The sequence below is a fragment of the Phocoena sinus genome, chromosome 2 (genome assembly GCF_008692025.1).
Source record: "Phocoena sinus isolate mPhoSin1 chromosome 2, mPhoSin1.pri, whole genome shotgun sequence".
In the NCBI taxonomy this organism is placed as follows: Eukaryota; Metazoa; Chordata; class Mammalia; order Artiodactyla; family Phocoenidae; genus Phocoena; species Phocoena sinus.
In genome coordinates, this window is record NC_045764.1 from 5,553,941 (window position 1) to 5,814,578 (window position 260,638).

Genomic DNA, 260,638 nt, shown 5'->3' on the forward strand with positions numbered 1-260,638 from the left:
AAAGGAATTATAGATAACTTCTCAGCTGGAAGGACAGAACGAATCAGTCTAAGTTAGAGCAGTAAATTAGAAGGTTCCTAAAGTCTTCAAGAAGTCATCGGATTTCAAGCAGTAGCGAGTAATGAAAAGCTTAAAGGTTACAAGAAGAAAAGGAAAACAGAAATTCTAGTAAAAAGAACAATGAAAACTGTATAAGAAAATCATCATTCAATAGAGAGCTAACTAAGCTATATCACATCATAAGAACAGAGAAGTCACGTATTTATCTGGTATATTCCCCCTCCTGTGAGCCAGGGGTCCGTGACTGCGACCTGGGCGTCGGGGACACAGACCACCAAGGAGTTCTTGCTTTGAGAAGCTCACAACATAGCGGGAGGTACAACCTGTGGGGAAGGGACTCAGGGCAGCAACTTCCAGTAAGTGGAACCGCAATTAAAGAAGCAGCACACTGAGAGAAAATTTACTTGTAGTTTCCCCGGAACCCATCCTGGTGTACCATCAGCCCTTCGCAGGCGCTGCCCAAACTTCCCGGCTTCCGCCCACACCACTCTGGCTTCCACCTACAAACTGAGCCTGCGCCGAACTAGCGCGCACGCGCCGACTCCAGTCCAATCGGAATCTCCAACGGGAGGGAGCTAACCTCGGGTGGGGCGGAGTCCCGAGGCCGAACAGCAAACGTGATTGGTCGGCCCCGGGGCACGCATTCTTTTGTGGGCGAGGTCTCGCGCTAAGCCACGTCTAGTAAGCTGCTCTCCTAATTAGGGAACGGTCTGGCGCGGGCGGGGCGAGGAGCTCAGAGTGGCCCGGTGTACGCCTGCGCCGAGTGCCGGGACAGGGCGTGTTCCTCGTTCGGCTGCTCGTTTTGCACAGACCGAGTGGAGTGCATCTCTCGCCGCCGGAGTGAGCCCTGCAGAAGCCTGTTGTTCCCACGCGCAGCCTGTTAGGTGCAGCCCTCCGCAGTGAGTATGTGTGTGGCGTTGCCCTTGTGTTTGCTTCTCTCTCCGCGGCGGGAACGGTGCTGGACCCTTCCCACTCCCTGTCCCGCCCTCCCCATCCCCCTCCCTGCCCCCGGACCCTGCTTGCGGGTGCCCACTTACCAAGGCCAGGCGAAAACTGGAGAGTGCCAGCCGGGGGTTTCCTCATTTCTCTCTCTGCAACCTCCTGGCCGTCGCCCACGTGCTGTGTTGTTGTCATTTGGTACAGGTCATGTCCAAGTCTCTTAAAAAGTTGGTGGAGGAGAGCCGGGAGAAGAACCAGCCGGAAGTGGACATGAGTGACCGGGGCATCTCCAACATGCTGGACGTCAACGGCTTGTGTAAGTTCTCCGGAGGGCCTTCCCCTCGGAGGAGCTGGACGGGTTTGTGAGTTTAAGAAGTAACTGCTGGTGCCGGTGCGAGACGTTGTAGTGGTTTACATCCCACCCGCTGCTTGGCTGCTTGTAAACAGCACTTGTCGAGGGCTCAGCTCGGAAAGCTTGCAGTCAGAGTTTGTTCTGTCCCAGCTGGAAAACGGACACGAGAGCCAGGTTAGGAATCCCCAGACCGTGGCTGCTGGACCTCATCAATTCTCCAGACTGATTGATGGCCTTCGGGTGGACTTAACCACACAGTTTACTAAAGAGCCACTTGGTGTCCTATTTATTTTAATTTTTTATTTTTTTTCACTTGGTGCTTTAATGGAAAATTAGTTCTGAATCATTTTTCCATTCTCTTAATATAGTCTCCTATGTAGCCTTGAACAAATGCCCCACGGAAATTACCTGATAAGTGTTTTTGCACCTGGAGCAAGTTAAACGTTTCTTGACTCATTACCTTTTTCTCATTACTCATTACCGTCAACCCTTTTTCTGGGTTTATTGTCCTCACTTAGTTCAGGCTTTTGTTACTTCCCCCCTCTGCTATTGTAATGTCTTTCTAACTTTCCCTCTTGCCTCCAGTTTTACTGCCCCTGTTGCTTTCCTGTAACATGCATCTTACTGCAACTGTCTCCTTTAAACCGGGGATTGCAAATTCAGACGTCTTCAGGGGCCAGGTGAGGATGGTCATGAATTCTGTAATAGGTATCTCATCTGAAGGGGGCAGCTGCTACACCTGCTGCTTAGATCCAAACAGTTGTCACCACTTGGGAATGTTGGCCCAGCGTTGCCAGATTTTTTTTTCTCTATGAAGCCAAGAATCCTGATTTTTATATAAAATTTTCTAATTTTTAGATATTGACAGTTAATTCCAACACATTAGAGGTGAAATCAAGCTCTTGTTCAGGTTGATTGTGGCTGAAGTTTGGACCTTCTGGTTGTCCATTACCAATGGTAATGCTCCATGTTCCTTGAGATGACCTGTTCCTTTCTGAATCTGACTACAGCCTACCTTAGCGCCTGTTCCTTCCATGCATCTGGCATCCCAACCATAATGAACTGATGGTCCTTTCTGAGCCAGGGCATTCCTTCTCGTCTTTGTGCCTTTAGAAGTATCGTTTCCTCCCTCTCCACCCCCTTCACCCCAGATCCTTTTACTTACCTGTCAAGAGTCAGCTCAGACGCCACAGCCTGTGTGAAGCCTTCTCAGTGAAGTTTGGACACACTTTGCTTCATGACCCTTTTTTTTTTTTTTGGTCGCACTGTGTGGGGCCTGTGGCATCTTAGTTCCCCGACCAGGGATCGAACCCGTGTCCCCTGCAGTGGAAGCTCGGAGTCTTAACCACTGGACCGCCAGGGAAGTCCCACTTCGTGACGGTTGTTACACAGAATTGTGATGTGTTCTTAATCCAGACGTCTTTCTTCCCCAGTGGGAGGCCGAGGGGAACGAAAGCAGTGCAGTATTCCTGTGTGCCTTGTTTATTCTAGTGCCTGGAACACAGTAGGTGCTCCGAAATGTTTGACAGATGAAGGAAAGAATGATGGATTAGGCCTGCGAGCTGATGAGATCCAGACCAGGATGTGACACTGGAGAAGAAGGGGGGATGTCCAGGAGACCCTAAAAGATGACGGATTGCTTGTTAGGCCTGGAGAGAGCAGAGTCAAAGTTAGCGTGAATCCGTGGTTTGCGCCTGAGACAGAGATTGGGGTTGGTGCCATTGATACATCTCTGCAAAAGGCAAGGGGATGAAAAGCGGTAGGTGATTTGCATTTGGTAATTCTTAGGAAGACACCTGCCGTTCAGTTTGGCTTTCGTGCGAATTAGCATTTCAGTCTCCTGGTCTGTGCTGGCCTCTCTCGGTAGTAGTGGCTTCTTGGTGGCAGCAGGTGTCTCAGGTGAGGGACTGGCAGTTGCAGATCTGGATGTGTCCCCGTACCGCCCCTGCCCTGCTGGGATCAAGATGGTCCCTGGGGGCACAGCTGTGTCAGAGGAAGGGGATGGGGGGAAGAGGATGGAAGCAGGAGGCCTGGCTCGGCTGTGCCCTTGGTCCCACGGGTTTCTGCCCCTCAGGGCTCTTTCTCATGGGCTTGAAAAAAGGTTGCTTTCACGAGAGGAACTTCATACCCCTCAGCTTTGACGAGGATTCTCTGTGTAATATTTATAAGTAGGGAGAGCGGTGTAGCTATTTCAGTTCAGTTGCTTTATCTCTTTGAAGCCTTGGCTTTTATTGAAGAAGAAAAGATAGCCACTTGCTTCCTGAAAAAGCTCTTTCCGGTGTAATATTAGGTGCCGGAAAAGCAAGGTCATTCTTAATGTTTTCCCCAAAGAAGTCGCTTCAAGAAGAGCAAGAGTGCTTCTTGGGGAGTTTAGTGGAAGTGAATTTGGAAATCCCACCTCCGCAGGCCTCTGGAGTGTGGTAGACCCAGCGAAGGAGTGGCTGCTTTCTGCTAAAACTCCCCGACTTCTGGACTCTGAGGGTCCCAGAATGCCTTAAGAATCCCATCCTCCACTGGGGCTCATTTATCAGTAGTGTACGTAACGTTATGTGTTTTAATATATATTAAAGTATTTGGCATGATCGCCTTAGCTGTAGTGTAAGGATTCCCACAGTCTTTTACTTATAAAATTTTAACTGTAATCCTCAGGTTTTATTTATTTATTTATTTATTTATTTATCTGTGGCCGTGTGGCTTGTGGGATCTTAGTTCCCCAACCAGGAATGGAACCCGGGCCTCAGCAGTGAAAGCACTGGACTGCCAGGGAATTCCCTGAGGTTTTATGTGCTACTGTCAAGATGGAACCCAGGGAACAGCTTATTCGCATGGACAGAGAATGGTATTGTATGAAGCCTTCCCTTCATGATCGTTACTTTGTTTAGTTTCTCCAACGATGAGAAAGAATTAAGCTTTGAAGCTAAGAGTGGTAGTTGTGTACCTATTCTCAGCATGGGAAACGGGCTTCACTTCTGCTTGGGAGAGTTGCGTCTTATAAACGTAGCCCTTTCATTCCTCTGAGACGGTAAGCTGCCTTTAAAAAATGCTTTCAGGAGCTGAGGTACCAAAAGCTTTCTGACGGGGAAAACTTCATAGGCTGGAGACAGACATCCAGCAGGTTCTAGAGTTTTCTGTCAGTCCAGCCAGGTCCTGGAGATGCTCAGATCCAACCCTGAGAGGCAAACGTAGTCCAGCGCTTACAAGTAGGACCTGGAGTTGAGTAGACCGGGTGTAGATTGTCCAGGTTTACTTATCGCTGTGTTAACTTTACAGAAGCTACGAAACCGTTCTGAGCCTCAAGTGCCTCGTTGTTAGATGGAAACCTAAGTACCCACTTGGGGGCATGGGTGTAGCGCCGAGTGCACTGCTTCCTGTCGAGGGCTTAGCACCGAGCCAGTACTAAGCGCACAGCGACTGTTAACTGCTCATATGAATGTCCAGAGAGCGCGTAAGCCTCATACGGAACCAGTCCCAATGCAGTCGATGGCCTGAACGGGGTATAGCCTGCTTAGTTGGACCGGGAAAGGCATCTGTGTGTGTTATGTGTTGACGTTTTCTGTGTGGCTTAACAGAACCTGGTGTGTCTGGCCCTTTTGCCTAGGGTTCCCATAGATTTCGATTGCTGTTTCTTTAAAATGATCGCTCATTTTATTTCTTTTCCTTCATTTTTTTTTTTCCTGCACAGCATGTAATCTGCTGAAAGCTTCTGGGAGGAACGGTACCAATTTTGTACTTTTTATTAAAGAGATTTCACAGCAGAAGCTCTCTCTCCTGCAGCAGCTCTTCACCCAGATGATAAAGTTGCTCTTGAAGGGTCCTGTCATCAGCTTCCTGGGAGCAGAGACTCCCATCGGCAGCCAGAGAGACTTCTTTTCATTTCTTTTATTTAAGTCTCTCTGACTTCTTAATCTCTTCACATTTACTGCGCTCTGGGTGTCAAACCTTTATCGGTTTTTTTTTGTTGTTGTTTTTCTTCAGGTTAGACTAATGTATCTCTCAGATAAATTTTATTTTATTATTATTTAAATTTTTATTTTATATTGGAGTATAGTTGATTAACAATGATGTGTTCGTTACAGATGTACCACAAAGTGATTCAGTTATACCCATACAAGTATCCATTCTTTTCCAGATTCTTTTCCCATTGAGGTTATTACAGAATATTTTAAAAGAGAAGAATCAGCTGCCTCTGAGGTAGTTGTCTTTCTAAAGGACCCTGCAAAAGAATCAACAGACGTAATCCCGGGTTGGTTATCTGGAGGGGCTGTTAATCCAGGAAGTGGTGAGGCCTGCTGGGAATTTTCATCATGATAGGACTTCTTTGGGGGAATGATAGAAGAGCTGGGAAGACCACGTCCCTTTCACTGTGATCTTTATTAAGACCTTTTCTTTTTTTGCTCTCCTGACTTGTGTGTTTAAGCCCACCTTTGTGTTTTTAAACATATTGGCCTGGGCAGTCCTTACCCTTTCTCTCTCCAGCCACCCTCCTCCAAGCCTTGTGAATTAACGCTTGTTGAGGGAGGAGATGACTTTCTGTCCATGTGACTCCATTCACATGTGTCACCTCCTCTGGGAAGCTCCCCAGGACTAAATTTTAACCCACCATCCCCTCCAGCCTGGCTTAAACGTCTTTTCTGGGCTCTGCGTGTGCACCTCTGTTATTTTTGTAGTTGGCGTTTGGGAAAAATTTATCGAAGAAGGTTGCTGTCCTTCTCAGTTAAGAATTCAGGTGCGCTGGGGTAGAAAGTATAGCACAGGAGAGAGGGGGCACACCCTCTGGCTTCATTGTAACTTCATCACCTCTTTGAAGGTCCTGTCTCCAAACACAGTGTCACTCTGAGGGCTTCAACCCAGGACTTGAGGGGGCCGCAGATCAGCCCATCACATCTGCATCAGAGATTCTGAATGGTACACACGTGAGTGCTTACATGGTGTTAAGTGCTTCTTGCGTCAGCCTTTGGTGCAGATAATAATCATCAGCGTTTTACAGATGAGCAAACAGAAGGTCGAGAAAGCCTCAGCATCACACGTTAGACACACCGACAGCTTTGTTCTGTAACCCTGTGCAGTGTGGTTTCCCACCCCTGGCTCAGGCCTTAAGGAGTGATGCTTTCCAGGGCTAAGCGGGGCTGGCGGGCCTCACCTCATGCCAGTCAGTTTCAGACTTCTTTAAAAACACTGTGCTGGGGGCTTCCCTGGCGGTCCAGTGGTTAAGGCTCCACGCTTCCACCGCAGGGGGTGTGGGATCGATCTCTGGTCGGGGAACTAAGATCCCGCATGCCGTGCAGTGTGGCCAAAAAAAAAAAAAATGTGGTATTGGTATAAAAACAGGCATATAGACCAGTGGAATAGAATGGGGAGTCCAGAAATAAATTGTGGCATTAAAAAACCCCAAAAAAACAACACTGTGCTAGGCTAAGAAAACGCATCATTCTTCCAGTCGGCCAGCTTGGAAGCTTAGGTTTATCACATTGTCGCAGGGCTTTAACTGTCAAAGAAAACAGTAGAGGCAACTTGGTCTCTATCTGGTCAGAGTTAACTCTGAACCCTCCCCGTTTCCTTAGGCTTTTCTGAAAAACTATTAATTTTAACTGGGTTTAACGGCAGATGTGAGATTTTTTACACTGTACATTAATTCATTTTTTTCTATCTTCAAACTTAGAACATTAGCTTAAAACCCTCTGTGAAGTATGGTGCTGGAGAAGGTTCTCTTGGGGCAGTATTGGTTCATGTATCACAACAGAATAAACCAGAGTTGAGTGAAATGGTAACCGTAGTTGTAGTTTACCGGTACGTCATAAAGAGCCTTTTCGTTTAATACGTTTCTCTGTGTACCTGTTAACGATTCCTCCGGACTCAGAATAGTTCTTAAGGGTAAAGTGGGCCAAATGAAAGGCACACCTCAGACCAGGTAGTGAACTGGAGGGGGTCTTGGCCTCTTGGTTTTTCAGAGCACAGCACAGAGCAGAGATTGGTGACATGGTGTACACCCTCAGTGTACAAGTGGCAGTTCCGCAGATGTTTACGTACACAGCTGGTTTTTCAGAGCTGTAAATATTTCAGTCTTCAGGCCTTGTGAAAGATGCCTATGTAACCTGTTAGTACTCTACAAATTGTGTACTCTTTATTAGAAAAGGATAAAAATAATAGATAATTTTAAAATATCTATATGGAGTGTATTCGTACACATGTGCCGGGCATTGTACGTGGCTCTTCATATGGATTATTTCCTTTAAACCTCACAGTTTCATGAGGATTGTCATCGTCGTCGTCGTCATCCTTGTCACCCAGTTTATAGCACAGAGACGTTGAGAACTGAAGTAGCTTTTGCTCTAGGTCACGCACTAACAAGTAGCAGAGTCAGGATTTGCAGCCAGGCACTCAGACTCCAGAAGCTGTGTTGTTAGCTCATGCTTTCTTTTTTTTTTTATTTTTATTTTTTTTGCGATACGCGGGCCTCTCACTGCTGTGGCCTCTCCCGTCGCGGAGCACAGGCTCCGGACGCGCAGGCTCAGCGGCCATGGCTCACGGGCCCAGCCGCTCCGCGGCATGTGGGATCTTCCCGGACCGGGGCACGAACCCGCGTCCCCTGCATCGGCAGGCGGACTCTCAACCACTGCGCCACCAGGGAAGCCCCTGCTCATGCTTTCTTGCCTTACTCATGTCACTAACGTTTTTGACAGTCAGGTGCACGTACGAAGGTACAGCCGCTAATTCAGCAAGCATCCACTGAGTGCCTCCTGGCGGTCTGGTCCCAGAAGCTGCGTCCCTGCCCTGTATGGGCTGCTGAGTCTGTATCCGTTGAGGAATGCGTTCAGGGATGCCGACCCTGCTCTTGCCCATGGGGCCGAGGAAACAGGAACCTTCTTCTTCCCCAAACACTTAACACACTCTTAAAAAAATCCATTTCAAGAAGCCTTTACTGAAGGCTATCCTATAGATAAGCGCACATATAACTGTACAGTGTGACAGATTTTCAAAGCAAGAAACAGAACACAGTGGGCGTGTCCCAGGCACCAGCCCCTCAGGACAGGGTCCTGACTGACAGCATAGATTCCCTTTGCCTGTTGATGTGCATCGTTCACAGGAAAGAGGGTTTACAGTGCTCACTCTTTACTGTCTGGTTCTTAACGCTCAGCACCTGGTTCGTGAGCTTCTTCGTGTCGTGACACTGGTTACAGATCCAGGGTGTGACTGCCCAGCTCAGGCATCCGCTCGGCTGTTGATGGGTGTTCGTGTCGCTCCCAGGCTAGGGCTGTCACCGTAGTGCTGCTGTGACCACGTGAACACACATATTCCTTTCTGTCGGTTACAGACTAGGGGTGGAATTGTTGAGTCATGGGGCGTGCTCTTGTGTACGCTTTGAAATGGAAGCAGGAATCACCGAAATGGGGAAGACATTTGAAACTTAGATGTCAGGCAAAGGCTTAACGTTCTCGATGCAGAATGAGCTCTCGCAGAGGCGCTGGTCAGGCCTCCCGAGGTGCTCACTCAGTGCATTGCCCTCTTCCGAGAGGAATTACTCACACCTCAAGCTTTTCTCTGAGAATTAGCTTGCTCACGGGTTGGTGTCATCCATACCAGCTGCTGGCAAACTTGTCTGGTTTTTAGACTCACCTGGGGAATGTTTACACATTGCAGTGCTCAGGCCGCACCCCAGACCAGTTCAGGGGGAAACTCTGAATGTGGAGACAGGTGTCAGAAATTTTGCTCTTTAATATGTTTTCGGGCTTCCCTGGTGGCGCAGTGGTTGAGAGTCCGCCTGCCGATGCAGGGGACACGGGTTCGTGCCCCGGTCCGGGAAGATCCCACATGCCGCGGAGTGGCTGGGCCCGTGAGCCATGGCCAATGAGCCTGCACGTCTGGAGCCTGTGCCGCGCAACGGGAGAGGCCGCAACAGTGAGAGGCCCGCATACCGAAAAAAAAAAAAAAAAATGTTTTCATCCATGCACACCACAGCCTTGCAGCCACGGTCTTTGTTCAAGTGCAAACTGTTCATTTTTGGCCTGTGGGAACCTCTTGTCGTTGGCTCTCCCATCCAGTGGACATGAACAAAGAGTAAAAAGCTGTTCCCGGTGTGTCTGTGAATTCCTATCCCGGACCTGGAATCAGCTGTCCTCATAGAAACCCTGTTTTTGTTTGTCTGTCTTAGTGGGCAATAATTTGGGACCACAATCTGGGCTCCAGGGGTGCTCATTATTCCTGGGTCGTTCGTGGTCTTTAGGCATTTTTAGCAGACACAGCTTAAAAAAAAAAACAGTATACACACACACACACACACACACACACACACACACACACGTGTCGCAATATATGTATCTATAGATATATACAGATACATATATACACATATATGAAGATTAAAATATCTAACGTCCAATTCAAATATGGGACTGTAAGGCTCTTACTTAACTTCCTTCACGCTAGTCTCTACTTTGCTTCCACTCTGAGAATCCTGATTGTCAGGGATACACACGATGTTAGACTATCTCACAGTTACTTATTTGGTACATTACACACAAATAGCAATGCTAATATTACCAGCGCCGGTATTGCTGAAAAGAGTCGTTCTGTGCATATTCTATCCCCATTCTCCTCCTTTTTCTGTTTGTTGTATTATACTTCACTTTTTTTTTTACAGCAGTTTCCCCTGTTGTTAACATCTGGCATTCATTCGAGTGATACTTTCGTTGCAGTTGATGGAGCAGCATCGATACATTATTATTCACTAAAATCCACAGTTTACATTGTTGGCCGCTGGTTGTGCCGTAACACACTATGGCTTTTAACAGATGCATAATATCCTACAGAGTAGTTTCACTGTCCTAAATACCCTCTGTGTTCTACTTATTTTTCCCTCTCTTCCTCATTACCTCCTGTTGAACCCCAGGCAACCACTGAAATTTTATGTCTATAGTTTTGCCTTTCCCAGAATGTGATGTAGTTGAAATCGTATCGTACGTAATCTTTACAGAAAGCCTTCTTTGACTTAGCAATATGAGTTTCAGTTCCTTCTGTGTCTTGTCTTGGCTCCATAGCTCGTATTTTTTTATTATTGGTTAAAATTCCATTGTCTGAATGCACCACAGCTTTTTTGTCCTTTCACATATTGAAGGACATCTTGGTTGCTGTCACATTTTGTCAGTTTGCCGCTATAAACATCCATGTGCAGATGTTTGTGTGAACGTAGTTTTTTGACTCCTTTGGGTAAATGCAAAGGAACAGAATTGCTGGATCCTACGGTAAGAGTATTTTTGGCGTAATAAGAAACCACTGTCTTCCGAAGTGGCTGCACCATTTCGGACATCCCCCGGCAATGAATGAGAGTTCCTGTGGCTCCACACCCTTGTCAATGTTTGGTGCTGTCAGTATTCTGGATTTTGCCCATTCTGAGAGGTGTGTAGCGGCATCTCGTTGTTTTCAATGGGCAGTTCCTTAATGGCGTGTCATGTGGAAAATCTTCTCATATGCTTGTTTGCCCTCTGTATATCTGCTTTGATGAGGTGTCTGTTGAGGTCTTTGGCCCACTTTTTAATTGGGATGTTTGTTTTCTTATTGTTGGATTTAAAAAGTTCTTTGTGTATTTTGGAAAGAAGTCCTATATCAGATGTGTGTTTTGCAAAAATGTTGTCTTCGTCTGTGGCTCTTGTTTCCCTTTTATTAACATTGTCTTTCATAGAGGAGAAGTTTTTAATTTTAATGAAGTCCCAGCCAGTTAACACCTTTTTTTTTTTTTTTTTGATAGTGCTTTTGGTGTTGTATCTAAGAAGTCATTACGAGATCAAGGGCTGCCTAGATTTTCTCCTGTGTTGTATTCTAGGACTTTACGGCTTTTGCATTTTACACTATGAACCACTCTGAGTCAATATTTGTCAAAGGTGTAAGTTCTGTGTCTAGATTCTTTTTTTTTTTTCTTATGTAGATGTCGAATTCCAGCACCATTTGTTGAGAAGATTATCCTTTTTCCATTGAATTGCCTTTGCTCCTTTGTCAGAGACCAGTTGACTATTTGTGTGGGTCTGTTTCCCGGTACTCTTCTGTTCCAGTGATGTCTTTGTTTTTTTCAATTGGTGACTGTGGATTTATATAGTAAGTTTTGAGTTGGGACGTGTCAATTTTCTGAGTTTGTTTTTCTTTTTCAATATTTTATTGCTATTTTGGGTCTTTTGCCTTCCCATGTAAATTTTAGAATCGGTTTGGCGCCATTCACGAAATAAACTTGCTGTGGTTTTCATTGGGATTGCACTGAATCTCTAGATCAAGTTAGGAAGAACCGGGTAGCCAGGGGGTGGGACTGAAAGTTCCAGCCCTGGCAACCAGCCCCCATCCTTTAGAAGCTTCTGCAAGTCGCCTCATTAACATAACAAAGGCACCTTTGTTTAGATTCACTGTGGTAAAGCCTCCTGTTTGGGTGTTGTTTAATACCTCTAGAGCTGATATAAGGAGAGTATTGTGTCCTGACTCAAGGCACTGACTTTGGAGCCATGGTCTTTATTAATTATCCCACTTTGCCATTTATTTGTAACATGCCCTTAGATCACTTCCTGTCTTTGTACGTCAATTTCCTCATTGATGAAATGGGAAATTTCTGCCGCCCCTCAAATAAAAGATGACGTCTGTGTAGTACCTGATGCAGAGCAGGTGCCTCAGAAGGACCCTCAGGGCCAGTCGTCAGGACATTGTGCATTTGTTACACTGAGGCACGGGGCTGTTCTCTGGTGGGGCAGCGGGTTTGGGGCTGAAGAGTCTAATGGTCCTTCGGGCGGGAGTGGAGGCGTGGATGCCCTCAGGGGCACATCTGTTTGCTGGATCTGTGTGTGGGGGCGGGAGAGAGGCAGGTGGCAGAGGCTGGGGCAGGATTGTGGGAAGAGGTGGAGGGGGACCCCGTGGATGATCAGAAAACAGGTACCGAGATTTGAGCGGGGAGCAGCTGATGACAGGTGTCAGTCCAGTAGACTAGGGATCTGGGACTGGACAAGGTAGCTCTTGGGGGTCAGGGTTAAGGGGTGGCTTGGGGGGAGCAGACGATGGCCGGGGCAAAAGCAATGAAGGGCAGACTGCGAGGCCACGTCGCGTGCTAGGTGTGGGTGCCGGCTGGTGGCCCAGCGGCCCTCAGACAGGCGGTGCCTGTCAGAGGACCTACAGCGCTTTGAGTTCGGAGAGCCACCCGGCCCTGTGGAAGAAGGTCAGAGATTCTGGGTCTTCCTGCTCCTGAAGCCACCAGGGAAAAACATGGCTCTTGGGTTGAGGGTAAGAAGCGTGGAGGGAGGTTGATCAGGGGGCAGAGAGAAGCCCACCCTCAACTCCCACTCAGCGGCCTTCTCTGTTGGCAGCGACACAGGGAAGGTGAGAACAGAGCGGTTGGTCTGAAGTGGAAGGTGTGCATGTATGGCGTTGCCCATCGTCATTTGGGGGGAAAAATGAACCAATGGACCAAGGCTCCTTTTTATCTTTTTTTTTTTTTTTTTTTTTGCGGTACGTGGGCCTCTCACTGTTGTGGCCTCTCCCGCTGTGGAGCACAGGCTCCGGACACGCAGGCTCAGCGGCCATGGCTCACGGGCCCAGCCGCTCCGCGGCATGTGGGATCTTCCCGGACCGGGGCACGAACCCCTGTCCCCTGCATCGGCAGGCGGACTCTCAACCACTGCGCCACCAGGGAAGCCCTCCTTTTTATGTTATTTGTATTTGCCTAGTAGAAAAATACAGTCAGAACTAATCAGATTCTTGTTGGGTAACAGCTTTTAAAGGGCCCTGTCTACTTACTAGTGCTGAAACCTCAGGCAGGTTACCTAACATCTCTGGGCCTCATTTTTCTCATTTAAAATTGGGAGGGAGGGCGGACTTCCCTGGTGGCACAGTGGCTAAGAATCCGCCTGCCAATGCAGGGGACAAGGCTTCAAGCCTGGGTCCGGGAAGATCCCACATACCGCGGAGCACCTAAGCCCGGGTGCCACAACTATTGAGCCTGCGCTCTAGAGCCCTGGAGCCACAACTACTGAGCCTGTGCCTAGAGCCCGGGAGCCACAACTACTGAGCCCGTGTGCCACAACTACTGAAGCCCATGCGCCTAGAGCCCATGCTCTGCAACAAGAGAAGCCACCGCAATGAGAAGCCCGTGCACCGCAACGAAGAGTAGCCCCCACTCGCCCCAATTAGAGAAAGCCCACACGCAGCAACAAAGACCCAACACAACCAAAAATAAATTTTAAAAAAATGCAAAAAAAGAAAACTAAAATTAGGAGGGAGGCAGAGAATAATAATGCTGTCTGTTAGCGTTATTGTGAGGAATACAGGAGGTAATAAAGTTCTTAGAACCGTGGCCGACACATTTTAAGTGTTTGGTAAACATTAGCTGTTGTGGCTACTCTTCTATTTTAACTTTTTTTTAACATATTTATTGGAGTATAATTGATTTACAGTGGTGTGTTAGTTTCTGCTTTATAACAAAGTGAATCAGCTATATGTATACATATGTCCCCACATCTCCTCCCTCTTGCGTCTCCCTCCCACCCTCCCTATCCCATGCCTCTAGGTGGTCACAAAGCACCAAGCTTATCTCCCTGTGCTATGCGGCTGCTTCCCACTAGCTATCTATTTTACATTTGGTGGTGTATGTATGTCCATGCCACTGTCTCACTTTGTCCCAGCTTACCTTTCCCCCTCCCCGTGTCCTCAAATCCATTCTCTATGTCTGTGTCTTTATTCCCATCCTGCCCCTAGGTTCTTCAGAATCTTTTTTTTATTTAGAGTCCAGGTATATGTGTTAGCATACAGTATTTGTTTTTCTCTTTCTGACTTACTTCACTCTGTAGGACAGACTCTAGGTCCATCCACCTCACTACAAATAACTCAATTTCGTTTCTGTATATGGCTGAGTAATATTCCATTGTATATATGTGCCACATCTTCTTTATCCATTCATCTGTCGATGGACACTTAGGTTGCTTCCATATCCTGGCTATTGTAAACAGAGCTGCAGTGAACATTGTGGTACATGACTCTTTTTGAATTATGGTTTTCTCAGGGTGTATGCCCAGTAGTGGGATTGTTGGGTCATATGGTAGTTCTATTTGTAGTTTTCTAAGGAACCTCCATACTGTTCTCCACAGTGGCTGTATCACTTTACATTCCCACCAACAGTGCAAAGGGTTCCCTTTTCTCCACACCCTCTCCAGCATTTATTGTTTGTAAATTTTTTGATGACGGCCATTCTGACTGGTGTGAAGTGATACCTCATTGCAGTTTTGATTTGCATTTCTCTAATGATTAGTGATGTTGAGCATCCTTTCATGTGTTTGTTGGCAATCTGTTTATCTTCTTTGGAGAAATGTCTATTTAGGTCTTCTGCCCATTTTTGGATTGGGTCGTTTGTTTTTTTGATATTCAGCTGCATGAACTGCTTGTAAATTTTGGAGATTAATCCTTTGTCAGTTGCTTCAACTGCCAAGGATTTTCTCCCATTCTGAGGGTTCTCTTTTGGTCTTGTTTATGGTTTCCTTTGCTGTGCGAAAGCTTTTAAGTTTCATTAGGTCCCATTTGTTTATTTTTGTTTTAATTTCCATTTCTCTAGGAGGTGGGTCAAAAAGGATCTTGCTGTGATTTATGTCATAGAGTGTTCTGCCTATGTTTTCCTCTAAGAGTTTGATAGTGTCTGGCCTTACATTTAGGTCTTTAATCCATTTTGAGTTTATTTTTGTGTCTGGTGTTAGGGAGTGTTCTAATTTCATTCTTTTACATGTAGCTGTCCAGTTTTCCCAGCACCACTTATTGAAGAGGCTGTCTTTTCTCCATTGTATATTCTTGCTTCCTTTATCAAAGATAAGGTGACCATATGTGCGTGGGTTTATCTCTGGGTTTTCTATCCTGTTCCATTGATCTATATTTCTGTTTTTGTGCCAGTACCATACTGCCTTGATTACTGTATCTTTGTAGTATAGTCTGAAGTCAGGGAGCCTGATTCCTACAGCTCTGTTTTTCTTTCTCAAGATTGCTTTGGTTATTTGGGGTCTTTTGTGTTTCCATACAAATTGTGAAACTTTTTGTTCTAGTTCTGTGAAGAATGCCCTTGGTAGTTTGCTAGAGATTGCATTGAATCTTTAGATTGCTTTGGGTAGTATAGTCATTTTCACAATGTTGATTCTTCCAATCCAAGAACATAGTATATCTTCCCATCTGTTTGTATCACCTTTAATTTCTTTCATCAGTGTCTTATAGTTTTCTGCATACAGGTCTTTTGTCTCCTTAGGTAGGTTTATTTCTAGGTATTTTATTCTTTTTGTTGCAGTGGTAAATGGGAGTGTGTCCTTAATTTCTCTTTCAGATTTTTCATCATTAGTGTATAGGAATGCAAGAGATTTCTGTGCTTTAATTTTGTATCCTGCTACTCTACCAAATTCATTGATTAGCTCTAGTAGTTTTCTGGTAGCATCTTTAGGATTCTCTATGTATAGTATCATGTCATCTGCAAGCAGTGACAGTTTTACTTCTTTCTGATTTGCATTCCTTTTATTTCTTTTTCGTCTCTGATTGCTGTGGCTAAAACTTCCAAAACTATGTCAAATAATAGTGGTGAGAGTGGGCAGCCTTCTCTTGTTCCTGATCTTAGAGGAAATGGTTTCAGTTTTTCACCATTGAGAATGATGTTGGCTGTGGGTTTGTCATATATGGCCTTTATTACATTCAGGTCGGTTCCCTCTATGCCTACTTTCTGGAGAGTTTTTATCATAAATGGGTGTTGAATTTTGTCGATAGCTTTTTCTGCATCTATTGAGATGATCATATGGTTTTTCTTCAGTTTGTTAATATGGTGTATCACATTGATTGATTTGTGTATATTGAAGAATCCTTGCATTCCTGTGATAAACCCCACTTGATCATGGTGTATGATCCTTTTAATGTGCTGTTGGATTCTGTTTGCTAGTATCTTGTTGAGGATTTTTGCATCTCTGTTCATCAGTGATATTGGCCTGTAGTTTTCTTTCTTTGTGACATCCTTGTCTGGTTTTGGTATCAGGGTGATGGTGGCCTCATAGAATGAGTTTGGGAGTGTTCCTTCCTCTCCTATATTTTGGAAGAGTTTGAGAAGGATAGGTGTTAGCTCTTCTCTAAGTGTTTGATAAAATTTGTCTGTGAAGCCATCTGGTCCTGGGCTTTTGTTTGTTGGAAGGTTTTTAATCAGTTTCAATTTCAGTGCTTGTGATTGGTCCGTTTACATTTTCTCTTTCTTCCTGGTTCAGTCTCGGAAGGTTGTGCTTTTCTAAGAATTTGTCCTTTTCTTCCAGGCTGTCCATTTTATTGGCATAGAGCTGCTTCTAGTAGTGTCTCATGATCCTTTGTGTTTCTGCAGTGTCAGTTGTTATATTTTAACATTTTTTATTCTAATGAGTGGTTATAAAGTCCCCAGTGTTGCATATTGATGTAGGAGGCATTACATGTATATTAGTTCTTTCTTTTCTTCTCTCTTCTGGGTTTCTCACAGAATCGAATAATTTAATTCAGCTTTTCATTTTAAACATGAAGAACTGCGCTCTAGAGAAATCCAGCATTTTAAAATTTTCCTCAGTATTCTCATGGAATTACAGTCCGGGTCTCCCGCTGCTTGAAACTTGGTATTCTAGCTGTGCTTGAGCCCTTCTATGTAACTGTCATATCTCTTCAGGATAGAAAGGACTTTCCACTCTGGTTTATACTCTTTAATGGTAGGCATTTCCACCATCTTGAAAAGAACACTCCCCCGAGGTGTGAATATTGTTTTTCCAGTTTAGGAAGAATAAGCTCAAGAGGTAGAATGTGGAAGCCTTGGTTAGAGTCTCAGTTCTGATTCTGGGGGAGTGGGGAGTTTGTGGGGAACCTTAGGAAAATCACTTTACCTCTGGGCCACAGTTTCCTTATGTGTAAATTGAGGAGCTGAAGCTTTTTCCTATAACTGATTTCTAAAAGTACACCTATTTTAGGTTACACAATTAAAACAGTTTATGCTAGAAAAATTATTCAATACAGACAAGTAAAAAAAAAAAAAAAGCTGGGTTAGGGGGAGAAGGTAGGTATGTAGATATAGAATAAAACTGACTCTGGACCTGGAAGCTCTTACTCACCCTGAAAAAACTTTGCAGCATTTGCCTTTTTTTTTTGCGCGGTACGCAGGCCTCTCACTGTTGTGGCCTCTCCCGTTGCGGAGCATAGGCTCCGGGCGCGCAGGCTCAGCGGCCATGGCTCACGGGCCCAGCCGCTCCGCAGCACGTGGGATCTTCCCGGACCGGGGCACGAACCTGTGTCCCCTGTATCGGCAGGCGGACTCTCAACCACTGCGCCACCAGGGAAGCCCTGCAGCATTTCCCTTTTAACGGGAGTTTCAAATCCGCTTACCTCCTTGTGGTGCTGACATTCTGCCTTGTGTTGTGGTTTTTTATCGCCTCCCCTCATTACAGAGTAAGCTCCTTGACGGCAGTGCCTGTGTCTCACGCGTATTCTGTCTTTGTCAATATAACTAAGTACGGTGCCCTGCAAACAGTTTGTAACTCCCTGAGCCTTCGTGCATGTCATCTTCCTCATTCCCCAAGAGCAGTGAACAACCGTGTACCTCAGGCAGCTCACTGTATTTTCCTCTTTAATTCTCCCAGACATCTTCAAAATTAAAAAGTTTTCTTTGTCCTTTTTCCTGAAGGAGAGACTGTAAAGCGATGTGTTTGGATGGGAAGGATGTAGGCTCCATGTTGTCAGTAACACGGTGCCTTGGGTCCAGCGTCTTTTGACTTCATGTCCCAGGAGACACAGAAGCCTCAGTCAGTGACCAGCTCATGGGGGTTCTCAGCACGTGTGAATTCTCTGCTCTTATTTACGTAAAGGAAGACGTATCACACGGTTAAAAATCATCATATATGATAAATTGCTTTCTGTTGAATGAAAAAGCAATTAATCATGCTTGAGTGACCCTTTATGTGCAAATAGGACTCAGTCAAGTAACCAGTTTTGAAAACTTGCTACCAAAGAGTTTCCACCTCACCACAGTAGTTGGTTGGGGAGGAAAGGAAAGCTTTCATACCCTGGTGATTTTTTTTTTCCCCCTGAAGTTTTCAATTATGAATGAAATTCAAAAGAAATGTTCTTTTATGATTCTGGGTGTGTTGATGAATTCGATATTTGTATTACACCTTGGTATCAAACGTTTTATTGTCTGCCTTCACTTAAATACTGTCAGAAGCTGTATGCTTAAGATCTGAATCTGCATCCTTCTAGCAGGTGTGCAGTACCTTCAGCGTGTGACGCGGGCAGGCATTTTAATCACGCGTCTTGGAGACCCGGGACCCACAGTGGTCAGCGTGGCTGCGTGGTGCTCACCTGCGGCCTCTCCCGCAGCCCCGCCGAGTCTCTGAATCCGGGTTACTTAGGGCTGTCACTGTTGCTAGCCTACCGGGAGCCCAAATGGAAAAGCCTTTGGGATCATCCTGTATTTTCAGTTCAAGTGAATTCTTCTTTGTAGTCAACAACTTTGGGAGGAATTGAATTCACAGAGGGTACCGTTTGCAGCGTAACCTGCAGACTTGCCCCGAATTTGAAGGCTGCCCACCCTAGAATTGTAACACAAGTCAAAGGTGACCCTCTTTGAACATCCCAGAGGGTATGGCTGTTCTCCCACTGCAATATTGGATAGCTGAAGAGCTGTCAAGAAAGGGTAAACTAGGGACTTCCCTGGCAGTCCAGTGGTTAAGACGCTGCACTTCCAATGCAAGGGGCCGTGGGTTCGATCCCTGGTGGGGGAGCTAAGATCCCGCATGCCGTGTGGCGAGACCAAACAAAATAGTAAACCGTTTGTCTTCTGAAGGTAGTGGTGTCTTTCCGATTGCTTCCATGGGAGCGCAGCCTGTGAAACGAACTGACGGTTACAACCCAGGTTTTGGTAGCCAGTGTTCTAGAATCTTTCATTGGGAACCCAAAGATGCCCAATTCTGACCTGCGACAAGGCGGCAGGAACTTTCAAGTCCCGTTATCACTGTGTGCGTTTCCAAGTCTCGCTCCCCTTGTCTCACCCTAGCTGTGTTTTTTCCTCTGGATAGCAACATGGTTCTGTGAAGCTAGAACTTTAATCCTTTCTAAAGTGCCTCCAGAGGAGTGACTTGCTTCTGATTGCCGGACTGAAGACTGGAGAGACAGTTTCTAGCGTGGCACATCGTTGTGACATGGTGGGTTATTTTGAACGTAGGTCTGCCACGTCATCACCTGGTGCTGTGGATTTCATCCTGCTTCCTTTCCTCACACTGTCTACTTGATGCTGAAGAAGAAGGAAAGAAAAAAAAAGACTGTGTCTGTTTTAAAAAATAACATCTGCTTCCACGTTTTATCTAGAAACCATGATTCTTTTTCTAGGAGTGTTGGCTAGTCCTTTGATATTTCTGAATATATTCCATTGCAATACGGCCTGCTCAGTCCAGGCCTGTGTCTTCTCTGTTTTCCATCTCTTCACTCAGATGAGCCTAGAATTGCTTCCATAACCTCCAATTTCCATATATCCTCCAAGTCCAGTTTCAGTGCCTTAAAGCATTTTTGGACGTGTCATCCCACAGTAAATGATGTCTCTTTTTTTTTTTTGACTGCACCACAAGGCTTAGTTCCCCGACCAGGGGTCAAGCCCTGGCCCTCTGCAGTGGAAGCGTGGAGTCCTAACCACTGGACCGCCAGGGAAGTCCCTGTGATGTCTCCTTCTAATCTCCTGTTATCCTTTCAGATACACTTCTCTTGTGCCCACGATCCTTTTATATTTTGCAGTTTAGGGTTTTGGTGCGTATATTCTGTGTTACCTAAATTGAGGGACTGTGTGGCATATCATGCAAACCAGGACAGTTTTGAGAAGGAAAGTGGGTGTAATCCAGGACTGTCCCAGTCTCATGAGGATGTACTGTTGACGTTACTTCTAACAGAATCTCCAAGGAAGAGACCATTGACACTCTGAGCGTGCCTGGTAAATATCCAGTTGTGGCTCGCGGGCTCAGTAGTTGTGGCACGTGGGCTCAGTAGTTGTGGCACGCGGGCTCAGTAGTTGTGGCTCGCGGGCTCTAGAGCGCAGGCTCAGTAGTTGTGGCGCACGGGCTTAGTTGCTCTGCGGCATGTGGGATCTTCCCGGACCGGGGCTCGAACCCGTGTCCCCTGCACTGGCAGGTGGATTCCTCACCACTGCGCCACCAGGGAAGTCCCCACATACCGTTTCTAAAGGCTGAAGACAGAATGGTATCCAAGTCACTGCAGCAGTCAACTGAGTATGCCAACACGTTTTCTCAGTTATTTAGCTGACTTTTGGAAGTGCATTCGACTTCGAAAATGCCCGGCAGTGCATGGTTTAATATCGCTTTAGGAATTTTAATAACCGTTTGTTGTCACTCTTCTGGTGCCACTGCTTCCTGATGGTTCCTGACTGGCAGGACCGTAAGGTATGATACTTCTGCAGCGGGAGATTTCCCAGTGTGCGGTTAGGGTTAGCAGGGCAGGTCAGTGGGGACAGCCTCATTCCATGTCACCCACATGATTGACTAGGGTGGCTATTGTACTTTTAAATAAGCCTTTCTATTCTGCTAGACCTTTTCTCCTTCTTCTTTAACACTGCAGTTTCCATAGGAAACCCACAATGGACTCACCACGGCCAAGTGGAGGGGAGTGTCAGGTTGCGTGAATATGTCTGTTGGTCCTTGGTCTTTGCCTGTCACAGGCTTTGTGACTGATTCTGTGATTTCAATTCTGTCCAACTTAACTGCTCTCCCCGCAGACTCAGCCTGGAGTCCTTTGTTGCCCTAAACATTTCCTCACAGATCTTTTATTAACTTTTTCTTTTCTGCTCTAATTTTTCTCCCTCTTACCTACTTTAGCATGTAGCCCTGTAACAATAATGAGAAAGAAAAATACATCTCTAGCGGTGTGATCAAGTGAAGCAATAAATGCACTTCTCTTCTCTATTTAAAAAAAAAAAAGACTTTCAAACTTATTGATTTTCTCCCCTGCTAAATGCTTGTAGAGAAGACAGAATGAAAAGATTGAAAAGGCCCAACTTTTCCTAATTAAATCTTTCATTGTGAATGTTAGCTGGGAGAGCAGCAAAGTTTTTTTCTCTTTAATTATGGTAGTTGTGATATTTTAGGAAAAATTACGGCAGGAGGCGATCAGATTATCAGGGGTTTTTTCCTTTTGTCATCAGAATTGATTTCTGTGACACTCAAATGGAGTGGTTTGCTAGTGTGAGAGGCTGCTAGTTGTCTGTTTTGGTTTGCCCCATCTTTGTGGGTTATAAAAGCCCTGACTGTATCTGGCATGTGGTCACTTGGAATCCAGGCTATGTTTCCCCACCTCTTTTGCATCCAGGCGTCACTTGTATTACAAAATGCTGATTAATTGCTTGGAAATGGAAGTGCCATGTGCCATTTCTTGGAAGAATTGTGAAGGAGGAAGGCTCTTTTCCCCTTTCCGTCTTCCTAAGGGGAATGCAGGCATGATGGCTAAGCTCAGGCAGCCTTTTTGGAGCATGAGGTGGGATCCATGAATGGCTGAGCAACAAGATACCAGGAACCTCTGGACTGCCCGTGTGTAAGTGAGAGAGAAACTCTTGTGTAACTCCTGTTATTTGTGGTTTGTTCTCCTATGATACTGACCACTGTCTTAACTCGTATATCTCTGAATCTGTTTCATCTGGTTTTGTATGAGGACAGCTCTTGGAGATTTTTTGTTTTCCTATCAGACTCTATGCCTCAGAGGTAAAGGAATGCTTTATCTGGTGGACAAGAACAATCTGAACTCTTATAAATACAAATGTGTGAGATGTTCTGCAGTGTCTAGAATCTATCTTGTCATGTAAGAAGCCATCATGGTGATGCTTTTAAAATCACAAAAATGCTCTTCCCCTGTGCTTTGCCTTTCTCTTCCTCCTCCCCTAAGGTTTCAGTCCCAAAGCCGGTAAGTGCAACAGGAAAAGAGACATTCAGGTGTTGGGGGGTGGGCGTGGTGGCCCAGAGCAGGGTGGGGAGCCTGGCTTGGGGGGTCCAAGCCCAAAAGCAGGACCAGGGCCAGGAGGTTGGAGGTGCAGGTGAGGAGGGTGAACCGGGCAGGTGTCCAGGTAGGAAGAAAGAGCATGGGGAGATGGGTTCCTGCATTAATACACGGGTGCATAGTTGAAGGAACCCAGAAGTCCTCAGAGTTAATGAGGGCACAGGACATAGCTTAGCAGGGGTTAGAAAGCACAGGCAAACGTCATTGTTCCCAGGGGCTCACTGGCGCAGCCCCCCAGGCTCGTTTCTTGGTTGCTCAGGGCATACTTTATCTCCAGGTAAGAACTTTCAAGACATATTCAACGTGTCTGGGTGTTGGGAGTGCGTGGGCAGAAATGTCTAGCGCTGTCTTCTGTGCCCGACTGGTCAGGTGCCTCTAACCAGGTATAAGCCAGCGACCTACACATCCCTGGACATGTGAACAAGCTGGTCCTGGAGCCTCCAAGGTGTTTGCAACTTTGAACAGGACATGACACATCTCGGGCTCATCTACTCGTCTGGATCTTGACCCAGAATCAGTATCAGACTTCCAGGTGTCCCTGCGGGTCAGCATAGAGCCATCCCAACACGGCTGTAAGGTAACCCTGCTTCACGCAGTTATATGTAGGGGTATCGATGGCGTACGTAAGTAGGTTAAAAATAACGGACACCAGAGTTCTCGCTGTTAGAGAAGAGAGTTAACAATTAGGAGACGGAGAAAATGAGAATGAACCATGCAGTGTTGTATTAGAATCCATCTATTGGTGTGAACTTGGGATTCAAGTTCAGATGTGTGTGTACAGATCCGTACAGATGTGTGTGTGGGGGTGGGTGGGTGTGTGTATTCTCTAATTCTGTGCACTGAGAATACTGAGCCCCCAAATAACAACGAGCACATCTAGTGCCCAGATTTTGGCTTGTAAGTACTATTTTCCACAGAATCAGTTCATTGGAGAAATGGCTGATTGATTCCAAGCCTGTGGCAGCCAAAGTACAAGATGAGCTTGAGTATCTCTTGCCAGAAAGCAGGGAAGTCCTCAGTGATGGGGACGCGTCAGAAGGACACTGGGACGTTTGGTGAAACTTGGGGGCTGAGGATTAGATGGTAATGACGTATCATGCTCAGTTTTTGACTTTGGTGATTATGTTGTGGTTTTGCAGGAAAATGTCTTTGTAGGAATACCCTAAAGTTTATGGGACATCAAGCCAACAGCTTAATCTCAAATGGGTCAGGGCAGAAAAGCAGGTCTTTGCATTGTATTGTGAACTTTTTTCTAACTTTGTGGGAGGTCGAACAAAAGAAAAACACTCAAAAATTGTGGTCAACGATGATACATACGTTTTTCAAGGATGCTGGGGTCCAACCCTGAGACCTTCTTGAGAAAAAATATTTGTCTTATTATTCCTTTATGGAAAAAACTCTGTTGCATTAAAATAATGCATTAATAATAATAATAATGCATTAATGCAACCCTGTTGCATTAAAATAACGTTCTTATAGAAAGAATATTGGAAAAATTTTTTTAAATTTTTAAATGTTTCTTCACTAATACATCTGCGTTTAAAATTGTAATATAAAGTATACTGTATAATGTATACTGTATTTAATTAGTATATTTAGTATATTGTTTAAAATCATTTAGATTTTAATTTATATATAAATATTTAATTTATATAAATAGGTGTGTGTATATATATAATTTATATATATACCCACAAAAATAAAATATACATATAGCTTGCTGACCACGCAGTGAAGTTTTAGAACCCAAAGTAGAAGGCAGGTCACTTTTTTCCATCTGGCTTTTTTTTTTTTTTTTTTTTTTTGTGGTACGCGGGCCTCTCACTGCTGGGGCCTCTCCCGTTGCGGAGCACGGGCTCCGGACGTGCAGGCTCAGCGGCCATGGCTCACGGGCCCAGCCACTCCGCGGCATGTGGGATCTTCCCGGACCGGGGCACGAACCCGCGTCCCCTGCATCGGCAGGCGGACTCTCAACCACTGTGCCACCAGGGAAGCCCTGTCTGGCTTTTTTTTTTCCTTTTCTTTCTTTTCTTCTTCTTCTTCTTTTTTTTTTTTTTAAGTGGATCTGTATGTATAGTTTCTTTCTTGGTAGTTGGAAAAACCTTTTTTTCTTTTTAAAGCAGATCTGATCTTTTTCAGCAGATTAAGCCTCCATGATAATGTTCGAAATTGGTGAGCAATCTACTGGTGCTTTGAAATGTCAACCAAAACTTGTAGAGAGGAACTTGTGGAAGGTTCTTACTGGTATCGTCTGAGAGCCTGTAGCAGCGTTTTGGGGTTGACCGTGGGCTCAGGGGCGGTAGGGTGATGTGGTCTCTGTCTCGACGCGATGGTTTGTTTAAGCATGTGGGGAAGTGGGGGAGGAGCTGTCCCTCCCCGGGCTCTGGGCCGGATCTCCTGACCGGTCCCCTTAGTGAGATGGGCTCTTGAGGCTGGACCACTGGGCCAGGCCGCCGAGCGGCACTAACCGGGCCTTGTCGTGTTTGGCCCTGCGACATTAATGCCGTCAGTGCTGACTCGCTCTGCTGTGCTAATTGCATAGCTTTTCCTGATTTGGTTTAACATTGAGCAGACAGCCTTCTGTGAACCCCTGCTTCTGTTTTTTCGAGCGATAACACTCCAACCTGGGAAAATAACTTAGCACTTCACCTTGTAGGAGCGTAGGTGTACTTTGGGCACATTAACTGACTGTGATTTCTCTTTTTTCTTTTACAGTCACCCTGTCCCACATCACACAGCTGGTCCTCAGCCACAACAAGCTAACGAGTAAGTCAGCGCCGTCCTGTTACACAACTTCTGATTTTTAGGGACTGTGGCGGTACTGCTGATTCTTCTGTCTTCCTTTAAAGACACTAGTGACAAGTGATTATTTAGGCAAACCGAGAGGTTACTTGGGTGACACCAAGGTACCTGAGCAGATGGTGGTCCTGTATTTTGTAGTTTGTTCTATTTTGAGGATTCTTCCCTATCATGTGTGTAAACGGAAGAAAGACAGTGACATTGTCTGGAAATGGTCCCCTTAGGGCATGGTAATTGCTGCAGTGACCTGAAATGCCGAGACTTTCATTATTATTTCAAAAAAAAACTTATCAAAAAGAGGAGGGCTTCCCTGGTGACACAGTGGTTAAGAATCCGCCTGCCAGTGCAGGGGACATGGGTTTGAGCCCTGGTCCGGGAAGATCCCACATGCCGCGGAGCAACTAAGCCCGTGCGCCACAACTAATGAGCCTGCGCTCTAGAGCATGTGAGTAGCAACTACTGAGCCCACGTGCCACAACTACTGAAGCCTGCGCGCCTAAAGCCCATGCTCTGCAACAAGAGAAGCCACGGCAATGAGAAGCCCGCGCACCGCAACAAAGAGCAGCCCCCGCTCACTGCAACTAGAGAAAGCCCGTGCGCAGCAACGAAGACCCAACGCAGCCAAAAATAAATAAATTAATTAATTTTAAAAAAAAGTTAGAATAAGAGTTCTTTGCTTTCATTTATACTTTCTCCTCAAAAGGGGAAGATGTAACTGTTGCTATACTTTTCTTCCCTGCTTGATGGGGGGAGAAGAAAAGCCCAAAGTTGTAAAAATTATGTAGACTTGCATCTGCGTTTTTCAAGTTCTTGAGTCTGGTTTCCAAGGAAAATTGTCCTGGGCATTGGCAGTGGTACGGTTAACATATAGTAGATTTCATACCTCTTTGTAAAGCGTACCTTCTGTGAATAATTGTGGGCCATTTTATTTATTTATTTTTTTGTGGTGCGCGGGCCTCTCACTGTTGTGGCCTCTCCCATTGTGGAGCGCAGGCTCAGCGGCCATGGCTCATGGGCCTAGCCACTCCGCGGCATGTGGGATCCTCCCGGACCGGGGCACGAACCCGCGTCCCCTGCATCGGCAGGCGGACTCTCAACCACTGTGCCACCAGGGAAGCCCGCCATTTTATTTTTAGAGCTGTGACTTTAAAGTTTTTAATGACAGGGACCCACTCTGCCATCTGATTTCTAATTGACGGTCACTTCTTTGTGCTTGCCATATTTCCTGCAGACTTGAATGATTTTTCTAATCATGTGGCCGGAACTTGTTAGGGAGCTTTCCACGTCCAGTGAAACGAAGCAGAATGTCATGTTGAGGGATTTGTGTCGCGAATTTATGTGTGTGTGTGCGTTATATACAGCTTGAAGCAATGTCACAGAGCTGTTGATCACTGAGAATTGAGTGGCAGGGCCCCCTCATGTGTAGCAGACAGGCATATGAGTTCATTTTTAGCAAAAAGCACATGTTTGTATGGCAAGGGCAGAGGGGCACAATTGTCATGTTTGCGTATCGGGGGCTCCAGCAACTGAAAGTGAGGCTGACAAGTCACGTGTGATCGTTATCGTAACAGGTAATAGGCTGCCACTTTCCTTGTTTTTGTAACAAACGGTTCTGCTCCTCACTGAGACCCCAATCCCAGTTCAGAGGGGATTTGCAGTTTTGTTTTGGAGGGGGGACTGCATGATCCCTAAATTACCCCAGATTTTGTGAGCAGAAATTCCAGAAGCTGTCTGTCGTTGAGCTCATGAAAGTATTTCTTCGTTGCCAAGCTTACTACTGTTGTTAGATCTTGTATCATCATCAGAGCAAAAGTTTCCATTTAAACAAGAAAGCCAAACATGTTTTATTCCTATTATACCATTAATTCGTCTGGTCCTTAAAAAGTCTTTCAGGTGGTTGCAGTTTATGACTTTTTAAATGTCCACAAAGAGAGAAATCTCAGGGATCAGGGGATCAATTTGTCTTTCCGGGCATGCAACATGAGATTAATGTGGGTAGGCATAAATACAGTTAGATAGTGTCTGCTGCTAAAGAGGTTCGCTGTGAATGGATGCAAACTTTTTCTTTCTTTCTTCCTTTTTTTTTTTTTTTCCTTCCCTTTTCTCCCATTTGAGACACTCTTGACCTAATCCAGTAAGCTCTAATTAATTGTCTTGGTAAATTCTGTTTCAAGCCACTGTGAGTGGTGTCAGTGACACCCGATCTGTTCCATCCACTAAGGTCAAATTAGCATCTTTTACTGTTTTTCTGGCATTTAAATGAATGGCTTTGCTATGGTTTTTCCAGTGTTTATAGTAAATATGTCCATTTGATGGAAATATAAATATGCATTACACGGAGGTGGGTGTGCCCACCCTCCTGTCACTTTTTATTGTAATCAGTGTCTTTCACTTTCCGTGGTCTTTAACGGGGACTGGCTGACAGCACCGCATTCAAACTCAGACTCAAAAGATAAACCCCTCAGCACTGCTTTCATCTTGAAAAAGTATGTGTGTTTTTCTCTTCGTGTGCCAATTGCACTGTCGTGATGTCTCCTCTTGTGTACTTAGGGAATGAATCACCAGCTTCGTCACACTGGGACCTTGATCTGGGGGCAGCTCTTGACTCCACGGACCTGAGTTGGTATCTGTAGGGCCATTGGAACAGTGTAGCACTCGCACCTTTTCATGCTGGTGGTTTTGACATCAATGGGTCCACTCAACGCAGTACGACTGAGGACACGTGGAAGGGGGAAGCGGGCTGATGACCCCTAAATTCCCCAAGATTTTGTGAGTGGAAATTCTTGACGTTTTCGACACAAGAGTTCGTAAACGTCTTTCAGAATTGTCAGTGTGATCGCTGTTAGAGGTTCCTCATTATTACAGCGACACGACTGACGATTAAACCTGGGGCTTGGGGCCCTGCTGATGGATTTTGGTGCGGTGATTGCGGGGTGACCCTGCCGGCAGCAACTTGCCCACGTACACGTTCCCGCGATGCACGGAACGAGTGGGAGGCCGAGTTGCGAGTGAATCTTTTCCTTCTGCGTTTCTGCTGTGACTGGACAGGTAGCTCTCTGGGCACCGGAAGGAGGTGCTTTTCTGGCTTCAGAGGAAAGCTGAGGTTCTGACGCCAGGCTGCCCCGCCCCTCCCTTCCTCCCTTGCCTGCCCCCCTCCCCACCCTCCGCCTCCACCCTCCGCCCACCCTCCTCCCGCACCCCTGCCCTCCAGGGCCAACCGGAACTCTCTCTTCCCCCAATGCCTGTTGTTCGTAGACTCTTGACGCCAGCATGGCCCTTCCTCGTCCTCCTGTTGCTTCCTGTTCCTTCCTCTCCAGGTATATCTTAAGCTTTGTGGAAGGCAGGGACCATGTCTTGTTCTTTTTTTTTTCCTTCATATTTATTTATTTATTTGGCTGCGCCGGGTCTTTGTGGCCGCCTGTGGGCTCTTAGTTGCAGCGTGTGCACTTCTTAGTTGTGGCATGTGGACTCCTTAGTTGTGGCGTGTGGGCTCTTGGTTGTGACATGTGGGCTCCTTAGTTGTGGCATGTGGGGCCTTAGTTGTGGCATGTGGGCTCTTACTTGTGGCATGTGGGCTCCTTAGTTGTGGCATGCGGGATCTTAGTTCCCCGACCAGGGATTGAACCTGGGCCCCCTGCATTGGGAGCACGGAGTCTTAGCCACTGGACCACCAGGGAAGTCCCTCTTATTCTTCTTTAAGGCCTGATGCTAAGTGCACAGCAGCTTCCCAGTCATTCCTCATAGAAAGCAACAGTGGTTGATGGGAGGGGGCAGACAGAGGACCAGCAGGGCCGCGGGGGGGGAATAGCTGGCCTCCGTGAAGTGGTCAGTGTAGGAAGCTGATAGTTTCCTCAGGATCAGCTGGTTAACGGACTTGGTTAGCTGTGACCACTGCACACTTCTGTTTCTTAACTACTTATAGGCTCACTTCAGATGTGCTGAACTGTGAGTGCTCTAAAGAAACAGAACCTCAGGTCCTAGAAGTCGCTGTCTGTGTCCCCTTCATAGGGGCCCTTTCATAGGTAAGGGGTGATGTGGTGACGTGGTACAGGCAGACCTCGCTTTACTGCACCTGGCAGACATTGCGTCTTTGTGGGGGAAATTGAAGGTCTGTGGCAACCCTGCGTCGAGCAAGGCTGTTGGCACCCTTTTGTTCCTACAGCATTTGCTTACCTCGTGTCTCTGCATCACACGTTGGTAACTCTCGCAGTATTTCAAACCCTTCACCAGCAAAAAGATGACAGCTTGTTGAAGGCTCAGATGGTGACGGTTTGCACTTTTTTTTTTTTTAGCAATAAAGTACTTTTTAAGGTATGTACATTGTTTTCTAGACATAATGCTTTGCACACTTAATAGATGACAGGATAGTATAAACATAACTGTTACCGGCACCAGGAAGCCAAAAATTCGTGTGACTCAGTTTACAGCAGTAATCTCTTTATTGTGGTGGGTGGTCTGGAACCAAACCTGCATTGTCCCCAAGGTGTGCCTGTGCTCCTCGGGGACACCTAAGGACCCACGGTGGGGAAAGCGGGCATCATGACCACCCATGGGTGCTTTTTTCCACCCAGCGACCCTTGTGGGCTCAGCTGAGTTTCACTCCTCCAAAGGGAAGTGAGGACCTATACTATCCTGTACCTCCGGGTTTGGAGCCCGCTCCTCTTTCACTTAGTTTTATGTATTTAAGGTCCCAAATGATTTACTAATATTTTCATACAATGAATTGTAGGTTAAGTGTCTTGAAATTAGGAACCCCGTCGTATGCTTATATATATTGTACCATCCCACAGCAGTGCCAGAAGCGTGCAGAACATGAAACAGACACTCAGTTAATGCCGGTTGATTAGTGGCTTGGTAGGTGGTACGTTTTGCTAAGTCCCAGCAGTCCGAGATGATAGACTCAAGGGCTTGCTTGCTCTCAGTGTGTCTAAGATGGGGGCGCAGCATTATTTCAAAGGTGATCTTCCTGTGTCCCTGCTCTCCTGCCTTGGTGATGACCCTCCCTTGTAAATAAGCCAGGGTTAGATGAGTCTTTTTCAGTCTGCGCCTTATCTGATCCCTGGTTTTTATGGTATTTGGGAGTTTTAGCTTTGTAAATGTTTTTCTGCTTGTTTGCAGTCTTAAAGAGGAATTTCTTTCTGAGACAACCATTTTAAGACTTGTCCACTAGAGGTCACTGTTGGGATACGTTACTGTTTTGTTTTTTTTCTCCTCATTTTGTACTAAAAGATTAGAAATCAAATTTGTGTTGTCAGACGAAATTTTTTTGCAAGTTTCTCGGCTCTGTCCAACAGGGATGTTACTAATTCCATTTACATAATGCAGTTTTGCCATAATTAATGTAGATAAGGAGGTATGTTATTTTTCTGTTTGACTCCCAAAATTTAAGTATACATTCAGTGTCACGTGTCATTTTTAGTGTTTATTATGGCTGCTTTCTCATGTTAGAAACTTTTCTTCCAGTCTGTTTAAAGTGAGAGGATTTTATTGCCTTTTATAGTAATTTTCGTATTGAGTATATATGAGACTTCTTTTCTCCTGTGGAAGAAAGAAGTTTAAAATATGTATGTATGTGACTAGATTTTAATTTGAAAATAACCGTGCATTTTGTGCTTATTTAGACTGATTCTTTTACTGAATGCCACTGTGTAGGGAAGAATACTATGCATTATGAAATGAATTACATTCTGCGTCGCTGATAAAACAGTCTCTGAGCACCAGTTTTTCAATGTGATGCTTTCCTTAATTTGAAAAAGAATTTTATTCTTACAGCCAAACCTATGTACAAATATTGCCGGCACCTTAAATGTGACAACAGTATTTATTTTCGTTTTGTGACCCATGCACGTTAAGGACTAAACCCTCATCATTTTCTGCAAGATGCAAAGGAGGTCTTTTTGCTTTGTGCAAACACTGAACAACCAGCTCTATGTAAACCTTTCATAAGGGTGGGTCTCTGAATGTAATTGTTTAGTTTTACACTTTGAACTTTTAACTGTCATGTAAAACATTCTCTTGAGATATTAGCAGCTTTGCCAGCCATAACTGTGACCCTGTCTTGTCATTTAATGTGTCGGAAATGGCTAGGCAGGCAGTAAACCTAAGTGTGATGGCAAAACTGATTTCTTTTTTTTAACAGGCTATTTCTTATTAGCTATAGCTTATATATGAATTCAAAATTATAATGAACAAGAAAATACTAGGGTATTTTCTTCAGTGATTTCAGTAACTTCTTTATAAAGATAATATTCTAAACACATGGAAGCTAATATAATGTTTTAAGATTTTATGCATATATATATATTGATAGTATCTCTACTGTACGTCTTATTATAAAGGAATTAAGGAACATGTTTTGCATGAAAATATTGCAGTCTCAAAATATGCAGGTCCAATTATAACGAAGAAAAGTGAGCAGTTTTTAAAAAGCATAATAAACTGAAACCCTTTTCGACAGACATAATAGATTGTTGAGATGATTGAGAAAAATTAACTGTCCCAACTTGTAAGCATGACCTTCACCAGTCTTCCAGCACCTTCCTATTGCCAAGTGTCTAGTTATTTCCTCTTTCATAGATTATTTGTCATGCCTTATGCAAAAGTTCTTGTGCATGGCTTGTATGAAATTAAACTATGAGGGAGAATATGCAAAATAAATCGCCTCTCTGTCATGAATTTACCTTGTGACAGTATCAAAACAACTTGCTGTTTGCATTTTAACAGAGTACAAATGTATTTATAATACAGAGGCTTTGATCAATAGCTTATTTTTTTAATTAGTGCACATTCATTAATTTGTTCCTGTGCCATCATTTAAAAGATTGGATTCAAAAAATGTATACATAGTATTGAGCCAGACGGCTATTAATCGAACAGTATCTTTCCGATGGTGCCACTGGTTAGGTACCATTTAAAAAATCGCCTGTAGTTGGGAGTTTGTTATTTTGGGTTTTAGTAAAGAAGCATGCAGGGCCGTCACATGGAAGCATCTGTTGGCCCCATGGTCCAGAACCAGCACAGTCCAAGACCAGCGGGTGAAGTTGGAGAAGGTGGGTTTCGATGCAGTTGTATCCTCCGCTTGGACACTTGTCATCCTCTGATCCCTTTCATGTCAGCCCCACCATCCCAAATGTACCTACTCTAGAATTCCTCTTCTTGGAGTCCTGCCCTGTGCTACGAGGAAGCAAGCTGAGGGTAGTGTGTTAATTCTTCCACAACAGATTTTTAAATGGAACGACTTCACTTATGGGAATTTCAGAAAGGTGGCAGGCTGTGGAGATCATTATGTGCGAGCTGATGGAAACTGTCACTTTCCAAACCCTAGCTCACCCACCGTGGGGAGCTGATCTTGGAAAGGGTTTCTTTTACTATTTCTTTAAAATTTAAAAAATTAAAAAAAAAATTTTTTTGGATTCTAGTTGATTTACAGTGTTGTTTTAGTTTCTGCTGTACAGCAAAGTGAATCAGTTACGCATGTACATATATCCTTTCTTTTTTAGATTCTTTTCCCAATAGGCCATTACAGAGAATTGAGTAGAGTTCCCTGTGCTATACAGTAGGTCCTTATTAGTTATCTATTTTATATACAGTAGTGTGTATATGTCAACCCCAATCTCCTAATTTATCCCTCCCTCCGTCCCCTTTGGGTAACCATAAGATTGTTTTCTACAGCTGTGATTCTATTTCTGTTTTGTAAATAAGTTCATTTGTACCGTTTGTTTTAGATTCTACATATAAGTGATATCATACGATATTTGTCCTCTGTCTGACTTACTTCACTCATTATGACAATCTCTAGGTCCATCCATGTTGCTGCAGATGGCATTATTTCATTCTTTTTAATGGCTGAGTAGTATTCCATTGTATATATGTACCATATCTTCTGTATCCATTCCTCCATCAATGGACATTTGGGTTGCGTCCATGTCCTGGCTATCTTTTACTATTTATAATAGAACCCTCAAACGGAATTTATCTACTAGCAGAAGTTTCTATGTAAATCATCTGCTGACTCTCTCTTCTAGGTAATGTGTGTGTACATGTGTATCATGGTGGCGGGGGGAGCAGAGATTCTAAAAGGTGCAATACTTAGTGATATACATTCTTTTAGAGCAGTTCTTGACATTTCATAACTCACCTTTTTTAAGAATAGGGTGAAAGCCGTGTCCATGTTTCCTAGAAACTCGCACATAATCCTTATAATTTCAGCAGGTTTGTAGATCCTGTTAAAACCATCCATGAATTTTTTAGGGGCGCGTGGAGCTCAGATTTAGAAACCTTGAGTAGGGGAGGGATAACATTAGTATATTTGCAGTGTGGATGCACCAATCCTGTATCTTAGAGGGGGTGTTTCCTGGAAATATGTGCAAAACTTCAAAAAGGTGATTTTTAAGGCATGTGAAACTCATTCTTTTTATGATAGCTTTTAAAAAGTGCTCATAAGCTCCATCTGATTTACATGCTTCAACTTAAATTTTATGAAATAAGAATTTGTAATCTACGCGGGCTTCTCACTGCTGTGGCCTCTCCCGTTGCGGAGCACAGGCTCCGGACGCGCAGGCTCAGCGGCCATGGCTCACGGGCCCAGCCGCTCCGCGGCATGTGGGATCTTCGCGGACCGGGGCGCGAACCCGCGTCCCCTTGCATCGGCAGGCGGACTCCCAACCACTGCACCACCAGGGAGGCCCCTAGAATTTGTAATCTTGAGTGACACACACATGCAGGCAGACCTCCTTTTATTGTACTTTGCCTTATTGAGCTTCACTGATACTTTGTGTTTTTACACATTGAAGGTTTGTGGCAGCCCTGCACTGAGCAACTCTGTTAGCACCATTTTTCCAACAGGGTTTGCTCACTTCGTGTCTCTGTGTCACATGTCGGCAATTTTCACAATATTTCAAACTTTTTCTTTATTATTAAATCTGTTATGGTGGTCTTTGATGAGTGATCTTTGCTATCACTGCTGTATCTCGTCGAAGGCGCAGATGATGGTTGGCTCTTTTTAGCAATAAAGTATTTTTTCACTAAGTTAAGTTTTTTTTTTTTTTTTTTAGCAATAATGCTGTTGCACACTTAATAGACTACAGTATAGTGTAAACATTTGTACGCACTGGGAAACTCACTTTATTGTGGTGGTCTGGAACCGAACCCGCAGTATCTCCGAGGTATGCCAGTAGTGTGTGTGTGTATATATGTTTTCTTCAACTCCAGTAGAACACTGAGAAAGCCTTTCTCTTCTCAGTTTTTCTTTCCCGTTGTCAGTCAGCTTAACAGGACGGAACACTGCTCTGATACAATGGACCACGAGTTAACAAACTCGTCGACCCGTTTTCTCCTGCTTTGGATCTGAACTTTCTTGTCTAACCTTCTGCTGTGCCTTAGGCTTTTCCCGCCTGTGTAGCCTCTGTTGCAGTCGCCTGATTCCTTGCAGAAGTGCCTGCCCGTCTCTCCCAGTCGTGCCCATCCTTCCAGAAGCTGAGACGCGTTCTCATCTTTCTCCGCAAAACCCTTCTTTCCGGCCAACTGTGCGGGGACTAAAGGATAAGGTGTCCACAGCTTTTTCGCTTCGAAAGACCACATCCCCCAGAGACTGTGACCTGAGTGTGAAAGGAAGGGTTGATTTTGGAGGGCTTGCTCTGTATCTGGGGGGGCGGCAGGCTTCACATGGTTGAGGAACCTGAGCTGGAGGTTGGGGACCTCACTCTGGCTTTGAGCCTCTGTGCTCCCCCTTCCTTCCCCTGCTGCCTCCCCCTGACGATGTCCGTGTGCAGTAACGCCCCGCTCCAGGGAATCTCGGAGCTCTGTGGACCAGACGTTGGCCCTGGACGGAACTTGTTCAAACAGAAGAGCAGGGAGCCTCCCCAGCGTTAAAGGCATAGTCATGATCAGAAGGGGAGTTGACAGAGGTACAGTGTGGGTTTTCCAGCCCCGGGAATCTTCCTCCACCCCCTTTCCTTCTGCCTCTTGTACCCCTTCATCACCACCGGAACATAAGGCAAGGAAGGAAGAGAAGCAGCCCTGTGTGGCTGCCCTCTTGCTGAAGTCATTCTTTTTTTTATTTTTTATTGAGGTCTAGTTGATTTACAGTCTTGTGTTAATTTCTGCTGTACAGCAAAGTGATTCGGGTACGCATAGATATGCATTCTTTTTCATATTCTTTTCCATTGTGGTTTATCCCAGGATATTGAATGTAGGTCCCTGTGCTCTACGGTAGGACCTTGTTACATATCCATTTGCTGAAGTAATTCTTAACTGTGAAGGAAGACGTGAACTGTTGGCAAAGCGCTGTGTGTGTGTGAGAGAGAGGGAATTGGATTTGTCCAATCTCCTTCTTAATAATTGAGGATTGAGAGAGTGTGTGTAGAATACTACATTGTAATAATTTTTAAAGTTTAAGAGGCTGGATAGCTCTTTCTGTGTCCCTGAGCCTGCTTTCTGCATTGATGGATTGCAATGTATTCAGTGGTCTTTTCTTTCTCACTCTTTTCCGTGTTTCCAGACTTCTCAGGCATCTTTGCTAGAGGACAGAACCTCCACCCTTTTCTGGTCCTTCACTGGGTGTCACCTCCTCCCAGGCCCTTGAAGGTCACTGCCTTTCCACTTAGTGCTGCTGCTTCAACCCAGCTCCCAAATTAAAGCTATTTCTTGATGTCCTGCCTGGTTGCTGCTGTAGCCCCTCTGCGCTGGAGTGTGATTTCGCAGGTGTGGTCCTAAAAGAATTCACGGTCTGGGAGGACACCTGAAAACTGCATGGACCATTCCTTCGTTCCTTCTGGGAACTTAATGTAGGATTCAGACATCAGCTAAATTTTGCATCCTCAGAGGAACAGAAATCCATGCTTGTCAGCTTTTTAGAAGATTTGTTTGGCGATGTGTACACACTTTTTAGACCCCAGGGATAGATATCTTTGCATGTTAGACTTTATACTATAAAATCTGCCTTACTGCTTGCTTGTAACTTTTTCCCGTAATTTTTGTATACTTGATTATTCTCATTGTTGCTGAAAAAGTGGGACCATTTTTTTTTTTTTTTTTTTTTTTTTTGCAGTAAATTAAGTCAGGGATAGTTTTGGTTACTAAAACTACTTGAGCTGCAGAATCTTACGGAGGCCCATGATAGGATACACTAAGTATGTCCTTCTGGGTGTGGGTGCTCGGTAAGTACCGTTGATTAACGGAAAGCACCACTCTTGTCACTTATGCTAATAATATTTGGGGCATCTTGGCCATTGTTGGGTGGCTATTTAGCTATTTCATTTTTACCTTGAGGAACATGTAGATCCTGTTAAATGAGAATTTGCTTTACTGTTCCATAATCTTGATGTTTTTAAATAACCTGTAACTCCCCTAATTCAGTGCTTTAATAGCTGCTCTGGGGGAGATCCCGTAAAACCTATAAAGCTGGTTATCGTCAGTATACCTTTGAACTTCAGATTCTTATACTAAGATATAATTAGTTCATTATCCACCTCGCGTCTTTGGCCAGAAAACAAAAGTCATTAATCACTATAGGTACAAATGACCTTTTTTTTTGCATATAAAATTCTGAAGAGCGTAATTATTTGCAAGAGTGAGGAGATTCTTCTTTACATGCAATCGTTAAAATGGCATTCAGGACGGTGATTCCTAATTTGCTGAGAGAATTGGCATCTATATAATTAGCCTAGACATTACCTCTGTGGTGTGAATAGACTAATGCCTTCCAGCTAGTGTAGCCAAGGATTAAGAGGGCTTTCCTTTTACTCTGACCAAGAATGGCCCAATTCAGATTTCATATAGTTTGACATTTCATATAGTTTCTGTTACTTTGGTGTCTTCCCACCAGGGTGAAGGGGGATGGTTGTTGGCCAATGTCATATTCATCAAATATTGGGGCAAAGCAGTGTTTGCTTTCACCATTTCTTCTCAAATGGTGTTCTTCCCCCACTGGCCGCCTAACAAATAATCTCACTCATTTTCATGTATGCTGATGTTTTCGGTCATTTTTCTAATAACTTCACTGCAGCAGTGTAACTCAGGGATCAGCGTAATGGGCCCCATTTGAATTTTCTTCTATCCTCCCTTCATCCTTTGTTAAAGAAATTTCATACAGCAGCAGAAACATGTAACAATCTGACTGGGCATTTTTATTTGTTATGACGACAGACAAAAATCTCCAATTTTTGTTGGCTACATCGCATGGCTTGTAGGTTCTTAGTTCCCCAACCAGGGATTGAACCCGCACCCTCGGCCGTGAAAGCGTCGAGCCCTAACCACTGGACCGCCAGGGAATTCCCTCAGATCTCCTATTTTTAGTATAAATGTCAGGTTTGGGGAAGCAGTGCTATTGGATTTATTTTGTTTTACCTTATCCCATGTGGGATCTTTGGTCATTGTTTGGCCCGTGGGTCAGGGGCACTTTGGTGTTCCTGGAAGTGAGCCCGAGATGGTAGCATTTCACCCCTGGCAATGTAGGGCGTGTGCCCATCACCGGGTTGTGTCCTAGTCTCCGTCTCGCTGTGGGCCGTGGCTCCCATCAGGTCCCTGCTCTGAGGCTCCCTCTTCTTGCACATGGGGCGGCCGGCATCGCACTGCTTTCCCATGAAGGAGGCAACGGCTGAGCCACTAATTTGGGGTTTCAAAGAGGTATGCGGGCAGGGACCCCTGGTTTCCACACTCTGGTCTAGTTCTGCTCCTTTGCAGGAATCGTCAGAGCCGAAACCAGTCTGGGTGACGCTGTAGGAAGAGCTGTCAGGGGAGTTCAGTGGAGACGGTGGGGAGACTTCACAAGAACCTCCGTGTGTTCCAGCAGCTTCCGGGCTCCCGGCAGCTGGGGCCTGCTCTCTTCCTCCCCTCTTGTAGCTGAAGGGGACCCTGTTTTCAGCGCCGACCAGATGGTTCTAAAGACCAACGCGTGACCCCCCCGGCCCTTCCGTGGGCTGCACTCAGGCGAGCACCTGTTCTTCTGGGTCGCGTGGTGCCTGCTGCACCCAGAGCCCGTCATCCTTCACGGTTTAGTTTCTTTGCCTCGGGGGCCACAAGATGCTCTTGCCGGATCGGCTGCAGCCCAGCTGGGTTGCCTCTGCCATCGCTGCTGCCCACTGTTCTGCAGTGACCCACAGGGTTTCCAAGGCCAGAGGTACAGCGAGTGGTACCTCGCCGTGGGAGCACACGCGGGTGTGGTGAGCTGCTGCTGGGGGACTTGGTTTCGTGGACTAGGGGATTCGGTGCTTTTTCCCCCTTGAGCGTCATCCGTACTACCCCGCACTGATTTCGCGGGAATGGGCTGTGTGGGAAAGCAGACGGTGATGGGAAGTGGTTTGATTGCAGCCCCCAGGTTGGGAGCTTTCGCCACCGGAAGTGTCTTTCGTTTTTGTTTTTTTCCCATTTTATCAGCCCCCAGTCTCAGTAGCTCACTGGGGTAGCAGAGGAGTCCTAGCTGGGATCCGATTGGTTATTATTCCTCATGAGTGTGTGCCGTGAGGGACGTACGTATTGGATTCATGACGTATTTTCATGTCACCGCTGACTTTAAAGTTTTCTGATCCAAAATAGGGTTCCCAGAGCAGCATCGTCGCCACCCCCTGGGAACTTGTTGGAAGTGCAGGTTGTTGGACCTCACCACCGAGCCGGCAACTCTGGGGTACTCCCGCAATATGTGTTGTAACAAGCCCTCCAGTAACTCTGATGTACATGAGGGTTTGAGGTCCACTGCTTTGTTTATTTATTTTAAAAACTTTACTGGAGTGCAGTTGATTTACCGTGCTGTTTCCCGTGCACAGCAAGGTGGTTCAGTTACACATGTGCACATATTCATTCTTTTCTAGATTCTTTTCCCATGGAGGTTATTACAGAATATTGAGCAGAGTTCCCTGTGCTCTACAGTAGGTCCTTGCTGGTTATCTATCTTATATATAGTGGCGGGTATGTGTGGTCATCCCAAGCGTCTGGTTTATCCCCGCCACAAACACACACACATTTCCCCTCTGGTAGCCATAAGTTTGTTTTCAATCTCTCTAAGTCTGTTTTTGTCTTGCAGATAAGTTCAGTTGTTTCTTTCCTTCCTTCCTTCCTTCTTCCCTCCCTCCCTCCCTTCCTTTCTTATTAGTTTCCAGAGGCCCCCTGTGTTAGAGCAGTGCTGTCCAGCAGAAGTTTGCAGTGATTGGAATGTTCTGCATTTGTGCTATCCAGTATGGAAGGCACGAGCTACATGTGGCCGTCAAGGTCTTTAAATGTGGCTGCTGTGACCAAGCACCTGAATGACTGATTGTATTTCATGTCAACTAATCTAGGTTTAAATTTATTTATTTTTATTTTTTTGCTGTACGCGGGCCTCTCACTGTTGTGGCCTCTCCCGTTGCGGAGCGCAGGCTCCGGACGCGCAGGCTCAGCGGCCATGGCTCACGGGCCCAGCTGCTCCGCAGCATGTGGGATCTTCCCGGACCGGGGCACGAACCCGCGTCCCCTGCATCGGCAGGCGGACTCCCAACCACTGCGCCACCAGGGAAGCCCGGTTTAAATTTATTTATTCTTCTTCTTTTTTTTAAAAATACCTTTATCCAGTTTCCTCAGCTCCTACCCCACCACCTCAGGACCGCTGGTGACCACAAATCAGATCTCTTTTGCTTTGAGGTTTTCTGGTGTGTTTTTGTTGTTGTTTTGTTTTTACAGATTCCACATGTAAGTGAGATCATATAGCATTTGTCTCTCCCTGTGTCACTTACTTCACTTAGCATAATGCCCTCAAGGTCCATCCATGTTGTTGCGCATGGTAGGGTTTCCTTTTTTATGGCTAAATAGTATTCTGTTTGTGTGTGTGTGTGTGTGTGTGTGTGTGTGTGTGTGTGTGAGAGAGAGAGAGAGAGAGAGAGAGAGAGGGAGAGAGAGGGAGAGAGGGAGAGAGACGGAGAGAGAGGGAGAGTGAATGTCTATGTATCACATTTTCTTTATTCTCTTGGCTATTGGGAATAATGCTGCAGGGAACATGGGATTCAGATACCTCTTTGACATAGGGATTTTGTTTTCTTGGACTAAATACCCGGAAGTGGAATTGCTGGATCATATGATAGTTCTATCTTTAATTTTTTGAGGAACTTCCATCCTCTTTTTCCCTAGAGGCTACGCCAACTTACATACCCATTCTAGATTGATTGATTGATTCATTGATTTACGCATTCATTCATGCTGAGCCCCTCGGCATGCGGAATCTTAGTTCCCTGACCAGGGATCAGACCCATGCCCCCTGCAGTGGAAGCGTGGAGTCTTAACCACTGGACCGCCAGGGAGGTCCCCCCACTCTAGCTTTAAGTTGAAATAGCCACACATAACGTGGCTGCATCCTGGCCCGCCCAGCCCCAGAGCATCTCCTGCTGTTTATCATTGTGTGAATTAACTCCTAAAAGCCTTTAAGAAAATATGTTACTGATTGTGCGATGGTTAATTGTATATTCTAGAACAAAATGCTCTTAGAGCGAAGCTCCAATTGCTACAACGATAGTTGGTTTAGGTTCTTACGTTGGAGAAATGGTTGGCTGCTGTTAGCTAGTGGGGGAAGCATGTTCCGGAAGGTGACATTGGTTTTGTGAATACGTTTCATCTGTGCAGCGTCCGGCGGCCGTACCTCTCCTGCATGTAACCGAAGAGGACAGATACATGTCCTTTTAGGAGGAGTTACGCGCTGTTCACGAGTAACTGCTGGGTCAGTGGTTCTTAGGGTTGTACCTCTGGTCTGTCTGCTGTGTCCATCCAGTGCCTCCTGCCCCAGGGAGCTTTGTAAAGAGATGTTCATGGAGATCAGGCGAGCCCCGTTTTGCCCGCCGTCCCCGAGCCCCCCAGGCACTTCAGGTTTCCTGTCGTGGAACCACTCAGAAACCGTGCAGTGGCTGATTGCTGAGTCTGGGCTGGTACATGGTTCTCTAGAAGAAACTCTAGAATAAATTTCAGGTTGTTAGATTGAGAAGGACTTGAAGGAAGAGAGGGTCTTCCTGGGCTTGTTAGTCTGAATAATTACAAATGCCAGAAGATACGCCGAGATCAGTCTCTGGAAATACGTAGTTCCTGGGGGACGTGACGTCATCTTTGTCCCCTTTTGCAAAGCACAGCAGGCGCTCTGGGCCTAGAGCATCCCCAGCGGTCACCGATCCTCTGACCAAAGCAGAGAGTGGCATGTAGGAGACAGGGCACACCTGAGAGTCCTTAGGGGCCTTTCTGCAACCTCCTCTAGCAACTGAATTCTCAAAATTGAAGCCGCCATCATTGGTTAGACAGAAAATGATACTGAGTTCTCTGTCATAAGCAAAGTTCTGCATGGCTGAGCTTTCTAACTGAGGGCCCCGTTTGTTGCATTATTTAAACCCGTATCATTGATTTTCACAATCCAGCTCTTCTTAGAATCCTAGAATGCTACAGCCAGCTGGAAGGGAATGTAGAAATGGTCATCATCCAGTCTTCTTTTTTTTACTGGAGGAAACGGATGCCCAGAGAGGTTGTGAGTTGAGTTAAGGACACACAGCAAGTTCAGGGCTGATCGGGGAGTACAGAGCCAGCCCGGGATGAACAGGCCAGGCCTCCTGTGTTCTTCCATTACACGGCCCCTCTGTTTCTTTTGTGGACTCAGCTCCTTGTTGTCTGTAGGCTGCGTGTGTACTGCTGGGGGGTCATGGTCAGAAGCTGGACAGATGGATGGAAAAGGAACATTTCAGATGCATGATAAGAAATATATTGATGCTCACTGCTTAGTTATATTGTATTTATTTTTTTATTTTTGGCTGCATCGGGTCTTCGTTGTTGCACTGGCTTTCTCTAGTTGCAGCAGGCGGGGGCTACTCTTCGTTGCGGTGTGCGGGCTTCTCATGGCGGTGACTTCTCTTGTTGCGGAGCACGGGCTCTAGGTGCACGGGCTTCAGTAGTTGTGGCTCACAGGCTCTAGAGCGCAGGCTCAGTAGTTGTGGCGCATGGGCTTAGTTGCTCCGTGGCACGTGGGATCTTCCTGGACCAGGGCTCGAACCCGAGTCCCCTGCACTGGCAGGCGGATTCTTAACCATTGCGCCACCAGGGAGGTCCCTGCTTAGTAATATTTTAAAATGTTGCTTCTTGCTAGCATGTCACGTAGCTGTTTTGAAAATTCCACCAGGATATTCTGACTGGTGACACATCGCTGCTCCCTTTTTATAATAGCTTCTCGTAAATTGTTCGTGGATCTGCGTATATGGTTTAGTTACTGCACAGCTGTTACTCATATTGTTAACTGGGTATTTTTGGGGGGACAGTTTTGTTGGGATTGGTTTGCTTTCCAAGCACTAGACCTGTCTCCATTGATGACTCTGATACCCCTTCTTTTGTAACTTACTTTCTTTAAATAGCATGCCTCTGTTACTTTATCCCAAAAGTATCGAAATGCTAGGCGCTAAAAGTTTACGCCTCTGTGCACAAAATAGCCTTCTCTAAATGTTTGTTGAAAGAGCAAAGGTTATCCCATCCAGATAGGTCTGAAGGTTAATTTCTTTTGGATTTAACTATGGCAGGGGAGGGGGCTGGTTTCTGTAGTTTAGGAAGACTTAGCTGTGTAAGTTTTTCCCCTTCTCATTTGAATCGAGTCTTTAGCAAAAAATTCACATGCACACCAGAAATCTGGGAGAGGTTGAGTAAATCGAATGTGGGGTTATTGTTTGTGTCCACAAAACAAAGCCCTAAATCACATTTAGCATAATTTGTGGTTTTAAATTGGACTGATTTAGCAAGGAGAGTGAAATAATCTCTCATCCTGTCAAAAAAGGCGATACCTTCGGACCAGCATTTAATTGCATTGGCAAAGTAACTTCAGGAAGGTGGCAGTAATTCTGGTTGCATTATTCTTGGTCTGTGGTTAAATTGAGACCATCATTTTCTCCTGGTTGCACTAACTTTCTTTATTGCTCTTCAGACTAATTAGATGAATGCACAGGGAGAGAAGCTTAATGGTAGCTGGAGGATGAACAGGGAAAGGGTGAAGTTTCTGAGCAGGGCTGTAATCATCTGTAGATTTGCACTTTACACACTTCAGGGTCCAGGTAGAGAGAACAGGTAAACGAACACCTAGAAACCTAGTAGGTACAGCCTGATGAACTTGTTTGCGGTCGTTTACACAAAGTGAATACCATTCATTCCCGCAAAAGTGTGTTATTGATGACACAGCTGAAGACATATGCTTTTGCAGCCGTGTCGTACAGATAGGGCTCACCCACATTCACGACGCCTTAAATATCTCAGGTGTCTGTCTGGAAATGTTACGTGCACCTTGGTCGTGGTTCTAAGCAAAGTGCCCCCAGGTTTCCCCAGTCTTCTGGGGCACCCCTGGAGGGGGGGTGTTGGGATGGGAAGAAGATGTACTGACATAAGACACAACACTTTCTTCTCTTGTACCCAAGGCCTTTGTCCATGGTTTCAGTTACCTGAATAGTCTTGGTATTAAGAGTTTACGTGAACCGTGGATGAGCTGGTGGCCCGTAACCAGTGTTTGTAGAAAGACTGAAGCAGCAAATGGGGTAGATGAAGTACAGTCTGTTGCAAGGCTTTCTGCTGAGAGCACTTTTGAGGTAAAGGTGCCTTTGGCTTTTACATTTGTATTGGCAGGTGTATACTCTAGGGAGGGAAGAGCCTTTCAGCTTCCCCATGGTTTATAAAATAAACCACTCTTGACCTGTAGACTCATATTCATATCATACTACTGAGTTCACTTTTCATACGGCTGTATAACAGTGCCGTGATACGTTGCTAACCTGACACAAGGGTGTGTGTGTGTATTGATCGACGTGCAAAGGCCAGAGGCCAAAATCAGAAACTAAGTGGGTTGACTGTTTCATCATTCACGGTTGAGTTTAAAAATCATTGTGGTTGAGTCCAGTGTTAAGAGAACAGCTCTTCGGATAACAGATTATTGAAATAGCTGATGATACATTGCTCGGGAAGGGATTTAGAGTTTGCTGACTTTCTTTTGGTGGAGATGTGAGGAAACCAAAAGGAAGAAGACAATTAGTAGTCATTACATGACAACAATAAAAGTATAATTTTACATCTAAGAGAGTAAATCTTAAGAGTTCTCATCACAAGGAAACACAGTTTTCCTTTTTCTTTTGTACCTATGTGAGATGATAGATGTTCACTAACCTTATTGCGTTAATCATGTTGTGTGTAAGTCGAATCATTATGCTCTACACCTGAAACTTACACAGGACTGTATGTCAGTTGTATCTCAATAAAACTGGAAGGAAAAAAAATTAAATTAAAAAAATAGAAGTATATAATGCTCTGTAATGTTCACTTATAGACTGTTTATGGCACAGAAATTCTCTTCTGCCCTTTAAAGAAACATTTCTATGTCTACCGGGTGGTGAGCTACTACCTAAGAAACACCTACAGAAATTAAGTAAGATGTATATACGTGAACAAGATGGTCATGCTGGAGTTTCATCTTTCTCTCATTTGAAAGGAAAACAAACGTTCCTGCATTCACACTCAGCGTTTCTGTTTTCGTAGCTGTGCCACCAAACATAGCAGAACTGAAGAATTTGGAAGTGCTTAACTTTTTTAATAACCAGATTGAGGAGCTGCCCACGCAGATCAGCAGCCTTCAGAAACTCAAACACCTGAACCTGGGGTGAGTCTCCTGAAGGGGAAGGGAAACTGAGAAGAGGAGGGGCTTAAAAAGGGGTGTGGCCAAGGGCGAGGGCGGGGTTTGCCATTTATAGGATTACATAGGAGAAGCTGATTTCTAATTTCTTTCTGTACTTTAGGTTTTTAAAAAAGTTTTATTGTTTTAATACATCCTTCCAGTGGCCTACATTAGCGCATATCTATTCGCGCACTAATTGAGAAGCTAATTGTTGCAATGAGGGAGTCTTTTTTTTTTTTTTTTTTTTTTACCGTATTTTGTTTCCAACAAAATTTTATTTCCGTTATGTTGACCGGGAAGGGACCTATTTGCATAGCCAGCAGGAACTGTGCTGACCAATTGTATATGCTTTATTTTTTTCTCTCTGTGTAGTGTAGAAATAGTGTCCAAAGCACCTTCCTTATCTACGGACGGGAGGATACATTTCCCAACACTGCTTCATTGATTCTTACAATTTTTCTTTTTTACAGTCGAGATGTTATAATCCCGTGTTTCTCTTTATACAAAGGTGAAGAGAGGAGTTTTGATTCAGCTGAGGTTGCAGAATCAGGGTGCAGTGAATAATAATAATACCTTGTGTTCTTACAATGCTTTACAGTTTTCCGAGTCCTCATACTGGTATTTGACCCTCTTAACAATTGGGAAGGAGGAAGGGCAGGCATTACCACCGTCATTTTGTGGAAGGAAGCCAAGCCCTTTCCAAGAGGTTAAGTGACTTACTGCTGATTGCCCCTGAGCTTAGTGGCTGAGCTCGGCAGAGAACCCCATTGTTGGGGGGGCCATGCCTTGTCCGTCAGACACCTAGATGGCACCCAGAACTTGGACTTACTGAATTTCAGCTTCATTGTTGTAGCTGTTCAAGGAAACTGCCCACTCTTGCCTCATCCTCCGTGTAGAATAATATATTCATTAAATTATAGACACTAAGTGCTGTGATTCCATTCGTGATTTACATGGCGTGGCTATAGACGCGGGCCAGGCATTTATCAATTTACTAGGAAGCAATCATGAAAAAAAAATCATTCATGGACTGATTTTTAGTTTATGTTTTTCCACCAGGGGTCTGGTTAGACACCCTTAATTTGCGGTTCACTCTGGTTGAGAGATGCCCTTTGTAAGCTCCGTGAGCATTCTTTTCTCCCAAGGTCTGAGGGGAAGTTGGGTTTAGAGCTTGATATCAGATAGCTTTTTCCTCCTACAAATAGAGAGACTGTATACCCATCTGGCAGAGCAGAAAAGAAAGGACCCTCCGTTTACATCTCTGATTTGAAAATTATGAAGTCCTAATATTTCATTTGCATATAAGAAAGAAGCTAAGACAAGATGTATGTAGTAGACATGTATTCTTACTGTTAATCTCCTTATCATTTACTAAGTGAGTTAATAGTTATAGGTAAGGTCCAAAATGGCGGAGAGTTGACTTCCACTAGACCTTGAGCATCAGTAAATATCATTGTAACACATCAGCTAAATGACACACCCACAGGCATCATGGTAGTTCTGAGGCGCACCATAAAAGGCCGGAAAAGTGGGCGGGGCCCAATTCCTGGAAATCCCCGCCCCTTCCCCCAAATAGGTGGGATACACTCCCACTCATTAACCTCTGAAATTACCCACCCCTAAAAAAACTGACAACCCCGTCCCCTGGCGTCTCTTGCCTTCTGAGATGACCCACACTCTGTCTGTGGAGTGTGTATCTCCCTGAATAAACCTTCTTTCACTTAAAAAAAAAAAAAAAAAAAAAGTGCTAGGAATAGTACCTGGCACATAGTAAGCCGTACCTGAATGTTCACTTTTATCATCATCGTTTTATTTATGGGTTCATTTATCTCAGGACTATGTAATTGCCTTTTTTTTAAAAAAATTTATTTCTGGCTGCGTTGGGTCTTCGTTGCTGCGTGTGGGCTTCTCTTGTTGGCAGAGCACGGGCTCTAGGCATGTGGGCTTCAGTAGTTGTGGCTCGGGCTTCAGCAGTTGTGGCTCTCAGGCTCTAGAGCGCAGGCTCAGTAGTTGTGGTGCACGGGTGTAGTTGCTCCCTGGCACATGAGATCTTCCCGGACCAGGGCTCGAACCCGTGTCCCCTGCACCGGCAGGCGGATTCTTAACCACCGCGCCACCAGGGAAGCCCTGTCATTGCCTTTTCTGCATCAGGAGCCTTGTTTGTTTGGGGATCGGTGGTGAAAGTCACAGTCCCTGGCCTTCAGGATGGAGGCAGAGCGGCTGTCGATGAGCAGGGCCGGGGTGCAGCTGGCTCGCTGAGTGTGGCAGTCGGAGAGAGCGACAGGGGGCACGTTAGCCTTCAGGTGAGATTCTCGGAAGGGTTCCTGCAGGGGGTCGTGTTGGAGCCGAGACTCAAGGCTGAGAAGACTCACAAGGAGGGGACGATGTCTCCGACTGCAAGCAGGACTTCCGCTTCAGGAGCTGCGAGTTGCTTGGGGTCACTGAGTGTGAAGGGTGAGACGGGGGGAGGTGAGGTGGGAGGCGAGGCCAGGCAGAGAAGCACACGGGTCTGCTGTGTGTTCCATGAGCGCGTCATGAGCTCTCTGCTCTGTGCCAGAAGCCGTTCAGGTGCTGGCTGTCCAGCCCTCAGGGAGCGTACGTCACAGTTGGGGAAACAGCCTGTAGAGAAATAAATGTCTGTCGTGGCAGGGAGTCGAGTCCTAGTGGAGGGCGTGTGTGTCAGATGAAGGAGTTCTGGTCTCGCCCTGCCGTTGGGGAGTGTGCACAGGGAAGCAGCGGGCATGAGACAAGGTGAGATGATTTTCGTATGAAGATCACGCGGAGGAGAGGTTAGAGGAGACCCGTGAGGCTGCCAGGTTAGCGTTCCTGGTGAACTAGGGCAGGGACAGTGAAGGCGGGGGAGGGATTTTATATGAAAAATAGATAGAAGTGGTAAAATCGCCGAGGCAGTACGGATGGGATCGGATGGGATGGGATGGGATGGGATGGGATGGGATGGGATGGGATGGGATAGCTGATATAGAGGGATGGGTGGAGACAGCTTTGAGGGGGAGATAATGAGCACAGGTTTTGGTTGGCTGGGTTCAGGACGCCTCAGGACAGAGTTGTAAACTTTCCTCTTTTTTTTTTTTTGCGGTACGTGAGCCTCTCACTGTTGTGGCCTCTCCTGTTGCAGAGCACAGGCTCTGGACGCGCAGGCTCAGCGGCCATGGCTCACGGGCCCAGCCGCTCCGTGGCATGTGGGATCTTCCTGGACCAGGGCATGAACCCGTGTCCCCTGCATCGGCAGGCGGACTCCCAACCACTGCGCCACCAGGGAAGCCCAACTTTTTTTATCAATCACGTCTGATTTGCCTCTTTGTCGTCTTTGGAGCTGTTTGCATTTTTGGCTCCTGGTGATTTACTGATTGTGTAGCACTTTCTGTGTTTAAGTACGTAGCTACACAGATGGGGTTGTCAGAGTTTGAACGCAACTCTTAGTTCTCTGGGAAAGGAATTAAGATGCATTTCCACAAATGATACTTCTGTCCTCGAATGGCATGAACAATTATACCTACATACGCCTGGTTAAGGCAAGGCACAGAGGACTCCTTAGAATAAACAACCAGAATAATAATAAAAAAACCCTACACACAGGAGACCCTACTAGCAGAGCAGTTAGGCCACGTATAGGCATAATCCAGACTGTACGTTCAACCAGAAGTTGATTTTAAAGTTTTGTATCCTATTTGCTGTTTATTCTGGTGATCTCAAAACTGGAAAGGGGGGCTTCCCTGGTGGCGCAGTGGTTGAGAGTCCGCCTGCCGATGCAGAGGACACGGGTTCATGCCCCGGTCCGGGAAGATCCCACATGCCGCGGAGCGGCTGGGCCCGTGAGCCATGGCCGCTGAGCCTGCGGGTCCGGAGCCTGTGCTCCGCAACGGGAGAGGCCACGACAGTGAGAGGCCCGCGTACCGCAAAAAACTGGAAAGGATTTTTAGGCCATGTGAATAAAGAGCGGAAAGTTGAATTATGCTGTTCATTCTTTCAGTGTCATTCATTGTGCTGAGTTATTTGACAAAAAATGTAAAGCTACGTAGGTTCCAAGTTGATCATCATTTCGGGGATAACCTCACGGCAGGAGCGTCGTGCCAGCTATTCTGGAATAACTTTTGACCTAGTGAGATGAGGAAGCTTATCTTGTGAAGACGTAAAAGTTTTCACCAAGCACAGAGTTCAGTGTTCGTGCGTTTTTTTTGTTTGTTTGTTTGTTTTTTTGGCTAAGTATGTGAGCACGTCATCTGTGGGGGAGAGAAAAATACTTGCCTTTCAGGCAAGAAGGTTTTATTGAATCAGGAGAAGCCCCAGAGGACCTCTGGAGATCAGTGTTCCAAAAGAGAAGTGCTCGTATAGGTCTTCCTGTAGCTTTTGAGGAGGAAAGAGAAAAGATGCCAAACAGCCTCAGACTCTCCAGTTTTATAAAGTTCTCCACTGTACATGGGTGTCTTCCCATTTCCATAAGCATTTGAAAAATGCTCGCCTGCAAACAGGGGAACTTAAACCATCGGACAGCTTTATCTTTAACACCTGAATCGATTGGAAATTAAGCAGATGGGGAAACCATCCTTGATGGTTCAGGCTCTCCACGGTCTCCTCAGGTGAGCTCGCCTCTTTGAGATGGGATCAAAATTTCTCTCAAACTTCCTGAGAACTAGTTGTAGTTATAGCCATCGTTTCTTGAGAACCTACTTGGGAGCCAGGAATTGCATCAGGGGTTTCCCATGTCTTCTCTCTCCTCTCCTGGAAGTCCTGCTGGGAGGGTATCGCGACCCTCCTCTTACAGTTGAGCACATTGGGTCTCAGAGAAGCCGAGTAAGTTCCCCAAGGCCACCCAGCCAGCAAGAGCTGGAGCTGGACCTCCATCCCAGCTGCGTTTTTCCTCTCCCCTTGCTGTCACCTCTCAGGGCAACCTTGAGTGCTGGAGCTCTCAGAGGGATGCCCTGAAAAGAGGTAGCTCCCAGGGGGAGCGATACATTTGGGAGACTGGGATGGACATAGACACACTATTCTATATAAAATCGATAACTAATAAGGACCTACTTAGAGCACAGGGAACTCTACTCAATACTCTGTAGTGACCGATATGGGAAAAGGATCTAAAAAAGAGGGGACATATGTAGATGCATAACTGATGCACTTTGTTGCATAGCAGAAACTGACACGACATTATAAATCAACTAGACTCCAATAAAAATTGAAAAAAAAAAAGGCAGCTCCCATGTGTAGCTGGAGATGGACGTGAGCGCCCCCTTCGGGGTAGGCAGTGCATGACAGTGCCTCCCTTGACAGTGCCAGGGACCCGGCTGTCCGGTCACTGTGTGTGTGCTGGTGTCCAGAGGAACAGGTCCTGCGCTCCTGGCATTGCTGACAGTGGAACCGACTCTGCTTCCAGGCCTTCTGAGGCATTTAAATTAGGGCTTCCTTTCTGCCCACCGGGTTAGCGGGCCCACTGCTGTCACTGCTGCCGACTGCACAGGGGCTCTGCTGAGTTCCTGACAGGTTGGGGGGATTGGTTTCTCGCTCAAGGAGAAAGAGAACCTGCTGTTTAGTCGATTCTTGCCACCCGGAGAGGGGGACAGGCTCAGGCCCGCTCTAGGCTGGAGATTGGACAGGAGCTCTCTCTTTTTGGTGAGATGCCTCTTCCCGCTAAGAAAGTCTAAGCGTGGATTTCTTGCACCTTATGTTTCAGAAGTGTATTTCTGTGTTTGGGAAGAAAAACCTTATTGGTCGTTTTCAGAAGTGGGTAACTTAGAGCAAGGTTTAAAGAAAGAAGTGCCTGATGTGTACTCCTATGCCTTTCTCACTGTCTCTGAATCTATTCCTTCAGTTTACTCAGCACCCTCACACTGGGGTCCAGGGATTAGGGGTGCGTTGGCCCCCACGAGTGCTGGGTGCTCTCAGATACCCGTCATTCTCATCAGTAGAGTCAGGGGTCCTTGGTACTTAACCTGTCTTAACCTGTGACTTAATCGCAGAATTCCAAGATCATTATACGTACTGTCCTGCCGACGTTCCACGATAGTTTTGAAGACGCAGGTGAAGCACTTGACATAAGTGTGCTTCACAAATTGTGAATTCATAGAAAACATTAGTTGTCAGCAGTGTAGTAAATTGTAGTGGAGGTTATTTTGCCGACTGTAAAGCTAACCTAAGGTTTTATACCCATCAAGAGGTGGACGTCGCTTTTTTCTAGGTTTCCTTCTCTGCTACCAGCTATTTCTTCGGAGGCCTGGTTGGTGGGTGCGCACAGCGCTGTATCTCACGTGAGCGGGATTGGTGTCTAGAATTATTTTTAGTGTCACAGTCCCTCCCACCTTTCAATATTTGTCAGCCTTATTAGATTAAAAAAAGGGTATTTTTAAAATCGGGTTTTCAGTGTGTTCAAAGAGAACCACGTTAAGAAAAATAAGAGTCTTGAAGAAAATACAACGTAATAGGAAAATATTTTCCTTAGCTTTCCTTAGCTTTCATTGGAATGTATACATATATTCAAAAACTTCCCATTGTGGTAAAATACACATAACATAAAATACACCATTTTAACTATTTTAAGTGTATGATTCAGAAGCATTAGATATATTCCCATTGCTGTGCAGCCAATCTCTGGAAGTTTCTCCTCTTGCCAAACTGAAGCTCTGTACCCATTAAACAGCTCCCCACCCCCCTCCCCCAGTCCCTGGCAACCTTGATTCTAATTAGAGATGATTTTGAACTACTATTAGTAGTTGCGAAACAAACAAAAAAAAAGTGATTTTTTGCGGGGGGTGTGTGTCTCCCATTGAGAGGAATACATGAAAGCAAATGAAGCAGAAGTGTGAAAACTATGAGGCTTCATATGTATCTTTTTTATATATATATAAATTTATTTATTTTTGGCTGCATTGGGTCTTTGTTGCTGCGCACGGGCTTTCTCTAGTTGCAGCGAGTGGGGGCTGCTCTTCGTTGCGGTGCAGTGGCTTCTCTTGTTGCAGAGCACAGGCTCTAGGCGCGCTGGTTCCAGTAGTTGTGGCACATGGGCTTCAGTAGTTGTGGCTCGCGGACTCCAGAGCGCAGGCTCAGTAGTTGTGGCGCGTGGGCTCAGTAGTTGTGGCACACAGGCTCTAGAGCGCAGGCTCAGTAGTTGGGGCGCGCGGGCTTAGTTGCTCCCTGGCATGTGGGATCTTCCCGGACCAGGGCTCGAACTCGTGTCCCGTGCATTGGCAGGCGGATTCTTAACCACTGTGCCACCAGGGAACCCCCTTTTTTTTTTTTTTAAATAGATCTTTATTGGAGTATAACTGCTTCACAATACTGGGTTAGTTTCTGTTGCACAACAAAGCGAATCAGCCGTATGCATACGTATATCCCCATATCCCCTCCCTCTTGAGCCTCCCTCCCATCCTCCCTATCCCACCCCTCTAGGTCATTGCAAAGCACCGAGCTGATCTCCCTGTACTATGCTGCTGCTTCCCACCAGCCAACTGTTTTACGTTCCGTAGTGTATATATGTCGATGCTACTCTCACTTCGCCCCAGCTTCGCCCTCCCACCCCATGTCCTCAAGTCCACTTCCTATGTCTACCTCTTTATCCCTGCCCTGCAACTAGGTTCATCAGTAACATTTTTTGTTTTAGATTCCATATGTATGTATTAGCATACAGTATTTGTTTTTCTCTTTCTGACTTCACTCTGTATGACAGACTCTAGATCCATCCACCTCACTACAAATAACTCAATTTCATTTCTTCTTTTGGCTGAGTAATATTCCACTGTATACATGTGCCACATCTTCTTTATCCACCAGTATCACTGATGAACATAGATGTAAAAATGCTGAACAGAATACTAGCAAATAGAATCCAGTAGCACGTAGGATTTATCCCAGGGATGCAAGGATTCTTCAGTATACGCAAATCAATGTGATACACCATATTAACAAATTAAGGAATACAAACCATATGATCATCTCAATAGATGCAGAAAAAGCTTTTGAAAAAATTCAACACCCATTTATGATACAAACTCTCCAGAAAATGGGCATAGAGGGAACCTACCTCAACATAATAAAGGCCATATATGACAAACCCACAGCAAGCGTCATACTCAATCGTGAAAAACGGAAAGCATTTCCACTAAGATCAGAAACAAGACAAGGATGTCCACCCTCACCACTCTTATTCAACATAGTTCTGGAAGTCCTAGCCACGGCAGTCAGGGAAGAAAAAGAAATAAAAGGAATACAAATTGGAAAAGAAGAAGTAAAACTGTCACTGTTTGCAGATGACATGATACTATACACAGAGAATCCTAAAGGTGCCACCAGAAAACTACTAGAGCTAATCCTATGCACCTTTTGAGGTCTTATTGTTGCTACATTCATAAGGAAGTTTTTCTCTAGGAGGATGGGTATGTTGTGATGTTCTAATTTTCTGTGTAAACTATGATTGAGCATCAGCTTTGGAGAAAGTGACAACTAAGACATTTTCAAATGTTCCCTGAACGTGTTGATTCTCTGACTAGAATTACTAGGCTGGTGAAAATAACGTAACGTGGATGGAATGATGGCAGTCTTTTGAGCTTTGAGCCTCTCACGTGCGGCTCTTAGGCCCGTGACACAGAGGCGATTTGAGTAGTCTGTATAAATACGTTTTGTGTGTGACGTCTTGCATTTTTTCCCCCCTAACAACAGCATGAATAGACTGAACACTCTGCCTCGAGGATTTGGATCGCTCCCAGCTCTGGAAGTCCTTGATTTGACTTATAACAACTTGAATGAAAATTCTCTCCCCGGAAACTTCTTCTACCTGAGTAAGAAACTTCGAATTCTATAAATCTCCTTAAAATGGTCCTTTGCGTTCTAAGTGGGAAATTTATTTGCCAGGGCCCAAACTCCAAGAGAAATTATTGGACAGATACATTTTTTTCCCCTTCAGATTCCTTTGAATATACCCTCACAGCTCAGCAGTATGTATCCTTGATATTTCGTGATCTGACACCATTGCACTCAAGTGGACTTGGCAATGTCATATTAACTTTCTGAGAGAGATTTTTGCCTAAATGAGATCAAGTCTCACATTTAGCTAAGAGAACTTGACTTTCTTTTTAAAGAGCATGCAAAAGACGTAATGTGTGTCTTCTTCCTGTATTGCTGTTAACTCTCTGTAGGCTTTTTGCCCAAAGCTATTCCAATCAGTTACTTATAAAAATATCTATTCATAAACCACTAACAGAATCTTAAACATTTCTAGCCAGGACTTTTGTTTAAGCCTTTTAAAAAGTGTTTTTATTGACGTAGTCTGTTTTGTCTATAGCATATCATCAGACATTAAGAAATTGTTAGTCACATATGAACACACTTTATCCTTTTATACGCAAACGCATTTCTTGCTGCAGATAGATGCTTGTGAAAAAAAGGAAAAACTGGTTTTCCCGAGGACTTGTGAAATCTTTAGGAAAGAGTTGCTGTCTTTAGGTAAACGTTCTGCCTCTCCAAATAGTGACAAGCTGGCCTCGAGAAATTCTGACTTTGCTGAGTTAGTCTTTAATGTTCCATCTTTTACCTTATGTATATCCTTTATCCCAGACTTTGTCAAGCACGTGAAACCAACTTCAACATGTTTTCTTGGGCCATGGAAGAAATTGTTTTTCTTATGTATATTAACATACAGTTCTGTCGAATTTTAAGACATTAGAATGTAATTGAATACCTGTAAACAAATTAAACATACATCTGATTGTACTTTTCCCTTTCGGTTAAGGATAAAAACGTGCCTTAGGATTTTTGCCTTCAGTAGTTTGGGGACTGGTATCAGTGTATAATATCGTGAACAAATTTCTGATTACCGATATGATGCCTACGTTAGGGTTTTCTCTATTTTTATGCTCCACTTCATTATTTTTTTGTTTTTGCGGTACGCGGGCCTCTCACTGCCGTGGCCTCTCCCGTTGCGGAGCACAGGCTCCGGACGCGCAGGCTCAGCGGCCATGGCTCACGGGCCCAGCCGCTCCGTGGCACGTGGGATCCTCCCGGACCGGGGCACGAACCCGCGTCGCCTGCATCGGCAGGCGGACTCTCAACCACTGTGCCACCAGGGAAGCCCTCCACTTCATTATTTTAATGCCTTCGTCTTCATTTATTTTTGTGGTTAAGGCTGTAGAAACAAGTAGTAATAATTAGTCTGATGATAGAAACAGTGTACGGTGGTTTTGGCCTCCATCACCAGACAGCCTTTTGGTTATTTATTTATGTTTTGACCTAGCTCTGTTCACACGAACGAGCCCTCTGACCCCAAGCATTGATAGAAGCGACACAGTGGTTTTCTTGGTTTCACTGTGGATGCAGATCGAGGCATACATGTGGATCGGAAGTAATCGAAGAAAAATAGTTATCTTTTCCGAAAGCATATTGAAACCCTGTGCCAGAAACGGCTGGTGCCCATACATCGTTAATTTCCTCAGTCCTCCTGGATATAGATGTTTTCCTGAACGCAGCAGCTGCACAGTAAGGCCGTAAATCTAAGTTTGACCTGCTTGTTACTATCCCGAGCCCTAGGTGTGTCACAGGCTTTTCACCACGCCAGGGTTATTAATCAAAGCTGGCTCCCTTGTATCGATCAGCCCTCAAACGGTCGGGTTCCGTGCCACCCTGTTTATATATCGCTGTTTAACTTGCAGCCACCCTGCGTGCACTCTATCTAAGTGACAACGATTTTGAAATCCTGCCGCCTGATATTGGGAAGCTCACAAAGTTGCAGATAGTAAGTAATTTATCTAAATTCTTAGAAAATCACTTCACTCCTGCAGCCCTTCTGGGGTGGAATCAGGGCAATTTGAGCCAGAGTGCGGTTTGTTTTGGAATAAAACCACTATCCCCTGAGACCGTTTTCTTGCATGTCTGCAGACACTTGCAAATAAATTGAAAGGGCTGAGCCTTCGAAGAAGAGAGGGCAGGGGCAAGGAGAGAGTTTCTGTCGAGCGCCTCTTTACGTGAGAATTGTCTTGACAGCCTCTTGTTTCTCTTCTGTTTAGCTCAGCCTTAGGGATAATGACCTGATCTCGCTGCCTAAGGAAATCGGGGAGCTTACTCAGCTTAAGGAGCTCCACATTCAGGGGAACCGTCTGACTGTTCTGCCCCCGGAACTAGGTAAGGTGGCTGATGAATGGTCCGAGTTCTGGCTTTAATTAATAATAATGATCCCACTGCAGCAACCCCGAAAGCCCCTCTCTCCTCTTCTCGGCAAGAACCGTCCACCGAGGCAGCCAGTTCTGATCCTTTCTTGTAGCATTTGTCATTGACCAGAGTTTAGCTGTTCTGCGTTTGTCCTGCCCCGATGCTCTGTTGAGCGGCTGTAGCTCCCAGTGTCTTGAAACTGCTGATGGAAGATGACCCAGCTCGGCTGCCTGCCTGGTGCCGTGGAAGGAGCCTGGGATGTGTAGTAATGGTCTTACCCAGGGCTCCTCCTTTACCAGTGGTGATGATGGCTTTTTTTTAAAAAAAAAAATCTACCCATCACGCTTATTTTTTGGGGGGAACTGTTAATTTTTTATTTTAATCCCTTGAAAACTTTTACCAGATAGTGAAAGTATTTATGACAGCTGCTTAAAGATACCATTTGCAGTCATGAATTGGGTTCTCTCCTGACGCCATCTCCAGTGGGACTGGCTAAATAACGTTCTAGCTGGGAGCTCCTCGGGCCTACCCCCACGGCCCCTGGATCTTCGTACTCTGGTCCTTCAGATGGCTCTGGGTGAGCTTGTGGCCTTCCTTGGAAATAATGTCCAAACCAGTTATTCTGTTACTGAGGTTATGCCGCCCTTCTGGAAAAGTTTCATGAGTTCTCCTCTCTTTTCTCGTGGAGACTCTGGGTATCCTCCCATTTCCTCAGGACACGGAACTGTATTGCTTCTCAGACTATGACTGTTTGCTTTTTTGCTCCAAAATAAAACAATTTATTTATTTATTAACTTTTATTGAAGTAGAGTTGATTTACAATATTGTGTTAATTTCTGCTATATAGCAAAGTGACTCAGTTGTACACATATAGATAGATAGATAAATAGATAGACAGATATCTTCTTTTTCATATTCTTTTCTGTTATGGTTTGTCACAGAATAGTGAATATCGTTCCCTGTGCTCTACGGTAGGACCTTGTTGTTTATCCATCCTATAGATACTAGTTTGCAGCTACTAATCCCACACTCCCATTCCTTCCCTGCCCTCCCCTTGGTAACCACAAGTCTATTCTCTATATCTGCAAAATAACACAATTTTTCAAAACACATTTGACCCAACATTCTTTGAGGAAGTACCTCAAATGAGTCTGGTGCTTTTAAAGAGGGCAGTTACTATAAACCAGCTTGTGAGCTCCATGAGAGAGGGCGTTTATCTTTGTTCCCTGCTAGTCCCCAGCACCTCCCACATGCTAGGAATGAGGTAACTTCTCAAGGGGTAAGTACTGAGTGAGTTCATAAAACAGGGACCTCAGATAGCAAGGTGCTGGGAAGGCTACAAGTGGGCTGAGTTTGGCTTCTGTACAGAGCTGGGCTGTCCGGTATGGAAGCTGTGAGTCACACTTCAAGTGTTCAGTAGCTGCACGTGGCTTGTGGCTTCCGTACAGGAAAATGCAGATACAGAACATTTCCGTGGGGCAGAAAGCTCTGCTGAGCTGCATTAGTCTAAAAGGGAAAGCATTCACCCGGTTCCACGGAACAAACACAGAGTTTCATCCCTGCATTCCCATCTTCTGTAGCTCCTTTGTTGCTGTAGAAGGTCTTGAATTTGTACTGATTTTAAGGGCTGCAGAGTAACTCGGCACCGTCCGTCTCTTCACTGAGTTATGGGCCATCCAGTCCTGCTTAAGGAGCAGGCTACGTGATCAAGAGAAGAGGTTTACAATGGCAAAAAACCTTCTTGCCAAAAGAGAGATTCTAGGCGGTGATTGGCCAACCATAGATGTTGGCACTAGTAATTCCTGGGGAGCTTTTGCAGAATATAGATACCTGCTCCCTCCCCAATGTACTGAGTCAGATCTCCACGCGTGAGACCAATTCTTGTGTAATTTGATAAAATTCACTTAGCGCTTCTGACATGCGTCCTTGATTAGTGTGACGAGGAGAAATGAAAAAAAATGTGCGTTTTGTTTTATTTCATTTTTCAAACAGTGAGGCGGTGTAGGGCATTGGATTAATCAGTGATTTCTATCCGCTAATAATTTGGTAGAAAAATACCTAGTCGGACCTACACATACCTGTGTACCTTTATATTTTTAAATCTCACATTGGTCTTCCTATGTAAATACTGCACGTAGTCACATTTCTCTGACATTTCTGTTATGCTCTCCAATACCAAATTATATATATTTTTAATTCAGGACTAGAATGAGGAGAAAGTCTTTAAATGAGTTTATTTTTGCTAGCCTTACCTGGAAAAGCTTCATCTCAGCATCTGCCTGGTGGCACTTTTCCCCAATTGCAGGCAAACACTTAGCTGGAAATAAATGGTAAACCCCTATCTAAGATGAAGACAGGTGTATTATTTTTGAACAGTGATCTTTTTTTTTAAGTCAAGAATACTATAATAGATAGTACTATAATAATAGCTATTATAGGAATATGTATTAAGGCCTCGTGTGCCAGGGCACTGTGTTAAGTGCTTTTCCTGCATTGTCTTCAGTAAGTGTCCTAAGAACAGGAAGTGGGCTTTTTAGAGGTGAGGAAACTAAGGCTTAGAAAGGGTTGGTGACATGTCCGTAGGGACACAGTGAGTCACGGAGGCAAGACTTGAATCCTGACAGCCCCTTTTGCAGGTCCGTGTTCCTAACCACTGTGGCTCACTCCTTCCCATCTGTGTGCCAGTGAGAGGATTCCTAGAAAGCAGATTCCAAGTGTGAACGGAGCACAACACCTGCTCACTTCCCCAGATGCTGGCAGAAGGAGAGGAGATTCAGTGTGGCAGGTTGCATGGCTGGCTGTGCAGGTGTGTGGGCAGCAAAGCCAGAATAACCCTTGGCCCAGCGCAGAGGAGGTGACCTCTGCAGAAGGAATTGCTGTTCTGCTCTTCTGTTCCAAGCCAGCTGCATTGTTGCTCTGGTTCTGTCCCCCTGGTAACCACCCAGCTGCAGTAGGAATGTCTTCGTTTGTCTGTGTACCTGGTACCCAAGGTGGTCGTCTGGAGCTGCCCTGGCTGGCGGCCGAGCAGTGTTAGGGACTGTGGACTTGAAGCTTCTTATAATCTGTCCCTACAGCAGGGTCGCTTCTGGATGTGTTTTAAAGGGTGGATGACGCTCTCTCCCCTGTATGTTCACTTTTTATATATCTGAATAAACAAGGTAAGTGCTTTCGAGATTTCTGTGGAATTTCCTCTGAAAGTAAATTTGGAGTTTATTAACTTGAAACCTTGTTGGTAAGGTTTGAAGCAAGCAAGGGAATCTGGATGAATTTTGACTTGTCAGGTCTAAGAACATGCAGGGACACTGCAAAATAAAGTCAGGGGCTAGGTTGGAGTTTTAATATGTAATTGTATTACTTTTTTTCATTGTACATCCTTGAATAAGTTACTTTAACTGTTACGTCTGGTTCCTAAACAGTAAATCATTTGATTTTATGTTAATCGGTATACCTGTAGAAAATTAGATATAAGGTGGGTCTGTCATTTACCCATCCATTTCCTCATTCGTTCAAATGTAATTAAGTTCCTACTTTAGTCCAGGTTTTGTTTCCAAGGAAACAAACTTTTCCAGTAACGTAGAATTCACTTATCCAGCCACTGTTTACTGAGTCCCTACTTCATGTTTTATTTCTGGGGAATATACAACAAGAGACAAAACACCCCTTATGACATTTTAGTGGGGGAGGGAGGATGGATGGATGGATAGATAGAAAGCATAAGAGGTAACGTTAAATGCCCTGGGGAAAAAATAAGAATGGAAGAGAGTGTTTAAATGGGGGGGGGAGCGTTACTCTAGTATTGGGTGTCGGTAAAGAAAGCCCCGTCCTAAGTTGGTGTCATTTAGCCAGAGACCTAAGGCAGGGAGGGACCTTTCCGGGTAGAGGGAAAGGCCGGTGCAGAAGTCCTGAGATGGGCTTGTGTGTTGAGGAACAGCGCCAAGACTAGTGTGGCTGGAGCTGAGTGAGTGACAGGGAGAGTTGGAAGAGAGGGGCTTAGGCAGGAAGTGGGGACCCGACGACCTGGGACTGTAAGGGCACCGAGTGGTAGAGGCTGAGTAATGCCCTCCCCCGCTCCATCACTGGAATCTGGGAACAGCCTAGTTTGCATGGTAAAGGGACTTTGCCAACGCAAGGTCGTATCTTGAGGTGGGGAGATTATCCTGGGTTCCCCAGGTGAGCCCGGTGTAATGGTGAGGGGCCCTCGGAAGAGGGAGGCGAGAGGGCCAGGGACAGCAGCGGGTGTGATGACGGAATCACGAGGCTGGAGTCGGGTGTGGAAGGGGCCATGAACCGAGGGCTGTGGGCAGCCTCTGGAAGCTGCAGGAGGCCAGGGCACGAATTTTCCCCTGAAGCCTCCAGAAGGAAGGCAGCCCTTCCGCTTTCATCCAGGTGGCGGCAGTGGTTAGGGTCCGGGTGTGTTTCAGAGGCAAAACTAGTGGGAACTGTCGAGGATTTGCATGAGGGGGATAGAGCGCGGAGTGACTGAGGTTTGAGGGAACGGAAAGGACGGGGACGATGGTGGGAAGGGTGGCTTAGGGAGTTGGAGGACGGGAGCTGGTCGTGAGCTGAGCTCTGGGCACCTTCAGTTTGAGACGCTTTTTGGATATCGAATCAAGAAGGCAACTGGATGTTAGAATCTGCAGTTCGGAAGAGAGGTCTGGCGGCACAGCTGTGGGCATCGTCCACAGAAACACAGTGCCACAGGGTGGATGAGGTCCCTGGGACGTGACCGTAGAGGGCAGAAGATAGAGCCGTGAAGCACCCCGGTTCCTAAACCCCAAAGCCAGCAGGAAGGATCAGGGTCGGGCTGGCTCTTAGGCCAGTCTCTGTGGCCAAGTCAGGGACTGTTAACTAACTGTTAACTAACTGACTGTTAACTTAACTAACTGTTAATGCAGTGAGAACGCTTTGGCTTCGTAGGAGAAATTTTTCCTGACACGTGCAGCTAACTCTGCCAGTGAACGGGTGAAACAGACAGGATTGGCATCTTCTGCCGAGCTTGCCTGAATCCAGAAGTCTCTTTTGGACCAGCCCGTCTCTCTTTCTATCAGTAAAGAGCAGCACGGTGACTGACTGAAGTGTCAGCCCCTTTTAATGAGCGGAAGAAGCCATCAGTGCAGTGGAGACAAGGCCTGCGTTGGTGGGGGACGAGGGGGGACAGACAGCCTGACCGGTCCTCAGAGCAGCAGATAAAGCCCCTAGGTGGACAGCCTAACGGTGATCTCAGAGCTGGCGGCTCCGCGAGCAGTAGATTCTGTTCCGATCTTGTATTTTCTCACTCACGCGTGAGACTTCTGAGTCTTACGAGCTGAAGATGTGAAGTGTATGTCTTTACCTGGTCTCTCCTTGCTAAGTTTTCCAGGATTCCGTTCCTTGCACGTGGTGGAGTCATTTCTGGTTTCTTGGCTTCTAGACAGTCCTGGGACCTCACCTCCAGCATGTGTCAACCAGATAATTAATTGCCTTTGGAGAAGGAAGTCGTGTTGGTCAGCCAGGCGTGCAACAAAGCAGTGTTTCTAGATGTCAGAACCTTACCTGCAGCAATTTTCACAGCGTACGGAAGGGATGCGTGCGTTGCTACACATACCTGGGCCTTGCTGGCTTAGTCTCCTACTCTCTGCACCACTAATCAAAAGCACTTTGTATTACAGAAATATGAGAAGCTTACGGTATTGTTTCTAGCATATTTGTGAAGAGTAGAAGCAAATATTAATCCCACTCAGAGAGTAAGTGGTGTCATGAGTTGTGAGTTTCCTTCTAGTTGTATTCTCCAGGGTGAACAGACTTAAGAAAGAGGGGGGGCACCCATCTCAAGTCCTTCTCGTTACACCTGTTAATCCTTTTCTTAATAATGCTGAGAAGCTAAAGAAAAATACTTCCTCTCCTGTGGCAGGAGAGAAGGAAATACAGTATGCTCTTTTTGGTCAATTAAGTCGCTGATGATACATGTCTTATGGCTTCATGTTATTGCCGCTCTGTTGGTTGCCAGTTATCTTACCCAGAGGGTTAAAACACGTTTTAATTTATGTAGTAGGTTATAGTTCATCTCATCACTAGGCTTCGGTTCAAATCTCACTCTCCCAGTTCCTTGCTCTGCGATTGTGGACAAGTTATTTTACCCTCCATGCCTCCTGTAGAATGAGGGTAATAGTAGTCCCTTCTCATAGTATTGATGTGAGGATTAAAAGAATAATACACACACACACACACACACACACACACACACACACACACACACAGTGGATTTTTATGCTATTAAACGTTGACTATTTAGAGGCTGAGTACTTGGTGAGAGGCAATGGCTGAGAAAGTCCAAAAGCCAGTCTCCAACACGCTGTGATGAGTTGGATAAAAGAAAGGCTGAGACTTAGCCTTCAGTAGGAAAGGGGAGAAAAAGCAAAGGGGTGTCACAGAACAGACTTGTAAGGGAAGAGGAGTGGGGAGGAGAGGGTGAGGACTCCACGTGGCCAACACGCATGGCAGACAGGAGGTCTGGCAAGAAGGGTTTCACTGCCATCCTTTCAGTCCCATCGTCGTCATTTTCCTGATACACGTTTGATTTCACAGATGATTTTCCAAGCTCTGCCCTTTTTGTGAGTTTTATAATTGAGGCTGGGAGCAGGTCACCGGGTTCTTCTACTTAGAAATCTCTGTGGTTAGCTTGTTTGCTTCATTCACTTCTTGACTGTGGATGTCCTTTGTAAGACTGTGAACTTGTCCGAAGTATTGAACACTTAGGCATGCTTGCTCTAGCTCCCTTCTTCATCCCATGGTAAGATCTTAACCTGCCTCCCTGCTGGGGATAACTTGGTTTTCCAGTGGTTTAATTTCTCACTGTCTTATGTGACCTTTTGTGACACTGCTCGTTTCACTGACGAGTTTTTCCTTCTCCCAGAACTCTTGATAACCACCGTTCTAATTGTTTTCATTTTTTAACATTACTGATGTGTGCGAGCACTGTCATCCTTTTGTCACTTGTCTACGTATTAGTGATTCATGTTTGAAGCCCCTTAAATAAATCCATCTTCCTAAATCTTTCTTATTTTGTTATACATTAAACACATTAAAGATCTAGAACAAAGGGAGACTGTTGTGGACCTGGACAAACTAGTTTAGCTATCATGTGAAATCTTTTAACTCTTTTCTTGAGAAAAGATGTAATGGCAGTTACAAAACCATCTCCAGAAAAATCATATACCAAGAGCATGATAAATTAAACAAATTTTTTTTTAGTCCAGATTCTCTCTTCTGGATTGGCAACCTTCTATTGTTATCAGAATTGGTTTACTCTGCCTAAATCCTGTTATTTGTGAGAGGTAGAGATAGGTCACGGTCTGTCTGATTAGGTTAAGTAAGAAGTAGTACTGCTGAATTGGCCCTCTTTTCTACTTCTCTTCTTGGTTTTGTTCACATGTCCGTCTTAAGACGTATGAATGAAATCAAGACATGGGACAGCATAGTTGAGAGGGTGGTGGGTGGCGTCCAGTGGCCTGGGTCACCGTCCTGTCTCCATGCATCCCAAGACAGATGACCTCGAGCAAGTCACTTACCCACATGTTAATCACTGGTCATAGTGGTAGCAGCTGGCTTTTTTCCAACTGGAGTGCACTTTCTAGTTCACCAAGATCCTCACCTGAGCCTCTGAATATTCCTCATTAAACAGAAACGGAGAAATTACGTAACAGGGTTATACAGTATTTTGTATGTTTTGCTTTCCTTTTAAAATTAATTTGTAAGATACAAAAATAAAACACAACGTCAGTATCCTGTGAGTCAGAACAATTGCAGGCTTTATAAAATTTAGTTTGGAATGCTGCCCGCTGCGTGGTCTGGAGAGCAGTGCACACGTTTCAAATTACATGATAAACATACTCTTATTTCAAACTCAATTTATGTAGAAAATATCAAGAGTTTGAGACTTTTGGAAGCGCCAGTCCCCTCACTCACGTTACTGTTTCTTTTGCTTTTCTCACTACATTGATTTCACTGGCCCCTGTAGACACTTGTGTTTGCAAAGTCCAGGTTACTTCTGGACGGACCCAGACTTGTAACGTGGAAAATGCTGACCACACACAGTAGTCCGGCGAGAGGCACGCCGGGGAGTTTGGTGTAACTTGGTGTAACTCACCTTATCATGGTTGTCAGTAAAGCTCTTGGCCTCTCTCTCTGTCCTTTGGAAGAGGTGACTGATCCTGCCTCTGAGTCACCCCCGCCAGAGCCTTCGGGAGAGTGTCCTCCAAGGCCCGGGTGTGATTGTGGAGTCTGGCGCAGGGCCGTGTGCAGCCGGGAGAAGTGGATGCAGGTCTGCTGAGAGGAGCCAGGAGGGTCACGGGTGCCGGAGCATCTATTTGTGTGTTTAACGTCCCTTAGGATTACGTATCTTATTAGTTTGTTTTTAATATTGTGGCGTTTTTGTGTTGATCCACAGAAGCGAAAAGCATGTAGGAGAAGGCTAAGATTTACTGAGCACGTAAACTGTTCCATTAGGCATTCTATACGTAGTTCCTCAGGTAAATCTCGCAACAGCTGTGCGAGGTTGGAGGCTTTCTCCCCATTTTACCGACGGACACATGAAGCTCTGAGAGGTGTAGAGTAACCTGCTGAGGTCACACGGCCAATTAGATGAGGAACCAGACGTAGAACTGCCACAGTCTGGGGTAACTCTTCCAGGTTCACTATAGGGGTGGGACCATTTGCCGCTTTTGTTCCGTGCCCCGTTCTAGGACAAAGCAAAATATAGTCTATATAAAGAAATAGCACTTTTATGAAAAAAGCACTGTAGATTAGATAGTAACAAAGATACATACCTCAGAAGACAAAATTGTTCGTCTATGAAGTGGCTGCCACGGCCCGTGATATGTTAGCTTAACGAGCACTTTCCTACAGAACTAGAAACTGTGTCTCGAGTACAAAGTTGATTTTGTCAGTTGATCATGAACATTTTTGAAGTTACTTTTAAGCCAGATAGATTTCCAGAAATACTTTGGTTTTTTTACACAAAATACCATGATTTATAAAATGGTGTCGTGGACTTCATCTCAGTTCTATATTATAGACAAGGAGGGCTTTTTGGCCACTTTTTAAAGATGGCGAAACCAAGGTGTATAAGGAGATGGTGACTTGCCCAGAGCTGCCTTATGGACATGGCTTGTTATTGACAGCATCCGATTTTCAGTTCAGATCTTTTGACTTCAAAAATAAATATTCCTCCAATAGTATATCCATAAATGTATCAATACTGAGCCCGTGAAAAGGCATCATTTATCATTAGATGACAGCAGTGGTTCCAAACATATGCCTTAATTTTATTCTTTGGAAAATAAAGGTAATGTGAGGGATAGAGGAATCTTTCCCCGACTTTGGAGTTTTACCTTGAATTATATTCCGTGCGCTCACATTTTATTTCTGTGTTAATATTCCTTTTGCCATACTTCACACAAAATAACATATCCTGTTCTTTGATTCGCATGGCCTTAGTTGATCATCAAAAATGGCTCCCATGAGGTCTTCCTACATGTTTTTTTTTTTTTTTACAAGTTGTGTTTTATATATTCTGTTTCAGTGCATCTTTAGCCCTGGAAAATGCTTTAAGTGTGGATTTAAAAAATGCTAAATGAATTATATTTCTGCCTGGTGAGTTACTGCTTTTAAGGGGGTGGGAAGTTGCAACACATAAAATGTTTCCATTCTGTATTATAAATTTCTGGAAGCCCAATGTCAGGTTGGGTGTGATTGAACATGTGCATCAATCTTTGTTAACACCAGCTGGTAAAGCATGCCACTGTTTCCAGTGGACCATCCTTTGATTTAATAGGACACTAAATGTATTCTTGCCCTGGGAGAAATGCCGGCAGTGCTTAGCTTCCAGATTTAATTTTTTTTTTTTTAATTCCAGAGGCATATCTGTAAATACAGTTCCTGTCACCTGAATACATATATAATATCTTACATTGATGTAGCATCTCCCGTAAAGCTTCTCCTATAATATTAGCCCACATTAAAAAAACAAGTCATGTTCTATTGAGCCAGACCCAAGTGGTATTACATGTGGGAGTGTGAGTTTCTCTTGGGGGTGGGGTGGAGGTAGGGAAGGGGTGAAGTGGGGCATGAGGTTCTTCGTGGTGTCAAGGCCAGTAGTTTAGTGACAGACCCCAAATTGTGCCTTGTCACAACTCATCATGGGTTCACCTGTCTTTTTAAAAAATTTTTATTGGAGTATAGTTGATTTACAATGTTGTGTTAGTTTCTGCTGTAAAGTGAATCAGTTATACATACACATCTGTCCACTCTTTTTAGATTCTCATATAGGTCTTTACAGAGTGCCATCCAGTAGGTCCTTATTAGTTACCTCTTTTAAATATAATAGTGTGTCTATGTCAATCCCAGTCTCCCAATTTATACCCCCCCGCCCACTTTCCCCCCGGTAACCATGTTTGTTTTCTACATTTGTGACTCTGTTTCTGTTTTGTAAATAAGTTCATTTGTACCATTTTTTAAGATTCCACATGTAAGCGATGTCATATGATATTTGTCTTTCTCTGACTTCACACATATGACAATTTCTGGGTCCATCCATGTTGCTGAAAATAGCATTATTTCATTTTTTTATGGCTGAGTAATATTCCATTATATATATGTACCACATCTTCTTTATCCATTCATTCGTTGATGGACGTTTAGGTTGCTTCCATGTCCTGGCTATTGTAAACAGTGCTCCGGTGAACATTGGGGTGGGTGCATGTATCATTTTGAATTATGGTTTTCTCTGGATATGTGCCCATGAGTGGGATTGCAGGATCATATGGTAGCTCTATTTTTAGTTTTCTAAGGAGCCTCCATACTGTTTTCCATAGTGGCTGTACCAATTTACATTCCCGTCAACACTGTAGGAGGGGTTCCCTTTTCTCCACACCCTCTCCAGCACTTATTGTTTATAGATTTTTTGATGATGGCCATTCTGACCGGTGTGACAGTTAGCCTTTCTTATCTATGTTTATTTAGACCTTTCTAGAATTGTTCATGTTTTCAACCAATACTTTCATAAGTTGACTGCCTACTGCAGGAGAGCATCTAATGGTACCGTCTGTGCTTCGGAAAGTTTTGGGCTGTAGCCTGCCTTCTCATATTGGTAAACAAGCCCATGCGCATTCTTAGCATACTTTAGGGTTTCACGGGCCGCAGTGCTCTCTCCCTGTTGCCTTCCTATTTGCTGTTTTAAGGAGGTGGCTCTCCTTGGACAGCACCTGTACCGTATCATGCCAGGTTCTGACCTCCAGTCTCGTAGATAGTCATTCCTGTAATCTCTTGGGTTTGGAGAGCAGCGGTAAACAAAATAGACGTAATCCCTGCCCTCATAAAGGGAATCTTTGGAAAAAAAACAAGTCAACAAAGAGTTGAAAGTGACAAAATAGAAATTACAGCTAATACCCAAATCTGCTAGAATGTCAGCTCCAGTGTTATCTGTGAGCTTCCATCCTGGAGAGAGGACACCATCCTCTTCTCTCACCTGAGTTGCTCTAAGAGCCTCCTCCCTGCTTTCCTGCTTCCTACCTGGCTTTTTCCAATCCATTCTTCATGCAGTGGTCAAGGCCATTTTATAAAATCACAAACTGGATTACATCATTTCTGTGGAGCTATAAGACCCCAGATGATCTGGCCTCCTTTTTTTTTTTTTTTTTTAAAAGGAAACTGTTACTATAGCCCTTTTATTTATTTATTTGCTTGTTTGTTTGCTTATTTATTTATTTATTTTTGGCTGCATTGAGTCGTCGTAGTGGTGCGCGGGCTTCTCACTGAGGTGGCTTCTCTTGTTGTGGAGCACGGGCTCTAGGCACGTGGGCTTCAGTAGTTGCGGCATGTGGGCTCAGTAGTTGTGGCTCGCAGGCTCAGTAGTTGTGGCGCTTGGGCTTAGTTCCTCCTCAGCATGTGGGATCTTCCCGGACCAGGGCTCGAACCCGTGTCCCCTGCATTGGCAGGCGATTCTTAACCACTGCACCACCAAGGAAGTCCCTGGCCTCCTGTTTTTTATGCTACTCTTCCCACTCGTTCACTCACAGGCTACTCTAAATGGCTTTCATCCAGTCCCTTTTTTTTTTTTTTTGGGGGGGTGTGTGCCGCGCAGCGTGTGAGATCTTAGTTCCCCGACCAGGTATTGAACCTGGGCCCTCGGCACTGAGAACACAGAGTCCTAGCTGCTGGACCACTAGGGACTTCCTGATCCAGTTCTTTATGATCTTTGCTCTCTGCTTGCAATTTTCATCTCCTGAGTATTTGCAGAGCTGGTGCCTTCAGGTACCAACGCACATGCTTTTTTTTTCAGTGAGCCCTTCCTGACCATTCTGTATCCCAAGAGTTTCCTTCCCGTTATTTTCTACTATGGCGTGTTTTTTTTCCTCATGCATAGTTCTTTTATTAAATATTTATTCACCACTTATGTGTTTTAAGTCTCTTAGGGGAGGTATCAGCGTGTTTGATGGTAGAGAGAAGAAAAGAAAAATCTGTGCTTTCATGGAGATACAGATCCATGATCAGCACAAATTAAATTTTGTGTATGTTAGAAATTTTTTTCCATATAAAAAATTGGTCCAGGGAATTCTCTGGCGGTCCAGTGGTTAGGACTCCGTGCTTTCATTGCTGAGGGCATGGGTTCGATCCCTGGTTGGGGAACTAAGATACTGCAAGCCTCACAGCGCAGCTAAAAAAATAATAAATAAACAAAAAAATTTAAAAATTGGTCCAACACCATTTCCTTTTCCTATTGAATTGCTTTGGTGCTTAGTCACAGACCAATTTACTGTACAAGTGTGGGTAAATTTCTGGGCTATATATTATGTTCCAGTTATCATACTTTTATAACAGTACCACATTGTCTTGATGACAATAGCTTCATTAGAAGTTTTGAAATTATGTAGTGTAAATCCCCTTTTTCAAAATTGTTTTGGCTATTCTAGATCTTTTCTACATGCATATACATTTAAGAATCAGCCTGCTAGGATTTTTATTGAAATTTGACTGAATTAATAGATCAATTTGGAGAGGGTTTGCATCTTAACAGTAGAGTCTTCTACTCTGTGAACGTGGTATATTTCTCCATTTGTTTAGGTTTTTAAAATTTCAGCAGTGTAGTTTTGTTTTTTTTTTTTTTTTTTTTGCGGTACGTGGGCCTCTCACTGTTGTGGCCTCGCCCGTTGCGGAGCACAGGCTCCCGAAGCGCAGGCTTAGCGGCCATGGCTCACGGGCCCAGCTGCTCCGTGGCACGTGGGATCCTCCCGGACCGGGGCACGAACCCGTGTCCCCTGCATCGGCAGGCGGACTCTCAATCACTGCGCCACCAGGGAAGCCCAGAGTGTAGTTTTTACTTGCCTATATTTTGTTAAATTTACAGTTAAGTATTTTATGTTTTTGATGCCATTGCAAGTGGAATTTTTAAAATTTCATTTTTAATTAGTATTTAGAAATGCAGCAGTTTTTTGTAAAATGTCCTTGGTTAGTATGGTTTTCCTTCTTATACAGTCTTGTAGGGTTCTGTTGTTGTTGTTGCTGTTGTTTATTGGTTTGGCTTTTTGTGCGTGTGTGTGCAGGGGAGCGTCTTCCGTAAGATGTTTTATGTCCTTGGTTAGTATGGTTTTCCTTATTATACAGTCTTGTAGGGTTTTTGTTGTTGTTGTTGTTTGTTGGTTTGGCTTTTTGTGCGTGTGTGCAGGGGAGCGTCTTCCGTAAGATGTTTTATGTCCTTGGTTAGTATGGTTTTCCTTATTATACAGTCTTGTAGGGTTTTTGTTGTTGTTGTTGTTTGTTGGTTTGGCTTTTTGCGTGTGTGCGTGTGTGTGCAGGGGAGCGTCTTCCGTAAGATGTTTTATGTCCTTGGTTAGTATGGTTTTCCTTCTTATACAGTCTTGTAGGGTTTTTGTTGTTGTTGTTTGTTGGTTTGGCTTTTTGTGCGTGTGTGCGTGTGTGCAGGGGAGCGTCTTCCGTAAGATGTTTTATGTCCTTGGTTAGTATGGTTTTCCTTATTATACAGTCTTGTAGGGTTTTTGTTGTTGTTGTTGTTTGTTGGTTTGGCTTTTTGCGTGTGTGCGTGTGTGTGCAGGGGAGCGTCTTCCGTAAGATGTTTTATGTCCTTGGTTAGTATGGTTTTCCTTATTATACAGTCTTGTAGGGTTTTTGTTGTTGTTGTTGTTTGTTGGTTTGGCTTTTTGCGTGTGTGCGTGTGTGTGCAGGGCAGCGTCTTCCGTAAGATGTTTTATGTCCTTGGTTAGTATGGTTTTCCTTATTATACAGTCTTGTAGGGTTTTTGTTGTTGTTGTTGTTTGTTGGTTTGGCTTTTTGTGCGTGTGTGCGTGTGTGCAGGGCAGCGTCTTCCGTAAGGTGTTTTATGTCCTTGGTTAGTATGGTTTTCCTTCTTATACAGTCTTGTAGGGTTGTTGTTGTTGTTGTTGTTTGTTGGTTTGGCTTTTTGTGTGTGTGTGCGTGTGTGTGTGTGCGTGTGTGCAGGGGAGCGTCTTCCGTAAGATGTTTTATGTGCACAGTCGTGTTGTCTGCAAATAAAAATTATATTTCTTTTTTTCCAATTATTATCTTTTTTAATTTTTCTTTTTACACTTGCTAGGCCCTTTAATACAGGGTGAGAAGCAGTGAGTAGGAATATCCTTGCCTTATCTTGATTTTAAGAGTCAAGTATTGTTGTTCATCATTAAGTGGTTACTAACTATGTCTTTAGAAAGTACTGTGTATCTCGTTGAGTTTCCTTCTATTCCTAGTTTCCTCTTAGTTTTTATGAATGAGTATTAAGTATTCCCAGATGCTGTCTCTGCATGTATTGAGGTGGTCACGTGATTTTTCTCCTCTGGTCGCCTGACTCCACTGTGGATCCCAGTGATCCTTGCATTCTGGTATTCACACCCTTGTGTGGTCTCCTCCTGTTGTTCTCTGTGTCCAAGTGAGAACAAAAGAGAAATGAGGTCACTTCTGAGGTTAGGTTATAAAAGGCACTGCAGCTTCCATCTTGGGTGTGCTCTCTTGTTCTCTCTCACATTCTGCCTTGGATCACTTGCTCTTGAGGAAAGCCAGATGCAGTATTATGAACAAGCCTGTGAACTGAACAGGAAAGTGGATCGTCCAGCCCCAGTCAGGCTGTTAGAAGACTGCAGCCCCAAACTGGCAGCTGGACTGGGTCCTGAAAGACCCAATTCAGAACTGTGTAGATAGGCCACTCTTATATTTCCACCCTCAGAAATTGTGTAACACAGCAGTAGCTAACTAATATATCACATTTCTTTGCTAATGTGAATTACATTGATTCTTCACATGTTAAACCAATCTTGCGTTTTTATACTGAAGCCCACTTAATCATACTGCATTACCTGTCCTTTATTTGGTAAAAGCTTTACTGAGATATAATTCATATACCATACAAGTCACTCATTTGAAGTATACAATTCAGTGTTTTTAGTATGTTCAAAGAATTGGGGCTTCCCTGGTGGCGCAGTGGTTGAAAGTCCCCCTGCTGATGCAGGGGACACGGGTGTGTGCCCCCGTCTGGGAAGATCCCACATGCCGTAGAGCGGCTAGGCCCGCGAGCCATGGCCGCTGAGCCTGTGTGTCCGGAGCCTGTGCTCCACAACGGGAGAGGCCACAACAGTGAGAGGCCCGCGTACTGCAAGGAAAAAGAAAAAGAATTGTACAGCGATCACCACAATTTTAGAACTTTTTCATCAACTTTAAAAGAAAATCTGTACACTTCAGCTCTTACTCCTCAATTCCTCCATCTCCCCCAGCCCTAAGGGCATATTCTTTTTCAAGATTATTTGTTCTGTTTTTGTCCTTGACTTCCTGTATGAATTTTACGATCAGCTTGTCAATTTCTACAAAGAAGCCAATTGGTATACTGATAGGTATTGCATTGAATCTACAGATTATTTTGAAGAGTATTGCTATCTTAAAAATGTTGTTTCAGATTCATGAACATAAGATGCCTTTTCATTTATTTAGATCTTCTTTAATTGTTTTCAGTGATATTTTGTCAACTTCAAGCTATGTGTTTTGCACTTCCTTTTTAAAATTTATTCCAAACATTTTATTCTTTTTGATGCTATTATAAATGAAATTGTTTTCTGGATTTATTTTTGATTTGTTTATTGCTAGTATATAGAAATGCAGTTGATTTTTGTTTTGGTCTTGTATCCTGCAATGTTGCTTAACTCATTCTGTTTTTTAGTAGATTTCTTAGAATTTTTTTCCATACTTTATCATGTCATATACAGTTGAAGATAGTTTTGCTTCCTCCTTTCCAATCTGGTTGCATTTTATTTTCTTGCCTAATTGCTTTGGCTGAAATCTCTAGTAAAATAGTGAAATTAAGTGGTAAAAGCAGACATCCTTGTTTTATTCCTGATCTTAGGGAGAACATATTCAGTTTTTCCCCAATAAGTATTATGATTTCTGAGGGTTTTTTGTTTGTTTGTTTGTTTTGTTTTTTTGTGTGTTACGTGGGCCTCTCACTGCTATGGCTTCTCCCGTTGCGGAGCACAGGCTCCAGATGTGCAGGCTCAGTGGCCATGGCTCACGGGCCCAGCCGCTCCGTGGCATGTGGGATCTTCCTGGACCGGGACATGAACCCGTGTCCCCTGCATCGGCAGGCGGACTCTCAACCACTGCGCCACCAGGGAAGCCCTTTCTGAGTTTTTTGTAGATGACCTGTGTCAGGTTTAGGAATTGCGTTTCTATTCCTTGTTTGTAGAATGATTTTATCACGAAAGGGTATTGGATTTAGTTAAATGCTTTTTTGCATCATTGAGATGATCGTATGGTTTTTGTTTTCTATATTTTCCTTTTTATATATTTCTGGATTTGATTTACTAATATTTTGTTTAAAATTTTCTACCTTGTTCATTTCATGAAGGGTATTGGTCTATATTTTCTTTTCTTTCAGTATCTTTGTATGGTTTTTGTATCAGGAATATCCTGATCTTATAAAAGGTATAAAATTGATATTCTTTCTTAACTATTTGAAAGAGTTCACTAGAGAAGCCATCTGAGTCTTAAGTTTTCTTTGTGGGAAAGTTTAGATTATGGATTCAGTTTTGTTTTTTTCTCATAGCTGTAAGACCCTTTACATTCTCTTTTGGTGTCATTTGGTAATTTGCACATGTTAGAGATTTTGTGTTTCTTCTAATTGTTCTATACTATCTATTATGATGTCCCCATTTTTATTTGTCGTACTAGTAATTTTTGTTTCTCCTCTTTTTTCTCCCCTTTAAATGATCTAGCTAGACTTTCAGTTTTATCAGTCTCTTCAAATATCCTGTGTTACTGTTTCACTGAGTTCCTTTATTCTTTGTTTTATATTTCGTTGATTTGTTTTGCTTAGTTTGAGTACAGTTTGCTCAGATTTTTCTATCTTCTTTAGGTGAAAACTTGAATTGTTGAATTGCAATCTTCTTTTCTAATATAAACATTTAGAGAAATAAATTTCTCTGTAATTGTTTTAGCTGCATCCCACACATTTTTTGTTTTTATTATCATTCAGTTCAAAGTATTTTCCCATTTCTCTTGTAATTTTTTCTTTGGTGTGTGTGTTAATTAGGAATGTTTTATTGTCACATATTTGGAGATTTTATAATCTTTTTGTCATTGATTTCTTATTTAATTATGTTATGATCAGGCATCATAATCTATATGACTCAGCCATTTAAAATTTATTGACTTGTTTTATGGTTCACCATTACTGTCTGTGTTGACAAAATTTCCCTGTGCACTTGGAAAAGGTTATGTGCCCTGCAGTGTTCTGTAAATGTCAGGGAGTATTATGCATATAATCTTACATGTTACTACAGATGTTCATTAAGGCCCTTTCCTCCTTTGTTCTTGGTATTTACCAAGTTTTTAACCCCCCAGAATAATCTCTTGGTCTTTATTGCCTTTTGAATTATCTTCTTAATCCACTGTTGTAACTAAGACCAGCTATATAAGTTTTCTAGAGCTGCCATAACAAAATGGGTGGCTTAAACAACAGAAGTTTATTTTCTCACAGTTGTGGGGACTAGAATGTTCCAGATCATTGTATCATAGAATCAGTTCCTTCTGAGGGCTGTAGGGAAAGATCTGTTCCAGACCTCTCTCCTTGGCTTGTAGATGGCTTCCTTCTACCCATGTCTTTATGGTCATCCCTCTGTATGCATACATGTTGGGTATCTCTCTGTATGTCCAAATTTCCTCTCCTACTCCTAGAAGTTCGCTGGTCATATTTGATTAGAGACCATACTAATGACCTTATTTTAACTAAACTGCCTCTGTAAAGACCCAGTCTCCAAATACAGTCCCATTCTGAGGTACTAGGAGTTAGAACTTCTACATGAATTTTTTGGGAGAGGACACAGTTCAGCCCTTTAACACAAACGATTTCTCTCTCCTCTTTATTTATAAACCTTGGTGTAAAACTTGATGTCCCTTGATATTGTTTCATTGTTTACATGCTTATTTCTGCCTTCACTTTCTTTTATTTTGCAACAAAAGGTCCCATTCCTATAAGCCAGCATGTTTAATCTTTTCAAGAATCAGTGACTCCTGGACTTCCCCGGTGGTGCGGTGGTTAAGAATCTGCCTGCCAATGCAGGGGACACAGTTTTGATCCCTGGTCCAGCAAGATCCCACGTGCCGTGGAGCAACTTAGCCTGCGCGGTGAAGTCCGTGCGCTCTAGGGCCTGCGTGCCGCAACTGCTGAGTCCATGTGCTTCAGCTACTGAAGCCCGTGTGCCTAGAGCCCGGGCTCCTCAACAAGAGAAGCCAGCACACCGCAATGAAGAGTAGCTCCCACTGGCCACAACTAGAGAAAGCCTGCGTGCAGCAACAAAGACCCAACGCAGCCAAAAATAAATAAATAAAAAAGAATCACTGAGTCCTTTATGAAGCCAGTGAAACCTGTAGAGGAACTCTCTCCAAAATGTATATTTTCACGTACAAACTTTTACATATAATTCAAGGAATTTAAAAATATATATCCAAATATATCCATGGACCCTTCAGTGTTGAATTCTCACCCCAGTATTCCTTCCGACTCCCTAATCTAGGTTCTGTCAGCTGACTGGCACAAATGTCATTTATGTATATCTCCCAGATTTTCCTCTGAATCACATGCAGATAAAGACAGTGACTGAGCCCAGGATACGTGAGTGGCTTGTGCAGGAAGTGACAGCTAGGGACAGAAAAGAAATCCATCACTCATTTGATTGGTTCTCCTTCAAATCTAGTTCATAGGGTATAGCGGTAGATGGTTCTATATAAACTTTGAAAAGGTCTTGGCTTCTTACCCCTTGCATTTAAAGGTTATGTGCTACAATGTGAGACAAATAAATCATGATTCACTACAACGACAGCACTGCAGTCAGTTACGTAAATAAATTACCAGCGAAACACTAAATCTGTCACTTTGTGTGTTCTGACCATTTAACAGTCAGAATAGGGTTGGAAAAGAGGGCTGCCTGGAAACAAAAGAAGTATAGTGGCAGGTGCAATTAGCAAGATCAATGGTTGGTGTTCAGGGTTCATTGTTTGGTCATTTCAGGTGACCCAAGTGAAAGCAGTTGCTATCCAAAAGACTTTGCTAGCTATAATTTGCTGTACAAGAATGCAGGAAAGCGAGTTGCCCAACTTTACAACATCTTTGGAGTGTGTTATTTCTCAGCTTACTGTGTTCCTAGGGCAGTGACCAAAAGATCAGGCTTGCTCTTTTCATTCAGTCTTTTCATTGATACTCCACAACTTTTGCTCACTCAGTATACTTTTTTTTTAAGCAATTTTTATTTATTTATTTATGTTTTGGCTGTGTTGGGTCTTCATTGCTGCACACAGGCTTTCTGTAGTTGTGGTGAGCAGGGACTGCTCTTAGTTGTGGTGTGCGGGCTTCTCATTGCAGTGGCTTCTCTTGTTGTGGAGCGTGGGCTCTAGGTGCGCGGGCCTCAGTAGTTGTGGCTCAAGGGCTCTGGAGCACTGGCTCAGTAGTTGTGGCGCACAGGCTCTAGAGCGCAGGCTCAGTAGTTGTGGCGCACCGGCCTAGTTGCTCCGTGGCATGTGGGATCTTCCCGGACTAAGGATCGAACCTGTGTCCCCTGCATTGGCAGGCAGATTCTTAACCACTGGGCCACCAGGGAAGTCCTTGCTTAGTATACTTTTTAAGTTCTATCTCTTCACTGACTTCCTTAACAAAAATCTGGTCTGTGTTTGAATCCTTCATAACAGGACTTTGAGCCTCAATTTATCACACCTTTTTTTTTCTTCAGACTGGCATATTTTACACTGTCAAATGATAACCCCAGGAGGACTACTCGAACTGTAGCAAACACCGCTTTGAATAACATTGCATTTTTGTGTTAATAGGATTTTTATAACTTTTCATTAGATTGTCTTAAGTTGATCAGTTTTTATCAACGAATAAAGTTGAAAATGTGTCAGTAATGATAATGATAGTAACAACTAGCTTTTATCAGTGCTTCTCTCTCCTAAATAAGATATTTAATCCTACGTGAGGTATTTAAAGCCACTTTCAAGTCCATTGATGTAAGAATGGTTAAATAAACTATGGTAGATTACGAGAGATGCTTACAACAGCACAGTATGAGGTTGAATTTATAGGGTGAGTCCAATTACAGAGAATATTTACATAGCTACATAAAAGTGAGTTAATCAAAAATTACTGATTAATGTCTTTCGGATTCTAGGTCATTTTTATTTTTCTATTTCTAAATTTTTGAAAATTTCTGCAGTGTATTTGTGTTAGCTTTTATACTATACACAGTTATAGTTTTCACTGAATAACATAATAATAAACTACCCTAAAACCTGGTGGGTTAAAACAAAGCTGTTTTCTTCACTCATACTTCTGTTGGTGAGATCTGTCTCAGCTGAGACTTAGCTCTGTTAGGTATCTGGGGTCTGCTGCAGGTTGGTTGATGGCTGGTGATCTAGGCTGGTCTCACTCACAGGCCTGGGGCTGGCAGGCTGTAAGTCAAGGCTCTGCAGGGCCTGCATGCACAGGTACTTTCCAAGTGTCTACTTGGTTCATGTTTGCTAATCTCCCATTGGCCAAAGCAAGTCACATGACTAAGCCCAGAGTCAATTTGCAAAGGCCTAAGGGCATGGTTACAGGAAGGGGGATGATTCAAGCCATTTTTGCAAGCAGTCTTAGACGTGAACAGTGAAACGCATGCCATTAACAAAAGGAGAAGAAACCCCCTAACTAACCTCAAGTCCTGACATAGCCTCCGAGAGTCATAGTATCTTGGTTTTAATGACTTTAATGGTCTCCTGACCTTTTCATTCTTTTGTGGCTGTGAAGAGTAGGGAAGAGAGTCTTGAGCAGGTAAACTCACATACAGTTAGTTTCTCTCTGGTTTTCTAGCCTTCATCCCCCCCATCACTCCCATCCCTACTCTGAGTAGCCAGGAGCTTGGGCTCATCCATTCACTTTTCTTGTTCTTTGAAACTTTATACTGTGCACAGAAGACAGCCAGTAGAATAGACTTAAGGGGACCTTCAAGATGGTGGAGGAGTGAGACGTGGAGATCACCTTCCTCCCCACAGATACATCAGAAATACATCTACACGTGGAACAACTCCTACAGGACACCTACTAAACACTGCCAGAAGACCTCAAACTTCCCAAAATGCAAGAAAATCTCCATGTATCTGGGTAGGGCAAAAGAAAAAAGAAAAACAGGCAAAAGAATAGGGACGGGACCTGCACCTCTGGGAGGGAGCCATGAAGGAGGAAAGATTCCCACGCACTAGGAAGCCCCTTCCCTGGTGGAGACGGGGGTAGTGGGGGGGAAGCTTTGGAGCCACAGAGGAGAGCGCAGCCACAGGGGTGCGGAGGGCAAAGCACGGAGATTCCTGCGCAGAGGATCGGTGCCGACCGGCACTCACCAGCCCGAGAGGCTTGTCTGCTCACCCGCCGAGGCGGGCGGGGCTGGGAGCTGAGGCTCCAGCTTCGGAGGGCAGATCTCAGGGAGAGGACTGGGGTTGGCTGCGTGAACACAGGCTGAAGGAGTCTAGTGCGCCACAGCTAGCCGGGAAGGAGTCCAGGAAGATGTCTGGAACTGCCTAAGAGGCAAGAGGCCATTGTTTTGGGGTGTGCAAGGAGAGGGGATTCAGAGCACTGCCTAAATGAGTTCCATAGATGGGTGCAAGCTGCGGCTATCAGCATGGACCCCAGAGACGGGCATGAGACACTAAGGCTGCTGCTGCCGCCACCAAAAAGCCTGTGTGCAAGCCCAGGTCACTATCCACACCTCCCCTCGTGGGAGCCTGTACAGCCGGCCACTGCCAGGGTCCCGTGATCCAGGGACAACTTCCCCGGGAGAACTCACCGCATGCCTCAGGCTGGTGCAACGTCACGCCGGCCTCTGCTGCATGGGCTCGCCCCTCATTCCAATTATAACTACTGTACCCCTCCCTCCCCCCCGGCATGAGTGAGCCAGAGCCCCCTAATCAGCTGCTGCTTTAACCCCCTCCTATCTGGGTGGGGAACAATTGGCTGAGGGAGACCTACACACAGAGGTGGTGCCCAAACCCAAGCTGAACCCCAGGAGCTGTGCGAACAAAGAAGAGAAAGGGAAATCTCTCTGTGCAACCTCAGGAGCAGCGGATTAAATCCCCAGAATTAACTTGATGTACCTGCATCTGTGGAATACATGAATAGACAACAAATCATCCCCAAATTGAGGCAGTGGACTTTGGGAGCAACCGCAGACTTGGGGTTTGCTGTCTGCGATGGACGTGTTTCTCATTTTTATGTTTATCTTAGTATAGTTTTTAGAGCTTGGTATCGTTGGTGGATTTGTTTATTGGTTTGGTTGCTCCCTTTTTTAAAAGTTTTTATTTTTTCAATAATTTTTAAAAGTTTTTTTATGTTAATAGTTAAAAGATTTTTTCTTTCTTTCTTTCTTTTTCTTTCTTTTTTTCCTCCCTTTTCTTCTGAGCCGAGTGGCTGACAAGGTCTTGGTGCTCCAGCCTGTTGTCAGGCCTGAGCCTCTGAGGTGGGAGAGCTGAGTGCAGGACATTGGTCCACCAGAGACCTCCCAGCCCCATGTAATATCAGTCAGCGAGAGCTCTCCCAGAGATTTCCATCTCAGCGCTAAGACCCAGCTCCTCCGAACGGCCAGCAAGCTCTAGTGCTGGACGCCCCATGCCAAACAACTAGCAAGGCAGGAATACAACCCCACCCATTAGCAGAGAGGCTGCCTAAAATCATACTAAGTTCACAAACACCCCAAAACACACCACCAGATGTGGCCCTGCCCACTAGAAAGAAAAGATCCAGCCCCACCCACCAGAACGCAGGTATGAGTCCCCACAATCAGGAAGCCTACACGAGCCACTGGACCAACCTCACCCACTGGGGACAGACACCAAAAACAACAGGAACTACGAACCTGCAGCCTGCGAAAAGGAGACCCCAAACACAGTGAGTTAAGCAAAATGAGAAAACAGAGAAATACGCAGCAGTTGAAGGAGCAAGGTAAAAACCCACCAGACCAAACAAATGAAGAGGAAATAGGCAGTCTACCTGAAAAAGAATTCAGAGTAATGATAGTAAAGATGATCCAAAATCTTGGAAATAGAATGGAGAAAGTACAAGAAACGTTTAACAAGGACCTAGAAGAACTAAAGAGCCACAAACAATGATAAACAACACAACAAATGAAATTAAAGATTCTCTAGAAGGAATCAATAGTGGAATAACTGAGGCAGAAGAACGGATAAGTGACCTGGAAGATAAAATAGTGGAAATAACTACCACAGAGCAGAATAAAGAAAAAAGAATGAAAAGAATTGAAGACAGTCTCAGAGACCTCTGGGACAACATTAAACGCACCAACACTCGAATTATAGGGGTCCCAGAAGAAGAAGAAGAGAGAGAAAGGACCCGAGAAAATATTTGAAGAGATTATAGTTGAAAGCTTCCCTAACATGGGAAAGGAAATAACTCCAGGAAGCGCAGAGAGTCCCATACAGGATAAATCTAAGGAGAAACACGCCAAGAGACATATTAATCAAACTACCAAAAATTAAATACAAAGTATTGAAAGCAGCAAGGGAAAAGCAACAAATAACATACAAGGGAATCCCCATAAGGTTAAGAGCTGATATTTCAGCAGAAACTCTGCAAGCCAGAAGGGAGTGGCAGGACATATTTAAAGTGATGAAAGGGAAAAACCTACAACCAAGTTTACTCTACGCGGCAAGGATCTCATCCAGATTTGCCGGAGATATTAAAACCTTTACAGACAAGCAAAAGCTAAGAAAATTCAGCACCACCAAACCAGCTTTACAACAAATGCTAAAGAAACTTCTCTAGGCAGGAAACACAAGAGAAGGAAAAGACCTACAATAACAAACCCAAAACAATTAAGAAAATGGGAATAGGAACACACATATCGATAATTACCTTAAATGTAAGTGGATTAAATGCTGCAACCAAAAGACAGACTGGCTGAATGGATAGAAAAACAAGACCCGTATATCTGCTGTCTACAAGAGACCCACTTCAGACCTGGGGACACATACACACTGAAAGTGAGGGGATGGAAAAAGATATTCCATGCAAATGGAAATCAAAAGAAAGCTGCAGTAGCAATTTTCGTATCAGACAAAATAAACTTTAAAATAAAGACTGTTACAAGAGACAAAGAAGGACACTACATAATGATGAAGGGATCAATCCAGGAAGAAGATACAGCAATTGTAAATATTTATCCACCCAACATAGGAGCACCTCAATACATAAGGCAAATGCTAACAGCCATAAAAGGGGAAATCGACAGTAACACAATCATAGTAGGGGATTTTAACACCCCACTTTCACCAGTGGACAGATCATCCAAAATGAAAATAAATAAGGAAACACAGGCTTTAAATGATACGTTAAAGAAGATGGACTTAATATTTATAGGACATTCCACCCAAAAACAACGGAATACACTTTCTTCTCAAGTGCTCATGGAGCATTCTCCAAGATAGATGATAGCTTAGGTCACATATCAAGCCTTGGTAAATTTAAGAAAATTGAAATCGTATCAAGTATCTTTTCTGACCACAACGCTATGAGACTAGATATCAATTACAGGAAAAAAACTAAAAACTACAAGCATGTGGAGGCTAAACAATACACTACTGAATAACCAAGAGATCACTGAAGAAATCAAAGAGGAAATCAGAAAATACCTAGAAACAAATGACAATGAAAACATGACCACCCAAAACCTATGGGATGCAGCAAAAGCAGTTCTAAGAGGGAAGTTTATAGCAATACAATCCTACCTCAAGAAACAAGAAACATCTCAAATAAACAACCTAACCTTATACCTGAAGCAATTAGAGAAAGAAGAACAAAAAAACCCCAAAGTTAGCAGAAGGAAAGAAACATAGAGATCAGATCAGAAACAAATGAAAAAGAAATGAAGGAAACAATAGCAAAGATCAGTAAAACTAAAAGCTGGTTCTTTTGAGAAGATAAACAAAATTGATAAACCCTTAGCCAGAATCATCCTGTAGAAAGGGAGAAGACTCAAACAAAATTAGAAATGCAGAAGGAGAAGTAACAACTGACACTGCAGAAATACAAAGGTTCCTGAGAGATTACTATAGGCAAGCATATGCCAATAAAATGGACAACCTGGAAGAAACGGACAAATTCTTAGAAAAGCACAACCTCTGAGACTGAACCACTAAGAAATAGAAAATATAAACAGATGAATCACAAGCACTGAAATTGAAACTGTGTTTTAAAATCTTCCAACAAACAAAAGCCCAGGACCAGATGGCTTCACAGGCGAATTCTATCAGACATTTAGAGAAGAGCTAACACCTATCCTTCTCAAACTCTTCCAAAATATAGCAGAGGGAGGAACACTCCCAAACTCATTCTACGAGGCCACCATCACCCTGATATCAAAACCAGACAAAGATGTCACAAAAAAAGAAAACTACAGGCCAATATCTATGATGAACATAGATGCAAAAATGCTCAACAAAATACTAGCACACAGAATCCAACAGCACATTAAAAGGATCATACACCATGATCAAGTGGGGTTTATCCCAGGAATGCAAGGATTCTTCAATATATGCAAATCCGTGTGATACACCATATTAACAAACTGAAGAATAAAATCCATATAATTATCTCAATAGATGCAGGAAAAGCTTTGGACAAAATTCCACACCCATTTAAGATAAAAACTCTCCAGAAGGTAGGCATAGAGGGAACCTACCTCAACATAATAAAAGCTATATATGACAGATCCACAGCCAACATCGTTCTCAATGGTGAAAAACTGAAACCATTTCCTGTAACATCAGGAACAGTACAAGGTTGCCCACTCTCACCACTGTTATTCAACATAGTTCTGGAAGTTTTAGCCACAGCAATCAGGAACAAAAAAGAAATAAAAGCAATGCAAATCGGAAAAGAAGTAAAACTGTCACTGTTTGCTGATGACATGATACTATACATAGAGAATCCTAAAGATGCTACCAGAAAACTACTAGAAGTAATCAGTGGATTTAGTAAAGTAGCAGGATACAAAATTAATGCACAGAAACCTCTTGCGTTCCTATACACTAATGATGAAGAATCTGAAAGAGAAATTAAGGAAACACTCCCATTTACCATTGCAATAAAAGGAATAAAATACCTAGGAATAAATCTACCTAAGGAGACAAAAGACCTGTATGCAGAAAACTATAAGACACTGATGAAAGGCATTAAAGATGAGACAAACAGATGGAGAGATATACCATGTTTTTGGATTGGAAGAATCAATATTGTGAAAATGACTATACTAACCAAAGCAATCTACAGATTCAGTGCAATCCGTGTCAAACTACCAATGGCACAGAACTAGAATAAAAAAATTAACAATTTGTATGGAGGCACAAAAGACCCTGAATAGCCAAAGCAATCTTGAGAAGGAAAAATGGAGCTGGAGGAATCAGCCTTCCAGAGTTCAGACTATATTACAAAGCTACTGTAATCAAGACAGTATGGTACTGGCACAAAAACAGAAATATAGACCAATGGAACAGGATAGAAAGCCCAGAGATAAACCCACACACATGTGGTCACCTTATTTTTGATAAAGGAGGCACGAATATACAATGGAGAAAAGACAGCCTCTTCAATAAGTGGTGCTGGGAAAACTGGACAGCTACATGTAAAAGAATGAAATTAGAACACTCTCTAACACCATACACAAAAATAAACTCAAAATGGATTAAAGACCTAAATGTAAGGCCAGGCACTATCAAACTGTTAGAGGAAAACATAGGCAGAACACTATGACATAAATCACAGCATGGTCCTTTTTGACCCACCTCCTAGAGAAATGGAAATAAAAACAAAAATAAATGTGACCTAATGAAACTTAAAAGTTTTTGCACAACAAAGGAAACCATGTAGAAGACAAAAATGACAACCCTGAGAATGGGAGAAAATATTTGGCAAGCGAAGCATCTGACAAAGAATTAATCTCCAGAATTTACAAGCAGGTCAGTATGAAAAAAACCAAATGACCCAATCCAGAAATGGGCAGAAGACCTAAATAGACATTTCTCCAAAGAAGATATACAAATTGCCAACAAACACCTGAAAGGATGGTCAGCACCACTAATCATTAGAGATGCAAATCAAAACTACAACGAGGTATCACCTCACACTGGTCAGAATGGCCGTCATCAAAAAATCTAGAAACAGTAAATGCTGGAGAGTATGTGGAGAAAAGGGAACCCTCTTGCACTGTTGGTGGGAATGTAAATTGATACAGCCACTATGGAGAACAGTATGGAGGTTCCTTAAAAATTTTAAAGTAGAACTACCATGTGACCCAGCAATCCCACTACTGGGCATATACCCTGAGAAAACCATAATTCAAAAAGATACATGCACCCCAATGTTCACTGCAGCACTATTTACAATAGCCAGGACATGGAAGCAACCTAAGTGTCCATCGACAGACGAATGGATAAAGAAGATATGGCACATACATGCGATGGAATATTACTCAGCCATAAAAAGAAACGAAATTGAGTTATTTGTAGTGAGGTGGATGAACCTAGAGATTGTCATACGGAGTGAAGTAAGTCAGAAAGAGAAAAACTAATACTGTATGTTAACACATATATGTGGAATCCAAAAAAAAAAAAAAAAGGTTCTGAAGAACCTAGGGGCAGGACAGGAATAAAGACACAGACGTAGAGAATGGACTTGAGGCCATGGGGAAGGGGAAGGGTAAGCTGGGATGAAGTGAGATAGTGGCATGGTCATATATACACTACCAGATGTAAAATAGATAGCTAGTGGGAAGCAGCCGCATAGCACAGCGAGATCAGCTCGGTGCTTTGTGACCACCTAGAAGGGTGGGATAGGGAGGGTGGGAGGGAGACGCAAGAGGGAAGAGATATGGGGACATATGTATATGTATAGCTGATTAACTTTGTTATAAAGCAGAAACGAACACACCGTTGTAAAGCATTTATATTCCAATAAAGGTGTTAAAAAAAAGGAATGTCCATTGTATGAGTCTGATATAGAAGTATAAATATTTGTTTTTGCACTGTTGATAATGATGTTTTATAGCTTCTGTAAGAATGTATAAACATATTTAATTTGCAGACTTTCTGTGCCAAGGTAAACACATGATATATTACAGTTTGTAACAGGAGGTAACAACTTTCATAGACATTTTATGAACAGTAAGTACATTGAGGCCTCAAGTTTACTAAGTGGAAGAAGGTGACATTGTGAATAGCTTCAAAGGGCCAGTGTAGTTCACCAGAGTATCTCTGCATTGTGTGTTGATTTCCTGTTTGTGCTGTCGCGGGGTGCTACAAACTCAGTGCCTTAACACCAATTTATTCACTTACTCTCTGGAGGTCGGACGTCTCAAATCACTTCCACTGTGTTAAAATCAAGGTGAGGGCAGAGTTGGCTCCTTAAGGAAACTTTAAGGGAGAATCCAGTTTCCTTGCCTTTTTTTCAGTTTCTAGTGCTTGTCTGTGGTCCTCTGTATTCAAAATGCGTCCCATCCACCTCTGCTTCCATCATCTCTCTGCCTTCTCTCACACTGGTTCCTCCTCACAGAAGGACCACTGTAATGACATCAGGCCTGCCCAGATACTCCCCCTGCCTCAGGTTCCTTGATCACCTGTGCAAAGTCCTTTTTGCCACATAAGCTGACATTCACAGGTTCCGGGGATTGAGACATTGACTATATTTGGGGGCCATTACTCATTCTATCACACATAGTGACGGACACATGAGCTTTATCATGCAGTTACATTCGTGAAAATCATTTATTTCACCTCCCATCCTCCAGAATCGTGCCAGCTGGCTGGTCAGGATCCTAATTCTACTGGGATTTGGGTCTACATTTGATGTAGGGTGTAGGTGTCTGCATGATGTCGTTTTCATTATTCATTTGGGGGAGACATGAAGTTTGTATGGCTTGCCTCCCTCATTCTATATATTGATATTATGATGAATAGTTCTTGACACAAAAACTATTTTGAAATGGGACTCTTTGGTGACGTACTTTGACAGCAACGATGTCATGCTTTTAGCTTAGCAGCCCTAACTGGACTTAGTTAGGGGAAGGACTAGTTTAATGTTCCATATACCTCAGTAATCAACCCAAGATGGCATGTCCAGAAATATCACTAAAATGTCAACCACAAATCTCTTTAAAGTAATCTCATTCAGAGGATGAGAATCTTCCTTACTTGCGGTTTTGAAATATCAACTTTTGTAAAGACAAGGAGTCCTGAGTTATTTCTTTTTCCGAGATGCCAGATGGATGTTGAATTAAGTCCAGTTTTCAGCTTCTCTTCAGATGATTTTTTTAAGTTTGTGGTGGTGTTTTGGATCCTTATCAGTATATCAAGTGTGCTTTTCCTCCTCCGGTCCTCCACAGCTCCCCACAGCCTGGCATCAGCGTGGTTGCCTTGGTACCTGTTCCTGAAGGATGTCTGCAGTGAAATTTGGTTGTTTAAATAGCACGACTTGTCATCTAAAAGTAGAAGTCATTAGCACGACGCCGTTTGGCTAGTGGTGTCTTGAATACTGTTTTAATTTCTTTCTTATTTTTATCACTTTACTGTTAATGTTTACTCATTTCACCACTGGAAGTTTCAGGGGCCCGCGCACAGTGTGGATCCGGAGTGAAAAGGCAGAAAGTTCTCCTTAAGAGTCTCCTGAAACTGGTGCCCAAAACAGTGCCCTGAGTTAGACACTTAGTGTATTTGAGAGATTCAAACTTTGGAGTTCCAGCTCCACGATCACCCTGCCTGATCAGTAATACTTTAGATGTTTGTAGCTGTGATCCACCATTGAACAGCCTTCTGCCGTATCTAAGTAAAATGAACTGTCACATTCTTACGAGCTTCTGTTTGAATTTTAATTGGTCTTCGTTGTGATCCTGAATTTGCCAGAAACATGTACTTATCTCAGAATAGGGAGAGTTTGTTTTTGTTTAACATGGAAATTGAACTGGATGCTCTGGGAGGGTTTGCATCATTTGTTTCCATTCCAGTTACCTACTCAGTGCCATTATTACAAAAGATGCAGCCAGGTAGAACATCTTTACCTGCCCACCCAGGTGAGCTGAGTCTCAAGGCAGTGGCTGGTGTCACCGCAGTTGAGAGGGTGGCAACCTGCTCCTTCACTGGTGGCCATCTCGGCGGAAATCACCGGCTGACAGCTTGTGCTGGAAGGGATGTGCGTTAATTAGTTGCTGGAAACTCTACCCTCGTTAACTCCAGGCAAGTTGTTAGGGAAAATGATCTAGAGTTCAGAGTGTTGGTTTGATAACAGGAAAACAAGTTTAATCATCAGAGTGTGTCATCTTGTTTGTGAAGCAGTTGCATCATGTGTAGTTTCTTTCCTCTTGGGGGATCCTGTTTTATCTGTTTTGTTGGCAAGGCACCTGATCTTCCTTGAACCCTGTGGCTCTCTTCACCCAGTGGGTACAGATCGTAGAGAATGAGGTCTGTGCTTTAGGTACATTAAATTTTGCAGGTTTTTTTTTTTTGGTGGGGTAAGGAGGTTGGTGAACAAAAGGAAGGGTCTACTTTTTCTGGCCCCAACTAATTCACTTTGGAAAAAAAAATACTGTGTTGCTTTTATACAGTAATTTATGTTCATTATCTTAACTGAAACATTTAGAAAGATCAAAAATTCACTCAAAACCTCACCAACTTGAAATAACAATTATTATGGTTCAGTGACTATCATTCAAGATATGTCTCTGATACAGACAGAAGAGTGGGTCAGGAAGTAGAAAGGAAATTATATTCATAAGTAAAGAACATAATATTTTTTAAAGTGTTAACTTTTATTTGAATCTAAGAAAAGAAAATCAGGTGAAGAAATTACGAAAGTTTTACTATTTGAGACAAAGAAATTTAAGGTATTAATTCCTAAAAGATCACTCTAAGTAAAAATTAAAATTATGGGCAGCAGCGAGGTGTTTTATACACAGATATACATTATATACATCATATATATATTTTATATATGAATATATGTAACTATATATTTTTGTTTGTTTTGTTTTTTGGCCGTGCTGTGCACCTTGCAGGATTTCAATTTCCTGACCAGGGATTGAACCCAGGCCACGGCAGTGAAAGCCCAGAATCCTAACCACTATGCCACCAGGGAACTCCCAGTAACTATATTTTTCAAAGTAGATTGCTGGCTTTTTGGTTTTTGCTTAATTACCTGGATTTAATTGTCAAGTAGCTGTTTTTCTAAAAGCCTCTTTATGTCCTGAGTTCTTGCCTTCTTGAGAATGTCTGCTCTTTCTTGTTTGATAGATAATTTGTCTGGGTGTAAAAGTCTTGAGTAACCTTTCCTTTTACGAGAACTTTGTAGACATTGTCTGTTGACATTGAATGTTGCTAGAGAGACATCAGAGGCCAGCCTGATTTTTCCACTTACTGGGTGATTACTTTTTTCTGCTAAGATGCCTATAGGATTGCTTATTTATTTTCTCTCTCCCTCCCTCTCTCTCTCTCTCTCTCTCTCTAAAAAGCATAACACACAAAGATAAAAGTTCATACAACATAGACTTATAGCTCAGTGAATTATCACCCTGCAAAAACTCACAGGTCAGGGAATAGAAGACCACCAGAGTCAGCGTTCCCCCTTAGCCCTCCTTCCAATCAATCCCTAGGCTTTCTGCCCCCAAGATAACCGGTGTCTGTACTTCCAGTGTTATTACTTAGTTTCGCTGATTTTGAATTTTGTATAAGGAGAGTTATTCAGTATGTATTCTGGCTTCTTTCACTTGCCATTATGTTATGAGATTTATCCATATTGTTGCATATATCATTCATTTTTATTGTTCCCATGATATGAATTATCTAGCAACAGCTCGATTTCTCATTTGAGCTATGTATTTGCTTAAGCAAGATCCCTCTCCCTTTTCAGGTCTTCCCCATTCAGGTCCAGCAGTGGAATTAGAGGCTCTCTGGGGGCTGATGTGGCCTCAGTGCATCCTCTCCCTCATTCTTCTCACGTCCTCGCTCACATAGTAAAGGTGTTCGCCCTTCAGCTCCTCTTGTCGTTTGCTGTGGAACGAGTTTCTCTGGGGATACTCACTGCTCCCCCTTTGCTCCCAGCAAACCCTCACACTTAGATATTAGCACTTCAACGAAGGCTCACTTGATGGGGCTTTTAGGACTGTTAGAAACATCTGTTATCACACTTAAGTTCTAAGGAGCTCTGTGTCAACTACCAGTGTTCCCCTCTTTTGGGGTTAAATTTCCCTGAATTCAGCTACCCTTCATCAGAGTTTGTGATATGAGATGGGTATGTTTCACTTAAGAAATCATTCTCTCCCTTCTCCCAGTGGATTTTAAGGAAGGGGAGTACATGGAAATGCTTCCATTCCATCCTGTTTAGCTGGATGTCTCAACAGTTACTTTAGGAGTAAGTACTTTTAAAATCTAAGCCCGGGGCTTCCCTGGTGGTGCAGTGACCAAGAATCTGCCTGCCAATGCAGGGGACACGGGTTCGAGCCCTGGTCCGGGAAGATCCCACATGCCACAGAGCAGCTAAGCCAGTGTGCCACAACTACTGAGCCTGCGTTCTAGAGCCTGCAAGCCACAACTGCTGAGCTCGCAAACCACAACTGCTGAGCCTGTGAGCCACAACTACTGAGCCCGCATGCCACAACTTCTGAGCCTGCACTCTAGAGCCCGCGAGCCACAACTATGGAGCCAGCGAACCACAACTACTGAAGCCTGTGAACCTAGAGCCCATGCTCCACAACAAGAGAAGCCACCACAATAAGCCCACGCACTGCAACGAAGAGTAAGCCCTGCTCGCCGCAACTAGAGAAAGTCCACACGCAGCAATGAAGACCCAGTGCAGCCAAAAATAAATAAAAAATAAAAGATAAATAAATTTATAAAATCTAAGGCCGATAAGGCAGATGTACCGTGATGGGAGAACAGCAGATCAAATTTCTGCTTCCTTTTGGTGCATCTTATTCTGCCTTGTGCACCTGCGCCCTCCAGCACTGTGTCTCCACCCTCCTGTGTCCATCTTTTTTTCAGGTTTGTCTCTCTTCCATTCTGCTTTAGCCCTGACATCTGCCACCTTTGCTTCTTTGAGGCTGGTTGTCACAGAAGAGTGCTTTAATCAGAGGGGGGTACATGGTGGTATGAGGCTAGCTTTATGTTCCCTTACAGGATTTTAATATCAGGGAATGTAGAATTATTGTAGGCTGCCTTTGAGTAGGAGCTTAATATTATCATTTGTCATCAAAAAGCATCTGAAGGGCTTCCCTGGTGGCGCAGTGGTTGGGAGTCCGCCTGCCGATACAGGGGACACGGGTTTGTGCCCTGGTCCGGGAGGATCCCACGTGCTGTGGAGCGGCTGGGTCCGTGAGCCATGGCCGCTGAGCCTGCATGTCCGGAACCTGTGCTCTGCAACGGGAGAGGCCACAACAATGAGAGGCCCGCGTACCGCAGAAAAAAAAAAAAAAGGCATCTGAAAGCTGCCATCGGAACCCCTGCTTCTCGGTGCCCTTGAACCGAAGGGAGGTGCTCTTTGTTCTATGGTGTGTAATTTGGTGCCAACATGGAGCCCCCTGAAGACTGAGCCCTAACAAAGGAGAGGCCCTTCCTTAAAGAGTATACACAGTTTGAAGATTTAAAGTGACACCAGCGTTTTTGAGAAACTATTTAAAGGATGAAAGAATACGGGATATTGTATAACTAAAGAGAAATGTAACCTTTCTGTCTGATTATCTCCTTCTCTTTCTGATCTACCAAAGTGGTACCCGTAGTGGAAAGCGCAAAGAAGAATGATAGAGTCAGACTGCCATGCGCTTTATTCCCCTAACTCAAATTATGTCAATGAATACAATAAGTCGTATAATATTATATATAAGTATATAGTAGTTTGAGTTACATAAAAGTAATGTGCTCTCGAGGGAGCTGAATTTCCTTTAACCTCTGTTGTCTGTAATTTTGTCTATTTGGCCCTTCTGTACATGTTTAATTTATGATTAATCAGAACCAGATATGTAGGGCAGACTTTGTGCTATTCCAGTTACTCGACTATTAAGAAAATGAAGATAGTGGCTGCTTTGGGCTGAATTCGGTCCCCCCTAAAAATTCATCTTTTGAAGCCTTAACACCCAGCACCTTAGAGTGTGACTTTGTTTTGAGATAGGGCCTTTAAAGAGGTGATTAGGGCCCCTCCTAAGGGGCCCTAATCTAATTTGACTGGTGTCCTTATAAGAAGAGGAAATTTGGACACAGAGAGACACCAGGGTTGCACACCAAGGAGGAAAGACCATGTGAGGACACAGTGAGAAGGTGGCCGTCTACAAGCCAACGAGAGAGGCCTCAGGAGAAAACAGATCTGCTGATGCCTTGATCTTAGACGTCCAGCTTCTAGAACTGGGAGAAAATCAGTTTCTGTCGTGCAAGCCGCCTAGTCTGTGGTATTTGATTATGGCAGCCCCAGCAAACTAATGCAGTAATGTATAAAATAACTTCTAAAAGCCAGTTTGCTATCTGGAGGTGTGTGTGCAAGATATTTTATAAGAGAAACTATATGTTTTGTATTATTATCGTGGTTATGTGCTCTTTTAGGCATCGTCAGCCGGTCGCCCTGATCCCAACACGCGTCAAAGTACATTTGCCATTGTCACTGTTCTTTTTTCTGTAAAAGGGAAGGGAGAGGAGGGATGAAGAATGGGGAAGAATTGGGAGAAGGAAAGAGAATGGGCAGACAGACCGGTCCTTTCTTATCGTTGACCGTGGCAAGTAGGAAGGAGCAGACCTTGGTTTGAATCCCAACACTACCGTTTGCTGGCTCTGTGGCCTTTGGGAAAGGGAGGAATCCTCTCTGAACGTCATTTCCCTTAACTGTCAGGCACCTTCCCAGTTTGCAGGTTCCTTTGAGATCATATGCATAAAGCATCTAGGCTGGTCTGTGGTCCGTACATGCAAAAAAAGCATTTTCTGCATTTTAAGTTATTAGTTTATCACTTAAGCCAAACATTTTTGCTTTCTTTTTCTGTTAGGGTGAACTTGAACAGTGCATCCTGAAAGTAAACACTAACAGTCTGCCAGTTCAACCTGCCTGTTCATGCTTGCTGCACTGCTTTCAGCCTTCGCTCTCTCCCCTCCCGGGCAGCTGGTTCCATGCCCAGCTCACTCACACCTTTAATGTGTGGGTCATTACTGTCACATGAGGAAGCAAAGGGAGACATATCAGTATCTGTGGTGGGAGCTGGAGGAGATGTAGGCAAACAAGTGTTCAGTTGTTTTTAAAGCCCTTTTTCTTTAGGTCATACGATAGAGACCCTTAAAGGGATCAAATCTCATCCTCGTTGAGAAGGACACCCCTATCCTGTACAGTGTACAAGATACCTGAGAAAGACAAATGAGCAAGACGAAATTCCCATCTTATTTAATGAGGGATGCTGAGATGGAAGCAATTTGGTTCTAATTCCAGTTTGGTTATAGAATGCAAGTATAGACACAGCAGTCAGGTCTACAGGAGGAGCTTGGAAAGGACTTCAAGAATGGGCGTTTGAACTGGTGCCAGGCATTACTCAGATCAAGACTGTTAATGGCCCCTGTGTCCATGGAGCTTACAATGGAGTTGGAGAAACAGACCACAGGAAAAAAAGCACAGCAAAGGAAATAATTATAAAATGTAATAAGTACTGTGGAACAAACAAATAGGTGCTGAGTTAGTCAAAAGTCACAGGGATCGACTTTCAGTGGAGAAATCCGGGCAGGCTTCTCTGAAGAGGTGACATTGAATGCGTTACATTTTATCAGGAAGCACAGGGGAGAGGGCATTTAGGTAGATGCGGAAGCAAGAAAGGCCATAGTATGTTTGGATCATTGCAAGTAAGTCACAAACTGATGGGAGGTGCATCTAGATGTCCTGTAAATGATTTTGCATGATACTGTTTTTAAAGTACAGTCGTTTGAAAAATGAGGCCACGGTTCTGACCATTATGTGAGCCTAGTATGTTTATGCTATATGTCACCATTTAGTGTTTCACATTTACGTTGTCAGCTAGGGGGACCTGGCTCTTGATTAAGCAATAGGACACCATTTGTTCTTATATGCTGACGTCAAATTATGACCAAACAAAACTATTTTACCCTTGTGAACATTTCTTTAGATCTCCAAATCATGAACATTAAATAAAATAAGTGTAATGTATAAAAAGTCACATATAAATTCGTTTACTCCATAAGGGTGTCATTTAGTCTTTAAAGCAACTCTTGCCTTTGAAAATACATTAATTCTATTTCACTTTTTTTCTGGTAAGTTATTATGATAATAATAAGGAATATCAGGCTACTCTGAAATTTGACAGCCACCTGGAATCTTGGGATTGGTAACACTGCGTAAATCAGTAGCAATCAGAGGAGTTGTTTAGAAGTGCCAATTCCTGGGTTGGCTAATATGAGCTCTATTTTTTTGTAAATAAGTTGAGTCTCTGAAACAACTTCACATGTTGGAAGTGATTTTGTATTCGTGGATTGTTTTTTTCCCTTGAGTCAGAGTATTATAGTACGTCCTTTCCTTTTTTATTGTTTAACTGTGACAGTATTTCATATTTTTAACCCAAGACAGTTGGCTTTCCAAAAATACTGGAAACCAATTCATGATGTAATCGTCCTCACCCAAATCCCAAATTGTGGAAAAACTCCGTTTTCTCACTGTTATTTATAGTTAATGCTTTTTCACACATGAAGACTTGTAAATTGTCTAAGTAGATCCTTGGGAGGTGTGGTAGACTTCTATCCCTTGAGTTATATAGTTATTTTGCTTTGGTTTTTCTTAAAGCTTAATGTTGAAGTTTTTAAACATACTAGTTTACGTCTGTGGCCTGGGCTTGGCTATGGACTAATACTAGACTAGATAGTACTCTTGTTTATAGTAGTTTGGGCTACTTATTTGCCTTTTATCACTTATACTGAAAAAAAGTAAATAGTTATAAAAGTAGAAACATCCGTTTTTTTCTGCTTTATTTTCTACTACGTCTTTTCTGCTATAATACGTAGTTTTTGCTTTTATCATATTTCTTAAGTCCTGAAGTAGATGAATAAGTGCATGCACGTGTATGTGTGTATTTACACACATGGAAGTACTGTTTTCACACAGTTGTGATTTTCCTTCCGTTGCATCTTACTTCTGAGCTGTAGTTGTTAAACTTAAGGGAAAGTAAGTTTCCTCAAAATGCATTAAAGTGGATTGTTAATATGTAACCCAAAACACATTTGGCTTCTTTTTTTTTAGCATGAATAATTTTGAATTCACTGGAAATTAAGTTACAATTGTTGCAGTTTTATTCATGTAGACTTAGCATTTGTGTCACTCAAAATTCTTAATTATCTTAGTACATATTTTATATGGCACAATATCTGTACTCTTACCATATCCAGCCTCCGCTGAGAGTGTAACACATGGCACCGAAGTAATAAAAATATAAGCTCTAGAGTGAGAAGCAAAGCCGAAACAAGCCGTTTTTACATATAACGTAAGTTTAGGTTCTGTGTAGTAGGTTGATCCCTTACTTAACCTTCAATAAAATTGGATTCGAGGGTATTTATATATAAATAAAAAATAAAGTTAATTTTGTTTCCTAATTCCATATGAGCGAGTGCCTAGGAATGTATTACAATGACATTTAAACTTCAGCATTAGTCCTATTGGCTGAAAAATTGCTTTGCTTTTTAAGCAACTGTTTTTGAGGTTAAGCATTAAAAAGCTAAGTTGTTGCCGTTTGGGAAGGTTATTAAGATGATTATTATTAAGACTATGTGATCATATCTGTACTGATTGAATCTGCCTTTATTTGACCTTTAATCTCCTGCCAAGTTATCTAAGAAGTCATTTCCACTTTTTACATAATTTGGAAATTAACATGTGTTACAAATCTGGATATGTTTAAGACTTCATCTCCACAAACCCCGCATGCCCTGCAAACTTCCCTTAATGGGCTCTCCAGTTGTATGTGCGTCTAGATCGAGGTCAGATTCTTTGTGTCAGAATGTTAGTTAGCGTATTTGTACACACGGAATCTCCAAGTACAGTTCCAGATGTTGGGTGAAAAGGGAGGCGTCTCAGCTCAGCTGGCCGCGTCGGCCTGTGTCTTCACTTGGTGCAGTTATGGTGGTGTCCGGGGGGTGGCGGGGGATGGGAGTGAAGGGGGTATAATCTCCTTCCCTCCCACCCCTACCCACCTTCCCCAGAAGGCAGCGTTTTGAAACCATTGGAGACACGTGAGACACTCAGAAGTGCTTTGAATCAGCCCTGACAGTTGTAAAAGATGAGTCATGGCTGCTTCTCTGCAATCTATAGACGTTTCCATTTCAGATAATAAAGATCAATTGAAATATACCGACATCCAGACCCCGGCCCTGGCGCGCACCGCCTTTAATCTGCTCCTACTGCCTTGCCTGGGATGCCCCACCCAGATTCAAACCTATTCGGCCTCTTCTCTGATCAAAATTTCCCCAGGATAATTTCAGTTCTCATAGTGATTTTCCTGAACAATTCTGACTTAATGAAATGTTATTATTTTAAAAACAATGATTTGTTCAATGCATAATTACACGAGATTTTATTCTTTTTAAAAAAGAAATACACGATATCGCTTATATGTGGAATCTAAAAAAATGGTACAAATGAACCTATTTACAAAACAGAAATAGAGTCACAGATGTAGAAAATAAACTTATGGTTACCGGGAGGGAAAGGGAGAGGGGAGGGATAAATTGGGAGATTGGAATTGACATATACACACTACTATACATATAATAGGTAACTAACAAGGACCTGCTGTATAGCACAGGGAACTCTACACAGTACTCTGTAATGACCTATATGGGAATAGAATCTAAAAAAGAGTAGATAGGGCTTCCCTGGTGGCACGGTGGTTGAGAGTCCGCCTGCCGATGCAGGGGACGCGGGTTCGTGCCCCGGTCCGGGAAGATCCCACGTGCTGCGGAGCGGCTGGGCCCGTGAGCCATGGCCGCTGAGCCTGCGCGTCCGGAGGCTGTGCTCCGCAATGGGAGAGGCCACAACAGTGAGAGGCCCGCGTACCGCAAAAAAAAAAAAGATAAAAAAGAGTAGATACATGTATAACTGAATCTCTTTACTATACTCTAAGGTATCAATTGAAGCAACAAAAAAAAGAATCCCTTGACTTTGTGTTTTGACTCTTGAATAAGGAAGTGCATGCCTTGTATTCATACAGCCTGTTAAAAATATTCACCCTGTCATACTGATGAAAGTGTATCACCCTAACACATTACTCCACCAGGGTATTTTAATTTAGAAAGAGAATTTCTAGAGGTAACGGTAGTGGTTCTAGATCATGCTTCTGATGAAAGGATTCTGGGCCCTGTGAGAGAGGTAAGGGATATATTTTGTTTACGCTTCCCCAGTGTTCTTTAAACCATGTCAGATGCTTGACTCTTCCAACAATACCTCAGTGCCTTCTTGCCGGAAGAGGAAAATGTTTTCAGTGTCCTGTACACAGAAAACCAAGAGCTTTGAAAGAGTCAGGTAAGCTGGTCTTTGACTCCCAGCTCTGCCATTTACACTCATGCAACCTTGAACGTGGGACTCAACCTCCCTGAATGTTAGTTGTTTCTTCTTTTTTAAGTGAGATAATAGTGATACTTTTCCATGCACAAGTGTTGTGACTCCTTGAAATAATATATGCAGGGCTCTTGAAGCAACACCTGGTGCATAATACATGCTCAGCAGTTAATAGCTATTACCATTCTGGTGATGAAGATGGTAATAATAGTAAGCATTCACTACTCATGGAGGTTTTTTTTTTTACATCCTTAATAGAACTGGTAATAGTATCTGAAAATTCAGATTTCTTTGTCAGTACTCTAAATAGATTTACTATTTGGGGGCTGCTTTATTTGTTTTTTTTACCTTTTTGTGTTTTTTTTTTTTTGGCTGTGCCGTGTGGCATGCGGAATCTTAGTTCCCCGACCAGGGATCAAACCTGTGCCCCCTGCATTGGGAGTGCCAAGTCTTAACCACTGGACCACCAGGGAAGGCGCAGGGCTGTTTTATTTAAACTTTTAAAAACATTTAATTGCTTAAATGCTTTTTTATTGTTACAGATAAACAGGGACTTTTCTAAGTGTGGTCCCTGGACCAGACATCATCATACCCTAAGAACTTGTTAGAAGTGTAAACTTCGGGTCTCATCTAGGTCCTCCTAAATCAAAAACTCTGGAGGTTTTCCCAAGGCCTCCAGGAAATATTGATGCCCATTCAAGTTTGAGAGTCACTGCTTTAGAATATATGGGAAACACAGTAAAGGGTGACTTTCATGATCCTACCTTCCAGAAATAACCACTGTTAAAATTTTATTTCCTTCTAGTCTTTTCTCTATTTATGTGTGTATATATACAATGTGTGTGTTCTTCTAGTCTTTTTCCTATGCATATGTATATACTTTTTAAAAAAACATATGATCATATTGTACTATGTGGGTTTTATAGTCTGCATTTCCACCTTCAATATTATGTCATGACCATTACCCCGCGTCATTAAATTTTATTTGAAAACATTTTTAACCATATGACTACCTATGATACCATTCTGAGTGTCTCATAATTTATTAACCAACCCCTTAGCCATTTGAGTTGTTTCCAGGTGTTCTGGAGGAACACAGCAGCAGAAGTGAAAGTTTGTATTCGTAAATCACTATGAATGTCTGTGATTGTATCCTTAGCATAAATTTATTGCAAGGGTGGAATTACTGGGCCAAACAGTATGAGCTTTGTTTTAGCTCTTACTGTATATTGCCCAGTCATCTTTCAGAAAAGAGGTGCCAGTTTGTACTCTCAACGGTAAGGGAAAGCGTGCATTCCCCAAAGCACCTCTAGGACTTAGTCCTTTTGAGTGTGTGTCAAGTTTGCTGGAAGAATGCTTTATGAACTGTGAGTAAGACATCAGTCGACATCTCCTAGCCTTTGTCTTGGCCTACGCTTTCGTACTCAGAAACGTTGATGGTAGGTGCTGTCTTAGAACTTGTCTCTTAGATGCTAAGGTTGATTTCAAAGTTTTACTCTTCCCATATTGCCTGCCCTTCACCTCACACTGACTCTACAAGTTTTCTTGAAAGGGTATTGGAACTCTTCTCATGTGTGCCGTGGAACAAGCCTTCTGGGCAACATGGGTGTCATGGTGATCCTGGGCACCTAGGGCTGTAGGGATTGAGAAGCGCTAGAAGGCCTTCTAGGAAGAGAACAACGAATTGCTTTTGTCTGTAGTATCGCAAGACAATTCAGAAAAACTTCACATTAAATCTTGCTAGGAGGGAATTGTGGAAGAGACCTGAGATCGAATGTGAAGTAAGTGCTAAATGAGTGGAAATAATGTTTTATCATTATGGAGGATATCCTGTATTCGTTCAACTTAAATAGCTATGGTGAGGGCTTCCCTGGTGGCGCAGTGGTTGAGAGTCCGCCTGCCGATGCAGGGGACACGGGTTCGTGCCCCGGTCCGGGAAGATCCCACATGCCACGGAGCGGCTGGGCCCGTGAGCCATGGCCGCTGAGCCTGCATGTCCGGACCCTGTGCTCCACAACGGGAGAGGCCACAGCAGTGAGAGGCCTGCGTACCGCAAAAAAAAAAAAAAAAAAATAGCTATGGTGAAGACTGGTTTGTGATACCTTCATTTTTTCTTTTTTTCTAACTTTTTTGAGATATAACTGACATACAGCACTGTATAAGATGTACAGCATAATGATTTGACTTACATATATCATAAATGATTATCACAATATCACATCATTTCATATAAATACAAATATTTTCTGAATCTTGCAGAATTTTTTTTTAAAAATTTAATCGTGGGACTTCCCTGGTGGCGCAGTGTTTAAGAATCTGCCTGCCAGTGCAGGGGAGATGGGTTCAAGCCCTGGTCTGGGAAGATCCCACATGCCGTGGAGCAACTAAGCCCATGCGCCACAACTACTGAGCCTGCGCTTTAGAGCCCGCGAACCACAACTACTGAGCCTGCGTGCCACAACTACTGAAGCCTGTGCGCCTAGAGCCCGTGCTCCGCAACAAGAGAAGCCACCGCAATGAGAAGCCCATGCATCACAAGGAAGAGTAGCCCCCGCTCGCCATAACTAGAGAAAGTCTGCATGTAGCAACGAAGACCCAGCACAGCCATAAATAAATAAATTAAATAAATAGATTTATTTTTAAAAAAGCTAACTGAGTTTTACACTGGGAAGAGATCTTAGAACTTATCAGTTCTGATACCATTATTTCAAAGATCAGGAAGCCAAGGTCAGGAGTGCTTCAGTGACTTGTTCAAGGGTATATAACTAGTTAATGAGAGACCTAAGAGTTGAAGCCAAATGTGCTGACTTCTTTTAATTTTTTTAAATTAATTTTTATTGGAGTAGAGTTGCTTTACAATGTTGTGTTAGTTTCTGCTGTACAGCAAAGTGAATCAGTTATACGTATACATATATCCACTCTTTTTTTAGATTTCCTTCCCATTTCGGTCACTACAGAGCATTGAGTAGAGGTCCCTGTGCTATACAGTAGGTTCTCATGAGTTATCTATTTTATACATAGCATCAATAGTGTATATATGTCAATCCCAATCTCCCAATTCATCCTATCCCCTCTTCCCCCCTTGGTATCCATAAGTTTGTTCTCTACGTCTGTGTCTCTTATTTCTGCTCTGCGAATAAGTTCATCTGTACCATTTTTCTAGATTTCACATATGTGCTGACTTGTTTTGAGATCAGTTCTTTCTCCCACTCACATAATGTGGCTCTTCATAAAATGAGACTTAACAATACGAGCTTGGAGGATACCTGTTGGTATACAATTTCCCTAGGGAATTCTCACACGTCTGTACTTGAAACGGATTACCAAAGGGTGTGATACTGTTATTGATCCTATGAGAAGTTGTGATTGCTGGAACTTACTCTTTGAACATCCGTTTATTTTAGTTTATGTTGTATTATACTGGGACGTCTCCTGGGGAGTCTCCAGGGTAACTGGGGCTCCCTCGGTGCTGACATTTCCAACTTCCCAGGCAGTCAGAAGGTTGTCCTTGACCTGGGGAACTTGAATGGAAGGACGATGAGGTTTAGGAGGACACCCCTGCGGGGTGCTGCAGACTGCCACCATTTAGAAATCTTCAGTCTTCTAGGAAATGAAATCAGGCCTCCTAAATTTTATCTTGGCCCTGCTTTTGATCACAGACCTCTGAGAAGCTTATGAACTTGGGGGCCCTCTCTTCGGAAGAGTGCCACCATGCAAATGTAGATTTATTTTGCATTCCATTTCAGGAGATTATGAATCCCCTGAGGGAACCTCTGTTTTAGGGAAACTCTTTTCCAGTATACGTTTTTCTCTCCTTTGGAGATTTCATTTAACATAATCATGAAAAGAGTATTTTATTTTATTTATTTATTTTTTTTAATTTATTTTTTTTGAAAAGAGTATTTTATATTTATGTCGTGCTTTCCAATGTAGAGAACCATTTTGTCCACTTTTGGGCCCCTGTCCACAATCCTATCAATCTGTACTATTATCCCCACTTGGCAGATGAGAAAACTGAAGCTCAGAAAACACAAGGATTTCCCTGAAGTCCTTTGGTCACAAAGCCAGTGAATGGTACTTGGCGTCTGGAGCCAGGTCTTCTGGCCAGATCCACTGGGCTTTTGTCTGTACTGCCTGACGTTACATCAACAATAACAAGGAAATCTGGCAAGCAAAAATGAGATTACCTCCCACATTTAGAAGAATGATGGGGAAACCCTATGCAAATGCCAGGTTTACAACGCGAATTACTTATGGCGCAGCCATGGAAAGGGACTTGCAGGGTAGAGCAGCAATAGTGGTGTGCACTGGGGAGGCCCACTGCTCTGTTGCTGGGTAATCCTATTTACACGTGACTGAGAGACCCTTCTGTTCCATCTTATCCTGGAACACAGATATCAAATGGCCAAGAAGGGCACCAAGGGGGAAACTGTAAAATGATACTTTTCTTCACGGGTTAGAAGGGCTTCTGGACTCATTCACACCGACACACATAAATCAGATGCCACTTTCGTCGGAGCCATTTGGCAGGGTGTTTGGCTTTCCCCCCAAAAAATCTTTTTCATTTAAATTGTGCTCTTCCCTCGACGAGATCAGAAGAGTAACAGTTTTAGTATGTTTCACACAGCAGCGACGCGTTGTATGTATTAAGTGAACAAAATGCGTGTTTCAGAAACGTGTCGCCAGAAGGCTAAGCACACAATTGCCAGAATGACAGTGTGGCCTCGAATTCCCCGCAGAATAAATTTGAGAGCTGTCATGAGACATCCCAGCTTGCTTTGATTGCATCGATGATGCACAGAAAAAGAAGCAGCCTCAGACCCCCCCTTCTCCATCCAGTTAGGGTTTAACAGATCGTCATCTATAAAGCGTGCTGCTCCCTGCAGTAGGATGGTGCTGTTTTAAATAAAAGCCACTGCCTTTGTACTAATTAGCGCCCATCATGTATTTTGAATTGTTTCTGATGATTTCCCTTCCATGCACCTTATTCTTATTTAATTATAAAAATAATCCGTACTTGTAATCCCATGGAATTCTCGAAAAAGAAAATTAACAGTTTACCCTTTATCCTGCTGGTTCAAATCCCTTTCCCACCTTGCGTTCCCCTCTTTGAGGAAACCAGTATTAACAATTTGATACGTATCCTACTCTTCTCTTTTTTTCACGTAAACATTTCCTCATATACATAATATGGGATTTCTTTCTTCTGTAATTTTTCAATAATGAAATCGTAGCAAACTTAGTACACCCTGAATTTTTAAGAATTAGAGTGTAGATCTCTTTCTAGGTCAAAGCATACAAGTCTACGTCATTCATTTTAATAACTGGAAACATTTCGTTGGGTGGCTGTAGCATACATTATTCTGCTTCTCACCTGTGGGTGAACATTCTGGTTGTTTCCAGTGTTTTATTACAGCAAACATTTATTATTACAATATGAACATCGTTTTATAAGCTTTATGATCATTTTCCATTCAGTGAAGTATGTTGCTAAAGAAGTGAAAAAGGTGGAAACCTTGCATCTCCAGCTGTCATCTATAACCACGCGCTTCTATAATTGGTAGCCTCTTCCATAGTAGTAAAATCTTAGAGGTTTACGTGCAGGATATCTCTTTGTATCTGGAGCGGCCCTAGAAGTAGCTTTTATTTTGCGTTGGAGTCATTAGTGGTTAGCTTCTGTGTATGGATTCACTGCAGAGCAGAGGTGATCTTTCAGCTGTCATAATGTCCCATCTAGACCCCTTCCACAGTGAATCAATTACTTGGGTTTGGGCAAATCCAGTATACTGATGATAGACTACCCAATCAACCATGGTTTGCTAGTTTTACCTTGTTAGACTATAGCCTTAGATTTTCCTGAGTGAGAGAGCCTGGGTTTTAGGGTGAGTTAATTTAAAAAGTGTTCTGTGGTATTTTGGAATTAGGGAGGGAGGGAACGATGCTTTGATGACGTGAAAAATTTGCCCAGATCGCCTCAATTGCTTAATATCCGATACATGATGTTACTGGCCGCATGGTTCCGGGTTTTGAGTACTCGGAAAGAATTCTTATCATCAGTGTGATTATGAAAACAACCAATTTCCATACGTGAAAACCAGTGCCTGCTTCTTAATGGGGCCACAATGCCTGTTGCGTCCCATCACACGTATAACTAGCGAGGAGAATGACAGTTTTGCACAATTGTAGCCTTTACAAAATAACAGTTGCACGGCAAAGCAGCCGTACTTGAGGCTCTTGAAAGAAGCATACATGGTCCTTTTGCAGGTAATAAAATGGAAAATCCAATTTGCAATTGCAGAAGCAGCCTCTGAGTGACAAATGATCTTCAGGGCAGCGCCGGCCAGAGGGTCACCACTAATCACGGCTCAGGCTGGCTCCCCGTGTGGCCCGGGCCTCCCCACTGGAGAGGGAGTGGAGGGAATCTGTGTCGGGGAGTCAGCCAGCGTGTCCGCGGATGCTCCGCTTTCTAGCTTATTAGATCCTCTTTGTCACAGTGCTTAATCCTGCCGTCTGATCCTTGTTAGAACGGCACCAGAGCGCCCGTTCAGGCTTCTAATCAAGGAGGTGGGCGAGGGCTCCTAACTAGAGCCAGCGAAGCGAAGCGTGCGGCAAGTTAGGGCTCCTGCAGCCTGACTGACGGGCTGAGATGCTTCCTGCATGTTATTACCGGAAAGGGAACCCACCTCGGACAGCTGACGGAGGGGCTCAGCTGAGGCCAGAGTAACTTGTTGCTGAGCCCATCGCGGGGACAGGTGTCAGCTTTTCCCACGGGATGATGGCCGAGCTCCACGCGTTATCTTAGCCCTCTTCTGAAATTACCAGCCTTCAGAGCGAGGTGAGAGAGCCATAGACACAGAGCCGGCTGGCGGGGCCCCGGCTGCACAGAAGCAGGTACTGTGTCCTCCACCAGTGACATGAACTCAGGAAACAAAATCCGCACATCCTGTCCCCCCGAGCCTGCTTGTAGCTAGGAAGGGTTGGCGCTGGGTTTGGCTTGTGCGGTTTCCAGCTCTGCCATCTGTAATAGTTGCCTGCTTTAAGGTGTGCCGTGGGCCTTAAGCATGGGTTTCATGGTGCTTTGTTTAAAAAAAAAAAAAAAAAAAATGCACACATCAACCACAAAGCTACTGTTTGCTTCCTGCCCCCGCCATCGTTCTTTTCTGTTAGGCTTCCCAGTTCTGGTATTCTGTGAAGCACCTGTGTATCTGAAGTCTGTCTGATGCTAACTCTGGCTTAGGGTTGTTTGATAATAAAATAAATAAATGGGGGAGGGGAGGGTAACTCCTCTCTCCACCCTCCCCTCCCTCAGCTGGGATGTACAGATGAGGTGGAAGTGATAGAAATGACATTGCTCGTGAAGAGCCTCTGGTCCTTTGCGTGTACCCCAACTTCCAGACATCAGTTGAAGACCCCTTTGCCCCGAAGGGAACGCGTCCAGCTCCCATCCTGCGTTTGCTGCGTGCTCCAGTTAGCAGCCGTCACTAGCCTTCCCCTCTGCCTCTGCTGTCTCCATGGACGGTGCTGAAATAGAGACGTTGCTAGGCATTGACAGATCTCCGGGGGGTTAGAGGCTTCAGACGAGACGGCCCAGGGAACATAGCTGACCTTTCTTGACACTGTTCCCCCAGGTCTGTCCTGCACGTGTGGCAAGCGGGGAGCATCGAAGTTGAGCGTGTTATTCTCAGAGGATGACCGCTAACAAGCCTGCCGGCTTAGTCAGAGGCTGTTACTGAGTGAGCAAGAGGCCGTGTGCGTTCCAGCGTGGGTTTGTGGGCTGTTGGTAAGAGCATGCAGGCTCTTCGTCTCTGCACCTGTGTGTCAATCTCAAGGATAATCCATTAAAACCTGCTCATAACGTCTGTACTTTCGGAGTAGTGGGCAAACCTTGCACCTGGATGGGAGGAAGCTGGTGATGCAGCCTGGGAAAGAAGAGAGGGTCGTCTTCTTCTCACTGTTCCCAGGCAAACCTGAAATAGCTCAGGCTCGTCTTTGAGGTCCTTCCTAGACCCTTTCCCTGGTCCATGTTGCTCTCATATTGACCCAGAGCCCTGAAAATACAGCGTGCTGAGAAATCCTCTGTGCTCCAAACATAGCCACCTACCCTCCCCTTCCCACCCTTCTTCCCCGGAGTTAAAATATATATATATATATTCCTGTGATACCTATCTGAACCAGAGGTTAAAAGGAAAACAACCCAGTTGAGTAAATTCGTGGTAATATGTGAATGACAGGGAGTCCTGGAAGCTTGTTCAACAGATACCACTCTACCTACTGGAAATTCAGACCGGATTTTTCATTAGAATAACCAATTTGGTGGGGGATGAAGAGGAAAGATATTTAGAGCAGAACCGCCTTTATCAGGGAGATCCCCTTTGCTTAGGAATTGGATATGCTTTCCAGGGCTTTTTTTTTTTTTTGAAAACATATCTTTTTTCCAAAGGTCTCATATATTATTCCTTTTCGTAGTTGATTCCATGCTGATGTCAGTGGGCAGGGCCTGGAGGCTGGAAGATGATACTGTGTAAGCGCAGGTTGTCTACAAGGTGAATGTTTTAAGAGACATGCTTTTACCTCTAGCGCCTCCGCCTCCAACTTTTTCGTGAATTGCTTACCCCGTGGTTACTGTCACCTGGTAGCTCAGCCATTTCCTCAATGACCATGCTTCCTAAGAATAGTGGGCATTATAACACACTCTGTGTTTAAAACAGGACACTTCAGAAATACAGACTTGTTTTTAAATAGAAGACTTTTTCCAGGAATTTCTATTACATTCATTTTTAGGAAATGTGGAAATAGGACAAGAAGTAATGAGAGAATGATATGGACGACAGATCATAGAGTATAGAGGAAATGAGAATTATAGTGAAATTTAACCAAGCGATCAGTTTGATTCTCGGGAAGCTGAAAACCCCTTCCTTTCTCCAAGTAAAGATAAAAACAAAATATATAAATGGCAGTCCATTGCCAACAAGGTTACATCCTGGTAGGATACTCAGCTAAACCGAATATGTGCGATGTTTGGATTTCCATTTACCCCACGCAATTTTCTGACTCATGGTTGAGAGAATAAAGCTCATTAATTTCTCAAGTGATTTAATATCTGACTAATGATGTTTAACCATTAAGATGAGGAAACTGACAATATTGATAATCTTGGAGAGAAATGTATCTGCTTATTTTTGTACTTAACACCAGCAGATTCTAAGTAGCTTTGGAAAGATCACGATGAATTACTTGCTCTTAATATTTAGTAATATCTGCTATCTTTAAAAGCATTTTATGAAATGGTAATCACTTTTATATTGGTCTTTTCTTTCTCCATTATTCTGAATAGTTGCAAGTTACACCTCGGAGATATTGTAGTTTGGATTTCAGACCACCGCAATAAAGCAAATATCACAATAAAGGCGTTCACACGAGTTTGTTGGTTTCCCAGTATATATAAAAATTATGTTTACACTATACTGTAGTCTGTTAAATGTGCAATAGCGTTATATCTAAAGTAACAATGTACATACTTTAATTAAAAAATAATTTATTGCTAAGAATTGCTACCCATCATCTGAGCCTTCAGTGACTTGTAGTAGTAACATCAAAGATCACTGACCACAGATCACTATAACATATATAATAATAATGAAGAGGATATTGCAAGAATTACCAAAATGTGACACAGAGACACAAAGTAAGCAAATGATGTTGGAAAAATGATACCGGCAGGCTTGTTGGACATCGGGTTGCCACAAACCTTCGCTTTATACAAAATGCAGTATCTGCGAACCACAGTAAAGTGAAGCGTGATAAAACAAGTTCCGCCTGTATAACAAAAAGAAGACGGATTCAAGGTATCGATTCTTTGTTTTAAGAAATGCTACATCATCCTGGTAAACATTTTCTTTTCGTTCCCAAAGCTCGGATTAGCTAGGAAGTTGATGGGCTTTGTGCGATGCTTGCATCCTAGAATATGTTTTCCTTATCCTGAAGTTATCACTTACGACAATATTGGCCGTAGAGCCTGAGAACAGGACAGATACGGCACTTTGGTTGTGTCCTGGGAAGTATAAATTGCTTGGTGTCTTTGCTCAAAAAGCCTTGGACTGTAGCCCATGGGTCTGCAAATGGACTTCCTCCGTAGGACTTTTAGGGAAAGGATTTTGGTGAGTTTGCCAAGTAAAGCACATACAGCTCTGCTGTGTCACATCTGTCCCTGTGACTTTCTTAGGCAAGCAGGTTCTAGGAAGCTCTTTCTCACGCTGCCTTTTCCACGTTTAAATATACCAAACAGAAAAACATATAGAGAGAGTCGACTGATCTGTCCAGCAACAGGTGGTACCCAGATGCTGGCTGCCTTCATTAACTCATCCTTGGTTGATCTAGGTTGACATGTAACCTGATAGCTTCACCAAGCATTGTAGGAAAAAGAAGAGATTTGGAGTCAGAAGCCTTAGATTCCAGTCCCCACTCTGACATTTTCTGATCTTGGACATATTACTTAATTTCCCCCCAAGTTTCCATTTCTTTGTCTATAAAGCGATGTCAATTACTGACCTTAGGGATTGTTGGAGAATCAAAGGAGGAAATGCTTTTTACAGGTAATTTGTCAACTGGTAAGGGCTGTACGCGTGTGTGTTTTTACCCTCACCATGTTGATGAGACTCATTTAGTGCTGATTCTGAGGTGTGTTTATAGTACCCGAATGAGGCGATAATCGTTCTACCTGGGCAGTATTCTTATCTTTCTTCACTCATGTCCTGCTTTGATGAAAAGTGGTGGTGATTGGTTCAGGTTTATTTTATTTTTTTTTTGAATTTAATTTTATTTATTTTTTTATACAGCAGGTTCTTATTAGTTATCTATTTTATACATATCAGTGTATACACGTCAATCCCAATCTCCCAATTCATCACACCACCACCACCCCCCCGCCACTTTCCCGCCTTGGTGTCCGTACGTTTGTTCTCTACATCGTTGTCTATTTCTGCCCTGCAAACCGGTTCATCTGTACCGTTTTTCCAGGTTCCACGTGGGTCAGGTTTAGATCAGATTGGACAAATGGTGATGCACACTGTCAAGATGGAGTTTGGGGAGGTTCTGCTATTAATGGTTCTCTCTGTCTTGGAGGGCCATTGTTATTTCTGTAGCAGATACTTGGAAAAATGAAGCAAATGCTTCATTTGCAAGAATTCCAAGTTTACTTCTTACATCTTTCCTCTACTCCCTCTCTCCTCCCTCCCTCCCTCCCTCCCTCCCTCCCTACCTCCCTTCCTCCCTCCCTTCCTTCCTTCCTTCCTTCTTAATTTCTTGGGCCAGTGTACAATCACTGACATGGCATGTATATCAGTGATGACTTTTGGTAAAACTTTTTAAAAGAAATTAAATGACTCAAAAAATGCTTGAGGTTGTGCTATGATTACTGAGCAGGAATTACTTCTTAGATTCGATTTCTGTTGGTTGGATGACCTTCACCTTTTTTTTCCCCCCTCCTTCTTTTTAGGAAACTTGGATTTAACTGGTCAGAAGCAGATATTCAAAGCAGAGAACAACCCCTGGGTTACCCCCATTGCTGACCAATTCCAGCTTGGTGTGTCCCATGTTTTTGAATACATCCGCTCTGAGACGTACAAATAGTAAGTAGACTATGATTTTCTGAAATAGTCTGGTTTTACAGTTTTCGTAATTATGCCGTTTTTAAAAACCTATCATGTGATCTTGTCATTGGTGGCACCGAGCTCAGAGCATTTAAAAATTTTATTGATAACCACATGTAATTGTCTCTGTTATTTATAGATTATTTTTAATTGATATTTTCAAAGGGAATTTATACCAATTTTGTTTAGAAATCTCTTAAGGTATTAAATTGGCTGACTATGCATGGCACTAAGGAGATTCACCAAATACATGAAGATCAGAACATACGTTTTTCTCCTTCGAATGTAAAGAATAACAAATGTTATGAACAAAATTGTTAAGTGGTTTATTTATAAAATCAGTAGGGAATACTAAGAAGGCATCATCCTTTTCTTCAGAAGCTTTTACTCTAGTGAGATAATAATCTCTCTAAGAGAAGAGATAAGGCAGAAGACAAGGAGGAGGAATCAGCTAGCTTAAGTCATAGCATCAAAATCTCTCAAGTCCTCCCCTCTGGTCAAGGGCACCTGTGGGGACCCAGCCTTAAAACCAAACTATTCCCACCTCTTTCTTCCTTAGTTTGTCCGGGTTGGAAGGAATTCTACCACCCCCCACCTACTCTGTTGTTACTATTAATCTTCTGTCATTATTTCTCCCTCATCCACTCCCCAGCCCCAAATTGAAGTGAGCATTTCTCTCGATGCTTCAGTGACCCCTAACACCAAAATCCCGTCATAGCTAGTTTTAAGCAAATGCAAATGACTTGAAACAATTCGTAGTCAGGTTTCATCTGTTCCTGTGTCTGGTACCAACTTTTGAGAATTTAATATCCCAACTCTTAGAGAAGACCTAGGAGATCATTAAAAGTTACATTCAGTTTGGAGTCTCCCATTCTTTGGTGTCAGAAATACGCTCCCCCCGCAAACTCAGCACAGCTCTCTCGGAATCTGTGTTGGGACAGCAGGTCAGACTTAACTGATGGGGCAGAGTCCTTGCCTCTGAATGGCCAGCTGTGGCTCTGGTAGCACATGTCCCCGTATGCCATGCTCCTGGTTACACATCTGGGACTCCTTATGGTATATTTCCATCTGACAGAATCACAGAGAAGATGAGCTGTGAAAGAAGAATGGTGTTCAGGGGAAATAGACCAAAATTGCCGAAATGATGGTGTATCCTCATACGCGAATGCAGCGTAAAGCATGGTTTAGATTTCTTCGAAGATGATATACCTTAACATTTTTTTTTGATACCTTAACATTTATCACATGTCATAAGACTTACTTTAAGAGTAAAATGAGAGATGTATAGGCTATGTGTTATTGTTTCATGAACTACATAGATATGTGCAATTATTATAGATACATAGTTTTTTTAAAAAAGAATGAACATAGCTCAGCCTTGAAAATTTGTTTAATTATAAAAATGTGTGAAAATATAGTTGCAAATGAACAGTTTATTGTTCATTTGGTTTCTCTTAAATTGTTAATCGTTGCTAGCATTGGCTTTAGTTAAGGCTCTACTTTTTCGTTAGTAAATGGAGGATTATGTAGAGCTTGGTTTGTCGGGTATGCTTTTAGAAAACCATTGTGTATGATACCTACAGAAAAATAAATAAGGTCCTGTTATTCTAGAACTGGGGGAAATACTCTGTTGTTTTTTCTGGTTAACAGTTTTTTAAATTTACCATACACTAATTTAGAATTTACAGAGAATTAGAATACCTTGTGTATGAAAGCGCTTCTAATTGTAATTTCATTTGAAAAGATTACCTTGTGAATGTATGGATTTCGTATTACCTTTGAGTCGTTAGGCTATTAATCACCATTATATTAATAGCCTGTTACAAACTAGTTCCGTTTATTTGAACATTGTTGGGATTCTGGATGAGTGAGTGGTGTGTTGCATTGGTTGAGTTTATTGGTAAGTTATTTGAAAGGGAATCTGTGACATTTTAGTCTGTGACATATTTGATGTATCTATTCTTGTCTGTTTTATTAGCATCTTATATTTAAGGATCAGAGTAAGCAGTTTGCCTATTAGCTTATTTTTTAATGTTTGTTTTCCTCGTGGAGAGTTATCTTTTGGCCAGTTAAATCAACATTAGAAAGCTTAAACAAGCATGGGAGAGCCATTGTCCCCTGTCTAGGGGGACCAATCAGTACTCTGTTCGCTGCTTTTAGAAGAGTCTGTGTGAGCCTCTGCTGGGAGAATGCACTTGACATTACATTCCTGGGGGCAGGGACCTCCTTAAAGTGAATTCCCTTAGAGTTTTCCCCTTCTCTCCTCCTTGGGAAAGAGAAGAATGTGAACCACTTCCTGTATCCCAGCTTTCTGCCCTCCTGTTCTCCCAGTGAAGTAGTTACCTTCACTCCTTGATCAAACATACCAGCCAGAAACATGGACTGTGAACTAAGTAAGACACTGCCTCAAGCTCTTAGCCTTTTGAAAAGATGCTTGTATAAAAATGGCACCACTGTGTTTCACTGATGTTTTAAATTTAAGGTCCTCTTTTACATGAATTGGTGTATGTTAGTATATCCTCATGTAACCAGAACCCAACTTAATTCTTTCATTTTTTTAAGCAGCCCCTTCATAATTAGAGGACTTTTCGTATCCTTCTCAACTCTCTGAATAAACCCTCTAATTAGATATTTGGCTACTTTTGTAAAGCTGCACATGTGAGGACTTGCAAGGAGGCAATTTATTCGTTATACCTGTATTTTTTTAAACAAGGCCAATGTCTCAATCAGTACCTTAGTCTTAGATCCTTTATTCTGAAACCTGTGGTTTCTAATCTTCACTTCCTTGTTTCTTTTTATATAAGTCACATACATCCCTAACAATGAAAAAATCGTTTTTTTAATATTGATCTTTAGCCTGTCATAAAAGCATATTTTTATTTAGTTTTTAGAAATTTATTTATTTTTGGCTGTGTTACGTCTTCGTTGCTATGCGTGGGCTTCTCATTGCAGTGGCTTTTCTTGTTGTGGAGCATGGGCTCCAGGCGCGCGGGCTTCAGTAGTTGTGGCACACAGGCACAGTAGTTATGGCTCACGGGCTCTAGAGTGCAGGCCCAGTAGTTGTGGCACACAGGCTCAGTAGTTATGGCTCACGGGCTCTAGAGTGCAGGCCCAGTGTCTGTGGCACACGGGCTTAGTCGCTCCGCAGCATGTGGAATCTTCCCGGACCAGGGCTCGGACCCATGTCCTCTGCATTGGCAGGCCTACTCTTAACCACTGCGCCACCAGGGAAGCCCATAAAAGCATATTTAAAATTTTTATTCTGGCACTTAAAATACCAGTGAGTCTCCTTTCTCTGTTTTCTTTTTAACCAATCGACCCATTACCTAAATGAGAGCATTGAGAACTCGCCAGCGCATTTTATATCCCTTCATGTCCATGGTTGAAATTCAAGGTGACCTTCCTGTTCTAGGCACATCCTGAGAGGCCTTCCAAGTCTCGAGCAGCGACAGGCAGGGAAGATGGATGATCTGATTTCCAGACTCTAACGGACTCCAGGAGGAGACGTGGATGTTTGAAACAAAACAGGGAAGTCGGTGTTCAGGAAGAATTAAAGTACTTGGCAGTGATTTAAGCTGATGAAGACGAAGCAGGAGGGGATGTGGGCAGGTGTGGCTGGGAGGATGCCAAGGTGTGATTCTTCAGGAGGTTGTTCTTTTGAGTACATTTGGGGCATTCATCACGTCCTCATCATTCCTCAGATGGAGGTTGCTCTTTGTTCATTTATGGTACTTTCAGCAAAGGGAACATATTGGCTGGTGTCATTGCTTTGCCCTGCTCATTGTCACTTATTCCCTCTGTTAAAATAATTTGCTCCGGGCTTCCCTGGTGGTGCAGTGGTTGAGAATCCGCCTGCCGATGCACGGGACACGGGTTCGAGCCCTGGTCTGGAAAGATCCCACATGCCGCGGAGCAACTGGGCCCGTGTGCCATAACTACTGAGCCTGCGCGTCTGGAGCTTGTGCTCTGCAACAAGAGACACTGCGATAGTGAGAAGCCCGCGCACTGCGATGAACAGTGGCCCCTGCTCACTGCAACTGGAGAAAGCCCTCGTACAGAAACGAAGAGCCGACGCAGCCAAAAATAAATAAGTAAATAAATTAATTTAAAATAATAATAATAATTTGCTCCGTCTGGTGTTGAGGATCAAACCCTACAGGTGTGTTAGCGTTTTCGGGCTGTTGTTGAGTAACTTCTTCTAGGCAGAATTATGATGGGATAGTCACCGCTTTTTAAGTTTCCAGAAGGCAGTTTTTTTTTTTTTTTGTCCCCGGGAGAAGTCGGATTGGAGTCAGGATCCTTGACAAGATGCTTTGTGAAAGGGAGTAACACACACTTTTCACATTTCCATCACGGAAGGTGGATAGAAACCGCAAGCCATTTTAAAAACTGACACGTTAACTCTTAACAAAAGAAGAGGTTTGACAAACGTTAAGCTGAAAATGTGTCGGTTGAAAGCGACATTTGGAAAGCAGGCTTCCTCATGAAGGCTGCAATTTGTAAGGCATGGCAGTCCTAAAGCCTCATCTCCAGCCTGGCATAACTCAAAAGGTGCTCCCCCATCATTTCTCCTGTCTTGTGACTTCCTTTGCACACCAGGGAAAGGTGCCACACTTGCTTTTCTGTTTCGTTTTTTAGTCTTAAATGAAGGTGTTCCTACTATTATTAATATTACTTAACAGAAACATTTTAACTAAGGAGTGTTTGGTGAGTGGTGAGCACTGATGGGAAAAATGCTAGCAATTTTTCCTGCCTGGAAGTCTAGCAAAATAAATCATCCTGTTGAACTAGCTTGTAAGGAGGAATAAGTGCTTTGATTCTGCTGCATATGGCGTCTCAGGCTGTTTTACTTGTAGAATTAAAATGAAGTGATGTTTTCTGCAGTATGGGCAAACCTATTAGAGGCTGGAATGGGCATACATGGGCTTTATTAAATAACTACTATATCCCCTAGTGGCTGCTGACTCCGAAGATCCTTAAGTAACAGATATATCTGGTCTACCAAAAGGCTAAAGAATTTCCAACTTAATAAGTGATCCCATTTATTTAAGACAGCCCTTTGCAGAAGGAAATCCTGTCTAACAAAACTCCTTAAACCTTATCTTTCTGGTGAAGTATAAATGGATGCACGGAACGAGCATGGTTTTATAAATATCACAGAAGGCTGGAGGAGCAGGTTAATCTGCCCGGACCTTGCTAGCAGTTAGTGAATTTTTTACATAATGACAGCAGGTGTGCAAGACGACAAAGACTTTCCTCTTTCATTACTGTATCCGAAAATAGCTCCAGGTAAGCCAGAGAAACACAGTATTTCTTTATAGTAGACATGAAAAAGAAGAACCAGTTTTTCCTAAAGCTTTCGACATAAAGATTGTTTTTATTTTTAAAAGTTGACTGTGTACTGTGCTCCTGCTAATTTATATTTCCTTCATAGATGCTACATACGTATATTGCGGTTCGTTCTTTAAGTTAATAAATGTATTCTCACGTTTCCTCCATAATACAAAATATGATTCAAACTTCTGACATCTCTGCACCTATTTGCATACACATGTGCTGCATTTAACGAACCTTGCTAAGAAATACCAAAGAGAAAAGGGAAACCCATAAAATATGTTGTATATCAGGTAGTATTGTGTCATACCCCTCATTTCATGTTCACTTTAAATGATAAAACTTACATAGCATTCCTTTTTCTCCAGATAGTATGTTACCAGCGTAAGGAGTTGACGAATGTTTAATTCCACTGAATAGATGTAAGTCACGATGGGACATAATATCAATGTTGATCTTTGACTTGCTCCCTCACCTGTTTTCTTTGTGTGGCCAGGAGACATTAATTGCCTTGATAAATTAATCCTTCCCCTCTTAAGGGAACAAGAGGAAGGCAGACTGTTTGAGGAAGAGTGCATAACAGTTCTCTCTTCCAAATTTTTTGATAGCTTAATGTAATTTACAATTAGAAGGAGTTTTTCCTTTCCGCTTTTTACTTGCTTAGCACTGTTATTCAGCTGGACTCCAGAGGTCGTCAGTATTTTTCCTTTTTCTTAGTGCATGTTCATCCTTTCTTCAATACGTAAAGTTTTTACATGCCTTTTAAAGCTTTACTTTCCTATAATTTGTCGGCTCATTCAAAACAGTTCAGTTTTTCAAGTAGGCGGTGCTTCCCATTTGACATTTCCAGTGTACCTGGAGTCCGAGAGGGTGGCAGTAGGGAACTTCCACCCCCTAAACCTATAAAGGTCAAAGGTAAACTCTGTCAGGGATTGAAAACCAGCTTCAGGAGGCTAAGCTGGGATTCCTGAAGGCCTCTAGGAAACCCCATCTTACACGTATTCTGGAATGTCTTTCACTCTGACGTGCCTTAGATGCAAATGCAGACTTGGGAAAGGCTACCTCACATAGGCACATTCATTCTCTGGTCCTCCAATGCGGTCACGCCTCAGCCACGCTGTGCTGGGTGAGCTCTGTGAGATCAGGTTTGACCAGTGAGCTGGAGCTCTGTCAGTCTTTCTGCATTTTATTCCATGACTAGGGCAGGTATCATTAAAGAGTTGCGAATAGGGCTTCCCTGGTGACGCAGTGGTTAAAAATCCACCTGCCAATGCAGGGGACACAGGTTCGAGCCCTGGTCCGGGAAGATCCCACATGCCACGGAGCAGCTAAGCCCGTGCGCCACAACTACTGAGCCTGCGCTCTAGAGCCTGCAAGCCACAACTGCTGAGCCCACGTGCCACAACTACTGAAGCCCGCGCACCTAGAGCCCGTGCTCCGCAACAAGAGAAGCCACCGCCGTGAGAAGCCTGCACACCTCAACGAAGAGTAGCCCCCGCTCACCGCAACTAGAGAAAGCCCGCATGCAGTGAGGAAGACCCAAGACAGCCAAAAATAAATAAATGAATAAATAAATTTATTTAAAAAAAAAGTAGGCCTTGTACTAAGAAAAAAGAATTGCAAATAAATTTAGATGGGCAAATGGGAAAAAACACAGCTGCTCCATCAAAGGGAGAAGAGTGTTGTTTACTCTGAACCTCGCCCTACAAGAGGTTTTTACATGTGATTTTAAAGAGCAAGACAGTCATGTCTCTCTTCCCCCCACTGTTTATCTCCTCTTTCCTTGTATGTTGACTCTGAAGCGTGCATTCAGCCTCTGTTGTACATCATGTAATGCATGATGCATTACAGTATCAATTTAAGGTAGATGGAATACAGATAATTGGTCCCTCTTGACAGAAGGAAAACAGACGTAGTCTAGACTCCATCTACACTCCGGAAAAGAAATGTGTCAGGTTACTTCCTCTTCCGAAAGAGCTATTTTGAGTTCCATTTTTAGCTGATACTCACTTGAAATAATCATATCGAACTGTTGAATATTGACCTACTCAAAGACATGGTCCGCCCTACATGTTGATAACCTTTGTTAACTCCCAGCAGTGTTCAAGTTCAATGCTGGATGCCTTCTGTCCAGCTAAGATGAGTTATTGTCTGCCTTCGCTGTTTTTATTTGAGAGAGAAATTAGTAAGTGGCACTTTATAATCAAACGAAAGTGTCTGATTTCTGTTCTCTACACGGTAATATCTTGTTTTATTTCATGCTGTCATTTTATTGAGCTCTGGTCTCTTATTCTGGTCAGGCATTGTTGGAGGTTTTGTTTTTTGTAATTTTTGGCAATAAAAGCTTCTCCTATAATGTCTTAGAATGCATTTAGAATGTGTTTAGAATGCATAATCTTACGAAAAGCATTTTAGTCAACTTTATTAGATAGAAAGGGTAAATGTGAGTTTTGTGTCCACTGGCCTTTATTGATGCCCAATTTATTCGTCAACCGTTAAGGAAATAACTCTCCAGATTTTGTTCTGTTGTGTTTGTATATCATCTCATATGTATTTTTTAAGACGCACGTTGTAAAAAGTTTGGGGTCAAGAAAATACTGTTTTCCACTATCATAGTTAATTTTTAAATAGTCTCATTTGGAACCCATACAGTTTTATCACCTTCACAATGTACATACTTTTTTTTCTCCATCCAATTAGTGTTTGTTTAGAAAATAAATAAATTGTTATTGAGGTTCTGGTTATTTTACTTAGCGAGGTTACTAAATAAACGCCCTGCTTTTTTTTTTTCTCTTGCTGATACCTAATTTGGTCTAATTTTGGTTTTTTAAAGCACCCCGCAGAAATGTATTATCTGACAGTTCTAGAACTCCAAGATCAAGGTGTGAGAGAGGTTGGTTTTTTCCGAGGGCTGTCGGAGAAGCATCTCTTCCAGGCCTTTCTCCGTGGATTACAGATGGCCATCTTCTCCCTGTGTTTTTACATTATCATCCCTGGAAGTGTCTGTTTCTGTGTCCAAATTTCCCCTTTCTATAAGGACACCAGTCATATTGGATTAGGTAGGGCCCACCCTGATGACCTCACTTTAATTTGATTACCCCACTAAGACCCTAGTACCTTTCAGATACGGTCACATTCTGAGTTACCAAGGGTTAGAACTTCAACATGAATTTTTTTTTTTTTTTGTGGTACGCGGGCCTCTCACTGCTGTGGCCTCTCCCGCCGCGGAGCACAGGCTCCGGACGCGCAGGCCCAGCAGCCATGGCTCACGGGCCCAGCCGCTCCACGGCACGTGGGATCCTCCCAGACCGGGGCACGAACCCGCGTCCCCTGCATCGGCAGGTGGACTCTCAACCACTGCGCCACCAGGGAAGACCCCAACATGAATTTTTTTGGGGAAAATTCAGCCCCTAACACTATTGCTACCCCAGTGCACTCAGATCACCCCGTCTTTCCTCTCTTCTCCCATAGCCTCCCGCAACCTGGGGGGCAAATTCTGTTTATTCGTAAATGTGTTGAAATTACTCTGGAAGGTTTAATCCACCTCTCCGCAGTCCCTCCACCATGTCTTTCTTACGCGTTTAGCTTTCAGACTTAAAGGTTCCTTCAAAAAGTGCACATTCACCATTGTTCTGTTTTAGGGACACAAAGGTTAGGCTCTTTTTTTGGCAGATGGGTCAGTGTTTTTAATTTCTAATCATCCCTTAAGAACAGACTATGTTAAAACAGAAGCTGGTTAGAATTTGAAGATCCCCTGGGAGTGAAAGGCACCTTGCAAAATCTCCTGCTTTGTCGTAGTCAGCTAGAGAATTGAAGAAGGGAGAGTTCCATAGAGCACCCACCACTGGACCCCGTCGTGTTTCTTTCACAAGAGTCTTATGGCCGGAAGATGCAGCATGGGGGACCTTTGTGCCACCTGGCAGCTTCTTGCACTGGGACCCCCACTAGTAGGTGTGGAATCTTCCGTCTCTGACTTTGTGGACCTACATCGTAGCTCTCCATGTTTTGCCCTGTAAGGTGTGGAGTCAGGAATTTCCTGTTCCATCTTGGGGTTCCAGTCACCACATCTGGAGCCCTTAGGACTTTTATTCCATTTTCCAAGCTTGTCTCAGGAGATCTCTGGAGTCTTACTGAGTGAGATGGAGACTACCAAGAGCGGGGCACTGACTTCTCTTCTCGTGTAACTAAAGCTGGTTTGCTTCCCCAGCGTGCAGACAGACATCAGAGATGGAGAGTGGTTTCACACGACGCACCGTGGCCTAGAGACTCGGTCGTGGGCTCTGCCGGGAGCCGTGAGCAACGGGGAAAACAAAGTCTGTCTTTAGAGCGCCGGCCTTAGAGGTGGTTCCCAGCCCCAGTTCTCTCAATGGCAAAGGACCTCATCATGCTTCCTCTCAGCTTCCCCATCTTAAAAGCAAGAGGTTCAAACTAGGTCATCTCTAAGAGTCGCCTCAGCACCAATTTCTAATCCTGAATCCTCTGTTTTTCTGGGAAACATGTTTTTTTGTTTTGTTTTTTTTCTCCCATGGAAAACCCCTCTTGTTTATTTGATTAAACAAAAATAAAATAAGCTGCATAGGAACAATTTTGAAGTCCAGAGAGGCACCAGCTTTGTTTTAAGGCTGCAGTAGCTGACACGGCATCTCCTTGCTACCTTCTCCAGCCTTCTCTGTGGACCAGAGCGGTACATTCAGAAGCCTGTTAGCTAACACAGGAGTTTTTGAACACCTTTCCACTGGCCCTTCGCCTGCTCATTGCCTGTCGTGCCTGAGGCCTGCAGTATCATTAAAGATTTAAAAGTAAAAATCTAGAGGGCAGGAGAAAAAAAAAAATCCACCCCAGACAAAAACCTACCTTAAAGGTTTGGGGGAAAAAACCTTTGTTTCTCTGGGAAACATGTTTTATTGTCTACACCAATTCATTATTTTTCAGATTTAGTTTAATTCTTGAATTTGCCCCCCGCGTGGATTTCCCTCATTGATTTTTTTTTTTTTGTAAAGGCCACGGAAGGTGATGATGGCCCTGAATATAAATGGTTACAGGAAAATAGATACAAGATAAAATTACGAGATCCACCTTTTTATTCTATATTTTATGGAATACCTAATATATATTTGGCAGTAGCTTATTCGTACACATGAATTCCTGACACTTTCGATCCTTCAGACTTATTAATCAGTGTAGTCAGCACCAGAGTAATTTTATGAGACCTACCAGTCATCAAAAATTTATTATCAGATAAATCACGGAAACAACGAGCATCTTAATAGGGTAGAGAAAGTGGCATGTAAAGGATCGTTTAAGACTGTGCTTTTTGTTGGCTGTGTGTTATATTTACAGCCAGTATCTGCGAGCTTACTCATAAATTTCATGCAAAGACCCAGCAGGGTGATAGTTATCTTCTGAGGTAAAACCTTTTCTCTTTGTTTTGCTCCGGTAGAATACTGTGTTTGGTCTAACTGTAAGACCGAGAACACTCAAGGTACGGAAGGTAGGAAAGTCATGTTCCAGTGCTAAGCTTATAGCATTTCTTTTAAAACGGTATCTCCGTTCTCTTCCGAATTTCATTACAGCTGTCATCCAGAGTTAAGACTTATCGAGCCTCAGTCCTTTCCTTTGGGACAAAATGGCTAAACTTGAACTCTGAAAATGGCATGCGGAAACAGCAGTAGACAATTGCCTTGCTTGGGGATGGGCTCCATGTGCACCCACCTGGCACCTGTGAGGCACAGGCTATGTCTACTGTGTTCCTGGCAGTGTCTTTGAAGATATAATGATCCTGATGATATAATAAAAGACTTGGGTCTTCGTCGTGTAAGATGAGCTGCTTGGAGAGGGGTTTTTCTGTCCCTCTAGCCCTGTCCTGAGTGTCCCAGAATCTCACTATGCTCTGGGACAGGAGGATCATGGCAGTGACCCAGATCAGAGCTGAGCTGACACTGGGGAGCCCTGGAAGAGATCCACTGGGAATGAACCCAGAACGACAAGGCTGGGTTACTTCCCATTAAAGATACAGCCTGCTTCCTACCTCAGCTCTCCATAAGTGCGGTTTTCTCTGCCTGGAGTGTTCTGTCCTTGTATTGACATACTGAATGCCCAATTATCCTTCAAGTATCATATTCAGTATTGCTTCCTCAGAGACCTTTTTGCCAAGTGTTTCCCTACTGCCCATTTACTCTAGGTCCCTTTTACTGTCTTCCTTCTGAGTCTTTTACCTTAGCAGCAATTTTTATAGTAGTAGTAGTAATAATAATAACAACAGCAGTAATAATAATAAGCAGTGACTACCACGTGACAGGTATTATGCTAAGCTCATTATATGTGCTATTCAGCATTTTATAACTCTATTTATTTCAGTGAATATCACGTAGATTTGGGGGGAGGGGGTAAAAGTGCATGTTTTCGCTCCCTTAAGAGACTAATCTTTTGGGAAGCAATACTGAAGATTCCCTCATTTCTGAGCTATGCACGTGGCACCCTCAGTGTCCTGTATGAATGACCCGTCATCTCATGCAGAGGAGCCCCTGACAGGTTGCCCTGATTTCTGAAAGAAAAAACCATTCTGGAGTCCAGAAGAAACCGTGCTGTCGTTCTCAGCTTCTGCTGGTACAGGGTAAACAAGACTGGAGACATTAAAATGCATCCTCAGCCTGTAATATTAAGGCAAGATTCTGTCTTCGTTTGTGTTGATCTCTCTCTGTTTTTTTTTTTTATAAATTTATTTATTTATTTAGTTATTTTTGGCTGCATTGGGTTTTCCTTGCTGCACATGGGCTTCCTCTAGTTGCGGCGAGCGGGGGCTACTCTTCGTTGCCGCGTGTGGGCTTCTCATTGTGGTGGCTTCTCTTGTTGCGGAGCACGGGCTCTAGGGCGCGCGGGCTTCAGCAGTTGTGGCACGTGGGCTGTAGAGCACAGGCTCAGTAGTTGTGGCATGCGGACTCAGTAGTTGTGGCTCGCCGGCTCTAGAGCGCAGGCTCAGTAGTTGTGGTTCATGGGCTTAGTTGCTTCACGGTACGTGGGATCTTTTGTCCACACGTCTCTCATGTTGGAAATGAAACAGTTCCTTAACTTCACAGATAAAGGAATTATGTTTGAAAAGGAGACCTTCCTCTCTATGAATCCGTGGGTCTGTGCCTTCTCTTTGTCCATCAAGGGAGTGTTTTCACGGGGCGTGTGGAGTATGTGATTGTGTTTGTGAATGTCTGGAATGTAGCTGAGGAAGACAGAGTAAACCAGTACATGTGGTTATTCTGGGGGGGAGGGAAGCAAGGAGGGAGGGTACATTCTTTTCATTTTTTACCCTTTGGTACCTATCAGATGTTCCATTTTGTACATGTATTCACTGTTGAATAGGTTATTTAAAAAAAAAGGGACTTCCTGGCAGTCCAGTGGTTAAGACTCTGTGCTTCCACTGCAGGGGGCGCGGGTTCCATCCCTGGTCAGGGAGCTAGGATCCCACACACGCCACACACAACAACAACAACAAAGTTAACTAGAGAGCCCGTGAAGTTAAGAAGGAAGAAGCCACAAAACATGTAGCTGTGTAATTGGTTTTGTCTACTGTACGTTCCCTTTCCACTTGTTTATCTAGAGTAAGTGGAATCATCCCTTCTGATCAGTCTCTCTCTAACTAGGTACCCTCAAAACCTTCAAGGTGACATCACCTCTCAAAATGTGTCCTGAGTCTTGGAAAGGGACTCTCTAAATGTCAGCTCGAGAGAAGGGTTCTCAGTCCACACAACCACCCTTCCTCTTCTTTGCTGAAGCACTGTGAAATCGTGCCTTGTGTATAACACCTCTCGATGATGTCAGCCTTTCCTGCACCCTTGGAAGGATCGGTAACAATCCAGCCTTCCTGCAGAACCCAACAGGACATGGGAAAGGGGGTCATTCGCAAAGACGTAGCAAAAGAGAAAGAGGAAAATAAACAAACAAGACGTACTTCTTCATTGAGTTTCTTTAGGTAGGAGTATTCTCCCACCTAAGGTTTTAAGTGTTTGAAAGGTAAGCTTTTCTATATTTTTAAGATCTTGAGGGCTTGACATATGGAAGAATGGATCTTGGAAGAACTGATTATGTTAGTGGAAGAGACTGGGCCTCAGGTTTCCATAAAACATGGGTTTTTTGTTTTAATTCTCTCTTGTTTAATGCTTTTGGCTGTAAGCAAAGATGACGTGTGTGTTTCAGACTGTTTACGTGAGATCGGGAGCATTTTTAATCTGTTCTCATGCATTCTCAATAAGAACTGCGTGAGTGGTGATCTTTTAATAGAATGTCTTGCAACTAGCAAATTTGTTTTGGTACTAAATTCCAGATAATTCCTAAGGAATGTAAATCTTGTCACTAAAAGTTTTTGTTTTAGAAATACTTAACACCTCTCAGATTTTGTTGTTCTGGGAGCCAGTGCTTTGGGAAGATTCCCTGCTGTTCTCCTTACTTGCTGCAAGTAATAAATCCTTCCTTCTCCTGTTCTTTGGTGTGGTTCTGTCTTTTGACACCCACAAAGAGGCAACCCCCCCCAAAAAAAGAAAAATACTTAAAATCTCGAAACTACATAATTTTAAGTTTTCTGAGGCCAGCCTCTGCTTCGTCTTCACAAGTGTAATCAACAAGACAGGGCAACAAGAAAGGTACTGGTCATCAAGCCGACTGAGTAAAAATATTCTTTTCAAATTTTATAGTGGAACATGGTGAGCAAAGAAATGATGGCACGTGGGGAAGATGCTCCTTCAAGAATGCATCATACAAGATGAGTTTTGGCTTTACTGTGGTTGAAATACTAAGAATCTTGCACAGCTTTTTCTAGAAAAATTCAGATGCATGATAGAGTCAGATACTTTCAGTATCCCTCATTTTTCTTCTACGCACGCACTAACATCCAGGTGGATGAGTGAGTAGTGACAGAAGTTGTCTCAGTTACACTAAGGAGAGAGAATTGACATTCATTGACTTCCTGCCGTGTTCCAGGACCTGGTGGGTTCCTTGCAGGCTTCATCTCCCGTGATCTCATGATCCCACGAGATGTAGGTGTTCACCTTGCTTTCAGATGAGAGAATGAAGAGCCTCAGGTTAGGTAAAATGACCAATAGTTTACCTGAGTCATAGAGCTAGAAATGAAACTCCACTGACCTGTACACACGGCTATATTTACGATAGATAACCAACAGGGCCCTACTGTATAGCACAGGGAACTCTGCTCAATATACTGTAATAACCTAAATGTAAAAAAAGAATTTGAAAAGAATAGATACAGGTATATGTAGAACTGAATCACTTGGCTGTACACCCGAGACCAGCACATTGTTCATCAGCAATGCTCCAATATGAAATAAAAATTAAAGAAAAATAAGAAGAACACTGTCTTATGTTCACCTTGTTGCTTTTGGGTAGCATCAAGGAAGAAGGTGAGGAAATGCTGAGTTTATGCTGAAGTTCTCGAAGGGAAGTCAGTGCGTGAGGCTTAAGGGTATGTTGGCAATCATTCAACTTTTCTGGTTGTTGAATCAACTCGGCCCTTCCTGTAAAACCATATCCCCATCCCGTTATCCCCTTCAGAGGTCCTGAAGTGGTGTCTCTTTTTGCCAGCTGTTCAGTCCCTGAAAACCAACCTTCCTGAATCAACTCTTGATTCTGAGTTCGTCCCCTTATGTGGGTGGTTCCAGAATGACAAATACACATCTGCGTTCTTGCCAGCCACCCTTCTGGTTGCGTGGGTGTGTGTTCGTCCATTGAAGGCTGTACGTTTATGTTGTTTTGCACTTGGTCTTCAGTTAGTGCGTCTTCAAGGCTGTGACCTCTCTCAACCATACTTTATACTATTTATCTCTTTGGGCATCTTATGGACTCTGGGCCTTTCTCAGTTCATCTTGTCAGTGACTGAGATCGGATTGGTGGTACAATCCCTCCCAAGCTTTCAGCGTCCTCTCTTCGTGTCTTTGTTTCTTACTAGGTTCGGTCCAGTCCCAGGTTTTAATTTCTTTGCCCCAACAAAGAATTGAGTCTTCTCCACGGAGTCCTGGTTCCCTTAAGTGGAAAATAGCACTGGAGTCCAAAATCTGAGGCCCAGCAATTCATGTTTTACAAATAAGCACCAAAGGTAAGGTAGGGTGGCATGAGGTCTGACAGCCACTATAGCGACAAAGCAGAACAATTACCTGGATTCAAAGAGCCAGGTAGTTGTTTCCCATTTACCTGTTTCATTGTTTGTTTTGCCGAGCTATACATACAAAATCATTCATGTGTTTACGTGGTTAGTGATCCCACATTTGCATTCCTGGACTCAAGTGTTTGGAATTAACTGCTGAGTGTGTAAGTTCAGGAAATCTTGTCAGTGTCCCTAGAGCACCTGAAAAGAAAAAAAAAAAAAAAATCACAACCTCTTTCCAGGTTTTGTACTAAAGAAACCAAGTGTGTGGGCCACTCAGTAATATAAAGATGTAGATCACCTGATATCTAGATAGACTCTCATTCAGTTAAGAGGCAATAACAGGGCTTCCCTGGTGGCGCAGTGGTTGGGAGTCCGCCTGCCGATGCGGGGGACGCGGGTTCATGCCCCGGTCCGGGAAGATCCCACGTGCCGCGGAGCGGCTGGGCCCGTGAGCCATGGCCGCTGAGCCTGCATGTCTGGAGCCTGTGCTCCGCAGAGGGAGAGGCCACAGCAGTGAGAGGCCTGCGTACCACAAAAAAAAAAAAAAAAAAAAAAAAAAAAAAAAAAAAAGAAAGAGGCAATAACAGTGAAGTAGGGAAAACATACCAATACAGGCCCAACTCGGAGATACTGCAGGTTCAGTTCCAGACCACTGCAATAAAGCAAAGATCCCAGTAAAGTGAGTCACGAATTTTTGGTTTCCTAGTGTACATAGAAGTTATGTTTACACTCTACTGTAGTCTGTTAAGTGTGCGATAGCATTGTTGCAGTTGCTGAAGAATTAATGTACATGCCTTAATGAAAAAATACTCCACTGCTCAAAAATGCTAACCATCACCTGAGCCTTCAACGAGTTGTACTAGTAACGCCAGAGGTCGCTGATCACAGATCCCCGTAACAAATATGATCATGATGAAAAAGCTTGAAATAGTGTGAGAGTCAGCAAAGTGTGGCCCAGAGACATGAAACGAGCAAATGCTATTGGGAAAATGGTACCAATAGACTTGCTCGATGCAGGACTGCCACCGACCTTCCATTTGTAAAAAGTGCCGTATGTGAAGGGCAGTAAAGCAAAGCGCAATAAAACGGCGTCTGCCTGGGCAGCCTTTTGATGTGTCGTCCGTTCCCTCTTTATTTTCTTAGGCACTGACATTTGTCTTTTAACACGAATAGCTCTACCCTTATATGCAGTTTCTCAATGGCCTTCGGCTTGCCCCTTCATGTCATTTAAGTTCAGCACATTGTCAGTGAAGCACTTTCCATACCACTCTACCTAAAACAAGCCTCACCTCCCTCCCTGCCCCTAACTTTATTTGATCTGCCTCCCTCTAGAATGGAGGTCCCCCCCAAGAGCAGGGACTTTGTTGAGAGCACCTCTGTGTCCCCAGGAGCCTCAGACGGTGGCTGGCACCTGGCCAGCCCTGAAAACACTGGGTGACTGGGAGTTGCAATTCTTTCAGCTGTACATTTTAGCCTGCGGTTCAGACACTTATGCTGGAGGGGATTTTCTTTAAACCGTGTGTCGCACGTCCGTTACGCATTTTCCGTCTTTCCCTTTTCTTCTTGCATCTGCGGTGCTTTGATTTCATGATATTATTAGAGCCTCTTCCATCACCAAAGAAGGTTTCTGTGATGTTGCCAAGGCTGCAGCCTTCCCCAGCCAGCTCTTTCCCACCCCATCTAGCAGCTCTTTTTAGCTAGGCTGTGAAAGGAACTCCACACATGGACGTTTAGGAGGTCATGGGGAAAAAATACCAAAGCTGCAAGCTGGTATTTGCCCTGGACTTAGCCCATCAGCCTGGTTTTGGTTTTGGTTCTGCATCAGCCAGGCCTCCATCCTCGGACACCTCTGTGTGTAGGACCTGGATACTGGCTGCTTTACCCTAGGATGCAGGTGTGGCTTTGTCCTCCATCAGGATGGTGTGACTATAGAAGGTGACTTGGCAGTCTTTGAACTCTAGTAATTACTTAAAAATAAACAGCCTGGGGGAGGGGAGAGGATAGGAAGCAGCTCCTCCGCCCAGCCTTCAAACTATGTTTTGTTGACAAGTCAGAAAAACAATTCCGAGCCTGGTCTCTGAACCTAAAACCCTTGATGTGAAAGGCCAGAAGGAATCCCTCTGACATCACTCAGACATGAGGAACCAGAGGACTCCTGATCAGCCACGTTGAGAAGGAACCCTCACCTGTAGCAGGTTATGTGTCATTACTTATCTCCCCACCTGTGGCATTTTGAGGTGCAGTTGGACCTGTTGGGCTCAGGAGACACCCAACACAGGTGAGGAGGACTGATGTGGAGAAGTGCGGTGTGCTTGAGGAAATACTGTCCCCCATATACACACAGGAGGACCCCGTGTGGTCAGTACACCACTTCCAAATGTGAAATTAAATTTTCTCACAGGTTGTATTAATGTTCTCTATTTCTAACAGAATCCTCCTAGTGAAGTGTTCATTGTTAACTGAGTGTTAATGACAAAAGATGATATTTTAAGTATTTTTCCTAAGATGTGGAAATCGTGAGGATTAGTGTTTTTTTTTTTTTTTAATTTATTTTTGGCTGCATTGGGTCTTCGTTGCTGCGTGCGGGCTTTCTCTAGTTGTGGCGAGCCGGGGCTACTCTTCGTTGCGGTGTGCGCGCTTCTCATTGCGGTGGCTTCTCTTGCTGTGGAGCACAGCCTCTAGGCACGTGGGCTTCAGTAGTTGTGGCTCGCGGGCTCTAGAGCTCAGGCTCAGCAGTTGTGGCACACGGACTTAGTTGCTCCGTGGCATGTGGGATCTTCCCAGACCAAGGCTCGAACCCGTGTCTCCTGCACTGTCAGGTGGATTCTTAACCACTGCGCCACCAGGGAAGCCCGTGGGGATTAGTTTTAATTATGTGCAGAGAGAGAGAGGGAGAGAGGGAGGGAGAATGATTGCTGCTCTGTTTCCATGAGGCCAAAATTTCTGCTTCTGAAAATCGGCCTAGCCTCCTCCTTTACAAAAGAGACCAGAGGGTGCAGGGGTGATCAGGCCATAGCTAGTGTCGTCCAGCTTCTGCTTTCAGAGCCTTGCCGGGTCCTGGAGGGCATGCTTGTGCCGGCAGAACTTGAAGACCCAGGAGAGGCATATCTCTGGGGTCAGAGGGCTTCTGAAAACCCTCAAAGGAAAAGTAAATCAATTGTGAAATGCCCCAGGGAGTTTACCTGGGAGTGAGCACAGCCAGAGTGGGGCTTAGCCACCTAACATCAAGCAGGAGGATAAGCTAGCTCCAGGAGACACGTGGGATTCCCCTCCACAGTGTGGACCTGTAGGTGTGGGAACCGGCTCTGGACACAGGCTGCCTGGGTTCGAATCCCACTCTTCCCTTTTGCTAGCTTTGTGGCATTGAGTCAGATTTTTCTTTTTAATTTAACATCTTTATTGAAGATCAATTGCTATACAGTAAACTAAATATTTAAAATATGCAGTTTGATACATATTTTGACATGTGTATACTTGTAAAATAGTCACCATAATCAAGATCGTGAGCCCAAAGTTTTCTTGTGTTCCTGTGTAAACCATATCCCTCCCTCCTGCCCCTCTCCACCTTTCCCCCAATCCCCAGCTTCTAGCTGTACATTTGTTTGCATTTTATAGAGTGTTAACATATAGTGTGTACTCTTTTTTAGAAGAAAACATCAAACTCCTTTCATTCAGCGTAATTATCTTGAGTATCCTTGTTGTTGCGTGTATCAATGATTCATTTCTTTTATTTCTGAGTAGGAATCCATTGAGTGGATATGCCACAATTTGTTTATCAAGTGAACTGTTGATGGACATGTGGGTTGTTTCCAGTTTGGGGTTATTAAAAATAAATTTCCATCAGCTTTTGTGTACAAGTCTTTGATGGGACATGTTCTGTCACTGTAAATCCCTAGGAGTGGATTGGGTGGACCATATGGTAGGTGTAGACTTACTTTCTTCAGTTCCTGCCAAACCGTTTTCAGCATGGCGGCATCATTTTATATACCAACCAGCAGTGTCTGAGAGTTCCAGCTCTTTCACATCCTTGTCAGCACTTGATATGGTCAGTTTTTTCAATTTTATTTTTTCTAGTAGGTTCTCTTTATGCTTTTAAATTGCATTTATCTGATGAATAATGATGTTGAGCTTTTGCGATTCCTGTATCTTATTTAGTGAAATTTTTGTTCAAATCTATCCATTTTTGTAAATTGAATAGTTTTTCTTATTATTGTTCTGAGGTTCTTTATATGTTCTAGCTATAAATCCTTTACCAGATGTATGCTTAGCAAAGCTTTTCTCCCTTTCTGTGGTTTGTCTTTTCATTCTCCTGGCAGTGTCTTTTGAAGAATAAAGCTTTTAAATTTTGTTGAGTTCAGTTTATTAATTTGTTCTTTTATAGATTGTACTTTTGGTGTCATAGCTAAGTATTCTTTGCCTCATGCACATTCACAAGATTTTCTCCTTTTCTTCAGTCCAACCTTTATAATTTTAGGTTTTACATTTAGGTCTACAATGTGGTTTTTTTTTTTTTTTTTTTGTGGTACGCGGGCCTCTCACTGTTGTGCCCTCTCCCGTTGCGGAGCACAGGCTCAGCGGCCATGGCTCACGGGCCCAGCCACTCCGCGGCATGTGGGATCTTCCCAGGCCAGGGCACGAACCCATGTCCCCTGTATCGGCAGGCGGACTCTCAATCACTGCGCCACCAGGGAAGCCCTACAATGTGTTTGAGTTAATCTTTGTATATGGTATGAGGTGTGGATCAAAGTTCATATATTTGCATATGCATACCCAGTTGTTTCTGTACAATGTTGGTTGACTGTGTTGTTTAAGTCTTTTATATCCTTACTGATTTTTCTGTCTAATTGTTCTATCAGTTGTTGAGATAGGAGTATTGAAATCTTAGACTATAATTATGGTTTTATTTATTTCTCTTCAATTCTGTTAGTTTTTACTTCATATATTTTGAAGCTCTGTAACGAGATTTATAAATGTTTTGAGTTGTTTATGTCCTCTTGATGGATTGACCCTTTTTTCATTATGTAATGAATTTCTTTAACTCTAGTTATATTCTTTGGCCAGAAATCCACTTAGTCAGGTATCATTATAGCCCCCTCATCTTTATTTTGAGTAATGTTAGAATAGTATATAATATTACATTCTTTTCCTTTTAACCTATTTCTATCTCTGTATTTAAAGTGAAGTTCTTATAGACAGCATATAGTTCTTGCTTTTTCATCTCATCTGACAGTCTTTGTCTTTTAATTCAGATATTTTGACCAATTAGACTTAATGTGATTAGTTATATAGGTAAGTTTGAAACTATTCCCTTTTTTTTTTTCCTATTTGTTTCATTCCCCACACCCCACCTCTTTTGTGTCTTTTGAACTGTGTATATTTTACATTATTTTATCTCCTTTGTTGGCTTATTAGCTATAATCTTTTTTTTTGTTTTCTCTTTTGGCTGTGTTGGGTCTTCGCTGCTGCGTGCGGGCTTTCTCTAGTTGCGGTGAGTGGGGGCTACTCTCGGTTGTGGTACGCGGGCTTCTCATTGTGGTGGTTTCTCTTGTTTGGAGCACAGGCTCTAGGCATGCAGGCTCAGTAGTTGTAGCTCACAGGCTCTAGAGCGTAGGCTCAGCAGTTGTGGCTCGCAGGTTCTAGAGCGCAGGCTCAGTAGTTGTGGTGCACGGGCTTAGTTGCTCCGTGGCATGTGGGATCTTACCAGACCAGGACTCGAACTGCGTCCCCTGCATTGGCAGGCGGATTCTTAACCACTGTGCTGTCAGGGAAGCCCTATTAGCTATAATCTTTTATTCTTTAATTTTAGTGTACACTTTAGGGCTTATAGTTTACAACTGTGGTGTTTCGCAGTGACATTATACCACTTCACATATATTATAGGAACCTTAAAATAATGAACTTTAATTTCTCATCTCCCAGGCTTCATGCTTTTGTTGTCATACATTTTACTTCTACTAATATTATAAACTCCATATTATATTTTTATTATTTTTAACAGTGAAATATCTGTTATACAGATATGATTAAAAAATAAGGTATTCTAGTTACAATTCACTGTTTTTAGTGCTCTTCATTCGTTTGTGTAAATCCATATTTCTGTCTAGTATAATTTTCCTTCTGCCTAAAGAGCTTCCTTTAACTTTTCTTATCTTTTAGATCTGTCATGTGTAAACTTTCAGATTTTATATATCTGCAAAACTTTATTTCACCTTCATTTTTGAAAGATATTTTCACTGGGTATAGAATCTTAGTTACGTCATCTGATACTTTAAAGATTTTGTTCTACTGTCTTCTCCCTTGCATTGTATCTGACAAGAAATCTGCTGTATCTTTATCTTCGTTCTTCTGTTTGTAACCCTTTCCCCACCTTGGCTGCTTTTAAGATTTTCTCTTTATCGCTGGTTTTGAGCAATTTGATTTTAATGTACCTTAGTGTAGTTCCCTCATGTTTTTTATAATTACATAAATAATTATATTAATTATGTTTACGTCATTTGGAACTAGGATTTTCACCCAGAGAGAAAGGAGATACAAAATGAGAGAAGGTAATTAAGTCTTAGAGTCCTAAATTTGGAAATATAGTGAGACCTCATGATGTTTTTTTTTTTTTTTACTTTAAAAAAAAAAAAGAGTTTTTTTGTTTTCAGTTCCCCAAATAGGCCTAGAAAAAAAAGACCAACATAGTAGCTTAAGCTCCTGGATCTTTTTCTTTAAATACCATTTCCCACTAAAACATCTCTGGGATCCTTAGGAAAATGGCTAATTCCAGGTCCTGAAGGATCTTGTCCATCCCAAAGGCAAGGAAGGTGTCAAAGACTGTGTCAGAAGAACCCAGGATGCCAGCTTAGAGGTACTCATTGGCCAAAAATGGAACAGTTTGACTATCAATAAGAATAATGACAGTGTTTCAATACAGTGTATTCAAACATCTCCAACATGTTTTTAAAAAATCTTATTGAAACAAACAGGTGTAAAAATTTTTTTTGAGATCATCAGGAAATTTAAATACTAGATATTTGATGATATTAAGGAATCATTAATATTTTATGTGATAATAGTTTGTGGTTGTATACTTAAATGTTTATGGATGAACTAGTATAATTTCTGGGATTTGCTTCCAAAGCATCTAGTCGAGCAGTGGGGAGGGTGCAGAGAGAAGTGAAAATGAATGGAAGAAGACGTACTCCTAGTAGATAATATTTGAAGCTGATGATGGGTCCATGGGGACTTCCACTGTTCTCCTGACTTTAGTGTATGGGTAAAATTTTCCCCAATAAAGTTGAAAGTATTTTAAATATAATAGAAGACTTATGAGTGCCGGTATCATAGTGTTGTGAGGGTAGTGCCCATAAAGTCATTATCACGTTACTTGACCTTAAAAAAAAGGAAAATAAAAATAGCTCAGATTCCATTCCCTCCACCTCAGGTGTTTTCCCCAAGCTATAAAAGATTCTTTCATTTTGGTCCTAATTGGAGCCAACATTTCCTGCAGAGCTATCCATGGTGCTGACCAGTGGAACACTGAAAGAGAAGGAGGAGACAGGGCAGGAGGCCATGAAAGATGAGTTTGGAGGTTTCTGGATACCCCTCAGTGGAGAGATATCTACTAAGGAAGAGGTTTTATGGGCTAGAATACAGGAGGCCAATTTAGTCTGGAGGGAAAAGTTCGTCTTCCTTTTGGTTGAGTCTTCTCTGGGCCCCCTGCTCTGTCCGGTCACCAGCCTGTCGACTCCACATTGGCGCACAGCCCAAGACTTTGCCGCAACAGGTTATTCTAGATGCTGGACGTTTTTGCTTTGAAGAGGTAGGATATCAGCTTATCAATTTATGTCTGTTTTTATGCATTGCTAGCTGACTTAAGGAATTTGTCTGTCAGAGATTGAGTGCCTATATTTTGAATTTTACAATGGAATAAAAAAGAGTGCTTGGCATGTACAGCTGTGTAGTGAGCAAGGGGAACATTGAATGAGCTCTCTTTCCTCTCCTTTCAGGTGCCAAGCCAAATCTGCTAGTCCCTGTGCTCTCCTCTATAATTTAAAATGTGTCAAAATTTTCTTCCTTAATTGGGCGCCAGCATAAGCAATGGGAAGCAAGCGTCCACCTGGTCAGCTTGAGAAAACAATTCACTGACTCGACTTGTAATACATAGGCCTCAAGAGGAACTGCTTTGTCTGGGCCTTAGTTTTATATTTTAACATTTTGACTTAGAAACCTTTTGTGATCAGGGTGTACTTTCTAAGGACCTCTCTCAGTCAGTCTGTGCGCTAGTAATACTGGGTGCTGTTAAACACCAGCCCTTTTGCCTTGCTCTGCCTGCTGGTGTACAAGCAAGCCTGAGGAAGAGAAGGTGAGGAAATGGCTGCCTTTAGATGGAGGGTGCCTTCGCTTTGGCGATTGAGAAGTAGACATCAGTCCTCCCTCGGGTGAGTGAAGCAGTGTGTCAGACACTAAGATCGGCAGCTTTTGGAAGCTCCAGAATGTTAGTTAATGACAAATGGATAAAAAGCAGTGTAGTGATTTGAAAAGGAAGAAAGTAAGAAGACACTAAAAAGAGAACTCGCACGGGCTTTTTAGAGTGAGGTAAACTTGGGTTTGAATCGCAGCTCCGCCGTCTGGGTGGGCACATTATCATGAGTTCGTCATTTAAATGCTCTGATATGTATATGTATAACTGACTCACTTTGTTACACAGCAGAAACTAACACACCATTGTAAAGCAATTATACTCCAATAAAGATGTTAAATAAATAAATGCCCTGAACCCCTTTGACCTTGGTCACGTATTAAGGGCTACAGCATTATGAGCCAGACTCTTGAGTAACCCTGGTCTAACATCTGGTTTTGAAAATAAGCTCTGATTGAATGAGCACCACATATTCTGAAGTTTGTACCAATGCTCACCTTAAGCAGTTGAAATCTGCAAATACGTCTAAGACTAGGATGAAGTAGTGAGGCTTGAACTCCTGCAGAAAGCAGTACACAGCAGTGTTGATGGAAAAACCCACTGCCTGGCAGTGAACTGATATCTCTTATGGCCATAAAGAGATATGATGTTATATCAGCAGTTTAGTAAATTTAAACGTGTTTCCAGCCATATTTGTACACAGCAGACCCTTTGATAGGACATAGCCGCCTGGAATCATGCCCATGGATGCTACTCCTGGAGCAGGAAATTGACGTTACCGTTGGAAAAGTGGAAACCACCTTCAAAGATAGAAAACGAGGTCACTGCGGTGTGATTCCTTTTATTTACAGATGTAGGAACATTAATAATAAGGGAGATCAGAGCAAGGGGGCTAGAAAGGAGATAAAATGGGGATGTTCTTAAAATTTACACCTGAGGACCTTTTGGCTGCATTTAGAACCAGGGAAAGGAGTCACACATGTTCAATTAAAGTCCATTTCAAATGTTTTATTGCGTTCAGATTTGATGGAATTTATAAAAATCATGAAACCAGAGAGATAATCTAATTTCCCTCCTTAGTTTTCAGATGAAGAAATTGAATCCCAAAGTGATTAAATGATCTAAGATAACCTAGCTAGATAATACCATATGTTGCTCATCAAATCTTTTCACGTATTTTTACCTCTGCCTGAAACAGTGCTCCTGTCCCACACCTGTCCTCTTCTATTGCCTGATTTTAGGTCATTTATCACTTTCTCTCAGGAATCTACCCTGACCATTGCCCCCATCATCAAGGTCACATCATTATAATAGCAGAAAATAACCACAACTGTTTGTTGAACACTTATTGAATCACTGTAGCAACCCTATGAAATAAGTACTGTTTATCTCCATTTTTTATGGAAGGAGAAACTGCTCCAAGGAGGATTAAATAACTTGCCCAGGGTTACAGTTGATCCACGGTAGATCCAGAATTCAAACCTAGGTAGTCTCACTGCAAAGTCTGAGCTCACGACTCACCACCTTATTCTACCAGTTATCTATTATCAGGATACCTCATACGTCTCTTAGCACTTACTGTTCTTGTAATGTTACATTTATTTGTGTGGTTATGTGATACATTTTTTCCTATTAGATCGTAGCCTTCAGGAGAGCTCAGATCAGTACCTTTTGATTCACCACTTCTGCTTAGCTCTGACGTACCTCCTGACTAGCAGGCTTTACATATCTTTTTCAGTATGTGAAATGGAGTTAATAAGGATCCATTTAATAGCGTTACTTGTTGTAATTGCACCATGCTGTAGTACAATTGCATCGTTAAGAGAACTAAGTGAGAAAGTGCTCATGAAGTGCTCACTGGTTCATATCACTTGGTAAAAACTCTAACTACAGAGCTATAATCAACATAAACAGCCTTAGAGGTAACTTAAGACCACGAGACAGGATCTGAACTCAAGTGTTTAGTGCTCTTCACTTCTATTCTTGTCTTCTTTTTGTATCTATAATGAAAGTGGTCAGAAAAGTCTTGGAAAATATATTGCATTCCGGAGCTGATTTCCTAACTAGGTAGGCAGCTAGCATGTGAGTTTCATTCTTGGTAAGTGTTGGTTTCATCCAGGAGACCAAGACAGATCCGGAGTCTTTAGGATGCTGTGGTAGTTAACCCATAACTTCCTGAACCAGACTCCCAAGCATGGACCACTAGTTAAGGCTACGCTAAGTAGTTGCCGTGTCCCTGTTCAGCTACAGCAGCCGAGCATGCACTTCATTAGCTTTTCTTTGGTCATTTAGATGCATTTGTTTCTGCATGTATTCCGTGTCTTCCTGTCTATATTTGCTGGGCTGCAGATAGGATTTATTATTTCCAATCATGTCCTTGAAGTCTGTTCAGCAGTGTTATCTCTAGGGTATAGAGATGCCCATGGCAAGAGATCAGCAATGTATTCTACTGTGCAGAACCTAGCCGCAGAATAAAAATTGAGCTATAAAATTAATCTATAAAAGAGTCGCAGATAAAATGGTGAAGAGATAAAAATTAATCTTAAAAAAAAGCACAAGACGAAAGGCAGGTACCCTAGAATCAAAAATCGTGGTATTCATGAAAGTGACGATTAATTATTTAATTCCAGGGACAGACACATTATAGTCTACAAATATATTTCAGGTTCACAACTGACTAGCTGTTTTATGTGGCCGAATACCAGCTTTGCATATTTATTAAAATTATTCATAACTGTGTCGCTGCCTAGATGAACTGTTGAGTTCTTGTTTCTTGATCCAATATATTATCTTGTCCATTTTATCATGGAACTATAATAGAAATTTGTCTAAATTTTAGAGTGATCCATGGAATAGTTTCAGTATCAGCATCTCCTAAATACATATTTCATCATTTCCATTTTGCCTGATGGGATCTTTCACGTAGGTTAGAAGAAGTCATCCATCTCTACAGAAAATCTGCAGGATTTTTTTTCCTTTGGGGAATAAATTTTAGGCAAACATCTTTATTCAGTATGAAAAGTTATTATAATATTGATATTTAGGTATCAAAGTATTCCAGCTACCTAAAAATTTGGACAAGATGTGAATTCTTTGGAACAGTAGAACAGTCCCAGGTCACAACCGTCGTGTGGAGTTTCTGGAGAACTGTGTTTGGTTAGGGCTTACTTGTTGAGTATTTAACATGTTGCTGTGGCCATGGTAACAGTGTGGCTGAGAAGGTGAGTTCAGCTCATACCCTAAGTCTACCACTTATTATTGATTGTATTTAACTTTTTGAGCATCACCGGTCTCATCTGTAAAACTGAATGATAATAATGTCTACTTTATGGGGTTGTTAAAGAAGGTTCTATGAGAGAAGGCGTATAGAGTGCCTAGAACCGGATCAGGCACATAGTAAGTGCTGAATAGATATCAGGGGCTGTAGGTGTTATAACAGTAGTATGTCCTGGAATGCCACAGAAAATGTGGGCTAGGGTTTTAGAGAGAATATATGTCAAAGAGATGTTTATCTCCAGTAACGTATCTCTAAACTGGTAGAAGTTAGATGATGATAAGAAAGAGTAGATGAAACTTTTAAATCTAGATTGTTAATTATAATATACTGTAGTTTAAAGACACTTCAGATGATCTAGTTTAATTCCCTCTCTCTGTGCATGGGTGGAAAATGCCTCTCCAAAAGGTGAAGTGACTTCCCCAGGGCGACCCAGGCAGGACAGCTGGCTCTCACTCTCGTTGCCTAGCTCAGTTTAGTGCTCCACCTGTTTTAAAGCACTGGCTTATCAACAGAGGAAGAAGCATTCATTGAATCCCTCCTAGACATGGTCATTGTTTTAGGAACTAAGTGTGTGATATCTAGTATATAACACTTCCTTGCTCCTCTTGGTTTGGTATCTTCGTGATTATTAATCCTTTAGAAGTATCTTTGCATACCCCTAAGAGTCATGCAGAAAATGACTGACTGTCCCGGAGCCAGCTCCATCCTCAATGAACATGGGCGGCTCTGTGTGCCTCCGCGGGGTGGTGGCTGTAGCCGTGGGGAGGATACAGAAAAGGGAACATCCGCCGAGTTTTCCAGAATTTCCCTTGAGAGCTCATAAGCTTCTAATAGTAAAATGAAGCCTTTCTCCCTTATAAAACAGAGTCATGAGTTAAAAGGGGATGCGTTAAATGCTTCCAAGCCATAGATTTCAGTGAGTTCCGTAAAATTCTCAATAAAGGAAAGGTCAGTGTTTGTACTGTAAACTGTTTTCAGAGGCGTATTTAACCCCAGGCCCTCTCATGATTCCCAGAGTGACTCGTAATTGGGCTGCTCTCCTTTGAAAGTGCCCCATTTCCCATCACCTCCCCAGAACGGCCCTACCACCACCCAGGCTCTCTCTTCCTCAGCGGTACTAACTACCCCAGCTCCGGGGCCAGCCTTTCACCAAAGGAGAAAATGAAAAGAGGCGATTTCCCCTCCATCACATCACAGTGTGGGCTTAGGAGCTTCCCTTAGGGCTTGGCTGCAGTTTGTATTTGTGGTTAAAGTGAAAAGATTGTCATCACACCAGTTCGTGGGGTGTGCCGAGGGCAGTCCTTCCTCTGTGTTTTCATGGAGACCACACGTGAAAGTAAGAAAGACCAATGGGTGACCTTGGCTTAGGACGACGCAGGGAGTGGCGATTGTCCACCAGCCTCCGTGCTGCACCATGGGAGAGCAGATGGTCCCACCGGGCAGCGCTGAGGCTTAATTGAAGAGTATTTTTACCCCATTAGCAAGCGCGTTAGGAGGAGGTGTTCAGAGAATGTGGATGCAGCTCTTTGCATTGAAGAACAGAGATTCCCAAATAAGCAAAGTACAACCTCAAATAGAAATCCATCTTCATTTTCAATCCCTTCATCTTTCCAGGATAAGGACTCCTCTGACTCAGGGTGTAAAAAAGGGGAGAATGAGCTAGAGTCTTAAAAATGATTCTTCCCCCTGGTGTCCATGAACACCGAGCGCCCCTTGTTTAGAACAGGATGACGTTGAATGGGCCTTCCTGAATCAGTTTTTCAGCACAAGAGTGAACATATCTGCCAGGCTGACCGGGCACATACAGATCTGCCTGAAGCCATTTAAATGTATAGAGGCCACGGGACGTGAAAACAGCAGTCCGAGAAACATGAATGCGCTTTTCTTTACATCATTATTTCTAGCTCCTTTATACTCGGTTTTTATGCTGAGCAAATACGCTTTCATCACTACAGCTGAGGTCTTAGTCATGGATTATAGTCAAATTTAATCTTTAACTTCATAGAACAGTCATCTTTTGCCTGATTTCTTTGATTATTTTGTCTTTTAATGTTAAAATGGCAGGAAAAAATGGTTCCCTTTTTTTAAGTTAAACTAAGTCTTTCTGCATCAGCATCTGAAACTATCAGAGAATGTCTGACTGAAGTCTGAGAGCTCTCTTGGTTTTAAAGACACAGAATTTCAACAGCATTTTCACTTATGGATTCGTCTTTCCTGTACACGGAGATTTTGTTTTTTGAAATGTGTTTCAGGTCACCAAAAATATACTTCTAAAGCTGTGACTAAAATTTGCCAAAAGTAAGACATTTGAGAGTCTATTAAGAGTTAAGACAGGCTAGAATGTATACATGAAGGATGGTCCAAAAACGGCAGTGTGATTTTATTAGGAAAGTGTGCAGAGAGAAGTCTCCTTGGAATCAGTAAGAAGCTACATTATATATTTAACAAAAATAAAAGGGAACTTCTCTTTCAAGGATGTAGTAGTAATTTTATGATACCTCTTAAATAAATATTGGTTCACAAGGATTGCCAGTCTTTTGTTTCACCAGAAATTCATTCAAATAATTCACCCATGTTTCACAAAGAGAAGTGCTACCTGTAGACCCCATGGGCACATGGGGTGAAGTGGTCAGTGAAATGCTTTTTCTTACACTCGTGAAAATGGGAATGTCAGCCTGAGAAATGTATTGGATTATACCAGCTATATGGGTGTTGCAGACCGCTTTTGGTGTAAATTTTATAATATATAGAAAGGCTGTTATTTCAAAATCTCTTCTGACTACTTGTAGGGTCAACTAATTTTAACCATCTCTAAAAGGCACTTGCACAAGGGGAAAGATGCCCATCTTGGGGGTGTGTGGGCAAAAAGGAAAATGTAGAAATGATAGTTTACGGGAGGGAACCAGATATCCTGAAAGCCTTCTCACTGTGCAAGACTAGGTGCAAAGTAAATCAGAGAAGCATATTTTTTAGACGAACTGATGAACTTGTAAGAGAGTAGGGGAGATTCTCCAAGGGGCAAAAAGTCCGGACAGTAATTTGAAACCAAAGGAGTGTGGAAAAGAGACCAGGACTGCCCCAGTGCCAATGCCTGTATAAGGAATTCAACAGCTTAGGTACCATGGGAAAGAAGAGATGATTGGGCCTGGCGTCTAGGTACAGCTGGAGGGCCAAACGTGAAACACTCTCTCAAAGCCGGAACATTCACAGAGGCTACACCTTTACTGAAAGTCAGAGCTGAAAAAAAATTAGCTCACCAGGAAAGGGAACAGATGAGGAAATCTCTCTGTCTCTGCTCTTACTCTAAGGAAAACCAGTAATGATTGTAATCATCATCTCCCCTAAGAATTTGCTACTATAAGATTAATTTTGGATGAGTCTGGGGTGGAAATTTATAATTCTTACAGGGTCATGGAAACCTCAGCCTAAAGCACTTAAGTAACACGTTTCCACATCAGCGGTACCCTCTGGCACTTGGTAGAGATAAGCATAAACCGTCTCTGGAGGAAAGCATTAGCAGTCCGGTTCCCTGAGAATTCCTACAGACGCAGCTTATATGAGGTTATCATAAAACATAGCCAGCACTCAACAAAGCAATCCAGAAATTACCGAACAGTAAATGGCATAAGCCAAAACACAAGAGTCAACGGAAACAATAAACAAACAGGTTTAGATCCCCCGTGCCTCACGACACTAGGGCGCTGAAAACTGCATGTGAAACAAATGCATGCAAAATATATAAAGAAAAAAAGCTGAGCAAGGGATAAGATACCATCAGAAATGATCAGCAGGATTTGAAAAGGAGCCCAGTAGAATTAGAAGAAAGAAAAAATACAATCATCGCAGCTTAAAGGAGGATTACACACAGCTGAAGAGAGAATTAGCAGACAGGAAGATCGTGAAGAAACTACCCAAGGTGAAACAGACAAAGGAGTTGAAAACTAGTGGAGGGAGTAAGACGTAGGAGTGATAGGCCGGAAAGATCTCACATATATCAATTTGGAATTCCAGAATATTAAAACACTGAAAACGGGGGATGTCAAGAACCTGCTCCCCAAGTCCCATCCAAAGACAGGGTCACATCCAAAGACACCCGAGCTTAGGAACCCCACTCTTTTATTTTAAAACAGACTGGAACCACACCTGCTCTGTGCCCAGGAGAGGGACAGCATCTTTACTCTCCAGGCCAGTAAACAAACCTACCCTCTGCTGTAGGGGGCGACTTTATCTTCTAAGGTTGTTCACTATAAAGACATCCTGGAAAGGTCATCCCAGACCCAGAGCTGTCAGCGCCTCTGCTCACAAAACATGAGCGTCTCCTATGGAGGATTATTTCCCCATAGTGGAGCGTCAATTTGTTTAAGGTATAAAGACAGAATTTTCCAGAAGTGTTGAAAGATTGGAATCCTGCGCTCGAGAGAACGCACTGTGTACCAAGCAACAGAAATAAATACATGTTAAGACTTATCATGGTAGAACTGTAGGATACCGAAGACAAAGAGGAAGCGTTAAAGGCAACCAGAGGGAAAAGTGAGTTCAAATTGACGAGCTAGTTCTACAGCTGTTCGGGAGAGCGCAGGGTCCAAAATAACCAAGTCCTTCCTGAGGAAGAACCAGAGTAGGAGAGAAGGGGGTGTCTTGCCTTATAGAGACCAAGGTCTGCTCTAAAGCTACAGTAATGAAGACACTGTGGTATTAGGTTCTTAGTGTAGGTGTAGACAAAGAGACCAATGCAACAAGATAGAAAGCCCATACACAGTCCCACGCATATGTGCAAACTCCACTTATAACGAGATGAGTGTTGCAGATCAATGGGGGGGGATAAGCTATTCCATAAATGATACAAGATTATACATATGGAGAAAAAAATGAAACCAGATTGTGACATATGTAGAAAATTAGTTCCACATAGGTTAAATATTTGGATCTTTAAATCACAAACAGAAAGCTCTAAAAGGAAATGAAAACTATAAAGCGTCCAATGAACCAACCCCCCCCCCCAAAAAAAAGGAAGAAACAAAGAAAAATAAGAGAATATCTTTATGACTCCAAGCTCCTTGGAAACTTGAGGCATAAATTGGCTATAAAGATGATGTTGCTGAATGTTCTACAGCTGTATGGATAGATCCAGGCTTGTCAAACTGGCACACACATCGTGACAGTAACTGTTAGTGGAGATGAGGCTGAAAATTTAAGACCCAGGCCAAAGCCAGGGGGTGGAGAATTGGTGGGAGTGATGTCTTCACTAAAGAATGCTGAAGAGACTCGATGCTGTGGTAGCTGAAGAACGTCGTACGACGTGGATGTGGACACAAGAGTCTTGTTCCTGAGCTCTGGTGGCAAAACATGAGAACACGAAGCTGTTTGAAAGGACCTTCCTGAAGTTTTAAGGCCAGAGGACAGTGGTCATGTGTTTTTGTAAACGAGACCACCAGGCCTCCTTCATTAAGACTTTATATTCAGCTTAGTTTAATGTAGATTTGAAATTAGCTTTTTCATAAAACGAAAGCAACGCAGAATGCAAAAAAAAAAAAAAAGGGAGGGGAAGGGATTTATCCAAAGGATACCATTAACAAACTGAAAAGACAAGTCACAACTGGGAGAAGTTATCTGCAGCGCATATCGCTGATGGATTAGTATCTAAAACAGACAAAGCAATTATGTGATAAAGTAAAAATAGGTATAAGGGATGAATAAACATTTCAAAGAAAAGAAAACATGAATGGTTAATAAATGTGAAAAATGCTAAACTTCGTAAGTAATCAGGGAACTGCAAATTAAAAGCACAGTGATACCATTTTATATCTACCAGGTTGGCCAAATTAAAATTTGGAACAGTACTGTTTGTGGGTAGGGATGCAGGGCCACGGGGATTCTCAAGCTCTTGTAATCTCATTCCATTCAAAGACCCAGGCAGAATAGTAGGTCTGACTTTTCCTGCGCTGTATCAAACATAAGGGGAAAAGAGATTTAACAAAAACGTTACTGTTTTTCTTAATAAGCACCAGTTTATCTTAGAAGATCAGGTCGCACCTTGTCATAGACCAGTAAGTGGGGAAAGATTACAGAACTTGATGACCACGATACAAGAGCCGTCTGTAGGGATGACTTCAGGACAGCTGAAGAAAACTGTGGGAATGGGAAAATAGAATTTCCTGAGCTCTCCTTTGATGCAAGCAAACACAAAAGTCTAAGCTAGAAGAATAAAATCTAACCCAGGATTGTTCTTTTTGTTGAGTATGATAAAGATGTATGATGTTATTTTAAAATGCGGGGGGAACCCCACAAAGCTAAAAACCTAACCTAGAATAACTGTGGATGATGTTGCCTAATCTTTTCGGTCTCTAGTGAGGTGCACGTCCATACTCTCATTCTCCAACGGACTGTTTACTAAAAATTCGTAATGCTTGAATTAAACTAGATAATTGAGATAGTTCATTGATTAGCCAGATGAGCTGAAGGAAGTGCTAAAAGTTACCATTCGGGGGAGAGATTTCCCAACTCAGATTTGAATCCACGGCCAGCTTTGTGGCAGGAGACCAGGTCTGAATCAGTATTTCTGCCTGGAAGTCACATAGCCTTGATGAGAGATGAATGTGGTTACTTCTGGGTTCCGTGTTCCTCATCAACTAAGTATGTGCACTTGTCACCCATATTTTGTTTTCAGCTTATTACACGGACAGAAAAATCTCTGCAGAATAAAGAACCAGTTTTCCAAGTGTCTGAAGCTATATTGTATTTGCATGTTTCCAGGATGTAAAGTGAAGGGTGTTTTTTCCTTGAAACATTTTTTTTTTTTTACATCTTTATTGGAGTATAATTGCTTTACAATGGTGTGTTAGTTTCTGCTTTATAACAAAGTGAATCATTTATACATATACATATGTTCCCATATCTCTTCCCTCTTGCTTCTCCCTCCCTCCCACCTTCCCTATCCCACCCCTCTGTTGAAACATTATTTATCTGTGTGCTTTTTTTTTCCTGATTGTATGGTACCGGAAAACATTATTCACAGCTACTAAGATGTCTGTCTCGTGTTTGTGCTGATTGCTCATTTCATTGATTCAATGGCACAAGAAATAAGGAAATTTTCCTTTTATTAAACAACATATTTCCAAAAAATTTTCTTAAAAACCCAGAGTGAAATTTCTGGCTTTGGTTAAAGCTACTTTCCTTTTTGTATTATGTAGTGTTGATGGAAGTACACGATAAGGCAGTTGTTTAGGTCAGGTAACTCATTCCGGTTTTAAACTCTGTTAATTCAAGCATGATTGGGCGTATGCTTTGCACTTGGTTGCTCAAGGATTCATGATGGGAAGGAAGTCTGAAGTTACCAAGAAATGACTTGTTTAGACGCATTGATTTCATAAAGACCCCACCCTACAGCCACTGGCTAAAACCTTAAAGGAAATGGAATTCTTTAGCTAGTGTTCACTTTATGTCGTATATGAAGTAATAATCCTCTTAACAAGTAAGCAAACAGAAAGTTAACTTCATTGATAATAGCAACGATTGGAAATAACAGATATATGGTATATGATTGAGTAAATAGTCATGCAGCCATATGATTGAATGCTAAACAGCCATTGAAAGTTGTAGAAGACTAATGACTTTGGAGAATTTTCATAACATATTATAAGTTTAAAAAGCAGACTGTATACCTGTGGTCTACAACGCTTTGAAGGATACACCTTAATTATTGATAGTAGTTTTCTCACATGGTAGGCTCGTCTGTGGGTTTTGAGCCCATACCCTGAAGCACCGCACTCTTCTGTCCTTTACTTTTTTGGTGGTGGTTATATATTCGCTCTGGTTTTGCATTTATTGCCCCATTTCTGGTCTTCCGTTTCTCATCGTGGAAGAAGATACAAATTTCATTTGAGAGAAAATTTGAAGGATTGTCAGAATTGAATTGAAACAGATGGTTCACACCTCTGTTAAATCCTTAAATATCCACTGACTAGGCATTAGATTGCACTTTGCATATCTTATTGAATAATGCAAAATGCATTTTTCTGTTTAGGAAGGAAAAGGTACATGTGAGTTTCAGTGATTTGTGATTTTAACATGCACACTAATTCATTTCCTTCGTGTGTGTGTGTGTCTGTCTGTCTGTCTAAGTTGGGAGTAAGCCCAGTGAGCCCAGTATGGCAAACCATTTGTGCTTCGAGGTCACGGTGACCCTCTTAGGCTAGGCAGTTGGAGTTACTGGAGTGTTTCTGGAAAAAAAGGCACTTTTTTTTTTTTTTTTTGGCTGCATTGGGTCTTTGTTGCTGTGTGGAGGCTTCTCATTGCAGTGGCATCTCTTGTTGCGGAGTGGAGCACGGGCTCTAGGCGCGCAGGCTTCAGTAGTTGCGGCACGTGGGCTCAGTAGTTGTGGCTCGCGGGCTCTAGAGCGCAGGTTCAGTAGTTGTGGCGCACGGGCTTAGTTGCTCCGCGGCATGTGGGATCTTGCCAGATCAGGGCTTGAACCCGTATCCCCTGCATTGGCAGGCGGACTCTTAACCACTGTGTCACTAGGGAAGCCCAAAAAAGGCACCTTTATGCAGAATCTTGCTTATGTGTTTAGGAATCCAGGGGTCTAAGTGAGAGTACAGCTTCCAGGACCACCCAAGGCAACCATTAGCTCTGGTGTCACATTTAGGCCTCCGTGAACTTCTATGAAACCCCTTTGAGAGTACCATTCTCCCACACTTTTTATAAGATTTTTCAAAAAGCACATCCTAGTAATTAATGCACAGAAAATGCAGTCTTGCATCTGGCCTTATCTTTTTCCTGCTCTTCTGAAATCAAGTACAACTAACTTCAACCAAATTATAATGAAAATTGTACTAAGATAATAAAATTATGCTCCATTTCTAGTCGAAGAGCCCTGTCTGTTGTGAGAATTTAGCCAATATAAATTTGCCTACCCAAGTGTACCTTGTTGCAGATTTTAAAACCAATGAATGAATGAATATTTAAGAAACAAAATTCTTGGTTGTTTTAGTGCACGTGCTTAGTTAGTTTCCATCACGTTTATACTCATCCGTGCAGTGTGGAGGCAAGGCAGGCAGCCCCGTCACTAGTGTGTGAGGCTAACAGGGGCTTTACTTTTTATGTTTCGTACACCACACACACAAGATGCACACGGAGTATAGTTTTATGAGCTGGATTGTGTGTGGGAGTCTTAGAGATCTGTTTGTATCCTGGCTGTTTCCTAATTGTGTATCCTTGGGCATATCACCAAACTTTGTATATTTCATCAGCTTTAAAATGGGGGTATTGTGAAGAGCTGACTCTAACACAAATAGCTTGTTTATTAAATGTAGATAATATATGTCAAGAGTTATGCAAATATGAGGCATTATTCCTTCCTTTTTTTCACTTCCCCCAGGAATACTCTTTGAGGCTTTGGAAAGATATTTTTTTTTCCAGTGGTCACTCAAATTTCAATGGTTTGTTTCTCCTCTCTTTTCCTATTTTCTCCCTAGATTTCCTTAGCTCTCCCTTTTATATTTTTCTGTTAAGAAAATTTTCTTAAAAATTATTAACAGAAGACTCAATTTTGCATCTAATACCTTAAAACGAGCATAGGCTTGGCACACAGTTATGACTGTTTCCGTTGTAGTAACTTACATGTAATGCACAGACCCTGAGTCCTCTTAGTTCCCTGAGTTTTGACAAATGATTATATATCCATGTAACCTGCTCCCCAGTCAAGATATAGAACATTCCCATCACCCTGCAAGGTTTGGCAAAAGCTCCTCTACTTTTGGATATGGTTCCGTTCTCCAGATTCTTATTTGGTTTTCTTGCCTGAGGGTGTGTGAATCAGCTCTTCATGTTGTCAGGGTCCTTCCAGAGCTTCAGAGCAGCATTTCTGAATTAGATCCTTTTGCTGACGACATGCTTTGTGAACTGGAGAAAGTTTGCTTGCTTTTTCTATATGAACTCTCCTGTGGTTTTTTTTTTTTTTTCTTCTAATGTCTCTCTTCCCATTTCTAAGTGCTACTGGCAATATATTTTATGGTTTAGCACCACTGTGAGCCAGTCTCACAAAAAAGGTTACTTAAGGGTTCCATATCAGACATGCTTTAGTGTTATCTCTGAAATTTAGCTTACATTGTCTGACTCCAGCCATCACTCAGAATTTCTGTAGTGTTTATGTACATAAATGCTTTCTCCCCCTCAAAAAATTGAGTCAAATGTAGTAAAAGTCTGGGTTATTGTCAATGGTAGGAAATTCAGCTCAATGGCACGCCAGCCGTCCTTGTGCCGTGGAAATATTTTGCTCATTTTCTCCTTATTTTTTTTTCCCCTCTTGCAAATAGATGATTCTTGGTTACTTTGCAACTCTCCATCTTCTATTTTAAGTCGACTCTTTGTGATTTTTTAAAAGCCTTCCTTACAGGTAGAAGATACCCATAAGTAAAGTTTTTAAAGTACTGTTGAAAGTTGCCAGCCATCATTGTTTTTATTCTGTGATACCTGAACCTAATATCTTTGGAGTAATATTTCAAATGAACATTGCTTATTGGAACTGTTTAAAAAAGTATCTGAAGTGTGTTTGTTCCACCTTCCCTGTGTATTTACACCTCTTCGATGTTACTTTATGAGCAGAAAAAGAAAACTGTCACTATTTGCTGTAAATTGAAGCTTTTAATAACTGTGTCTGTTCTACAACATTCGTCAGCTTTGAATATTCTGTCAGTAGAAAATAAAAATAGCAGGGAAACTGAGCATCAGTGACACTGAGAATTTATGCGCTTATGCTAAAGGAAGGTAAAAAAACATAATCTTGAAGGGTGAGTATTTGGCATTTTCCCTGCAAATAATGTAAATTTGAACTGACTCTTCCTTGAATAAATTTTAGATGAAAAGTTGGCAAAATAAATGAATGTTTCATCATTAAACACAGAACACCTTTAACCTAGAAAGAAAAGAATAAAGAGATTACTTCAGATCACTGATTCAATCATATATGCCTTGTTTGACGTAAGCTTGAAAAGTAAGTTTTATAAATACATGAAACATGATAGCTCAGTATAAAAACTTTAATGCATATAGCGTTTAAATTTTTAAACTATTTCGTAGTAAAAATTCACGTGCAGAAGATTGTCTTGGATATGTGACGGTAAAAAATTAATTTATCTAATAAAGATGATTGGAGTAAATCATATCTAAATAAATTCCATAGTCCACATTTTTGTTAGTCAATTGTATGTGTCAGTTATAAATATTAAAAGCATGAATGAAATATATGTTATGAAAAATTCACTGCTTTCTCCTTTCAGATTAAAAACATAAGTTTTTCAGGACCCCTTATTGTTAAAGTCTGTTCTTGCCCTTGTGCCTTTCTTTAATGTACCTGTGTTCTTGTAAGAGTCTCTTCTCAAAAGCTATCCTTATCATTATCTTTATCAGTAACAGTAATAAATACTTAGCAAGCACCAGCTACGTGCCCTGTTTGATAAATATTGACAGTAGATCAGCAGTGTTTTGAGGAGGAAGAAAAGTGTTGTTAAAATCCTGCTTAGTGATGCAAGAGGGAGGGGATATGGGGATATATGTATATGTCTGTGTATAGCTGATTCACTTTGTTATAAAGCAGAAACTGACACACCATTGTAAAGCAATTATATTCCAATAAAGATGTTAAAACAAAATCCTGCTTAGCGGTGCTACTATGCAGTCTTCATTTAAACCTGTACTGTAACACAAAGGCGATGAATGAAGCTATGAGCTTGCTTGTATCCCTGTCAGCCTTATGACGTATCTGCAAATATAGGGAATTTGAAAAATAACCACAATGAGCTAAAGAGATGGTCTTTGCTTTTACAGAATGGCCGTGCCTGCATGTTTTAATTTAGTTTTGTATTCATGTTACTCCACTATTATGGATGGAGCCGGAGGGAAGGAGCAAATTAATTACTGTTAAAATTAATGAGATAACTGCACATGTGTAATTTTGCAAAGCGCTCTGCAAGTGTGTTATTCCATGATGAGAAATGCCTGGTCGTAATTCATCCTTTGGAGAGAGTGGAATTTGAAGAGTTTTAAATTGCAAGGATGTGTCTTGTTTGGTTTTTTAAACAGAAGACCTAAAATAGTGTTAAATACTCTAAAAGGTTTTGAGTTGGGAATTTACTTTACCACTGTGTGCGAAAGGGTTGGTTTGTTTTTTCCAGGAAATGTGCTTATGTCTCTTAAAATGTTATCTCAATCAAGATTAAGGAATGATTTTCAGTGAACTTGGGATGTGAGTCAAATGTTAATGATTTGTGAAGAGAGTAGTTGCATTTTTTTCTGTAGAGGATTTTCATACTGAATTCAGTTCTGCCCCACTACAAAGCTCACTTGCCTGTAAAGAACTTCATAGGGAAGACAGGAGGTGATCATTCTGTTTGGCATTTTTCCCTATCCTGATTTGCAAGATAGTGCTTGCAAAGCCTCTGATTTCGTTTTCTTTATTTTTGTGCCTCTCCCATGGAGGAAAGTTAAAAGTTTTGTTTATTTTTTCTTCTTTTATTAGCTCTGATTTTAAGTACCTCTTAGGATTTACAAAGCTATGTCGAGGGTTCTTTCAGGTACAGTATTTCTTTTTAAGTACTGATAAGATGCTCTCCTTTGAATGCGCTTTTTCTTTTTCATCCTTTTTAATTATGTTAATTGATTTGGATAAATCAGTTATCCCAATTGTTTGGATATTGAAGAAATAAGATGGATATCTCCGAGAAGGAGAGTAAGTTAATTCCCAGTTTTTACACATGCTGGATATTGTGTCTTTGTGATTCACAGGGGCCAATTGTAATCTGTAATTTTGGTAGGGTATTTGTCTTGTTTATGAATAAATTTGAGTGAAAACCTTTTTAAGTTAAAGCTACATGGATGGTTCAGATAAAGATGAGATTGTTTAAATCTTTGATTAAGCAAGTTCATGAGGTTCTCGTGGTATTTTTTTAAAGAAATGTTTAAGGGGATTTCCCTTAACTATTTAAAAGTCTCATAACAGAATCTTATTTTAAAGGATACTTAGTGGAAAGAGGAAAATGAATATACAATAGAAAAGTCTTTCTTTGTAAATAAATCTGTAAGTCATCTGCCATAACTACTGCTTTTTTTTTTTTTTGCGGTACGCGGGCCTCTCACTGCTGTGGCCTCTCCCACCGCGAAGCACAGGCTCCGGACACGCAGGCTCAGCGGCCATGGCTCACGGGCCCAGCCGCTCCGCGGCATGTGGGTTTCTCCCGGACCGGGGCACGAACCCGTGTCCCCATCAGCAGGCGGACTCTCAACCACTGCGCCACCAGGGAAGCCCACTACTGCTTTTATATTTAGTGACTTGGGCAAATTTAACATTTTTCACCTCACTGTTTCCCATTTTTAAATAGTTAAACAAAACTAGCAATTAAAAAACAGTATCTTGCTTTTCAGCAATAGAGTGTGAATTATAGAAACTTGTTCTAAATCTTCTGTATATATTCCTAATACATTTAATTCTTTGTAAGCCATCACTTTTAAATATGAGAGCAAATCATTGAATTTCCTACTTCATTTCACCAAAAAAAAAAAAAGAAATTTTGTTTGTTTTAGCCATCTGGATACCTCCCCTTCCTGCAGTATTATTTCTTTCCTGCTTCCTCAAACAAATTAGAAACTTGACTACTTGGAGATTTCATCTTCGACTCCTATACGTGTCTCTAAGTTGGAGGCTCGTAACAAGCTTTGACATATCTTCATGGGCAGTAGGAGGGAGAAAAGTAATAAGCAGTATAGCCAGAAAGTCAGCAAATTAGTGAGCATCTGAGACATCAGAGTAGCTGACCTTGATTGATTTGATGGTCTTTAAACTGCCTTAGTTTCCCCAAAATGATCAGTCTTTGAGAGACTAAAGAAAAAAGTGATTCAGAGAGACTTCATTCTGATACAAGCACATAGTTGACTGACCATTCCAGTTCCTCCTTATGTGCAGGTCAAAGAATAGTCCAGGGATCCCGTGTATTGGTAGGGTTTTTTAATGGCTTTATTGAGGTAAAATTCACCCACCCTACAATTCACCCGCTCAGACTGTACAAGTCTGTGACTTTTAGTATATTCATGGTGACGGCATCCATCATCACAAACAATTGTAGAACGTTTTCACTACCCCAAAAAGAAAACTCACACCTCCTAGCATCATCCTCACCCCTTTCCTCAGCCCAGGCAACCACTAATCTTCTTTTTGTCTCTAGACATTTGCCTACTCCGGACATTTGATATAAATGGAATCATACAGAACGCGGTCCTTTGTGGCTGACTTCTTTCACTTCAGCATAATGTTTTCAAAGTTCATGGTCCATGTTGTGTACCATGTTATTAGTAATTCATTTCCTTTTATGGCTAAATAATATCCCATTGTATGCTTAAACCCCGTTTAAGCATTCTTCAGTTGGTAGGTGTTTCTGTTGTTTCCACTTTTTTGGCTAGGAATAATGCTGCTATTATGAACACTGGTGTGCACGTTTCTGTGCAGACGTACTTTCCATTCTCTTGGGTATATACCCAGGAGTAGAATTGCTTTTAACCGTTTGAGGAACTGCCAGACTGTCCTCCAAGACTCCTGCACCCTGTTTTATTCCCATCAGCAACATCTGAGGATTTCAGTGTCTCCACATCCTGGTCTCAACACATGTTGTTATCTGTCTGTCTGATGATAGCCATCCTAGTGGGTGTGAAATACCATCTGACTGTGGTATTGATTTGCATTTCCCTGATGGCTGCGACGCTGAGCATCCTTTCGTGTGCTTAGTCTCCTGCTTTAATATTGTTAGTTACAGCATCTTACAGATTGATGGTCACTACCATGGACCCTGATGAAACTAGGACCCAGAAGTATCTACTAACACGTGCCATGTCTATACTGAGCCCTGAAGCTGGAAAGATCTTTGGGTCCTGCCTCAGTGACCTACAGAGTAGAAGGAAGGAGAAAAAAAACCATGATAACACGTATACGAAGCACAGTCTTTGGGCAAAGAACATTGGGATTATAAGGGAGGAATTATAAAAGAACATTCTTATAAAAGAATCCCAAAGAACATTGGGATTATAAGGTTCAGGATTGCTAGAGAGAAGGGGATTGATCAGGGGAAAAAAGTCATGGAGGTGGTACTGTTTCCTCTGTGAACAATTATGTCTTAGGCATTGAACCAAGAAGGGGGATAAAAGGATGGAAAGGCTTGGCTCCTGACTTCTAAAAGCGATCACTGGGCACTGTGGGTCTTCGTTCTTGACAGTTCAGATGGTTTAGGCCAGGGTTTAACGTATTTTGTTGTTGTTTTTGTTGTTTTGGAATGCACATGAGAATCCCTTTTAGTGCCAGGTTGATATCTGGGGAAAAAATATTCCTTTTGGAAAAGTGATTTGTAATCTTTAATTTAGGACATATGAAATGACTTCCCTAGGTCCTTTGCATACGTGAACATTTTTTTTCTTTCAGAAAACACAGTGCCATTTGGACTTTCAGGTGGTTTTGTTTGTTTGTTTTCAGTATTCTTTCTTTTTCTGATAGCTTTTATGATGATTTTGGAGGAAAAGATCAGCTTCTGTGAAGCAGGCACATAAAACCACTTTCTGTACTAAATCTCACCTAGAGCGATTCTGCCTCTTAAAGACTCTCCAAGGTGGTCTCTAAACGATGTACGGGAGAAGTGACTTTCAGCATCCTTGACTGGCTCAAATCCTTACTTATATTTACAGGCACACCTTGGAGATATTGCAGGTTCGGTTCCAGACCACCGCAGTAAAGTGACTATCACAATAAAGTGAGTCCCACCAGTGTTTTGATCTCGCAGTGAAAAGAAAAGTTATGTTTATACTATACTGTAGTCTGTTAAGTGTACAGTACATTTTGTCTTAAAAAATGTGCATAACTTCTGAAAATTTTTTTATTGCTACAAAACGCTAACCATCATCTGACAATGCAGGGTTACCACAGCCTTTCTGTTTGTAAAAAAAAATGCAGCCTCTGCCACGAGCAGTACAGGAAAGTGCTCTAAAACGAGGTCTGCCTGCACTGAACTTCCAGCCTGTACATGATATTCTCAAAAGCCGTATAAAATGAATTTTTTCTCATTGGTTATGACGCTTGCTTGATGCCTTAAGGAAAAATAGCTTTGTATCTTGAAACTTCTGGAACCTTTCCAACATCACTGATTTGTTTTTACTCCTAAAAAAAGGGTACTGGCAAATCAGAGCTGTTAAAATTGTCCCCCCAGTTTCTTTGATTTTATTTTCCTATAGGTAAGATTAGATCAGGAGCAAAGGGTTTTCTGATATGCCGGAGGAATTGCAGGAATGCCACAAAATAATTAAAGCTCAGTTATGTGTACCAGTGGTTTCTTAAATGGATTTAACATATCGTAACATGTATTTTTTGCTTTAAAAATCACTTTTATTAATTGCCCTGGGAAAGCTTTCATTCCTAGTGCTACGAATATCACTCTGCAGTTCACCATAAATATTCCTTCTCCTTCTCTTCTTTCGGCAGACCCACGCAGCATGCACACATTGGAACTTTGCACTCCGAGTGACGGTTAATTCCACTTGGAGACACAGAGAGTCTGGTTTTGACTTTAGCACCATTTTTTAGGTGTATGACCTTGAGTCGTCCTTTAACTTCTCTTACATCTCTTTTGTAACATGTAAAAAAAAAAAGGTACATCTACTTGCATCCCAAGTCTGCTGTGAGGGATAAATAAGAGACTGTATGGAAAGCACAGGGCAGAGCCCCTGGCACATGGGACACACCAATCATGGTGCCTACAATTACTGTCTTTGTGGTTAAATCTTCTTAGTGGGCGGAAGGAGTGTTTAAATTCAGATCCCTCAGACTATCCAGAAACATTTTGGTCGTGGTGATAACTCACTCTGAAAGCATGAACTTCCTGTATAATGTGTCAGTCATCTGCATCCAGGTGTGTAGTGGTTAGCTGTCCATAATAATCACCGTAGCTTATATTTATTGAGGGCTGGGCTGTACCAGGCACTGCTGGGGGTGGAAGGAGAGAGCGATGCTTGTGTTTTCTAGGTTAGCCTACGGACAGCCGTGGAAGGCCCGTGCTCTTATTATCTCTGTTACTAGATTTGGAAGCTGAGGCACAGAGAAGTTAGGTAACTTTTCCAGAGTCACATGGTTAATACAGGTCGTCCGAAGATGAGTAACTATGGATCATTTTACATATTGATCACGTTTATGTTATTCGGGTGGGAATGAACCCTGATACAGAAGTTTGTTGTAATTCTTGGAAGGAGGTGGAGTAAGGTAACAAGAGTTCACCGTATCCTTGCTCCTAGCCTAATGTTTTATATAATATAGAATTCATATAATATATTTTCTAGTCGTTCGTTTTTTATCATACATGCAACTTTGGTCCATAAAGTGCTAAGCTAACTTATTTAATGAATTCTTTAATGAACGAGCTTTATTCACATACTGAGAATAATTCAAGTGTCCACTAGAAATCTACTCTGAAGTAATAGGTAGCCATCGTTTTTAAGGCAATCGTGGTAGTTTTCTTCTCAGTAACAGATCACACCTGTTACCCTTTCCTATAAATCACTGTTATGTGTTTGACATTGTCCAGACAAATCTATATGATCCACATGGTCGGGCATTATTGGACTCACTTCTCACAGTCTATCTTGATTCTTAATAATCCTCCATGGTTGTATCTCTGCATAGCCGTCCCGTTGTGTAAATCCCTTCATAATGAAAACACTCATCACTTTTTTTGGTCTCCTGAGTAGATTAAGCAATGAACGCATGCACTGATCAAAAAGTTCTTTTTACCATTTCATCCCTTAGAATTAGTGTTTTGATTTTAAAGTACTGATACATTCTTATTTGGGCTTATTGTTTAAAGAACGAGCAAGGGATTCTACTGTGTATAAATTATATCCCAGTAAACCTGACTTTTAAAAAGCACAGAAAAGCATAAATATTTGAAATCTCAAGCCTAGCAAAGAGTCATATATAAATTCAAAATGGAGAATCCGCAAGGATTTTGTTCTATATGGTGATTAGTCTTTTGGAAATAGGTTTAAGATGAGTGCTTTTACATAATAAATTATTTCAGGGTCCTTTCAGAGAATATCTGTATGAAGAGAAAAGAACGTTACAGCTTGGGTTTCAAGAATGATGGTCTGATTTTACATTACACTGATATTCCTCCAAAGCCAAGAATGATGTTTCTTTGTTTATTTACCATATGAAGACGTGCCATTCTGGATATAATTAATGGCCAGAAAATTTAAGACAAAGGAAAGTGGCTCAGCACACAGCAGACAGTCTGAAAAATCTATGATGGAAGAAAGTTAGAGACCCAGATTCTATAGCTGGTGGTAGGTTCCTGTCGCTCACCAGAGCCCGCAGTCGAAGGCTGGCTTTGGTGCAGTTTTACCTCTAAGATGCCCTCTGCGCATCTCCTCAGAGCAGTGTTTTGCTATCTTTCAGCTTTTCTGGATTATTCAGGGCTGGGTTTTCCAGACCATCTATGTCCTTGTCCCTTGCTTCTTCCCCTTGTCCCCTACCTGCCGGACTTTGCCGGTCCCATCTGATTGCTTCTCAGTAACGTTATCAGAGAAAGTGAATATAGTAATGTTCTTCTCTGTCACCAGGTAATGTGTTAGGTGACAGAGGAAGACAAAATTAGACTCCAGTCAGCCTGCTGTCCAAGATCAGTTCCATCCCTGTTTCCCTGTCCACGAAAAACCAAGAGCAGGATGTTTGGGCTCCATTGTGGGAAACACGAATGCCAAGTTTATAAGAGAGCTGCGTCTTAGGCCGTTAGAGCTGAAAGGAATCCCCTAGGACTCTTGCGGGATTTGTAGAGGCAGCCAGCTTACAGGAAGCCCCTCTGCTGGGCTGGGGACCCCCTGGCCCTCTGCCATGGGGGGCAGGTTAGTGGTCTCCGCCTTGAGAGCCAGGTCCACTCATCGGCACACCCAAGTCCTCACTCTGTGATTATTTTAATACAGATGTGCAACCACCACTGCCACGTTTAGGACTGTGTGTGTGTGTGTGTGTGTGTGTGTGTGTGTGTGTGTGTGTGTGAGTGACCTTTTTAAATTCTATCTGATAGCATAAACAATCAGTAGGTGGAAGGTTGTCCTGTAAAGTGCCTCCTTGTGTAGCTCTGCAGAGCCCTGACTTGTGTGGTGCTGAAGTGGGAAGGACATGAGACGTCTTTCTGCCTAGTATTAACGCAGGGAGAGGACCCCTTATTGAGCTCCATTCCTGCCTCTGCACCGCTGGAGCACCTGTTTTACATTCGTGATGGGCCATCGGCTAAGGGGTTCAGAGGTGCCTGAAGTTAGCCGTGTCCCCTGCACACGTGACCTGCAGTAGGGGAGCCACACCCCGATCACGTGGGCTTGTCAACAGAGGTGTATCACACCCAGTCGTGAGTGTGGGAAAAGGAAGTGCGCACCATGCTGAACGAGCTTGTACCAGGACACCTGATGGCTGAGCAGCAGCACCCACCCGGTGAACGGATGAGGAGGGTAAGTGGAGTCCTGGAAGGGTGTTCCTGGCAGAGAAAGCCACACGTGCAAAGCCCCTGTGGCCTCAGAGAGCACAGCCCACTGGAGAAATTGACTGTGCTTGGAGCCAGGAGAGGGGTCCCGGGTGAAGTCAGAGTGCTGAGAGAGGGGCTGCCTCGTGCTACCTGCTAGCCCACCTTGAGGATTTTTATGCGGGCCTCTCACTGCTGTGGCCTCTCCCGTTGCAGAGCACAGGCTGCGGACGCACAGGCTCAGTGGCCATGGCTCACGGGCCCAGCCTCTCCGCGGCATGTGGGATCTTCCCGGACTGGGGCACGAACCCGCGTCCCCTGCCCGCTGTGCCACCAGGGAAGCCCCACCTTGAGGATTTTTATCCCAGAGCAAAGGGAAATGCCAAGTGTGAAAGGGCAGTGGTGTGATCAGAATTGCTTTGGGAAAAGATTACTTCAGGTTCCACGTGCAGAACGGGGGAAAGGAGCCAGTAGAAGCGGAGAGACACACGGCGGGGCCGTCGGGGCCCTGGGTGAGAGACATGGTAGCCTGGACCAGGGGATTGATGCAGAGGTTGAGAAGGTTACTCAGGGCTGAGAACTTGGCAGTGCTTCTGGGATGACTGGACGCGAGGGCTAGTGACGTGTCAAGGGTGGTTTCAGGGCTTGTGTTCGCACGCAGATGCAAAATAGATGCAAAAGGTCTGAAATCGAAGGGGTGTGTGTGTGTGTGTGTGCGCGCGCGAAACTGAGTCACTGTGCCGTACACCTGAAACTTAACACAACATTGCTAATCACCGATACCCCAGTATAAAGTAAGAAGGTAAATAAATAGGTAGGTGGATAGATGGATAGGCAGGTAGGTAGGTAGATAGATAGATGGTTAAATAAAACAATTCAAGATGGCCAGAATCCAACAAGCCGTGTGTTTTGCCCCTCCCCCTCCCCCTCCTCATTCCCCTCCCTTCCCCCCACACCTCTCTTTCTCTTTCCTCCCCCCTTCCCTCTCTCTCACTCTCTTTACACCCCCCCCCCACCTTCTCTCTCCCTTTCTCATAATTTTCCTAACTTCCTGGTTCAACTCAGGCAGAAAAGTTGGGTGTTCGTAAAGAAACTTGGGTCCTTAATTTTGCAGGTGTCCTGTGCGAGATCGGTTCCTATTCATATGAAGCGGGCGGTTGATATGAACCCTTCCTAAAATATAGTGTCTCGTTTGTATGAAAAGCATACAGCTTGAGAGCACTTATTTTGAACTCGCTGGCGAGATAAAACGTGAGCTGGCTAGGTGGCTTCTAGGCACTCAACCGCGTGTCTGCGTCTACTGCAGCATCGCTGTAAATATTTCCAGGCACGGACGGGTAGATGCAATAGGAAAAACCTGAACGAGTTCTTCGGGTGCCAGTATTGTCACCCGATGCCCCTGCAGATGAAGTTGCTGGACAGAGTGTTTCCCTGGTGATTTGGCTACAGATAGAAATGTCTCCAGCGATACAATTCCATGCTGAGTCTTCACCCTGCACTCATCCGTCAGCAAATGACATATCAAGGATCTTTTTGCAGTATCAGTTAATATCTGGCAGAAATATGGGAAACGTTGTTATTCCCTTCAATTTCTGCACGTGGATTTTTTTCCTGCCTTTAAACACACATTAATTTTACCAAAATATTTGCCAGCTATAAATCTATGACTAATCAATAGGGTTGCATTAGGACAGAGATCAAGTGTTTTTTATCTGTTTATTTTTTATACATTTATTTATTTGTTTATTTTTGGCTGCATTGGGTCTTCATTGTTGCGCGCGGGTTTTCTCTAGTTGCGGCATGCGGGGGCTACTCTTCACTGCGGTGCGTGGGCTTCTCATTGCAGTGCTTCTCTTGTGGCGGAGCATGGGCTCTAAGCACACGGGCTCAGTAGTTGTGGCTCGTGGGCTCGAGAGCGCAGGCTCAGCAGTTGTGGCTCGTGGGCTCTAGAGCGCAGGCTCAGTAGTTGTGGCACACGGGCCCAGCTGCTCCGCAGCATGTGGGATCTTCCCGGACCAGGGCTTGAACCCGCGTCCCCTGCATTGGCAGGCGGATTCTTAACCACTGTACCACCAGGGAAGTCTCTCAAGTGTTTTTATTACAAGGGTTTTTGTATTAGTTACCAGGATTAGAAGACTTATAATTGCAAGAGCCGCTGTTCAGCCATCATTTGCAGATAGTTTCGGGGAAATTTAAGGGTTGGTAAGGCAATTAGCGATGAAGCGTATTTTAATTATAGTAACTGGATAAGCTGCATACAGCTTTATGAATTAATACATTATTGTTTAATAGGTCACAGTCACATGTGATTTTAATCACATTTCTTACTGTAGCCACAGTTTTATTAGCAGTGGTGTTTATAACTTAATAATTTATACGTAATGAGTTCAGAACTTCCATTTTCGTAATACCGAAGAAATCATTTACCCCAAGCATTAGCACTCATCAAGAGGAACAGAGTCCTTCAGGATCGCATCCGAGTATCGGTGCAAGATCATTTTGCGTCAAAGGAGACTTTTAATAATGAGATGATTTTGCACTGCATCGTGTTATGTCTGCGGAGGCCAAGTCTGGGTTTCACAGAGTCATTTATGAATCACAGTAACTTCACACGTATTTAATAAGCGCGACTCATCCAGCGAGGTGTCTACATCTATTCTTTCAGTTGTGAGAACTGTCAGTGATTTGAATTCATGCTCTATTGTAGCATTTTCTTATCTAACGCACGCCCCCACCCACAATCCCACCAGGCTTTGGAGCATGTCACAAGCTGTTAACCAGACTAGACTGAGCCGTGTGTATTTTAGTGGCATGTGTGTCATACTTCATCTCAGGTTTTGCGAAGCTCCTGGGCATCCTCACCCTTGGGCATCCATTGCTGTTTCAGAGAGAGCCGTTTTCATCCCATCCAAAACCAATCTCGCCCAGGGCCCCCCTGAGAACACCCTGGGCCCCCGTCCTTTCAGAGAAGCCAGGAAACTCACACTCAGTGATTGAATCTACTTTACACCAGGCACGGGTCTAGTTTATGCTTGTCATTTTTATAAAGATTTCATGTTAAAGCATAAACCCACTGGGGCTTCAGTTTTGGAAAGTCTTTTGAGGTCAGGAAGTGATGTTGGAGAAGCTTCAGGCTAGAATGATCTGTGTGACATGCAAAGATATTAATAGGCTCTAAGCCAAAAAAGAGTGTTACATGTTCAGACAGGCTTGAGAAACCTTGGGAAAACTGTTCTCTGATACGCAAGTGTTCATCTCTGGTGTAGAGCCAGGCCAGCATTGGGTGCAGCATTTCCCAAACTTTATTGACCAGAGAACCCTCTTTGGAAGAGTGTCTTACCCTCCAGTTTCTTTCTCTGTAAAATAGACAAATGAAAATACCTAAAACCTATAAAAGTGTGTAGTTACACTATTCTGTGCGTGACACAAATTTTCTCAGGGTGGAAGAAGAAATAATGTACATTCCTGTGATTTTCAAGCCATAAAATACCATAAATGTGTAACAGATAATGGTTATTTTCTTGTTTGATCTTATTGTAAATAGAGGGTCAAAGAAATGACGGGGCTTATTCTTTCATCGTTCAGGTTCTAGTGATCTGAATACTGCTCTTTGCATCCTTTATTCTTCCTACCCCACTTTCCTTTATGCTGGGAAGATCTCTTCTTTGATTGAGGGTCTGTTACTATTTGCAAAGAATAATCGTTACTCTATGGCTGATCTGAGCGTTCATCTTAAGTGGTTTTACCAGTTGTGTTTATGCCGTCTTACAAATGTGCACTGTTGGTTATGAGTAACGCCTAGAATGACTTTTCTTTACATTAATGCAGACCTATAATTATTTGTATGGTCCCTCTGTTTTCCACATTCAGCTTTTCTAGATTGGTCTAAGCTTTTAAAAAACTTGGAGGGGGGAGGGACAAATTTATGGTTATCAAAGGGGAAATGGGGGAGGGATAAATAAGGCTCTTGGGGTGAACATACACACACTACTGTATATGAGACACATACACAAGGACCTACTCTAGAGCACAGGGAGCTCTACTCAGTATTCTGGGATAACCTATATGAGAAAAGACTCTAAAAAAGAATGAATATATGTATAACTGAATCACTGTGCTGTCCACCTGAAACTAACACAACATGGTAAATCAACTAGACTCCAATAAAATTAAAATTAACAAAAAAAGTGGGCGGAGGGGAGTGAAGTTCAGGGCAAGTTCCCCACTATGCAGTTACGTAGACAGCCTGCCCTACAAGATGCCTTCTTCTGGCGCCAGCTGCCTGATTTTTCCTCTTTAGCTAGTTCATGCTCACAGTTGTATATCCGTCAATGTTTATTGAATTAAGAAGTAACTTTGCGTACCATAAATGCGATTTTGATGTTGTGTGGAGGCAAATTGAATTTCTTCATGGTTTCCTTCGGCGCTGTTGACTGTCTTAGGGTGACGTGGAGAGCATAGAGCTCTTCAGGGTGGTCTGAGCTCATGGTCTCAGCACGTGCGGATAATGTAACTTATCAATAATACCTTCGCTGCCGGAAGTCGAAGGAACATGTTCCACTCAAGACAAAGCATGATCTTCTTTTTATTATTCATTTAGTCCCTCAACCCCGATTTATAGTGTCTGTTACTTGCCCTGGGTCCAACAGGGAATAAAGTACAATCCCTGTCCTCGTGAAGTTTGTATTCTGGTGCGGAGAGGCCATCAGTGAACAAAAGGATGGGGGCGAATTTAGATGGTGATAAGAGGGAGGGGGTGGAAGGTGTGCAGGTGGCCCCAGAGACCTGAAGGATGGGCTGAAATTGAAGGGAAAAGGGCTCCGGACAGTGGGACCCGCCCAGGGAGAAGCAGGCTCTCGGCACAGCAGGGAGGCCACTGTGAGGTTAAAGAATGGACAAGAACAAGAGTTTGGTCCTTATTCTCAAGGAGTGAGAGAGAAAGGGAATTCAGGGCTCCCGACACAGATGCACTTTAACCCAAACAGCTCTATCTATCTATACATTGGAGCTTGGTAAAAGATATTATTTGAGAACACATTCCTGCTACCAAAAAGTTAGAAAACCATCCACTTACCAGCAGCAGGTCTTAAAATGGTAGCCCAGGGACCCCATCTGGGGGTCCTCAAGACCCTTTCAAGGACTTTGCAAGGTCAAAACTGATCGTATACTAACATCAAGTCATTATTTGCCTTTTTACTCTCATTCCATCATGAGTATATATTGAGTATATATTCTCAACGACACCGGAAGCCACTGGTGTGTTTTAAGCAGAAGAGCTACAGGATCTGGTCAATCTTTTAGAAGAATCAGTGCTACCAGGAGGTGAAAGGGGAGCCCAGAAGACAACTCAGAGGCATTTGCAGTAACCAAAGCAGGAGGAGACGGTGCTGGGCAGCGGCAGCAATGATGAGAATTACTAGCTCGCTGGTTATTTATTTGAAGGCGGGGAAAGGCTGATAGAACTTGCCAGTGAATCGGATGTGGGATGGAGAGAAGGAAGGAAGTCAGAGGTGATGTGGCCTCATAGCTGAGCAACTGGAAGAATGAAGTTGGCAAGAGCAAAACGGGGACCCCTGGAGGTGGAACACGTTTGGGAGAGGGGGCAGCGTGGGGATGGTAAAGGGGGAAGCTGCCCTCGGGCAGCCAAGGGTGATCTCGGGGAGACAGCCGTGGGCGGTCCTGAAGAGATATTTAGTTCCCTGCCCAGGAATTGGACCTGGGTCGCCTAGGTGAAAACCAGAAATCCTAGCCGCTGGTCCACCAGGGGCTAGAGGCTAGAAGCAGAGTGGCCCTGGCTCTTTCCCCCGTTTGAAAGCAAGAACGTTCCAAAGAGGCAAAAACTGTAAAACAGGTACAAAGTTTATTATTAGAGACACAAGACACCAGGTGGGAGAGCACAGAGAGAAGCAGTTTCTTCATTTAAGTCAGAAGCAAGGCAGAAGTACACACCCAGAGAGAAAGGGTGTGGGCGTCCTCCCTAATGAGGAGCTCAGTAACCAGGTGATTTGAATCACTTCCATAGGACAGTCCTTCCGGGTCTTTGTTTACCTTTGGCCAATTATCTGGTTTCTTTTTCCACTAGGGCCCTCCCCAACATGCGTGCGCAACTTTTTGCTAAGATGGATCCCACCGCAGAAGCCTATGGGGGTGTGTCCACACTGATTATGGGGTGGTGCCCCTGCCTTTGTGACCCCCAAGGAGCCTTCCTGTGCACGTGCAGCTGGGGAGGTTTCCTTGACCCCAGGAGTGGTCATCTCATCTCTTGACTCCAGCAGAGCTCAGCTCCTGCCACTGGTTCTGTCCCTGGAGTGTCTGGGTGAGAACAGAGCTTCAGTGTCACTCCACTTGGCAAGCACCAGCTGTCCGGCCCAGGGGCCCATCTCTCTCCCCTCTCAGCAGGAGGGTGTTCATCGGGCAGACGGCTCTCCAGGAGGCAGGACAGGGGTCTTGGCTGGAGATACAAGCTGTGTATAGAATGACTGCTAGTCCTGTGTATCCAGGGAGTGAGTGTAGAGCAAAGAGGTCCAGAGCCTGAGCCCCAAGGCTCGCAGTGTTTTAACAGTCATTACGAGGAGGAAAAACCAACACAGGAGACTGAGAAGGAGCCGCCAGTCATGGGGTGAACTGAGAGGTGGTTCAGAAACCTCCTGAATTAACTGTCTCAAGATGGTGGACGTGGGCTTCCCTGGTGGTGCACTGGCTAAGAATCCGCCTGCCAATACAGGGGACACGGGTTCGAGCCCTGGTCTGGGAAGATCCCACATGCCGTGGAGCAATTAAGCCCGTGCGCCACAACTACTGAGCCCACGTGCCACAACTATGGAGCCCGCACGCCCTAGAGCCCGTGCTCCACAACAAGAGAAGCCACTGCAATGAGAAGCCCGCGCGCTGCAACCAAGAGTAGCCCCCGCTCACCGCAACTAGAGAAAGCCCGCACGCAGCAACGAAGACCCAGCACAGCCAAAAATAAATAAAATAAATTTATATATTAAAAAAAAAAAAGGATGGTGGACATGATCGGCTTTGCCAATTGCCGTTGATAACTGGAGTAATATAAGATCGAGGTTGGCCTGTGGAGTTAACATGGTGGAGGTCTTATCAAAGCCAAGAGCTTGCCTTGGTGCTGAAGTGAGGTTGTAATTGAAAGTTTAGCCTGGAATGGGTTCACCAGAGAGAAATCTTCTGAGAGTTTGCTCCAAGTGAAGGCAAGGAGATGGGCAAAGCTGGAGGAGGATGTTGGGTTAAGAGCTGGTGTTTCTCAGAGACAAACTCACAGGCATGGAGGACAGACTTGTGGTTGCCAAGGAGGGGGGGGCAGGGAGAGGGATGGATTGGGAGTTTGGGGTTGACAGATGCAAACTCCTACATTTAGAATGGGTCAACAACAAGGTCCTACTGTAGAGCACAGGGAACGATATCCAATCTCCTGGAATAAACCATAATGGGAAAGAATATTTTTTTTTAAAAAGTGTATATGTGTATAACTGAGTCAGTTTGCTGGACAGCAGAAATTAGCACAATATTGTAAATCAACTATGCTTCAATAAAAAAAAAGAGCTGGTGTTTTTAAGATGGGCGGTAGTACAGCATGTTTTATGATGATGTGAATGACTAGTAGGGTGGGGAAATTGGATGAGGTAGAAGAGAGGGGCAGTTGCCAGTAATGTCCTGGTGTAGGTAAAACAGACTGGGGTCTGGAGTGGAGGGGAGGGATCCGCCTTGGCTGGGGGTCCGGGCACTTCCTCCAGAAGGGGTGGCAGGGGAGAAGGCAGAGAGTGTGGTACGAGCAGCGGGGAGGTTGGTGAACCTGTGTTGGGACTGGATGGAGCTTCTCTTTGGAGTGTTTGAATTTTCTCAGCGAAATAGAGATCAAGGTTATCATTTGAGGGGGTGGAAGGAAGTATTACAGGGGTGTTTCTTTGTTTTCTTTTTTTTTGCGGTACGCGGGCCTCTCACTGCTGTGGCCTCTCCCGTTGTGGAGCACAGCCTCCGGACGCGCACGCTCAGCGGCCATGGCTCACGGGCCCAGCCGCTCCGCGGCATGTGGGATCCTCCCGGACCGGGGCACGAACCCGCGTCCCCTGCATCGGCAGGCGGACTCCCAACCACTGCGCCACCAGGGAAGCCCTAATTTTTTAAACTTGAAAAATTTTTTGGCTGCACCGCACGGCATGCAGGATCTTAGTTCCCCAACCAGGGATCAAAGCCAAGCCTCCTGCAGTGGAAGCGCGGAGTCTTAATCACTAGCCCACTAGGGCAGTCCCAGAACTTTCTTCTCTTTCTTCTTTTTGTATCAGGAAAGCTTGCCCAGGGTATCTGCAAAAATAACCACTATTCAGCTGTAGAAATATACCACCATTTATTCGAAAATGTATGGCTGGACGTTAATGTCATTTCCAATTTGGGGCTGTTAGGAATGCAGCTGCTATGAACACTCCTGTACAAGTCATTTTATGGACATACGTCTTCATTTCCCCTGGGTAAATTCCTAGAAGCAGAATCACTGGGTCGTAGAATAGATATATACATCTATTTAACTTTGTAAGAAGCTGCCAGTGTTCTAAGTGGTTCTGCTAAAGTAACCAGGCAAAGGCTTCACCTTTTGGGTGGCAAAGAAGCTGTAATTAATGGAAAGTGCAAGGTAATAGAAATTCAGAGTCTCAGTTATTAATTTCAGGAATGTCATTGAACTTCTGCGGACCCAATTTCCCCAGAAGCTCCATGGCGGAAGTGAACTAGGTAATCTACAAGGCCCCTTCCAGTCCCACATTCTGTGAAGTTTGATGAAATTCAACTACATGGTAATAAACGGACAGAAAGAAAGGCACATCTCTGCAAATTTTTATTCCATGGGAGCTGAGGCGTATTTAACGTACTGGACACGGGAAGAAAATCTAGAACATAAGGTGCAGAGGCAAAAGGATGAGGCTTTTGTGAGGCACATAGATGGGTGTGAAAATCACGTACTCTTTAAAGGAAAACACTGTAAGGTGGTACAGGATTCTGCTCAAAATGTAATATAAAAATTGTATATCTATGAATCGCTCCCATTTCTGTTTTAATCAGAACAAATTCTCAGAGGTGCAGTTGGGCGGTTTAAGAAAAAACTGCTTACAAATCCACTGTTTGGATTGCTGCGGCTTGCTTTGAAACTAGAGTGAAGAAACACCGGCCTCTGTTACTTTGGCAAAACCACTAGGCGAGTGTTCTGTTCACCTGGGTTCCCTCCAGCCGAGAGCAGAGAAAACTTCCCTGTTTCCTTCCAACCACAGGAGCCATAGCCCCATTGCCGTCTTGCAATAGATCTTGTCTGTAAATGGACATAAATGTATGTTGGTGCAAATCTCCATCTGACTTCCTGGCTGCCTGTCCCCATACTTCAGCACTGCATGGGGAAGGGTACACCTGGGCAAAGACAGAGGAGCCACGGTCCACTGGGTTGAATCCGTGTGATAAATAGAGGATGCTAGAAAAGACAGATTGAACACCAGCGTGAGATCATACTCTTCTGTAATTTGTCTTTTCGGGTTACTGAGAATTAGGAGTCGGGAGGGGAAAACCAGTTGGAGATAGCTCAGAACCAGGTGGGGAACCTTGACTCATCTGTGATTGGTGGGGAAGGTAGAGACGTCCAGTTGGTGCCCGTCACCCCTAGGGGTCCTGGGGTTGTGAGATCCTGACCCACGTAGGGCGGGACGAATGCCTTTGCTTCTCACAGCTTTCTCCGAAGGGACCCTGAAGGGGCTCTGAGCAGTGAAAGGCTTTCGTAGGCTCATGGCCTCTTGGAGTTTGAACATTAGAGGTCAGGTAGCCCAAACGCTTGTCCCACGCGGGGTCCCTTCACAGCATCCCTGGCCTGACTGACGGTCACCTGCCCTCCACCTGGGCACCTACAGGGACCTGGGACTACCGCAGCACGTTCACTGTGAAACACACATGCTTTTCACGCCATTCCCTCAGGGACAGCTTCACCAAGCCAGTGCCCAGTAACCTCCGGGACTCGGGGAAAGAATCTAAAAACAAAAGCAAACTCACAGCTAGCACGCGGTGGCGGCTCTGGAGGCTCTTTTTCTCTCCCCGGGCAGGGATGGCTTACAGGCACCGTAGGTATTTTATTTCTGTCCTTTCTGGGTGATCTGAAGAAGCACCAGTAAGCAGTCTTTTCCTTAGCTGGAGAACATTGTGTCCTGAATGGCCCTGATGGATCTCTGCATTGATCTGTAAAGATGATTTGCTCGTCACATTGGGCTTATAGTCTTCGTAGCTGTCCGAAAGTCCATTATTTATCGTTCTAAAGCAGTGATTCTCAGGTAGGGCAGCCTTGATCGGCCAAGGACACTTGGCACTGTCGTGAGACATTTTGGTCGCCACATGTGAGGTGGAGCTGCCTGCCCCTGGTATCTAATGGGCGGAGGCCAGGGATGGTGCTAAACATCCTGCCGTCCGCAGGACACCCCCCCCCCCCCCCCCCCCGCCCCCAACAACAAAGAACTGTCTGCTCCGACTGCCTTTGCCCTGGGATGAAAAAACTCTGGTCTAAAGGAAGCAGTAGTTTCAACCAACCAGTGGTACCACCCGGTGATGGCACAGTTGACACGTTTCTGTTCTGGCACACAGCTTTATTTGTATCTAGGAAGATTCGGGAACGGCAGTTTCGAAAGCAGAAGAGCGTCCGCGTTTATATTTGTCTTCAGGGTTCTTTCAGGCGAGTTAGAGTAGAACCAAGCAGTCTGCCTTAGAAAGAATCCACTGAGACTCACTCGCTGGGTGGTTGTCACAGGCTGCTGTTGGCTGTACAGTTCGCTTGCTTTAATCTGTAACTTTGCTCACAGAGTGGTTGATATCTTGGAATCCTAAGTAGAGACTTATTTTTTAAAATCCTCCCAGCCTTTTAAAGATACGTCCAACTTATTCGTAATACACCAAGGAGGTATATAGCTTAACCTCCAATTAAAAGAGAAGAGTGAGCCCTCAGGATCAAAGAGTTTTACAAAGCTTTGCTTTCAATAGTTCATTCATCGAGTTTCAGGAAGCAATTTGTTTTCCGTAGTTGACGTAGAGTTCTAAGTCTGGTGTATCGTTTATTAAAATGGTGAGGGTTTTGTTTCGTTGGTTTGTGTAGTAGGGGGGAACGAAAGAAAACATTTTTGAAAGGAAATCAGGTGAGTGTTTTTTCTTTTTCACATTGTCTTGAGAAGGCAAAAGCCATGTCCATGCAAGTTTTGATATGTACTGGTCATACAACAGACATAAGCATTGCATAATTTCCCTCCCACCCTTTGGGGGGTGGACCCCATGCTGAGAGGAGACGCTTGTCAGTCAAGGCAAGAGCTAATTAGATTAGCTCTGGTGCTTCTTTGGACGCCTTCCAGATGCACACGCCCTGTCACACCTGCCACGGGTGTCAGTTCAGGCTCCCACTTCCCCCGCTCCTTTGACTCAAGCCAGTCCACACTTGGAAATGGAGGGAGTAGACATGTCTGGGGTGGGGTACCCACTCAGGGCTGGACTGTCTGTGCTGCATGGGGGGTATCAGAATGGAAACCGGAGCGCACATTCTGCAGGGGCATGAACGTAGGGGAAGGAGGGGGTACCAGGCCCACAGTGACTGTAACTCGGTGAAATAATACACGGTCTTGCTCCAGCCACGTAAACAAAGGACTGTGAGATTCGGAGATGCCGTACCAGGTGAATTTCTGTTCTTCTTTTCCGGCTTGTAAGCATGATCATTGCGTGACTTTCAAACGAAAATGGCCAAACTAAAATTGGTGAGCTGTTGGTGAAGTAGTGGTGGACCATTTGGAGTTGGGAGGTGTTCTAGAGATCCTCCTTTGGTAGTGCTATTTATTGACAGTAAAAAAATCACCTCCCTCTACTTTCCTTTAATTGGGAGGCTCACGGAAACACAGGGCCGAGGTCCTGATGGCGGACTGCACTGGGCAAGTGGTCTCTCTGAAGGGTGAGCGGGCCCCCTGCGAGCTCGTGGGACCCAGCACTGCTGTACCCTGGGCTTCAGTCATCTCATTGCTCTGAATTCTTCCCTCCGGGGACGTGCTCTGAACCATCTCCCACCGGTGATGGCATTGCAGCTCCATGCGAAAGGCTTGTCTTCTGATTTTCTCCCGTGGAACATGACAGTTTCCTCTGTGATGGCCGAATTAATTATCAGAAATGGTTTGCCGGCAGGCAGCTGGATGGTAATTATGATTGGTACCTTTGCAGCCCTTAGACCCAGATCTGTTGATGTGTGTTGGGGTGGTAAAAATGAAAAACCGTGAAATATGAAAAAAAAATTTTTTTTTTTTTTTTTTTTGGAACATCTGAAAGCAATGCAGATTAGGCCAGGAGACTTTGATGGAGTTCACTGTGACCTGAGCTAAAGCTACTCAACCTGGTTATGGGGAAAGAGATTGAAGAAATGGTTAATTAATTGTTACTTTCTGGTCCAGAGTGGTTTGAGTGTGGATATATCAGTTTCAAAAACCGGCAATGATTAGATCTGAGGGGACATTTGGGGAGGTGTTCCCAGAAGGTCAAAATCTGATTATCCGATGTGACCTCACGCTGTGCACCAGGTTTGTGAAATCTTTCTGGGGGGTTCCACCTGGGAAGAATTATTTTCAATTAAGTGGATCTGACCATTGGAGAAAGAATCATGAAAGGCCCCTGCGGTGTGGGGTCGTGTTGTGAACAAAGTTGCCCAGCTCACAAAGGGACAGCTTGGGTGTCAGCCTGTCTCATACTGGCTCTGGGTATCATTTCACTTTCCCATCAGTGGTTACCTTAATGAGGTGTCGAGAGGAAGGCAGGTGGGTGCTTTCTGGAGCTGTGTGATGCAAGGAGGTGGATGCTGTCCCTTACTCTCATGGGAGACAAGCAAGGAGGAGGCCAACAGACCCTTGATCCTTGGAAGGGGTGATAATCTATTGGGAGGTCGTCAAAAAAGTAGGAAGGGGATCCAGTATTAATGGGGAAAGCAGAAAAGCAAAGAAAATAAGACTAGGAAACTAATTTCATGTAGGTATGTGCATGGGCAGGCTTTCTTTAGCAAGGCTTACGATATGATGCAGGCAGTGTTCCAGCATGTGTTCTAGAATAATCTTTAATAAATTAGCAAACAATGGGCACTCATAAATACTTTTGGGGAATTGCAGGGCTTGTTTAAATAGGTTTTTTCCCTCCGGGAAAGTTAAGTGATTCATAATGTCTTGTTAAGTTAGGTGGCTGATATAAAATACAGTTTTTTAAACGTTTTTGTGTAGTTAATGTTGCACCTCAGCCACTAGTCATCAGATAAGATCATCTGGCAGAAATATAAACTTAACTTCAGGTTTTACCTGGGCTTGCAGCAGTGCAGTGAGTCCCTACTCATGAATTACTCTTAGCACAGCTTCATTGCTCAGGGGAAAATTGACACAGATGCAAAGACAGATGCATAAAAATAAACTGCCTTGTTCCATGGAAGAACAGGGTGTGGTTCAGGACCCAGTTCTGTTATAAAGGCAGTTTTAAAGTCCCTGCCGTTTTTCTCTAGTTGCACTTTGGGCTGGATTTCCTGATACGTTTTCTTGCTTCTAAGGCACAAATGCAAGCAAAGACGAATGGGAAGTTTAAGGGAAGTATACTTACTAAGTCTCATTTCTCTTTGCCTTTTCCAGTGTTTTCTTGATAATTTTAGTTCTTACCGTGCAGCAGTTCAGGGACCTCTGTTCTCCCTCTCATGAGCCAGGGAGGAAAGCCCTCAGTGTTTAAAGAGACTCAGAGCCTCCAGTCTGTCCCAGTTCTGCGCTCACCAGGAGCTGTGCAGAGCAGAACTCTGCCTGGCAGAGGGAGAGGCTGGCCGTTCGGCTCAGTTGGAAGAGGTGAGGAGGGTAGGTACTAAGCCCATAGCGCGAACACCTGGATTTGTTCAGGAGTTTTCGTGTTTCTTTATTCACACTCTCTTTCACTCGTTAACTGGTTCACAGAAACTTGCTGAGCGTTAGAGAATGCTGGGAACCAGACCCATCATCACCAGGATGGAAACATGGGCCCCACCCTCACGGTTCAGTTGCCGGCAGTGCGTTCCAGCAACGGGGGGAGTGGGGTGGGCATTAGGACCTCTCCCACCAGCAGCTTCCTTGGAGGCAAAGCACATAGGAGCCAAGTTCATACAGCCCAAGAGCTGTTTTTACCAGCTGGGCGGGTGTGTCCCTTTTTTAAGTGGACACAAGAATTAGAACTTTGCACCCCCTAGTTTTTGAATATTAGAAAACCACACTCTAACATCGGCAGTTTCATCAGGGGGGTATCTCTGGATGCTGTCAATTTAGCTTGAGACCTTCTGGGTGACGTTACAGGGAGTGACGCAGTCAACCTGAAAAGAGCCTGGCTTCGAGTAGGTTTTGAGTGTGCTTCTGCCACTGGTCACCCCTGTCACCTTGGCCCACTCACATGTCCCAAGCAAGCCCCAGTTTCTCATCTGTGATACAGGATGCTTAAACAAAGTGAGTTTGGATCATCCTAACTTTTAAAATCTATGCTTTTTTGCTTTAATGGGTAACAACCCAGAAGTTTTAAGGTTTAACCCGATGATTTTGTTACCAAAATGGGGAAGAAAACCCAACCGAACTTCCTTTTTCCGTTAGGACAAGATGCGTTTCAAAAATATCATCATCTGAGGTCAGAGGCCATGTTTCAGTAATAACAACTGCCGTTTATTGAGTAATGACAGTGTGTCCAGATTAACAGACGTGATCTCATTTGACCTTCACCACAACCTTAGGAGGGAGGTTCTGTTATTACCCTTGTACATGTGTATGATGTACATACTGTCCCTGACGTGCGGATGAGGGTGTCAGGACTCAGAGATCAAGTAACCCTTCAAATTCACACAGCCTGAATGTTAAGATGGGATTTGAATTGAACCTAGATCTTCTGTATGATTCAAAGACTCACTCGACTAATATTCTCATTACGTTTGTAGCCACAACGCCTGTCCCACAGGGAAGGCTCAGCAGTCAGGGAGTGCATGGTGGGTGGAATAGGTTTGAAACTATTCATGTGATCACTTCGAAAACAGGTCCTCACGGAGCCCTTCTTTTTATTTCCCATTATTGAGTATTTTGTTTGACTATGCAAAGAGGCTGCCATGTTCCCAGATCATCTTCATGCCAATGGGTCTAGTTATAACGCTTCACTGATTAAAGTGACATGATCCTCTGGCCTCCTGATATTCAAGTATTGCCTCCTGGCCAGCGGCATTGGCATCGCCTGGTAACTGGTCAGAAATGCAGAATCTTGGGCCCCACCCCGGACCCGCTGAAGCAGATTTTGCACATGCACAGGTTACTGGGCGACTCCTATGAGCACTGAAGTTTGGGAGCTCTGCATGGTCAGTGGGCCCCCAAGTGATCCCTGGGCTGCTTAACAGAGAAGACACTAGCATACTGAGTCATGACAGCAGCCTTCATGGTGTCGTGGGCAAGAGTGAAGCATTGGAGGAATATACATACTACATACATACATACATACATACATACATACATACATACATACATATATATATATATATATATATGTATGTATATTGGGTTGGCCAAAAAGTTCGTTCGGGTTTTTCTGTAGGATGTTATGGAAAAACCCAAACGAACTTTTTGACCAATCCGATGTATACATAAGGTGCTGAAGAACGTGACAGTTGGGAGGAATGAAAAGGACCTGAACACAAGAGAAACTGGAAAAGTGAAAAACTCTTTCCGTGGACCTTGCTTTTTATGTAGTTGAGGAAGAAATGGGCTTTTTCCTTTGGAAAAAATCATTCCAGGTTGTTTGGAAGTTCAATCAATCAAGTCCAATTAGTAAAGACTAAGAATTAATAAAAAGAGGGAAGGCGAAAGCTTAGTTATAAACCAAACTTCTCAAGGTTCTCCTTTTGAACTAACTGCAGGGCTCCTGGCACCTTTGTTTTTTCACCTTAAAAGTTCACATTTCTCATAAAACAGCTCCAAAGTGAAAAGTCATACGTGTCATATAAAATAATCACTCATAATTGTTGTTAAGAACAGAAACACAGAGTGCAGGAACAAACGCCTTTTCTGCCTGTCTCCTGCGGCTGTTCCTTAAATGCAGGAAATTTTATAGAACAGAGAGTAAAAAATGTAACATTTCTTTGCCCTGAGTTTATTCTAATCTTAGCTCATGTAGAGGAAGTTAAATTGTGTGTTCAGTGAAGTTTTAAAGATTTTATTTTGAAAAAAAAATGCAGCATTAGGTACAAAACATAAATGGACTCTGAGGATATTCGGATCTGCTGTGAAATGTTAGGGTGTAAGTGTGTTAATATATGTGTGTACATCATGGTTTCTGCCTAAAAGAAGACGACGGCTAACTCTTTGATTGGATCATGTGTTGATATTTCACAGAAGGTTAAAGCAAGTGGAAGTGCGGCAAGGATTTCCAGAAGCATCCATCTTCACTTCGAGGATCATGTTCTCCAGACTGCTAATTAATGCAGAGTCCGCTTCATATATTGAGATGTTTAATCAATTGGCAGATTGCTGTCAATAAATATGTGTCTTAAGTGGTTTGTAATAGACAGGCTAATGAAGTGTACTCTGTGAGCGTCAGAGCTATCGGGAAAAATCTCTCTCCCTTCTGGGCATCCTGCCATAGTTTATTAGCCTCCCTCTGATGCAGAGAAGAATGCCCTTCACTGTTGCCTGCCTCACCTCTGGATAAAGTATCTGGAAAACCAGACAGTGGATTGCACTTTATACTAGCAGTTACTCAAGCAATGAGAAGGGGGAAAGGGTGGTCACTGGTGCTATCAGTGCTACCTATCGTAACTAACATTTCTTCAGCGGCTACTACATACTGGGCTCTGAGTCCTGTACTGTTTCCAGTTACCTCATTTATCTTCCCAGCGACCCTGTGAGAATGGACAGTTCCTCAAACCTCTCAAATCCTTGAGGGGACCAATGTCTTTGTCAACGCCACTGAAATCCTGAAATGGATTTTATCAATAACATAACCTCCTCCATAGGTAATTCAAGAAGTCATTGTAATTCCCCAACTATAACAAAATGGAGAAATAAAAGGAATACGACTTCTTATTGAGGGCATTCAATGTATAACTGCCTGCTCCTGGGTAAACTGGGGGAGAAGAAGTAATAGTCGATGTTTGCACCTGTGCCTGGAAATTCTCTCCGTGAATTTGACAGCTCTAACCACAGACCCATAGAGATGGGGATGTGCTCGCTACTCACATGCTATAAGTGGTCTCCATGTCGGTGACGTGATTTTCCGAGATGGTGAACGATTCTTAGTAAAGTTCCAAAACACACACAAAAATACATTCCCACCTCGATTTGTACAGAAAATGCCTTGCTGGACTAACCCGTGTACAGTGACACTGGGCAGAAAATACTTTGTGTTCATACATAAAGGGTTTCTTTCCACCTACGCAAACGTCTGCTGGACACCAAGGGGTCGTGTAGCCTGCGAGGCGACTCTTAATGCTGCAGGTCTAGCCTGCTTCTTGACAGACACCTGGCTTCCCAAACCTTCATCCAGTAAATGCCAGTAGAGCCCCCCAGTCATTAGGACAACCACAGACACCCTCACGGAGTTCTGTAAAGTCCACAGGGGATCACTGCTACCCCACAAGGCAAGGGGACTGTGGTTCCATCACCCTCTCTCACAGGGGCCAACTTGAAGCTTCAGTAGTTTTCCCAAAGGCAGGTGGCCAGGAAGTAGCGGAGGTGAGATTCAGACTGTACTGTCTGACTCCAGAATCCTGCATTTAACCCACTGCTCCATCTTCCCCAGTGCATGGAGACAGGCCAGCGTCGCCACGTGAGAGCAGGTGTGGAGGTTATGGGTCCTTAGAATTATGACGTCAAAAGGAAGAGGGTCTATTGAAGTGTATTGAAAACCCATGGCTCGCCCTCTTCTGTGTCCAGATGCTTTGCACATGTTATCTGAGGTCCACAACAGCCCTGCAGTGTAGTTGGTTTTATTCCCTTGTCACAAATCAAGAGGCTTGAGTCTGAGCCCCAAGGTCACCAGCCTATGAGGAACAGGACGGGGTTTCACATTCATGTTGACTTCAAGGGCGGCGAGCTCTTGTTTCCCCTCCCACGAGCCCGAAGGGGCCCGGAGGACGAGGAAGTATGTGTAACCTATCGATACCATTCTCCCACCTCTTCCTGATTTGCTTCAACTTTCTCATTACCTGAGAAGTAAGGTGACCAAATAATTTATTGGCCAAAAGAGGAGACACTTCTTCTTTTTTTCGGCTGCACTGTGCGGCGTGTGGGATCTTAGTTCCCTGACCAGGGATTGAACCCGTGCCCCCTGCAGTGGAAGCTCAGAGTCTTAACCACGGGATCACCAGGGAAGTCCAAAAGGGGACACTTTGGAGAGTGAAGCAGACACTGTTTTACCACCACATGGGCGTATGTGAGTCACTCGGTGATGCCCACTTCAGGGCCTCGAACAAGGGACCCCTCACCAGCGCTTCACTGATGCTTGTGCCCAGAGCTGGAAAAGACCACGTGCCTCCCCATCAGTACACACAGGGACCTCTAGTCTCACGGGAGTACTTCGCTGCCCCCAAGGACTGTGTGACCATCTTCAAGGGCACATTAACTCTTCTCTTCTAAGGTCTTTTCCACTTTAAAGAGTTCACACCCCACCCATCCCGTGAGTACAGGAGGCACAGATGGGCAAGCTTTGACTGTTGCGTCTCAGGGCATCAGGAGAGCGGGTGAGCTTGGTGCGGACCCACTGGACCCCCAGGGGACAGAAGCTGTCCATAGGTGGTGACTGGGCGGGAGAGCCCACCTCCTACGTCAGATCTGGTCCACGTCCTCTCAGAAGCAGATTACGAGAGAAGGCTTCCACCAGTTTCTATGTAAAGCTGGTCCAAAAGGAGTACCACAGACTCATTCTGCCTGAATTTCCCCCAAGCTGCTGCATTTGCCTTTGTTTCTTGTATTAATAACTACTGTGCAGCCAATGTTCCCATCTGGTAGGGCAAAGAAAAAAGCATAAAAATGAAGTTCTGGTTATAGCGCTTCAATACTAATGAAGGTGATACCTACTTGGCATGGTAGAAAGGTGGGTCTTTGAGAGTTCTTAATTAAGAGCTGCCAAGTAACTAATCTTAATTAGGAAGCCAGCTGTATCCTTCAGTTTCCTGGTCTATTTCTTCTTACCAATGTGGGAAGGGAGTTAAGTCTGAGCCGATTTAATCAATCAGCCCATGAGCAATTAGGTGTTAAGTATACTCTGTGTGTACGGGACCAGGCTATGCGGACAGAGATTTATAAGACGCTGTCTTTGCCTTCAGGACTTCTACCTAGTTGAAGCGTGCACACCAACCCAGAGACCCAACATTTCGGGACAGTGAAGTAAAGGCAGGCTCTGGGGAGTACTGGCGGCATAAAGGGAGCATGGCATTGCCGGGGGAGGGACCTTTTTGAAACTACACAGGCGCCCTCCCTCTGCCAGGGTCGAGGGAACCAGCCAGCGTGAGTGATGGGAGGGTATCGTATCCCCAGCTGTGGCGGGGTGGATAAAAGGTTGAGGACCACCCAGCAGACTGGGAAGCTGGAGTTCAGAGGAAGGAGTGACGATCGTGGGCAGAAATAGTTGGGATGACTACAGCTGGGCTTTGAAGAGGAGGGACATGGTTACTGATGGGTGATGGGCGATGGGTGGCCCACAGAGGTGGAGGAAAAGGAAGTAAGGGCATCATGCTGGCATGACCGCTTCAGCTCTCCAGTGCCCAGTCTCCCACCAGCGGCTGCATGGTGAATTTTTTTTTTTTTTTTTTGACCTCACTGTGAAGCTTGCAGGATCTGAGTTCCCCAACCAGGGATTGAACCTGGGCCCCGGCAGTGAAAGCGCCAAGCCCTAACCACTGGACCGTCAGGGAATTGCCAACTGCGTAGTGATTCTGTTGGCATTGCTCGCGGTTCCCCACACACTTGAGCATGGCCTCCTGCAGGGACCTGGTTCCCTGAGCTGGAGGTGCAGGGAGTGGCTGAAGCAGGAGCTCAGTGGGCTGTGTATTCCTGGCACGAGTTGCACTTACGACAAGGGGCTTAGTATGAAGCACCTCAAAAACTCTGTCTGCGTTTTCACATTCTAAGTCTCAACACTGAGGTGTTAATATCCATTGAATTGTAGTTTCTTGAATCACTAGCAACTGAAGAAGGATTAAGTGAAGATTAAGTTCTAACGTACTTTGTTTTGACTTTGCCTGATAGAGACTTAAGTTTTGTAGTTTTTTTTTTTAAACCTAAACTCGAATTGTAGTTCATTTTGCAATCCTCTCTTCATTTCACACCCAGAAACTCAAGAGTGCTGAGTTGTATCTGTAGGTGGACAGTTGTGTTAAATCACCTAAAAGAGGGCTGTGGTTCTTCTTGTGCAAGGGGTCCTGAGTGCAGAAATCTGCAGCCCACCATGTCCTTCACGGACTTTCTTTTTTGAATTGAAGTATAGTTGATTTACAGTGTTGTGTTAGTTTCAGGTATACAGCAACGTGATTCAGTTATGCATGTATACAAAGCTAATTTTTTTTTCAGATTCTTTTCCCTTATAGGTTATTTTAAAATACTGAGTAGAGTTCCGTGTGCTATACGGTAGGTCCTTGTTGGTTACCTGTTTTATATATAGTTGTGTGTATAAGTTAATCCCAAACTCCTAATTTATCCCTCCCCCTTTCCCCTTTGGTAACCATAAGTTTGTTTTCTGTGTCTGTGGATCTCTTTCTGTTTTGTATATAAGTTCATTTGTTCAATTTTTTTTTAAGATTCCACATGCAAGCAATATCATATGATATTTGTCTTTCTGTGTCTGGCGTACTTCACTTAGTATGACAGTCTCTGGGTCCACCCCTGTTGCTGAAAATGGCACTATTTCGTTCTTTCTAACGGCTGAGTAATATTCCATTGTCTATATGTGCCACATCTTCTTTATGCATTCATCTGTCGATGGACATTTAGGTTGCTTCCATGTCTTGGCTATCAGACTTTCTTTTTTTTTTTTTTTTTTTTTTTTTTGCGGTATGCAGACTTTCTTAAATATAGTTACTTTTTCCTTCAAATGATCCCGGGAGAGCTCTGGGTCAAGAATCCTTACCTTTGAGCTGAGTCACGGTCATGCACAAAGACTTACTCTCTTAGATTTAGACTCATCTTAGGGAGCTGTTTGATGTGCTTTTTCTCTCTGCCGACTCTGCCATGGAAGTCTGTCTTTACACATCGATTCCAGTGGAGTGCTAATTTTTCTTGCACCTGCGTGAATTGGTGTAAACCCTCCCTAGCCTTAGTTTATAAACAACTTTTTTCAATAAATCTTGATAATTTTTCCCAACTAAGAAGCTTTTTCACTGAGCATTTTCTAGAGCCCTACCTGCTGCTTTAGATAAAGTTCTGATCAGTTCCCATCTTTGGAATGCCGTGGTTGTGAAATCCCTGGGTATTGCTACAAGCAGAGTTCCTTCCGGGAAAAAGAAACCTTAGAACGAGTGGATCTGTGCTTTTCTTTTCATTTTGTAACTTGGAGAATTTTACTAACCTAATGTCATCCTCAGCATCTAATTGAATCTGTTCAGTGGCTTCCTAGGAGTGTGTACAAAATAAGTACAGAAACACTCCTCTCTGGAGGAGTGATTTTGCCATATCCAGATAGCACCTATGTTGTTATAGGGTTTAATATTTTTCTTTAAATCGATTCACGTTCTAAAATTTCTCTTTAAAAGAGCCCGTCTAACATATTCTAAACGATAAATTGACGTCATTCGCAATGAAGAAAAATACATGGTAGCTAAAATTTAAAGTTGGCATCCGTACCTGTAGTCATTTCACAGAACAACTTTGGGAGACACCCCTTGGGGGAGACGTGATATCGGGGAGACTGAGGTGGGGTGAGGCGAACAGACCCATATCTCCCTGGCTTTAATATTCAATAAGGTTTAATTTTACTTGTGAGTTGTTTACACCATGGTTTTTCAACCTCAGTGTGATGGATACTTTTTGGACCAGATGACTTTCTGTTGTTGGAGACCATCCTGTGTGTTGTAGGATGTTTAGCAGCGTCCTGGTCTCTAACCACTAGATGCCAGTAGCACACGCCCAGGTGTGACAACCGAAGGTGTTTCTAGATATAGCCAGATGGCCCCTGGGGGAGGGCAGAATTGTGCCTGGTCGAGGACCACTGTGTTATATGTTAAGTCATTGTGTTGCCTTCCCTGTCATTGTTACTGTCTTAAATTGTTAACTTTGTCAAGTGTGCTTATTTAAAATATGCTGCAGGTTTTGAGACTGTGTTTCAGCATTTTTATGCCTATGCCTAAAACTCCTCTACCTCCCAAACGGAAGTGGTCGGCAGCCGCTCCTGAGCCCTGCTTGAGGCACACTGAATCCCTTCACTGGAGAGTCGGCTTTCCCCACTGATGGTCAGTTCCCCAAGGACTCTGCTTGGTAAATGAAAGATTGGAACTTCCCTACCCTCCTCGTGGGTTTCTAGGTTGTATGCAGATATGCTTCACTTCAAGACAATCCAGTGAGAAATGGTGTCGTGTGTTACCCACCGTTTACGTCAACGGAGGCTTACATTTCTGTCAGATACCACTTCCTTTCAATGTATTATCTCTTAACTTTCACAAAAGTCTAATGGTGCTGGTTAATATTACTTATCCCTTTTTTTTTTTCATTGAGAAAAACTGAAGCTTAGATAGGTTAAATGGCTTCCCCACAGCCACACTGGTGTCCCAAAGAAATGTTTGCATGAATTATGAAGCACAGCGCAGATTTATAGATAGCCTGTCCATAATTGTGTTTACAATTATGTGGTAAATACTGGTGCCATAACTTTTGATTAGAATTATAAACCTAGTTATAAAATTATGAACTATGATTATTGCTGTTTAAAAAATATTCTGGATGAAAACTTGAAAGAAATTTACCCAGATACTCGTAGAAGTTATGGTTAAGTAGGAGACTTTTGGCAGTTTTCTTTTTAACCCACTTCGGAATTTCCAAATGGGTTGTAATATATTTCTTTTCAAAAGGAAATGTAGAAGTTAAAAAATGAAAGAAGATATAGTTTGGATTACTGCCAGAGTTCCTCTTTCTCTACAGTTCTATCTAAGAAATGTCCATGTTCTGCACATGTACAAATAAGTGTCCATATGTCTGGTGTCAGCAGTCTTTCAGAGTTGATTTGCTGTGTCTTTGGGCAGAAGGCTGGCCTAACACCTCTTGTTGAAGGAAGTACATGCCCAGGATACCTCCTTGGGGCACCCAGCCCAAATCATGGGTACTAATGAAAGCAGGCCGTGGGTCTGCTTCCTCTGTTTTGAGGAGGTTGCTTTGATTGCTTGTTTGTTAAATGCAGATGCCTCTGGGATGAGATTCAGCCTTACCCATGTTATTCTTGATAGCAGACTGCGTCACCATCGATTTCTTGACTCATAACTGGAACCAAATTGACAAGACTGAAGTGAAAACATGGTGTGCTGTGACAGAAGCTAAGTAGATACTTGCTTGCCAATAGGACGTGGAGGTCATTCTTTTTTTTTTTAAATAAATTTATTTATTTAGTTTTGGCTGCATTGGGTCTTCGTTGCTGCGCACGGGCTTTCTCTAGTTGCGTTGAGCGGGGGCTACTCTTCGTTGCGGTGCACGGGCTTCTCATTGCAATGGCTTCTCTTGTTGCAGAGCACGGACTCTAGGCGTGCAGGCTTCAGTAGTTGGGGCACGTGGGCTCAGTAGTTGTGGCTCGCGGGCTCTAGAGCGCAGGCTCAGCAGTTGTGGCGCGCGGGCTTATTTGCTCTGCGGCATGTGGGATCTTCCCAGACCAGGGCTCGAACCCGCCTCCACTGCACTGGCAGGCGGATTCTTAACCACTGCAACACCAGGGAAGCTGCAGATCGTTCTTTATATGAGTGTTATTTCAGATGATACTCTTCCTATGTAAACATCCTTCATAGACGTCTTTGCATTCATTTGTTTTTTAATCCATTTTTAAAAATTGAAGTATAACTGGTTTACAGTGTTGTTAGTGCTTCATACTAGGCAGATGTGCTTTGAGAGGAGTGTTTGGGTCACGACTGTGAGCCTTTGTTCCAGAGGAGCCATTTTCAGGGGTGAAGTACCTGACATTGAATCCTCATAACCACTTTGTTAGATGGCAGGGCAAAAGCCCACTTCATATATGAGTAAGATGAGTCTCAGACAGATTAACAGTCCCCGCCTCTGTGGTTCTGTGCGGTGACATACTCCTTAGCGATTCCTCTGGAACGTGGTGTAAATCTATTTAAGTGAGCTTTCGTTTTGGCTTTGGGTTCTTGTCAAATGCTAGCAGTTTCTTGGTTTAATATCTACTAACATTTTCTCAGGCCTCTTGCCTCTTTCGTCTTTACATGTGTTTCACCTAATTTGAAATTGAGATTTTGGTTAATTACTCTGCATGATTATTTCCCTGAAATACAGGGGAGCTTTGTTTACCAATTTTGTCCTTCTTGTTCATAATGTTACAGCGCCTATGGCTCATCTCAACTTTAAAGCAATCACCCTCCTTACCCATATTTTGAACTCTTATTCTCTGGCCTGATTCTATGCCCACCCTCCCCACAATTACAAAATGCCCAAGAAATATGACCTTGTTTTATGTATGTTTATAGTAATATGTGATCTTCATATCCACCAAGTCTTCTGCGGTTACCAGAAACAACAGTGTCATATCTGGAAAAATATTTTTTTTTTTACTGTTGTTTTTAAATAGCTGTAGACATTTCAATAAAAGTTTCTTCTCAGCTTTTCTCTGGTGTGTGTCAGGAGAAAAGTACAGTAACAGAGAATAGGGCATCACTATGGCACAGCTGTCTGCATACTATCCAGTTCATTGAGCTAGAGAGTTCCCTGAAAAAGGAGCATTCTCGGCCAAGTCTGCCCTTAAAAAGACACCCAGGGTGGCAAGCCCAGGTCTTTGGGGCTTGCAGGTACCATTTCCTTATATTTAGTATTCTAATTATCCTCTGGCATCATGGCAAACAGGATCAAATCTAATGGTCTAAGGAAATGTAACAATGCCCAGTATCTGATAGGGATGCACTGAAGCCTCACACTCAGTAAAAGTGGGAAAGCCTGCAAGTGTTCGCGACCAGAGGCCAAGCCACGTGGTCTCCGAGCCTTTGTGCTTGGGACTTCTGAGGCATGGCAGTGACGTGGTCTCTCCAAGGACTCACGACCTACTTATAAGCCATTCCAAGAGCACGGAGCACAGAGGCGTATGGAAATTCCACTCTCAAGCTTAATATACGAAATGCAAAATGAATTTTTCATATTGGGCTTTCCAAAATTGGAAAAATTCCAGCTTCCCCTCCACTAGTGTGCCTTTTGGAGTTAGTGCACTTTAAAGCAGCCGGAGGAGGGAACGGTGGTGACGTAAGCAGAGTGATGTTTGCAAGTGAGAGCTGTATGAGAGGTGATGATGATCGTGGAAATTCTCGTTGTCGCATTGAACAAAGAGTCGTCGCTGAAGGAAAAAAATATCCAGAAACACGTTGTTAACACTCTCTCAGACTGGGGCGCGGAGAACAGTGCTGTAGATTGAGTGGAAAATAAATAGAGAGAAAAAAGCCAAATTAAAGGGAGCGGGGGGGCGGGGAGCACATAACCAGCGTCTGATGCATTTCCTTAAGAATCAGTGTGTTTGCAAATTGCTCCATTGCATCTTAGCAGAATCTAATCTGAGTAACGAAAAGCTGACTAGCAAACATAGCTGGATGAATCCCCTCAGTACTCCTGAAATATAACAGAGCAAGGGACAGTATAATGAAAAACAATGGCGAGAATAGCTCGGGGCTTAACTTACGATCAGTGTTCATTACAACAAATGACACTTTCACTGCAGAGTTACCATAAAGATTATTGAGTCTTACGTAATGTGGTTCCCCTCTGAATAGATTCCAGAAGAGCTTAGCCTGTGAACGGGAGGGCTGAAGCAAGAGGAGGACTGGAGGCGTATTCAGTACCACTATGCATTCATTTTTCCTAAGGGTGCTGGTGAGCCGCCCATTCAGAACCCTGGACAGAGCAAAAGAGGTGGAACCTTCTTGCAGGAAGACCCTCCATGATCATCTTTGTCATTGACTAACGTGGTTATATGATCAATTCAGTGAAGACCAGGCTCAGAAAGTGACGAAACTTGTTGGTAGTTTTTATAGCCAAGGTCCTCACCTTATGTTCTCTGACATTTGCAATTTTTCTCCATTATACAAATTATAACATTTAAGAAAATAACGCAAGAGGGAGGGGTTATATGTATACGTATAGCTGATTCACTTTGTTATACAGCAGAAACTAATGCAACATTGTAAAGCAATTGTACTCCAACAAAGATGTTTTAAAAAAAAAAAAAGAAAAAGAGAAGAACTCTTTGGAAAGAAACTGTGTTTTGTGCAAAACTTAGGGCACACAGCCATAAGGCATTTTGTAACTCTGTGGCTTCAACCAAGTTTAGAATGGACAAGCCCAGTTCAGAGCTCGTTGTGTGTAAAAGCCTTGTTGAATAAGCATGTGTTTAGTACCTGCTAAGCACTTTATCTTATTTCATCCTCCTAATGACCCTGTGAGGTATGTACTCTTATTATTATCCATCCCATTTTCCGGGTGAGAAAGCATGCTCAGAGAGGTTAAGTTCTCCAAGGTTACCCAGCTGCCAGTTATCATAGACGGACCTCAGAACCAGGTCTAATAGTCTGCCAGACATTTTAACTTCCATGCAGGTGCTGAGCATAGAGAATCTCTCTCTCTCTCTCTCTCTCTCTCTCTCTCTCTCTCTCTCTCTCTCTCTCTCTCTCTCTGTCTCTCTCCCTCTCCCTCTCCCTCTCTCTCTCTCTCTCTCCCTCCCTCTCTCTCTCTCTCTCTCTCTCTCTCTCTCTGTCTCTCTCCCTCTCCCTCTCTCTCTCTCTCTCTCTCTCTCTCTCTCTCTCTCTCTCCCTCCCTCTCTCCCTCCCTCTCTCTCTCTCTCTCTCTCTCTCTCTCTCTCTCTCTCTCTCTCTCTCTCCCTCCCTCCCTCCCTCTCTTCAGGCTGGATTTTGAAATTGGACAAATCAAGTCTTGGACCTTTCCTTTCCCATTTGTTACGAGATCCTGCAAAGGTGACCTAACTTCTCTTAACAGTGGTTGTAATGAAAAAAAAAAAGTTCATGTTTAATGTGTGGCCAGACGCAGTGATAGGCTTCTTACATGCTTTCCCCATTCATTGCTCACAGTTGTAAGCAGTGTAGGTCCGATAATAATTTCCGCTTTACAGATTGAAAAACTGAGGCTTAGCATAAGTATCCCAGACTGCACAGCTGAGAAGTCTGCCCAGAATCCTTTCATTCAGCCCGTACTCAAGAGTCATACCAGCCTTGCTCCTTGTGGGCAGTTTCAAAGTCAGCTCTGTAAAGTGTCCCCATTAGAGTGTTAGCCAGAGGCAAAGGTGGCAGCCCTGTGACCCGAGAGATATAAGCAGAGCAAGGGAACTCAAAAGGGGTAGCAGGTGAGAGGCTGTGTCATTGCAGGGAACAGAGCACTGGTATTTGAGAACAAGTCAACAGCTGTCAAAAGGATCATGCAGACACCTGTGGGAGCGCAAAAGCAGACAAGCCTTTGGATCCCACCCATTCTTTTGTTTTCCATTGACTTTTTCTGAGTTTGGGGAAAAAAATACCTCGATGAGGAATGGAGAAAGTAATGGTAACGTTAGCCCTGATGTAGCAGCAGATTTAATATTTGTCCCCGTCTCTCGTAAACACGTTGTCTTCTCCTTTATAAAAGCTTGACTGTGCTGTTCCCCCCTCGTGGCAACCTGCAGTGAGCTTCTGTAGACCTCCATGGAGGGGGGGGGGGGCGGGGGAATGGAGCAGGGTGAAGTGCCTGAGCCTGGATTTAATATTTGCCACTTTAAAAGGCGCACCGCTGGGTGAGGATGTCTGGCTTGTGGCAAAACTCGTGAATGCACTGGTCTAGAGCTGCCTGCAGCTGAGCCCCAGCCTGGGTGGTGCCCTCTGGCCGGCTGCCAGCGGAGCTTCTTTGGCTCTTAAAGTTGTTTTTATGTTTCCTTGCTTTGGGGAAGGAGGGACTGACTATACTTTTCTCCAACCAAGTTCATGGGCTTTAGGAGTTATATGTGTTGGCCTGAAGACCTTTCCAGGCTCATATTCAGAACTACTACAAACAGTTAAACATACTGGAAGACTCTCTAGGTAAGTGGGATTACTTTTAACAAATATTACATAATTTTATATACATATGTAAGTATATATGTTTTACACATATATAAAATATATACATATATAAAACGTACACATAAATATATATCCATCCTTTTTCTAAAGCATTAAAAGTAACCATGCGCCAAGAAAGGGTCCATCAGCTTTCAAAATGCGTTTCATCTAAGTACAAGAAGATTGCTCGATTTCACCATTTTCAGATGGTCTCTATCTGTGTTGTGCAACATGGTAACTGCTAACAACTCTTTTTTTTTTTTAATTTATTTATTTATTTTTGGCTGTGCCGGGTCTTCGTTTCTGTGTGAGGGCTTTCTCTAGTTGCGGTGAGCGGGGGCCACTCTTCGTCGCGGTGCATAGGCCTCTCACTGTCGCGGCCTCTCTTGTTACGCAGCACAAGCTCCAGATGCGCAGGCTCAGTAGTTGTGGCTCACGGGCCTAGTTGCTCCGCGGCATGTGGGATCTTCCCAGACCAGGGCTTGAACCCTTGTCCCCTGCACTGGCAGGCAGATTCTCAACAACCGCACCACCAGGGCAGCCCGCTAAGAACTCTTGAGCCCTTGAATTACAGCCCGTCTGATTGGGATGTGCTATCAGAGTTTTCAAATACTCACCAGATTTCAAAGACACTTAGTACAAAAAAAAAAAAAAATCATTAAATTTATGATATTAAATCATTTATCTTTAGATTAAGGATAAGATAGACCATTCGTCATGTTGATATGGATTACACATTGAAATGGTATTTTGGATCTGTTGGGTTTAAATTAAATATATTACTAAAATTGATTTCATCTATTTCTTTTTACTTTTTTAACATGGCTGCTAGAAAGTTTAACCTGGTGGACCTCCTATTTTGGACAGAACTATACATATGTGAAAGTAGAGAATAAGTCTCTACCAAGTGGAAGTACTAATATGTGTTTAAAAATAAAACTTTAAGAAAAGCTTCCTGAAATATTTATGAGAGGAAAAACGAACCTGCTGCAGGTATTCAGCAGACTGACTAAGAGGGGCTTGTTTTACCATTCCAGGCAAAATATGTTGGACAGAAATCTTCTTGGTTAATAGCTATCCGGGGGGGTGGAGGTGGGGGTCGGAGGGACATATTTTTCCATGAGAAGACAGGTCAGATTGAGTCATGTGTTAAAGAACGTGGTCTGTGAATATTGGACATAACTGTTGTGCACATGTTCCCTTTGTGATTTTTCACCCGAGTGTCATCACGTGGCCACATCGTGACCACAGCCTCTTGATGTAGATACTGTGTGTTCCGTTCCAGACCGCGCGCCGCACTCCCCGGCAATAGAGCAAGTATCGCGATAAAACGAGGCCCACGACGTTTCTGGTTTCTCAGTGCGTATAAAAGTCACGTTGACATTATAAAGTGTGCAGTCGCATTATGGCTAAAATCGTGTACCTTCCTTCATTAAATAGTTATACTGCTGGAAACATGGCCCCGATTAACTTGCTGGATGCAGGGTTGCCGCAACCCTTCCATCTGTAAAAAAGGCAGCTTCTGCGAAGTGGGATGCGACGAGGCCTGCCTGTACCGGAAACGGAGGCAGAAGAGCAGCCTCAGGCGGGATCGCACAGAAACCCCGGGCCTCTGGCATCTCCACCTCACGCTTCTGCTTCTGCCTCACTTCCGCCGTCTGTGTTTAGGGCTAACGCCTTCCAGGAGTGTTGCGCGGGTGAGACTCGTAAAGGGAAGGCTTGCGATTCTTGGATGAAAAGGCCTGTTGTGACAAGCTCTTCTCTCTCCACCCACGGCCCCAGCTTTGCTCTGAGTCTGCAAGACCCGTTGGGGGCATCAGAAGCTAAAGCTGGAGCCCAAGAGAGAGTCCTATCCTCCCCTCAGATTCCCGGGATGCCCACTCAGATTCAGGGCTGATGCACGGAATCCTCCAGTAGATCGTCTTTAACATTCAAGCGGAAACCACAGACATCTTAATTTTTAACCTTTTGGCACTTGAAAACCATAAATTTCTCTGAGACTCTTAAAGAATCTGATTTAACAACAGCAACAAAAAACTAGGAGGAACTAGATGAGATATATTAAATCTGCTGAGTATATCAGGGCTAATTTTTTTTAATAAATTTATTTTATTTTATTTTTTAAATTTTTGGCTGCGTTGAGTCTTCGTTGCTGCGCGCAGGCTTTCTCTAGTTGCGGCGAGCGGGGGCTGCTCTTCCCTGCGGTGCGCGGGCTTCTCATTGCGGTGGCTTCTCTTGTTGCAGAGCACGGGCTCTAGGCACGCGGGCTCAGTAGTTGCGGCTCACGGGCTCTAGAGCGCAGGCTCAGTAGTTGTGGCACACGGGCTCAGCTGCTCCGCGGCTTGTGGGATCTTCCCGGACCAGGGCTTGAACCTGTGTCCCCCGCATTGGCAGGTGGATTCTTAACCACTGCGCCACCATGGAAGTCCCAAAGGTATTTTTTTTTTTAATCCTCCATTCCTTTTTGGAATATGTTTTTCCCCAAAACCCAGAAACATGAAAATGAAACTAAAGGAAGATTGGGATCCATAGGCCCTTGTACTCTTGAGCTCTCCTAGATGTTTTTCTCCATTATTTTCTTGACAGTTGTTGGGCTTATTCCCAAGTACCACTTTGTTTCTTGCACACAAAAGCCTGGCTCCTCCTCTACTGCCAGCCTCTCCTTACTGCTAGTCGGTAGTTTACATATTGCAATCAGGAACGGAGGGAAAGCACAGATCAACTGGATATGCCGTGTTCCAGGGATGGTGGGGTTTGGCACTTGAGAGAGAGCCCAGCTTAGGTGAGGGAATTCGGCTTTGCTGGGGAAATGGCAAAAGGCAATGACTAGAATTGACTTGTAGGTGCTGCTTCCTGAGGTCCACCTGGCGAGAGCCTCATGGCTAAAGCGCCGCATGGATGCATCCACCCGTAGGTAGGTGGATGTTTTGATTCCTAAGGTTATTTTTTTTTAAATCTCTTTGCTGTGGAAGTAGAACTTAACCTCACAGAAAATCCATGGACAGGGACGAGAGGCAAGTAATACAGCGCTGCCTAGAATCTCAGGCGTCATGCTGTAATCTAACCCGAACGTAGGAGGAACCTTGGAGATGTGAGGTTTCATTTAACATGATTTTGCTTAAGGGTAAATGAGTTCATTTAAGCGAAGTGCTATACAAGTTTCATATGTAAAGCATGCAGGTTCCATTCAGATGCCCAGCTGTGACCAGGTTGAAGCCATTGCTCGTGGTGTTTGATCTAAACAGGTTCTGGTGCCTTCTGATTGAGTGTCCATTCAGGGAGCGAGGTAGGGGGTGGGTGGCAACATACATTGTCTGTCTAGGGAGACACAGATTACCCAGTCAACGGATTAGTTCCAAAGCCTTCTGCATCCTGATTCAGTGCTATCTGCCATGCAGTCTGCAATCTGTAGGCTAGCACCTAAAGAGCCGTCTCGCTTTCCATCGACCTGACCGTGAGTCACCTGCCATGGTCACATCATCCAGTCACCTGGGCTGAGAGAAACTGAGAGGGGAAGACGGCCCCGGGAGCAGGGAGTCCAAATTAATAGCCACAAAGAGGAAGAGAAAGAGGACGAGTAATAATACCTCTAGACATGCTCTTACCATCTGTCCGCATCTGAAAAACAAAAGAAAGACAAAGAAGAGGCTTCCCTGTCGAGACGCTAGTATTCCAGTTCTGTGACACTGGCTCTGTATTTGTGACATCATTTATATCTAGAACCACAGGACAGATGTGCACCCCTGCATGGTGTCTTTCGTTCAGACTTAAATGAGCACATACAGAAAACGCCACGGAAGCTTCCTGTGGAAATGCTGTTGTATAGGGTGGGCTACCTGAGTTTGGCCATTATGATCACTAGCTTAATAACTTAAAAGGTCGTTAACGCCGAGCCTTTCCTCGGGGAACCACGTGTGGCCAGGAAAACACCTATCTTTCCATGATAATAAAAATCCGTTCTGATTTTTAATTTGTCCAAAGGAAAGGAAGAAAACCCCAGTGTTTTTATAACGTTCATTTTAACTTAATTCTCTCTCGTAGGCTATTCCTGTGTTCAGCTAGTTATTACTAATATCAAACGATGGTTAATATTCAGTAAAACGCACTGTACTGTAAAGGAGTTTAATGGAAACCCCTGGTCACACAGTACTTTGAAAGAGAATCTCCCCAAGAGGCAAACGGACTGGGCTCCCAAGCAGCTTCACTGAATGGCACCGTGATGCATTTACTGCTCACCCTTTCAGCCTCAAAACCCTTGCAGAAACTGGCGAAAACACATAAGAAACTGATGTAGGACCAGAATTTTGTAACAGGATAACTGCCCCTAAAGAGTAGAAGACTTGCCTTGGCCTTCACAGCACATATTTTTTTTCCAGTGGACAGCTCTAAGTGGGAAGCATGTCTGTCATCGCTTGATGAGTATGGGAATTGAGGAATGAATCAGGACCTTGGCTAAGACACTCTTTCAGTCCGCCAGTAAATGTTTATTAGGTGACTCGTGTGTGGCAGGCACTGGAGGAACAAAAGGATTACAACAGTCCCTGCTTCAGAGGCGCTAATGATCCAGCCGGGGGGATACTTGCGAAGTTGGATATTTCAGTACATCCTAGTGAGTACAGTGATGTATGTTTTCATTCAGTCAGTCAACAAACGTTCATCATATGCCCATGGCATGCCGGTCGGTGAGGATACTCAAGAAGACAGACAAGGTTCCTGCTCTCTCGGAGTTCATCTTCCATTCAGGGAGGTGGCAAACAACAAGTAATCAAAATAATTTTATGTGACTGTGGGTGGGAAGGACGTGAATGTGGTTAAAGAGAGAGAATATAGGCAAAAGAGACCTCTGTTAGGAACTCACGTTTGAAGTAGACCAGAGTGATGACTCTGAGTCAGGACTCAGCATTCCTTGGATTGCAAGAAACAGGAAGCGTAAGAGGAATGGAGATTATTTATTTTATACTATTAATAATCCAGCAGTACAGTAGACTTCAGGCATGGCATGATCAAGGGCTCAATGTCACTGGACTCCATTTCTCTCCATCTTTCAGTTCTGCTTCGTCTGCTGGTTTGTGTTCCAGGCAGGCTCTCTTCACAGAGCTCACCATGGCTGGCAGCAGACCTGGGCTCCCAATTCAACTCAAACAGAAAAGAAAGGACTTTTCTTCCCAGCAGTGTGCGCTGAGGTCCTAGGTCTTTCTCTGGTTGGCGCAGGTTGGCTACAGGCTCATGTACGATCCAGTTTCTGCACCCAGAGTAAAGGGAGACGTTTGAGACTTGAGTTGTTTCGACACCAAAGTTGGGACAGCATAGCCATTCACATCCAAGATGTTGAAGCTCTCTCTGTCCATTCCCTCACCTGTGAAATGGGGACAGGGAGAGTGCCTATCTCAGGGAGACCTGGAGAAGAACGTTCAGGCAGAGGGAGTAGCAAGTACAAACCTCAGAAGTGGGCAGGGGCCTGATTTGTTTGCCTGTGTGCTGGAGATTGGGAACATGGAGGGTAGAGGCTGAAGAGCGGAGAGAACTGGCCAGCAGCTGGACTGTGCAGGAGCGGGCCAGCCTTTGAAGGATTGTGGTGGCGCCACATTTATTTTCTCTGCTTCCACTTAGAGACGTAGTCCTATCGGGGCGTCCACAGAACTCCCAGCTGGGTCCTCACCGCCTTTCTCTGGGTAGTGCATAGGTGCCCACTGCTGACATCTACCCCACTGTTTGAGTCGCTGATCAAAACCACGCTCTTCTGATGGGCAGGGTCTCCAGCTTTGTTAATACCCTTGGCTGGCTTCCAGCCAAGTCCGGCTGGCCTGAGTTGTGCTGGCGTTATTTGGGGTAACTTCCCATGTTTCTGCTTTGCTTCATTTTGTGCTGATGCTATCATTTAACGCCTGGAGGGCAATCTTACTGTCTTTAAATTCAGGTTTTCGGGTGGTGCTTCACTCTCGCCCTGACTGTCCTATCTCTCCAGCCAAGTCTGTATTGGCAGGATATGAAATTTAAAGTGGGTTGTATGAAATGGACAAAAGCAATAATTTGTGATTTCTACAGTATTAACATCCAGCTGTCCATGTTAACGAATCTATTAGATAATTACTGTTTAGCTTGTGAGAGCCAGATTCAAGTTAGTGAATTTTAATCATTGTGTTTTCTTAGGAATAATTTTTGGAGGGATTAAATGCACATATAGAAATATTTTCTCCCTTCCTTGTATCTATAAGTAGGTTTGTATATCTGTGTGTATGCTACAAACACATAGACACATACATGGTTGGATGTCTCTTTTTCAGTCTCCACATACTATATCCCAAAATAATTCTTGTCATAAAAAATATTCCCCAACACTCCATGTCTGAAGTCTATTAAGGAAGTAGCTTGTTTAGAAAACTTACCAATGCCCTTCCTCTTGTTTCCTTTGCTTTTTAGTTTATTCTGTAAATTGCAACATTTAGCACTTTGCAGTTTAATTTTAAAGGATTACCTATTCTCTTAAATGCTTAAGCAGGGAAGCAAGTTGCAGTTATTGATTTTTCTCTGCATGTATTCTGTGAAAGCTGTATTTGCTCCTTCCCCAGGGAGCATACCCCCTGAACTGCATGCTTGCTGGTGACAGCTCAGACCTCTGATACATAACCAAAGACCTTGCCTAATATCCTTGCTACTGCTCGGGGAATTTTTATTAAGTAAAAGCATCATTAGAGTAGACAGGATGATGAAGTTTAATGAGCATCTTTTGTGCATGAGATTGTTAGTTTTGCTCTGCCAGAATCCTCCTTTCTCCCCTCCGTGGGGCAGAGAGCGAGTCTAGAATGTATGGGGTATTTTAAAAATCTGCCTTACATTTCGTATTTCTGTATAGCTTAATATCTGTCCTAAGCCAGCTACAGATTCCTTTTGGCTATCTATACAGATGCTGTTTACCACATGTATGTGGATAATTTCTTTTTACACTGTGTGTTGGGGGCAGAGAACGGTGACGGTTGTAATGGAGGCGAATGTAAAAGACACGTCCTGGTGTTAGTGAATTTCACGGAACCACCTCTGGGAGGTCTGATCTCAAAAAATCACTGCCTTTTGAATTAATGAGACTGCTCATGGGAATATGGTAACTGTTCTTTTTCTTTCTTCTTCTTTAAGACTCAGCAATTTGTGTGCTAAGGTTCTGTCACCGGCCCCTCAGAAGCTGCTAGATGGGAAAAATAAAGATACTGCAAATGCTTCTTAATAATGTAGGCTTCACACTCTGTCCACAGATTTATTTGAGGAGATTTTAAACTTAGCATCCTACCATAAGATTACAGATTAGACACAAAATGATTTCTCTCCGTTATTGTCACCGGCCATATACTTAGATTTTTCAAATTGGTTCTTTTCTTGGTCTGTATAAGGACTTTCCATGGAAACACCCAAAGCAACAGGAGGGAGGCATATGACATGAGCAAATGACTTCAGAACACCATATTGCACCTCTCATATACCTGGCATTCTGAAACATAATATTTACATAGCACACAATGTGTTGCCAGCAGCTGCCTTGAGTATGTAGAATACAAAAGAAGTGAAGTCCGCAAGTCCCCGCCCTCAGGAAAATGGTAAGCTGCTGAAGAGGACAAAACTGAGAAATCCGGAAAGATGGGAGACGAGAGAACTTCCGGCCTGAAGAGTTTGAACTTTGGAGCTGTTGCCTGGGTTTGATCCAGACCTTTTGCTAAGCCTCAGTTCCTTCATTTGCAAAGATAATACGATAAATCCAACTACCTTGGCTTGTTGTGACAGTGAATGCTGATTGCATGGTTACCATATTCACCGGGTGTCCTGATCCAGGTGCTCTACTGGTACTTGGAAATAACAGCCGAGAGCAGAAATCACCTTGTATCTTATGAAGGACTTAATGATGAAATCCCAATAACCCCCCTAGTATTTGGCGAAGGCGGAAACTGGAGCGGGGCGGGCGGCAGGGCAGAGAAAGCCGTGAAAGGCCGAAAGATGTGGCTGCGATCTGAGCTACAGAGAGGGTGGAGGCTAGGCGTTTCAGGCAGTAGCAACACAGACCAGCAAAACACCGAGACCAGAGGGGTCCTGGCTGACGGGAAAGACTAATCCCAGGCCTTAGATTGATTTAGTGTGAAAAAATTTCGCAGATCGCCTGCAAGGTAGACGGTATACAGATATGACCGTTTTCCAGTGAAGATAACAGAGGTTCTGGAAAGCTATGGGACTCTAAGGTTACTTAGCTAATAGGTGGCAAAACTCACACTCTGCCCACGTTTCCTACAGTCCACACGGCCTTCCTCCAGACCAGCCTTTCTGCACTCGGACGGTGAGCGAACAGAGGGAGATGAAGGTGGGTTAGTTAGGCGTTACATGGCACGTTCTGTGGCTGCTCTCGGATCCAGTGGGTAGCGGATGCTGTTTTCCACGCATAAACCGAGGAGAGAGAATTCCGTCAGTCACGTGTAGGACGCATTGGAGGAAGGCAGGAATCGGTATCAAGGAGACCAAGAAGGGGGAATCCCCTGGCATTCCAGTGGTTGGCACTTGGCACTGTCACTGCGGGGGCCCGGTGTTCGATCCCTGGTTGGGGAAGTGAGATCCCACAATCCCACAAGCCACACGGTGCGGCCAGAAAAAAAAAAAAAAAAGACCAAGAAGGAGGACCTGTTATAATAATCTAATGGCCATGTGGTATAGGCCTATTTTAGGGTAGAAGAAAAAGAATGAATAAAATCATCAGATGATGGAAAAAAGAGCAAGTACCGTAAAGCAGCTTGTTAATCCACTGAGTCACAAACCTTTTGAGAAGCGGATGAAAGCTGCGTTCGCCTTCTGCTGAAAAATGCACATACAGCTTTGCTTGGAGCGTCAGATCCTACCCTGGCCCTAGGCTGAGACTGAAAAAAGAGGCAGGTGCCAAAAAGACTTCATCTTTTTGATCCTGGAGGTCTGGAGACTTCAGAGGGACAGACCTGAGGAACTGGGCTAGGGAGCTATTGTACGCATTTGGTTGGGTATAATAGCTAAATGTCCTAGTGGGAATTAGACGTAGCAGGGGTTGAGGATGGTGGTGACTTGGAGGGCTCCTATTCAGAGATGATCACCGAAGCTACAAAATCAGATGCTCTTTCTAGGGAGGAGGATAGAGAGAGCTAAAAGCAAAACCACAAGGGCTGCAGAATTGTTTGGAGAAAGAGTAAGGACCAAGATAGTGCGTTGGAGCCAAGGGAGGAGATTTTTCAAGAAGGAAAGACATGGTCCCCAGTGGTCTTCATTACTGCGGCCATGAAGCGGTGTGAAGGTCTGCAAGAGACCCTTGGATCCAACAGAAACAGTAAGACTCAAATGGATTTTTTTTTTCCCAAAATGAAGATGGCCGTATTAAATAAAATGCACCTATCAGTAGTAGAAAAGCATACATATCGTACTACTCAATATGGTATCTGTTGAGAAATTCACTCTGATTCTGGTGGGCTGGAATTGTTTGCTCTGCCATCTTAGATGTCATCAGGCAGGGGTGTTGAGTTGTGTGGAGTTTCAGGGGGCCAGTGCGCAGGCAGCTCTGACAGGATGCCTCTCCAGTGACCAGTCTGGTGACCTCTGCTGTCCATGGCATCATTTCATGATGATTTCTCCAGAGCTGGTCTTTGGCTGGGATTCTGCAGATGGCAGCTCAGGGCAGGGCCCGCTCCCACAGGGACGAGAACGAGAGCCCTTGTGAGCCGAGCGATGGTGCCTCTTTCATCTCCCGCAGCACAGAGCATCCGCAGGCATCTCACCTTGGAGGAGACCCTTCAGCAACAGAAGCCTGTTCATCAGACACCTGAGCGTAATTGATCCTGTCCTGTCACTTTAGATGGTTCTCTGTTCATTTTTCTGCCCTCCTTGAACATCTCCCAGTTATCCTCTGTAGACTTCAGATTTCAGGGGGCAGAAGATTTTCCAAGACCCTGTGCCACAGGTTCCCTCCATATGCTGAGTGGATCCCTTGACCCACCAGTGGCTGTGGCCCATCAGTGACCGTGAGCCGGGTTCCTCTGTCAATGCTCTCAAGCCGGCACGGTCAGATTTCAGTGCCCGCCAGAAACCTGCCCGAGAAAGGATCTCCCCACAGGCTCATGGGGGCAAAGTCGATCCCAGCTGTGCTCTGTACCTGCACAGAGCCAGGGTCTGAGAAGCAGGCGGAACTGGCCGGCACAGCCTGAGTCGTGGGCCTTCGTGAGAGGCTAAAGGAGCAGCTGCTGCTCTGGAACACTTGCTCTGAAACACCTGCTCTGAGCCCGCACACACAGGACCGTGTCCATGTCTGATTAATCTCTCTCCACGAGCCCTGCAAGGTAGCAGTTTTCATCATTTTGCAGATAAGGACATCAGACTGTGACAGAGGTTAGCTTCTCAATGTCACATGTCCTTTGGGGCAAACGGTGCCGGAATGCAGAGGCAAGTGAAGCCCCAGGACTGTTCTCCAGAATCCCCCATGCAGGATGCCAGGGCTCCTGTAGGGCGGGGCGGGTACTATCTGAGCAGGGCACTGGGGGGGATGTGCTCATCCAGAAAGCACCGTGTGCCACGGTCTGAAGGGTAGTTGGGACTCTTCCAAGGTCGAAGAGGTGGAAGGTACGTCATGAGAGGAGATATGGGGTGATCAGAGGGACGGAACTCCATCCTAAAGGCTGTGGGCTGTATTGATCTATCCTGTTTTCCACTTTCTCTATTTTCTGATGCTTTGGCATCTTGGGGGTCTTGCTGTCTGGGGAGACTCCCAAGCTAGCTCATTCCTAGAGGAGCAAACAACGCATCTGTTAGCGCATCTTTTCGTATCCAAGCCAACCAACCCCAAACCCCTATCCTAACTACCTCTTTTCTCTAACCCACATGCACCAAGCCAGTATTCCCCATGACCCAGACCCAGGTACTGGATAACTAGAGATCACTTCTTTAGCCCTGGGCTCTGAAATTTTAATCAAATCATTCACTTCTCAACTCACTCGTACCCTGCCTCACCCCTTCCTTTTTGTGAAACCACTATAGAGGCTCTAGGCTTTGCTCTCTCCTGAGCGCCTCTGCCTCCTAACCAGCCCTTGTGCTTCCCCGTGTGGCCCTGCACACAGCTGCATGTGACAAAATGCTTTCAAAGGCACAGACCTCTCCGTCTCCTCCCTGTCACCTCTATGAATTAAATCCTGGGGACATCTCAGGCATGGGCCATGACTCTTAGCTTCAGAGTATGGAGAGAGCCAGTCCCTTCCTGTCTCATTGTGGCAGAGAGGGGACAGTTGGCCTGCCCATTTCCTCTCCCTCTAGTGGAAACAGCACCCGTTTTTCCTTGGGGACACTCCTCTGCGCCCTCTCTGCGACTTAGTTTTTAACTTTTCCTTCTTTTCAGTGAATTATTATCCCAGATTTTTTTTTTTTTTCCCCTGCTGAAATTAAGCAAAATCCTCACAGACAGCCCCAGAGAGGCTCACTTACTGTATCGGTTCCCTATTGCTACCGTTAACATATGACTGATCGTTTTTTTGGGTTTTTTAAAAACTTTTTATTTTATATTGGAGTGTAGCCAATTGACAATGTTGTGATAACAAATTACCATGATATTAGAGGCCCAAACCATAACCAGTGTACTATGTTACAGTTCCGGGTGTCGAAGCCTGAAAGTTTAGGCGTCAGCAGGGTTTTGCCCTTCCAGAGGCTCCAGGGGAGAATGTGTTTCCTTGCCTTCCTAGGGTCTAGAGTCTGCCTGCATTCCTTTCTCCACGTCAAAGCTGGCAGCTGAGCCTGTTCTGGCCCTCCAGCCCCCCCCCTCTTAAAAGGACCCTTGGGATTACTTTGGACCCACCCAGATAATCCAGGATAATCTCTCCATCGCAAGATCCTTCACTTAACCAGCTCTGCAAAGTCCCTTTTGCAATATAAGGTAACATATTCACAGGTTTCAGGGATTTAGGATGTGGACATTTCGGGGGGCCATTGTTCTGCCTGCTACACTTACTTAATTGCCTGGAGGCCCCATGGCTAATAGCTGGTGGAACCCAAGACTGGGGACCCTGAGATGCTTGTCCTTACTGCTCTGCCAGAGCCACGTCTCCAGGTAGGAATGGCCGCTCTCGTGTATCCAATCTACAGATGAGAGTCAAGTGCCGGCTCTCACCGGCCACACAGCTGGAGGAGGGAAAGCGTCCCGCAGCGCAGGGCAGAGTCATCCCGGCTTTGCTGGTGACTCACAGAAGAAGTGGGGCAGTGCATTTAGCTCTGCCTTAGGTGCCTTCTTCAAAGAGGATTCGAACCTTTCTTCCACAGATGCTTGGGGATTTGGCGTCGATAAAAAAATACCGTATTCTTTTTCAGAGGAAAAAGCCTTAGAGAAGTAAAGTAATCATATAATTATCTTCTTTTAATCACTCTGACTGTAACCCCACATCAGTCTTGTTTTTCCACAAGCCCTCGTGGGCCACGTCCAATAGTCCTGTCCTGGTGCCAGGCTCAGTTCACCACCGTGGCCACCCTGTGAGAAAACGCATCATTTTTTAACAGATGAAGAAACTGAGGCACGGTGGGGTGAGGCTTGCTAATCATTTGCCCAGAACGAACAGTTCGTAAAGTGGCAAAACGAGGATTTTAAGCATCAAGTTCAGGACTGCTATCTCCCGTCCGGCCCTTTGTAGCGAGTGGCTTGCTGTGTAGCCCCAGGAAGGCCAGGCACGCAGTGGGATCTGAGTCCAAAAAGGCAGGCGTTGAAACGTTGGAACATTCCAGTTCCTTCCTGGAAAGAGGAGCCTTGCTGAGTCCCGAGCAGCTTTTGCACCGCCTCCTGAAATGACTTTGCTGGATTACCGCCGTCAGGGCCCCGCGACACTGCCACCCTCTCTGGGAAGGCTTCCGTGCCTGCGTGTTCAGGATGTGGTCCCCAGCAGGCCTGCATCAGGTCTTTCATCTCTTCTCCCTCCTCTGACCCCTTTATTTCTTTTGATATCACTTTCCCAGCACCTGAGTCTTGCCGGGTTTCCAAATTCATGAGCGAAGGAGTTGTGTTTCTGCAGATTTTTGTAATCCTTCACATCTGATGCTGTCTGCGAGTAAAAATGTGTATACTTTTTTCCTTTATGGGGATAAAAGTTTAGAAAATAGAGGAGAGACACGTGAAGCTGTAAGAAAGCGGTACCGTGGGAACAGGTACTGAGACCATAGGTGCCTGTGTGAATGCACAGGACAGAGGAGTCAGACCTTGGCTTCGTGCCAGGTGGGAGGAGCTTGGAGCACATCCCGCTGGAGCGCTAAGCCCCTGCTCTTGAGGGAAGCGGCATCCTAGGAGGAGACGGGCAGACGCTATGAGAGGATAAGCTTGTCTCAGAGAGTGTGTTGGTAAAGGTGAGGAACGTAAGGGCCAGCTCTACTTTGGCTCAGGGTTTCCTCTCCCTGTCTGGCGTATCTGGGAGACATGCTGGAGGGGCAGGGGAAGGGGTGCACAGGTTGGAGCCTCCCACGTAATGCAAGGTAATCTTCCTGTCTCAGGATCCTTAGTCTCACCTCTGCAGAGTCCCCTTTGCCCTGTAAAGTTCCGGGGGTATTAGGACAGGGACATCATTGGGGGTTGAAGTGGCAACAGTGGTGAAGCCGGACTGGCTGAACCTTCCTTTCTGCCTAAACCAATGTTTCTTTCCCTGGATCCAGGAACCCCAGGTGTCCAGGGCACAGAACCAGCCGCTCTTTTTAAAGTCTAGGGGAGGGGGTCCTGTGTTGGTTTGAAGATCCGTTTTCCTGGATGGCAGGTTCTCTTGGGGAGGAAGATGTTTCCGCTCAGGGGTGCCGGGGAGGACTGGGCCTGCCTCTCCATTCAATTAGCCAGAAGTCCTCTAAGGGAACTTCTACAGACTTCGAACGCTGACTTGCAAGTGCTGATATGACCCATCTAGGACATGTGGTACCTCCTTCACCCTCCCCTTTACCCAGAGAACGTTCCCAGCACCTGGCTGGACTTAACATTCTTCAGCTCGTAGCTCTGTCTGCTGCCACATCCTGCATTCTAAACTTCTTGGGAGCAGAAACCCATCTTCATGACCACTGTTGGTAGATGCTGCTTGTTACTGCTTCTGAGGAGATGCTTGGAAGCCTCTGGAGAAGATAGACTACGTCTGACCTGTCAAAACCCAGTGTCCAGCTTTCCCTAAGCGTCCAGTCAATTGGACAGCTCCGAGCACCAGGTCCCTCCCTCGGCCTGTCAACCACAGCGTCGGAAGAGCATCAGTATGTGCCCAGTGCAGGAGAGGGTGTCGATTCCCTGCGTGGATCCTAGAACACGGGACACCTTGTACAGGAAGGTCAGTCTTCGTGTCCGCCCTGTTCAGTTAGCATAAGGCAATCGCACTAAGCGGGGTCAGACATTGCCTTCCCTCGGGAGGCACTGAGACACCCACCTGCCTCTCTCAGCGACACAGTTATATCAATAAGGGGAGTTAAGGTTGAGCTGTATTTATCGTAGGGTGGCTTTTAATTTCGTTTAATCAGAGTTACTCATAAATTACCGATTAATGACTACCTGCTGTTGGGTTCCATCCCCTCAGCCGCGGAGCTGACTCCGCTCTGCGATGGATGCCATGGCTGTAATTATAGGCTACTTTGTCAACATTTAATCAGCGGTACTTATTAACATGGCATTGGTGGGTGGTCACCATCCCAGCGCCATCCATCACGGGTGAGCAGCTAGCGAGGGCTCGGACACCATCGCTCTCTGTCACGTCACCCGGCCCTGGGGTTCTCGGGCCGGAATGCTGTTCACTTTGCACTAAGTGGACACTCCATCATTTCAGTTCGGCCCAATTTCTGTCACTGTCGACTTCAGCACTCGTGGCCTGTGGAGCTTCAGTCCGGATTGGCCAGGCTAGGCATCATGGTTCCCCTAGTCCTGGATCTCTCTCTCTTTGCTGATTTCACACTTAGCCCAGGGAGTGTAGGATTCCAAGAGACTTGTCCAGAATTGGACTTCATGGCATGGTGGGGAGAGAGAGAGAGAATGTGTGTGTGTGTGTGTGTGTGTGTGTGTGTGTGTAAGACAGTTTATAATTCTTAAATCCAGCATATGACCCAGAGAAAACAGAAATGACATTGTGGTGTTCTTTGGCTTCCTGAATATTCCTAGAGATGAATCTGTTGATGAAAACGCTGCCAGTAGAAGCATATCTTGTGTTCCCAAGGTAGATCTCACAGTGTCCCCTCCTCTCTCTTTTCAGCCTCTACGGCAGACACATGCAGGCAAACCCAGAACCGCCGAAGAAAAATAATGACAAATCGAAAAAGATCAGCCGGAAACCCCTGACAGCCAAGAACAAATAAGGGGTTGGCATGGGCTGGACTCCTGATTGCTTCTCTCCTTATTACTTCTGTTGTCTCTTTTTCTATCTCACAAACGAATACTGTGTGTGTGTGTGTTTTGTTTTTTCTCTTTCTAGCGCTTACCACCGTACCTTTTAAATTCTTTTGGTGGGTGGTAGATTTTTCATAAGTTCTTCAAGCCATTTCCATTTGTTTCCTTGAAATTGCCAAAGGCAGGCTTAATTCAGCTGCAAATTCCATATGAGGCACCGCTTTCAGCTCCTTGAATAGATGTTCACAGAGTTGCTTATTATGAAAAGAATAATTAAAACCATGTAATCATTTAAATGCCACAGTTAACACTGTTTATTCACATAACTCATTATTTTTGCTTTATTAACAGTTCTCCTTCACCACTGAGATTTTATGTCAACTTCCAAATGATTTTAATAAAATCTTGACTTCGTGTCACATGTTGCTTCTTGAATAAAAAAATATCTGACCTTGGGTATACCCATTTTCGTTTACTTTTTCCCCCAAAATGATCTTATCTACTTTTATTGGTTGTCGATGATAAACTCTGAAACTTTCCATGAAAGAAATGCAGCATTAAATCAGAGTTAGTTTCTTCTCACATCGATTTGTCAGTTTTTTTTTTTTTTTTTTCCTTTGAGGACTGTTTCTAAATTAGGAAGGAGCAGAAAAACAAATCTCTAGGAGATTTTGCCAAAGGATTTTGGAAAGCAGCATTGCTTAGCTGAAGGAATGGTGACTTCTGCCAGTGGCTGGTCGACAAGAGCTGTGAAACAGAGAGAAAAATACTCAAGTGTGTTTCTTGTCACTGCAGAAAATCTGCTCATATCAGAGCATCCTCCTAAGTGACTGTGATGATGCCAAAGAAGTTGTGTAAATGTGCACACTCTATACCACACCCAGTGTAGAAACTGCAGCGGCAGAATCATTAAACAAGTAATTGTTTACCTCTGTGATAGGCAGCTTTGCTCTTATCTACAGTAATATGTATGTCAGTGGAAGCACATCCAAGCAGAATGTTTGTGCTAAAGGGACTGCCAACCCTGGAATGTCTTAAAAGGTGTGTGAAGATGTAACATTGTCTCAGATGGATTGTCTGTATCTACCCCTGCATCTTCTTTTCTCCATCTCACAGCTGAAACCCTGAGACCAAGACCACTGGAACACAGAAAAAACCAGAATCAAAACACAGCCGAAAATCCTGAGTTACTTAGGAAAAGGATGCATTCGAATCACAGAGATCACTACTGAAGGTCTGTACTTCTTCTTTCTGGATAACTTCCTGATAAAACATTCACCATGGGAAGAAGAATTCCCAGGTGCCATCACCTGTTTGGGAATTTAGTTGATGTAATTTTTCTAGGTGCAGTCTTTGCCTCAGCCTGAATTTTGTTAAATTTTTTTTAGCTTGTGAAATTACAGGAGGAAGAACAATACCTCTACTATGGGTGATTGGAAAGACTTCATCTAAAATTAAACTAGCAACAAAGCTTTAGTAAAACTACCACAATATAGTCTTCTGAATAATTTTTTTTTTAAAGATGAACACTCTAGATAGACATATGGGCAATACACGAAAATTCACCGGGAGGAAATATCCCCAAGAACCATGGGGGAAAAAAAGGTCCAGCCTTACTAGTAGTCAGAAAGATATAAATCAAAGCAAAAATAAGACAGCTTGTAACAATGAGAAATGTGCATATATTTTTTAAGCTAGTGTTAAGTGCTAGAGGGAGTCATATGAGATAAACATTCTTATACGCTGCTATTGGGAATATAAATTTCTCTCCAGAAAGGTGGTAGGAATTTAATGATAACTAGCAAAACTTTAAGATGGGAAAGGAGGGTTAATGGTGTATCCACATGATAAACTTCTATGAAGACATTAAAAATTATTGAACGATATCTAGGGGCAAAGGGAGATAATCATATCCAGTTAAGTAAAAAAAAAAAGTCACACTTAAAAAACTATATGAGTGGTCCCAATTGTGGAAAAAGGAAATTGTGTTTATAATATGTATGCACAGAAAAATGGAAATGGACTTGGATTTTATGGCTGATAAATTATTTCTGTATGGTAGGTTAAAAATTTTTTAATTCCTTTTTATACTTATTCTGTACTTTAAATTCTCTGTAATCGGCATGTATATTTTTATAATCAGAAAATATTAAATATATATCTTTTCAAAATAGAATTGGAAAATATCATGTATGTAAGTGCAAGGCGTAATGTAAAATCTCAGGGGGGTTTTCTGCTTTTTCTTTTGCCACCAGTGTGTTTTCACGTCTTTTCATACAGTCTTTTTGGTTACTTGATAACTGGATTTACAAAATATCTACTTTTCAAAAGGTAGCACTTTTTTTCTCCCAGTCTTACTGTGATATAATTGACAAACACTGTATAACTTTAAGGTATACATTATAAATGACCTGACTTAGGCATGTTGTGAAATGATGACCATGGTAAGTTTAGTTAACGTCCATCATCTCGTATTAGTACCCCCCAAAAAGAAAGTTTGTCTTCTTGTGATGAAACCTCTTAGCATCCATTCTCTCAACAACTTTTAAATATGCAGTACAGCAGTGTTACGTGGTATCCTCAGTACTTAGTTATAACTGGCAGGTTATACCTTTTGACCACCGTCATCCAGTTCCTCCAGCCCCACTCCCTGCCTCTGGTAACTGCAAATCTGATCTCTTTTCCTATCATTTTGTTTTTTAGATTCCCACAAGTAAGTGATCATACAGTATTTGTCTTTCTCTGTCTGCCTTAACTCGCTTCGCATAATGTCCTCAAGGTCCGTCCATGTTGCCACAAACAGCAGGATTTCCTTCTTTTTATGGCTGAATAATATTCCATTTATATAAATATAACACAATTTCTTTATCCAGTCATCCTTCGACGTTGTTTCTGTGTCTCGGCTGCCATGAATAATGCTGCTGTGAATGTGAGGGTGCAGATATCTCTTTAACATAGTGTTTTCATCTTTTGGATATATTCCCAGAAGTGGAATTGCTGGATCATATGGTAGTTCCAGCTTTAATTTTTGTGGAACCTCCCTAGTGTTCTCCATAGTAGCTGTACCAATTTACAGTCCCGCAGACAGCGCACAAGGGTTCCCTTTTCTCCACATCCTCGCCAACAGTTTTTTCCCTTGTCTTTTGATGATAGCCATTCTAACCAATGTGTGCTGATTGTGGTTTTTTTTTTTTTTTTTTTTTTTTTTTTTGCGGTACGCGGGCCTCTCACTGCTGCGGCCTCTCCCGTTGTGGAGCACAGGCTCCGGGCGCGCAGGCTCAGCGGCCATGGCTCACGGGCTCAGCCGCTCTGCGGCACGTGGGATCCTCCCGACCGGGGCACGAACCTGTGTCCCCTGCATCGGCAGGCGGGACTCTCAACCACTGCGCCACCAGGGAAGCCACTGATTGTGGATTTGATTTGCATTTTCCCTGCTGATATTGAGCATATTTTCGTGTACGGTTGGCCATTCATGTATCCTTGGGAAAATATCTATTCAGGTGTTTTGCCAGTTGTTTAATTGGATTATTTGTTGCTATTGGGTTGTATGAGTTATTTATATCTTGTGGATGTTAAGCCCTTATCAGGTATATGGTTTGCAAACTTTTTTGCCCGTTCCATAGGTTGTCTTCATTTGTTGACGGTTTTCCTTTGCTGTGCAGAAGCTTTTTAGTTTTGATTTAGTGCAACTTGTTTATTTTGTTGCTTGGTGCTTTAGTTGTTATATCTAAAAAATTATTGCCAAGACCTATGTCATAGAGCTATTTTCCTGTGTTTTCTCCCAAAAGTTTTAGAGTTTCTGGTCTTATATTTAAGTTTATACATTTTGAGTTAAATTTGGTCAGTGGTATAAGTTAGAGCTTGTATCACTTCATTATTTTACACAGGAATGTTAGTTTTCCCAGCACCATTCATTGAAGAGACTGTCTTTTCTCCACTGAGTATTCTTGGCTCCCTTGTCAAATTTTAGTTGACTGTATATGCATGGGTTTCTTTCTGGACTCTTGATTCAGTTCCATTGTTCAATGTGTCTGTTTTCATGCTAGCACCATACTGGTTTAATTATTGTAGCTTTATAATAAAGGTTGAAATCAGGAAATACGATGCCTCCTGCTTTGTTCTTTCTCAGGATTGCTTTGGCTATTTGGAGTCTTTTGTGGTTCCATGTAAACTTTATGATTGTTTTTCTACCTCTGTAAAAAAAAAAAATGTCATTGGAATCTTGATATAGATTGCTTTTAATCTATGTATGGCTTTGGGTAGTATGGACATTTTAACATTAATTCTTCCAGCCCGTTAACACAGGATACCTTTCCATGTTTTTTTTGTGTTCCTCAGTTTCTTTTATCAATGTCCTGTTTTCAGTGTAGAGATCTTTCACTTCCTTAGTGAAACTTATGCCTAAGTATTTAATTGTTTTTGATGCTGTTGTAAATGGGATTATTTCCTTTACTTCTTATTCAGATAATCCATTATTATTATATAGAAATTTTAGTGATACTTTAAAAATTTTATTTATTTATTTTTGGCTGCGTTAGGTCTTCGTTGCTGCACACGGGCTTTCTCTAGTTGTGGCAAGTGGGGGCTACTCTTTGTTGTGGTGCATGGGCTTCTCCTTGCGGTGGCTTCTCTTGTTGTGGAGCACGGGCTCTAGGCGCGCGGGCTTCAGTAGTTGTGGCTCGCGGGCTCCAGTAGTTATGACTTGCGGGCTCTAGAGCACAGGCTCAGTAGTTGTGGCGCACAGGCTTAGTTGCTCCGCAGCATGTGGGATCTTCCTGGACCAGGGCTCGAACCTGTGTCCCCTGCATTGGCAGTGGATTCTTAAACCACTGCGCCACCAGGGAAGCCCTCTACTGAGTTTTGTATGTTAATTTTGTATCCTGCAGCTTTATAGAATTCATTGATTAGATCTAACACTTTTTGTGGAGTCTTGAGGATTTTCTCTATATAAAATCCTATCATCTACAAAGAGACAATTCCATTTGTTCCTTTACAGTTATGATGCCTTTGTTTCTTTTTCTTGCCTGATTGCTCTGGCTGAGACTTCTTGTATTATTATGAATACATGTGGTGACAGTGGGCACCCGTTTCTTGTATTTGATCTTTGAGAAAAATCTTTCAACCTTTTACTGTTGAGTATGATGTTAGCTGTGGGTTTGTCATATGTGGTCTTTATTATGCTGAGATTTGTTCCTTCTGTACTTAACTTTTTAGGAGTTTTTATCATGAATGGATGTTGAATTTTGTCAGATGTTTTTTCTGCATCTGTTGAGTTGATCATCTGATTTTTTTCTTTCAGGCTATTAGTGTCATATATGACATTTATTGATTTGTGTATGTTGAACCGTTCTTGCATGTCAGAAATGAATCCCATTTGATCATGGTGAATGATCCTTTCAGTGTGCTGCTAAATGCAGTTTGCTAATATTTTATTGAGAATATTTACATCTATATTCATCAGGGATATTGGCCTGCAGTTTCCTTTTCTTGTGTCCTTTTCAGGCTTTGGTATCAGGGTACTGGTGGCCTCATAAAATGAGTTTGGGAATGTTCCCTTCTCTTGGATTTTTTGGAAGAGTTTGAAGAAGATTGGTGTTAATTCTTTTTATTATCAGTAAGTATAGTTGATTTACAGTACTTTACAACATAGTGACTCAGTATTTTTATAGCTTATACTCCATTTAAAATTATTATAAAATATTGGCTATATTCACTGTGAAGAATATACCCTTGTTGCTTATTTATTTGATACACAGTAGCTTGTATCTCTTAATCACCTACCCCTCCTTTGCCCCTCCCACCTTCCCTCTTGCCACTGGTAACCACCAGTTTGTTCTCTATATCTGTGAGTCTGTTTCTATTTTGTTATATTCATTCATTTTATTTTTTAGATACCACGTGTAAGTGATAACGTACAGTATTTATCTTTCTCTGTCCGACTTATTTCACTGAGCATAACACCCTCCAGGCCCATCCATGTTGTTGCAAATGGCAGAATTTCATTATTTCATGGTTCAGTAACATTCCATTGTGCATATGTATACAACATGGTGTGAATTCTTGTTTAATTGTTTGGCAGAATTCACCAGTGAAGTCATCTAGTCCTGGGCTTTTCTTTGTTGGGAGGTTTTTGATTACTGATTCAATCTCCTTACTAGGACAGTCAGCCCTCCCTATCTGTGAGCTCCCCATCTATGGATTCACCCAACTGTGGAGCAAAACTATATTTTTTTAAATTCCAGAAAATCCCACAAAGCAAAACTTGAATCTGCCACATGGCAACAACTGTTTACAAAGCATTTAAATTGCATTTACAGCTATCTACATAGTATTTACATTGTATTAGGTATTATACGTACTCTTGAGATGATTTAAAGTATATGGGAAGGCTGCGTAAGTTATATGCAAATACTCTGCCATTTGATATAAGGGACTAGGGCATCTGAGGATTTAGTATCTGTGTGGGGTCCTGGAATGAATTCCCCACAGATATTCGAGGACGACCAGTTCTGTTCATATTTTCTGTTTCTGTGATACCCATTGTAATGTCTCATCTTTTATTTATAATTATTTTGATTTGAGTCCTCTCTTATTTCCTAAGTTAGCCTAGCTAAAGGTTTGTCAATTTTGTTTATGTTTTCAAAGAACCAACTCTTAGTTTCGTAAATTATTGTTTCCCTCCTCTCTGTTTCATTTATTTCTGCTCTAATCTTTATTATTTCCTTCCTTTTGCTAACTTTGGTTTCAGTTTGTTTTTCTTCTTCTAGTTCCGTGAGGCATAGGGTTAGATTGTTTACTTGAGATGTTTCTTGTTTCTTAATGTAGACGATTATTGCTGGGAGCCACCTGGTTAGACTGCGTTTGCTGCATTCCATAAGTTTTGGCGTGCGGTGTTTCCATTTTCATTTGTCTTGAGATACTTTTTAAAATTTTCTCTTTAATTTCTTCTTTGATCCATTAGTTGTTCAGGAGAGTGTTGTTTAATTTCCATGTGTTAATGAGTTTTCCAGTTTTCCACCTGTTATTGATTTCTAGTTTCATTGTGATCAAAGATACTTGGTATGGATTCAGTCTTTCTGAATTTGTTAACACTTGTTTTGTGGCCTAGCGTATGGTCTATTCTAGAAAATGTTCCATGTACCCTTGGGAAGAATCTGTATTCTGCTGTTGTTGGATAGGATGGTCTCTATATTTCTAGGTCCATTTAGTCCGTAGTTTGTTCAAATTCACTGTTTCCTTATTGAGTCTCATCTATCCATTGTTGAGAGTGCCATATTAAAGTCTCCAGCTATTGTTGTATTGCTGTTTATTCTCTTTTCAGTTCTGTTTTTGCTTTATATTTGTAATTGCTCTGATGTTTGAGTGCCTAAATATTTACAATTATCATGTAGTCTTGAGGGATTGACCCCCCCTTATCATTGTATAATAGCCTGCTTTGTCTCTTTTTACCGTTTTTAGTTTAACGTCTATTTTGTGTGATGTAAGTGTAGCTACCCATGGTTTTGTGTGTGTGTTACCATCTGCATGAAATATTTTTTTCCATCCCTTCACTCTCAATCTATGTGTGTCATTAAGGCTAAAGTGAATCTCCTGTGTGCAGTGTATTTTTTTAATCTATTCATTCTATGTCTTTGATTAAAGAATTTAATCAGTTTACTTTTAAAGTAATTATTGATAAGTCAGGACTCATTATTCCTGTTTTGTTCATTGTTTTTCAACTGTTTTGTAGATCCATTGCTCCTTGCTGCTTCTCCTGCTGTCTGGTGTGTGTGTGTGTGTGTGTGTGTGTGTGTGTGTGTGTGTGTGTGTGTGTGTTTTGATGTCTTTTGGTGTGAATATGCTTTGACATCTTTATCATGTTCATTTTCGTAATTACTACAGGGTTTTTTTTTTCCCCTTTTGGTTACCATGAGGCTTACATAAAATATTTTAAGCTTATAACACTATTTTAAACTGATAACAAGTTAACTTTTATAGCATTCCTAAACTTTATACTTTTACTTCTCCTCTCCTTCACATTTTAGGTTATTGATGTTACGGTTTACATATTTTTGTATTGTATATCCAGTAACAGATTATGGTAGTTACGTTTATTTTTACTGCATTTGCTTCCTAAGTTTTAAACAAGACTTGTGAGTGAACTATTCACCACTATTTTCATATTACACAATTGAACTTTGGTATATTTACCATTACCTGTGAGTTTTATGCTATCTTCTTAAATTTTTATGATGTTAATTAATTAGCACCTTTTTACTTCCTCTCAGAGACTCCCTTTAGCATTTCTTGTGAAGTAGGTCTAGTGGTGATGAACTCCCTCAGCTTTTGTTTGGGAGTCTTTATCCTTCCTTCATTTGTGAAGGACAGCTTCACCAGGTATAGAATTCTTGGTTGACAGGTTTTTTTTTAATTTCATTATTTTGATTTATATTATTCCATTCTCCAGGAACAGAAAATTTTTCATTGAGACATCTACCAGTAGTCTCACCTGGGTGTCCTTGTATGGAACTTTGCTCTTTTCTCTTGCTGCTTTCAAAATTATTTAATTTGTTTTTGACTTTTGACAGTTTAACTATAATGTATTTTGATGTAACCTTACTTGGATGCAGTCTGTTTGGAGTTGGGTCTCATGGATCTGAATGTTCACTTCTTTCCCCAGGTTTGGCATGTTTTCAGCCACTGTTGCTTTAAATACACTTGCTGTCCCTTTCTCTTTCTCTTGTCTTCTTGGAATTCCCATAATGTGGATAGTTTCTCTTGACTGTGTCCCGTAAGTCTTGTAGGCTTTCTTCACTCTTTAATTCTTTTTTCTTATTGCTCCTCTGACTAGATAATTTCAAATGTCCTGTCTTCTAGGTCATTGATTCTTTCTTCCGCATGGTTAAGTCTGTTTTTGAGACTTTCTATTGAATCCTTCAGTTCAGTCATTGTATCTTTCAACCCTAGGAGTTCTGTTCAGGTTTTTTGATGGTTTCTGTTTCTTTATTGAGCTTCTCATTTTGTTCATGTATTGTATTCTTAATTCTGTTCAGCTGTCTGAGTGTCCTTGCAGTTCACTGAACTTCTTTCAGCGGATTATTCTGAATTCTTTGACTGTTCACAGAGGGTCAGTCATTAGAGCTTTATTAGTTTCCTTTGGGGGTGTCACATTTACCTCCTTTTCTTGTGATCCTTGACTCCTTACATTGGCATCTGTGCATTTGAGTAATCCGGCCCCTCTTCTAGACTTTATGGGTTTGCTTGGGCAGAGGAAGATCTTCACCAGGCAGCTCAGTCTGGGCTTCTGGGTGTGTCTTCTCGTAATATCCTTGGACAGGTGGGGCCTGCTGTTACGGTCTTTTTTGGTACGAGGCAGCTGCTCAAGCTCTGGAGATAGGGACAGGGGGCGTGTGACACTGGTTGAGAACAGATGGATAGAACTGCTGACTTGTTTCCCTGCTCAAGTTAAGCCATAGGAGGGGGTCCCTGGGGGCCTGGAGTCTCTGGTCAGGCTTACTAGTTGGTCTGGATTGGGTCCTGTACTGAGCGGTAGGCAGGGCTATGAATTATGAATAGTTCCCCTGCCCTGGCTGTGCAGCAGGATGGGACCCAGAGTCTGTACAGCTCATTGTTTGGGGGCTCAGATGAGGCCAGAGTGTACACTGAATAGCCTGGTCGGTGAGGCTACCAGTTTTGCTCCGCAGACGGAGGGAGCCACAGGCTGTGCTTGCTGCTCCGGTATCAGTAGAAGCAGGGCTGTTGAATGGGCTGCACAGCTCCCCGTGTGTTCTGGTCAGCTTCCCTGGTGAGACAGGCTGAAGACTATATTCAGCAAAGAAGGGGCTACAAATTAGATCCGCTGACTGGGCACCGCAAGAGAAGCAGCTCTTTAGCCAGGAAAGCTGTTCATTTGTTGTCTTAACTCAAGCCAACCCGCACCCCAAGTTCCCTGGCCGAACAGAGCCACTGGCTTTATTCTGCAAACTATTGGTTCTGCCTGTCCTTCTCTGGGCTCAAGTGCCACTGAGTCATGCAGCTTCCAGGAGTTGTCCCTAGCCCTTCTGGTCAGATGGGGCCAGATGACACTCTCCACGAGGCGGGGGGGACTGTGATTCAGCTCCCTGCCTGCACATGGGCCAAGCAGGCTGTACGGCCTGTAAAGTCATCATTTGAGGACCTGAACGAGGCAGACTGGCACCCTGCCGAGTCCCCTGGCCATGCCGTGCACCCACCTTGGGTCTGCAGATGAGCAAAACCACAGGTTGGTACTACTGCTCGGGCTCTGCAGGTAGGAACTTTGTTTGCCAAGATCCAAGTGCTGGTTGTTGAAAGCCCCTCCCCTTGCTCGATCACAGTCACATTCCCAGTGGTGGAGCCCTGCAGATTCCCCTGAGTTCTCCATGAGGTAAGACCAGAGTGCGAACCCCCAGGAAGTGACCTACAGTGCAGGGAGAGCTGATGTCCCCCCAGCTCTCTTTTCTCACTGGAGAACCGTAGGCTCAGGGAAGACCTTTTTGTGTGGTGGTGTGCTGGCCTGGGGGAGGGACACCGTGGTCAGCGTGTAGCTGCCCCTCTTATCCTTCTCATGCAGTCTGTCTTGGTCTCTGTGATGAAGGGGGTGCTTCAGCCTTACCCCCATTTTCTAGAATTTTCTCAGTGGCATCATGTCCATGAATAGCTTTTAGTATCTCCTGTGAGGTGGATGAAGTTGGGAACGACCTACGTTATCATCTTGGTGACATCGCTCTCTTCAAAAATGTATCTTTACAACAAAGATAACCTAACATTTTAGCACAATGGTGAGATTGGTTGTTGCTGAGGACACCTTCCAGTCTCTCAAGGTAGCCTTTACTCCAGGCTCTAAGCCTATGCAGGAACCCATGATCTTTTTTTTAAATAAATAAATTAATTTATTTAGGCTGTGTTGGGTGTTCGTGGCTGCGTGCGGGCTTTCTCTAGTTGCGGCGAGCGGGGGCTGCTCTTCCTTGCGGTGCACGGGCTTCTCACTGTGGTGGCTTCTCTTGTTGTGGAGCACGGCTTCTAAGCGCACGGGCTTCAGTAGTTGTGGCTCTTGGGCTCTAGAGCACAGGCTCAGTAGTTGTGGCGCACGGGCTTAGCTGCTCCGCGGCATGTGGGATCTTCCCGGACCAGGGCTCGAACCCATGTCTCCTGCATTGGCAGGTGGATTCTTAACCACTGCGCCACCAGGGAAGCCCTCATGATCTTTTTCATTCCTTGTTTGAGGCATCTTTCCTTGGACTTAACTTCCTGTAAGAGACTGATCATGCCCATGTGCTGGATACTTTAGAGGTTGTGTGCAAAATACTTCTGTATAGATAGTTGCGTTCAGTCCTTGCCATTGCCTTGTGAGACAGGCAGGCCAGGATTATGTACGAATTCATTGTCTAATGGTTCTTAGACCTAGCAGAGACATGTTTCTCTTCCTTTACTAGAAGTTAAATGTTCTGTTAATCATGAGTGTATTGATTTTCTTTTCAGTTAAGGTAGAAGCAAGTAGGCAAGGTGGAAGCAAGTGGAAAAAGTTGGGCTTGGGAGAGATGTTCAGGTTAAAGAGTTGTTCTTTTGGGTTTTTTTGTTTGTTGGTTGTTTTTTGGGTTTGTTTATTTTTTTTTTTAATGCCAGTGACTTGTACACTTTTTCTTTTGGCAACGCCACATGGCTTGTCGGATTTTAGTTCCCTGACCAGGGATCAAGACTCTGCCCCCTGCAGTGGAAGCGCAGAGTCCTAACCACTGGACCGCCAGGGAATTTCCTGGTGTTTGTTTGTTGGGGTTTTGTGGTTCTTTTGCTTCAAGATCACAGACGCTTTGCCATTTTAGTGTGCATTTGGAATCTCTGAGAAGGTGCTGTGGTATGCAGGGGCATCTGCCCACAGAATCCCTTTTCCACTAACCACTGTACCACACTTGTAGTCTGTGGAACCCACACTGGGATACGTTCTCCATAGGATCGAGCGGCTAGCCTGAAGTCACGTCAGTTTCATCCTGTAGCGCTAGAAACTACTTGTAAACCATTTAGCACAGGTAAATCCTCACTGTGGTAAGTTGGAATAGATAGAGAACGAAAATCATACGAATCCAGAAGGAAGTGAGTTGTCTCAATCGTGCTTCAAATATCAGTTGCTGGAAATATAAAACCAAAGTTGACTCTAACTTGCTATGTTTTTACTTTTACTTACCCTCATGCACTATGTACTAAATACTTGCTCATTGCAAAGTTAAGTTTCTAACAGGAAAGTTTCTAACAAAACTTCCTAGTTTTACTATCCTGCGTGGACCCTTGAGAAAATCTTCTAAGCTCTACCTTCAAAATATCATCAGAATTGCCGACTTTATGCCATCTTCCGGCCACCCTCGCTTCTCACCTGGGTTACTGCAGCCTCCTCCAGTTGGGCTGCGTGCTGTCCTTCTTGCTTTCTTACAATCTGTGTCCAACAGTGATCCTTTTGGGACTTCCCTGGCGGTCCAGTGGTTAAGACTTTGCCTTCCAATGCAGGGGGTGCAGGTCTGATCCCTGGTCGGGGAGCTAAGATCCCACGTGCCTCATGGCCAAAATAACCAAAACATAAAACAGAAGCAATCCTATAACAAATTCAATAAAGGCTTTAGAAATGGTCCACATCAAAGAAAACTCTTGAAAAAAACAACAGACGATCCTTTTAACACAGCCCTCAGAACCCACTTCTGCTTGCCATCTCCTGCTGGCGTCTCCTTTCACTCCGAGTAAAAGTCACAGTTACCATGGCCTCCACAGTCCTGTGCGCTCTGCCCTCCCCCCCCCCCCTCCTTTTCTCACTTGATCTACTCCAGCCACCCTGGCCCTCAGGTTCTCCCTACTTCAGGGCTTCTGTGCATTCCGTCCTTTTCCTAGAATGTTCTTCTCCCACGTATAATTCCCTCACCAACTTCAAGTCTTTGTTCAAAAATCACTTTCACAGTAAGGCCTACTCTGCTCACCCTGTTTTAAACTGCAGTTTATTTTGTTTATTGCCTGTGCCCTACCCCCAGAATGTAGGTTCCATCATCCCTAGAATGTAGGCTCCGTGAGGAAAAGAGTCAGCAAAACGTGGGCTACAGGCCGGGTGTGGTCCATGCCTTTTTTCGTAAGTAAAGTCTTACTGGAACACAGCCACTCAAGTTCATTTACTTGGTGTCTCTGGCTGTGTTCGTGCTGCCCCAGCCAGGCTGGCTGGTTGTGACAGAGACTGTCACCTAGTTTGGCCCACAAAGCCAAACATAGCTGCTATCTGGCCCTTCATAGAAAAAGTCGGCTGATTTCCCATTAACTGTTCTATCTCCAGGACTTAGAATGGTGCATTGATTTCTTCTGTAGCAGCTTGAACTTGAAGGGCCCTGTGCTTCAGTTGACCTGTTATGAGTCCAGAGGAAGGGCCCAGGAGGAAAATCCAAAATGCTCTGGTCAATGTGAGTCAATTTGAAAAGGATCTTTACCAAAATAGACTCCTCTGGGAAATGATGTTTAAGGATGGCAGCTAAAGTACTACTGGTCTCTGTTCTACCTGGACACTCTGTAACCTCAAATCAGGCATTAATCGTTCATGTGTATATCTCCCCGTCTAGAATATGATCGTAAGGTCATCCTACATTTACTACACATTAATTGTGTGTACATGATTAATCATATAATCACAATCTGTATGTCTATATATGTACATATATACGCACACATACGAATATACGTATGTGTATGTATGTATATCTATATATATATGTCATTGATCTTCCCGTCAGTAACCTGAGGAGATCCCTATGCATTTCAGAAATAAGTCAGGGTTCTATTAACACTGCATGTAAATATGCTGTGATATTACCTCTCACTGCATGCTCATTTCATACATCACAGAATTTGGTAGTTTGACATTGCCTAACTTTGTCCTTAATTCATTGTATATTACTAAGAGCGCTTATTGAGGGACGTCCATATCTCAGATACTTTAGTTATGCCTTCTTTCACTCTTACTCTGTGGTTGTCTTCATTGTACAGGAAATTTGGCCTCAGATTAAGGAGGTTTCCTAAGGGCCCAGAGCTAGTGAGTGGCAGAGCTAGGATGTAAAAGAAGGTTCTCTTGGTTCTAGAGCAAATGTCCTTTCCTTGGTCCCAGGTTGCCGCTCTTCCGTCAAGCAACACTTTCTTAGTCTCTCCAAAAGGCAGCTGTTTCCCTTCCCTCTGTCTCTTAGATCGAAGTTTCTGCTTTCGATCTCTTGAAATCCTCCTTTTATTAACACATTTAAGTCGGTGCATGATGACAGCCAGGTTAGTGAAGCCTCATCCCACTTCTGTACATGCTGGGCCGTTGGTGTCGACTGTCTGTCTCTGTTCCCCATGCTTGGTAAGGTGACAGCATCTCTCTGATGGCCAAGTGATGTATTGACCGAAGCAGGTAGACCCCACTCCTGAGAACAGCTCTGCCCTTTTCCTGTCTTGTCCAGAAATGCAGCCCTTCACACACTAGCCCATCAAGGGAATATTTTACTCCCAAGGGGATTCTCTCCCATGACCCACCCAACAAAGAGCAAGTGCCTTCCTGAAGCAGGTGGCTTCAGGTTTCATTTCCAAGCAGTTCCGGCCGGGCAGATGCAAGCCACCTGTGACTTTGGTTTGAGTAGATCACAGACCAAAGAGAAACCCCATCTTATTCATCTGATAGCCTGGTATCCTCCTTCTGGGCAGAGTGCCTAGAGTCTATCGCCCCCCGAATATTGTTGGATGAATAAATGCTGTTTCCACTGGACATTTCTAACCTCTTGTTACTATTTTTATACTCACTTTCTAAACGGAGAGGCCAGGTCTCCTAATGGGATATTTGGAGACTTTCTGAAGAATCAGGCAATACGTCTAAGTTTGCACGCTTAGGAATTGGGTGTGAACTAAGTAAACAGGATTGGGTGAGAAGGTAGTGTTATCAGAAATGTTAGTGTTTACTTAGGAAAATGGCCCATCACCTGCTACTTACAGGGTGTGTCAGCCCGTCATGTGAGAAGCAAACAAGCCATTGGTCACACAGGTGACAGTACACACAGTTCCCTGAGGTCAAGAATTCTGCTCTTGGGCTTCCCTGGTGGCACAGTGGTTAAGAATCCGCCTGCCAATGCAGGGGACACGTGTTTGAGCCCTGGTCCGGGAAGATCCCACATGCCGCGGAGCAGCTAAGCCCGCGAGCCACAACTACTGAGCCTGCATGCCACAACTACTGAGCCTGTGCTCTAGAGCCCACGAGCCACAACTACTGAGCCCGTGTGCCACAACTACTGAAGCCCACACACCTAGAGCCCGTGCTTGGCAACAGGAGAAGCCACCGTAATGAGAAGCCCACACACCACAATGAAGAGTAGCCCCTGCTCACCACAACTAGAGAAAGCCTGCATGCAGCAACAAAGACCCAACGCAGCCAAAAATAAATAAATAAATAGATATTAAAAAAGAAAAGAATTTTGCTCTTCCACCCCGGGAAATATCTGAGTTTCCGCAATCACAGGACCAACTTGGTCTCTGGAGGCACCGTCGTCTTGTTGCTTTTGCTGCCCGGCCCGCTCTGAGATTGGCATTTTCTGTGTACAGATGTTGTCAGCAAAACTGGCTCATTCCTGCCTCAGGAGGAAAGCAGCTTCCACTGATTGCTGGCTGACAGCTGAAAGCAGGGAAAGAAGCCTGATCCATTCATAACTCCCCCGATGTGCCACCTAAAATATCCCTGCCACTCCAGGCGGGTGGTCTGGCTGCTCGTGTGGGCTGCTGTAATTGTCACCGTGCAACCAGGATTTTAACAAAGAGCCATTTCTTAAACAATGCAACTACGAAACCAAAGTTTCCGTTAGGGAAGAGACCCCTTTTGAACGCTAGGTCCGGGCTCCGAGATTGTCTCACCATTTAGCAGCTCCAGTGTGGGCTGGAGCTTTGCTGTTGCTGTTTTGTAAGGCAATCAAAATCACACTTGACCTAAAAACAAACGGGACGAGAAAGATGGTCTAAGTTGCAGGTGTGTGGAGGACACACATGAAGATGCCTAAGTTCCTGTGAACCAGGAAGAAACCGCAGTCGGCGGGAACCGTCCTCATTGATGGAGGTGTTCAGATGGGCGCAGGCTTTGGCTGTTCTTGGACACTGGTCATCTGCCTGCCTCGGGTACCAGGCTGGGTTGAATAGTGTCCCCCCTGCCAAGATTCACATCTACCTTGGAACTTCGGAATGTGACCTTATTTGGAAATAGAGTCTTTGCAGATGTAATTATTTAAGTTAAAATGAAGTCATACTGGATTAGGTGTGCCCTAAATCCACTGACTGGTGGCCTTATAAGAAAGCCATGTGGGACTTCCCTGGTGGCACAGTGGTTAAGAATCCGCCTGCCAATGCAGGGGACACGGTTTTGAGCCCTGGTCCGGGAAGATCCCACATGCCACGGAGCAACTAAGCCCGTGCGCCACAACTACTGAGCCTGTGCTCTAGAGCCCGCGAGCCACTATTACTGAGCCAACATGCCACAACTACTGAAGCCCGCGTGCCTAGAACCCATGCTCTGCAACAAGAGAAGCCACTGCAATGAGAAACCCGCGCACTGCAACCAAGAGTAGCCGCCGCTCGCTGCAACTAGAGAAAGCCCGTGCACAGAAGCGAAGACCCAGTGCAGCCAAAAATAAATAAAATAAAGAAAGCCATGCGATGGCAGAGGGACGCGTGGGGGAGGGTATGTGACAACGGAGGCCAAGATTGGAGTATTGCAGCTACAAGCCAAGGGGCACCCAGGGGTGCTGGCAACATCAAAAGCTGGAAGAGGCAAGGAAGGGTCCTTCCCTGGAGCCCTCAGAGGGAACATAGCCCTGCTGACACCTTGACTGTACACTTCTCACATCCAGAACTGTGAGAGAATATAGTTCTCTTGGTTTAAGTTGGCGGGACTTTGCTACAGCAGCCCTAGGAAATGAATACAGGCATCTATAATCAGCTCAGAACAACCCCGGGCTGCTTCCTGGGCGATGCCAGCGAGGACCAGAGAACATAATGCACGGCCAGCAGTGATCGCCCCGCTGATCAGAAGAGAGCAGACCAGCGCCATCTGCGGCTTTTGTCCCTTGTTGGCGAGCCCAGAACTACATGTGGCCAACAGCTTAGGAGCCAGCATATCAGCCTGGGCTGTGAGTGCCAGGATTGCCTAAGGAGATGCCTTTCCCCATCTCCGGCTGTGTATCAGGTTCTCCAGTTAAGAACCCGAATGATTCCTATTTCATCAGGTGACTTCTGTTGCTGCAGAAAAGGCTGAAAATGGAATTATCTCTCTTGAGGAAAGAAACTCTTTTTGGTTACCTCATGAAAGAAATCTTGTCTCTTTGTTGGCACTGGGTGACATTCTGTACTCATACTTATTTTCTGATCCAGAGCTATAAACAAAGACAGAATCACTATGACAAGGTTTTTCTTCCGAGCTGGCTCAATTATATTACTTTTTCTTTGTTGCTTAGGTAAGGCTTACTTTATATGGTTTTATACACCGAATGAAAAGTCTCACAGTGGGTTCGTGATGATGGAAGTGATTCATTCATTCATTCATCAAAGAACATTTATTGGCCATATCTGAAAGATGTGTTGATTCCCAGAGATTCTCTCTGGAGGGACGTATAAGTAACAGCAAAAGTTGCTTCGGGTGATGGACACTGGGGACCTACTCTTCACCGTCTACCTTTTTTATCTACGTGTATTGAGTATTTGGAATAAATAAATAAAAATTTAATCTTAGCATGCCGTTGGTTCTTCTAAAACACGTTTAAAATATTTATTGAGTGCTCATGACATACAGACGCTGTACTAATTATGAAGCATACAGTTTTAAACAAAGCAGACACAATCACTGCCCCCATGGAACTTAATAGTGTAATGGGAGAAACCATCTGTGACCTAATATTCACACAAATAATTAGATAATTACAAAATTGGTAATCCTCTGAGAGAGAAGAATTCGGTACTGTAAGAAAGAATAATATGAGGGACCAAATAAGATTGGGGCATCATTGAACACCTGAGGGGATGATGGTTTACCGGAAGGAAGATAGAGTTCACTGGCTAAGAAGAAGGAAACAGCTCAAGCTGAAGCCTGGAGCGGAACAGGAGCTTGGCATATGCCATTTCTTGAACTTGGAAGCGGCCAGAGTGGCTGGGGAAGATGAAGAGATGGGTGGGGTGAGCAGTGACCAGATGACGCAGATGATTTTCTGCATCTGCGACGCAGATGACCAGATGATTTTCATTCATGCAACAAGTGACCAAGTGCCTACTTCCTGCCCGGTACCGTCCCAGCACTAGAAACACAGCAGTAAACAAACAGAGGGCTTTCTCAGCCGTTTATGGAATTTGGATTTCCTCAAGAGTCGAAAGGGATTCCACCGAAGTATTTGAAGAAGAGAATGTATATGATCTGATGCAGATACTTAGAAGACCACTTTGGAGGAGAGGAGAATACAGGTACCAGACTCCCTTGGTGCAGTAGCACCCGGGTAATGAGCTTTGTCGGGTTACTAGGCTGCATGGATGCCAGGATAACAGTACAATATTTATTTTACCTACCTCAGGTAGCAAGATGGCGGCCGTTCACTTCCGCGGCAATGGAGTGCCCATTCTGAAAAAGTCTCTGAAGGACACCAGAAACTGAGAGGGTGGTATTTAATCTGGTTATTTGTTTTGACCACTAACTTTTCAAAAAGGTAATAAGCTTCATTTCCCCATGAAGAGCAATGAGCACAAATTAAGTTCCCCATTGCACCGTCATTTAGCGAACTGTCGTGAACTCAGGGCTATATAAAGGCACCAGCATAAAACTCAGCACCAAATCGTCACACTACGTCAATGAATATTTCTGTTATAACTTTTATTTTGCCATTTTACTCTTCAAAAGCACTAAACACAGCCCTCCCAGCAGCTCTCTGGTTTTTTTCTTGATAATTTCTGACTGCAAGAGAGCAGGGGTCATCAGCTTTATAAAGTGGCGGTCACATGTGTGCGTTATAAAGGAGTTCTAACCACGTTTACGTTTTTCACATTTTCCCAAGGAATGCTTCCTTGCACACAGCAACGCATGCCGTTACATATGGAGCAAAGAGTAGAGGGATGTAAGCTCCCTACTCAGCCAATTTTGTTTCATCAAAGCTTTGGGAAAGAAAATATTGCCATCTAATCCACATTCCTCCTCCCCTTAAAGATTGAGGTATGAAAGCAAGATGCCAGGGAACCTTGGAGGGGTCATTCAGGCAAGGTTTTTGGAGACCATCTCATCCAACGCCAGCATCTGGCAGATAAGAAAACTGAAGCCCAGAGAAGTCAAGCGATCCCAGAAATTCAAGTCTCACAGCAAAGTACTGGCACGATCAGGACAAGAATCCGGATGTCCAGACACGATCCAGGGATCATTTCGTAGAATGCTAAAGGAGAGAATAGAAGCGAACCAACGAAGTGTAGGCCAACGTGGTCTGTCCTTGAAACTTGCATCATCCTCACACGTCAGTGCATCTCACTTCACTCTTTCGAAAAGTGAGAATGACGACACCCGTATCTTCTGTCTCTTCCAGGAGGAGTTGAGTGATTGAGGAGATCTGATGTCCGGGGGGTGCTTGTAGTCACCAAAGGCTTCATCAGAAGGCTGAGAACATGGCATCACAGTGACTCTACCACAGTTCAAAGCCCTCAGCTCCACGACCACATGTGGGGCCAGACCACCCAGATCAAGTCACAGATGTGGCTCAAAGGCCACACGGCAAAGCTCCCACCTATAGCTGTAATGAGATGTAACAGGATGTTTATGTGGATAATCCCAGAGTTTTGTTTGGAGTCGGGGGAAACACAGCCCCAAAGAGCCAAAACAAATACTCTTCACTAGTTATTTGAGAAAACCAGAGCAGAAACACTTCCAAAGATGAGCATTGTTGGAAAAACCTAGAGAAAGATCAAGTATGATCAAGGGCTAGTGAAATGGAACTTGTGGTTTCATCCATGTTTTGAAGAACTATATTTGAGTAAAAATATCCATCTAGCCGAATTTTAACAGAAACCTAAACTGTCAGCAGGTCCCTCTGGGCCAATATGTTCGTGTCAGGACTAGATTCCCCTCCCAAAGTAGCAAAGAGGTAAAGGTAAAGGAAAGGAACCATCTCTCTTTTTACCTGACTTCGAAAATGTGCCTGGATCTTGGTGTGTGTTTCACCTACATTTAAATAATCCCAGCATAATATGATAATGTTAAATAGTAGGTTTGCGTATGTCAGTTCACTGCTCTGTTTCACTGTTCCAAGACGGCTTAAATTTTTTTTTAAATTTTACTGGAATATAGTTGATTTATGATGTGTTAGTTTCAGGTGTACAGCAAAGTGATTCACTTAAATACGTATACATATATACACTCTTTTAGATTCTTTTCCCATACGGGTCATTACAGGGCGTTGAGTAGAGTTCCCTGTGCTATATGGTAGGTCCTTATTAGCTATCTATTGTATATATAGTAGTGTGTCTATGTCCATCCCAATCTCCCAGTTTATCCCTTCCCACCCCTCATTCCCCCAGTGACCATAAGTTTGTTTTCTACATCTGTGACTCTATTTCTGTTTTGTAAATAAGTTCATTTGTACCCTTTTTTTAGATTCCACGTATAAGCGATATATCTGTCTTTCTCTGCCTGACTTCCTTCACTCAGTATGACAGTCTCTAGGTAAGATGGCTTAAATGTCAAACCCAGTTGAAATGTGCAGAAGCATCTGTCCATAGCTTTGCCTCCTTTGCTCTCTCTTCCAGCCCTTAGCACCCTCCATCTCCTCTAAGAGACGGTTACAAGCCCTAGGCGGCGCACCCTAAGTAAGAAGGAGGCTGAGTAAACAAAAAACAAGGAGTGATCAGAATAAATAAGTGTCTAGAAAATGTTCAAGTGAGGGCCCTTGGGTAGGCTGGTTCTTGGACATCAAAAGCCTTAGAACTAGAATAAGATTGAAGGGGGGGAAAAAAGGTAGCAGAAAGATGTTATGCAGAAAAAATCTGCATAACAGTAAAATAATTGGGGTCATTAACACCTGGAATGATGGGATTCGTATTTTCATTTAGTATTATTCAAAGTAACAATAAATAATAATTAGGTCTTCATCACACCTCCATTTTGGACATGCAAATAAGGATAAATTAGTGTCAGTTTCCAGCCGTCTCAACTGAAATCCTCTTGTTAAGGGACACACGGCACTTTATAAGCGTGGTATTAGTCCTCCTCCAGGAGTATGTAGCACTGCAGTGTACTTCTATCCTCTTTTTGACAGCAAAGTTTAAAATGGTGGAAGTTTTTAGGGTGGTGTTGTCCATCATAATTTTATGCTTAGATCTGTATATGGCGCAAGCAGTTTTTAAGCATCAGTAGAGGCTATAGCTAAATTCCACGAGTTAAAAAGGTTCCTAGGGGGTGGGATCTGAAGCCTACAGAGTCACAAAAGGGTTCTGTGCTCGATGGAGGTGTTTATATTACGGAAGAGTCTGTTATAGATGTGAATCTGTTGCTGTATTTCAAAGGCTGTGTTTCTTGAAACATTTTAATGTCCTCCCTCCGTTGGAATCATCTGTGTCCAAAATAACAAATGAACCCATACTTTCCCCCCTCTGTATCTCAGGTGGCTTGCTTTTTTGAAGTAGATGGAAATTGGTGTGGAAATCATGAGGGAGGTCCAGAGACAGCTAAAATCAGCCATTCAGAACTGCTGGTAACCCCTGGACCCCCCTCTAAATTGCTATTTCCATGTCACAGAATTTTTTTTTTTTTTCATTTTAAAACATTCTGAGATATTTTCATGGTGTTGTGGCTAACCATTTTTAGTCAGTTAAAAAAATGCCTTTATCACCTCCCACCAGGAAACTCATGGAACACACTGCTGGAGATGCTAAAACTTTTTTCATTTCTCCTTAAAAAAATATTAATGGTAAGCATTAAAAAGAGAAAGGAAGAGTCTTTAATTTGGTTTTTCAGAAAGCTTGACTTGAAATTAAAAATCGTACCTACAGCTGAATAAGGCATCTGCGAGTAATCACAATGAACAAACTTGATCATTTTAATTGAATGGCAGGGCAAGTGCCATGTCTCCATCTCACCGAGTGGGTGCAGGGAACGTGCCAGGGTGCAGTAGTGGCAGCAGCTCTGGAATGGAAGGTCCAGGTTTGCAAAATTAAAAAGCTCTAGTTCCCCAACACTAGTAGATCCGGTGGAAAGGAAAGATGAGGGAAGTGTGAGGGAGACAGGAGCTGGGTGAGGGCGCTGATGGCAGACTGCTTCTCGGCTTGTCATAACGAAGAAGCCTGCAGTCCTGCCGAGGAACAGAAGGGAGAGTCCCTACTAGGTCCCCTCTCAGCTTCCCTCTCTTTCCAGAAATGAGACCCAGCACTCTCCTCCATCCAACTTCCCTCCAGGCCCAGGACAGAGTGACTGTGGCCCCAGGTGAAAGAAGGGCGACTGTCCAGATGGTCTTGGTGTTTCCCTTGAGCAGCCCAGGGCGCTCACTCAACCTTTAGTAGCGTACAAACTCTTCCTGCACCCAGGAGAACGTGTAACTTGGTAAAAAAGTATTATGCTTTGTTTTACTCTGTGGTCTACATAAACCATGGCCAAATTCCAGGTACAGTCTCTACCAGAGGAGAAGGACGGCAGCAAATAAGAATACATTCTGGTAGACTCTTGGCCATTGGTTTTCTCCCCCATGTTGGGAAGAAGTGCAAATGAATACAATAGGAACTTTTGGCTTTTCTTAAAAAGAGCAAGGAAACAAATGAGATGAAGTTGGAGGGGGAAAGAGTAAAGGAAATAAAGCCTGGAGAAGACAACACCATTACATAAAGAGCTCAGTATATGCAAAATTCCCCACGAAGGCTTTCACCGCCAAGTGCATCATAAATCAGCCCACAGTCAGAAAAACGGAATTTGCAACCTAGAAGGGAGATCTAGTACATGAACACTTGGCCAAGGTCTTATTTCCCCACCTATTTTCTATCTCTGGATAGGTCCTTTAAAAAGCATTGTTAAAATAGAGATGCTCGCACTAAAGCACACTTATGAGCAATGTTATGGGTTGAAATTTGTCTCCACCCCAAAATTTGTATGTTGAAGTCCTAACCTCCACCACCTCAGAATGTGAACTTGTTTGGAAACAGGGTCATTATAGATACAATTAGTTAAGAAGAGGTCATACTGGAATAGAATGAGCCCCTAATCCACTATGACTGGTGTCCTTATAAAAAGAACACCACTGAAGAGAAAACGATAAGGAGAGAGAAGATAACGTGAAGAAACAGAAGGAGAAGACAGCCATCTGCAAGCCAAGAAGAGAGGTTAGAACAGATCCTACTTCACAGCCCTCAGAAAGAACCAGTCCTGCTGACACCTTGATTTTGGACTGCTAGCCTTCAGAACTGTGACACAATACATTTCTGTTGTTTAAGCCACCCAGTGTGTGATACTTTGTTATAGAAGCTCTAGCAAACTAATACAAACAGTTTCTCTGGAGCAAAATAGTATCACATAATGTCACAAAGTAATAAAAACGAATATCCGTTGAGCCATTTCTATGTGCCAGGACCTATGCTTTATATATGCATTACTTCTCTTAATCCTCACAGTTTCAACCTGTGGTTGCCTCAGGATGTGATATCTGGAGCTATGGCAGCCATCTATATCCATGAAGCCTACAAACTGAGGATGTCAGAAAGACAGAAAATACCTGGGTCTTTCACGACAACATGGGGCCACTGAATTAATCAACCCTAGGATCGTCTATCCTAAGCCTTTTTTTGATGTGAGATCATAATATCTTTATTATGTAAGCCACATTTTGTTGGATCTTTTGTTACTTATAATCAAGAGCATCCTAGCAGATACAGTTCCCTCCAGTTAAGGTTGTATTTTGTTTTGTTTTGTTGCCAACTTCCTCCAGAGGTAAGGGTTATGGTGCTCTCAGTTTTACATTTCTCCACCCACCCACAGAGACCAGCATATGGAGGTAAAATTCAGTGTTTGTTGAATAAGTAAACAGATGAGTGTATCCTCAAACAGATAATATCAGTGGCATTTAACAGATGGAGAGATGCAAATCCCACGAATTGAACTGACTTGCTAAAGATCATTCAGTGATTCAGTGAGGGGGGAGGGAGATCCCTTGACCCCCTCCCTCATTTTCACATTGCTTTGCCCTCAGTGCCATTTTGTGTGATTATGGAATTGTCTCCCGAGTATGGCTTTCTTCCCCCATACTTTCAACTTGTACATGATGTGCACTGTTTAGAATTTTTTATTCTATCTGTAACTGCTTTACCTGTCTGTATAAGTATGAATCTAGAAGTCAGGGACTACATCTGTGCTGTTATCTTTGTGTGGTACCTGATATAGCTCGAGTTTAATTTGGCAATAAATAAATTCCTCTGGGTGGTGATGATATCTGAAAACATAGAATGAACTCCTCAGAGAAAGAATCTTCTCAACCTGTATCTTATATGCTTTTCAGGAGGGAATGGCTCAATAAGAAATTAATAGAACTGGAGACACTTTGTACCTGTGGTCTGGACCACATAGGTGTTTTGTTTTTGTTTTTAAGTTCGTGAGGTCAAATTCTTTATACAAGCTGTGTTTGTAAAGAGGAAGAGAGATTCGCAAACTCAAAAGCCATCCACGAACTTGGCCTCACCAGTTTGAGGTCATATCTCTACTCCTGGGACTGGTAAACGTGAAATGATTCTCTTAAACCACTCTGGTCTTTAGCTCTAATTGCCTGGTGGTCATTACTCTTTGGATATCTCATTGTGACCTCAAATTCAACGTGTAATGAAGAAACCCGTGATCACCTATGAATGAAAATTGGCTTCCTTTCTTGACATTTCCATTCCTGTCAGTTTTTTTACCCCATCCTTGTGGGCACCCAGGATCTGAGACTGTCTTCTTTTGTTCATTTTTCTCCTTCCCCTCCCATATCAAGCCCCGTCCAGTCCATGTTCCCTAAAAGTATATCTAATCTATTATCACTTCTTTCTGTTCCCATTGTCACCACCCCTTCCACTCTCTTAGCTGCCAGTGAGTCTGTTATTGATATTTCTTCCCAACTTGTTTCCCTGAATCCAGTCAGACCCCCATAAAACCTTTCCTTATGTTGCACAAAGCCAGTCTCCCTAAAACATTATTTCACCATGACATTTCCCTATTCAGACCTCACAATGGCACCATATATCCTTTTATGTCTCAGTACATCTGTATTTCTAGAGTCCTGTCCTACTTTGCCTATGTGACTGTATTTTCCACCATTCACTAATAGACATTGGTTCCCTCAGACTGGCTGGTTTCCTCCCCGTGCCGCCATGTGGATAGTGTGTTTTACCTCCTTTACCTTACCATCTTAATTCTTCCCTCTTTTCTCATAATCTATCAAAAGTCAGCCTGGTCTAGTACAGTGTTCTCAACTGAAAGTGATTCTTGGCAGTGACATTTTTGATTGCTACAGCCGGGCAGGGGAGTATTACTTGCATGTAGCAGGTGGGGACCAGGGATGCTGCTAAATGTTCTACAATGGTTGGGACAGCCTTTCACGTCAAAGTATCAGTAGTGCCGAAATTAAGAAAATCTAGCCTAGTAGAATGGGTACGAGAAACAGGAGTTAATCCCAGCTCTGCTGAGTAGCTTCAGTTATCCCCCTAAGGCTGATGCATCTCCTGTTTCAGATGAGGCAAGAGGACCATGATGCCATGAACTCTGTCCAACCCTCTTCTTTCTTCTGACTCTGCTTAGTGCCTATAATGCTCTTTCATTGGTAACAAATACTTTAACCCTTCAGATGTCACGTTGGGTGTTGTCTCATGTTCCATGAATGGATATTTCTCTGCTCGGTTAGATCCTAACCTTCACCCTGAAGGAGAGGACCGTGTCTCGTTCTTGTATTCTCCCCACAGCACCTTGCCTACTGAGCAAAACAAAAGCCCACGAAGTCTGTGTTGACTGATTGGCTGAGCACATTCCCAAACAAATACGCCCGAGTCATCTGAGACATAAGAATATGCCTATGTATATTCAGAAAACCAAACACTCCATTGTGTTTGGTCAAGCCAAATGTTTTAGGTTGAGAATGTGTTGTTTGGCCTAATGAGGTAAAAGAACATCCTATTCCTGCAGTCTGTCCCTTTGGGGATGGCTGAATAGAGCCAAATTCCAGAGAGAAGGATGTTTCTCCAGGGAGTCACATCATTTGTGGTGATTATAAAAGTAATACGTATTCATTAAGGAAAGTTATAAAATGTAAAGATCTATGCAACAGAAAGCTAAAAAGAAATCGTAGTCCCACCATCCAGAGATAATCATTGTTACATTTTGATGTATTTACATGTATTTTTTAATGAATATGTATACGTCTATATGAATATATTGTAAAAAGTAAAGAGCAATGGAAATTCAAATACTTTGCTTTTACTTAAACACAGAGACATTCTCATTGCAAACATCTAGGAGTACCTAAGATGGCAAAAGTTTCCTCTCCTCCTTATCTCATCAATATTTTACCACAGGGATAACCACTGTTAACAGTTAGCATGTATCCTTCCAGATTTTTCTATTCATCTTTTTCTTTTTGCAAAAAATAATACACATATTGTGCAACCTATGTTTCCACCAAATATTTTTTGGATAACTTCCCATATCATGTAAATCTCCCTCTTTCTTTGAAACCTACGTAGTAAGGTTATTTTTAAAATGTAGCAAAACTTTTTAAACCATCCTTCAGTGATGCTCCTTGGGTTGTTTCAAATTTTGCTCCTGTAAGAATGTTTGCAAAGAATGTTTTTGACTATTTGTGTTTTGATACTTGCGCAAGTTTACTGCAAGACAGATCCTGAACGTGGAAATGCTGGGTCCAAACTATGCGCAATCCAAACTTTATTAGATGCTGCCAATCTCCCCTCCAAAATATTTGCTAATTGGCTCTTAGAAATGAATTTATTGGTCAACCTTATTAAAAATTCGTAGAGTTTTGGTAGAGGATGAGCATATATAACCGATATTCTTATATCAATAGCTTTGCAATATATTGCAAGGTCAAAATTATATACCGGATTGACTTTTGTTTTTTTATTTTAATTTTTTAATTTTTTGGCCACACTGCATGTGAAATCTTAGTTCCCTGACCAGGGATTGAACCCGCGTCCCCTGCGTTGGGAGTGCAGAGTCCTAACCACTGGACCGCCAGGGAGGTCCCCCAGAATAACTTTTAGATTTAGTAAGAGCCTGTTGCTTATTTTTTGTACAGAATCTCTCTCCTGTTGAATGCGGTGAGACCATCCTTGATGTCTCAATAAGCTATTGATGTCTCATTAAGCAGGCGCTGAGTTTCCCAATAAGAAAGCAGAATGCCTTGGTGGCTTTGGAGTCAGTCAGATTACACTTGATTCCTACCTCTTCCGATTGTTAGTTGTGTGTCCTTGGGGAAATTACATAACTGCGCTGAGTCTCAGTTTTCTTTTCTGCAAAATGGAAAAATAGCAATAGAGACTACTTTGTAGAGAGGTTCAGAGGATTAAGTTAAAACTCTTTCTACAGTGCCTAGTACTTGTTGGTTCTTTTTGTTGTTGTTGCGGTACGCGGGCGTCTCACTGTTGTGGCCTCTCCCGTTGCGGAGCACAGGCTCCGGACGCGCAGCCTCAGTGGCCATGGCTCACAGGCCCAGCCGCTCCACGGCATGTGGGATCTTCCCGGACCGGGGCACGAACCCGTGTCCCCTGCACCAGCAGGCGGACTCTCAACCACTGCGCCACCAGGGAAGCCCCATGTTGGTTCATTTTTAAGGAAGGGATGGATGTGAATCAAGTAAGAATGAATTCTTTTACTGAATATGATCCAAGGAGAAATGCCAGGAGGTAAATGCCAGAACAGAAATCCTGCTTTCTACATCAAGCGGGGTCTCGGCCATAGTCAATTCTAGAAGAATTTCAATTCATCCTTATCATTGAGTTTCCCTAATTGCTGCAAATAAAAACAAAAGGGAAAAGGAGGTCCTCAGGACTGCAACCTGTTGTATCTTGGGTCCAAAGGGAATCTTTCCACCACATGTTGGTTGACAGGGTTATTTATAATCAGCACCTTTAGGATGAGCCAGACCAGGAACATTACACAAGGATTAAGGCAGCAAGGGAATGTCGTCATTCTTGGCTAACTGGAGTCTGTTATTTTGCTGTAACCAACACACTCTGTAGTAGCGAAACAATTCTTTTTCCCTGTGGATACACTAGAGCTCAAACTTGTCATGAAAAGGTAATGGCAAGAAATTCCACAAAAGAATGAGTGACAGTAATTGGAAATAATTTGAGTAGAAGGGAGATGAAAAAGTAGCTTTTTATTATTAATTCTCTTTTTATAATATAAATGATCATTTGTAGCACATTTATTTTGACAGTAGTCTAAGACTTTAAAGATATTCCCATGAACCAGTTATAAACCATGATAATCAATTTCTTGGAGATTATACAGATTAAGGAAATTATTCGTCTACTATATTTTTCATCTCAGATATTTTTCAAATGTCACTTAAGTCTCTGAAGCTTCAAAAACCTTGCTATTAACCAGTACGCACAGTAAATGTAAAACTGATAGCGCAAATATTATGAATGGTACCTCTTAGGACAAAATTTGATTTGTTTAAAGGCAGATGACATTATAAAGGATAGTCAAGATGTCAGTAGAGGGGTTGGTATCCTGCTTGATTTACTTTAGCATCTCTGTCACTTTATAGATTGAGATATGATTGATGGTTACATTAATATAGAAAGTATGTTAATATTAGAACAGGCTTTAAGACCCCCCTACTAGAAAATTCTCCCCCTCCTCAAATTGATATAATTTGGAACAAAGTACCCTAAGGATGCAATGCTTCTTTTTTTATTTCAGTAAACTTATTTATTTTTGGCTGCCTTGGGTCTTCGTTGCTGCGTGCGGACTTTCTCTAGTTGCGGCGAGCGGGGGCTCCTCTTTGTTGCGGTGCGCGGGCTTCTCACTGCGGTGGCTTCTCTTGTTGCGGAGCACGGGCTCTAGGCATGCGGGCTTCAGTAGTTGTGGCACGTGGGCTCAGTAGTTGTGGCTTGCGGGCTCTAGAGCGCAGGCTCAGTAGCTGTGGCACGTGGGCTTAGTTGCTCCGTGGCATGTGGGATCTTCCCGGACCAGGGCTCGAACCTGCGTCCCCTGCATTGGCAGGCAGATTCTTAACCACTGCGCCTCCAGGGAAGCCCGACGCAATGCTTCTTAGACTGCAAGCCCTTTGATATAGAGATTCTTACTTTATTTTTATTTTTTAGAAAGTTAAATCAATTTTTAGAGGTGTACTTTATATATAATAAAATGCACCCATTTTAAGAATACATTTCAATAAGTTTTGACAAACGTATACAGTCTCATCAAGGTCTGAGACATTTTCATCGCCCTAAAAATTCTCTGTTATCTCTTTCCAGTCATCCTGCACTCCTCCTCAGCCCTAGGCAGCTGCTAAACTATTTTCTGTCACTATAGACTGGATTTGTGTTTTCTAGAATTTCATATAAATCAAATCTTATAGAGTATGGTATTCTGAGTCTGACTTCTTTCAGCATAATGCTCTTGAAATTCATCTACATTGTTGCATATATCAGTAATCCATTCATTTTTGGGGGGGCTTGTTATTATTCTAGTCTATGAAGTTAGCATATGTGTGTATCCATTCTCCATACACTTGATGATGGACATTTGGTTTGTTTCCACTTTTTGGCTATGATAAATGAAGCTGCTTTATACGTTCATGAATAAGTCTTTGTGTGAACATATGTTTTTATTTCTCTTGGGTAAATATGCGGTAGTAGTATGTGCTGGTTGCCTAGTAGGTGTATATTTAACTTTATAAGAAACTGTCAAACTGTTTTCAAAAGGGGTTGAACAATTTTATACTCCCACCACCAGTTGTTCTATATATTTGCCAACACTTGGTATTGTCAAGTCTGTTTAATTTTGGTCATTCTAATGGGTATGTAGTGAAATCTCATTGTGGATGATGACTAATGATGTTGAGCATCATTTCATATGCTTACTGGCCATGCATATATCTCCACTTGTGAAGTGTCTATTCATATCTTTAGCTTATTTTTTAAAATGGGGTTGTTCATCTTGTAAAAGTTTTTTATATTTTGTATTTTTATACTTTATATTTTTAGATATAGATATTTTCTCCAGTCTGTGGCTTGCCTTTTCATTTTCTTAACATTGTCATTTGAAGACCAGAAGTTGTGAATTTTGATGAAAAGGGACTCTTTTTAATACCTGCCTGTTCTCTGTCACCACTTTGAACTTTGAATAGAGCATTTTGGACACAAAAGTAGACCCTTAGTGAACCTTTGTTTATTGACAAAGTGGGAAAAGCAAAAACGTTAGCTCTGGATTGAGAATTCTATTTTAAATATTGACATTCTGGCTTCCATCAAGTAAGTTATGCAAATTTTTTAAGCAATCTTCAAGGCAGAAAAAAAAAATATTGCTGCTCCCATTTTATAGAAGAATTATCTGAGGTGTGAAAAGCTGAAAAACTGAAGTACGTGACCTGAGGTGGTGAAAAGTGGCTGAGGCAGAGCAGAAAAGGGGGTGAAGCTAATTGGCCACAGTGATGGGTCTAATCCAAGCCCTTCGGGGGCCATCGCCTGGTGCCTCAGACCATTGAGCTAAATAATTACAGCCGGCGAGGCCTGAAGGGATCCACGCCTGTCTGCTGGTATTGATCCTTTTCATCTTGTTTTGTTTCTTGTCTTTCCCCACCCTCCCTCCCTTCCTTCTTCCCTTTTCTTCTTTCTTTTTCCACTTTCTCTCTCTTTTCTTCCGGCTTCAGCTTCATATGTGCTTCCTTCAGCTCTGCTTACTTTTGCAGGTCGGTCTTCCTCTTTCTCTCCCTCTCTGTCTTCTGCTCCTTCCTTCCTTCCCCACTCCCTCCCTCCCTGCCTCTCTCTCTCTCTCTGCCTGTCTTAAAGGAAGAACTCATCTTTTATAACTAACCAAAGCCCGATTTCCAAAGGGCGGAAATGCTGACTGCATAGATGAATCAAGTGGGGGGGGGGGCAGAAATTCACCTTGTTGCAGGTGAAAGCGCTGATATGTTCTTTTTGGGTTTTTGGTTTTTTATTGGAGTATAGTCAATTTACAGTGTTGTGTTAGCTTCTGCTGGACAGCAGAGTGAACCAGTTATACCTATATTCACTCTTTTCTAGATTCTTCTCCCATACAGGCCATTACAGAGTATTGAGTAGAGTTGCCTGTGCTCTACACTAGGTCCTTATTAGTTATCTATTTTATATATAGTAGTCTTTTTGGTTTTGTTGTGACTTATCTTTTATATTAAGTTTACTCACAATGATTATATTCCTATCACTAAGCCTCTGTAACACAGCAGCCACCGGGGTCAATTTTTAAAGGAGTGATTTTTTTTTTTTAAACTCTGTCCTCCCTTTTAATTTTATTTTTAATTTTTTTTACTTTTCGAGGAGTGGTCTTTTTATTATAGAAATCTCATTGTATTTCTCTGCTTCAAACTTGGATGAAGTACTCAACCTTAAAGCGGCCGGCAGTGTCCTATATAATTACGATCTCTGGTCCTCAGCTCATCTCTGGCCTACTCCCTCATGTCCATTGTTTTTCGTTTGTTTCTTTCTTTCTCTCCAGCTAAGCCCCTCCTACTGCAGGCTGTTCCTGGAAATTCTCCACTGTGTGTCAGAGTTTCTCCCCACCTCCATCCAGTTGGCCCTCCTCCTACCCTTCTCCTCACCCTCCTTCATCTTCATAATAACTATGTGTCTTTACAAAAAGCATACACGCTTGAAATAAACTCAAGCAATACAGAGAAGTTCAAAATATAATTAAAAAAAAATTAACCTACCACTAACCTACTCACTTTTAACATTATTGAAAACCTTGTTTATATATATACACATATATACAAATACATATTTTATACGTCTATATATATGTTCACATATACACATACATGTGTATAATAGGTATGTTATAATATGTAATTATGTTATAAACATGTATCATATACACATAATATGTCATTATATATAACATAATACATTATATATATATATAGCATATTATATAATGTATGCTATATATTATTATATATATAATATATGCATAATATATTATATAATCATAACATATACATACATATACACAAATAAAATGTACTTCGTGTATTTTTTTTACATGAATGACAGCATAGAGTCTTAAAACTTATTAAAATGGGATTATATTATCCATAGTATTTTAAGTTGAGACTTTTACATTTATTTGAATTTCTAAAAACATAAAAGGAAGCTGAAAGGAGAGCAAAACTTCAGATACAGGCTTCTTCCCCATAAGGAATATTACTTCCTAGAAAACGTTTTCTAAAGTTAATAAAAGCACAAAATAGTAATAGAATCGTGCTGCTTTGAAACAGCTTTATGAGGTATAATTGACAGATGAGAAAACCGCACATACTTAAAATGTACCATTTGGTAAGTTTTGCCTGTATGCACACCCATCAAACCATGACCACACTCATGACAGTGAAAATGTTCTTCACCCCCAAAAGTTTCATCACGCCCCTTTGCAAGCCCCTTCCTTTTGCCTCTCTCTGACTTCCTTACCCAGTCAAATGATATGCTTTCTGTCATAGTTTGAATTTTCCAGAGGTTTTATATAAATGGAATCCTACAGTATGTATTCTGTTTTTGTCTGGCATCTTTCACTCTGCATAATTATTCTGAGATTCATCTGTGTTGCTGTGTACATCAGCAGTGTATTACTTTTTATTACTGCCTATTATTCCATCGTATGTACATACTGCAGTTTGTTTATCACTGCCTGTGATAGGCAGTAGGGCTGTTTCCAACTTGAGGCTATTACAAAGGTAAATTGGACTTCATCACAATGTAAAACTTCTGCTCTTCAAAAGACATGTTAAGAGACTGGAAAGAAAAGCTACAGATGAGGAGAAGGTATTTGCAAAGCACATATCTGATAAAGGACTTTTGTCCAGGATCTAGAAAGACAACTCAAAACTCAAGAAACAAGCAATTTGTTATAATTATTTAAACAACATATTTTGATTTTAACAGAATCTTCTGACTCCTTCCTACAAAAGATGAGGAAATTAGCACTTATACTTCCTCCTGGGATTTCTCACTCCTCTTCCTATTTTTGTGGTTATATTCGTATTTTTTATGTTGTCAAGGTTTATAAAATTTTGTTCTGGCCTGTAGCCATAATCCCCACTATACATATTCTTAGTCCTTTATCTAAATAGATTCAATTCTCATGGTTAATTCTTCCACCGTGGCTCCCTAGTTTTTTTATTATTATTAATTTTTGTTGGAGTTTAGTTGATATACAATGTTGTATTCGTTTCAGGGGTACACCAAAGTGATTCAGTTATACACATACATGTATCCACTCTCTTTTTAGATTCTTTTCCCACTACAGAGTATTGAGTAGAGTTCCCTGTGCTAGACAGTAGGGTCCTTATTAGTTACCTATTTTATGTATAGTAGTGTGTGTATGTTAATCCCAAGCTTCTGATTTATCCCTTCCCTCACCCCATGTTTCCCCTTTGGTAACCATAAGTTTGTTTTCTACATCTGTGACTCTATTTCTGTTTTGTAAATAAGTTCAACTTGTAGCTTTTTTTTTAGATTCTACGTATAAGTGATCTCATATGATACTTGTCTTTGACTTCCTTCACTCAGTATGACAGTCTCTAGGTCCAATCCATGTCACTGCACATGGCATTATTTTGTTCTTTTTTATGGCTGAGTCCTAAAGTTTTCACTTTTATTAATTTATTACTGGCTGGGTCTTGTTAGCAAGCAACTTTGATCTGAAAGGGCTGATGGCATGTGCTCCCTGAGTTCTTGTGTGCTTGGTCATAGCTTTCCGTCACTGTTCTTGGTCATTGGTTGTGTCTGCCTGCCTAAAACTCAGTGTCTTTTAAGTGAGGTCTTCCATGACTTTAAGATGAGGTTAATACCCTTGTACTTTTCCTTTAAATTCAATGTAGTTAATTAAATTAAAATTAATCAAGTGTGTGATTTTCGTTTAATGGTCTGCCTAGACAATGTAAATCGTAAGGGTAAAATTCATGTCTGCCTTATGGTAGTGGTGACATATCTCCTAGCACAGTTTTTATGGCTCAGAATAGGTGCTCAGTATGTTTGTTCTTTTATTGTAGTTAACAAATGTTTATTTTTTGAGGAGCTGGAAATATAGCAGTAAGTAAAATAGACTAAAAATATTTAAAAATCCCTACCCTCATGGAACTTACATTATGTTGGGGGAGGGGAGAGGCAGAAAATGAGGAAGTCAATGTATATAGTATTTAGAGCATTGTAGAGAACAAATATATATATATATAAATTTTTATGTAGATAATTTATATATAAAAAATATAGTGTGTAGAGCATTGCAGAGAAAAATAAAGAAAGAGGTAGAGCTTGTGGTGATCTGAGATAAGGGGTGCTGAAATGTATTGGCCAAGGAAAGCCATATCATCACAGTGATATTTAGGAAAAGATCTGGAGGAGGCAGTATTCACTTAGGAGCAGGATGAAGATGGTAAAGGGGGAAAGAAAAACTGTAACTGATAAAAATATGAGGAGGAAGAAGTCAAGTTTAGAATGAATTGCTAATCTCTCCCTCGTTACACAAGTCTGTGTTCAATCAGGAATTTGTACTGAACTAAGTTGCAGAAATGTAGTTTCGATTTTCTGATTCACTTTTTCCCTTCCACCATCCCTGTGCTTGACCACGGAAGGGAAAGGTGTTAGAAGGCACCTTTAGGCTTCTATTGAAATTGCCAGACCTCAGTCACAAATTGGGAATAAAAGTAACAGGAAACTCTGTAGAGCAAGGAATTTTTATAAGACAGCTCCCCAAAGGTGAAGAGCTTCTATTTTCTATTTATTTCAGAATAACGTGCACGGAGAGGGCTTACTCATTCTTTCAATAAGTATCTTTTGAGCATCTGCCAGGCACCATGAACTGTACAAAGTCCTGGGGGTGCAGCATTTAGCATAGTGGATAAGGTTCTGTCTTGCCCTCATCAAGCTTCTGGTTTAGGGATTAACATTTGAGGATCACATGGTAAGATTTACACCACAGAAACTGGCAAGCACAACCAATCTGAGCTTGACGTATTGTTCTCTTGGTTTTCTGCACTTAAGTGATGGAGAAAATGTCAACCATGCAGATGGAACTTAAGGGTTTGTTATATTTGCAGCTACTACACTGTGAATAGCACAAAAAATGGAGGTAGTATTCTCACATTCAAAAATTATTACCTGATTCAGCAAAGAAGTCACTTATGTCACTGATAAACGAGTGAAATTCCAACGTATGTCTTCTTCGTCATTTCAGTTTTTTCTTACTCATTAACTATAAACGAAAAGATCGACTAACATTCATGTCAGAACTCTGCTCATTTGTCATTTGGGGCCATAGCTTGTCTACAGGTACAAGAATTCATCAGAAGTCAACAAAAGCATTCTCTACAAACAGTCGCCTCACTTTTGAATCCATTCTTGTTGTTTCCATACACAGCATCATGAAAATCAAAGGTCAGAAAGGTAAATGCTCTGTGTTGCCTGTTGATTTGTAACCAACCATCTTCTCATGTGGGCATCTCCATCATCGTGGCCCGAGGTGGGGAATGGCAAAACCAATTGATGCAATAGTGTTAATGAGTCTCTGTAGCAACACTGAGTAGCCAGCCAGTATAAAACAAAGCTTGCAGGGACTCTCCTGGCGGTCCAGTGGTTAAGACCCCGCGCTTCCACTGCAGGGGGTGCAGGTTCGATCCCTGGTTGGGGAGCTAAGGTCCCACATGCCACGAGGCGTGACCAAAAAATTAAAAAATAAAAATAATTTAAAAAAAGATAAAGCTTGCGTACCAGGGGGTGGCTGTACTGATCCTCCATTATACGTTAGATCCCAGTGAATCGTTCTCCGCTTCTCTGTCTGCCTAATGCTAACGCTGACTGCTGATGGGTGAGACATCTGACTACGTCCCGTGATTGAGTCAGCATTTATATTACAGCTTTACCTCTGTGAGAGATGGAGAGCCCATATGGAGCCCTAATCCACAGTCCAGCCGCCCACTGACTCTTTTTTTTTTTTTTTTTTTTTTTTTTTTTTTTTTGCGGTACGTGGGCCTCTCACTGTTGCGGCCTCTCCCATTGCGGAGCACAGGCTCCGGACGCGCAGGCTCAGCGGCCATGGCTCACGGGCCCAGCTGCTCCACGGCATGTGGGATCTTCCCGGACCGGGGCGCGAACCCGCGTCCCCTGCATCGGCAGGCGGCCTCTCAACCACTGTGCCACCAGGGAAGCCCCCACTGGCTCTTTAAAGCTTACACAAATGTTAAATAAAGGGGTGGTGCAGCAGCTTCACTTTTGTTGGGTTTTTGAGCCTTTGCACCTAAGTGTTTCTTCCTCTTTTTTTAATTTTTTTTTTATTGGAGCATAGTTGACGTAGTGTTGTGTTAGTTTCAGCTGTACAGCAAAGTGAATCAGTTGTACATGTATCCACTCTTTTTTAGATTCTTTTCCCATATAGGTCATAGAGCAGTGAGTAGAGTTCCCTGTGCTCTACAGTAGGTCTTATTAGTTGTCTGTTTTATATACAGTAGTGTGTATATGTCCATCCCAATCTCCCAATTTATCCCTCTTCTGCCCTTTCCCCCTTGGTAACCATAAGTTTGTTTTCTCCATCTGTGCGAGCGTCCCTTCCTCTTAACGTGTGTGTGTGTGTGTGTGTGTGAATTTAAGCCGTACATAGCATGCCATAAAAGGGGCAAGCAAGTTGAAATTCTGTAAAAGTCTAGGAAGTCACCTCTTTGAGAAAGTGTCTACACTTTATAGCAGAATCTGCCAGCATGACGAAAAATGAGCGGGTTTCTGAATGTCTTATGTGATTATGGATGAACTACGTTGTTGGATGACCAGGACACCCTGGGGACTGCACCTTGCTTCCAGTGCTTGCTGAGTCTGGGCTTTGTGAATTTAGGCCAGTGCTGTCAGTCCGTATCGGAGCCATGAGAGGCTGGTGGGGGAGGAAGAGGAGGTAGACTTTTTCTTCGTAGTCCCTTTAACTGGCTCAGCTTCTAGTACAGAAGACTAAGGACACCCAGAGATGTGTGATGTCACAAATTAGACCACAAGGCTAGAGTGTGCATTCCCAGTTAGATCAAAGAGCTGTCTGTGAAAGCTCTCAACGTGTCATTTTACTAAATGCAAGCAAATGTGGTTTTTTAGGAAGTTTATTAACCAGCGTAGTCCATTGAATCTGCTTTGGCTCATTCTTTTACTAAAAAAAATTCATATGTATATGTGTGTATTCATATATATGTATACACACAGATACATAAATATATATACCTATACACATGCATGAGTAGGTAGCTAAATAGGCAGACACACATGACTCATGGGACGGTTTATCAGTTAGGGTCTCACCAGGAATCAGAAACCATTTGGGTTTTTTAAAAAGAGGGACTTTAATGCAGGGAGTGGGTTATCCAAGCGTGGAATGGCGGAGAAGCTAAACCACGGGGTAGGGGGTGAGATGAGTGAGAAATTGGCAACCTCAGGGAGTGAGGGGGACAGTAGGGGAAGTGGAATTCCCGGAGTCTGCAGTCAGGGAAAAGTGTGATGAGATCTTTCTCTATTCCCCCGCCTTTGTTTTTCTACCGCTCTTCTGATAGCAGTTTCTGATATCTCTAACCATTAGAAGGGAAAAGAAAGAAGGGGGTGGAATGGGTGGGGGAAGACAGTTCTTACCCGACAAGTCACCTGTTGGCAGCTGGAACCACCAAGGAAACAAAACGACTATCTCAGAGTCCATCCATGGCAGAGGGACAAGGAACGTGCCCTGGTTTCTTCCCCCTCAGATCTTCCATCTCTCGGCAGCACCTGTCACTGGCTGAACCCAGCTAGATCTCAGCTGACATGGGAACCTGGGACAATGGCCTCTCAGAATCAGATCTCTTGTATTAATTTTCCATACCTGTGTAACAGATTACCACAAAGCTAGAGGCTTCAAACAACACATTTATCATTCCATACTTTCCCTGGGCATAGGGAGAGTGGGTCTTCTACTCATGGGCTCACACGTTGAAATCATGGTGTTGGCCAGGGCTGTGGTCTTATGTGAAGCTCTGGTTCTTTTCCATGCTTGTTCAGGTTGTTGACAGAAGTAATCTCCTTGTGGTTGTAGGACTGAATTTCCTTGCTGGCTGTGGGGTCTAGAGAGGCCCCTAGAGGTCGTACTCAGATCCTAGCTCCCCAGTCCTCTCACGACATGGCAGCCTTCTTCCCTCTCCACTCTGCTAAGGCAGAGTCTTATACCACGTGGCCTAATCAAGGAGGCGACTGTCCCATTACTTTCACAAATCCTGCCCCCATTCAAGGGGAGGACTTTGTGCAGAGCATATATACTAGCAGTTAGAAATTTGGGGGCCACTCTAGAATTCTGCTACCACAACCCTGAGATAATAAACAGAGTGGGAAGGGGGCAAAAAAATGGATCTGGGGGAAGCCAAGCCCAGGGCCAGCACAAATGCAAAAATCAAAGCAACTTTATTTCCGTATCACTTCAGTTTCCTTAGTGAGACTCCTGAATTGCTTACCTTGGGTGAAAATGTTAGCAGACCTGGTAACTTCCTGGATCGTTCTGAAGTCAACACACCGAGGCACTTTAGGGTATGAGAAGGTCCGGTTGTGAGTGAGAGTCGGTACTTTTCAAGCTGATCAAAGTTGATGCTTCTCTTCCTTCTCCCCCAACTTGGGCCCAGTGGAGCTTGGAAGCTGCTGTTGGGGAAGATGGTGGGATCATTCTTTGCTCTGTTTCCTTACTTTGCTCATCTTCTCTTCCCCGTGTTGCCAAGGGCAGGTTCTGAGACCGCCACCATTGGAGCAGAGGGGAGAGAGGCCCACAGGGTGAGGGTGGAAGGCGGGCAGGAATGTCCTCCTGTGTCTGGGGCTGTCAAACGTCGGCTTCACGCTTTCTGGGCCTGACAGAGGTTGAACACTTTCTCCCTCTTGTGAATGCTTCTGTGGAGACGTCTTCAGGACTGTCCCACCTACAGGTTCCTTAATGAAGGAGGATGAACCTCTCTTCCCACTGGTCCCTAATGGCTCTTTCCTCAACCTCTGTGAGTCTGGACTCATCTCCAGCCTCTCTGTGCTGAAGTCCCTTTGCCGGCTATCTGTCCATCTTAGACTAGATTAAGACCATCTCTTGTCAGCTCCCCCCCACATGACCCTTCTCCAGTTACAAGAGACGCTCGTGGATCCTTTGCTCTCAGAGATTCTCACAGGCAGGGCGATCCTCAGCTCAGCCACCCTTCCTTGAACCAGCCAGCCTGCTTTCCACCCTTCAGGGGGAGGAATCGGAGTCAAGTCCACTGAGCCCCACCATGTCATTCTAACCATGGAGTTCTGGATGGAGCCCCACTAGGCTTGAAGTGCAGGGCACAGTCTCGCCCCCCTGCTCCCTTGGGTTGGTGTGGTGAAGTGGAGTTTAAAGCACCCTAATAGCTCTCTTTTCCACCCTTTCATTCCTTAGATGTGGGTAGGGGCTTAAGAATCATGTAACAATTTTTGGTTTTCTCTTTTGAGAAAACTTGCATCTTGGCCTGGCACCCGACTTAGGAATATTATCTAATTAACTCAGTGCTTCATTTGAAACTTTATTTTTCCAGATGGGGAATCTTAAAATCAAGGGAATGCCCAGATTGCATAGAGAGGACATACCCATGTTTCAAGGAAAACTGATCTATCTTCCAGCCTCCACTTTTTTCTCCCATAGAGGGACTCAACTATCGTGAGAAGCTGTCCCAGATACACACCTGGGAAGATCATTTGATTTCAGAGCTGAGAATCCAGCCTCATCCTCAACAGCTTTCAGACTATGGAGTAATTCTAATAAACTTATTAACTTGGACAAGTGTCTGTGAACATTACGAGTCATCGTTCATCAGCAAGCTGTCAGAAGCAACTTGAGTTGACTTACAGCCCAAGAAAAGGAACGGAATCAACTTTGTTTCCCTGCAGCTCTCTTGTTCTGCCGTTGGTGTTTCAGTGATTTCTCACATCTCAACATTGAAACATCCATCTCGACTAATGGCAGAACTACACCCACGGGGTTTTACAAAAGACAAAAATTTGTCCTCATCGTCTATCTGAGTATTCTCCCAGAATGTTTAAGTCCAGCATCTCCAGAACACCACGTGTTCTGTGACACCATGTGACAATGTTTATCTACGTAGACCCTCTGTGATTTTTTTTCTTCCTGTTTTGCTGATAAAATTACAAATGAAGACGTTTTCCATGCTACAAGTTAAGATGGAAAATATCAAAGTTGTATCGGGGAAGAGAAGCAAGTTCTTCACCCAGGAAAGCAAAAGCCCATCACAAAATAAATAAAACACACTTAGAAAGCGGTTATTTCACAATAAACTTTTTGTTACCATAGACACAAATCCTTCTTTTCAAGCTTCTTCTCTGCCATCCTCGTATACATCTCTTGACACTCACAATTTCACATCTTTCCCGAATATCCGTTTTCTATCAGATGCCCCCAGTTCTCAAAGATGTTTCTGTCCTCTTCGAATGCCATTCTCTGTCATTGCCCGATAGCCAAGACTTAATTCAAATGTCTCCCTCTGACCTGTAGACAGAGGAGTCGGTGCCTGATTCCTTGTAATCCCCTAACACGGAGCACAGAGGTTGGCAAACTACAGTCCTGTGGGTCAAATTCAGCCTGTCACCTATTTTTTTATAAATAAAGTTTTATTGGAACACAGCCACCTCATTTGTTTCTGAATTATCAATGGCTGCTTTCCTGCTACTGTGTTAGAGTTGAGTCATTGCTAACAGGGACTGTATGACCCGCAAAGCTTAAATATTCATTATCTGGCCTTTGGCCCTGCCCTAAAACATTTGCATATATAGAGCAGGGTCCTTGCCATCTTGGACAGAAATTGTTTGCTTATTTACCTGCTTGGTCACCCACATCATCTTTGTCTTAGTCCTTCAAGGTACAGACCATGAAGTACAGGGGCTCTGGAGATGGACTGCCTGATTTTAAGTTTTAGCTCTGCCCCTAAACGTGTGACCTTGAGAAAATTACTTCGTCTGTCTGGATCCTCAGGTTTCTCATGGGTAGAACAGGGATAATAATAATAATAATAATAATCTCACAGGGTTGCCATGAGGATTAAATGAGATATTACAAAAGTGCTCTGAATAGTGTCTGCAACAAAAAACGTTCACCTGTAAGTCATCTTTGTATCTCACATGCCATTCAAATGCCTCTCATTGTTAGAGTGCCTGAAATCTAGTGCTCTCTCCATAAAGGTTTCTTGCATTTGTTGAAAGAGTAAATGAAGGGGAAAAAAAAACATAAATATTCCTGGAGACTTAAAATAAGAGAAAATACCCAAAGTTGTAGACTGATTCCACGCACAAAGCCAAAGTATAACTCAGTGTACTTAAAGGAGGGGCAATAAAGCAAAGACATAAAAGCCTTCACAGAAGAAAGAGAAAAGGAACAACTGGAAACCTTTTGTTAAATAATAGAAATTCTCCGTGTGTTACGTAGTTTTTTAACAGAAGAAAAATATAGAAATGTTGTAGGAAAGCTTGCCCTCCTCTATTCTGTTGGGTTTGAAAGGAAGGAAGTTGTGACACCAACATAACCTTCACCCACAGTGTATAGTAAGGGAGGAGCTTTTCTAAATCCTTATGGACCATGACTGTGAAATTAACCAAATATGTACCTACAAGAAATACCTACAATCTGGCCCCCATTGGGACTAGATACTTCTCTAGCTTGTGCATATCCAGGACCTCTACTGTGCATCTCTTTCCAGAGTCAGTGTTTCCTATGCTCTTTTTAATCCTGTAGCTTCTAAGCTGAAGCCAAAGCCATAGCACTTTAGCTCTGTCACTGCTACGGGGAGCTGTGCTAATTTGCCATGATTAGAAAACGTTTGAAGGTCTTTGCCAGTTTTTATCAAGGCATAAAAAGCAATTATTACAATTAATGCAATTTACCGTGTGTTACTCTTCCAGAAAAGCTATTTCAGGGTAGGTCTGCCATCTGTCCCTTTCAGAGTTATAAATCTTATAATTTAACTCTGTCCAGAAGCCCAGGTTTTGCATGTAAAACCTCAGAGAGCATCCTCAGAGAAATCAACTCCAGCATTTGCCTGTTGGGCTGTCCAAGGTCTCACGTTCATGGGCTCACCTTACCTCCATTGTGGGAAAGACTCTCCTGGCTGGGCAGGGGAATGAAAGAATCCGCCCTCTAAATGGATATTCAGACATTTGTTTCTGCAGAGGGAGAAACAGCCAGCAGAGGGAGCCTCCTTTTTGCCGTCAACAACCCTGTCCCTTAATACAACACTGATGCTTGAAGATGCAGTCCACCAGCACGGCTTCTGACAACCAGGAAATAGGGAGGAAGCCTTATAGATGGCATATGCTGTCACCCAAGCCAATAGAAAAGAGAAAAATGCTTTGCCAGGGGGATCCAGGCTGAGCAGAAAAGAAAGGAGGAAACAACGTGATTCCTAGTTTATATACCATGTGTTTTTAAACAAAATTTAAGGTGGACATCCAAGATCAAAGTTCAACTGTCAAAGTTCAAGATAAAATGTAAAACAACTATTTGTTATTGTTATCCTTTGAGGGAGGGAAAAAAAGCTTTATCTCTGTCTTTATCTTCCTTTTTAAATGATTTGGGGTTCTTGGGAAATATGAAGCGATATGACCCATTTTAAAAAGCATGGTGCCAGCCACATGGCTGGAAAACTCGTACTTTGCTTCTCACCAATTTTCCTCCTCCTTCCTCTGAAAGAAATCTGGCTGCAGAGCTGCTAAGTGTGTAGTGAAAAGAAAAACGGGGCAGTCTTTTCCCAGTGAAAACAGGATTCCCAAAGACAGTGAGAAACAAACCAGCTTTTCTCCCTGTTCACGCGTTTGGTGGAAGCTGCCATTTCTCAGGTTTGGCACCTCTTTCTTTTCCAATAAGCAAGAAGATTTTATGTAAGATGTTTGTACACCTATAAAATACTATCTGTATGGGTTTTTTTAATGGCTGAATTTTTTTTTAAGTAATTTGTTTTTATTTATTTATTTTTGTCTGCGTTGGGTCTTCATTGCTGAGCGTGGGCTTTCTCAAGTTGTGGCGAGCGGGGGCTACTCTTCGTTGCGGTGCGTGGGCTTCAGTAGTTGCGGCACACGGGCTCAGTAGTTGTGGCTCGTGGGCTCCAGAGCACAGGCTCAGTAGTTGTGGTGCGTGGGCTTAGTTGCTCCGTGGCATGTGGGATCTTCCTGGACCAGGGCTCGAACCCGTGTCCCCTGCATTGGCAGGCGGATTCTTAACCTCTGCGCTACCAGGGAAGTCCCTTAATGGCTAAATATTTTTATAATTTTTTTTATCCCGATGCTTTGGCTTGTACATCTTTTTTTACTGAGATCCATGTAGCCGTTGGGTTTTTAAGAAGTTGCTGGAAAATAAATTAGGTTCTTTGAGATGACTTTTGGAACCTTCAGAATTTGTTTTTCAGGAGACAGACTCTTTCCTCCTTGTCTACCTTCAGATGAAGCCAAGGAATTGGGACGAGGGCATTTGTCTGAGGTGTAGCGACAAATTCATCCTTCTTCAGTCAAAAGGGCTTGGAGGTGCAGGGAGTTAAACTTACTGTTGCTGGAAACTTTCCATTTTCCTCAGATCACATGAGCCAACTTCACGCTCTCACCCACGTGGCAAGGGAAATAGAGACATCAGTTTTCAATGTCAGTTTCTTAAACATCGTGTACCTGACAATGTTTTAGCCATGTATTTGCTGTCACATTTTATATCTGCTGTCAGGCTTTAGTTTACAAGTTAAGGTGAATATTGAAAAATCGCTATCAAGATACATCTGAAGATTTTACACAGGATTGGGTTTTACATATACTAGCTCATGTGCAAATATATAATTGGCAAAGTAAATGAAATACAGTTAGTAGATATGAAAATAGCCAATAAAGAGATCACCATTGTTATCGTAAGTGTACGGCCAAACCCTTTTATACCATTTCAGACTGTGAGCCTTAAAGTAGAACTTCGGTGGCAACTGAGATTCACGTGAATGGAATGCAAAAGCAAAGCAACCCGACATACCTGTCATGGTCACAGGCTCTCCAATGACTCCTTATGGAAGAGTGGGCTCTGACTGGACCAGTGGTGTGCACGTGGTCGGTCCACTGGCAGCCCCAGAGTCTCTGTGAGAGGGTCCAATGACCGGAGATGGCCTCATACAAAGGACTCTGCCCAAAGTTACTATAGTAATGAACTAAGCAAAGAAGACCAGGTCCTTCCAGAGTCTGAGAACACACAAAAGAATGATCAGTTAGGACCTAGAGGAGAACTGAGCCCACACACACAGAACAAGGAAAACAAGAAGGGATACTTAAGAGAGAACATAGACACTAGAAAATCAAGCCGGTCTTAGAAGGCATCTTAGTTCCTGATGGGTTTTGCTCTTGTACATGAATGTTTTTATAATATACGCCCTTTTGCTTCCGTTTCTAAGGTGAGCCTTAGTTCCTTCTTTCAGAATAATCCTAGTATGAGGGGTACTACTACTACAGACTATTATAAATAGCCTAGTTTAATCCCTAGGACAGATATTATTGTTATTCTTAAATATCTCATAAATATACTCTTAAACCTATATAGAACAAAGATGACTGCTCTTCACTTTCACATGGTACTATGTAGACTTGATTTCTGTATGTAGAATCTTTCTGCCCTCTACAGACAATTAAACAGTTCTCCAGAGAATATAGGTCCCTGGCACATACCACCTAGTCAACCAGCTGCCCCTATAGGTACTTGGAATGGTGAGAAAAAGTGAATATCTGTTTGCTTACGGCTGTTCCTTTTATTTAGGTGTTGTTTTTAAAAAAATAACATTGGAGAAAATAAAAGTAGAAAAATTATAAAATTTCAATGAAAAGGAAACCTCAGGGAGAATGGGACATTTTTCAAAACTGGAAGATACAGGCACCTAGGTAGGACTGTTTTTGGTTGGTGTTGACCTCCATTCCCTGTGAATTGTTCATAAAAAATAAAGGAAAGTTATGAGGTAATTCTCACCGTTCACCTGCGGACAAGTGGTACTGAGATTTGTAAAGGGACTGGGAGTAGAAAATGGACAGGAGGTGACATACATGGAACGGCCAAAAGCCACAGGTATAGTTCACTTATTCAACAAATATTTACGGAATTCCAGACATTATTTCAGGTGCTGGGGATATAGCAGTGACAAGAACAAAGTCCCTTCCCTCGTGGGGCTTATATTCTAGTTCAGGGCATCCCGAAGTGTGACTTACAAACTGCTAGTCTGTGGAGGGTCAGTAGTCTATAGTAGAAAGGGGGTCCTCTGATTTTAAATGTTGGAAAATACTTGGTTGAATGAAATCAGGTAGATTTTCTTATAGCAGGTCTTTACCACTGTATTGGTTTGTTAGGGCTGCCATAACAAATTACCACAGACTGGGGGCTTAAACAATAGCAATCTATCGTCTCATAGCTCTGGAGGCTGGAAGTCCAAGATCAAATGTGGGCAGGAAGAGGACTCTCTCCTTGGCTTGTAGACGGCCGTCTTCTCCCTGTGTCTTCACATGGTCTTCCCTCTGTGTCTGTGTCCTCATCTCCTCCTCTTGTAAGGACACTAGTTACATTGCATTAAAGCCCACTCCAGTGACCTCATTTTACTTTAATTATCTCTGTGAAGAGCCGATTTCCAAATACAGTCACATTCTGAGGCACTGGGTGTTAGGACTTCAGCATATGAATCTTGGGGAGAGAAACAGTACGACCAGTAACAACACTTTTGTGATCCTGAGTCTTTCAGAATTGTAAATCGGATCATGTCAGTCCCATCTCCCTGCCTGTGCTAAGACCCCTTTAATGAAACAGTGAATCCTAATATAAACTGCAGACCAGTTATTAATAACGTATCGGTATTGGTTCGTCAGTTGTAACAAATGCACCACACGAATGCAAGGATATTAATAAAAGGCAAAACCATGTATGGAGGACAGACGGGATATATAGCAACTCTGTACTTTCTGCTCTAATTTTCTGTACACCTAAAACTGCTCTTAAAAATATCAGTTTTTTTAAAAAAAGACAAATCCTATATAAACAGCCAAGAAAAAGACCCTTTGAATTACCAGAGATCTTGGGGCGCTGCCCCTTCCCCCCACCTTCTTCCCCTCCTTTCCCTCTGTTCCAGCCATACTGACCTTCCTTGTGGTTCTCAAGCCTGTCAGTCTTGTTCACAAGGGAGGGTGTTTTGCTAGTTGTCTCCTCAGCCTGGATTAACTTTTTTTCTCCCCAGATTTTCCCGGTCTCAGTTTATCTGTCATCTCCTCAGGGAGGTCCTCCAAGACTACGTCTAAGGTAGCCCACAGGGCACTGTCCCACCTCCCTGCTTTTATCTTCTTCACAGAATTTACCCTTGCCCGGTTCATTATATTCTTGTGTCTATGCTCTGTTCCTTCCTTTTTGGCCCCCAGGTTCTGGTTCTCACTGAGCCCTCGCTGACTCCTTATCACCCTGAGACCTCCTGGTCCAATCCTCCACCTGACCTGATCTATTCCAGCAGCCTCCTAACTGGTTATCAATAAGATACAAATGGGGCTTCCCTGGTGGTGCAGTGGTTGGGAGTCCACCTGCCGATGCAGGGGACATGGGTTTGTGCCGCAGTCCGGGAAGATCCCCCGTGCCGCGGAGCGGCTGGGCCCGTGAGCCATGGCCGCTGAGCCTGCACGTCCGGAGCCTGTGCTCCGCGACGGGAGAGGCCACAACAGTGAGAGGCCCGCATACCGCAAAAAAAAAAAAAAAAAAAAAAAAAAAAAAAAAAAGATACAAATGAAGATGGGTGGGAGTCCTTGAAAATGATTCCAACAATTTTGTCCTTTCAGTCCGATCTGGATTTAATTTCATACACAGGGATTTTCCCGCCCCCCGACCTTTTTCTCTTGAACAGTGTAGCTGGAAACACATGAAGAAAATAAATAAATAAATAAATTCCCTTCTTCCCATAAAGATCTTTGTTTAGCATTTCAGATTTAACATCTTGGAACTCTTAGGGTAACCACCTGAGTTGATCTCAGGTGGTATAGTTGAGAAAGATGATCCTGAGAACAGCAAGAATTTATGAGGCAATTTAAAAAAAGATCGTTTTAAAAACACAGAGTGTTCCTGGTAGACTTTGGAGCACAGGTGTACCTTCTTCTATTTGGAAAGAATTGCAAAGCAATACTGTCCAACACTGTAGATGAGCTGATGCATGGCAGCAGCTCCTCAATTACCTGGAAGTAAATGGGCTTTAATGGATGATTTAAGAGGTACAGGAGAGGGCTCAGGGACTTTTATGCCTCATTCTCGGAAGGGAACTACCCCTACATCTCAAAAAACCATCACGGGGTGAATGCGTCAATGGTTTTATTTTTTGTTTGCTTCGTTTTATCCTTGTGTGTTTTGCTTTGTTTTACAAACAACAGAAACAAAACAATTTTAGCCAAGATGGGGCAGAGGAGGGGGGAGTTGGTAACAGAGACACGGGGGAGTCTCCTGGAAATGATGGGCAGAAACGGAATCTGGTTCCAGAAGGCTCCCTGTCTCCCTTCCCCTCTGCCTGGCTGCCTGTGCCTTAGCTTTCTCTGCGAACTGCCTTTCCTTCTCTGTGTCACAAGGTGGGCACCAGTTGCCCTCTTTCTGTTATCTAAATGGACAAAAATAAGTCTAGCAGCTGCAAGAGGCCAGCATGAGTCTCTCGGTCTCAATCCAGATTCCTGGGAGAAGTCATCTCAGTGTCCATCTCTGGTCCAGTATCTGTGGCCGAGGGGAACAGGGCAGAGACTCACGGTACAAACTCGCCTCCTTCCACCTCCGTGCTCTGTACATTGTGAGGGAGGGATGAGAGGTACGTAGGGAAGTGAGAAAATCCTCAGAGAAGGGGAGTCGTTGGGAGCCGGACTAATACTCCCCCAGGGTTCCACAGCACATGTATATTGGTCATTCAGTCATTGAAGATTTATTGAGCTGCTACTATAAGAGGGCAGACTTGCAGGTACTGAGAACAATCCCTGCCCTCTAGAAGCTGGGAATCTAGCCGGGAATCAAAATATACATGTACGGAAGTTGTCAGGAAACATGTAAAGAGGACTAAACATGTGTAGGGGTAAAATATTCATTGAGTACTTGCACTTGTAAGATGCTACAGAATGTTAGGGAGTGAGGGTACTAAACCCCCTCCTCCCTGCCCAAGTTCAAAACCAACTGAGAAATAATATAAAGAAAACAGAGACTGAAATACTACCTTTATTACCAATAAAGGCTAGGTTTTGGGGAGGTATAGTTGTTATCTGCCAGCCAATGGACTTCCCCAGAATTAGGCAGAGATGGTGTAGCTGGGCATATAGAATGGAGTTCTAAACTTCATTTATGTGAACACCTACTATATGCCAGGCCCTAGCCTCTAGATAATGAAGGTACAGCGGTGAACAAAATTTAAGTATCTGCCCTTATGAACTTGGCTTTCGAGTAGAGGGAAACAGATCCAAAACAGTAGTTAGTAATGTATACACCTGTATTGTCAGTGCCGTCATTACAAAGTATTACGGACTGGGTGGCTTCAACAACAGAAACAAATTTTCTGACAGCTCTGGAGGCTGGAAGTCTGCAATCAAGGTGTCTGCAGGGGTGGTTTCTTCTGAGAGGCATGAGGGGAGAATTTGTTTCAGGCCTTCTCCCCTTGGCTTGTTAATGGCCGTCTTCTCCCTCTGTCTTCACTTAGTCTTTCCTCTGTGTGTGTCTGTGTCCTGATTTCCTCCTATAAGGGCACCTGTCACATTGGATTAGGGCCCACATTAATGACCTCATTTTAACCTTAGCACATCTGTAAAGACCCAGTGTCCAAATACAGCCACATCTGGAGGTACTGAGGGTTAAGACTTCAACACAGGAATTTTTGAGGGGGGGCATAATTCAGCCAGTAATGAAAAACAAAGGAGCATGATAGAATGCCAGTGGATGGAACATCATTGTAGACAGAATGGTCAGGGAAAACATTGCTAAGGAAGTAAAACTTGAATACAAGTTTTCTCTCTTTTTGTAAAAAAATTGTATTGGAATATAGTTGATTTACAATGTTGTGTTAGTTTCAGGTATACAGTAAAGTGAATTAGTTATACATATACATATATCGACTCTTTTTTCAATTCTTTTCCCGTATAGGTCATTACAGAGTACTGAGTAGAGTTCCCTGTGCTATACAGTCCTTGTTGGTTATCTGTGTTGTATATAGAAGTGTGTATATGTGAACCTTAATCTCCCAATTTATCCTCCCCCTTCGCCTTCCACCCCCCGTAACCATAAGTTTGTTTTCTACATCTGTGACTCTGTTTCTGTTTTGTAAATAAGTTCATTTGTACCATTTTTTTAGATTCCGCATATAAGCGATGTCATGTCATGTTTGTCTTTCTCTGTCTGACAAGTTTTCTTTTAATGAATGATGAGTCTCTTGAGACCTGGGGCCTTTGGAGATATTCCAGATGAAGTAATGTAAGCAAGGACTTGGGCTTGGAAATGTGTGTGAGATATGTGAGGGGAAAGTTGAGGAAATTGATCTGCGGGGATTCACAAGAGGTGTTTGGTTTGGTTTGGTTTGGTTTGGTTTGGTTTGGTTTGGTAGCAATAGGAATGAAAGTCACAAGCATGCAGTTAGCATGAAGTTAGGAATTTAGGATTTATCTTGAGACAGCTAAGCTGAGAGAGAGTCCTTTGAAGGTTCCAAGAAATGGGAGGAACAATGAACGGTGTCTCTTGGGAAGAAAAATCTAAGCTCGGTACATACAGTGAACAAGAACCGGGCAAGCTGAAGGCCAGGAGATCGTGCAGGAAGCTGTGATGAGGGTCCTGGTATGTGATCATCAAGACCTGCTTTTGATAGCAACTGGGGGAAGAAAAAATCAAAATTAGAGATGGTTTCTAAAGAAGAATCAACTGAGTCAGAATCGACATTCAAATCTCATAGTTACTTGAAAGAAGTCGTACTCATTAAACTCCCTGGAAATGGTAACCTAGAGTCAAGCTATGCCCATGTCTGTAGTTCATCTGTTGCTGCAATTAAAATGAAGAAAATGCAGCCACGCTTGGATTGGAAATGCTGAATAGGTCTCCAGTCTCAAGGGACGGCAGTTCCCCGGCTGTGCTAACAATTGGAATTCTCAGTGTTCCTTTGTCTTTTAGGCATATCCGCACTAGACCATTAGTTATGGACTGAACTGCGTCCCCCACAAAATCCATATGTCCAAGCCCTAATCCCTAGTATCTCAGAATGTGACCGTATTTGGAGATAGAGCCTTTAAAGGGCTAAATAACATAACATAAGACCGTATGGGTGGGCCCTAATCCAGTGTGACTGGTATCCTGTAAAGGAGATCAGTGCATAGTCACACACAGAGGGAAGACCACGTGAAGACACAGGGAGAAGACGGCCGTCTACAAGCCAAGGAGAGAGGCCTGAGAAAAAACCAACCCTGCTGACACCTCGGTCTTGGACTTCCAGCCTCCAGAACTGCCAGGCTGGAGACAATGAATGTCTGTTGTTTAAGCCACCCAGTCTGTGGTACTTGGTTACAGTAGCCCAGCGAGCTGATCCACCATTCTATTCTGGTGGCCACTTCTGAGTATGCCCGAGAGTTCCAGGGACCTTCTGGGATCATCTTTTTCTCAGGTTTGGCTCACAGCCCACGTGTAGCCTCATTGCTTCAATGAAATCCATTTCACTTGTTCTGTCCTTAAATAGAGAAAAAGGATTCCTGACATTCTCATCACACCGACCCATCCAATCCATAGGCACTAGTCACCTGTGGTTATTTCAACTTAATTAAAATTCAGTGAAATTTAAAAATTCAGTTTTTCTGTTGCACTAGCCATATTTGAGATGCTCAGTGGCCACACGTGACAGCACGTAGATCAAACATTCCTAGCATCACAGTAAGCTCTATTGGAGCAGTGCTGGTACAGAAGAGAGCTTAACCCTCCCTTAAAGCCCCAGCCAGGTTGCGTTTGTTATGACTCTCTCCATTGTGAGCAAAATAATCCCACTTGAGGTAGAATAAGTTAAAAAAAAAAAAAAGAGTAGAGGGATAGGAAGGTAGTGGTGGGCCTTCTTGGAAGATATAAAATATCCCACAGGATTACTAGGACAGATAAAAGAACCAAGGACAGCTCTAACAAGTTTTGCAAGAGGCCTTTGTGGGCCTTTCTTCAGTGGTGCTGTCAATTTCCATGTCTTTCTATTCCACGTCTCAAAAATCAGGAAAGGGAAGCATTTCAGTGGCCAATTTTGAGACAAGGTTCTACTCAGCCAAACATGGGTGGTAAAGAGATGGCTCCTTAAGGAAAACAATGGTCACATGATGTCCACCCTGGTTTCTTCCCCTTGATCTCAGGGAACAAGGAGTCAGTGTGAGTGGGACCACCACCCCAATCAGGGTCCAGTCCTCTGGATAAAGGTATCTCTTTAGTTGTTGATTCAGAACCTTCCATGGCATAGTAAGCCTTGCATATGCTTTGATCTTTCAGTAAGTCACAACCAGCAAATAAGATGGTTCTCTTTACCTGTTTTGACAATTATCGGAGACTCACTTGGTACCCAGGTGCTGGTGTGGATGCTATGGGAGATATAAAAGGGAATAGGATATATTTTGTTAAAAATACATCTAGTCCCTTAATACAAACTCGTCTGTACAAAACTGGGTAATGTGAGAGAACTGAAAGGAGGCAGGTTTCACTGGATTCTCGGTCTCTTACTTCACCAACCTGAAGAAATACTTTTATCCTTTTTTGGCTTCACCAGTATGAAAAATCATACAAAACAAACAGCCTTCAAAGCAAAGGCTCTCCCTTCCAAAGCAACCATCTCATCTACTTTCACTAGCTCACATTGCCAAGATCAGCTGTAATGACATCTTGCCAAAGCCCAACATTTTATGTGAGTGAGAAAAATCCTGTAATTTTCCATTTTCATGAATAGTTTACTCCAAAAGAGTTTTCCGACTTGAATCCTGTATGTTTTATTTAAGTCATCGTATATATATCCCCCAACCATCCTGCAACACTGAGCTCTATCATTGAAGCTAAATTCCACACAAAGATTTCAAACCCCTTTAAAATATGCTTCCTACCATAAAGAGGCCCCTTCGTTTTGAAGAACTCAGTTGAGATTGAATTCTCTCCTACTTGAAATTAAAAAACGTTACACGAATGAATCATTACAGTAATTGCATTTGTAGTTGAAAAATTAAATCACTAATGAGTCCAAAATTAATAATCAGCAAACAAAGGGAGGAGTATATGGAGTTGATGACAGCAAAAATGAATCTCCTGGCCAACAAAACAGGGGAGATTTTAATCTGGAGTTGCCCACTCCCAGCTGTCGAGTCCCTGATGAATGCGAGGGACCACAGTTTATCACGAGGGCAGAGTGCTAAGCGCATCAACGGATTTTGACTTGGTAAAGGAGATAACAGACACCTGTATGGCGAATCGCCACCGTTCCTGACTCCTCTCTAATTCCTTATTTCCAGTTGCACTGATAAATACCGTAATTGTCTTTTCCCAAGGGTTCCCAGTTCTTTGGAAATGCTCACATTGCTTCAGAGCTTTCCATGACCACGACGAAAGGTAAACGCGGAACTTAACCGTGCTGCCATATTTGAAACTTGAGTTATCTGAAGAAAGCTTGGTTTGTAAAGCCCTCCAAGAAAGAAAGCCAGCAAGTGATTTTTCTCTCTTGTTCAGATTCTCCTTTACTAGTTTAAACCACCTGTATTTATTCTGTCATTTTTATCTCCCTGGCTCCATTCCCTTTTGTGTTGTGGAAGAGTATTTACTCTCCCCCTTTGTATTACATAGTGTTTATTGCTTTGTAAGAGCAGTTTGCCTTTTGCCTTTTATCTTTTGCTGATGGGAGAATGTTGCCTTCTGAGTGGTTTCTGAACCCCGGGTATTAAAGCACTCAGCACAGGGCTGGCTTTACCATCCACTGAACCCATTTCAAGTTCATTTGCATTGCCCGATACATATTTCTATATTTGTGTGTGGATCTAAGAGGAGCTGAAAATCATTAAAATTCACACTATACTGCATGCTCGAAAATCTTCAGAAAATTCATTGGCTGTCTCAGGAGTACTGGGATGCTTTTACCTTGCGTAGACTTGTCCATATCTTAGAGATTGTGAGTAAACATCCAGTGACTTACTCTAGGCTAAATTAAGGAGGTGTTGGGATTGAAATAAATATGCTTACTTATAAATGACCCGTTGAATGTGAAGGGAGAAAAGTGATTTTTTCATCTGCAGCAAGTAGATCAGTGTTTGCAGTTCACAAGTGCATACAGCTGTTAATTTTTTATATGGGTAGTTCCTGGTATTTATGAATATCATTATCAAATAGTATATGCGGGCGTTTTCTATTTACAGAATTGGAGATTTACGTGTGATTCCGTTAAATTCCTATCTGCTCAAAGTTGTTTTTATAATACGAGTAACACTTTTATATCTGTCATAATTCACAGGTCAAAATATTGTAGTCATGGCTTGGGAACAAATCTGCCAAATGGTTTAACTTTTTTTTTTTTTTCTGTAGCTAATCACATTTGACTGATCTTTTCAAATTACACACTAAAAGGAAACAGAAATGTCGAATTTATTTGCGTTTGTTTTCGCTGAGTTTTGTCACTCCAGGGATAACGTTTACTGTACTTCTGATTTCTATTTGAAAATAAGTCGTCACCTCTTTTGGTTGAAACTCCACTCTCTGCTCCTTCTCCCATTCATTCTGTTCTTGCTAATTATGTGTTTTCTGGGAGCAGTATTTGCCTCTTATTCAACATGTCAGCTTTCTTTGAATGGATTTCAAGATGTTCTAGTAAGCTGAATAAGATTTGGGCTACTTTAGTTCCTCTTTGGGGAATAGTTCTTCAACCACCTTGACTGTTATCTATGATATTAGTGCATACCCCCTTCTTGATAAACTCTTCTTAGAATTCTGTGAGAGGAAACATTCTCTTTCTCCTGAAAGACTGATGTTTCTTTTAACAAATCATGAGCTAAAGGTAACTCATGGTGTTTCCCTTTTTGCCTTGGCTATTGGGGAACACAGAAGTATTTGATTTTCTATAGAGCATCTACTGTCCTGGATGTAATACTTCTGCTGCAGTTTTTTTCTCCCTTGCCTAGCCCTTCTTTCAGTCACATAGCTCTAGTTCTCATATTTTTATTGTAAAGGAACTATTTTGTATGTCTTTTTTTTTTCCTTGTCAGAAACTTCAAATACTTCTTTGGAAACAGTTGAAGTTTAAAAGAATTGATATGATCATCTGTATTTTAGAAGAAATATATTGTCTCTTTTTAAAAAAATTTTATTGTATTGTAGTTGACTTACATTGTCGGGTTAGTTTCTGCTGTACAGCAAAGTGGATCGGTTACGCATATCCACATATCCACTCGTTTTTAGATTCTTTTCCCTATGGATAGGCCATTACAGAGTATTGAGTACTGTGCTATACAGTGGGTCCTTATTACCTATCTATTTTATATATAGTAGTGTGTATATGTCAATCCCAATCTCCCAATTTATTCCCCCTGCTTCCCCCCCCCCCACCCCCAGTAACTGTAAGTTTGTTTTCTACGTCCGTTGAGCCTATTTCTGTTTTGTAAAGAAGTTCATTTGTATCATTTTTTTAGATGCCGCATATAAGCGATATCATATGATTTGTCTCTGTCTGACATCCTTCATTCAGATTGACCATCTCTAGGTCCATCCAGCTTGCTGCAAATGGCATTATTTTGTTCTTTTGTATGTCTCTGTTGACAGCAAACAGGGTATAGGCAGAAAATGTTTCAACACATCTTAAAGAAAGGAGGGGATGAACCCCATAAAAGATACACTGGAGGGGCTTCCCTGGTGGCGCAGTGGTTGAGAGTCTGCCTGCCGATGCAGGGGACGCGGGTTCGTGCCCCGGTCCGGGAAGATCCCACGTGCCGCGGAGCGGCTGGGCCCGTGAGCCATGGCCGCTGAGCCTGCGCGTCAGGAGCCTGTGCTCCGCAACGGGAGAGGCCGCAGCAGTGAGAGGCCCGCGTACCGCAAAAAAAAAAAAAAAAAAAGATACACTGGAGGATTTAGCGTAGGTGATTCATATGGCCATGCTCTCAGACAGAAATCCCTGGGGAGTGCATGTTCCCCTTCGGTAATCACAGGAGAATTTTTGCTCCCACCATACACATGTTATAAAGTGTTTTGAAAATACGATGGTTAAACAAACCTAATAGTGTTTTTAAACTATTGCGACTGGTGCTAAGTGTCAGTGAGTCCGCCATTATCACTTCCTGCAGAGAAAACACATATTAGGTCTGACATCTAAGGCCCTAATGAGTTTCGAATCCCAATTCTTGTACAGATTATTTCTCAGTTCTGTCGTTTCTTTTTTTTTCATAATGGATACTAATCTGGTTCTTAATCTAACATTTTGGGCAGTTTAAGGACTGTTCAGTCCTTGGAAATGTCTCATTTCCAGTCCAGGCGTGTTCGGTACATCCAGATTTCCTCAGTCTTAAAAAGTTCTTTTGCAAACCCTGCTGCTGATTCCCAATTCAGCAATTCCCATCAACAAACATGTATTTAGCCCCTAGTAAACGTGTCTGTGGTGCATGTGGGTAGGGGGAGGGGAGGGGTGGGAGGCCGAAGATGAAAGACCTGGACTCTCTCGCCGTCACGGGAGAAAGGACACGGGCCTTTGGCAAAGCAGAATGAGATCAGTGCTGCAGGAAGAAGGAGACTCATGGAGCTTGGGAGAATGATGCCGTGGCAGGAGGGGAGGTGGGTGGTGGAGCCGTCGGGAGGACAGAGGTGGCTCTGCAGTGGGGTCCGCAGCAGGTGCCGAAGGAAGGTGCCTGCAGATGCCGTGCGTGAAACAGTTTGCAGGTGGGAGAGGCTGGAGGCATAGGAAGGGGACAGCCAAGTCCGGCTCTCTTCTGGCTTGTTTTCAATTAGATTAAATTGAATTAAATGGAACACATTAATGAGAAGATAATAGAAGCGGCTTATCCAGAGACTTCATTCTAACTAGTGCCATCAAACGCCAGATAAAACATTAGATTAGCCCCTTCTGAGCTTGCTCTGAATTTCTGAGGAAAAAGTTAATTATGTAGCTTAGACCCAATGCATGATTTTCTCTGAAAGACCACACTTGTCCTAAAATTCCTTCTAATTAGCTCCTACTTTTTTCTTCTTCTCTTTTCTGCCCAAGGCCTTTGTAAAAAAAGGACCATGTGGATGCCTCCTTCAACCCTCAGGGAAATGGGTAAAGAGGTCCAACCAGTGGTCTGTGTAATACAAGGACAAATGCAAATGTGTCCCGGGGTGTCAAGGTCATGTTCTGGGGCTTTCAACAAAGAGAAACCACCATGGGTGGTCCATAGCTAGCTCTCATTATCTGACCGTGAAGACCTTCTGCCCACCCACGAAAACAATTCCTTAAGAGTAAATGTAGGGCTTCCCTGGTGGCGCAGTGGTTGAGAGTCCGCCTGCCGATGCAGGGGACACGGGTTCGCGCCCCGGTCCGGGAAGATCCCACACGCCGCACAGCGGCTGGGCCCGTGAGCCGTGGCCGCTGAGCCTGCGCACCCGGAGCCTGTGCTCCGCAACGGCAGAGGCCACGACAGTGAGGGGCTCGCGTACCGCAAAAAAAAAAAAAAAAAAAAAAAAAAAAAGAGTAAATGTAAAAAAATCATATATATATATATTTACATATACACAAATATATTGATATATAAATCATATATATATACATATATGTATTATGTATATATATAATATATGTACCTGTATTACGATAATATAATAAATGTGCCATATTTAATATACATAATTGCGATTTTATATATATAGAAATATAAATACATAATGGCATCTATTGGATAATAGACATTTTCAGTTAATCCCTCTAATTCAGCCAATAATTTTAAATTTTCCGCCACGAAAATTTACCAGAAATTCACAAAAGCAGCCATTGGTAGTAAAATGAACAATCTTGTCTGTGTTCCCACCTCTGTGAAGTTACTGGCTTTCTGGAATGGTCCCAACAAGGCAGCAGTGGGCAATAAACGGCTAACACACCCAGAATGATTAACATCACACTCAGAATCTTCCTGCCTGCTGGTGTGTGTCAGAAGGGCCTGAGCGAAACCAGAGAGCCTTTGTGGATACAGGAAAAAGAAAATCACAAAACCCTGGTCTACGTAGGATCGACTTTTGCTGCCTTTTTCCACTTTCCAGAGCGAAAGATAAAGTAATTAATTGCATTATGAATCATTACAGGTTCTTTCAATGGGAGATATTGGCGTATTCACCTACTTCTATTGAACATGCAGCTACCTCCGATAGGTTAATTTTGGTTTTTCTTCCCCTTCCAGCTTATTACAAATCTAAACTACCTTCACAATTTATTTTTAGGATTACGGTTTGAAATTCTATTTTTACACCGTTTAAAACTATTCCCAAGAGATTGCCTGCATTAAGGAAAAGCTGATATGTCTGTTCACATACAGATACCCAAGGGACACAGTATTTCTTCATAGGACACATTGTTCATATTTGAAGGTCAGTTGCCCTGGGAGGAGTAGCAGTGGGGAGTGGGCCCAAGCGCACCCTCACTTGATGGTCATGCCCCCTGCAGCCTAATTACTCTTAGAGCTGGTTTCTGGAATACTGGCTGCTCTCAGCAGGGTCTGGTTCCATCCGAAGCTCTCCTCTCAGAATGCATGATGCTTTAGATTTTTTAAAACAAAACAGCAAGACTGCCTCAATTCTTATCGCTGCCTGACCGGTTCATCTGTCTGGTGCACAGCTTCTGAGCTGTGTCCCTAGGATGTATCTTCTGCTGGAAAGTTCCCCGCAGTCTAACGGCAGCCACTTTTAGTTTCTTTTCTTAAAAATTTTACTGGAGTCTAGTTGATTTACAATGTTGTGTTAGTTTCAGGTGTACAGCAAAGTGATTCAGTTATACGTATACATATATTCATTCTGTTTCAGATTCTTTTCTCATATAGGCTATCACAGAATACTGTGTAGAATTCCCTGTAGTAGGTCCTTGTTGGTTATCTATCTTATATATAATAGTGTGTGAATGTTCATCCCAAGCTCCTAATTTATCTCTTCCCCCCTCCACGCTTCCCCTTTGGTAACCGTACGTTTGTTTTCAGTATCTGTAAGTCTGTTTCTGTTTTGTAAATAAGTGCTATTAGTTTCTTGAGTTCATCCATCTACCTTGTATGACTGAGTTGTCCTGAGCATAGCTTAGGAGGACTTGCTGATCTCTTAGATTTCATTCTTTGTAACATTTCAATTCTACATTAAGTAGAGTTATAGGGACCATAATATTTGATCCATGGCAAGTCGAAAATATCATATCCATACTAGATATCTCATCCTTCTATGGAATGATATAGCAAGAATTGGAGACCAAGTTGAAGCCATATATTGTAACGGAGTCTTACGTCATGTGCTGGTTACCTCCCGTTTTCTGACAGTAGATCTGCCAAGCTAGCTGTTCAGCTCACCATCTTCAGTGGAGAGTTTTGTGTTGAGAATTCTCTCCTGAGTATGTTTATGACTTAGGTCCCCAGCAGTGTGATCGCTCTTCTGGCTGCCTGTACAAAGCCGCCCTCTCGGGTATGTTTGCTTTGTTGAGAGTCACCCTCCAGAGGCTCAGGTCCTGAATAACTGCCTCAGTGGTTTTTACATACACTTGCCACTTGGGATTTGGAGAACTTTCCAGAGGACAAAAAGCACGTTCTAATGCTTCCCTACTAGGTTCTAAGTCTAAAACCTTGGTCTAGCAGACTGCTGTGAATTCAAATGACCTGGCTATGAAACGTTTTCTTCCTTTGGAGAAGGGTAAAGTGATCTTTATTTTGAGTTGTGTCTTGCTTTGTTTTATAGCACAGAAGGCTGCTCTCCTGGAGAACTTCTGTGTGCTTTCCCGTTTTGTCTAAGTCTGTAATACTTATTGCCCATTGGATGTCATTTGTTTGAAGTCTGACTCTTTGCTTTAACTTCCTTGAGAGCCTTGTGTTCTACCATCAAGTTCGTAGACATACACTACTCAGTAGACCTACAGTATACTAAGATGAAAGCTGACATTTACTGGGCTTTTCTTGGGCATTGAGTATCGTTGTAATTATATGCACTAACTCAGTCCTCGCAACAATCCTGATTTAGGTATTTCACAGAAAAGGAAATTAAGCCTCAGGAAGTTTACAAGTAACTTCCCCAGCTACTAAATCAGGAAACTAAGATTCAAGTTAAGACTCCTCTGATTCCAAAGCTTCCCTACATAACTCCAAGCAGACCCTGTATGGCTGGAAACCTCCAATTCTTCAGTCAAACGAGTGTGTGTCCTGAAATACAATTTTGAGACCCAGAAATTAAAGATCAATAGCTGATCCGGCCCCCATTTTTTTTTTTTGTTTTACATTCTTAATGTCTATTTCTTTAGATAGCCCTTGGGTCTGTGAATTCATTATTTTTTTTCCTGTTATAAGACATACTATTTCTGTTGAAGTGCTGCTGGATTTGGAAATCATTCTCATGACTAAATATTTGTTTGCCTTGGAAGAGCCCGGTGTAGGGCTGCCAGTGGGTGCTCAGTAAAGATTAATGGGTGGCCACGCACGTCTTTGTGGAAGTCGTGTGTTTAGGATCTGCTCAGTTCTGCGAAAGAGACAGAAATGATGTGGGAAAGGTGAAAATCACAGGGGCATCACCCAAACCAGATCATGCGTTTCTGTTGTTTTTTTTTAATTAAATTTATTTATTTTTATTTATTTATTTTTGGCTGTGTTGGGTCTTTGTTGCTGCGCACGGGCTTTCTCTGGTTGCGGCAAGCGGGGGCTACTCTTCGTTGTGGTGCGCGGGCTTCTCATTGCGGTGGCTTCTCTTGTTGCGGAGCACGGGCTGTAGGCGCACAGGCTTCAGTAGTTGCAGCACGCGGGCTTCAGTAGTTGTGGCTCGCGGGCTCTAGAGCGCAGGCTCAGTAGTTGTGGCGCACGGGCTTAGCTGCTCCGCGGCATGTGGGATCTTCCCGGACCAGGGCTCCAACCTGTGTCCCCTGCGTTGGCAAGCGGATTCTTAACCACTGCGGTAAACCCAGGGAAACCCCTGGGTTTCTGTATTTGACTTTATTATTTAATGGTCCCAAAGGCCCAGGGGCAGAAGGAATGGGAAGATGGAGCCTGGTGTTTTCTTGAGAAATGATTGGGAAGTTCTGTGAAAATTAGACTCCAGGGCCTGCTTCCAAAGCTAACATCAACCGTGAGAGAAAACTTGGTCCTCTGATGAGGACTGAAAAGAACCAAATATTTTTTTAATTGACACATTTTCTATTATTATATACATATAAAGATGATGAGTAATATGCCATATCAGATGGTTTATTCAAACTGTCAGAATAAGGGCTGAAGCGTGAGTAACTTTCCAAAGAACCTTCTGGGAAATTCAAGCAGTGAAAAGTGGCAGGAACCAGCCATGAGTTCATCTACAACCCAGGCATCCCTGAAGATCTTGGGGGAACAAAGGAAGTTTCTCCCAGAGTACAAATACTTGGTGGGACATTTCTAGAGGAAAGGAAGGAGACGGATCATTTAAACTTCCTTCACTAAAAAGCCAAATGCCCATGCGCTGTCGAGGTGTGTACGCTCGATGGAAAGACTAGGGTCAGCCATGGGACATGGGGGATGGTGTCCTCACTGTGAAGGATGACGATTGAGCACCAAGTCCAAATCTCAGCAGAACTTTGAGATGTTAGAGGCCTCACTTGGAAAAATCAAGCTCTGCTTTGGCATTAGAGAAAGTAGGAGGAGGAGAGCCTGAATTACTAGGAACAGTACCGCAGGTCTTGGGCTGGGCTGGGCTGCGGTGTACTGATACTGTGTTGTAGAGGAAGGTGTACCAGCAAGCGCATGGGATGACCCTGATTCTACTCGAGGCGTATGGGTCTCAGTCTCACCATCTGCCAAGCGAGCAGGTAGAGACTTGCTTTCCAGGGTCCATTCTAACTCAACTATTTCAGCCTTGATGGGTTCCTCTCTTCGTCCATGAATCTTGAGGGTTTTGATGAGAATTTATTTATACAATTCTACCTTTCAAAAACCTTTCCTTTTATCCCCACTCAACTCTCCTTAGCGATAGAGAAGTCTTATGACGTTTGATCATTTGGTGTATCAGGGAAGAGCCCGTTTCATTAATATATTACCCTCCACTGACACCATGTGTTACCATTTTGTACCCCCCTAAAGAAAGGTGACTTTGAGAAGCAACCCGGAAGAGATTTTAGGAAAACAGGTGTTGTAGCCAGGAGAGAACTTATTATGTGTTTGCTGCTTAAACACATGAAAACGATGCAGCTCGTGTGAACAAAAATAGTGTGAAATGTACGTGTCATTATGCCCAAGGTAAAGACACATGTTTATAAAAGCACCCCCCTCGAATAAAAGTGAAAGGTTTGAGAAGTGAGAAGGACTGCGTCCCAGTAGCAGGAGCAGGGCCTGTGTCAGCATCCAGAGCGAGGGAGAATGGAGACGGGGGAGACCAGGGCTGGGCTGTGCCTCACAGCCCAACGCCTCAGTGGTGATTCTCCCAGGAAAGACCTGACGAGCTGCTGACATTTCTCTTAGAAGAATCAATGAATCTTTGTTTCCTTCTCCCTCCTCATTTGACCTTATTTTGTTCTGAAACAGAGAAGGAGGAAAGAAAGAACTGAACTGGTGGGATGGGGATAAGGGGTCTAGGCCGAAGGCTGAGCGGAGGGGAGGTCCGTCCGTGCTGTGGAGCCCACGGACCAGACCACAGGCCCCTGATCGGCGCCGGGGATGTTATCGTTTGCTTACTGTGTAGTCTTATTTGTTTCTGCTTCTCATTTCAATTCTCGCCCTGGTGTGTAATAAGTCACCATCTTCCCAGCCATCATCCCCGTATTGACAAGCAAATGTCACCCACATTTGACTGACATCCGTTGCTCCTGAATATGCAAAAGTATGATGTACGAATCAATTCTACTTGTTTATTTAAAGCCCTTCTTGTGTGTCTTATATATTTGTTGGTGGGATACCTTGCCTCACAGCTACTCCGGGGGCTTTCCGTTAATATCATAAATCCAGGCTGTTCCTTCTCCTGTTTGCCACGGCAAATGGGAGCTCTCCTCTCTCATACTTTGCTTCTGTTCCCCCTCCCCCAAGACACATGCAGGAGATATGCTCCGAAACTTACAGGACTCTTTCTACACCTTAGGAAAATATCTTGCTCAGTACTTTGGTGAAAGCTGCTTGCTTTATCTGAAGACTTTTGAAGGCATCTTGACAAGTGCTTATT

At 43.3% G+C, this 260,638-nt stretch overlaps 1 protein-coding gene across 11 annotated transcripts; it reads left to right on the top strand.

The window, feature by feature from the left end:
• The first annotated feature begins 741 nt into the window (after positions 1-741).
• Positions 742-199,226, top strand: RSU1 (Ras suppressor protein 1). 11 transcript variants are annotated; one of them, XM_032622307.1, is made up of 9 exons: positions 742-959; positions 1,204-1,315; positions 25,088-25,138; positions 44,663-44,783; positions 53,466-53,584; positions 55,451-55,533; positions 55,805-55,919; positions 107,582-107,714; positions 197,918-198,508. In XM_032622307.1, exons 2-9 carry the CDS (start codon positions 1,207-1,209, stop codon positions 198,018-198,020), a joined length of 834 nt encoding a protein of 277 aa, XP_032478198.1. In that variant the 5' UTR covers positions 742-959; positions 1,204-1,206; the 3' UTR covers positions 198,021-198,508. The 11 variants fall into 11 exon arrangements, with proteins under 11 accessions (XP_032478198.1, XP_032478209.1, XP_032478208.1 ...); XM_032622317.1 differs by lacking the exon at positions 197,918-198,508 and adding an exon at positions 111,148-116,044 and having other exon boundaries at positions 785-963; XM_032622312.1 differs by lacking the exon at positions 197,918-198,508 and adding an exon at positions 199,168-199,226 and having other exon boundaries at positions 786-959.
• Positions 199,227-260,638: the final 61,412 nt, after the last annotated feature.

Coding starts and splice junctions, on each gene's coding strand:
- RSU1 (XM_032622307.1), top strand. CDS start 1,207: ATGTCCAAGTCTCTTAAAAAGTTGGTGGAGGAGAGCCGGGAGAAGAAC. Junction 44,784..53,465: donor CTCAAACACCTGAACCTGGG/GTGAGTCTCCTG, acceptor CCCTAACAACAG/CATGAATAGACTGAACACTC. Junction 107,715..197,917: donor CGCTCTGAGACGTACAAATA/GTAAGTAGACTA, acceptor CTCTCTTTTCAG/CCTCTACGGCAGACACATGC.